This window comes from Ochotona princeps, chromosome 8 (genome assembly GCF_030435755.1).
Source record: "Ochotona princeps isolate mOchPri1 chromosome 8, mOchPri1.hap1, whole genome shotgun sequence".
Taxonomy (NCBI): Eukaryota; Metazoa; Chordata; class Mammalia; order Lagomorpha; family Ochotonidae; genus Ochotona; species Ochotona princeps.
This window is the reverse complement of record NC_080839.1, coordinates 26632431-26882909: the sequence shown is the minus strand read 5'-3', so window position 1 is coordinate 26882909 and position 250479 is coordinate 26632431. Positions and strand designations below refer to the sequence as shown.

Here is a 250479-nt window from a genome sequence, read left to right as displayed (position 1 = left end):
AGGGGCATACCCACCGAGCTAAACTCAAGGGTGCATGTAGGGACAGATGATCTCAACAGGTAGCAGAGGGAAGATGTCATCTATTGCCAGCACTCTGCCTTTTGAAGCAGTCTGTCTAGCCTGCAGATAGGTCTTGCCCTAAGCAGATGGTCAACCAATTTGATGATTAAAAATCCTGTGGGGTTTTTAATTGGCTGTCTGTATTTATTTGTGCATGTAAGTGCAGAAACGCTATTTATACCCTGTCTTTCTGTTTTCGCTTTCTCTGGGTCAGGTACCTTATGGTTTGTGAGTTTCAAGCAAATAATTTATTCAGAAAACTTTCCTAAATTGAAAACTGTGGGAAATTTCTTCTACAAAAATCTAAAAAGTTCATAGTAATTTTTAATGGTTTTGTCTCTCTATCTAGCAGTTTACCACCAAGAGTATTCAAAGTGACTTATTATTCACCCAAAAGAGAAAAGTAGTCATCAATTCCTACTGATATTATGAAATCCAATTAAATTATTCAAGCTGGGAAATAAGAAAGCTGAAAGGCATCTTATTTTCCATCTTTTTCATAGCAAGGTTGTAAGACTTCATTCCTAAATGTATAGGATTGGTAATTACCCTTTTTGTGACAGCATACAGTTTTACTTGACTTTGTTATATATATTTATTGTGCCCTTCTTGGAGCTATACTGTAAACCATGTATATTTTTTAAATTAACTTTGGACATCAGTACCCATAAAAATGTGGGTAACAGTTGAGTTTTCATCTCAGTAAACTTAATGTATGCAGGCTTAGCAACATGATGCTACATTGGCAGAGAAGTGTCAGCAACTTTATATTTGCCACTTGGGGTCTATCTGAACGGTCACTCACTGGCTCGGTTGCAAAACCTTCCCAATAATAATGAACATTGAAGGACATATTCATAAAGCCACATTCCGGGTGACTACAAGTGGAAAAATCTGCTGTGGCCTTATTGCCATGTTTGGCAATGACCTGCAGTTGACCCCTGCCTCCTGCTATTCCCTGTCTGGGATTTGCTCCTCCTACATCACACCTTGGTCTGTCAATCGACCAATGGGATAAGGCAGACACAAGGATGCATCACTCCTGAGACAAGGTTAGGAACAACTGTGGATTCTTTCTTGGGTTCTTTCTGTTTCCCAGATTGTTAACTTGGGAGGAAGCCAGCCGTCACATCATGCAGACATTCAGGTATCATGGGGAAAGGTCCCTGTGGTAAGGAACTGACACTCTAGCCCGTTGTGAGCAAGTGTCAAAATTGGCAGGCAATCTCCTAAGCCTGGAAGAGGTCCCTTCCCCAGCTGATCCGCTGGGTTCACACCTCCTTGACAGCACACCAGCATGTCTGTGAAAGATCTCAAGCCAGGACTGTTTTCTAAGTATCTTAGAGATTCCTAATGCTCAAACACTATGTCAGATAATAAATATTTGCCATTTTTAGTGATTAAATGTGGGAGGAATTGGCTGTACGTCCTGAGATAACTGCTACAGGACCCATTCTCTGAGCAGACTGTGCCTGGTGTAATCGCAATGTTTAAAATGTCTTAAGCATCCTCATCAGCACAAAAGCATGTGAAAGGTGAGTCTGTATAGACCAATGTTTGACAGTTTTGGCCCAAGATTTTCACAAAATGAGCAGACTATTACAGCCATGTAATGGTCACATTTCTCTCATCAAGTTTCCTAGCTCAAAGGGGAAATGTCTTGCATACACAAAAGCACTTCTGTTACTAAAATTGAAATTTTAAGATCCCATAGCCTCAGTGAGGCAATTTTGCAGGGACTCCTTTTTGTGCTAGTAGTACGGAACAACAGAACTGAATGCTGAGCTTCGATCCTTATCTGAGTACCTACTTCTTTGAAATTTATGGCACCAGGCCATAGAGCTCTTCCCCAAGCACCTGTCATAGGTACAGCACTGGGCTTTCCTTTCCTCCTGCCTTTTTATAGAGAGGATAACATTCATTGCATAAAACATTGGCAACCATCATGTTTAAGCAAATGTTAATAATCAGACTAATATCTTGGCATTCTGTTCGTCCCCATTCCTTTGGCCTGGAGGTTTCAGTGATACTATTCCAAATATGAAGAAACAACTTCAGTTTGCAGATTGGGAGAAAAGGTGCCTCTAGAAAGTCCCTTTTTATTTCAAATAGGAACACTTAAAGCACATTTTTTAGCTATCGCATGGCCCTTCACATATTAAACTTTATAATCTAATGCAGAATGTTCAGTAATTGTATAGACCTCAAACATATTTACCAATAAGGAAAAAACATACATGTTTGAGCATATGGCTTAAGGCAGCCAATATTCATAATTAGTTTCTGAACATTTCACAAGCAAAACACCAAAGCCAGTGGCATCGTGTTTCTCCAGCTCTGCTTCATCCTCACGTCTTCCGGAAAAGGAAAATACAGATCATCTCAGCTGTGCCCTGTAATTCTGAAATGGATACGATGCTAGCAGTTCTGATTTGTTTTTTCTCTGCAGTTTTGTAGCAGTTCCCGTTTTCTAATACAATTCAGAAATTAACCTGCATTACTTGAATATTTAGTTGCTATTCCACCAAGCTGAATCCCTGTCTCCACCCCAATAAAATGTCAGTGACAGTGTCCAGGGCAAGCAACGTTATGGCCGCCTGGCAACTCTGCCATACAACGGGACACTATTAATAAGCACATTGTTTGCTGCCTGTTTCGTGTGTCTTGATATTCAAAAAAATGTATATATATCCTGTACTTATGGAAGTTACTGATCATAATTAGCTCAGAGACAGTATGCAGGGTGATTTCCAACGCTATTTTTCCCTTCTCTACTTTTTAACATTCTCCTCAGGGTCTTGATAAGGATACAGTAATTTCCTGGCTCACAAATGATTACATTTTCATTTCTTTAATCATAACGTGTATAATCACAATCATACAGGGACATGAAATATTAGCAAGGATAATATTCATTGTCTTCCGTTAATCCTGCAACCTAAATTTCCATTTAAAGAAGATGGAGATAAAGATCCATAGTCTGAACTTAAGGCTGTGTGATTGGAAGAGAACCAATCAGTTTTGCTCCCACCATAATGATGTTTTGCTTTTCTTAATTTGTTTCATTGGGAGGGAGTTGAATGGCTGGATGTTAAATATTCTGTGTTGCTGCCTTAGGTGTTTCATATATCAAGACAGGTAGGTACAACACAGAATACTATACTTCTATTTCTTACACTAAGCATAGCTCAAAATGCTGGACATTCCATTGAAAGCAAAGCTAAGATGATGCTAGAAGGCGGAGAGAACTGACCAGTTAGGGACCTCAGGACCAAAAGAACGACGCAGCGGTGAGTCCCCTGCTTCTGTTTGATCCCAGGTGGGATGCTCAACAATCGCTCTGCCCCAAAATAACAAAGACACAGACAAGCGAAGCTTTTCCCTTCCAGTCAAAGGACCACGAAAGAACCATTCTCATCCCTGCAGACACCGCAGATCACTGCAGCCCCACTTACACCTGTCACCGCTGCTTGAAACTGCATTTTTGCTTGGACTTTGTAGCCCCATCGATATAAATTCCCTTTGATAGGAACAGTTCTACTTGTTCCCCAAACTGTAGTACCTAGCCTTGCCCTGGCCACATAACAAGGTTGCTCACCACAACTTGTTTACTTTTGGTATGCTAACGAGTGATTCCATATCTGAGGAGATCTTTCCACTTGGGATTACATTTTATTCTTAGATACACAAGGCGAAAAAATTAAGGGCCTGGCATTGTTTCAAGTACAGGAGAACATCTTCAGCAGCCACAAAATGGCTCTTAGACACCTCTAACAAAAGACAGATAAGAGCCAACACTAAATGAGAAAATTCGGTCCCTGGCACATCAAAGATGCTTACAAGTCCGCTCTACTCTCGACAGCTTTTCTAAACAAAGATTAAATCAAAATCTAAGACAGACATTTTAATCTTCTCAGCTCCATGAAAATGAGTGTGTGCTTATCAAGAAAAGTACATTTGTAACCCAAAGTGTGAAACATTTCAATTTCTTGAGGACTGTGGCTGTGTATTATTCATCTTAATATACTTCATGAGTTCCTAGCATAGTACCTCAAATATGCAAAGGGCCCACTAGGTGTTATTGATTTGAATTTATTGGTAGACTGGAATTTCTAGCCTCTTTTTTGGGAGTGGGTAGATTAGACTACCATTGGGAGCAGGAGTGTCTTGATCCCAATTCATCCTACAATTCACTTATAAAATGTGTTTTATCTAACACATGGAGCCTAAGTACCAGGCAAGGATGCAGTTCCTACCCCCTGGCAGTGTTGCTACCTTCACCTGCCACCAGTCTTGTCTGTGAGCCTCTTCCCAGAAAATGAGAGATGGAGTCACTCCAAGCTACAACCTGGACAGCATAGAGAGGAAGAAGAACACAGTTACAATGGGATGGAATTAGTACTAAAAATTTCTTATCAGGGTCACCCAACCTAAATGGGAGGAGGGGGCAGAGAAAAGCTTCATGGGCAAAGACTCCTCTCCTGAGACCTGCCAAAGGACAGACCAAGGAAGAACATTCCAGGAAGAGAGCACCTCTGCCAGCCGAAGCTTGAGCCTTGAGAATATGATGATTCTCAGGGAACATGAGTGGTTCAGTTTGGTCATGGGATGGAGAACAAGGAGTTGTGGCAAAAGCTAAGGCTCACTGGTAAGGAGCACCAGATGATGCATCCCCATTGGCTGCATGGGTCGGGTGGGCAGGGGTGGCCACAGTGGAGGCAGAACTGTGGTTAATGGTACGTGAGCTATGGGAGTCCAAGGAACTCTCTGAAGAACCTGCAGCAGAAGCAACATTCACAGGGAAGAATGCCAAGCTCAGCATGACTTTGCTATAGCATTCAGTCACATAAAGCAGAGAGAAAGAGACCTCAGAGCCTGGGGGAGGTATCGGGAAGGGAGTCAGGAGCATCCACCGCCGGAGGAAAAGGCCATGGCAAAAGAGCTGCAAGCCTTGTCGACTTCGCAGTTTCACCCAAGGCCATCTCTGATCCCAGCGGGAGTTGAATATAGTATCTGTCCTTTTTCGCAATGGGTACTTAGCAAACCTTTTGAAAAGTGTTTCAGAATATCTCAAAATTATTCACTGGAGAGGCAGGCTCTTGGCATTTAACAATGGCACTGTTCAAAGATGCTCTTTCCTCATCCTTTTCATGGCTCTTGAGGACCTTTGGGGAGAATTTTCTCTAAGCAGTGTGAAAATATCAAAATAAAGCTGTGCAGCAAAGGACAGGCGCAGCGGCAAGGTGTCACCTCCCACCCACACCCAGCAGCTTGTGGACCAGTAGCATCTTCCTGGGAGACTGGAAACAAGCAGAGAAAGGAGCCACCTTAACCCTGCGGGAGGGGTGAAGGACGGGAGGAAGGGTCGCACAATCTTGCTCTCAAAATCATGACAACACCCTCGTTTGGGTCAGCAAAATCGGTATTCAGAATGGACACCAGCAGGAAGCATACTGAAAGATGTGACCCAAGCTTACGGGAGAATAAAATTGCAGTCAGTCAATTGTAAAGATCCTGAAAGACGTGGGAACCTCTGGTGACAGAACAGAATCCAGTTCCAATTCTGGAAAAGAAACTAAGAAATGATACTTGGGGTGGGTAGGGGGGAAAAAACCTGTGTTTGCCTGCCCCCATACACTGTTTCCCCTTGCAGGAGTGAACCGCCTGTGCTTTAAGCCAGCCTCATGGACTTGACTGCCATCTCCTCTCATCTTCTCAGAGATTAGAGACACGGTCTTAGCAATCCACTCTGTTGCTTACGTCATTCATTTTCCTTGCATTCACAGATGACTGCCCTTCTGCAGAAATATCCACCAAGCAGTGATGTGCCGCCAAGCAACGGGAATGCAGGCAGGCAGCCCTGGGCAGAAACAGTAATGGGATGCATTGTTGCTGAGCAGTTAGCACGATGATACAACAAGGAACTGACGCTCTGCTTTTGATTATCACCACATGCCGACAGTTCTAAGCAATGTCCACAATGAAATAGTCCACCTCCCCCTCAATTTTTCTATTGTTGTACATTTAAAACAACCACTACAATTATGGTTCAGTATTAATATTGCAGCTGAAAGACTCAAATCAGCATATTTTGAATGTCTTGGTGTTTAGCAAGAATTGTGTTTACCTGACATTAATTTTAACTGCTCCAGTCATGAAGTTGGGTCCCTGGCACACATGGCCACAGACATACATACTCCAGTGGGGGATTCCTAATTTTCCAGAATGGCTCCAATCCATTTCAGGTGTGATTTGTGTCTCCATCCCTCTGGGAGCTGCATATTTTGGGGGTTTAAACCATAGGTTTATAACAATCAGTGACAGTAAAGATGAAGAAATATGACAAGTTACTTCAGGTCTGTCATTCTGAGTGGCCATTTGAGTTTTCATTTTTGCCTTTAATTCTAGAAGAGTAAAATGAAGCATGAATTGCAAGATACATTTTGATGCATTTTTATTCGATAACTTTGTATAAGAAATGTTCACTGTATTTGAATAATTGTATTTTTAAATTGAACTTGACTCTTCTACCTGATTTTTGAAGTTTCCTTGCTACCTCACTTTGAAATTTGTCAAAAATACTTCTAGCTTGCTGTGTGAGTGGGGAGAACCTCCCTTCAAGAAGGGTCGACTTTACCTGCTCAGGCCACACAGGTGAGCTATTGACCTGAAAATCCATGTCAATCTCACAGTTTGACACACACTCTGAGATCACAGGCGGTGGCAGGCAGCTCTGCACCAGCCAGCTCCCTGAAGATGGCCAGTCAAGAACCTGAGCTCTGTGAGGCCGAGCTGTTAGCCTCGGGGTCCTGTCGGGCACCTCAGCAGCCAGCACTGACAGGGTGCAGGGGCCTCCCTCGGGTGTCAGCACAGACCTCTGCCGGGTCAATCGAGCCATCTCATAGGACACACTTCACGCTTGAGTTAGACTACTTCCCACAGCAGTCAGCCGCCATCCTAACGCAGCATCCGGGCAGTCATGCACCTCTTCTGTCGCTGAGCAGCGTTCATGATATTCCTCCCCTCTTCCAACATGATGAAGAAAAACTCTCGTTATATGCCAATAAATCATAGGATTCATCAACTCCTACTTGGATCATCTTTTTATGTTAATACATTTCTTGTACTTATTTGAAATGTGGAGAGACGACAGAGAACTCCTTCTGCTGATTCACTTCCATGCTGGGCCACGCCAAAGTTAAGGAGCTGTGGACTCAACCTCCACCTCCCGTGTGAGCGACAGGAGCCCAAGCAGCAAGCCATGCCCTGCTGCCTGCAGGGAACTAGACGCAGAAGCAGTCAGCCAGTAAGATGGGATGCAAGTGTCCCAAGAGGAAGCTTAACCGTATCTATTTTAGCCATAAGAAAGTTTTAAAACTAAACAATAAATCAAGAAAATACTACCTTAGCATGACTTGGCAGTGGCTTAATGGGTACCCTTTATAAATCCTTTCACTGTTTTGATTCACTTAGCATTGACAAAGAACATTTCCATATCAGATTATAATAAAGTTCAAACTGTCAAATAGCTGTAAAACTGATGGAAAAAATCTGGTGCTTTTTTATCCCGCAGGAATCTATTGGCAGTCTCAAGACTGTGAAACCAGCAACTGCTTCAGAATTATTTTGAATTCCATAACAAATGAGACTCCCACATCAAAAACCAAGATATAAATCAAGTGAATCACCACAAATAAAAGTATTAAAAATGAAACAGGAAGTGATGAAAGCAATAACTAAATTCACTTTGAAACATTTAATGCATACAACACCACACATACATAGGTATTTCAGAAGCTTGTGGAGGGGCTAGCACTGTGGCTCAGTAGATTAAGCCTCTGCCTGAAGTGCCAGCATCTCGCAGCAGCGCTGCTCCGAATCCTGGCTGCTCCACTTCTGATCCAGCTCCCTGCTAATAACCTTGGAAAGCAGCAAAAGATGGCCAGAGTGCTTGGGTCTCTGCACCCACCTGGGAAGCCCGCACTGGAGGACCCAAAGAAACTCGTGGGTCCTGGCCTTGGCCTGGCCCATTACCAGCTCTTACAGACATTTGGTGAGGGAACAGTGGCTAAAATATGTGTGTGTGTTCCTCTCTCTCTCTTTGTAACTGCCTTGAAAGTAAATAAATCTTAAAAAAAAAAATACAAGTTTGTAGGACAGGCGAGGTGACATAGCACACTAATTCTCTGCTCTCTGGTACTGATATCCCATTAGGATGCCAGTTCGTATCCCAGTTGCTCCACTTCTGATCCGGCTCTCTGCTGATGGCCTGGGAAAGCAGTGAACGACGGCCCAAGTCCTTGGCAGTAGCTCCTGGTTCCTGGAGTTGGGTTGGCTCAGCCATTTGAAGAGTGAACCAGTGGATGGAAGAACTCTCTGTTTCTCTCTCTCCCCCCCCCCCTCTGTCTTGCCCTCTCTGTATAAAACTCTGCCTTTCAAACAAACGTATCTTAAAAAACAAAAACAAAAAAACTCTTGAAGAAAAGTTGTGGAAAAATGTAATGCAAAGGTAAGTTTCTGTGGGAGTGGGCACTGGGCCTGTATTCCATAGCAGAGGACACGTGCTGGTGGTACCAGCGGCGAGCATGGCTGCTTTCCCATATCAGACGACCTGGGTTTGTGCTCCACCTCTGACTCCTGCCTCCCACTTGACACAGACTCTGGCAACACATGACGGCTCAAGGAGCTGGCTTGCTGTTGCCCGTGTGGGAGACCTGACTGGAACTCCCAGCCCCCCACTTGGACTCGGTTCAGCCCTAGCCATTGGAGGCTTCTGGGGAGTCAGCAATGGAACATTCTCTTTCCCCCACTGCCATGCCACCTCCTGTGTTTCTGCCTTTCGAATAAAATGAAAATAAATGTTTAATTGTAATTGCTTTAATTGCATTATGACCTCTCTCCTTTCAAAGAAAAATCTCATCTTCATCAGCTATTACCCCAATGTTCAGATTTATAACAAAATTGCTCAAGAGAGGGGCCGGTGCCTTGGTATAGTAGGTTAAGCCGCCCCTGCCTATGGCACCAGCATCCCACACGGGTGCCAGTTTGTGTCCTGGCTGCTCCACTTCTAATCCAGCTCCTAGCTAATGTGCCCAAGTGCTTGGAGCCATGCATCCAGGTAGGAGACCCAGTGAAGCTCCTGGATCTTTAAGACAGGCCCACTTCCAGCCATTGTGGGCACTTAGAGAGTGAACCATTAGATGGATGGCCTGTGTCTCTTCTTTTCTCTCTGAAACTCAGCTCTTCAAATAAAAATGAGTTTTAACAATTGTAAAAAAAAAAAAAAAAAAAAAAAAAGGCCCTTCTCAAAAGAGCTTAAGGACATACCACTCCAAAATATACCGCTTTGGCACACTGATTATTCTAAGCTGGTGCCACAGGTAAACAGCAGGGACTCTCTGGCCTTCTCCTTCTTCTCAGAAGCAGGTCAGAAAATTTCCCATGAAACTTCCCCATGCTAGAAAGAGAACATTCATACCACAAGAGACTAAAAGTTGACACCAAAACGGACCAGTACAAACAAACCTATATTATATTCCAGTGAGTTTCCCCACATATTTCCTACTTGCTATGCTAAAATTTAATGTCCCTAGCCCCCAAGTCCCATTGACACATCACATCCTCACATTTACTGTTCTTTATATAAAAAACGATAAGGCCTAATGGCATATTAATCTTCATTTTCTTTTTTGAAGGCTGCATTTAATGTGTATAAATATTAAGTAAAATGTGCTTGCTTTTCTCCTATTAACTGGTGTTACTGATTTTAACTCTGAGGCCAGCCAGAGCCAAAGGGAAGAGAAGGAAGTTTCATGTTCGGTCCCTACAGAGCCATCCATCTACTCATGGCCTCCCTACCTGCTTGGCGTGGCTCCACTGCCATCACTCCATGGACTGTCACAGTCGCTGATTTCCATGTTGCTGCATCCAGGGGCCAATTCTGAGCCCTTGTCCTACTTACCAGCAGCTGATAACAACCTTTTCTACTTGGCCTCTGGGATCCATTCTACTCCGGCCACTCCTCCTCGGGCCCTTTCAATCATGACCTTATCCTTACTTTCTTGTCCTCTAAACTTCAAGAAGCCTACGAGCTAAATTCTCATTCCGGTTCAGTCCTTTGGTTTTGTTTTCAATATTTTTTATTGGAAAACCAGATATACAGAGAGATTCACTCCCCAAGTGGTTGCAACAGCCAGAGCTGAGCTGAGCTGAAGCCAGGAGCTCAGAGTCACTTCCTGGTTTCCCACGCAGGTACGGGGTCCAAGGCCCTGGGCTGTCCTCGACTGCTTTCCCAGACCACAGCAGGGAGCTTGGTGGGAAGCAGGGCCACCAGGATAAGAAACAGTGCCCATATGGGATCCCGGTGCAAACAAGGCAAGGACTTTAGCCGCTAGGCTACCGCGCTGGGCCGGCTTCTGTTCTTTCTGTCCACTCCTGGGTGATCCCAAGCACCCCGCATGTTCTCTGTAAGACACACTGCAGCCCACCTTTTTCCTGCCTTGTGCTACCAGTCCCTGCTCTACAACTCCACTTGGAAGTCTAACAGCCCTCTCAGCACATCCAAACTTGAATTCCTGATCTTAGTCTCCCCAAACCTGCTAGTACAACAGCCTTCCCCTCCACCATAAAAGACAGTTCCCTCCTTCAGTGGCCCAGGGCAAACCTTTGGAAATCATCCTTAGTCACATTCTTTCATAATCTGCATTCAATGCACCTGCACACACAAAATTGGTTCTGTATTCCCAGGATGTTCTAAATCCAACCATCTCTCATCGTATGTCCCTACTGCTCTCACGAGGTGCACTGGTCTGAATACCTGTGCCTCCCCCTGCCCACCCCCTCCAAACTCCTCTGGAAGCCTATGTCAGAGGTGACAGGATGAAGGATGAAGCCTTTGGGAAGTCGTGAGAGCTTTGCCCCTAGGAATGGATGTGATGCCCTTATAGGAGGGACTGGAGGGGGGCCCTTTTGTTCCTTCCTCCATGTGAGGACACAAAATAAGGAATGAATCGTCATCTAACAATCTGCTAGGCCTTGAGTTTGGACTGCCCAACCTCTGGAAGTGAGAAAAAATAAATTTGCATTGTTCATATAAACCACCCAGTCTGAGGCACTTTTCAGCAGCTGGAACATACTAAGAAACCCTGGGTTAGTGCAGCTGCCGGGTAACAGCTCCCTCTGCTTGGGCCACTACTCGTGCGCTTCTAATCTCCACACAATCACCTTTACATACAAACTCCTGCCACTACTTTGCATAAAGTTTGTTAGGGGCTCCCATTCCTTCGGAATAGAATCCGAAGTCGGTACCACGGCCTACCCAGGCCTGCATGGTCTGCCCACAACCTGAGTCCTCCCCATCCTCCAGTTTCCTCCACCCACTGGCCTGTTCCCTTCCAGCTACCCAGCGCCACCTGCCGGCCTGGACCTTCCTCCTGCAGGCCGAGCACCCTGTTCAGCACCTGTGTGCCAGCAGCGCCCTCTGCTGGACACGCTCTTCCCACGGGGACTCGAATGGCCTCTGAGCTCTTTGCTAGATCATCATCTCACCTGGCAGCTGCAGCAACTTTCATCTAAGATTCTTTGTGTCCTTACCTCGCTTTATGTTTCTGCATAGCCATGATCACAACTTTACATCTCTCTATTGTCTGGTATCTTCTTAAGAACCGTCTGAAAAGCAGAAATGCACTGTTGTTGGTGCTCATCCCCCAGTGCGTAGTGAACTACAGGCATAGGATGAGCACTCCATCACCGGGAGCACGGCCGGCAAGGCCGTTAGCTGGACTGACACAGGATCTTGAGCTGATTTACAGGGTCCAACCGTGACAGCCAGTCTTCACCTCAGGACGTGGACATGCCTTTGGTGTTCCGCTACACTCAGACTTTCACACGTAACGTAACACTCTTAGTCCTGACAAAAGAATGACAATATCAATGCAGGCAAGCAGATTTCTGGGAAAAGAGTAAAAGACTATCTTGAAAGGAACCGTGTTTGTTACGGCTTTCTGGGGAGTGAAGCAGGGCAAAGGCTCGTGCCTGGGCCAACACGGCGTAGAATATTCTCTTTGCAAACACATGTTCACTCACTCCTCTCTGTGAATCTGAAAACACAATCCTGGCCGGCAGCTTTTAAGAAACTACATTGACCTTGATCCATATCAAAACAGAATGGATTAATTTTAATTCTTTATAAATCTTTTAAAGCAAAGAGATTTAGCGTTTATTAACTCTCATTAGAAATGTTTCTTTGGAATCTGTGAAGAATAAAGGCACTATCATTCTGGCTTTTTTTTTTTAAGTTAGGCATGCTTAGAGGTAAGCATGGTATTTAAAATCTTTGGGATGAGTAGAAGTTATCAACAGCATTTTAGACAAGGAATTAAAATACTTTAAAGTGCTTGCCTACTGCATTAATTTTAATTATACTCCACTGGACTTACAATGCTTTGAAGCGCTTTAAAAAGTGCCCTCAAGATGTTTTATTAATCATCATACAAGCACTACCAAATTCTAAAGCCGTTTTTCAGCTCTGGGTAGCAGCCGCTTGCCTGAGAGCACCCTCTTCTGTTCAAAGCCTGTACTGCAAGCTCCGTTTCTGAGAATCCAGGGCAACTTCAGGAAGGTGGTACAAAAGGGGGCGTCTCAGGAAAATGTTAATACCACACACTTGTTTATTGGAATAATCCATTCTTGCCTATAGGGTTTGAAAGGCTGTTGTGCAAGATACAAAGGTGTTCCCAAAAAGTTCATGAAAATTGGGATCAAATGATACACTTAGTTTAACATGAAATAATTTTGAAATGTTTTTCATAATACATGTGTTCCACGAACTTTTCTGAAGATCCTTCATACATGAACGGCAAGTAGCATCCTGAGGCAGCAGGGTGCTTTGCACTTCTTCCCCTAGAAAGCCTCATGGAAACGAATTCCAATGTTTTAAAACATGGGGCGATTACTCTTAATCGGCTTTCCTTTTCCTTACAGGTGGAATGTGATTTTAAAGGCACAGTTTCATCTGCACATGATATTTTTCTGTAAACTCAACTATTTGCTTCCTAACCAGCAAGTCTGACTTGCTTCAAAAATTAACCATAGCCAAATCCATATTTTGATGCTGGTGCTAAGCAGGGACTTATTAATATTCGAAACAAGAAAAGACCTTGTTTTGCATTACCCAAAGAAACGGGCAGGTAATTAGGCTGAGTGCCATGAAATGGCCATTAGGAAAGGTAACCACTGGCAGATGGTTCAGCCAGACATGCTTCAAGGTCCTATGCTTCAGAACCCTGGAAAAGGCCCACAAAGGTCCTGGGAATGAAGTCGTTACAGAGGACAGGAAGGGTGTGGGACAATCAAAATCTCCATGTGTCAGGGAGGTCTGAGTGGAACTGAGACAGGGAGAGTTGATAGCCAGGGAGGAATGCCGTTACACACATGCTGGTCTGGACCACTGTGTCTCCTGCTGCTCTTAACTGGACCACATTTAATTAACAGCAGCAAGGGCTAAGACAGTGCCTGGAGATGTGGCCTTGAAATACTAACTTAAGGGCCCGGCGGCGTGGCCTAGCGGCTAAAGTCCTCGCCTTGAACGCCCCGGGATCCCATATGGGCGCCGGTTCTAATCCCGGCAGCTCCACTTCCCATCCAGCTCCCTGCTTGTGGCCTGGGAAAGCAGTTGAGGACGACCCAATGCATTGGGACACTGCACCCGTGTGGGAGACCCGGAAGAGGTTCCCGGCTTCAGATCGGCGCGTACCGGCCCGTTGAGGCTCACTTGGGGAGTGAATCATCGGACGGAAGATCTTCCTCTCTGTCTCTCCTCCTCTCTGTATATCTGGCTGTAATAAAATGAATAAATCTTTAAAAAAAAAAAAAAAAAAAAGAAATACTAACTTAAACAGATAAATAAAAATTTAAACACAAGACAGATCTTCAAAAACTATTTCAATTTTAATTCTTCCTTTCACTCGTTCAGTTTTGGCTGGACATGAAATACTTGCACACTTTACGGGTTATAGTGCAGTGTTTCCACAGACACATGCAGCATAGGCCAAACACACTGGGCAAGTGGCCTTCCACTTCCTTCATCACAGTCTCTTCTGTGGAAGCCCAGAGCCCACAACCTCCGTCTGACTTCTGCTGGATTCCACTGCCTACTCCCACCACACCCCCTCCCAGCCTTCCCAGCCTCTGCTTCTCAATCTTTGCTTCCCACTGACTGTGTCCCTCAGGAGGGTGGCTATCAGGCACGTGTTCATCTCCCCCACCCCATCAGACTCCAGATACACACTCCTCGCACGAAACACATTTCCAAAACAATCATGTAAAGACAGTTTTCTACACTTTTAAACTTTACCAATAAGTGCACATTATTTCTTTAGTGCTACTAGACTACTGGCTCAAGTGGGAAAACCACAGAACTCTGCTGTGGACACAGTGTGTCCTGGTGTCAGGGCAAAGGTGAGAAGTCCTGTGTAGCTCAGGCTTCCACGGGGTCAGTCACCTCGTTGTGTCTGAATCTTCATACCTGCAGATAATGCACATGACATGGTGTCCACAGAAAAGCAAATTCACTGTGTTAGGGAAGCAAGGATTGTTAGTTATTGTCCGGTAGAGACCCACTATGCATCAACTTGCAAATTCATTTTCAAATTCCTTGCCAAATAAGGCTCTGACTCTGAAGTCTCTTTGATGCCCGTTACAACATAATGAATTAAATCAAAATCTTAAGCATATACTCATATCTTTATGAGTCATGGTGATACCCTCTTTTAGAAGTCATTCTTTATTATTTCATCAATTGTAGTTTGGTGGTGGGATTTTTCCAGCACATGCCAAGATGTCTTGTTCACTGACTCCTTGGTAGTGAAGCCATGTACCAAGGCCTGATGGAGAGTCACTTGGTTAAGGTTGTTGAAATTGATTTCCTACCTTTCAAAAAAGTAGCCCCAGACCTTGCAAAAGAAGATATTAAGTCCACAGCACAGCATGAATAACATGAAATACATCTTTAATTTTAGAAAAATCAATATGCAATCTACAAAATACTTTGTTACATGATTATTAAGGCTCCATCTGCTTTATCTTTGTATTGATAAGACACAAAAATCATAGTTGCAGTAAAACATAATAGCCACTGTTGAGGAAAGCTCCCTAACTGAATTTATCAGGAAAAAAAAAAAAAAAGCCGCATCATGAGCACAGCTCTGGAATGAAAATCCAGAAAAGCTTAGAGCCATCTAACCTGTACAGATCAGGTCAAAAAGTCCAGCCCTTGTTCTTACGTTGGAAAGTATCTTTCTTGCATATCATTATTCACACTGAAAAACACAATTGCCACAGGAAAATGAAATGTCGTGGAACCCAGATCTGCACACTTAAGCACAGAAGGATCAACTAAACAATGCACTATCACAGCTAATGTGATCTTGTGATTGCTAAGGTAACCACCGGAACAGCAAAGAACATCACGAATTAGCCAACTCCCTGCCACTCAGCCACAGCGTCAATCAAATCTCTAACTCCAAAACGGTCAGCCCCTACAGTGGGGATCTAAAGCAAAACCCCAGACAAGGTCTGCCTCACACCTAACTCCCTTCCTCCCTCACTCCCTCCCTCAAAAGCCAAAGTTTTCTGAAGATCACTATTAACTTCCAGTGATGGGTGATTCTATTTCTTAATGGGTTATTCTCAATGGACCTGACCCAATTTTTCACTTACAGCACAGTAGTCATGTCTGACCTCCTGCCATTTCTAGGGTCAGAAAAAAACTGCATTAAGAAGCCTCTCCCTACACAGAATGTTAACTTATCACTAAGTAATGAATATTTAAGGTCCTAATAGATGTGCAAATTAACAATTATGCAGCAGCACCCCGCTGCTAATGCTATCGACCTATGCAGAGCCGAACAACCTCAAGTCTTGGGGCTTCACTTGGCCCCGTGCTACTCTGTTCTCAGCACTGAATCCGCACACGGCAGCACATGGGTAACAGACTCTGGCAGCGCAGCCAACCGCTGAAGCCTGAGGGGCGACTCATTGGCCCTTCTGCTGAATTTATGTGGAGGTGTGAATATGCCTCCAATTCACTCCAATCAGACTGCAGCTCCCTTTCTGGCAGGGTGCCAGGAAGTGCCCTCAGCAAGCCAGGGCAGTCACCAAGCCAGAGAACTTCCTTGGGTTTGGGGACTCAGTGTCAGAACCGGCCCACCTCTGTGCAGGTTCTGAGCAGATGGAAGTCGCTCCTGAGCAGATGGAAGTCGCTCCTGAGGGTGCCCATCCCAGATGATACGGAAAGATGGTAGTATCTTGAGAAATGGCACCGCACGGATTTGCCCTCCTGTGCATCCACAACAAGGTGCAGACAGGTGATATTATGAGCAATGCATCGAGTGAAGCTAAAAAGAGCAAGACGGATTCATTTTAACTTATGGCTATTGCATTGTTTACCGTGATGGTAAAGTAATGAAAAGTAATAAAATCTGCGGTTGGTAAAGACCATCGTAGCTGTTAGTCTTCGTTGGTTTTTGAACAGGTTAAAATTAATATAAAAGCAAATAAAACATACAACATCAACTCCGTATGCCAACCAATACATGTTAGAACTTCATACCAGTTTTGACTCAAAACATCTGTAGAACATGGAGAAAGAGATCTTAGCCATAATTAAGGTTCAACAGAGATTGAAGGTATATTAATACCACAGGGAAGCATTTGCTTTTCAGGCCAAAATTACCTAAAATATAAATTTCCAAAAATGCACATTCTGCTCTCTCACTGTAAATGTTAAAAAGGAAACCATAAACAACTATAGCTGTGAATGCCATTGGCTTTTCATTAGAAATCAAACAATTATAGTCCTTCAGCTAACTCTGAAGAATAAAAATGCCACATCTTAGAACTCTAGGATAACCTAGTATGTTTCACTGTATTCATTTTTGAAAGAAAAATACTCTAAATAAAGCAGGATTAGCATAAAAGAGCATAATAGCAGAACTAGCATAAAATAATAATATGATTTAGACTTCTACTCCAAAGAAGCCTGTGTTGATTACATATAATCCTTTATCACAATACATTCCTGAATTCTGTACTTTTGGAAAACAGTATTCATGAATTTTAAAAATTCATCTTTAATGTACATAAATATTTTAAGTAGTGTCCAATACTCCAAACACATCTTGAAAGGAATTCCACCAAGCAAAAAGCAATAAGTCTTCATGACTCGCACTAAAATATGTACTATCTGCAGAAATAGCTTCTTTGCAGCCCACACCAGAATACACACAGATTTTCAAAATGATAATATGGCAGGCAAAAGAACAGGTACCCAAACACAGCCAAGGATTACTTACCAATGCAGTAAGGGATCAAGATTAATAATTCAAAGCCACAGACACCTCCAAATCTCCAATACAGCCTGCGGTTTCAACATCATTCTACACCTCGGCCACATTTTAGGAGATGAGCAAGAGGGAGAATTAACTATTTGATTTATGTGCCCTTTGATTGCCTTACCTGCTGGGGCAGCTGCTAACAGCAAGAAGGAATGGGGGCTGAAGGGTGATACATACAACACCTGTGCAATGCAGAATGCACCAGCCTCTGGGCACCCAAAGACTGAAAAACCCTTCAGCCAGGCCGGCTGCCAGGCCACGCGTGCCTCTGAGTTTTAATGGGAAGCAAAGTATCATACAAGTACAAACACATTTCAGATAAAACCCTTGGGTGGGGGGAACAAATCAAAAGCATAAAGCCCAACCAGTTCGGTTTCAGGTTTCAACTTCTCTGGACACAGCCATTGGACCGGTCCTGAGCCCACTGGGCAGGACTGCTGTCCGCTGCCCGCCGAGCAGCAGAACTCGCTGTGTCTTGTGTGAGGCTCAGAGCTGACGCATGCACAGTCATTCTTGACTCTTCCTATGCTACTGAGTTACGCAGTCACCAGCTTTCTCTGGGTCTTCTCCATCGATCTTAATCCTTTTCTTTTCTATTTCAACCTGTTACACAAAAGCAAAACATAGACAGCCTTAACAGGTGCAACACAGCACTGATGTCTCTTCAGCCCTACTTTTTACGCTGGCCAAGACTGAGACGGGCTGCGCTTTGGACAGACAGCCCGTCCACTAGCTCCTGTGCCAGCTGTCGGAAGGCACTCTGCTACCCTATTACACAGCACAGCCTCCCTTCCAAATCCTCCGCTCCAGCGTAGACTCCTCAAGGAGGCTGAACTGCTCTTCTCAAACACACGTCTCATGAAGTGTGTACAGACCAGACACACAGAGACAAGGCGTGGGACCGGTGATCCTCTCCACAGCTTCTGTACAGCCACTCTCTATAACACCAACTAGTCTGTAAGCCGCTTACCCGGGAGGGATGAACTATCTGTCTGCCCTTCATCGTTGGTCTCAACTCAGGAAAGCATTCCTGGACTGCCCAAATAAAGATGCCATGTGTCACTGCCTTCTGAGAATGTTTGGCTAGCTACTCATGTCTGTGTTCCCCCACTAGACAGCAAGGTGAGTGAGGACAGGAATCTTGCCTCTTGCTCACAGCTCTGTCCTCCCATCCAGAGAGGTACCAGCAGTGTGAAACCACATAACACAGGCATATGAAATGGAAGGTGACATTGAGAATCTGCCACCAGGTACAGATCAATTGGTAAATTCTAGTCACGCTAAAAACACTCTGCTCGAGGCAGACGCTTGGCACAGCATGTAGGATGCTGGCATCCCACGTCAGAGCCTGGTTTGAGTCTCAGCTTCACTTCTGTCCAGCTTCCTGCTCATGTACGCCTATGAGACAGCAGGTAACAGATCAAGTCGTTGGGTCCCTGATACCCAAAGTAGCAAGTTGGTCTGGAGCCAGCATTTTGGCAAAATGGGTAAAGCCGTTGCCTGTGATGCCAGCATCTCATATATGGAGTGCTCTGCTGCTGATGGTCTAGGAAAAGCAGTAAAAGATGGACCAGTGCTTGGGCCCTGTCACCCATATGAGAGCGCCAGGTGAAGCTCCTGGCTTTGGCCTGGGCCAGGGCTGGCTGTTGTAACTACCTAGGAAGTGTACCAGAGGATGCAAGATACTCTTTCTCCCCCTCTGTCTATTCTCAAAAATAGACAGATCTAGATTGAGTAGTTGCTGGCTCCTGGCTTCACAGTCTGGCCCAGGCCCAGCTTTTATGGGCATTTGGTTAAACATATGAATAGATGAGAGCTTGATGTCTCCCCATATATGCATGTATCTATATGTGTGCATGTGAGAGAAAGAAATGAAAACAATTTTTTGAAGAAACATTCTGTTAACTGATTTTGAGATTTTCATCAAAACTAAGTAAAATGAGCACATTGGATAGCTAAGCAAACAGTGAAGTGCATTTCGCGTGTAACACCCACATGCCTAGAGCTGTAGGTCAGATTCCCCAAGAAGCAGACTCTGACAGGGAGATCTGTGCCAGCAGAGTTCCTGGGGCATGCTGCCAGGCCCCCGTGCCTGGGGCAGGAGGGGTGTGGAGGCAGCAGCAGCAGAATGAGAAGAAACAAGTCTGGGTTGCTGAAGCCCGGCTGCTTCTGCAGGGTTGACTCATGTTGCTGTCAGGGGTTCTATTCCCGCCCTCCCATCTCTAGAGACAGGCTGACTCCAAAAGGTGGAACAGGGCATGACCTCGGGCAAGCAGCTCCCTCCAGCCAGGGCAACTCCTAGCTGCTGATGGCCTAGGTTCATTAGGGCTGCGTGGGCCACACAGGGCAGGTCTACACAGCATTAACTTTATTGATAGAAAAAAAAAATCACGGACCCACACATACAACATCTACACAAGTGGCCCAAAACAAAAAAAATTCTGACTGATCTTACCATATTTTAGGACCAGCAGTTGGTGTCAATGATGTCTTACATAGTCACACAATGTTTTAAAGGGAATAAACGGGTAGAAAATCAGAAATGGTCTTAATCGTCGCTGAGACTCAAGCAACCCATAGATTTTAAAATGCTATTAGAACGTGTGAAATGTTGTTCATGGGTCAGACAAAAAGGAAATACAAATAATTTTAACTTTAATCACTTAATTCAAGTGCACTGTCTGAGCTCTATTAATTCAGAAAATATTTTCAAATTTAGAAAACTTTTTAACCAACACCAGAAATGTCATCATTTCAAGATTCAATGGAAAATATGTGGCAGAGATTATTGATATATCTTCTAACCTTCTGTATCTATTAACCTTAAAGATAAGAAGGAAAACACGAGTTTAGAAAGACTTAAGTGTATTCTACTCTAGTTTAGCTAGCCTAATAATGCAGAAGAGCTCACGGTGATCACTTAAATTTTTCTTTATTCATTTTCATTTTGTTTGGAAGCACAGAGAGACCTAGGGATCTATCTGTTAGTTCACTGACAAAATGCCCTCAACCGCCAGGGCTGGCCAGACCAGAACTCAACTGGGTCTTCCACACCAGTGTCAGGAACCCAAATGTTACAGCCATCGTCCGGTGGCTCCCAGAGCACATTAGCTGGAAGCCGGGCCTGAATCAGAACAGGAAGGACACATTAGGCGCTCCAGCATGGGGTGAATGTGTCCCAAGCAGTAACAGAACCTCTGCCTGGCACATCTGCCCCGATGGTGAACACAAGCAAGTGACACGTCCCGTGCTCTTCCCTAAGGTTCACTGATACCTACACCCAGACAATGCTTCACTGAGTTGAACTAAACTAGGTTAAGTAACAAGTTTACTTCAGAAGTTTACAAGATTTCCTAGAACCTTCATTTAACATTAATTTGTGGCATTCCCTAACTTCTTTCTTCTTAAATCCTTCTATACAGGGCATGTGTGCTAAAAATCCCACTTTGAGCAATTTTATTCTAATATGATAACTTCCATCATATGCGCTTCTAGAACATTAACTTATCTTGAGTGTCCTATTTCCCTATGGAGAGCTGAGTTCTTAAGTATTCTCCCACATTCTCTAAATGAAGGGAAAGAGCCAAGCTCCATGGTGACCAGGTTAACAGGACAGAGCTCTTGCCTCGGATGTATAACCTCTGATGCACACACACACACACACACACACACACACTCAGTCAATCCCAGTTGGCCCGTAGCTCTGGAGGCCCCGACTTGAGCCCAGGGACTCCAGGTGTACCTGAATGTTGTAGCAAGCTCGCTGATGGACATGCTTCTGCGGCTGCACATCACTCTCCACCCCTAGAGATCGGACCATGGTCCCAGAGGCACAGGTGTCAAGCATCACAAACTGAACAGTAGCGAACGAATACCAGTCAGAGGGAATCTCCTGGTCTGACCCAAGTTCTAGTTTGCAGGACAGACAATGGGGATGATCAGGACCTTGGGAGAAAAAAACAAATATCAAACAAAGTATTTCAGAGCCATTGAACATGGTTCCTAAACACAGAACATCTATCTCTATAAGCAATACTATTAGTACCATGGTGGTGTCATTTAAACAATATTCCATTGGGGGCCCAGCGCGGTAGCATAGTGGTCAAAGTCCTCGCCTTGAATGCACCAGGATCCCATACGGGCGCCAGTTCTAATCCTGACAGCTCCACTTCCCATCCAGCTCCCTGCCTGTGGCCTGGGAAAGCAGTCAATGACAGCCCAAAGCCTTGGGACCTTGCACCTGTGTTGGAGACCTGGAAGAGCTCTTGGCTCCTGGCTTCGAATTGGCACAGCACTGGCTGTTGCGGTCACTTGGGCAGTAAATCATCAGATGGAAGATCTTCCTCTCTGTCTCTCCTCCCCTCTGTATATCTGCCTTTCCAATAAAAATAAATCTTTAAAAATAAATAAATAAAAATAAATAGTATCCCATCAAAATCCACAATTTTAAACTAAATAGAAGGGAGTTTATCTGAATTCCTTAAGTGTTGGCTTTAAAAGAAGTATAATTTCATTACTACATATCTGCATAAATTAACCCCTAAAATGTTTTCAATTGTTATAAAGTTTTATCTAAAATACAAAAGTAATATTTACACTAAGCATAATTGTTTGGCTACAATGTGCTTCAAACTTGCAGAACTATCTCTCAAATAGACTGGATAAATTCTTACAAGAATTCTCTACTTTTTATCTTATCCTACTATTTAGATAACACAAAGATAAACTTCACCCCCAAAAAGTCCATATTCCAAAAAAAAAAAGAAAAAAAAACCTACTTTTCCAAAATGAAACTTAAAATTTTGTATTTCACAAAATATTCTGGGTCAAGAAATTGCTTCCTGTAAACCAGACCATATCCCACCACTGTAATCGCATCCGTCCCTCTGCCTGCAGCAGGCCAGTGTGCACGGCGGAGATCAGCATCTGGACCTTCAACATGTCCTTGCCGTCTGTGCAGCATCCAGGCACTGGCCCAGCCCCAGCAACACAGGGCATCCTTTGCTTTTAGGTGGAATCATCAAATGTATGAGAACACAAAATATTTTCACTGTGAACACAGTAAGCGACTTGACACATGACCCACGGTCCTGTTGCAGTTTGTCACAGCTCCATATCCAACACAGCTGTCTTAACAAATGAGACAACACTCCTTGCAAACGCCAGAGTAGAGTACTGTACTGCTGACATGGTTCAGGGAAGAGCATTTTCATCAGACTATAGCTTCAGGCACAAAAACAAGAGTTTAAAGGATTTCACTTAATTCTTAGAAGATAAATTGCCCTTCATTATTTATAACCCGTTTTTTGTCGAAACACTAATAGACTTCTAAGGCTGTAAAAGGCCTTGAGAAGCCATCTAGCAGTGAATCAGCAGCTGCCCACTAGCTGTCTCCACCCCAGATGCCTCAAGGCCTGGTTCACTGCCCAGAGAGAGGCCTGGTGCGTTACCCTGTAGCCTTGCATCTGCAGTGTGGACACAGCAAGTGTGAGCACGCTTGACTCAGGCCTCGGTCCCGTTTCAGCACAGTGGGTACGCACATTCACCCTGGACCTCGAACGCCCTCAGCCCAGTCCCAGCTCTGCTGCTCAGAGCTGTGTAACCCAAGGCTCCCTGAGCCACAGCCTCCCCACCTGCAACCGCGGGAAACACTTAGAACGATGCTGTGAGGATGGGGCGGCTGAGACACAGCAACATTCTCACTCAGGACAGGCACATGGGTCATACAAGATTATTTCAAAAAGTGCTATTCAGTTATAATTCCAGTGTTATGTAACTACTAGAATTGCTTCAATAAATGTACTGTAGGTTCCACACATTTAAATGTGACAGTGACACTTAAGATGATCTGATTTAGTATGTTGTGTAGGAAAAATGTTTTGGGAAATTCTACCATGAATCTTAAAAAAAAAAAATCAAAGCCAAACTGAAGACCTAGTACTCCAAAAAAATGTTAGAATAGAGCATTTTTCCTTTCAGGTTGTTTTTTTAACTTTGTGAAACTCTAAACACAATGCTTAATAACATTTGATTCATTCACAAATTAAGAGAAAAGGCATGTGATTAGTCTGACCACCAGGGGGCACACGTGGGCTTTGGTAATTCTTACTCTCCCACCACAACTCTAACTCTTTAGGACAAGGGAGGCAAATCATAAAATGCAAGCAAGGTCTGGCTGATAGCCAGTCCTTCTTGAACAAAAATACCTCACATCTGAACTGAACTGTTGAGGGACTGAAGTAAATGCACAGTCGGAGAATGACATAGCGGGAGAGAAGGCAGCCAATGTATGATAGACCAAAGACAACCTGGGAGTCAGAGGTAGACCAGTTGCCAGGGGAACCTTTCCAGTTCTAAGGCAACATTTGTGTTTTTTGTTGACATGTGGGCATCCTCACTTGGCCTCAGTCTCACTCTCCCTCATTTTCCCTTTTTATCCTCCCTTCCCCCAATAAATCCTAACTCCTTTTGTTTTCCTTCATTCCATAGTAAGAATATGACTGGTAGGGCCCAGCGTGGTAGCAAGCGAGCTAATCCTCCACCTCTGATTCAGAGCTAATCCTCCCTGGCCACATGGGGGAGCCCTTCACAAATACCACTTTCTGGGCTTCACCGCCAAGTCTGACTGGTAGAGGACGGGCCCTATACGTGGAACAGGCCGAGTGTCCCTGACCCAAAAATCCGACAGAAGTGATTCAGATTTCAAGTGTTTTTAATTTATGGATATTTGCATTTAAACTGAGAGATCCTGGTGATGGGATTCAAGTCTAAAAATGAAATACGTCTGTATTTCAGACATACCTTGCACACCAAATCATTTGGTATAGAAAACAAAGTCTCACGGCATAGAATTTTCCAATGGTAGAGTCAGGGAGGGACTCAGTGTGTCAGATTTTCGGAATAAGGATGCTAGGCCTGTTTGTATTTCAAGCTCTAAGGATTCCAACATGCAGCCAAGGCTGGAAAATGGGCTTGGATTTTTCACAGGTGAATGGTGAGGGGCCCAGGCTATCTCAGCTAACAACACCATTACACACCTACTCACCAAAGCAACAAACCCTGAGCTGGGTCCTCTCCTGCCTTTTCCCCATCTCACATCCCTGCCCTATCCCCCTTCGCCCTGTTCACAATTCCCTCTGTACCTGTCACCTCCTGGCAGCCTCGCTCCCTGGCCTGTCCCCTCAGGATGACTCACAAGGTCTCAGGATGTGCTGGCTCTTCTCCCATACCTCCTCTGTTCCTAAACTTCAGCAGGACCCCTCACCCTGTCCCCCTTGGTGGAGTCCTCCTGACCTTGCCCCTCAACCAACAAAGCCTCTGCTCCTGCTCTGGAATCCCCACTGTGAAGGCGTCAACAGGCAGGAACTTTGGGCAAGTGTGGGTCTATCTCAGCTCAACAGGCTGAGTTCAGGCACGCAGCGTTCCCGCTTCAGGGTGTCTCTCCCATGCCCCAGCACAGAGCAAGAATAGATGCAGCAGGTATTTGTGGGAGGGATGAGCGAAGGAGCAAGCCTTCCCCTCCAGAAATGCTTGATGACTCCATCAGCTGACTACACCATCACTCCTGGGAAATGCACTGCTATCAACACAGTCATTTGCAAGAAGCGTTAAATGTTGCTCTACCCAGAAAACTGAGAGAAAGATCATTGGGATGGGTCTCAATTTGAAGAATCAACGTTGTTTCCAGGCCTGGGTGCTTAGTTTCTACTCCCAATGGGCTCCGCTGGTCCCTCTGTCTCCACCCAGACAGGCCAGCAGGCTGAACCTCCGGAGCCCCACTCTCAACCAAAATTCTTACTTCAAAACTACACAAAATCTAAGCTGACCTGTAATCCTAGTGGGCACCTCTAGAGCCCAAGGGAAAACCTGAGAGTTAGGTTATCCCTCTGGCCCCAGGGAGGTCTCCAGTGTCCTAGGGTCTCCTTGCTTTGCTTCTTGTTTAGTGAAGCCCTCTTGCCTAATGGTAGCACAAAGAACTTCCAGAATCGATTGTCTGGAAACTCAAGTCCTCCAAACTGGTTTCTCCTCCGTGAAGATAATCTAAGAAGTGTTTATGTTTCCTCTCCAGCCAAACTGTGGAACAAGGCACAAAGCATGACGGTGGATTATGTCCCAGAAGAGGCAGACCTGCCCCTTCACCCTAGTGTTAACCAGCAGGCTCGCTTAGAAGCCATCCACTGTGGGCATGCCCCACCCTGCCCCAAGGCCAAGGCAGCCCGGCCATGCCTGGAGCACAGTCAGGGCTGCCAGGAGGATGCTGTAGGACAGGCGTGAGTGAAGGACAGTGTGGCCATCCAGGAGGACTGCAGCCTGCAGTCCTGTCAGAGCTGGGGTCTGCTCTTCCTGTTCTAGAAGCCCACAAAGCCTTTGGGGGCCACACTCCCCACCCTGGCTGAGGCTCCTCCACCTGCTGGAGGAGGGGAGGCTTTGCTGAGGAGTGACTAGATGAATGTTCATTTGGGGAACTCTTAAAATATAGATAGCAATATAAGTGGTATGGGGAGGAGCTTGAATATCAATCCTATTTTAAAGCTCTGTTCTACCCTACACTCAAGGGTGGAGTAGCTTACTCTGGGACCACACCAAATAGCAATGCGTCCTCGGAATTCCTCAGCCTGATGGGAGCTTAGATTTCCCCACAGGATTAGAACAGCTGAGAGCTATTTGGAAACCAGGATCAGATCTTACTCATCCTCATCTTTACTCTCAGCACTTGCCATGGCACTTGGCACACAGTACGTGCTTAGAGTGGTCTGGTAGAATGAATGAACACATCAACTCACACCTCCCAATTCTGCCCTCAAGTCGCCTGCACAGCCCAGTGTTCTGTGAGGGACAAACTTAACTAGAACAGGACTCAGCCCTATTTGCAAATTTTGCTTTTGTGCCTTATTATGTTATACCCTACTTCATCATAATACTTCCTATTCTACCATCACTGTTATAAAATACATAGCATACGGGGACTGCCTCCTCAAAGCTGTGAACTTCGAGATGGGTTTCCTTAGAATATTTTTTTAATCATCTTGACTTTAATGCTTAGGTGGTGTCTACCCAATTCCTTTTTTTAAAAAAAAAAAGATTTATTTATTTTTATTTGAAAGGCAGATTTACAGAGAGAGGGAAATATAGAGAGAAAGATCTTCTATCTGCTGGTTCATTTCCCAAGTTGCTGCAACAGCCAGAACTGAGCTGATCTGAAGCCAGGAGTCAGGAAATTCTTCTGGGTCTCCCACATGGGTACAGGGTTCCAAGGCTTTGGGTCATCCTCTACTGCTTTCCCAGGCCACAAGCAGGAAGCTAGAAGGGAAGTGGGGCTGCTGGGACACAAACAAGTGCCCGTATGGGATCCTGGTGGTTGCAACGCAAAGACTTTACTCACTAGGCTACTGAGCAGGGCCTGTGTCTACCCAATTTTAACACAACCAGCTGAGATAGCCAAACGCGATGGAATGCCTCCTGGGACCAAGGCCTGGGTGACAAGCTAACTGCTGGAATCTCCCACTGGTTTGGGAGATGGCACTGGGACATAGGGCCGGCTGCAGTTTTTGCCTAGGTTTGGAGAATTAAGGTTCTAAGAGAGAACTGGGGGGAGTGGTTGCTGGGGGAGATGGTCAGTCTGCTGGCTTGTCCCAGTAGAGACAGAGGGGCAGGGGCAGCCTTTGGGACCCCATTCCTGCGCTCTCCGAAGAAACCTGTCTGGGTAAAAATGAAAAGTAGCTTTAGTCCAAGGAACAGGTGCTACAACCTAAACAGGGAGTGGCTCTGGCTGAGAAGACAAGCTCAGGGAGACTCAGGGATGAAGGGCCTTTAAAAAGATGAAGTAGGAGGGGCCAGCAATGTGGTACAATGAGTAAAGCCACCACCTTCAACACTAGCATCCAATATGATGCCAATTCACATCCTGGCTGCTCCACGTCCAACACCGTTCCTTGCTAACACTCCTGGGAAAGCAGCAGAGGATGGTCCAAGTGCCTGTGTCCCCACCACCCAAGGGGGGAGACCCAGCAGAGGCTCCTGGTTCCTGGCTTTGGCTTAAGTCAGCCCTGGCTGCTGCAGCCATTTAGGGAGTGAACCAGCAGAGAGAAGACTTCTCTCTTTCTCTCTCTCTAACTCAGCCTTTCAAATAAACAAATAAAATCTTTCCCAAAAAAGATCATAAGGGAATTGAGGCTATGTTAGACACATGTTTAGTGTTGCAGTGGTTGAGTTCATGTCAGGGAGCCCAACCACGGATGTTTATAAATCTTCCCTCAGTACTAGCCAAGCTCCACGAATTCCTAGCTGAAGATGGCATTCCTTAATGATATTAAAAGAAATGAAGAAGTTAAACTCATCTGATAGAAATAAATCAATGAGGAAATATGTAAGCCAGCTGTTTGGCTAAATGTTCCATCCCCAACCCTTCCGTGTAAGCGCGGTCTCATTTGATTTGTCAGCAGGTGCCTCTGCCTGGCTCAACTCAAGGAGGGGGTGAAAATATTCAAGGTGTTTCTCATGACAACCAACAGGAATTGCTGAGCATTTACTTGAATTTTTATCTGGAAGTCGGTCTATCTTCCATACCACAGCCCGGAAGGCACTCTCATATTTTGCTGACCCCACTGTGACCTGAATGACGGGTTCAGATTCAAGCTCATGTAAGCTTCCCAGACATGCCCGGCGGTTCATTTTGGCTTTCAAGGACTTCTGCCTTTGGAGATTCATGGTCCAGAGGGCCTTGATCCACTGGGATGGAACAGGGAAGTGTATTGTTACACTGTCACAGGACTGCAAGGGACTGGCAAGGGATGGCCTCTGGGCCAGTGGGGCCATGTTGATGAAGGCTTGAAGTTCCACATATGCACCCTGGACAACCACGACAGACTTCACAGAAAACGGGAGGTCGCTCCCATCATACAAGGTTTTGAAACGCATCAGCTCAAAGCGGCAGGCATCCAAGGGGGCAAACTTAATGATTCTTGATTGCTCAAACTCTTGTACTTTCACGCACTTATGAAAATGGTAGTCAAGAATATTGATTCCCCTTCTCTCTGTGTCTTTTTCAAAGTAGGATTCATCCAGTTTCTGAAGCTCAAGGTCATTCAAGGTTAGAAAGCACTCCGCATTCCCATTCACAAAGCAGAGGCAAGAGATCTGTGTTATCACTGCACTTTCAACCAGTTTTCCTTCTTCTCTGGTGACTCTACCCCAGAAGTGGTCCACAACTTCCACAGTCATCTCCTGCTCCTCATAGCTCCTTCTCGGTTTGGCCACGGCTGGCAGCGTCACCAGTTCCTCCTCCACAGTGGTCAAGAAGTCGAGGAAGTCATGGTACTCTGTGGTGCCCAGCTTCAGCATCTGCTCTATGTCGGCCTCATGAACCACTTCCGCCTTAGAGTGGTATTTCCTTTTTTCTGTGTAAGACACGTGCTCAATCTTCACCGTGTGGATCTTCCCTGCCACACTAAAGCTCTCCACTTTGGGTTCCGAAAGCCTACAATGCGGATCGAGCTGCAACTCTCTGAAAGGTCTCTCTAACCCTTTCTCATAGTACATTTGCAAAATGCCTCCAGGTAGAACTTTCAGAAAGATCGGTCCCCACTGCCGGGAAGACATCATGTTCTTCTTCTCAGGGATCCTCAGCATGAATGACCACCCGGAAGTGGGCTGGCTCCTGAAGAGCGTGTGGGGGACAAAGGCAGAGGCGGGGCCCTCAGTGTCCAGACACCGCGTGGATACACTCCCAAGTGATGACTCCCGATTCTCAGCGGACTGGAGATGTTCAAGCTTCTCACAGATGTAGCTGAGCGAACATTTATTGAGGCTTTTTTGGTAAACAGGTGTCTCCTTGTCTCTCAGTGAGAATGTCTTTCTGCTTCCCAGGGCCTCAAGGGTGAACTGGGAAGCACCGGATTCATCTTTCCAAAATGGACTAGAAAAAGCACAGTCCTCCCGAAAGTACTGAAACTGGGGCGCATCACCCTGGAACCTCTGGCTTTCGGTCTCATGAGTGCTAATTTCACTTGGAAGCCCTGCTTTGGGAGCTGGAGATGCATCTGTGTGGTCACTGGATAAGAGCGCGTGGGATGAGCAGGTTGGTTTGGGAGACAAAAAAGAGGAATCTGTAGTGAGTGGGCTGTTTGACGATGCTTCTGGTATGGGATAAAGCACGTGAGTCCCTGCTTTGGGGATACCAGGAAACCCTGGGAAGTCTTTGGTAGGCGTGGAAAGAGGGGAGTTACTTGGAGGTCCTGGGCTGAAGTAAAAGTCTACAATGGGAGAGGAGAGAGGGGTGCTGCCGGTAGAAGAGGAACCACTGGGAAACTCCTTTGGGCCGGAAAGGTTCAGCTTCAGTCCATTGGGTCTAGAGACACCTTGAGTCCCCAGAGGTAAACTCTTTGGCCTTTGAGAAGCTTGAAAAGCAAGATCGTCATCAAAGGTGACCCAGTTGCCTGGATTCATGGAGCACATCTTTGCAATCCAATGGTGGTTTTCACAAGGAATTGGGAATGTTGTCTCTGTTAAGAGAGAAAAACAGGAGAATAAAACCAAAGGGAAAACACGAGTTGCTAGTTGCCTATAGTTCTGAGAAGTAAAACACAAAAGCACTCAGATTTACAGAGTTATTAAGTTCAAAGAAATGCTTAAAGATAACAGCCCTTCGATGGCTGAATACATTAAGAAAAATGCAAGATCTAGCTACACATTGTTTACGTGAAATTTAAAGATACACACAGGCTAAAAGTAAAAGAACGGAGGATATCCCATGCCAGTGGAGTACAGGTTGTCACACCGGTATCAGACAGAACAAACTTTAAGTCAGACTGTCACAAAGACAAAGGACAGATTCACCAGGAAGATGTAACAATTATAAATATGTACGGCCCCAACATTTGATTACTCAAATCATGAAGTAAACATCAATAGAACTAAAGGGAGAAATGGACCACTATACCACAGCAGTAGGAAGGATCAACGCTCCACTACCAAAAATTAGGTAGGAGAGATGGCATGGTGACGCAGCACACTAAATATTCCACTTGTGGTACCAGCATCCCATATGGGCACTGGCTCATGCCCCAGCTGCTCCACTGCTTTTCTTTTTAAGATTTGTTTTTTCTTATTGGAAAGTCAGATATACAAAGAGGAGGAGAGACAGAGAAGAATATCTTCTGCCCAATGATTCACTCCCCAAGTGGCCATTACCACCAGAGCTAAACCGATCTGAAGCCAGGAGCTTCCTCCAAGTCTCCCACGCCGGTGCAGGGTCCCAAGGCTTTGGCCCTTCCTCTACTGCTTTCCAAGGCCATAGACAGGATAGCTGCTCCACTTTCCTGCTCCCTGCTTATGGCCTGGAAAAGCAACAGAGGACAACCCAAACCCTTAGACCCCCTGTGCCCACGTGGGACATCTGGAAGAAGCGCCTGGTTCCTGGCTTTGGATAGGTTGAACCTAGGTCATTGTAGCCATTTGGGCCAGTGAACCAGCAAATTCTCTCTCTCTCTCTCTCTCTCTCTCTCTCTCTCTCTCTCTCTCTCTGTCAGCCTTTCAAATACAAATAAATAAATCTTTAAAAAAATAGAGCATCTATCTAGAAGATCAAAAATGCAATAGAGGACTTGAACAACACAGAAGACCAAAGTGTACATATAGGTCATATTACAGTGCATTCCACCCACAGCTACATATCACACATTCTTCCAAAGTGCACATAAAACATTCTCCATAATAGGTCACACATGAGGTCACAAAACAAGTCTGTCTCTGTGTGTGTGTGAGAGAGAGAGAGAGAGAGAGAGGGAGGGAGGGAGGGAGGGAGGGAGAGAGAGAGAGGGAGAGAGAGAGAGAGAGAAAGAAAGAGAGAAATCTTCCTTTTTGGTTTGCTCCCAAATGACAACAGTTGGGGATGGGCCAGGTCAAAATCAAGAGCCCAGAATCCCATTCTGGTTTCCCACTTGTGTGGCAGGTACCCGAATACTTGTGCCATCTTCTGCTGCTTTCCCAGATGCATTAGCGAGAAGCTAGATTAGAAGTGCAGCAGCTGAGACTTAACCAGCAGTCACATGAGATGCCTGGATTATAAGCAGCAACTCAATGTGCAGTGCCATCTCATCAACCCCACAAAACAAGTTACCACAAATTTATTAAGACTAATGACAGTTTGTATCCTGACTGTTGCACTTCCCACACAGCTCCCTGTTCATGGCCTATGAGACCAGTGGAAAATGGCCCAAAGTCTTGGGACCTTGAACTCATTTGGGAGACCAGGAAGAAACTCCTGGCTCCTGGCTTCAGCTTGGCTCAGCTCCAGCTACTGCAGTCACTTGGGGAGTGAACCAGTGGACAGAAGATCTTTCTCTTTGTCTCTCCTTCTCTCTATAAAATCTGCCTTTCCAATAAAAATAATCCTTTTTTTAAAAAATAAATTTAAAAACATTTAAAGTTTTTAAAAAGAATAAGATTGAAATCATATGGATATCTTTTGTAACCACAATGGGGAAAAGCAATAAATCAACAGCAGAAAGACAACTAAAAAATTCATGAATATATAAAAATTGAATAATACGGGCTCGGCAGCATGGCCTAGTGGCTAGGGTCCTTGCCTTGATCCCATGTGGCCGTTGGTTCTAATCCCGGCAGCTCCACTTCCTCTCTATCTCTCCTCCTCTCAGTACATCTGACTTTGTAATAAAAATAAAATAAATCTTATAAAAAAATTGAATAATACAATCTTGAAAAAACCAGTGAGTCAAAAGCAAAAAGCAAAAAGCAAAATAAAGAATAATTTGAGAAAAAAATGAACATGAAAATAGCACTGTAAAACATGTGATGCAGTATAAAGCAGAATTCCCAGCGAAGTTTATAGCCACAAATACACACAAACACACACACACACACACACACACACACACACACACACACACGAAAGAAAGAGGCAAGCTCTTGGCACAGCAGTTAAGCCCCCACATGGCAGGCCTGCACCCCATATTGTAATACAGTATTTGAGTCCTGGTTCCTGCTTCATTCAGCAACCCACCTTCCTGATAAAGTTTGACTAGGGCAGTGTTAGATGACAGTCCAATTACTTGGGTACCATGTGAGAGACTGCAATTGGGTTTCAATCTTCTGCCTTTATACTGGCACAGCCCTGGCTACTGTGGGCATCCAAGGTGTGAGGCAGCAGGTGGATCTCAACCTCCTTTTCCTCTGTACCTCTCCCTCCTTCCCTCCTCCCCTCACTTTCAAATAAACTGAAAATATTCTCTTTCAAATAAAGAAGACTTCGAAGAAACAGCCTAATTTTATACCTCCAGGAACTCAAACTAGAACAAACCATACCCAAATTCAGTAGAAGAAAAAAAAATAATAAAGACCAAAGCAGAAAAGAACGAGATAGGAGCTGGTGCTGTGATGCAGTGAGTTGATCTGCTGCCTGCAACACCAGCATCTCATATCAATGTCAAGTCAAGTCCAAGTTTTTCTGCTGGGAAGCAGTGGGAGATGGCCCAAAACATGGGTCCATGCCACCCACATGGGAGACCTGGATGGAATTCCAGATTCCTGATTTCCGCCTGGCCTAGCCCTAAGGAATGACCCAGATGATGAAAGACCTCTCTCTATACATATTTATTTTTCCCTAGTCTCACTCCTTCTCTGTTAACACTGCCTTTCTAATAAATAAGTTAATTATAAAGAAATAAATGATAAATAACAGGAAAAAATGACACTGAGAGTTAGTTTCTTTTTTAAAAAGATCAACAAAATTAAAAAACCTTGAGCTATACTAAGAGAAGAGTCAAATAAGAAGAGAACTCAGTGAGGACAACTGATGCCACAGAACGAAAAAGGATCACAAGGGATCACGTGAACACTCACTCACCAACAAGCTTACAAGGGATAGGAACTCCCAGAAGCATTCACTCTACCAAGACTGGATCATAAACAAGTAGAAAATTTGAATATATAGATATATAGATATATACATATATATATATACACACAGTTAAACGGCTAACTTAGTCATCAAAAAGCCTTCCAGCATTCAAATGGATTCACAGCTGAATTCTGCTAAACATTCAGACAAAAACTAATCAAAAACATTAAAAGAAGAAGAATGGGATGGAACACTTCCAAAATCATTTTATAATACTAGCAAATCAAACACAATTGTGCATTAAAAGTATCCCACACCATAACAAAGTAGGATTTATCCCTGGGATGAAGCTTAACTCAACTCAGGGAAATCAATCAATGTCAAGTATCGCATTAACGAGACAGAAGACACAGTTCACTTGATGAACTCAATACATGCACAAAAAGCAACCGACAAGACTTGATAGCCACTCCTGATACAAACTAGCAATAGAAAGGAATTATCTCAATGTAATTTCCATATATGAAACACCCATAAAATTAGCATCATACTCAGCAGGGAAAGCATGGAACATTTTCTTTAATAACAAGATCAAGGCACTTTGTTAAACATAGTTCTAGAATGCCTAGCTTAGACAACTGGGCAAGAAAAGAAAGAAAACACTTTCAAATCAGAAAGGAAAAAGTAAACATTATCTCTGTTCCCAGAGTACACCAAAAAAAAAAAAAAAAACCAATTAGACTCAGCAAAGTTGCAGTACATAAAATCAACATACAAAAATAAGTTGTATCTTTCTATACCAACAATGAATTATTCAAAAAGGAAATTTAGAAAACAAACACATTATTTAAAAAAGCAAAATATCCAGAAATAAACATAACCAAATGAGTGAAACATAACCAAAAAGTACAAAATGTCACTGAAGAAAATTTAAATTTAGAGACAAATAAATGTAAAGACCTCACATGTTCACAGATTGAAAGAATTAATATTGTTAAAATGTTTATATTACTCCAAGAGACTCAATGTAACTCCTATCAAGAATTCAGTGACCTTTCTTCAAAGGGAGATAACAAAATCCTGTAACTTTTCAGAAATATAAAAGATTCCTAAATAGCCAAAATAATCTTTTAAAAAAAAAAATTTATTTATTTTTATTGGAAAGGTGGATATACAGAGAAGAGGAGAGAGAGAGGAATATCCTATGTCCAATGATTCACTCCCCAAGTGACTGCAATGGCTGGAGCTGAGCCAATCCGAAGCCAGGAGCCAGGAGCTCTTCTGGGTCTCCCATGCGGGCGCAGAGTCCCAAGGCCTTGGGCCATCCTCAACTGCCCTCCCAGGCCACAAGCAGGGAGCTGGATGGGAAGCAGGGCCACCGGGATTAGAATTGGTGACCACATGGGATCCCAGTGCGTGCAAGATGAGGACTTTAACCACTATGCTATCGTGCCGGGCCCCAAAATAATCTTAAGAAAGAACAAAGCTGGAGGTCTCAGACTTACTAACTTCCAAGTGTGTTACAAAGCTACAATAATCAAAACAGGGTAGTATTGGCAATAAAGATAGACATCTAGACAAATGTAACAGAAATATAATGCCCAGAAATAAAACTATGGCCAAGTAAACAGTCAAATGATCCTTGACAAGGGTGTCAAGATTCTGCAATGGGAAAAGAATAGTCTCCTCAGTAAATGGCGTTCAGAAATCTAGATAGAAGTAGATCTATATCTCACATCACACTCAAATACCAGTTCAGAATGGATAAAAGATCTAACCATCAGACCTAAATGTACAAAGCTCCTCAAAACACTAAGAGAAGTCTTGGTAACACTGGTCTTGGCCATGATTCTTGCAGATGGCGTCAAAGCAGAGGAAACAAAGCATTAATAGGCCAGTGGGAGGACAGCAAAGTCAACAGCTTCTGCCCCTCCCAGGAAATGACGACAGAGCAAAAAGGCCATGCACAGAGTGGGATAAAACACTTGCAACCCACATATCTGCTTAGGGATTTATATTCAAAATATAAACGGATTTCAAACAACTACAGGAAAACAACCCAATTAAACAGTGGGCAGACATTTCTCCAGAGAAGACACTGAAATTGCCAATGAGTAAATGAGAAGATGGCAAACTTTGAGTAATCATCAGAAAAATACAAATCAAACCTACAAGGAGATATTGCCTCAAATCTGTCAGAATGGCCATTATTAGAAAAAGAAGAAGAAGGTGGTTGAGGGAGAAAAATAACAAATGTTGGAAAAAATATGTAGAATTTAGAACTTCTGTGCAATATTTGGTGGGAATGTAAAACACTATACCCATTACAGAAAACAGCACATACAACCACATGACCCAGGGAATCGACCTCTATGCATTTATGAAAATAACTGAAAACAGGATCTTGAAGAGATATTTGGCAGCATTATCCACAGTAGTCAACCAACATAAACAACCTGAATACTCATTAGCAAGTGAATGGATAAGGAAAATATGGCATATTCATACAGCAAAATATTATCCATCCTTTTTAAAGGATGGGAGTTCTAGCCCAAGCAACCATACAGATTAACCCTGAGCACATGTGTTAGACGAAACAGGCCAATCACAGAAGGCATAACACTGCACGATCGCACTCATATGAGTTATCTGAAGTTGTTCGACTCACAGCAGAAAGTAAAATTTGATTGCCAGGAATCGAAAGCAGGGAAAAATAGGGAGCTGTTGGTCACTGGGTATGGGAATGCAGTGGTACAGACAGAAAGTTCTAGAAATTTGTTGTGTTTATAATTACATTCAACTTGCAGTGTACACTTAAACATATATTAGAAGGGTAGACTTCATGTTGACATATTTTCTAACTCAATAACTGTAATACTTTTGAATCAACCCAGTAAGTCTTTGAGTAATTATTTTGTAGCCAGACCATGTTAGTGGAAAAGATTTTAAAAATGTAATCTATAATAACCTCATAACCAACTGACAGCCCAAAATTATGTAAGGTTCATAGTTTAGAAACATTTTCAAATTTCTGATCTCATTTATCAAAATGACCCCATGAAGTATATATCATTATTCCAATTTGGTAGCTGAAAATTACTTGGGTTTAGGTTCATTGCTTGAAGTCACCCAGCCAGTAAGACATAGAATTAGGAATTTTTTTTTAAATAACAGGTTTTATTGAGGTATAGTTCATACACCATAAAACTCACCCTTTGAAGAAAAAGCATACAACTTAGTGGTTTTTAGTATCTTAGCAGCATTGAACAACAATCACTGCTATCAAATTCCAGGACCTTATTCATCATTCATAAAATAAAGTCTACATTTACTATCAATTACCCTCCCCTCTGTACCCCCACCAGAAATTCTCCTCTCCTTTCAGGCTCTGATAACCACTTCTTCGGTCTTTGTAAGCACGCTCATTCTGCACATTGCATATAGACTGGGTCAGACAACAGATGACGGTCTTTGTGTCTTGTATCTTTCACCCATCAATATTTTCAGTGCACATTCATGTGACAGTAATTATCAGTCCTTCTTTCCTTTTATGGTTGAATAATATTCCACTGTGAGAACTATATTGCACACTGGTTTAGCCATTCATCAGTTAACGAATGACATTTGGTTCACTTCCACTTTCTTTATGGAATAATGTGACCATGAACGCCTGTATGTTAAGTTTTGTGTGGTCATTTCTCTCCTGTACAACTGTGGAAAGATCTAGGATTGGGACAGGAGCCCCTTCAGCGCACTCTGATGGAACATAAAGCGCTAAAGCTGCTCTAATTCCATCATGGGCTGCCGAGGTCCCAGCACTAATCTGGGGTGGAGTCATGCAAATACTGGCACTGCTCTGTGGCTCGCCAGCAGTGCACTTGGCCTGTCTGGACATGCAGTGATTACACCGCAATGATATCTGGGTTTCCTTCCAAGTCTACAATTCCGTGGTGGTTGACATCCAAATGAAATTATTTTCAAATATAGAAATTGTGTTACCACTAAGTGTAGGGGCTTAGCACTGGCATTGTTACCCAGGCAGCCAACATTATGGGAAGTAAAACTCCAAGAAATTTACTGATGGGAAAACGCCAAACCTGCCAGAACAGCAGCCTGAGAAGAGCCTCATCAGCTCCCTCCAGTCCCCTGACTTGCCTTCCCTGGTAGATAACGAAGGCTCAGTCCGTGCAATCATCATGCCTGGAAAATTGCCAATACCAAGAAAGCTAGGACCTGGGGCTCTGCCACAGGCAGGGAGCTCAGAGTTGTTATTTGCTGCATCCACACATTCACAAGGGTACAAAAGCAACACAGGACAGCAGCCCAGCCCGCCTGGCTCTCTGGGGGGCATTTCACTGTCACTGTCCTTGGAGGAAGTGGCCATGGAGCTCTTTCCCCTAGGAGCAGAAAGGGGCAGCAGTTCAACGAGATCCTGCCAAGAGGCTCCACAACAGGAAACCTACAGCAATATCTTCACCAATCCCCAGCCCACCTTCTTAGGAAAGGAATGGAGCCAAAGTAACTCCTTGTACAGATGGGATGGGAGAGCATGAAAACATTTACTTTGGTTAAGTTTATTAAAAAGAGAGAGGAGCAAGGAATGACTGAATCCTTTTCTGATCTACGCCAAACATTTTTGTCTCATCAGTTTCCCCCTTAGAGCTTCAAAATTGGAAACAGTTGGTGTTGCTTTCTTCAACTTCTACTTACTGTGAGACAAACTGATTTCCATCTGCCAAACAGAACAGTCTTACCACTTTGAAAGCAGTCTAGATGTTTTTCTCAAAGCACACCTGACACAAACTTCCCAACCTTGACCTCCAATCTATGCAAAGGGTACACCTCTTCAACACCACCACCATCCCTCCCACATCCACCCTACCCCACATCTAGGATCTTCCACAGGAAGCACATGGCCAATGTGCCTGTAATTTAATCGGGACAGACAAGATTCTGCAAGAACCCTTGATCCCTGCTGCAAAGGCAGGAAGGAGAGAGACACTACCTTGGAGGGAGGAGCTGAGTCTCCAGCTCTCCATGGCCAAGGGAAGGCTTGTCTCCTCTTTCCCCTCTCTTGCTGCCTTTATCAATCCTTTTTACTCCCAGTTCTCTTTCACTGTTTCCTCCACATGACCTCATCCTTCCATTCTGGTCTCAGAGCCCCCAGCTGTCCCGTCCCTGGATCCAAATTCAACAACTCCATCCAGTTCTATCCAGTTCTTCCCTGTCTCCTCCTTCCCTGCAAACTCTCCCAGGGAGAGGGGCCCCAGCTCACCCTGAGCCCTGGTCTGCCAGAAACCAGCCCACAGAGGCAATGGGAGGAAAGAGCAGGCCCAGAGCGGGCTGCATACACTTTTCTCAGTGCATCTGCTGCTCCCCAGACATCAGAATCCACAAGCATAAGACTATACTTTTGATGTATTACTATACATCAAAACTGTGTAATGGAGACTATCATATCCAGATGTGAGATACAATGCAGTATGCATCTCTACTTCCAGACAAAGATGGACTCCCAATGAAACTGTTCACTATATCTTGACAATAGGATGCTGGACTCTCTGCCATTGTCCATGCCCACAATGATGGACATATGACTGTGCATGAAGAACTCTACTATAATAATGATATAGGGGAACTTAGTGAGGGGGGAGAGAATTGGGCAGGGGATAAGGGAAATCCCAGGGCCTATGGAACTGTATCACCAAATGATAATAATAAAAAGAAGTAAAAAAAAAAAAAGACTATACTTTCAGGGATCATTTCTGTATCTGTGACTAGAGATGTTTCTCTAATTGTGTAGAGCAGGGTCTGCAAGCATGCAGGCAGCAGTATCTGCGGAACTTCAGCTCTGTATTTCCTGCACTGCAAGTGACACTGGATCTGAGACTTCCAGAGTCCTGGGTCCCACTGTTTGCAGAACTCTTTCTGTGCAATACCTTGCTGAAGCTTCGAAACAATCCACACCAATCCCCACACTGCCATCCCCTGGGCCTGGGCCTGGCCAGCACAGAGCCAAGCACCCAGGCCTCCTGGCACTGGGTTCTCGCTGGCCTACCCCTGAAGGCTTTTCCACCCTGATTCCCTGGCCAGCTGCTTCCTCAGCAGCAAATTCCATCCTACACTGCAGACCTCATACCTTTGGACATCTGTTTCCAGCCATCTGTATTATCTTGCAACTCTAGACAAAACTCAAAAGACAGGAAGATGGGGCAGGCGCAATGGTTCAACAGAATGATCCTCTTCTTTGCAGCACCAGCACCGGTACCCCATTTGGGCACCAGTTCGAGTCCCAGCTACACCACTTCTAATCTGTTCCCTGTTTAAGGCCTAGGAAAGCAGCAGAGAATGGCCCAAAGCCTTGAGACCCCTTCCCACGTGTGAGACCCAGAGGAAGCTCCTGGATGCTGGCTTCAGATTGAATCATTTCCGGCCATTGCAGCTATTTGGGGAGTGAACCGTGGATGGAAGATATCTTTCTCTCTGCCCTTCTCCCTATAAATCTGCCTTTCAAATAAAAAAATAAATAAGTCTGGAAAAATAAGACAGGGAGAGACACTAACACTCTGGATGAGCCACATGTAGAAAAGAAAAATGTATTATAGTAAATTCTAGAAATTCATTTCTGAGGTTTGAAGGTGTCTGAACAAACCATTTCTTGCCCGTAAAACTGTGAGAGACTGTGAGACTGTGAGGCTTTTCAGTAGCTGGTGCCAAAGCAGCATCAGAATGGGCTGAAGTCAAGAACACAGTGGAAGTAGACACACATGTTTACATGCACAGTACCAACAAGGGCATCAGAAACCGCAGTTATCAACCTGCTTACCCTACCATGTGTGACCTCCAGTACACAGAAGCCATCACTGCCCCTGGATGCACCCAGAGCTGAACACCCCACATATTTAGAGAAGCCCAGAAATAACAAACTGTTCCCACCCACCCTTCTAAATGGTGGCACAATCATAGGAGGGGATAAGGTCACCACCAACATGAAAAGCATCAGCCTTTCAAATCCTGCCCTCTGCCCTTCTCTTCCATTCCAGAAGTCCTGCTGGGATTCTTGCAGGGAGTATTAAGAAAGTATCATGAACTGACCAAAAAAAAATTGTTTTAAAAAGTAACCTTTTCTGTCAAATAGCAGTAAAACAAACATGTTAAGATCCTTAATCTACTGCTATGTTTCACTGTAAAATTTACCTTTGTTCAAATTTGCTTCTGTTCAAATTTGTTGAGACTGCACGTAAAAGTATCCTAATATTACTTTGGCTGGTATTTTCTAATTACTGTATAATATTTTGGGAATGCAAATTTCATTTGAATGTCAACTACAGTTAAGCATCTGCCGTTTGTTTTTCTTACTCAGGTTTTGTAATTTGATGGAATGTTTTTATCACAATTTAATAAATGTTTGCTTTATTTAATAAAAAAAAAGGAAAAAAAAGTAACCTTTTCACAAACAACACCTTAAAATAGTATTTAAAATGCTACCCAACTGACATGCAAACTAACCTTAGGAACAAGATATACTAGGAGTGGGAAAATATCCTTAGCCAAAGGGACTTAGGATTAAACACTTGTAGATCATCATACATTCTTTGAGTCACAGTAAAGCTTTGCCAAGGAGGAATCGCACATCTCATTCACTAGGGCACATTCCACAGCGCCAAGAAAATGTCTGACACAAAGAAGCAATTCAATGGGTTTTTGACTGAATCCCTGAAAATGGTATTTTCCACGCTACCCTTCTCTCCTCATTTCAAAAGACCACGGAATCTTAGAATTAGGAAGACACTGAGGTATTCAGTTTAATTGACCACACTGACAACATTTATCAAACACTTTGTGTACACTAAAGATTGCATGTGCCTGGCTTAATTTAATACAGACCCACATGGTAATAATAATATCATTTGGCAGAAGAGGAAAAGAAGGTTCAGAGAGGTAAACTATTTGCCTAAAGAGGCCCAGCCAGAAGAGGCAGAGCCTGGACTGCGCCAGTTCTATCTGATCTCAAAGTCCAGACAAATGCTGTGGCCGGCTGGTGTCAGGGTCCTGCCACCAGTGAGCCCCTCTCACCACCTCCCCTTCACCCAGGAAGCAGCACCAGGGCCCAGGCACCACCTCCTAAAATCAAAAACTCTTGAAACTGCACGGGCACAGCGGTCATTTGTGACCAGCTCCTTTCTCCACCGAGCTCAGCACTCATATCTGTCCCCTGGGGAAGGCGGTTTTCCCTGAGGTTGCTCAAGAACCACAGCAGCTCAGGCTCAATTCGGGTCACTTCTGAGAATGGCTTTCATCACTCAGTCTGCACTATTTCTGGCATCTTCTGGGCTGCACCCCCTGGCCATTGGCTCTTCTAATGAGTGATTTCTCAGAACTCATTCACCATAGCTAGGTGGCTCCTCAGCTTGGGTGGCATTCCTGGCTAAGTCTCCAAACTCTGGGAAACTTTAAATCATTGTCCAGCTTTCCTGATCACAGGGGTCTCCTGGTGCTGTTCTCTGCAAGTTTCCTGCATCTGTCTTCCAAAGCCACATGAAGTATGACGCTCTTCCTTCTCCTGCAGATTCGTCATCAGGTCGGATGCACCTGGTCAGAGATGCCAGCATCCCAGGTCATCTGCAGGTGAATGTCTTAGCCCTGCTTCAGGCCTAGAGGTCAACTTCTCTGTTGCTTGCAGAAGAGCTCAGGAAGGTGACAATGTGTGCGGCCTTTGCTCTTAGGCTCAAGTCAGCTCTCCGCGTAGGCCAATGCCTACATCTGGGCTTCTAGGATGGCCCCACCTCCACAGTCCCTCATGCTTGTGCCCACTGCTCTGTGACAATGAGGCTCAGTGTGCAGGAGGAATGCCTTCACATGGGTAGCCGTGTGGTTGCATTGGCTGTTCCCCAGATAAGGAATTCTAGGAGGAGCTGTGCCTGCATAGCCGCCTATGTGCTTTGTGTGGACACAGCTCTACAATCCAGCAACCTGCCTGCCTGGCTACTCCAGGATACAGACCCTGAATGGAAGCTGGAGTCAGGACCAGGCCAGTGGGAAATATGTATCTGCACAGAACGTCCTGCAAAGTTTGCTAGGAGAGTGTTGAAAAGGTTACTCCCATGCACATTTTCCCTTTGAAGGCAAAGCTGAAAGTCTGAAACAAAGAGGAACTGTTACGACAGCACAGAACCTTAAGGGAAATGAAAATGCTTAGCCCTCATCTGGGGCTGCGGAGATGCACCTAGGGCAGCCCCGACTACGTCATTAGCACGTGGCATCCCGTTCTGCGGCCCACAGCACTCAAAATCACAAACACGTGTGGCATTCTGTTCAGTTCAGTAACAGGAAATGCCATTTGTAGAATATTAAACTGCAGCCAAACCTACCCATGCCTTTTTCATGTATAATTGATGCTGGCCCAGCTCAACTGCCTGGCACAGCCCTGCCCCTGTGGCATTTCAGCTTGGCTTTTCCAGCAGGAATTTGGGTGCCAGCTATTTTTTTAAAACCTTATTTTCATAATCTCTTCATATCCTAAATTTAGAGTGTAGTAACAAAGACGGTCTTTGACCAAACTCCAGCCAGGCTCACAGCCTGCTTCCTGGACATGCCTTTCAGCCTAGGCCTAAAAAGACTTGCACTTCATTTTGAGTGGCTCAGAGTCACAACCCAGGGATGATGACACCAGCTCCCCTTACAGTGGCTGCCTGAGAACACATTCAAGGCTGCTAAAGGAACTGCTTGTTTTAGCCAACACCCGAAGATAAAGTCCCAGCTGCCCAGCCTCTCGGGGAGAGTAGGAGTGAAGGCCAGTAAAGCCAGTCTGCAAACCCAGCCAGGCTTATGCATGGACCAAGTCCCTTTCCAGTTTTGCTGTTTTCCACTTTGCCCACTCCATTGAGCTCAATGGCCCTTTAAGACACCCAATCATCTCTGTGCAAATCGAAGCTATGTTCAGTTCGCCCCGGACTCTTTCTCCTGCTGCAACCAACAGTAGTGACCAATGGAGATCTGTTCCCATCACTGTTTCTCATGTCCAGCTGTGTCATCATTGGCAGCGATATGAAAAGATACCAATCGGGGCTGACACTGGGGCTCAGGGTGTTAAATCTCTGCCTGTGGCACTAGCATCTCACATGGATACCAATTCCAGCCCCCCTGCTAATGGCCTAGAAACACAGGAAGACTGCCCATGTGCTTGGGCCTCTGCCACCCACATGGGAGATCCCGAATGAAGCTTCAGGAGTTCCTAGGTTTCAGTCTGGCCCAGTCCTAGCTGTTACAGCCACTTGAGGTGTGAACCAACACATGGAAGATTCTTTTCTCTTGATCTCTCCCTCTGTACATGTAACTAAGCCATTGAAATAAATAAATAAATCTTAAGATACCAACCAACTGGTCAGTCATTGTAGTTGGTCTAATCATGAAGAAAAGATTTGGAGTTGGTCTGGTATTTTGATTTTCAAATTTCATTTGCACCTCCCACAGGAATGGGACTTGGCAGTGCTGCAGGATGTCCGGTGTGCCACCTGGGAGCACTCTGCCTGGGGCCCCAGCACCAAGCCCTGGTCCCTCCAACCCTACCACATCCCTGCATCTGCTCATCTACCCTTCTCAGGTTCCTGCCGTGGAGGGCCAGCGATGGACACGACCTCAGGCCATGGAACTGGGGTCAGCTGCTCATCTGTACTTTCAATGAACTCCTGAGCCATCCTAAGTAGGGGCAATGATCACCCAGCAGCTGCACAAATAAGGTCTGCCCAAGCTTGGAAAAATCAAAGTGCCTTCATGGGGCCCTTCTCTAGGCTGGGCCCACACTCTCAATAGTCACCTGCCCTCCATCCCTAGGACCAGTGGGAGCAGCAAGGGGACCATTCCAGCTCTGGCTAAGAGGTGTTCTTCTTTCATAGGCTTCTATCTTATAGTCTCAGCAAGTGGCTCAACCCACAGAGACAGAGATGGGCATTATCCACACAGGGGTCAGGGGCTGGCTGCACTAGGGTGCAGAACCCAACAACATGCTGCCCAGGTGTTGATCCGGAAGGAAATCGTAAAAAGGGTGTGCAATAGAGAGGGCTTTGCTCCAGTGGCTCTTCTTCAAAGGGCAAATCTCCTTCCCTCTCCCCCAAAGGGCCACTGCACCCCTAGAGAGTTAAGCACAAAGTCTTGAAAGTTTAAAGATCTCTAAAGGCTTCTCTCCTTTTACTCTCTCTGCACCTTCATGGCAATTGGTCCAGTAATTTGTCTTAACTACCATGTGATTGCTTCCTGTACTATGTTCACACTGGAACAGCCCCATCTGGGAAGCTGGGGGCCCCTGCCTGCAAGAATAGTCACCCACAAGCCATCGCCCACCATTGCGACCCTTGGATGCCAGGCTTTTGTTAACCAAATGGTCTAGTGCAAATTCTTGTCCCACACCACCCCTGCCTGTTCATTCCATGGATGGTTACAGCATGGAGGTCTCCCAAGGGCTGGCTTCTGAGATAAGCAGCATACTCAGCACAGACACGAGCACTGAACCCTGTGTTTCAGGCCCAGCCCTGCCATTAACTGTGTGACATGGAGCGAGTCAACTCAATTCACTACCTCTAGTTTCCTCGGGTATGAAAAAAGGACAACAGCAGTTACTGCTGTGGGACAGAATACTTGTCCCAAAATCTATGCTGAAATCTCATCTCCAATGCAACAGAATGAAGAAGTGAGGATTTGGGACAGGTGCTCAGTCTATTGGTTAGGATGTCCGCTAAGGCACCTGCATCCCTTCCTGGAGTGCCTGGGTTTAATGCCCAACTCCAGCTCCTGGCTCCTGACATCATGCTGGCCCAGACTGGTTACTGTAGTCATTTGAGAGTGAACCAGTATATTGAAGATCTCTCTCCATCTTCCCAATCTGAGTCAAACTTAAGTAACTCCCAGACTCCTCAAGAAGTCTCTCCTAAGGCCATGTCCATCAGAATGCCTCAGCACAGCCCTGCCCTGTGAAGCCCACAAACTCCCTACAGATCCAGCCCAGCAGGGCAGAGGCTGAGGGCTGGCTGGTCTCTCCTGGACAACTCCCAGGGCTATGTTCTCTCCCCACACCCCTCTCCAGCAGAGTTCATTTTCCTGCTCGCAGCACACACAGGTCCATCTGGGTGAAGTCCCCACAGCTGTCTGGTTGGCCTGGGAGCTGCAAAGCCAGTGTTTGGGAGGTACTGTTCCAGTTCTGCTTCTCTCTGATTGAACCCAGAACCCTTCTAGCAGGTAGCTGTCAAGGCCTCCTCAAACTCTAATCACATGTGAGGATTAATGCTCCCAAGATGAGGTCTACAGAGATTCCGTTTCCTGTCTAACCTTTTCAGTGCATTCACACAGTACAATCATACTTCCAGCTGCAGGCTTTCCCAAGTCAGCCCACCACAGTACTGGTCCCTCGCACCTGTGCTCTTCTGAAAATGTTACCCCTACCCATGGCAGGGTGGGGGATTGGGAGAGGAATGCACCCTCCTCCTGAGGATGGACAACCCTGTTACTGCTCTGACCCACACAGTGGGCGAAGTGACACTCTCAAATCACACAGCTCTGTATGACATACAAGCTTGCCTCCTGCCTGTCAGAGCCCTACGTCCCAGTAGTAACAACCCACAAGATCCTGACGGACAGACAGACCCCACAGAGTAGCCATGCTGAGTCAACAGCTTGGACATCCAACCAGATGAGCCTTCAGGAATTCTGTTTCCAGTTGAGAAAGCCCAAGAACCATCCAGTTGAGCCCAACCACTCCACAGAATCAGGAGAAAGGATACTACTTATGGTTCCAAGACCCTATGTGTGTGTGTGTGTGTTTTTTTTTTAAATTTTGCCTTTTAAACATTTTAAAAACATTTAATTTTGCCTTTTAAACATTTCAGGGATGCTAAGTACATGCACACTGTTGTACAACTATCATCAGCATTCACTTTCAAAACTCCAATCATCCCATATTAAAATGCATTCTCTATGTACTATATCTCCATTTCTCCCTACCCCCAACCCTTAGCAACCACCATTCTACAAATCTGACTACTCTAAGGAGTAGCAGGTCCACTCCACATGACTACACTCTTGCCTCCCACTGAGATTTATTTTCTTTCAATCCACTTAGCTAGAGATGGCCTGATCCCTGGGACTGGAACCTGCCTACTCGCAGTCCCTTCTTGGCCTAGCTCTCTCCTCCAAACAGAGCGCTCAGATGTCATCTGCTATCCTCAGAACCTTAGGTTTGCCTCCAGGGTCTTGACACCCTTTGACATCAAATAGAACAAAAGTTGATTGCTTTTTCCTGCTCTTCCTAAAGCAAGGTTACATGAGAGGTGTGTGGCCCAGGAGCCAACAGCTCAGGCCTCCATCCTTGATACTCACCTGCACCTGTGCCTTCTATGGGTTTTCTACCTCAAGCCATCTTGGAAAGCATCATTCAAGGCAATGGCTTTGGAAGTCTGTGAAAACTCTGAGGCACTTGATGAGTTCTATCTTAGCTCTTGTTGCTCTTGTCAGTTTATCTCAGGGTGGCCTCAGACTGGCAGTCTCTGGAGCCCTGGGATTGTTTCCTGGGGAAATTCTTCTGGTACAATGACCACACACAAAGACAAGCTTGCTGTTCTTTGTGACTGCAGGCCTGTGAGCAAATACAGTGTGATCTCCAGGACCGAGACTGGGAGGAAAGTGAGGGATCCTGGATGCCAGCCTTATTGGCTCTGCCAGGAAACTAACCTCTCTGAACATTTTTCTTCAAATGCATAGTGGAGCTTACAAGCCACTCCACATTCCTTTCCAGCAGGATGCCAGGACGGCAAAGAATTTGAAAAGAAAAACATTGCACACAAGTGGTAATATTATTGTTTTTAGTAGACAGGGAGAGCTGAGAAAGAACAGATTTTTAAAAAGAAAAATGAAAGGGGAATAGAAGGGTGAGAAAGCCAACACTTGGGATAGACTATGAGGCTCTTGGGAAAGCAAAGATGGAAAGCCAGGGAAGTTTCCAGCACAGAAAAGTGTCTCCCAAGCCTAGTAGTCAGGTGGGATTCATTCCAGAAGCCATGGCAGAGCAAAATGATGTGGGAGGAAGTCAAACATCTTCCATCACCTCAGGTGATGAAGACGAGGTGACAAGAGCAGGTAAGCAGCAACCAAGCCTCACTGCCCTGGGCTCTTCCAGATCAGCCTGGAGCAAGAGAGGTGTGATAAGGAGCAAACAGGCCCACTCCCTGGACAACATATGTTGCCATGGTCCCCAAGAAACCCTGGCCAGGCCACATCCTGGGATGGTCCCTGAGAAGCTCTGGCCAGGCCACATCCTGGCACACAAGGTCTAAGTCAGGAAACACAACTTTCAAGGGGACAGGCAAAGCAAAGAGTTCCCACGGGCTGGATCCCAGGACCACAGAGTATGCTGGGCTTATAGCTGAGAGATCGGACAGCGTTGCACTCAACTGGATTGGGTGAGGACGTGAGAAGCGAGAATATGCTTCTCTTAGAAAAAGGCAAACAAACGCTCAGCAGTGTCCAACCTGCACAATGTGGGAATGTTTAATACGACAGCCCTGATGAAGGACTACCCAACTGCCCAGCAAACTTTTCCATGGCTAGGGACCTCATTACTTTCTGAGTGAGGTCATCTAGTTATCATCCAGACGAAATTAAGCTCTTCTCTCTCCCATGAGCCCCACATTAGCTTCCTGCTGGCTTTCATTCAAGGGTAAACACCGCTCTCCTAAGCCATCCTTCGGACAACATGGTGAGCAGCACTGGGACTTCCCACACTCACCCACTGTGAGGCACATGTGCAGTGTGTCCTGGAAAATACACCCAGCCCTTGGGATGGCTTTGACCCCAGGCTTCTGTGCTGGCTACTGTGCCTGCCTCCCTCAGGGTATTGCACCCCAGCCAGCTGTGCTCCCTGGCTCTGTGTTTCTGTGTTTGCTTTTGTAGGCAGGAGGTGGGCTCCTGGCCTACTTTACGCAAACCTAGGTCCTGTCTCTTGGTCTAGGCATTGCTGCCCTGCCCAGATCTAAGGGCTCATCATGAACATGCTACATGCTAAGGCCAAGGAAATGAAAGTCCCACACTCATGCCACTTAATGGAAAGCAAGTGGTTATCTGGCTCCAGGTTAAGGCCGGACAAGTCTGAAATATTCAGCAGGCGCTTCTTATTATCTTTCTAGCATTTCTTTTGATGAATGAGGGAGAAGGGAAGTCAGGAGAGGTAAAATGGTAACAGGTGACAGCTAAGAGGAACAAGACTTCTAAACTGGTTTTCCACTTGTACAATCTTTCTATTGCAGTCAAGGGAAAGTTGACTACCTTAGGCTTCTGTTCTGGATACATTTGGGGGTCCATTTCCTATAGTTTGTGTACGCTTATTCTTCGACTCAACAGAAATTCGCAAAGCACCTACTGCACGCTCTGTGAATATTCTCAGGAAAGTATGAGACTTTGCATTAGGACCTATGCCTGGGGTGGGTCAGCCACGTTGTGGGTGTGTCACTTTTTCCTAACTTCATTCTTCTTTCCTTTCAACAATGGCAGCTGAGCAATCTTTAGACTATGCTTCTCATTGCTGCAAATGAAAGTGCCACAGTCCACTTCACCAGTGCATTCTGCCTGCAGGGGCAATCCTCAAACCTTAGGTTAAGACCTTGAAGCAGAATAGAGAGCTCTGGGGGCCTCAAAGCCAGAGGCCTGAGATTGGTGGGGATGGACAGTATGATTGTGATGAGGAGCCTCGGGCTGTTGGTCCTAGGGGCTGAAAAGACCTCCAGGAAGACAGAAGCCAAATCTCAGAGGTGGGCATAAATGATCCAGTGGGGTGCATGGAGGGATGAGTGCTTGTGCAGAGCCAGGGGATGGACCAGAGCCTGACCTGCAGGCAGACAGAAACAGTGTGAGTGGGGAGTCGGGGCTGCAAGTGATACGGGTAGAGGCACACATGGGAATCCCTGGGAGCACTCTGTTTTCACAGCCTTCCAAGGCCACTGCCTTACGTGATGCCCTGTGAAATGCCTTGAGGTAGAAGAAACCAGGGCTGAACCTGGTGGAGCCTGCCCACACACTTTTTTTTTCCATTATTTCATTGAGAGTCAGAAAGTTCCACCACTGGTTCATTCCCCACATGCCTGCTGCAACCTAAAGTCAAGACTCAAAAACTCAGTTTACAACTCCCATGAGGGCGGCAGTAACTCAATTACATGAGCCATCACCGCTGCCTTTTAGGGTTTGTATTAACAGGAAGATACAGTCAGGAGCTAGGGCCAGATATTAAACCCAGTCGCCCACCCCAAAATGCACTGTGTGAATTTTTTTTTTTTTAACATTTATCCATTTTTATAGCACAGGCAGATCCATAGACAGAAGGGGAGTCAGAGAAACATCCTCCATCCATTGGTTCAATCCCCAAGTGGCAACAACAGCTGGAGTTAAGTCAATCTGAAGCCAGGATCCAGGAGCTTCCTCCAGGTCTTCCGCATGGGCGCAGGATCCCAAGGCTTTGGGTTGTCCTCCACTGCCCTCTCAGACCACAAGCAGGGAGCTGGACAGGAAGCAGAGCAGCCAGAACACGAACTGCTGCCCACATGGGATCCCAGTGTATGGAAGACAAGGATCCGGCCACTAGACCATCATGCCAGGCTCAGAATGTTTGCATCTTAATCTCCAAGCCAAATACCTATGCCAAGTCTAAGATAAGAAGATAAAAGAGGGCCCGACGGCATGGCCTAGCAGCTAAAGTCCTCGCGTTGAGCATGCCAGGATCACATATGGGCGCCAGTTCTAAGCCCAGCAGCCCCTCTTCCCATCCAGCTCCCTGCTTGTGGCCTGGGAAAGCAGTCCGGGATGGCCCAATACTTTGGGATCCTGCACCCGTGTGGAAGATCTGGAGGAAGTTCCTGGCTCCTGGCTCCAGATCGGCACAGCGTCAGCCATTGCGCTCACTTGGGGAGTGAATCATCAGATGGAAGATCTCTTTGTGGCATGGGGAACTTGCCCAAAGCTTGGCAGAACGGTGACACCAGCCTCATCACTCTCCACAGGGACCTGGTGGCCCAGAAGATTCTGTCAACTGTGGTCATAACCCCTTGTGAAAGGTAGCAGTCCCAATCACAGGAGCTGCTCAGAAAGCAGAGGGCATAACAGGAGGAAAAGAGTGGTGGAGGTGGACGTGTCCTCAACAGAGTCAGGTCAGAGCCCAGGAAACCCACAGCAGTCAAGTTCAAGTGAGGAAACACAGACACACAAGAGAAATCAAGTTCCAGGGAGAAGAGGTTAAAGCAAGCAGGTGATGCACAGTGAAGCCCAAGGCCAGCCAGGACACCAGGACTGCAGCCCACCAGCACTTGTCCCAGGTGGGCAGCTCCTGCATGCTCCACACACATGGAGCATCCAGGTGAACTGACTATTGCTCTACCACGAATCAGAAAAGCAGTCTAGCCCCTCTGGTCACACAGGCTATCAGCAGGCCACATGTGGTGAGGGTGTGCAGCAGGGCTGGCCCACATGGACACACATGTGGGAGTGGTTAAGCAGGAACATCTGACAGCAGTGGGATGCTGTGGGTGAGAAGCATGTAGATCTCAAGAATATCTGGACTGTTTAAAGTGGGCAAAGCCCCATGGTGCGTGCTCTAGAGCCACTCTCGGGGCTTTTTACACTCAAAGACAATTGATAAGAAAAATGAGGTCAGAAACCCAGTCATAATTTCTTGCCTTATTGGAGAAAACTGCTGTTCTAGGCACATCTAAGCCTTGGAATTGGAGGATTCTGACTTGACCACTTAGTTGGCTTTCCAGTAAAGTCTGCTCATTTTTTTTGTTTGTTTTCTTAAACAGGATAGTTTTCTTTGAAAATCAGGATCACCTGACCCCAGCTGGGCACCTTCCACGGCAGCCATGGCTTGCAGAGGTGCTGGATGTCTCACAGCATTTACAAGACTTGGCTTCAAGCCACAAACAAATGGCAGGCCCAGAGTTGCACAGAGGGAGGTGCTCAGGTGCAAAGACTTGCAATGAAACCATTCCTCTGGGCTGATGCTAACATCAAACCGAGGCCAACAAGCATGGGGTTTGCAGCATCAATGATGATCTGGAAGGCCCTCCAAACTGGCCCTAAAGGGGAATGACCATGACCTAGCAAGAAACAGGCAAAGGCATGAACAGAGGCCGGTGCGGTAACGCCATCTGGGACTTTTTGGGTTGCAGCTGCTTCGCATTAGATCCTCCGGCGGCCTCCACGGCTCTCGGCTGCGCTCTGTAATGGAAAAGCTATTTTTGTGCTTTCAGCCACAGAGACGTATACAGAGGCACATCTGTAATTCCAATTATGTTTTGTTTTCACAAGGATCTTTTCCTCTACATAAGAACAGTCATAGCTATCATCCTTACTATTATTATTTCTGGTAAGGCACTTGCAAAAAGTGACAAGCACAGATTGCATAGGATTCAGGTAAAGCATCCTTGTTAAATTGGCAGAATGTAGGTGTTAGAAAATTCTAAAACATTCACTTTAGCTCTTTGATCTCCTAGGCCACCTCATCTTTGGGGACGCCCCACCCTACCCCACTCAATTGTTCAGACTTCCAAAGCAGCCCTACAGTCGCACCTTACCCCACCACACACGCTTTAGTGTCTCTGTGTTTCATATATTACCTTTAATAATGAAATAAAAGGCATTATCTTCCTTAAAGGACCAAAGCACCAATAAATAAAGCAAAAAACATGATTTCTGGTTAAGATGTAGTTTAGTCGTTACATAACAACCCTGTCATTTTATAGAAGGATCTAGCTACAGACTGAGAAGGTCACAAAATGCCAGTACTTAACCAAGAGAAATCAGAACTGAGTAGCAATACAACCCAAGACAAGGCCCGGCGCGATAGCATAATGGTTAAGGTCCTCGCCTTGAACGCGCCAGGATCTCATATGGACACCGGTTCTAATCCTCCACCTACAAGCGCCAGCATCCTATATGGATGCCAGTTCACGTCCTGGCTGTTTCCCTTTCCAGCCAGTTCCATGTCTGTTACTTGGGAAAGCAGCAGAGAATGGCCCAAAGCCTTAGGACCTTGCACTCATGTGGAAGACCCGCAAGAAGCTCCTGGCTTAGGATTAGTTCACCTCTGACTGTTGAGGCTGTTTGGGGCATGAACCAGTGAACTGGAGATCTCTCTCTCTCTGTCTCTCCTTCTCGGTAGATCTGCCTTTCTAACACAAAATAAATCTTAAAAAAAAATAGAAACAGAAAACCCAAAGTCATCAATAATTTTTTATAAAATTAAGTCATCAGATGAGATGATTGGGTTCTCAATCAGTCATATCTAACGCTTTTTCTAAAGATTTATGTATTTATTTATTTATTTGAAAGGCGGAGTGGCTTGAAAGAGAGGGAAAGACACACACACACATATATACACACACACACTGAGAGAGAGAGAGAGAGAGAGAGACCTTCCATCCACTGGTTCAATCCCCAAATGGCCACATTAGCAGGGCTGGGCCAGGTTGAAGCCAGGATCAGACCTTTCCCTGCTACTTTCTAAAACTCGTTAGCAGAAACCTGGCAGTGGCACTTAACAATTAACCAAAAGACCAGTTTCTATTATAGCGTAAAATATTTCCCACTCTTTCCTACCAACCTGTTTGCTTATAACAAAGCACATGCAGACAGCCAGTAGACAGTAGTAATGGGGGTATAAGGACTTAGCTACTGACCTGAATTCAAGATTTGATTGAAACACCCAGAGGCTGTGCAACCTTTTGGGTGTGACCCTCTGATCCCAGTTTCTGGATCTCCAAAATGAAAATAATAGCAGTCCTTACCTCAAGGAGTGTTTTCAATTAAACACCACCCCTAACTGCTTCTTCCTGTCAGTTATTATTATTGTAAGAAAGCTGAACAACACATGCAAAAACAAAGGAAATAAAAAGCAGGTACAACTACACTATCCACTTTGGTGCCTATAATCCCAATATTTTTCATGTATTTTAATATCTGCTTTTTGGGCCCTGCGCAGTGGCCTAGCGGCTAAAAGTCCTCACCTTAAATGCGCCAGGATCCCATATGGGCGCCGGTTCTAATCCTGGCAGCTCCACTTCCCATCCAGCTCCCTGCTTGTGGCCTGGGAAAGCAGTCCAGGACGGCCCAAAGCCTTGGGACCCTGCACCCACATGGGGAGACCTGGAGGAAGTTCCTGGCTCCTGGCTTCGTACTGGCACAGCACCAGCCGTTGCGGTCTCTTGGGGAGTGAATCTGCGGACGGAAGATCTTCCTCTGTCTCTCCTCCTCTCTGTATATCTGACTTTGTAATAAAAAATAAATAAATCTTTAAAAAAATCTGCTTTTTAAATTAAACTTCATATCCTACATCTGATGCCATTCCTCACTCTTACACAGCATGCCTTTTTTAAAGGCCCCAAGGTAATTTTACTTCCTGATGAACCTCACTCAGCTTGCTCCACCTGCAGGTCCCACACCTCACGTATTTCCAACTCATCTGGTCCACCTGGATGACAACTGGATGCCATCTGTGGACTTTCTGGGGGTGCAGGCTCCATCTTGCCATGGGCACCATTTTCTCTTGAGGTCAGGGGCCCTCAGTGGTCTTCACTAAGGAGCTGCCAACCCTGGGGCTCCAAGCTTAGCCATATGACTGCAGGGAAACCACCCAGCTGGACGGCAGGCAGTACAAGGGCCATCCCAAGGAAGAAAGGCCACATCTCTCCCACCAGTAAAAGCCTAGACTTCCTGGGCATTAAATATACTATTTACAAATTCTTAGGAAGGGGAAGAGACTGAAGATCTTTATCTGAATACATTGTTTGTCTAAGCAGCAGGGCCAAACAAACCTAAAGGTTCACTATTTCAGTGGAAGTCACAACACTTCCTTATCACTGATGTTTTGAGGCCACAATCAAACCTGACCAACTGCACAGTCTTGAGGACTGGGCAGACTGAACCAGTGCAGAGAAGAGAATTTCAGCATTTTCCAGATAAACTCCTTTATCTCCAATGACGTGAATTAACTCACAACCCTATTGCAAATGGGCCCAAATGCCTTATTTCAATGGAGTCAGAATCTGACTGAATATGTTAGTTACAGCCACATTCACTGTTCATGGCTCAAGTCTTGGGCAGCATGTTCTCCTTTAAAGCAGTAACAATTCAATACCAGGCCCCTGTGTACTCAGCTGTGTACACAGCTTACTCCTCAGCAAAGGGTTTTAACGTGAAGCACACCCAGGCCACAGGGGGTGGCTCCAGGTCTGGGTGAGCAGGGGTTGGCAAAATCAGTCCAGATGGATCCAGACGCTGCACTTGATCTGTCCAGACCCGTCCAACAGTGAATAAGTTCCTTCTAAGCAGCCACAGAACCAAGCCCGCCATGGAAACACTGAATCTACCATCATCCCAGCCCACATCAAAACCACACCAAACAAGCAACAGTTCTTCCACCCAATCCGAGTCCACTTGCAGCCACAGCCCCGGAATTAAAATAGAGGAGGCTGTTTTCTCCCTGTGGCCCCACTCATTCCTGTGTCTCCCACTGCCTTGTTTGTACTGCTTCTGTTTGTGAGAGACAAAGTGGGAGTGGGGCAGAAAGGAGGGAAGTGAAGGGTTGGGGGAGGATGCGAGGTGCAGCCTGGGAATGCCAACAATCGCCCGGGCACATGTGGGGGGAATGGGACCTTGCAGCCTGGAGCCAGCCGATCACCTGTTGGGTAGTTGGAAAGCCACCTACAGCAAGCGGTGTGGCCTGAGCTCAGTCTAAACTTGCCAAAAATCAGGTTCTTTCCACACAGCACTTTTAGCCAGGATGCCTTCTCTTTCCTTTTTTATGCTTTTTGTCTCCTGTTTCTTTCACAATTACAAAGGCCATTACTACAGGGGGGAAAAAAGTATAGTCGGGCAGGTTAAAATAATAATAATAAAAAACAAAGAATCCAAACCATCAGAAATAGTAAAACTAAGAAGTTAAATTTCTCCCTACCCCCACAAGGTTCAGGCCCACACCATCTACCACAGCGGCAGGGCGTGTGGCTGCGGGCCCGGGCCTGGCCCTCGCGTGGAGATGAGGAAGGGTCGTCCGCGCGAGGCGCGAGCCGGGGGTCCGAGCCTGCGGCACATGTCCGCCCCTCAAGGAAGTGGGGGCGTGCAACAGAGAGAATAAGGGGAGCCCGCCAACCGAGAGCGAGGGTCTCTAGGGGTGGGCGACCCAGAGCCCCCGAGGCAGGGACGAAGGACCCAGTCAGAGATCTGGAAAGTCAGGGAGTGCGCACGGGTCACAACGACCGCCGGCCGCTGGCCCACCGACAGCAGTCCACAGCATCGTCTCGGCAGTTTTCTTTCCTCTCTCCAGGCGCAGCCAGGTAACACAGGGAAGGAGGGTAAGCCCTGTCGGGGTGCCTCAGGAACGACGGCATCTCACGGGGTGACGGGGCGCAGCAGCATACTAGGAGTCCAGCGGCTCAGGGGAGCCCGAGTCAGGGGAGCCAAGTCTCAGGGGAGCGCAAACTTTCCCTGCGGATTGGTCAGGGCGCCTAGGGAAGCCCACCCATCCCCGTCTCTGCCCCCTGGGACCGGTCACTTACGAGCTGCGCGGCTGGGCTCCGGTTGTGGCCGCCGCCATCCACCGCGGGAGGACGCGCAGGGGGAGGGCCGGGGCGCGCCGGGCGAGGAGGGGAGGGGGCGGCTGCTCCGGCTCCTCCCGCCCCGCCCCGCCCCGCGCCCTGCCCGCCCTGCCCGGGCTCTCCCGCCTGGGCCCCGAAGTTTCTCCAGACCTGTGCTTGTGGGGATACCTGCAGGGAGCGGAGGAATTATTGTTTCCCAAGTTTTATTTACTTATTGATTCAGGCAGCGAGGGCGCAGGGACAGGGAGGGCGCGCTCCACCGTGCCGCAGTTGGGCCTTACTCAGGGAGCAGCCGGCTCTCCGGGTCTCCGATGTAGGTGGTAGCGGCCTAACCACCTGAGTGAGTCATCACCTGGCTCCACAGAGGCAAGATGGTAAGTTGGGAGTCAGAGCTGCGACTGGCATCCAGAGAGGCCATGTGGAGTTGCCTACTGCCAAGCCGGGCATTGGATAATTTTTTTAAGTCTCAGTGGAGTTATTCCATGTTTGCCAGCAGGTGGGACAAGTCCTGTTCCTGCGGTAACTTTGAAAAGGTGAAGCTGCAACCCTGCCTTGCTGGGGAAATTTCGTGAGCAGAGGAGGCCGCACGGATCCTCCAGTGAAGGACCTCGCTGTGTGGATGGGGCCCCAATATCAGTATTTACAGATGGCTGCTGGGCTCGATGCTCGCCAGGAGCCAGCCAAGAACCAGGCAGAAGACTGCCTCCCCCTCACCTGCCTTCCTCTCTGGAGGAACCCAGAAACCCATGTGAGCTGGGTCCCAACAAGTGCCCAGGGGAGACAGGAAGCACCCAGGCCCTGCATGGGGCATGCTGCTTTTGGTAGGCTGGCCTGATGGGTGGCTTAGGGGAGGTGGGGGTGATTTGGATGGGAAGGTAGCACTGGATGTGAAGGAGAAAGGGAAAATCCACGAATGTATAAGCAAAGGAAGATTTTGATCTCGGTGGTGTCCTCACTGTGTTTTCACAGAAGCTGGCATTCAGCTGGCACCTGTAAATCCTTGGGATTCGAAGTGGCAATGTGGTTCATTCCATAGTCTGCCTGGGAGGAGACGAGTTAGGGGCGCCTGGTGAACCTGTGAGGTTGAACTGCTGGGCTGCATGGTGGGAAGGACACCCTGAGACTCTGTGTGAACATCTGCTTGAATTTGCACAGCATCCTTTACATGCTGTTCCAGGCATAATCTCATACCTGATTTAATCATCAGCCAGTCTCAAGAACCTGCACCAAGGAATAGGGGGAAGTAAACTGATGTTCTGAGAGAGGGCCAGGCAGTACCCCAAGTCACACAGCTAGAACCTATTTAGCATACTCTTATTATTGTATAAAATTTCTAATTGTGTTGGGCCCAGCGGCGTGTCCTAGCAGCTAAAGTCCTCGCCTTGAACGCCCCGGGATCCCATATGGGCGCCGGTTCTAATCCCTGCAGCTCCACTTCCCATCCAGCTCCCTGCCTGTGGCCTGGGAAAGCAGTCGAGGACGGCCCAATGCTTTGGGACCCTGTACCCGTGTGGGAGAACTGGAAGAGGTTCCTGGTTCCTGGCTTCGGACTGGCACAGCACCGGCCGTTGTGCTCACTTGGGGGGTGAATCATCGGACGGAAGATCTTCCCGTCTCTCCTCCTCTCTGTATATCTGACTTTGTAACAAAATAAATAAATCTAAAACAAAATTTCTAATTGTGTTGAGGTTTAAGACACCTTAAACTAACAATCAGGCACAAATTCTCCTCCCCCATCCACTTCCTCCAGCTGGTGGTCAAGGGTTGAGGAGGAGTGAAATGGAGGGCAAGAAGGACAAAGGAAACCAGAGGTGGACAGGAAAAACGGCAAGTTTGTTGCCCCTGCGACTTAACCTCAGGCATCGGGGTTGATGTGCCAAGTTGAAGTTCTCCAGGCCTGTGTCCAGCCCAGCCTTTATCAGTACAGCTTTCGAGGAGACACCAAATCTAACAGGAGCCAGATAGGCTGTCACTTTTGACACACAGAAATTATCAGTGCATTTACATAGCATTCTGAGCACACCTTTTGAATTCTGTCATCTTTGAAATAAGTTACATGGCCTTGATTAGTGGGTAGCTCAACTTGTGAGAAAACTTTAATTTTGATACTTTTGCAAAGCATTCGGCCCATAATTTTCTAAGGACTAAATACATGCTTGAAAACCATTTAATCTCTTGCAAAGGACAAGCTCTGCCTTCTGTGGGACTAAACATTGCCCAAAGGTTGCCACTTCCATGAATGCAGATTTATCTTTTGTGACTTCCGCACATATTTCCAAAGGATTCTTTCTGGCCACGTCTCATTGTATCAACATCGGGTGGTAAACAGCTTAGCCTGGCCTTAATAGCTGAGCCACAATAGCCAGCCATCGCCAGCTGTGACCTCATTTTACACAGTTCCTGCTCTTTTCCTTACTCTACAATAAGCAGATCCTAGGACTGTGTCCTCTGCACTCACAGATTTCCCTTTCCATGAAAGGATTGAGAACTTCCACTATTTAGCAAGAGGTTGCCAATGTGTCTGTACAGAAGACAGAGCAGATTAACTTGGAATTCCTCAAAATTCGCCAGCTGAAGCTGTCAAGATCAATTAATAGGAGCTCAAATGGAGGAAGCAGCTTAGCCGTAACTGAATGTAAGAACATTCTTTTGTAAAAATTTTGCAGGTTTGAGAAGTTGTGTTAAGTCACTCAATGCAAGATAAAGCCTTTTTTTGCAAAACCATTTTCTTTTTTTTTTTTTCTTTTTATTGTATTGTTGTTGACAATCTTTACATAGTTAATTACAGTTAAAGGAAAAAGAAGAAAAGAAAAGAGAAAAAAAAAGAAAGAAAGAAAAAAAAAAGGTTCAGGGGGATAGGGAAGTGGGTAATACTATAATGTCCATATTGTTTCCATCATGTATCTGAGGTAAAGGGGGATATTGAGGGAGAAGCCCCACCCAGTTTCCCGCCCACCCCAAGTCCCGGATGTGGGGCATGCTCTGAGATATGTGCTCGAGTGGTGTTAATAGTTCTCCAGTTATGAATCGCTGCCAGTTTCGCTCGATGAGGTCGTCCACCGATTGATATGGTCCATCATAAAGTCTCCGTTTGCCCCATAATTTGCTGCCAACATATAGCTGAGATGAATGATTGTCCTGTTCTGTCTTCTGTCTTTTCTTGGTTAGAGTTCTGAGTCCAGCAGTTCGATTGGGGAGATCTCCAAAGAAACTTTGAGGTATTCCCAGATTAGTTTCTTGTATGTTCTAGCAAGCACAGGGTCCGGCACAGTCCATCACCTCGATCAGCTGGTGGTTGCAATTGCTGTGTTGGTTCTGTTTTCAGTCCCGAGTTGCACTGGAACCAATGGGTGTTGCAGTCCAGTCTGGTTCGGCCCTTACATCAACCAGTGGGAGCTGCAGCCTAGTCAGGGCGACCCACAATAACCCCCACCAAGCCCGCCCCCTACCCTGGTTTGCCAGTATGTGTAGCAGAAGACCAGTCTGTCCCCCATCCCATTTGGCTCTGGTACTTGTCAATGGGTATTAAAGCTTAGTTCTATCTAACCAACTCAACCATCCAGCCCTCACAGATGTTGTTGAGTGCCTCTCTATCTAGCCATCCCAGCCCCCGTCCTAGTTTTCATGCCCTCCCACGGGAATAGTGACCCAAGAAGGGGGAACCCACTTTTCCCTCCCAGGTCTCTCTGTCCCAGTTTATGCACTCTTTAGGTGGTCCTGTGATTTGACTCGACAGAATTAGTCCCCAGTGCCAGCTTCTGCCAGCTGATGCTGCGGCCCTGATCTAGTCCACATGCAGCGCACAGGTGTTATAGCCTTGCTTAGTCGGGTCTGTCTCTATCCCAGCCAACACTCTCCAGTGGGAGTAGCTGTCCGGCGAGGGGACCAGCCCCTTAATCCCCCCGCCAGCTCTGCCCCTTCCTTCCTGGATCTCACGTGTGCTGGATGGGTGCTGCATTCATATCCAGTACAGGCAACCACGCCCTGGCATTCCATAATGTGTACTGGTTTTGTCGCAACCAAACCCGGCCCATCCCACACTCTGTTCTGGCGATCGGATTTGCCAGTGGTTGACATGATCTGATTCAGCCCGGTCTGCTCCTGACCCATGCTGAATGTATGCCAGTGGGAAACTTTCCATGGCCTATTCTGGGCTGTTTCCTATCATGCTTCTCGCGCTTACCTGCAGGGACTGTGTCCTGCCAGAGGAGTTGCCCAGGCTCCTCCATCAGAACCCCTCCCAATGCCAGATTTTGCGCTTGCCAGGGGGTTCTTGAGCCAACCCTACTCAGTTCACCTCCTGTCCTAGCAGGAACAGTGGTTTTTCCTGGCTGGCTTTCACCCCATTCTGGTTCTTGTTGTTGGATGTTTCAGCTCAGCCATGGCTCGTCCATACCCACATACAGCTCACACATGGCTCAGAAGAGGAGTGAGACCCAGCCTAGTCAGTCCCACATCTACCCTGGTTCTCCATAACACCAGATGGTGTTGGGATCTGAACCGGCCTGGTGCATCCAATCCCAGCCCACACTAGTGCCTTGGGTGACTACAACTGTTTCCTAGATAGAACGCAGCCCCCATTCCAGCACGTACACTCCTTGGTGGGAGCCTCATCCCAGTTGTGGTGTCCCCTTACCTCCCAGATTGGGCCTGTTCCTAGCCGTAAATCACGCACCTGCCCGTGGTTGCTCTGAGGACCATTAGCTGCAAGCCTCAAGTTCATTTGGGATTCCCTCATTGCCAGCATTCTGTTTCCTCCATTTTGATTGAAGGGATCCCCAAAGAGACTTTGAGGTGTTCAGAGATCAGGTTACTAGCAAGCACAGTGCTTCATGCCCCAAGCACTATGGGTTCAGGAGGGAGCCTCCCAGGCAGCAGGTCAATGAACCAAAAGTCAAAAACTCTCTGACCGGGCGGCCAGCAGGCGGAGCCTGGAGCCAAATGGCGCACTGGCCGCCCTGGAGCAGCTCCCCACGTGTACGTGGTAGCTACTGTGTGTTCCCAGGCTTGAGGCGTGGCCATCCCAAGGCCCCCCGGCAGGCAGCAAGGTAGCTGCCTGCCGGAGGTTCAAGTCCTTGGGCCCCAGTCCCACCCTTCCTGGCTCCTCCCCCCAGCTCAAGCCACATGGCGAGCAGTAGGGGAGGCCCAGACTTGCTACACAGACCCCCAGGACTCACCCAGAAAAGGGGTAGCCATCGAGGTTCCGGCAAATCTGGGAGCAGCTCCCCACGTGTACGTGGTAGCTACTGTGTGTTCCCAGGCTTGAGGCGTGGCCATCCCAAGGCAAAACCATTTTCAAATCAGTACTACCCAGCAGATGACTTCAGCAACAATTCAAATGAACTAACAAAACCAAAGTCACCATTGAAACACTCTGGCCTACGCTCTGAGCAAGAAGCTGCTGCTAAATGACTTTCCGTGAAAAAAAAAAAAAAAAAAAACAGAAAAACAAAACAAAAAAACAAAAAACAATTTTCTTCGGACATCTTTGTCACAAATGCCATTGAAATCAGTGATATTTAGGGAGATGATCACTTACTTAAACAGTTTGGCATGGCCCAAGATTGGCTGCCTTATGCTTTCAAGTAGGACATTTAGGTGTGGCGTGAACTACACAGACCAAATTTTATCCAGGTGGCTTTGTTTGTTTTAAAACTATCTTCTTTCATTTTGTGGGTTATCATTTTATTTTGTGGGTTTTTATTTATATTTGTTTACTTTAAAGATAGAAAGGGAGGCGATAAAGAGAGCTTCATTCACTGGTACACTCCCCATATGCCACATTAGTTGGGTTTGAGCCAGGCTGACATTAAGAGCCAGGAACTCCAATAGATCCCCTATGTGGGTGACAGGAACCTCTCCTTCACAGGCGACAGGCACCCAAGTACTTGGGCCATCAACCACAGCCTCCCAATCGCATTATCAGAAAAGTGGATGGAAACAGTAGGCGGGATTCAATCCCAGGCACTCTAATATGGGAAACAGGTATCAAAGCAGTGGTTTAACTCACGGTGCCACCCAATTACTACTTATGAAACACCTACTACAGACGAGACATCCCGCCAGGCAGAATATATGTCTACTCAGAGGTGAATAAACATATAGCATGCTACCTGTCTCACAGCATTTGTAGCTGTTTTGGAAAATGCCATACAGGATAACATGAAATATGTTGACAACTTAAGCCAACTTAAGAGGCATCTTAAAGGAAAAAAGTGAAAGAGAGGCAATGTTGTTGAGCATCTGAGCAAGATGCACTTAAAAGGCATTTGTTCCATTAGCTGAATTGTGCTGTTACTATTCTTAGGCCTTTAAGATGTCACTGCGAGGTGATTCCACGACTCCCCGTTGTTTAAGGAGCAGTAGGACGACTTCAGGGACAATTCGAATGCCAGGTATAACAAGCACAAAGGCTCTAACTGGGGAGGTCCCTGCACCCCCAAACAAGACGTCAGCCTCCAGTGTTTTTCCATGCACAAATCCATCCTTCCAGTCTCCCTCTTATGGAAAGTTATTCTAGTGCTAACTTGGCATTCAATAATTTCAAAGGTTTTCTTACTCTGAGACTTTCCAGCTAATTTCCTAATTTGGAGCTAATTACTGAACTGCTTGGAAATGTGAGGTAAGGAGGCAAACACTTACTGACAAGCTGTCCATTTATCACAATCGTGTCTGAGGACATGGCTCTTAGCCGAGGACAAAAACTCCCTCTCCTTGCCTAGAACAAACTCTCCCTTGTCAGGGTGGCCTTGAGAGTTTTCTTAACCACAATCAACCAGCTTTGTTGCTGTCTTCCTATGGTAGAGCTCTATAGGAACTTGAAGACTTTAAGACCGGGGGCAACTGCCAGGGTTAATGCTGCCTAAAACGACTATAAATCGCACATTTTTCTCCCTGGGAGTTTTACTTTTAGGGCTTTAATTCATACATATCTGGAGGAAGCTTTTTACTTCAACTCGTTGTGTGACTTTTTAAGCTTAACTGCTTCCTCACTTCACTTCATGTTTTTCACTTTTGTTGAGAAATGGCTTTTTTTTTGTTTTGAAGAATAATGAACTTCAAAAGTGGTGATGCTGTTAGTCTGATTGGTAAGGTCTTATCCAATGTTAAGAATCTAATTTTTGTTTTTCTGGTTTTGTTCTTTTGTTTTGCTTTTTGCTTTTTTTTGTTTGTTTTCTTTAGGATTTATTTAGTTGAAAGTTAGAAAGAGAGAGAGAGAGAGAGAGGAAGGGAGAAACAGAGGTCTTCCACTCACGGGTCCAGTCCCCACATGGCTGCAGCAGCCAGTTAGGCTGCTCCAAAGCCAGGCTCCAGCAGCTTCTTCGAATCTCCCACGTGCATGCAGGGGCCTACACAACTTAAACCATCTTCCACTGCTTTCCCATTAGCAGGGACTGAGTCAGAAGTCTAGCAGCCGGAACTCAAACAGGCACCCATATGAGATGCTAGCGTTGCAGATGGTAGCTTTACCTGCTACATCACAGCACTGGCCCCAAAGAATCCAGATCCAATTTTATTACTTTTCAAAAGTAAGCAGTACTTGGGCATAGGTGTTATTACATAGCACGTTAAGCCACTGCCCATAACACCAGTATCCATATGAGCACTGAGGCCAGCTACTGAGGTCAGGTTCAAGTACTAGCTGCTCTACTTCTGATCCAGCTCCCTGCTAATGTGCCTGGGAAAATGGTGGAAGATGGCCCAAGTGGGGAGTGAATCAACAGATGGATGGGTCTCCCTCTCTCTCCTTTTGCATTTCAAATAAATAAATCTTAGGGAAAAACAAGTGAACAGTACTGCATAGAACGTAATGGAGGGTGGCACTGACAACTGACACCAGACCTATACTATTTGCCTGTTTCTCGAGCTATGCCCAGTGGTTCTTATGTCTTTACACAGGCCCACTTTGCTCTCCCTGGGTTTTCTATAGAACTTGGTCTATGGGTCCGGCAGTGTGGCCTAGCGGCTAAAGTCCTCACCTTGAACGCCCTGGGATCCCATATGGGCACCGGCTCTAATCCCTGCAGCTCCACTTCCCATCCAGCTCCCTGCTTGTGGCCTGGGAAAGCAGTCGAGGACGGCCCAAAGCCTTGGGACCCTGCACCCGTGTGGGAGACCTGGAAGAGGTTCCTGGTTCCTGGCTTCGGATTGGCTCAGCACTGGCTGTTGTGCTCACTTGGGGGGTGAATCATTGGACGGAAGATCTTCCTTTCTGTCTCTCCTCCTCTCTGTATATCTGACTTTGTAATAAAAATAAATACATGTTTAAAAAAGAAGAAGAACTTGGTGTAAACAATGCCTCCCTGAAGTTATCAAGCCAGGAAATTCACTCTCGCCTTTTCTATTTTACTCTCCCCTCCCCCTTATTTGGAATACTTTATAATCCCAATTTTGATTAAAATCATTTTATATGCATGAAGAGCAGAAATAGAAATACTAATTGCTGCATTTCTACAAAGATATTGTATTGTCCTGATAGTCTTTCTCATTTCCCACATTTTTTAAACAACAGGAAATAAGCATCACAATAAATAATAGAGAGAAAGTAGGTGCGTCCCTCCCTGCTCAGCCCAGGCTGAGAATTTCCTCTCATTTTTCACTTTCCATGTCACAAGAGGCCTAGACAGGAAAGGCAATGCCTTAGAAAGCTGAGAGGCAAAGGCAACCAGAGATGCAGCACCCTGGCGGTTCTGGGGTTGTTTAAGGATATGGAAGGGAGGTCCCCAGACAAGAGCAGCTGCCAGCCCGGGAGGCAGTGCCTGCAGCAGGTGGTGCCTTAGCTCAGACTTCTAGAGGACGAGACTGGATGAACATCCAGTTGAATCTGGTCACATGAAGAGAAAGAGTCACACCCCTGTGAGAGAATAATTATTTCAAAGTACCACACAAACTAGGAAATACATTTGCTGTTTAAGTGAAAGATGACTGCTAATTCCAAGGAAAACAAAGAGAATTGTAGTACAATAGAGGACATGACTGAGCTGTTACTGTTATTGAAACAGTTACCATTTAATATCTACTGGATATGACCAGGTCAAAATGTTGAAATAACTACTTAGATGAAAAGGTGTATGTGTGTGTGAGAGGATGTGAGTGGTGAGGGGACAGCAGCTGAAATAGGCAAATCCTTGTTTTCCAACTCAAAGTCAGTTAACAATGTCAAACAGGAAATGCAAAAATAGCCTACTGTTTGGAAACATAGATACCAAAATTCTGAGTATAGCTGGTTTTCTCTGGGGAGCATGAAATGGGGAGGGCTGTTTTTTGGTTTTGAGTTTTTCTTAGTAATAAGCATTTTAGAACAGCCTCACTCAAATTAAGCTCACCATTTTAAAAAGTTCAGACATTTAGTTGTATGTGTGGCTTTTTAAAAATTTAAATAGCTACCCTGTATTAACCTCTGTTACTCTCTGTCCCAAGACAATCCCAGGGCCAGGGTGGATGGCAAAGGACCACCAGTGGTTGTGCGTTATGTGATCACTTCTTGTCTTCACTGACGGGCTGTCAGCTCTCGAGGGAGGCAGCCAGGCTGTCTGTTTTGCTCCTCATGGTCTGCTCAGCACACCACTGTGAATGAATGACGAGGCGGGTAAGAGCTGCAGAAGCTGGAGCTTGCCATGTTTCCGAAGGTATGCAGAATTGAAGTATTTCACACAGATGGAAGAACCCAATGTCTGGAAATTGCTTGAAAATACTCCAGGAAAAAAATAAGTGTGGAAAAATGATAAAAGATTGGCAGGATAGGGCCCGGCAGCTTGGCCTAGTGGCTAAAGTCCTCACCTTGAACATGCCCCGGGATCCCATATGGGCGCCGGTTCTAATCCCTGCAGCTCCACTTCCCATCCAGCTCCCTGCTTGTGGCCTGGGAAAGCAGTCCAGGACAGCCCAAAGCTTTGGGACCTTGCACCTGCGTGGGAGACCTGGAGGAGGTTCCTGATTCCTGGCTTCGGTTCGGCACAGCACCAGGTGTTGCGGGTCACTTGGGGAGTGAATCATCGGATGGAAGATCCTCCTCTCTGTCTCTCCTCCTCTCTGTATATCCGGCTTTCCAATAATAATAAAAAATCTTAAAAAAAAAAAAAAGATGTATTTATTTTCATTACAAAGTCAGATATACAGAGAGGAGGAGAGACAGAGAGGAGGATCTTCCATCCGATGATTCACTCCCCAAGTGAGCCGCAACGGGCCGGTGCGCGCCAATCCGAAGCCTGGAACCAGGAACCTCTTCCGGGTCTCCCACGCGGGTGCCTGGTCCCAAAGCTTTGGGCCGTCCTCGACTGCTTTCCCAGGCCACAAGCAGGGAACTGGATGGGAAATGGAGCTGCCGGGATTAGAACCGGCGTCCATATGGGATCCCGGGGCTTTCAAGGTGAGGACTTTAGCCGCTAGGCCACGCCGCCGGGCCCGAAAATAAATACATCTTTTAAAAAAAAAGATTGGTAGGATATGTGTAAGAAAATTCTCCTAATAAAACAGTGACCACAAAGTTTACCCTCTATGGGCCAGAAGGAAGGCAGCATCATGGCATAAATATGCTCAGGGTTGGGTATTTAGCTTGGTCTGTGTGACAGGGATTATGTAAATACAAATGAAAGTCAGGGGGCAGTAGTCAAGTCACAATTTGGGATGCCCACAACCTGTATGGCTGTGCCTAGTTCATGTCCTGGCTTCCTCATTGCTGATGCAGCTTTCTGCTAATGCTCCGCCTGGGAGGCAGCAGGTAACGGCCTTGTCAACCACAGCAGAGTCTTACTGGGTTCTAGGCTCCTGGCTATTGCCTGGCCCAGTCCTCACTGTTGTGGGCATTTGTAGAATAAACCAGAAGTTGGAAGGTCTTTCTCTGCCTGTCTCCCTGTCTTTCAAATAAAATGAAACAAACAAAAAAGTTTATAAAAACAATAGAGTTAGAGGGGACAATGATCATGTCAAACAGAAATATTGTGGCTGAGCCTTTAAACTAGCCCAGAGGAGCTGGCATTATGGGGCAGAGTTAAGCTCCCATTTGCAACACCAGCAATCCAAACTGAAGTGCTTTTTCAAGTCCTAACCGCTCTGCTCCCAATTCAGCTTCCTGCTCAAGTGCCTTGGAAGGCAGCAGATGGACAGCCCATCTGCTGGGCCCCTGCCACCCATGCTGGCATCCTGACTCCTGGGTTCAACTTGGCCCGTAACAGGCTGTTGCAACCACTTAGGGAGTAAACCAGTAAATGGAAGATACTTTTCTCTCTCTCTCTCTCTCTCTCCTTCCTTCCTTTTCTCTTTCATCTCTGTGATCTGATTTTCAAATAATCTTAAAAAAAAAAAAAAGACTAAGAAGCTAACTAAAACCTAACTGAAAGAGAAAACTGGTATTTATTAAAGATGTGGAAAGGGGAAGTTGAATGAAGCACTTGGAGTAGCTGTGAAATTTAACTTTAAAATATTTTATTTAGTTGAGTTCAGAGACAGAGAGATCATCTATGGGCTGGTTCACTCTCCTCGAGTGACCACAAAGGACCAAGCCAGGCTGAGGCCAGAAACCAGGAATTCATCTGGATCCTCTCACATGGGTGCAGGGGCCCAAGACCTTGGGTCACCTTCAATTGCCTTCCAGGTGTATTTTCAGGGAACTGGACCTAAAGCAGAGCAGCTGAACCAGCTTAACTCACTATGTCACAATGCTGCTCCTGAAAGTTAATTTTTTAAAGGATTTATTTATTTTTATTAGAAAGGTAGATTAGGTTTACAGAGAGGAGAGACAAAGATCCTCCATTCACTGGTTCACTCTTCAAATGGCCTCAATGGTTGGAGCTGAGCCAATCCAAAGACAGAAATAAGGAGCCTCCTCTGGGTCTCCCTTGCAGGTGCAGGGGCCCAAGGCCTTGGGCTATCCTCCACCGCACCCCCTCACCACCAGGCGACAAGTAGGGAGCTCAATCTGAAGTGGAGCAGCCAGGACAGGAACCCGCACCCACGTGGGATCCCAGTGCTTCCAAGATGAGCATTTAGCCAATGAGTCATCATACCAGGGCAAAGATTTAATATTTTATCCTCCAAATATCAGTAGCTGAAAGCCTTCGATTTAAAAGCTTACACTGGAACTGACATAATGATATATCAAATTAAGCTGCTACTGGGAAGGTTCGCTCACTTGCCAGAGTGCTGGCTCCAATCCCAGCTGCTCTACCTCTGAACTAGCTACCTGCTAATGTACCTGAGAAGCAGATGGCTCAAGTACTTGAGTTCCTGCCTTTCAAATACATAAACCCTGCAGGGGAGGGGAGCAGGAATGCTCATAATACAATAGTGAACAATTCAGGGTCAGTACCCAGCCTAGGTTTGGTTTGAATCCTGGCTCCAAGGTACACTATCTTTTTGATCCTGAAGAACCAGCCTATAGCAGGTAGTATATTCAAGATATGGTTGTTGGGAGGTTTAAGTGAAATAATAAACATCAAGTCTTACCTATACCTGAATTAGGGTAAGCAGCTAACAAATGGTGGTTACTATATACCTTGGAAACTGATTTTACCAAGATAACCATTAGCAGTTAAGCAAAAAAGGCATTTTTACCCTAGAGCCAACTTTGAAGTAAAAAGGGAAATACTTTCCAAGATTCATGGTGTCTCTGACAGGAAAACAGGTCCTGGTGGAGAGGGCTGGAGTTTTCAAAGAAGACATCCCAGTGCAGTGGGTCCACTATGGCTGAGGAGACAGTGCTGTATGTTGATTGTGTGGCTCAGGTGCACACACACACACACTGATCTTGCTCAGCAAATACTGAGGGACCATTCCAAAGGCTCTCAGGAAAATGTCAAGGCAGAAATAGGTGCAGACTGAAGATCTGCCAAAGGATGGGAGAAGCAGAGCAGAGAAATTGTGTAGTCTGGGTATCAGGTAGCCAGGGCCAAATTTGAGATACCGAGTAAAGGAAGATGAAAAGAGGCATTGCAAGACTCAGCAGCACAAGAGACCAAAGAGATACGCAAGGTAGAGCGATCCAAGGCGCTCTCAGGTCGCTGGCTTGTTACAAAAAGGACGCTAACTGCTTTCTCCATCAACCAAATTTGTTCAGGATGAAATCCTTGGCTTTGTCTTCAACTCCGCTCTTGCTCTCTTGCTCTCTTTCTCTCTCTCTTTCTCTCTCTGTCTTTCACACATCTCAGGTCTCACCATCCACGTGAATTCCACACTCACTCACTACAGGAAATGCAGCAGTGAGCAAGCCAGTCAGCAACATATACTTTCACATGTAACTTTTACATGGTGATCCAGGCAACAAACAAGATAAAAAGTGAAATAGAACAAACAACTGTTAGATTACAGTAAGTAATCTGTAGGAAGAAGGAGTTGCAATGTGGGAAATTCAGAATATCCTACTTACTCTCTCTGAAATCAAATCTTGACACAGACTTCACACATTTCCAGTTGCCACCACCTGTGTCCGAGCCACCATCGTCTCTCAATAGCTCCCATTACTGCAGCAAACTCCTAACTGCTCTATGTCCATTCTGCCCCCCTAAGGCCTATTCTCCACAGAATAACCAATAGTTCAATCAAAATATAAGTCAGATGATGCCACTCCTTTGTCCTCAACCCTCCAGAGACTTCCCATTAACATTCTAAGAGTCAAGGGCAAAGTCTACCACAATCTACAGGACACAGTTCTCAGGCTCACCACCACCATCTGCTCTCATCTGCTAGCACTGCCTTCCTTACCCTCTACTGGTCACTGGCCACTGGCTTTTCTGCTGGCCTAGGACTCAAGGAAGCTTCCAGTTTGGGACGTTAGCATCTGCTTTTCCTACTATCTACAACAGTATCTATGGTCTGGTCTGGGCATGGCCACAGTGTCGTTCAGCACAAGTGTGGACTGGGTCTGGGATGTGCCACACTGGGTTAGACTCCAGCATCCACTGCTGCTTGTGAGAATCGTGGTAGGTGTAGGACAGGCTAGGCTAGGTCTTTGCCTCTGCTGAGCCATGTGTGAGCTGTGTCTGGGTGTGGACCAGCCTTGGCTGAGCTGTAACACCCAATAATAAAAACTGGAATGGGTTGAAGGCCAGCCAGGAAAGGCCACTGTTCCTGCCAGTACAGGCAGTGGCCTAAGTAGGGCTGGCCCATGGACCCACCAATAGGTGTGACATCTGGCATTGAGAGAGGTTCTGATGAAGGGGCTTGGGAACCTCCTCTGTTGGGTCACAGTCTTGCAGGTGAGCGCAAGAACCATGATAGGGAGCAGCCCAGACCAGGTCAGCAAATGGTATCCACCAGCATACATTCGGTACAGTTTGGGGGCAAACCAGGCAGGGCCAGTTCACATTGCCCCCTGGCAAATCCAAAGCACCAGAATGGAGTGTGGGTTGGGCAGGGTTCGGTCACAACACATGCCAGTTGACATGAGGGCCAGGACTAGGGGTGCTGGCTGGGCTTGGCTAGGCTATAGCCCCCACCAGCGTTAACCAGCAGAATCACCTGGAGAATGCAGGATCTGGAAGTGGGAGTGGGTCCATTAGGGAAATAGTGGGCACCTCCCTCTTGGGTTACCACTCTCACTGGTGAGCATGAGAACCAAGACTGGGGCAGGCATGGCTAGACAGAATAGCACCCACCAGCACTTGTGTGGGTTGGGTAGTGGGGCTGGTTAGAGTGAACCAGGTTTCAATGCCCATTGACATGCATGAGAGCTGAATGGGATGTGGGACAGACTGGACCAATCTGCTGTAAATACTGGTAGGCACGGGAACCAGTGCAGGGGGCGGGACTGGTGAGGGTTATTTTGGGTCACTCGACTAGGCTGCAGCTCCCACTGGTTTGAGTGAAGGTCGAGTGTGTGGTGGGCAGGATCAGGATGGGTTGCAACACACATTAGTTTGTGTAGAAGAAAGGCTGGAGGCAGAACTGACTCAGCAATTGCAACCATCAGCATGTACATAAGCTGATTGGGGCGACAGACTGTGCCGGGCCCTGTATTGGCAAGCACACACAAGAATCAGGTCTGGGATCACTTCAGATGAAGTTTCTTTGGGGATTCCCCCAACTGAATTGCTGGACTCAGAACCCCATCCATGAAGAGAATTGCAGGGTCCATGGTCTGACCATGGAGTGCATGTGTCAGAGCTGAGCCTCCTCAGTGGCTCAGACAGAGTAGTGGACAGCATATGGCAGTACATAGGAGCCTGTGGAGAACACCTGGTACCATGACAGAGGACAGAACAAATGGAACAACTACTCCAGCCAAGTGCTGGCAGTGAATCTGGGCAAACAGAAACTCTAGGTTGGACTATGTCAACCAGTGGATTCTGGAGCAATTTCATCGTGCTTGGAGTGGCAAGATTGGCACCAATTCAGAACTGTAGAACTATCCAAACCTCTTGAGCAGGACCCTCAGAGCATGCCCTACATCAGGAACCCTAAGGTGGTATAGGGTGGCTGTCCTCCACCCCATGGTGCAGAGGCAGTTGGGAGGCTGGGTGTAGCTTCTCTGCTTGTCCCCTACCTTCCAGCCAGATACAGGAAGATAAAAAAAAGAGAATGTGAAAATGATGATCTCACCCACCTTCCTGTAGCCCTTTACCCTTATCACCCTAATCAACTATCATTAAAAATAAATATAATAATAATAAAAAAAAAGACTTCCTGGCTGGGGCAGCAGGATAAATGGATTTCAAGCATAAAGGGATAGTGCCAGTGATTGTGGGCGAAGCCTCTGTCATTCTAGCTGGAAAGCATCCCTGGGTTGCAGAAGCTCCCAACGGGCTGCTACAAAGTCTCACAGGGCCAACAGAGAATACCCAGCCCAGGCCCACCTGCCTTTGCTCCCTGGCAGCCCTTCAGTGTACCAAGGCAGGCTCTGTCTCACCTCCTTCCGTCCCACTCTCCTCCAGCCCAAGGCCATTCCCTTAGAGTACCTCTTACTTGTGTGGCTGCTTAGCCATTCTCTCAGCTTTTCACTTTGCGTTACACCAAGAGCTCCCAGACACACTGTCTCCTGCAGCCAAACCTGTTTTTCAAATCACCCTGTGTTGTGAGTAGGGTATATTAACCCCTGAAACTCCCACAAAATCAAAAAACTTATAAGGAAAGCTGTAATTCCCTTGGACGCCTAGGATCTACAGCTCTGAGTTCACACAGATTCTTTCTAAGATTTGTAACACTGAACTCTGTTAGAATTATATAGCATTACTTATTTTAAAAAGATAGCTCTATGAGGACAGGTATCTTTGTCTATTTTTTGTAACCTAGTACTTAGTCTGTAACTGTCTCTGAAAATTGTGTTGTGTGGTGGGACAGCGAAAAGACTAGAAAGATGAAACTGTATGAGTTTAACACTGAATGAACCTCTTGAAATGTGAGCTGCCTATGGAGTATCCTGGTAAATGTTCATAAGGCAGCAAACACTCAGAAGGGGACAAAGTCAGGAGGCGAGATCTGACATGTCTCAGCACAGGCTGGTTGAGACAAAGTATAGAATCTCGGAGAACACGGACACTGAAAGCAAAGATAGGAACAGGAGCTAGAGGACAGACTCAAGAAAGTACTGAAAAGAAAAAGTAGGTGAGAGTGTTTCGCATAGGGAAAACTCCTACCAGAACATAAATGCACAGAAGTGACTGGCCTTGGCAAGTAGGGATACCGGCAACATTTGTTAGAATGCTTTTATTGAAAATCAAATGGTAGGCAAAGGAACTTGACTATTCCAAGTTAATCAGCCAAGTTAAAGTTGGGAAGACAACAAAAACCTACCGTACACAGTAGTATTAAGGGAAAAAATAGGCACAATGTAAGGAGAAAGAAATGACAGAAATAGCATGAACAATATTATCAGTAACACTTATTATTAATAAATAACCTTCAAAACAACTATTATTTGAACCAACTAGTTTTTCTAGACAAATCATATTAGTTCACAAAAATCCTAAGAGGTAGTTTTTTTTTTAAGGGTTTGCTTTTATTTGAAAGGCAAAGTTGCAGAAAGAGAGGGTAAGAGAAATAGTGAGCTCTTCCATCTACTGGTTCACTCCCCCAATGGCTGCAATGATCAGAACTGAGTCTACCTATTAGATTTGCTGCTGGCCAAAATGTTAGATTCACTGATCGCCAGGGAAAGAATAACTCAGCCGAATATATGAAAAGAATTTAGATGGCCTTTATTTCAGGGAACCACGGTCAGAGCTTCCCTTCCCCAGGCAGCAGAAAGGACAGACGTGAGGGAGTGGGCTGCAGAGGAAGAAGAGCATGGAAGAGAGATAGGGCAGCGGCTTTTTAAACACTCCTTGACACGGAAGCCGATAGGAGGGTCGCCTCAGCCCTTATTGGTGGGGGGATATGGGTCTGTGCCTCTCATTGGTGCAACGGTGGCTTCACAGTCTGAGGGGTCACCCAGAATTCTGCCATCCATTCCGGGTTTGGTTGGAGGCAAACTCTGCCCTTCTCCGGTTACCATCGTAGCCATCACTAGCTTCAGACAGAAGCCAGGAACCATGAGATTTATCAAGGTATCCCATGTGTGTGAAAAGCCCAAGGACCCGGGTCATCTTCTGCTGCTTTCCCAGGCACATTAGCAGGCAGTTGGGTCAGAAGTGGAGCAACTGGGACTCAACTGGTGCCCTTATGGGATTATGGGATGCCAACACTGCAGGCAGCAGCTAAACCAATTACATCATAATGCTGGCCTCAAGGTAGGTGCTACTAAAATAGTCCCATTTTACAGGTAAGGCAACTGAAGTCCAAAAATGCTAAGCAACTCATCTGCATGTATAAGGCTTCAAACTTGGAGAGTATGGCTTCAGGGCCACACTCTGAACTTTTTAAAGGATGCATTAAGCACAGCTTGTTGGAAGCTGGGGGAAGGGAGCCAGCAGTATGAGAAATGGAAGATCTCAATGAAAAGCCATCACCTGGAAAAGGAGCAGCAATAAGAGCACCAGCAATGGTAGCTTTAAGAGAGGCAGGGACAACGCAGACAGGGAACAGCAAGAAGCACGAGCGTATGTGGAAACAAGTGTTGGCAGATGGGAAGTACTCACTGCTGACAGGCTGTGATTTTGATGGTGCAGAGCCTCAGAATGAGGGGAACCAGGCTTGTGGAAATGAGCGGGCTGCCTGATTGAAACTTAGAAGAGAAAGGGACTAGCAATGCCAAAGGACTGTCACTGAACAATAGCAAGCTGGGTGGGGCTGGCCACTGCAGGTTTGCGATGGGGCTAGTCAGCCTGAGTCTCTGATGTTTCTCAGAGGAGCACATGCAGTGAGAACAGTGGGATCAGTTGATAGAGAACCCAAACCAAGCAGGAACACAAAATGGAAAACAAGGGGACAAAGGTCTTGAAGGGTCAAGAATGTGATTCACTAGAAATCCAGAGGCCCCTCAAGCCAGGATCCCAATCCTTGCACTGCGGGGAGGAATGGGTCTAACCCCTGAAGTCCCTCTCTGGCAGGCAGAGAGGATTCTGGGCCGATCCCCAGGAGCTGGCCTTTGTGCTGAATTCAGAGAAGGTGTCGATGTACTTACAGGTGAACCAGTAACGCTGTACTTCCCACAGTGAGTGACCAGCAACTGCCTGGGGAACAGCTTCAAGGGAGACAGAACTACAGGTTGGGTAGAAGGGAGTTCAGGAACTCGTCAGCTAATCCAGGGGCTTTGATGCAGTGCTGAAATGGGCCAGTGTCAGCATCTCAGGAAAGAGTGGTCTGGTTAGGGCCTGGGGATTGGGAGGAGGTACTTGCAGGGACATCCCTCATATGCACACTAAAGTGACAGTGTTTATGAGATGAACCAACAGGACACTGAAAGGGAAACCTGAATCCAGGGTCTTTACTTCAAGTGTTGTTACTAAATAGTTCTCCAGGCAAAACTCATGAGTTTGACCAAAGGATTAACTATTATCTATTAACTATTAATTATTTCCATTTAAGGAATTAGAGTATATGTAGATCAACAGGAATTTGATAAATTTCATAAAGTCCACTTCAATAGAGTTCATAGAGAGACTGAAAGTTTGATGTAAGTATGAATTTATTGACATGAATTTCCTTTAGCTGTTATTCAAACACAGAGAGGGTACTGAAGAGCTGAAGACAATGATAACAAACCCACAAAATCTGAAGTTTGCAAGACATACTCCCTCCCTCCTCTTGGGCCAAGGGAAGGGAGAAGGCTGAGAGGAGAGAGGAGAAGGAAGAAGAGGGAAGGGAAGGAGGGGTAAAGAAGGAGCAGAGGTAGAGAGGGAAAAGAGAATATGAAGAAATCTTAACAAAAGAATCTGTAGACTGCTTCCAATCACAGTAAGAAGTAATGACAGTTGAACAATTTAAGCATTTTATCCAGAAACATAGATCTATTCCATAGATACCAAATTGATTAGCATATAATTGAGTCTGAAAATATACAAAATATTTGTTGTTCTTACATACCGAAATTAAAACCTAATTTTAAAAAGTGCACAGTAAAAACATCAGAAGGAAACCTACAATATCCATGGTACATGTATTGTTTTCCATTTCACTGTCAACATCCACTTCAGTATTTGCCTTCCTGGTTACAAATATATTTTAAATGTCTCAAGGCCATTTACAATACCAACTAGTTTACTGGGTCCAGCAACACCTTAGCTTGCCGAAGGCCACCCGCACTGGACGTGGTCTGGGTCCTGCAGTTCTCTGCAGCAGTAGCAGCAGTTCTGGAAAGTACAGTTGCCAACCAGTTACATGTAAACTATCGAGTCTTGTTCTTCTTTGAATTTCCCTGTGCAAACAAAAACATCAACAATAAGAATGAAAAGTTCCGGGCCCGGCGGCGTGGCCTAGAGGCTAAAGTCCTCGCCTCGAATGCCCCGGGATCCCATATGGGCGCCGGTTCTAATCCTAGCGGCTCCACTTCCCATCCAGCTCCCTGCTTGTGGCCTGGGAAAGCAGTCAAGGGACCCAGCACCCACTTGGGAGACCTGGAGGAGGTTCCTGGTTCCCGGCTTCGGATCGGTGCAGCACCGCCGTAGCAGTCACTTCGAGAGTGAATCCCCATCCTCTGGGGAATGAATTCAGGCAATAAAGAAAAGAAGGCTGCCAGGGCTAGCACTGTGGCTCACATGCTAATCCTCCACCTGCAGGCACCAGCATCCCATATGGGTGCCAATTCATGTCCTGGATACTCTACTCTTCATCCAGCTCCCCGCTCGTGACCTGGGAAAGCAGTCAAGGATGGCCCAAAGCCTGGGGACCCTGCACCCACATGGGAGATCCAAATGAAGCTCCTGGCTTCTTGCTTCAGATCGGCTGAGCTCTGAATAGTGTGGCCATTTGGAAAGTGAACCAGCAGATGGAAGAGCGCTCTCTGTCTCTCCTCTCTATAAAGTGACTTTCAAATAAAAGTCAATAGATCTTTGAAAAAAAAAAGGAACGAAAGCTACTATCTTGGATTTATCTAAAATTCAAATTCTCTCCTCACCACCCCTCAGGGAAAAGATTTCATGAAGCTGAATCAAAAAATTTTTAACATATTTAACGTATTTTTTTCTTAAAACTTTTGGAGGTCTTCATAGGTAATAATGCTGAACACATGCCAACCAACACCCAGGGCACTGGTTATGGTAGTAAGCAAGCCCAGACACTGGCTGAGCACAAGGTAAAGGAAAAATGTCTGAACTTAGAACTTACTCTCTATTCTCTTCAATACAAAGATTTCTACTTTCCAGTGTTGTATGACTTTTCGTCTTTTTGAAGTGGTTCACTTCTTAGGAGTACATTCTAATTAGATTCCTAGGTTATTGGGTCTAAACATTTTCTCCTTAAAAGGGGGTAACTAGCAAAATACAACCACTAAGAGCAAGATAATAACAAATAATGGAAGATGTTTACTTGATATCCAATGGAGACAATGTCAACTCAGTTAAAGGATGATACTACAGCAATATAAATTACTAATAAAGAGGAAGAGGCAAAAAAAAAATAAGGGTCAAAGTTAATAACATAAACTGAATGTATTTGGGGATCTTACTCAGAATTTCATTAATGAGCAGGTCCTTTATGGAACAGATTAAAAAGCTCTGAGAAAAAACTTGCAAATCCTTGAATTTCTGAAGTGGCTGCAATTCAATGAGCTTTGAGGTACTCAACATTTACCCTTCTTAAGTCAAAATAAAATACTTCCGCAACTCTAGAGCCTGAAGATTCCCTAGAATCACTGTCAACTTCTTTTCAAGTGTTAGGTGTTAGGGCGGATTTTCTTATACCACTGCTGAACTGTGTCATACACACCAGGAGAAAAAACAAAACAGACATTCTTCAATGTATAGCTTTCTGCCATTACTAGAAATACAACCCAGGGGTGAGATGTTGCTCTGCTAGAAGACCATGAGGCCACACGAGCTAGGCAAGGCATCTTTCGAGAGGACCAGCCTCACACCCCTTACCTCTAGCTCAAACTCCTTGAAGCACAAGGAAGCAGCAAACCATAATCAGAACCACACTGGCTGGTTATAATTGTGACCAAGATAGTGCAGAGAAGCATCAGATATGTCCCCCAACATAGTAAGAAGTCACTCAACATCATGAAACTACACAGGAAACCAAAAACACCTGATGCAGATTCCAATGCATTGATATGTTTTCCAAGGAGAACCCCACAGAGCAGAATGCACCCTACATGGTTGCCAGCAGATGTCAAAAGACAGCTATGTTTCTTTGACTTTTCTTCTTCTACAATATACACAAACTCAGTCAATGCCTGCTGAGTAAGCAGCAGCAATCATCAGGAGTACAGGGTGTAGATAGAAGGCCAGCTAGTGGTGGCATAAACATCATCTGAGTTACCGAAATGTGCTAAGCATCTGAAATGGTGCACAAAACTGAGCAGCTGGCCAACTTTCCAAAGCTTGCCTTTCACTGCAGAAGACTGCACGCACTATGTTATAATAACAAAGACACTGCATGTGGATGTGAACTGCTTCCTGCACACGGGAGTCAACATGTACTGACCCTGGTCTGGACAAGCAAAGAGAAACAAAATCAAGGGAAATTTCTGGAGTGAAAGCGTAAGTCAGTCCTAGATTAGATAGGTAACTATGAGAATAAATGTGCTGAAGGTTGTTCTTCAGCAGCCCTGTTTTACCCCTTCTTATAAACAAAGAGCAATTCCCCTCCCAAGGCCCTCTGAGAGGCACCCACTGGACAACAGTGGCCAAAGGGCCAAAAAACAGCAGTTTTAGAGCCTAACAGGTCAGACCCTCTCAGCTTGGAGCCCACAGAAACTTCATCTTCCCCCTGGACAAGAGAGCAAATAATAAGGAAAATATTTACACTTACAATCTCCCACAATTTTGCTCCTGAAATACAAAACAATGACCTGCTTCTATTAACTATTCGAGGCACAGAGGCCCCTGCTTGCCCCTCACGCACCTTACTGGACATCTTCAGGGTGTCAATCTCTTCTCTCTGCTTGGACAACGTCTCGTTCATGCTGCACAGATGGTCACTCATCATGCTTAACTGATCCTCGTAACTCCTCTTGGTGGTGGTTAGCTCATCCTATGTAGCAAACGAAAGGTGGGGTGCAAACCCCACTGGTTATATCACTCCAAGAAGCTTTTGGATTTGCCTTAACAATGTAGAGAGGTAGCCTATCAAGATATTGATCATTTAATATGAAAGGAACGGCACAGGCCTGGTAAGAAAATAACGCGAAAACAAAAAGAAAAGTTGTCTTCAGCCTTAAAATACCATTTCACTACAAAAAACATGTAAGAGTTCCCTTCTACACCAAACGCAAAGCTATCAGAAAAGCCACAGGACTAAATGATCTTTTGCAAGCTCCCTCAAGTTTTCTTTAGCTTTAATTGAGTTGTCAGACCAACTGAAGCCATCACATACCTTGATGGCCCACAGCCTGCCCAGAAGCACCCGACCTGGGACAGGCGGCCTTTGTCTCAGGCACTCTCCAAACCCCTAAAATCTAATTCTGTGCTCCTAGCTAATCTGATAAACTAAACAAGCAGGGGCGGTGGTGTGGCACGTTAATCCTCCACCAGTGGTACCAGCAATCCCATATGGGTGCTGGTTCATGTTCTAGCTGCTCCACTTCTGATTTATCTCCCTGCTAAAGGCCTGGGAAAGCAGCAGAGAATGGCCAAAGTCACCTACGTGGGAGACAAAGAGGAAGCTCCTGATTCCCAGCTTCGGACCAGCCTCGCTCTGGCCATAGTGGCCATTTGGGGAGTGAACCAGCAGATGGAAGATCAATATCTCCCTCCTTCTCTTTCTGTAACTCTGACTTTTGAGTAAGATAAATAAATCTTTAAAACAACAAAACAAAAACAAACTAAACTAAATAAGGAAAGGAGAATAAACAAAGAGTAAGTGGGTGCTGCTATGTTGTGTGTTTTTGTTTTTGCCTGGCATTATGGAGTTTCTGAAAACAAGGCAGGGGCACAGAGGAACAGTCTGCAGCCCTACCTTTCAATATGACAAACAGGGAAGAGAAAGAAGAGAATTATTTGTACAAAACAAGTCCAAACCTCACCACGGTGAGGATTTATAAGAAAGAGTGGCAAAAACAAAGGATTATGGGTAAATAAGTACAATTTAAGCAAGCACTAGCTATAAAATGATTTAAAATCAAAATCAAATCAGAGAAACAAACAATAGACATTGACACAACATGCTACTTTTAAAAATGAGTTAGAAATAAATTGGTTAAAAAAAAAGCATGTCTAGAGGTCCAACATCACTACTTTGAAAAGGAAATGCTGGTTGCACAAGCCAAGAACTTACAAAGAAACAGCACTGGGAACTCACCTGAAGTCGGCTGATGTTCTGACTAGCAAGTTTCATCTCCTCTGTCAATGCCTCCTTCGACTTTTCTGCCAAGGCCAATCTCTTAGAGAGTGCCCGACACTGCAAGATCGGAAAACATTAAGAGGGAGCATTTTCCAAATGCTTCAGAGTAGAATACTAGAAAACATTTCCAAATCCATAAGCCATTTATTCATCACTCATTCATTCATTTATGAGTGTTTGTCAGATACCTACAGCCACCGTACCAAGCACTGGAGTGCACAGAAGAAAGCTGTGTCCCAAACTCTACCATTGTAGTAAAGAGGAGAAAACCTAAGCACCCAGGCTCACTCATGTTTGTTTTTCCCCTCTAGGTCTAGCCTGACGACCATGGCTTACATTAGCCCACGGTTCTTCGATACTTAGAATTAATAAAGAGGCAGATGACTACTTTGAAAGTCATCACCAATTTCTACCATGCAGTTAATACTCAAAGATACTTCTGTTGTGTTTTAAAGTCCTTAATTACAGGCCACATTATAGGAATAATAAAGGCTTTATAGTCCTACTTCACATTTTATGCTTTGTCTACAGGAGGAACAGATGAACCCAAAACTGTGAAGACCAGAGATACTTTCTTTAGGGTTTCTACCAAACCTAAAATACCCAGAGATAAGCTAAATCAAAAAGAAAGAGAAAGCCTCTTTTACACTGTTGTTGAAACCGAGTGTACAGCCAGAAGGGTCACTGAACTTTCTGGGAAGGCCATTCAGAAGGACATGGAGGATCTGATGAGACACATCTGAATGCTGTGTCAACATCGGGTGCTCAGACTAACCATTCCAGGAAAGTCATCCAGGGGGCCAACCACTTCCTGTTTATAGATAAGGGAAAGCCAGGCCAATATAAAAAGTCTATCACAATTGTGCTGAAAACATTTAGTAAAATAAGCAAATCTTGTGGAAATAAAACAGTCTTAAAATATCCCAGCTCCTTTTCACTTCCTGAGAAAATATAAGGAATGCTTCATCAACCAAGCCCACCACCCGCTATTAAACAAACATCCACTCTGTGCTCAGCACAAAGAGGGAGAAACACATGCAAGGTGAAGGTCCTCGAGAGGATAAAAGCCAAGGCAGGACACTACTGCAGACAGCCGCTAGGGGGCCACACAAAAAGGTGCATATACACCAAGTGAGTATGCATGACAGCTATTTCATTGACTAGTCCTCCAGTTGCCTTTCCTCCCCCCACCCCCTTTCTGCATTGCAACACGCTATTCCTATTCGTGAGCTTCTTAAACATGCTTTGCAACAGCTGTCTGCAAACAATATGGAGCTAGGCACACCGGGTAGCTCTCAACCCCTCTAACTGCTACAGTGCAGGAGAAAAATCATAAAGTCAGACCCAGTAAAGGAAGTGTTTCCCTTTTCAATTTATTCCATAATTTGAAGCATTATAGTTCTCTTTCTGCCATCTGTATAACTTATCTTTGAGATTTCAAATTAGGTATCTTCAAGATCTTACATGTTGAGGGGCATCCATTATCCCATTATTTGCTTTTTCTTATACCTGTGTTTTCTTCATTCCCTCCCTTTTCTACTTTTAATATGATTTTATTAATCATATTGGAAGATGTTTTTCTGATTGTCATAAGACAATGAAACATCTGGTGAGAAAAGAAAATGCAACAAAATATATTTTTTAAAAGTTAAGTATGGCAATATTCAACCTATATTATGTGACCTATTAAGTCTCCTAGCTATCTTAACAGTAATTTAGAAAAGACAAATCAATCTTGCGCTTGTTAAAATGAGCATTTAGGGGGCCAGCACTGAGGTGTAGCAAACTAACCCTCCACATGCCGCATCAGTATCCTATGTGGGGACACTGGTTAAAGTCTCAGCTGCTCCACTTCTGACAGAGCTCACTGGAAAAGCAACAGACTGTGGCCAAGTCCTTGGCCTCTGCACCTATGTGGGAGACCCAGAAGATTCTGATTTCTGGCTTCAGACCAGCCCAGTCCTGTTGCGGCCATTTAGGGAGTGAACCAACGGACGGAAGCTCTCTCTGTGTCCTCCCCTCTATTGGTAATTTTCCCTCTCAAATAAAAATAAACCTTTAAAATGAGGATTTTAGTATTCATACTAATTAATATGAACTGTGATCAAATCTTCAGACAGAGAACACAGGCATTGACTTTCTCTTCTAGTCAAAAGTAAGAGAACTGCACATGACCTAACTCCAAGAGGACTAAGAGAGAGCCCCCAGCCAAGGAACTGCCACTCACCTCAGCATAAAAGTGCACTGACTTACTGTCAGCCAGCTGCAGCTGAGACGTAAGTTCCACTATCCTGGCCATGTAGTGGTTTTTAATCAAGTCTTCACGGGATTCAACATCTGGAGCCTAAACACAGCACACAAACAAATGCCAGTGAGATGAAGCAATTCTAGAAGAAAAAAGGCAACATTTTGTACATTTTTCCTTAAATGTGATGAGGAATCATAGCAGACAAATCTTCATTGATTCAGCACCTCCTCCTCTGATGAATCAGCTGAACTGCGAAGCCCCCTGGATTCATGCCCCTACCTCCACCTTCATTAGCCGCAAGCCTCTCAAAATCTCTGTTTCTTCTGTTTTCTCCTCCGATGGGAGAGGGCAGTGAAAAGGAGCTATTCATCGGAACTGCTAAAATCTAAACATCGTTTTTCTCTCACAAATGATTATAAGACAACTCTAATGTCCTTTAATACACTAACAAACTAGACTATCTCTAGGTTATGCAGTATGATCTGTGATTCAGACTGCTATTTCGAGTAGTTACTCAAACAGTAACATTGCTTAGTTTCAAAATTCATGAAGTTCAGAATTACATGTGTTAAAAGACCAATTAGAAAATCAAAGAATTTCAAGAAAATAAAAAAAAAATCAAAGAACCTAACCAAACTAGAATTATCACTGTGTCATACTGATTAGTAAAGCTGAACAATTTCCAACATGTTTCATGGTCACTTATAAAATCACTTATAAAGTTATATATTAGAATATTTCAAAAACAGAAACATGCAAAACTCTTTAGCAAACAAGATTTCTCACTCTGAGAGCTAGAAAGAGAAACCAAGCATTCTTAAGCCACCGGAAAGCCCTGCTTTAGTAGCTCTCCACTGGGAGGATTAACGTGCTCAGCTAAACGCAGAACACCAGTGAGCGAATGGCCAAGTGCGCACTGCACCTTTCAAACTGCCAAGGCAAGTCATTCAACAAGACAACTACAAAAAACAAAAAACAAACAAAAAAAACCCATCAGGCTATAATTGGCGGATGACAATTAAAATAGAGCCAGAGAAAAAAAGCAATGAGGATTCACTGATGGATGGGTGAAACAGCGGTTCATTTGCTGAAATTTTCAGGCAAGACAATTGGACAAAGGGGGCTTTTGCAGGACACTGTCAATAAACATGTTTCCAGATATTTATAAAGAAACAAGATGCCAAATACACATTACCTCACTGTCAGATGTCCTGGTTAAAATCCCAATCTAGAACATAAGAGAAAACATGTTTAGGACCAAATATTTACACTGCAAACTAAACAAGTCACACATTGCTAACCGTTCCTCAGTTCAGTGCATGCTATTGTGCAGGCTCTCAGAGTGCAGGGATACAATCACCCACACACCGCCTTTTACTACAAGATGCTGGACCTGCACACAGACAACTGCATTTGCTACTTCTGCCATGAGACACTAACTATCTGCTGATATATTGGTTGGTTAAATTCACCAAGCCTAACAAATCCACTGGGAAGAGAAACAGAAAGATCAGCTTTTGACTTCAACTTATCATTTCCACACCTTTTTCCACAGTAGCAGAGGGAGCAAGGAAGCGTTAAATACCGTTCAATGGTGACTATAAAAGTAATTTGATGGCCCAAGGCAATGGCTCAATTGACTAATCCTCCTCCTTCAAGAGCTGGGATCGCATATGGGCAGCAGTTCATGTCGAAGCTGCTCTACTTCCCATCCAACTCCCTGCTTGTGGCCTGAGAAAGCAGTGGAGGACAGCCCAAAGCCTTGGGACCCTGTACCCACATGGAAAGAAGCTCCTGGCTCCTGGCTTCAGATTGGCTCAGCTCCAGCCATTGCAATCACTTGGGGAGTGAACCACAGATGAAAGATCTTTCTGTCTCTCCTTCTCTCTGTAAATCTGCCTTTCCAAATAAATAAATACACTTTTTTAAGAAAAGCAATTTGAACAGAAAATACAAACAATACTCTGGCTGAGAGCTCAAAAGAAGAAAGTAGTTACAGGCACCTGGCAAAGTGCACCCACATTACACACAGCAGTGTGGTTCGAACTTGGCGCCCCTGTTTCAAAACCAGCTTCCTGCTGATGTGCACTCTGGGAGGTGCTCCAAGTACTTAGGTCCCTGATATTCCCATGAGAGCCTGGGCTGGAGTTTTGGGTTCCTGAGCAGCCCTGACAATTGCAAGCACTTGGGGAGTGAGCCAGCAGATGGAAAATCTCTCAAAAACAATGGAAAAAATTAAATACTAAAAAAAGAATAAATATACTTTTCATACAATGTTATATTACACAATAATTTATGACTGAAATTAATTAAAAAATAATTTTAAACATATTATAGTGCTGCTAGTTCTTTTTTTAAAGTTTGCTTCTGTAGGTTAACATTTCAGAGTGTGATAATGACTGACTTCAGGTTACTTTCAAGGCAGAAGGGCACACATACTCTTGGATACAACAACTTAAAACCACCACTGGAAACAATTTCAGCTGATTCTGTTAATCAAAGAAGACATCCAATAAACAGTCTTCACTACTTTAAAAAATATTTTTAATAGTATTACCCTGAGTAGTGATCAGTTCATCAACTGAATGTGTACTAACAAATGTTATACCCAAACAACTGTACAAGTCTTTCAAAACCACAGTTTTCTTCTGAATGAAGCAGGAGTAATTACTTTCTCTATTTGTTAGAAATGTTTATTACGATATGCCAATCATTTGACTTATATATTAACTTATAACTGCATTTGATAAACTCCAATAATGCATCTATTCTACCTGCCCAGTTTCATCCCTGTACTGCCGGGAGGTGTTTGAGAATATGTTATCGTGCCAGGTCCTTCCAAGGAATTCTGCTATACAGATGGAAGGAATCATTCAACACTGATAACTTGAGCATCTTCATTTGAACTAATAAAAGTATAAACTGATACAGCCCATCAAGAAAATAATCTGGCAATAAATATCAAAGAACTGGAAAACATTCACATCATTTGGCCACATAATTCCAGCCCTGAGAATACATCCTCCAGAAAAATCATCTAGGGGTTGATGCCCAGACATAACAGGCTAACCCTCTGCCTGAGATGCAGACATCCCAAGCGGGCACTGGTTTGAGTCCTAGATGCTCCACTTACAATCCAATGTGCTGGAAAAGGCCTGAGAAATAGCAGAGGATGCCCAAGTGCTTGGACCTCTGCACTCATGTGGGAGACGCAAAAGAAGTTCCTGGGTCCTGGCTCTGGATCAGCCTACTTCCAGCTATTGTGGTCATCTGGGGAAATGAGTCAGCAGAGGGTAGATTCTCCCTTTCTCTAGCTCTGCCTTTACAATAAAATATATACATCTTTCTTAAAAATCATCTAAAATGCAGAATCTAAGGCAAAAATATTATTTAAAATAGTAAGCATTATAAGTCATGTCTAATCATATCTAAACTATGGCATACTACATAGCGAATCCTATGGGAGCGATTTTGAAGCTTATATGGGGGCGCTAACGATGAGATTAATGTCTGCCCATTAACATGCTGAAGGATTCAAAATTTGATATAGTACAATCTCAACCATATATAAATTTCATTAGAAAAAATGTTGGGGCCAGCATGATGGCTCAATTGACTGACCCTCTGCTGTCAGCACTGCCATCCCAAATGGGCACTACTTCATGTCCTGGCTGCTTCACTTCCCATCCAACTCTCTGCTTGTGGCCTGGGAAGGCAGTAGAGGACGGCCCAAAGCCTTGGGACCCTGCACCTGTGTGGGAGACCAGGAAGAAACTCTGGCTCCTGGCTTCGAATCAGCTCAGCTCCAGGCGTTGCAGTCATTTGGGGAGTGAACCTACAGGTGGAAAATCTCTCTGCCGCTCCTTCTCTCTGTAAATCTGTCTTTCCAACAATAACAAAAAAAAATCTTACAAAAAGAAAAAAAAGTGTTAATGGTAGTGGCTTTGTTTTCCAGGATAATGACAACAGCTCCCTTCCTTTACCTTCATATATTTTTCAGTTATCTAAATAGATACATAATGTATATATGTTATTGTTACACTTAAAATATAATCCTAAAATTCTATTAACTTTATACAGTGCTTTTAATCCTGACTACCCCCCAAATGTATATGTATACTTTTCTTTCTTGTGATCATTGCTATCTTTACAACGGCAAGGGGTTGAAATGTTCAAACTACAGAACTGGGAGTTTCTAACGAAAACGGCAAACATCTAACTTTTGAAATGCTTTTGATTTAGAAATAGCAGGTTTGCTTTTTCTTATTATTATTATTTCAGCCCCAAGGTGCTTGGATCAAAGTAATCCTTGGGTAGCTGCAAGTTTCTTTTGCCGGCAAAGCAATCTTGGAATGGACAGACTTCTAACATGCCAGAGGAAGATGACAAGACACATGTGCTTGCACTCGGTTCACTTCAGCTTATGTAACGGAAGATGGGGTGTAACAAAGAATGGCTGAAAAGTAAATAGCAAGGTAGGTGGAAAACTCTGTCCCATCTTATCTCTAGTCTCCCATGCAAAGGTGAGATCCAAGTCATTTCTGGCAGGGATCTGTCAGGTACAGAAGAGAATTTAAGGTAAGACCCATCTTATCAACCTGGTATACTCTGCCCCTGTGTTGTCTCCCACCTGCTTTTAAAACTCACTCATTGATCTCTTCTGCTGCACCTGTCTCAACCCTGTGGGGACCACCTCTGGGATTCCACAGCACTCTGTACCAACCACTATCAAAGCTCTTCTTCCAACAGATTGAAAGCAACTAAGGAAAGGTAATCCAATCCATTGTCCAGCCTACACTGCAAAGTGAAAGGAGGCAGACCATGTAATGACTCTCTAATTCTGATCATCAAAGACAATGCCTGAAATGGTGATTCATGGACAACGCAGCCTCTCAACTGTGCCTTAAATGATGGGAAGGGCTTTGAACTCAAGACAGTCAAGGCACAAAAACATAATCAGAAATATAGATAAACACATCTGGGCAGAAAAAGCAGGATACAAGTAGGTAGTCAAAATTGTAAAAAAGATGACCAGAGCACAGAGTATAGTTTAGATTTGTAAGAGGAAATGAAGAAACAACTAAAAAGGTAGTTTGAAACTAGGTTTGCAGGATCTACACTGCCAAATGAAAGACTGAATCAGTCTAGAGGTAACAAGCAGCCACCAAAGCCTAGAAGCAAGAGACAGAGTCATCACTGATACACTCTAGGAAAACTACTCTGACGGCGCTTTACAAAACAGGCGGAACAAGCGGACCCCTCAGAGGTTCTGACAGGTGTCAAGTGCTGCCATTTGATGCGTCTCTTGTTGCTTCACTTACACTCTGTACAAACGTTCAATCACTGCAGGAGGTGTGTATCGGAGGCCAACCTGCCACTGTGGGACACTAGACAATTATCCTGCAGGTGGCAACCATGCAGCTCAAAACTCCAGAAAGTTGGGTTTTCACTGATGGCTCTTTTAAAAATTTTAAATCATTTTTTCTCCCATTTATTGTAAAAAAAAAAAAAAAAAAAAAAAAAAAAAAAAAAAAAGACACATACCTACCTGCTGGAGTTGACAGCTGCTAATGTGCTACCTTTGTTTTACTGATCTGCACACATGTATTTTTCCTGAACAACCTGAAAGTAAGTTGTAGACATTACAACCCCTTACCCTAGGTACTTTGACATCTATCTACCAGAAAAAATAAAAAGATGATATCCTCCTAAATAATAACACCACTAGGAATATCAATAAGCATCTGAGGTCCCTGATACTGCTAAGATGCAACCTAATCTGTATATATCTTAAACATAGGAGATGGCTTGCAGGTTTTCCTGTCGGCCACAGAGGTGAGGTCAGCACAGCTCCTTAGGACGGCTTCTCAACAAGCAGAGATTGTTCTGACTTTTCTTCCTTCCTAACTTCTCCCTTTCTTGACTTTCCTCATTTTTTGTTAACAGTAGGAAAAATAATTTGAAAACTTCAAAAAATACATAAATTCTCTGAGGTCAACAGAGAATTTTCTTTACCTTCTAAATCACTATAGTTAAAATTAAGAAACATAAAGCTAAAACATAATTTGTCAATACCCTGCTTTATGGAAAGGAGTCAATTTGACAGGTTTCTGCATTGTGTGTGTTTTACAGAGCTTTATCCTCTCTAGGAATCTACCATATAATTGATTTAAAAGAGTATTTATGGTCATTTCTTCTAAAAGGCCAGCACTGGGCACAGGTTCATGTCTCAGAAGCTCTACTTCCCATCCAACTCCCCTGCTAGCTGACTGGGAAAAGCAGCAGAGGAAGGCTCAAGTGATTGGCATCCTGCCACTCACATGCAGCCCCAGAAGAAGCTCGTAGTTTCTGCCTGGCTCAGTTCTGGATGTCACAGCCACCTGAGGAGTGAACTAGCAAATGGAAGATCTCCCTCTCCCTGCCCACATCCTCTAATTCTGCCTTTCAAATAAATATATAAATCTGTGAAAAAGAAACAAAAAAAGCTAGTTAGTATGTCCGCATCCTGTAGTAGTGTCTGCTTTGAGTCCTGGCTTCTCTGCTTTTGATCCAGTTTCCTGTTAGGCCAAGTGATGGCTAATTCCCTTCCACCCATATATTGAATTCTAGGTTACTGGCCCAGTCAACTCCTGGAGATTTTAGGAAACTGGGATCTATCTCTGCCTCTATTTCAGTAAAGTAAAATTAATTTAAAAAAGAAACATAATACCACATCACACATTTTTATGTTAAACAAAATCATCCTAAAATGTGACTTACTATATATCTTCCTCAGGGTAAGTCTCATGCACAATCATGGGGAATTCAATAGTTATTTTGTGAAGGAGACATCCTGCATGCTAACCTGCTTTTTCTAAGAATACATGAATCGTTGCTATTATAAATGAAGGTGCAACTTAGATGGCTGCTCTAGCCTGAATGTCCCTCCTATCCTTGTCAAAATTTTAACATTGTAATCCTAAACCTCAAGGCAATGGTTTAAGGGGGTTAGGCCTTTGGCAGATAACCTAACAGAATCAGTGCCTTTGGGAGATGAGATAATCTAATGGGATCAGTGTCTTTGAGAATACAGCAAAGTCAGTCATCTATGATCCAGGAAGCCAGTCCTCACCACAGGTTGATCTGTGGATGCCTTGATCTTGGACTGTCCAGTCCCTGTAAGAAGTACATTTCTGTTGTGTACAAGCTGCTCAGTTTATGGTATTTGGTTATAGCAGCCTAAACAGACTAGGAAAAGAGTTAAAATTGAATACCAGGCTAACAATCAGCATCTCAACAAAGTCAAGACAATCACGAAGACATTTACCACACTGGTGCCCTGAACTGGCTCAGATGCAGCCTTCGTGGCAGCTCCATCCTGACAAGCAGCATTCAGCACTGTAGCACTGTCTTGGGTCAGTCCACCCAGCTGCCCACCGTTGGCATTCTTCAGCTTGTCTGCAATCCGCTGGTTTTCTTTTTCAAGCTTGATTTTGGCTAACTGGGCTTCCAACATCCAATGTTCCTTTTCCTGTTCCAGTTTAGAAATCTTTTCCAAACTCTGCTGAACCTTGAAAAGTGACATAGAGTACTGTATCTTAGAGAACAATGCAAACAAAACTTAGTGGTTAAAAAAAAAAAATACTTAACAGAATGTAAACCAAAACTACCTCATAAGCAAAGCCTAGTGTTGAAGTAAGCAGTGATCATTAAACAGGTGTTAAAAAGTACAGCCATAAGTTAAGAAAATGAAATAGAGCAAGATTTTTAAAAAATGCTATTTCATCAAGAAATCCTTAACAAAGTGAAGAATCTGTAAACCTTGTATCCAACTGAAATGTAGTACCCAGAAGAGTAAGAAAAAGGTAGATGTTGAACATAACAGTTGCAAACAAATAATTTTTAAAAACCCACAACCCAACAAATACAAAAGACATAAACAAGCTATAAATAACACTATAGACATATAACAAGAAGGTGCTCAATATCATTAACTATCACGGAAAAGCAATTTAAACCTCTCATTGGTTTAAACTCAAAAAGAAAACATGAAGGTGACATGTTTGTGGAGCAACATGAACTTTCATCAACACAGTATTTAATAGGGGTCGCCGTTGTGGCACAGCAAGCTACCACCTATGACATCAGCAAGCATCAGCGTCGGTTTCTCTACATCCAGTTCCCTACTAATGAATGTGAGAAAGCAGCAGAAGACGGCCCAAGTGTCTGGAAGATCGGGATGAAGTTCCAAGCTGCTAGCTTTGGCTTGGCCCAGTCCTGGCTATTGCAGGTATTTGGGGAGTGAATCAGAAGATAAAAGAAAAAGTCTCTCTCTTGGTCACTCTGCCTTTCAAATAAACAAAACAAAATCTTAAGCAAACAAATGAAACATGGCACCAAACAAAAAAGTCAGATCTGAAATAAAGGTACAGCACAACTACCCTTGGTAACAAGTTGAATATTGGGCAATAAAACTGATCTATGCCACCACAGTACAGGATAAGGTGGCAAAGAGAATAGGAACTGCAAAGAGGCATGAGGAAGGATTCTGAAGTCTTTATATAGAAAACTGTCTTTTTGTTTTAAATCTAGTTGCTAGTAACATTAGTATGTTCACTTGTGAGAATTCATTGAAATATGCAAAATGATTTATATATATTCCTATGAGTATGTTATACTTTAATAAGTAGTAAAACAGGGCTGGTGCAGTAGCCTAGCAGCTAAAGTCCTCGCCTTGCATGTACCAGAATCCCATATGGGCACCGGTTCTAATCCCGGCAGTTCCACTTCCCATCCAGCTCCCTGCTTGTGGTCTAGGAAAGCAGATGAGGACAGCTCAAAGCCTCGGGACCCTGCACCCACGAAGGAGACCTGGAAGAAGCTCCAGGCTCCTGGCTTTGGATCAGCTCAGCTCCAGATGTTGTGGCTGCTTGGGGAGTCAATCAGCACACAGAAGATCTTCCTCTCTCTCTCCTCCTCTCTGTGTATCTGCCTTTCCAATAAAAACAAATAAATCTTTTTAAAAAATAAGTAGTAAAATAACAACAACAAAAACTGGGCATTTGGCCTAGTGGTTAAGATCCCAACTAGGATGCCGTTATCCATATCGTAAGAGTGTCTGGCTCCAGCTCCTGATTGTGGCTTCATAATACAGAGCCTGTTTTATCAGAACCTGGAAAGAAGCAGTGATGGTTCAAGTGACTGGGTATACATTACCCACATGGGAGACCTGGATTGAGTCCCCAGGTCCTGGCATCAGCCCTGGGAGGGAACTTCTGTTGGCATTTGAAATCTAATCAGCAGATGGGAGCTTGTCCTTGTGCTCACATTTGGTTGCATGTGCTCTCTTTCTGCCTCTCAAATAAATAAAGTTTTATAAATAACAGTAACAACAACAAAACCTAGTTCTTGGAGCTGGCCCAACTTAAGCCTACACTTGCAGCACTGACATCTCATATGGGTACTGGTTCAAGTTCCAGCTGCTCCATTTCTGATCTGGCTCCCTGCTAATGGGCCCGGAAAGGCAGGAAGATGGCCCAAGTCCCTGCACCCTTGCATCCATATGAGAGACCCGGAAGAAGCTCCAGGCTCCTGACTTCGGACTGGCCCAACTCTAGCCCTTGTAGTCATTCGGGGAGTGAATCAGTGGATGGAGGATCTTTCTCTGTCTCTTTCTTTTCTCTCTGTAAATCTGCCTTTCTAGTATATGTGCTGCCAAAGCGAGCACAATCTGCCTTTCCAAAAAAAAAAAATAATAAATAAACAAAATAATAAAAATCTCTAAACCTCGAGACCAAAGCTTGAGAATTACATGAAAATAATAGCAATCTAATGGTTAATTCTTAGTGCTTTATCAACTATCATGACCAAACAATTACCATCTATCAGGGCATTAGTCATGGTATTTTCTCACTATTGCACAGCAGCAGTCCTACAGTTCTTAATTTTGCAGAAGGGAAAGTCACAGCTCCAGCAGCTAGACCATCTGCTAAGCTGGCAAATACCAAGCTGAGCTGGGATTCATCTGGCCAGCTGGCAACTTTGAGTCTTGTTTGCTATACCATACTGCCTCCTGTTGGCTCAATGAATCCTTACAAGACCCTGGAAGGTGTAACCACAGAGGTTATCAGACTATGCAGCAGCTAGTGGATGGCAGAGCAGAAAAGCATTAGCTCTGGTGTCCACCAATCTGTTACCTTCTGAACACTTTTCAGTAAAAGTTACTTAATTTATTTGAGTCATACTTTTCTTAAGGTTTAATTATTGTTTATTTGAAACTCGATTACAGAGACAGAGGTAAAGAGATCGTCCAGCCACTGGTTCACTCCCCAGATGGCTGCAAGGACCAGGGTTCAGATAGGCCGAAGCCATGAGCTTCTTCCAGGTTTCCTATGTGGGTGCAAGAACCTAAACACTTGGATCATCTTCACTGCTTTCCCCAAACCATCAAGAGAAAGCAGGGACAGAGGTGGAGCAGCCAGGATACAAAACAAAGTCATAGGGCCCGGCGGCGTGGTCTAGCGGCTAAAGTCCTCACCTTGAAAGCCCCGGGATCCCATATGGGCGCCGGTTCTGGTCCCGGCAGCTCCACTTCCCATCCAGCTCCCTGCTTGTGGCCTGGGAGGGCGGTCGAGGACGGCCCAATGCTTTGGAGACCCGGAAGAGGTTCCAGGTTCCCGGCATCGGATCGGCGCGCACCGGCCCGTTGTGGTCACTTGGGGAGTGAATCATCGGATGGAGGATCTTCCTCTCTGTCTCTCCTCCTCTGTGTATATCTGGCTGTAATAAAATGAATAAATCTTTATAAAAAAAAAAAAAAAAAAAAAAAAAAAAAAAAAAAAAAAAAAAAAACAAAGTCATATGGGATGCTGATAGTGCAAGTGGTAGCTTTACCTCTTCTATCACCACAATGACCCCTAGTCTAGCGTTTTTTATATAATAAAAGAAAAATCCAGGACTGGTGCAGTAGGCTAGTAGCTAAAATCTTCGCCTTGCACGTGCCAGGGTCCCATACAGTCCCCAGTTCTAATTCCGGCAGCCCTGCTCTCCATACAGCTCCCTGCTTGTGGCCTGGGAAAGTAGTTGAAGACGGCTCAAAGCCTTGGGACCCTGCAACCACGTCGGAGACCCGGAAGAGGCTCCTGGCTCCTGGCCTCAGATTTGTGCAGCTCCAGCCATTGCTGCCACTTGGGGAGTGAATCATCGGATGGAAGACCTTCCTCTCTGTCCCTCCTCCTCTCTGTACACCCAGCTTTCCAATAAAAATAAATAAATCTTGAAAAAAAAAAAAAAGAAAGAAAAATCCAAAAAGAATTTTTAAAGCATTCTAATTTTATTGTATCTCAACAATTCTGTATTTGAGGAATTGTTCTGTGAACAAGTAAATTCTTAGTTTCAATAGCCTAGTACTTTAATATTAAGAAGTAATTTGTTTCCAATGAAAATCAGATCAACAGAGACAAAATGCTGTGCCTCCACTGAATTTGTTTCCTTTCTAAAATAGTTTCAAAATGAAAAGCAAGCCAAATCTGATAAAAGTTCAACTGTTATCACTTTGCAACAATTTCTGAAAAAAAGGTAACTCCATCTACCAATCAAATTCTACTTATCAACAAATACAAAATTACTGAAAATTTTTCATCTCAACTCATTTAACAAATGAAAAAATGGGCCAACACTGTGGTACAGCAGGTAGGCACCCTGTAAGGAAGTGCACTGGTTCATGTCCTGGGCCCTCTACTCCTTACCCTGCTCTTGCTGATGGCCTGGGAAAAGCAGAACAATGCGGATATCAAGGCCCCTGCCACTCACGTCGGAGATCTGGATGAAGCTCTTGACTCCTGACCTTGGCCTGTCCTAGCCCTGTCCACTGTGGCCATCTGGGGAGTGTACCAGAAAATTGAAGATTCTCCCCCTCTCTCTCTCTCTCTTTAACTCTCATTTTCAAATAAATAAATACATAAATGTAATTCACCAAACCTCCAGCCCTTCCCTTCCTTTTTGCCTTAGCATTTCAGATATTTAAATTTAGGGCCTAAGAACAAAATGGATCATGGTCAACTGTGTTAATGTTATGTCAGTGCCAATTTTAAGGTCAACTGAATAAAAATTTTTAAATTATCCACATAAGGTCTTCACTAAATTAAGACGGCAGTGAATTTTAGTATATATTAAACAATCTGACATCTTCACCTATTCAATCTTTTCAATCTATGTTATTTCAAAACCTTCTCTAATGGATTTCAGATCTCTGTTTGTGCGACTCCAGGTGCCATACCTGTTGTGCAAGGCCTTCTCGACTTTCAGTAGAGCTGAGAAGGACACGGCGGTTTGATAGTGCTTCTTCATAAGGCACAGACTCCACGAGGGGCTGTGGAAAAAGCATCGTAAGAATTCAAGGTAAAAGTTTCACTCCTCCTTGGCCTACACACAAATACAAATGCTAGACAGAGTGTGATAACAAACTAAGATATAGACCAACATGGATGATATTCTTGCATACAGGTGAAAAGAAAAACAAACATTTTTAAAAAGACAATGTGAGAGAAGAGCTTGCCATGCTAATTATAAGCTACACTAACTACAATCATATGTGGGTCTGCACCAAAACACACAGATGAACAGAACAGAAAATCTGGAAACACACAAAAATGTACCATGTGACAAATATTGCACAACTGATTCAGTGTAGAAAGAAGACTAGAAAACAGTACAAGGAGAAGCAGCTAATTATCAGGAAAAATTTAGTTCATCTTTTTACATCAAATATCGTAATAAATTCTAACAGTATTAAGATTTTAACTCTAAACAGCTTGGCCACAGAAGCACTGGAAGTAAATACAAAAGATATTACTATGAAGCCGCGCAGTACCATGGCACAGGTTAAGCTTCTACCAGCAGTGCCAGCATCCCAAATGGGCACCAATAAAAGTCCTGGCTGATCCACATTTGGTCCAGCTAGCTCCCTGCTAATCTATCTAGGAAAGCAGCAGAGAACAGCCCCTGCACCTACATGGGGGACCCAGAAGAAGCTCCAGGATCCTGGCTTTGGATTAGCACAGTTCCCGCCATTGCAGCCACTAGGGAATGAACCAATCAACAGAAGATCTCTCTGTGTATCTCTCCTTCTCTTTCTCTGGAAATCTGTATTTCAAATAAAAATAAATAAGTCTTTAAAATATATTACTATGAGTTCCAGTGGAAAATACTACCTTGAAGACTTGTTTGATTATATAAAAATGACAACCTCGATTACTACAGCAAAACTAGAGGGAAATATACTTCCCAGACAAACACAGGATTAAAATCTTTAACATATAGAGTTTTTTCAACTCTCTTCAGGAACATTTATTTAAAAACATGCAAGACTTGAACAGAGAACTGACAAAACACTGATAGGTAATTATAAAACGATGTTCCACTTCATTACTAAGTAAAGACATGCAAGTTAAAATAACAGTAAGAAATCTCTCCTCTCTGAGATTAACAAATACTAAATTCACATTTCTGTACACACACAGAAAAGGTAACCTTGAACTGCAGTCTGGAAAGAAATGTGACTTTGGACCAACAATTCTCTAAAACTGACACATACAAGGGAGACAGGTAGCTTTTATACATGGGCACTAATTATTAAAATCTAAATAGCGTGAAGCACATAGCTCAAAGCATCCTCCTTCTCAGAATTCCACACATGTGCCCAAGGGAACACTGACAAAGCAGTATGACTACAACAATAAAAAACAGGAGTCAATCCAAAGCCTCAGGCATTCATAAAATAGAATCCCATGCCATATTTAAAAGGAACGTAATGGGTAACATGCGTGATGACATAGGCAGAACTCTAAAATGCATTTTAAATGAAAAAAACAACTTGCACAATGTAACATTTAGATATGAAAATGAAAGAAGGGAAATGAAAGGAAAAAAACTATACATTTTTCTTAGGCTTTATAAGGACATTACAAAAGTGTTCAAAGAGCCTAGAAGATCACGCACCAAAGTGACAGCCATGGTTACCTCTGGAGAGGAACTGGAATTGGAGATTATAACTTACCTGCAAAGTTCAATTTACTATAAAGATGTGTTTCTACATTGTGGAATTTCAAATATAAAAGAAATGAAGACAGACAAGTAAAATGCACAAAGTGCATGTACAGCCTACACACTGTAGCATTGTTACATACAATGGGTTAATTATTACACATGTATAAAATGAACTCATAGGGCATTAAAATAACAATAATTAATATTTCATAAATATGGTTGATATATACCTGAATATATCCATTGTGCATTAAGAGAACAAAGATTCTCAGCAGGGGCCAGCACTGTGGCTCAATGGGTTATGCTGCCTCCTACAATGCCAGCAACCCAATTGGGCACCAGTTCAAATGTCAACTGCTCCACTTCCAACCCAGCTCTCCACTAATGTGCATGGGAAGGTGGCAGAGATGGCCAAGTGCTTGGGCCCCTGCCACCCACACGGGAAATCTAAATGGAGTTCCAATCTTCTGGCTTTGGTCTTATCCTAGCTCTTGCTGTGCAACCATTCAGGGAGTAAGCCAGCAGAGAAAAGATCTCTCTCTCTCAGGGAGTAAGCCAGCAGAGAAAAGATCTCTCTCTCTCTCTCTCCTTCTTAACACTACCTTTCAAATATATGAACTGATCTTTAAGTGGGAAAAAAAAACATATTTATTCTAAACAGTATTGTGTAGCTAGATAAAATCTTCTAATCAAGTAAAGTTTGGGTATCTGTCATCATCCTCAATACCAACCACCTGCAATCCAAAATTAAATAAAAGCTAAACAAAATGAACTATGGACAACTTGTCATTCTCTGGAATGATGCCTGATTTTTTTTTTCCCCTTCTGATTTAAATTACAGGGGCCGGTTCTGTAACATAGCAGTTTAGCCACTGCCTGTAGTGCCAGGTTGCCATATGGACCCTGGTTTGAGTTCTGGCTGCCCCACTTTTGATCCATCTCCCTGCTAATGTGCCTGGGAAAGTAGCAGATAATCACCCAAGTACTTGGGCCCCTGTACTACCATGATAGACCCAGAAGCTCCTGGCTTCCAAATGGCCTAGCTCCAGCTGATGTGGCCAGTTACGGAATGAACCAGTTGATGGAGGTCTGTCTCTCCCCCTAAACTCTGCCTTTTCAAATACATAAATCTTTAAAAAAAAAAAAAAAAAATCAGGGCCCGGTGCAATGGCCTAGCAGCTAAAGTCCTCGCCTTGAAAGCACCAGGATCCCATATGGGTGTCGGTTCTAATTCCAGTGGCCCTGCTTACCATCCAGCTCCCTGCTTGTGGTCTGGGAAGGCAGTGGAGGACAGCTCAAATCCTTTGGACCCTGCACCTGTGTGGGAGACCTGGAGGAAGTTCCTGGCTCCTGGCTTTGGATTGGTGCAGCACCAGCCATTGCGGTCACTTGGGGAGTGAATCATTGGAGAAGATCTTCCTCTCTGTCTTGCCTCCTCTGTATATCTGACTTTGCAATAAAAATAAATAAATCTTTCAAAAAAATCAAAAGCAAATTATAACAGCATATCACAAACCTTTCTCAAAGCCTTGATATAGGCAGCAGCTTTTTTCTTATACTGCAACATGCATTCTGCTGAAAGAGGACTGTTGAATCCACTTGCTGCCTTAGGCCCATAGCTCAGCGAAGTGATGAAGTAGTCCAGGTTATTGCCAAAGAACGATGCAATCTGAACAAAGTGTGATAAGAAGACAGATTATGTTTTACAGTAAGATATCTAAGTCATACATAATAGCCTTTGGAGATCAGTTTGAAGAAGCTGGGAATGAAAACAAAATGCCAACTTTTGGCTAAAACACCCATTTGCTCATTTGAGAATATCTATGCAATGACTTATAATTAGAAGAGGATACAGTATAAATACTGATACACACATTTCTGACATGTCCTATTCTACATAATTTCTACTGTTCCTGAAATCCAATACTGGTTATGATTTATCCTGTAGATGATTTTCATCAGCTGTTTACCTTACTAATTTTTTTTAAAGATTTATTTTTATTGGAAAGGCAGATATATAGAGAGGAGGAAGAGGAGAGACAGAGCGGAAGATCTTCCGTCCACTGATTCATTCCCCAAGCGGCTGCCACAGCCAGAGCTTAGCTGATCCGAAGCCAGCTAAATCTTCCTGATCTCCCAAGCAAGTGCAGTGTCCCAAGGCTTTGGGCTGTCCTTTATTGCTTTCCCAAGCCACATGCAGATACGAACCGACACCCATATGAGATCCCAAGGTGTGCAAGGCAAGGCCTTTAGCCATTAGGCTACTGTGGCCGGGTCTTATCTCACTAATTTCTATAATGTTCTCAAAATATCTGTTTGTGTCTATTCCATTCTGACTATTTTATATTCTGACAGAACATGACATAAACATACTGGATATGTAATCTCCAGTTAAATTTACTTGTATAAATCTAAACTTATGACTTAAAAATGATGGGAAAAAAACCCTGATAATTTAGTAGGTTCTTTCCATTTACAAATTTAACATTTGCCAAGCTTTGGCAGCAAGTGTCTGGGTGAGAGGATGCACTATGGTGGACTCTGTCAGCCAACGGACCTTGGGAAGATTTTTCAACCTTGGTGAAGCAAAATCAACAGCATCTCTGAACCATCAAAACCCCTGGATGGGGATGTCCACTTGAAATTATCTTAGAAATTCATATGTGGAGAAGAATGTTCTGAGGGTATTGACTGTTACTTACGTTAGTTTAAAATAGGTTATAAAAAGTCTGAAGTAAAGATAAAACATCTTTCCTTGAAGGAATATTTTAAGTTTTCAGGCAAAGCAAAGCCACAATAAACTATGGAATATCTAGACATTCAATATTTCAGAGTTCCCATAAAAGGCAGCAAAGGCAGACTCTTGTAAAATGCCGACATTCTCTTTTTGCAATTTCTCTTAGTTGAATAAAAGTTGGTATTAGCCTCAGAAAACTTGTGGTATGCCACAGATGAAGTATGTGAGGGGGAGGCAGTGTGGATGGTCCCCTAGGTCAGGAACCCCGCAGGACTACAACTTAAAGATAATGTGCTCTAATTGCAGATTCAAGCTACAACAAGCAAAGACTGGTTCCAGTTTGGGAAAGATGTCATTTACTGTCTAACATGACATATGATCAATTATGACCAACCTAAACTACAAAAGAAAGTCTGTTCTTTCAATGGAGAGCATATCAAGAAAAAGCATGGAGGCTGGTGCCATGGTACAGTAAGCTTCTACCTATGGTACTTCCCACATGGGCACTGGTTCAAGTTTTGGCTGTTCCGCTTCTGATTCAGATCCCAGCTTATGGCTTGGGAAGGTAGCAGAGGATAGCTCAAGTCCTTGGCCCCTGCATTCATGCAGAAGAGCCGGAAGAAGCTTCTGGCTCCTGGCTTTACATCAGCTCAGTTCCAACTATTGTGAATGGAAGATACGTCTCTTTCTCTCTGTGACTCCATCTTTCAAGTAAAAATAAAATAATTCTTAAGTGCAACACCTAACTATTCACTGAGCAAAGCAATAAGCAATAGAGCAAAGGGGAGGGGGGAAGGGAGGGAGAGAGAGATTGAAAGGAAGAAAAAAGAAAGGAAGGAAGGAAGGAAAGAGAAAGACTTATAAAAATAGGTTGGCATTTTCTTGAAAAATTATGGCAAATCTAAAATAGGCTAAGCTACTTCTGAATATAGTTTTTTGTGTTCACACACATACGAGGAGTTCCTAAATGAAATCTTTAATTAAAGGTGTTGGTGATAGCCATATAAAGAAAAATCAGAATATCTGTGATCAAAAATTTTTTAAAGAATTCACACATTGGTTAGTTTATAATAACTGCTAAAAGATCCAAATAAGTACTACCTTACATTAAGAGTTTGGTGTAATGATATATCTTAAAAATCATTCTAAAGCCTAAACATTATCACAAATGATACCAAAAACAAAAACAAAAACAAAAACAAAACAAAAAAAACCTGGCAGAGAACAAATCCAACATATCGAGGTTGTATTGGGCCTTATTCCTTTTCTTCTTTTACTGTATGCTCACAAAGTCCTATACAGCAGATCCTCTATGCAAACAAGGATCCATACTGACCCCATCTAGAACCTTTAACCACTAAAACATAATTAGTGAATGATCCACCCAGTCACCACAGATGCTAAACCATCACTGCCATATTGTTTGGACTATAGATTAGAGGAGGAAACGAAGGCAATTTTAAACACACACACAAAGCTTTAAATTCCAAAACTTCTTTCACAGATTAATTTTCCTAAGTCATTTTAAAATAGGGAACATATTTAATATTAATGTAAGCCAGCCAGCAATTACCAGCAATTACCTTTCCTGCTCCATTTGTTAATGCCACTATTGATGACAGGATACAATCATTAGTAGTGATGAGCTTCTGTGTTGCTGTTGGAAGCTCATGTTCTATTGTAGTTTTTTGACTATAATGTTTGGAAATATCTATAAAAACAATCAAATAAAAATGTGTTAATATCTATATTCATGTCACATACAGATAACCAGCTCATTCATTTCTTATATTTATTCTTATGCATTTATAAATTTGACAAAAAATGGTCTCAAGTATCAGGATCATGCTGAATATAAATCAGACCGCAAATCTATGTGAAACAAATATAGAGCAGGGTCTCTCAGAGTCATCTTGGAGGTCTTCACTGCAGCCACCAGTCTGAGTTTGACTGTTTCTCATTTGAGGACTAAGTGCTGTTCTAGTATTAAGTAATTATCCTAACCACTACTTATCAGCTAAAACCACTGTTTTCATAGTCCAGCAGGCACTAGTGACAAATCATCTTGTTCTTACATAAGCAATCCGTAAGGTTGGAAAAGAACAGCCAAATATAGGCATGACATCCCACAATCATTACTGGACTTCAGCCAGTTTGATAGTATACACCCTAACTAGCCATGACAAAGAATTAGCACAAATAAGGACCGAATACTCTAATGTCTGTTTTCATGTGCTATTACTTCTAGTACAAGAATAAAACAACAAAAATCTGTGGCTAAAAAGCATAGAACAGAGGTTTAACCATAAAAGGGCTAAGAGAAATTATAGTACATGAGACTGACAAAACAGTTAAGCTTTAGCACTTGCTAGGTCTCTAAGAGATAGAATGATTTTCTTTAGAAAAAGAGGAATGGGAGAATTATCAGGAAAATGCTGGTTTACAAGGATAATTATACACTATACAGCCTCCATTGGACTTTTTAGAATATTTCAGTGGAAGAGCACTCATTATCATTGCCCATAAAGATTCACAAAACATGGAACCTGCTTTTTATAGCATCTATGCAGGACATTTTATTTATTGAAAATCAATAAATTTAGTTGATTTCAAATGACAGAAAAAATTAGAAACAAAACTATTTAGAAAGAAATGGCATGCAAGTTTGTTTTGATGTTCCTGAAAGGCACAGCAACAGAAAAAGAGATTTTTAATATGTGCTGGTTCATTCCCCAAAAGCCAGGGCTGAGTCAGGTGAAAAGCCAGAAGCCTAGAATTCCACTGAGTCTCCACATAGGTGGCAGGGGACGAACCACTGCAGCCATCAGCTGCTGCCTCTAAGGATGCATTATCAGGAAGCTGGATCGGAAGCAGAGTAGCCATAACTCACACTGGCACTCCAATTCAGGAGAGAAACTCAAGGGGCAACTTCACCCAAAGTGGTGGCTTTACTTACGGTGCCACAATGTCCACGCCACTATTTACGCTTTAAAGTGATTCAGTCATGATATTTAAACACAAACTTACAATATTCTAATATACCATTTTTACTAAAATGTTCAAACTAGGAAATTAGTCAGCTATGTATTTATACATTGTTATAGATGTGTATGCACCCTGAAGACAGTTTTACATTTATAGAAAACTTAGTTTTCTATACATCCCTACAGGTTTTCTCTATTATAAATATGTTACATTATCTATGGTTCAGTTATACCAATTAGTTGGAAGATTTATTATGAAGTTCAGTATTTATGTTTTAGCTTTATTTATTTTTACTGGAAAGGCAGATCTACGGAGAGGAGATACAGAGAGAAAGATCTTCCATCTGCTGGTTCATTCCCCAAGTGGCCACAATAGCCTGAGTTGAGATGAGCTGATCCAAAGCCAGGAGCCAGGGACTTTGGATTCCCTCATGAAAGTGTAGAGTCCCAGTGCTTTGCACCATTCTCCAGTGCTTTCCCAGGTTGCAAGCAGGGAGCTGGATAGGAAATGAAGCAGCCGGACACAAATCAGACCCTTATGGGTTGTTGGCACTTGGAGGTAGAAGGTTAGTCAGCTAAGCCATTCCAAAAATTCAGTATTTTTAAAAAATAAGTGATTACAGGCCCGGCACAATAGCCTAGTGGCTAAAGCCCTCACCTTACACACACGGTGATCCCACATGGGCATTGGTTCATATCCCAGCTGCTCTGCTTCCCTTCCAGCTCCCTGCATGTGGCCTGGGAAAGCAGTAGAGGATAGTTTGGGAGACCCAGAGGAGACTCCAGGCTCTAGATTCCTGACTTTGGATCAGCTAAGCTCCGGCCGTTGCGGCTACTTGAGGAGTGAACCAGTAGTTGGAAGATCTTTCCTCTCTGTCTCGCCTTCTCTCCATAAATCTGACTTTCCAATTAATATGAATAAATCTTTAAAAATAAAAAAATAAAATAATTACCTTCTAAATAATCATCAATTATGCAGATAAAAATTCAGTTGGCATGTCCAACACTTGTTGCATATTGAACATTCTAGCCCCCAAAGAATTTTCTTTCCACATACCACAGACAATATTATTCAATATTTTACTGTAACTACCCAATCTCATAATAACTTGATTGGCAGGCAGTCTTGGTTAATTGGCAGGTAATTGTGAAAGAGGTACAATAACATGCTGTTACAGTGTGAAATGCAGCAATTCTCCCAAGCCAATTATTTACTCATTTGGTACAAATATTTTAATTACTGACAGTATTACTTGGCATTAAATTTTATTCTGAAATGTACAATGGAGTCATGTGGTCAACGCCATGGATTTATTTTTTCTATTGTTTTCTGTAAGTATGTATGCTTTAGGCCTCTCAGAGACTAAAGATGAAACAATTCTCAATTAGAATTGTCACCTGTTTAAAAAAAAAATCAATGAACTCCCATTTTATTTCCATGTAAGATAGTTTTATAAATCCCTATCAGTGTTTTACACCAAGTCCAATCTATTTACCTATCTTCTGCCTGCCTTCCTCCTCTTCCCCTCACCTCCTCCCACTTTCTTTTTTTTTTTTCCTTGCTTCCTCCCTTTCAAATCAGAACAATTATTCACAACAAAGCAGGAAGGACAGAGGCTTGAAATAAGAGTTCTTTTAAAAATAGTTCCTGCTAATGCTCACTCTGAGTTTTCATCAGGGATATACACCAAGTTCTCGAGCTAGGGAAGCAAACAGATATGAACTGCACACCAGCAGCAGAGCCCAGACTCTGAAGCCAGCCTTCCTTCATATTTCCCAATATTCTTCCTTTATTTTTTTTTTAAAGATTTATTCATTTTATTACAGCCAGATATATACAGAGGAGAGACAGAGAGGAAGATCTTCCGTCCGATGATTCACTCCCCAAGTGAGCCGCAACGGGCCGGCGCGCACCAATCCGATGCCGGAAACCTGGAACCTCTTCCGGGTCTCCCACGCGGGTGCAGTGTCCCAATGCATTGGGCCGTCCTCAACTGCCTTCCCAGGCCACAAGCAGGGAGCTGGATGGGAAGTGGAGCTGCCGGGATTAGAACCGGCGCCCATATGGGATCCCGGGGCTTTTCAAGGCGAGGACTTTAGCCGCTAGGCCACGCCGCCGGGCCCTCTTTATTTTTACATTCATTTTCAAGGACAGAAACAGAAAAGGCACGAAGGGAGGTTTCTAGTTCCCCCACAATCTCAGCTCATGCTTAACCAGTAAAAGAAAACACTCTGATTTGGACCAATTGACAGCTTCCCAAACCTTACATAATACACAAACAGAAGCATCTTCAAAAAATTTGGTGAATTACTCATGCAGTTTTGTTGTGGATCATGAAGCCTTAAAACTCTGCCACTGGATCACCACTCTCCACTGGTCTGGCATCTCCTATTTAGAAATTCTGGAGAAACCACGAGCAGGAATAAATAACACAAGCATTAAAAAAAATTTTAGAACATAGTTGCAGTTACTGTGGTTTCAATGACCCAGTTCTAGGTTAAATCAAGTTCTGCAACAGAAGGCCATCGTTAAAACCATAAGAGGAGACACAGCATCTAAAACCAAAAACTACCAAGGAAAAAAAACGCAGTTGGGTTTTCCACAGAGCTGCAGCGCTAGAGTAGTACTACACCACCAGACTGTCCATCCAAACTATTACCCCTGAAGTCAAGGATAGTTCTAGAAGTACGGTGACTACTAGTTCCTTACAACTGAAGAAAGTTCACAGAAATGCCCACCCTCCAGACAGAACGGTAAAATGCTTGGAATACTGCTGAGACTAGGAATAAGTCCTAGTGCCATAGGTACATGCCAATCTACATGAGGGCCCTAAACAAAATTTTCTTATTACAGCTTGTAAACTTTAACAAGTTTAAGTATTTAAGAACTACTTTCTGTGAAATCAGACATTTCTCATTAATTATTAACTAATCAGCATGAATCATCTAGACACCTAGGCTACTTCAAACAGTCCTTGATTACTGCCCCCGCCCTCCCCTTCTACCCCAATAGTCTCTACAGCAAGAGGCAGAGAAAACATAAGACACAGAGATATAAAAGGACTCAGAATCACGTAATAAAACACATACAAAAAGCTTTCCTAGATTTCCCCTCTGGCCTTCAGACTATATTAGCAGCACAGAAACAACTACAAATGACCAAGGTTTAAAAACACACCTTCACCCAAGTATCTATGAAACTGTGTCACATAATACAATGTAATTAATGAATTAAAAATTTAAAAAAAGATAAAAAATAAACACACCTTCATTTCGTAAGTCTATGCTGAGCAAGTTGGGACTTTAAACAGGAACTTTAAACGTGGGGACTTTAAACCTTGATTTTTTTCAATTTCTTAGTTCTGTGGGCTCTCACAAGTGTAAATGATGTTGCTACATGCCTCTGAATATCAAGGGTATTTTGGTAAAATTCACACATCTCCAAGTTGATGTAATGTATAATGTATTCTTGGCTAAAGTACCATGCACAAAGATTTCTCTTCAGCCCTTTGTTAACCTTAAGAAATGAAATGGATGGAAAAAGCAGAAGACAGTGAGCTGTGCACTTCGACGTAAGACAGATGTCACTAAGTCTTTCTTTACCTGGGGTTTGCTATCCTTGGAAACATTTGTTTCAGTCTCAGGGAGCTCTGAGAAGGTGGGATGAAGGTGTTAAGCTTATTTATCTTCTTTTTAAAGACTCACCTTTCATGACATCATGAAATCCATGCAGAGCAGCACCAACATTTGTTAAGACAGAGCTATAATTTGTTCGAAGGAGTCCATCTGGCTCTGTACCTAGAAAGCCAAAATCACAGAACTTAAGAATTTTTTTCTGAGAAGTTTATTGTCCATCATCTCCCTCAATTTTGGGGAAAAAACAGAATAAATATTGCTTATAAAATTAGAGCCCAGAATTGTGGCTGGTAGGTTAAACCATTACCTCAGATTTGGTATCCTTTGTGAGTGTCAGTTGGGAGTCCTAGCTGTACCACTTATGATCTAGCTTCCTGCAAAAGTTCCTGGGGAAAGCAGTGGAAGATGGCCCAGATACCTGAGCTCCTGCCATCCACGTGGAAGAACATACAGTTCTAGGCTTCTAGCTTCAACCTGGTCCCGCTCCAGCCACTGTGGTCATTCGGAGAGTAAATCTGTGGATGGAATATATCTCTATCTCCCTTTCCTCACTCCTTCTTTTGCTCTCTCTCTGACTCCCTGTAACTCCGCATTTCGAATAAATAAATCTTAAAGATATATACATTAGAAACAATGGCTCTTCAAGACTTTGCTGATACATGCACATTCAATGGTGATAAACATAGGCACATCTGATCAAGCTGTATCTCCCATGTCCACATGTAAAGAGCTCTTAATTAACAACAACAAAAATTTAAAAATAAAAAATCCAAGTGGACATTTCTCTGAAGATACACAAACAACTGATAAGCACATGAAAAGATATTTAACATCATTAAACATTAGGGAAATGCAAATTGATATCACCTCACTAACACCAAAAATCAGTGTAATACATGTCAGGGGAAGATGTAGAAACTAGAATCCTCATATTCTGGAGGTAGAAATTTTTCATATAGTTAGAGTATTTTAGAAAACAATCTAGCAACCCCTCAAACAATTATAGAATTATCATACTGCCCAGAAATTCTACTCTTAGAGATACACACAAAGGACATAAAAAAAACATGTCCATATAAGAATTTAGATGCAAATATCTGTAATATCATTATTCATAATCACTCAATCAACACAGAAATCTACTCCCTGATGAATGGATAAATAAACTGTAGCACATCTACACGCTGAAGTATTATTATTCTATCACAGAGAAGAATGAAGAAACATGCTACAACTTAGATGAATCTTGAAAACATTTTGCTTAGAAAGTAATTACAAGAGACCATAACTTTATATGATTCCATCTGTATGAAATACACAGAATAAGCACATCTACTGACAGAAAATGGAGAAGTAGCTGATTATGACAAGGCGTCACAGACAGAGGATGAAGAAGACAGCTAACATTTCCAGGATTTCCTCCTGAGGTGATGAAAATGCTATAACACTGTGCGTATCAATAGAATACATAACAGTGAATATACTAAAAAAAAAAACATAGAACTGTACACTTTGAATGGGTAAGTTGCATGGTATATAAATTATATCACAATAAAGCTATAAAAAATTAAACAAAATATCACAGTACCAGGAAACTCACGACTACTTAAAAACATTTAAACAGGTCTATTTGGTTATTTGAAAACGCATGTTTCAAATTAGGCCAAAGGGAAATGAACAGTATTTTTATTACTAAAGCTCTCTCATGGTACTTGTTGGGAAGCTGCTACAAATTTTTGAGAGTTGCTTTTCTCTCCTTAAAAAAGAAGGTGGGATCAGCACTATGGAATAGTAGGCTAAGCTTCTGTGCATCCCATATGGGTAGCAGTTCAAGTCCCATATGCTCCACTTCCAGTTCAGCTCCTGGGAAAGCATCAGAGGGTGGCCCACGTGGGAGATCCAGAGGAGGCTCCCTCACTTTCTCTCTCTCTGTTTCTTTTTCTCCCTACCTCACCCTCTCTCCATGATTCTTTCAAATAAAAATAAATTAAAAAAAAAAAAAAGAGGAAGAGAGGCCAGCACAATAACCTAGTGGCTGAAGTCCTCGCCTTGCACATGCCAGGATCACACATGGGAGCTGGCTTTAATCCCAGCAGCCCCAGCATCCAGCTCCCGGCTTGTGGCCTGGGAAAGCAGTCGAGGACAGCCCAAAGCCTTGGGACCCTGCACCTGTGTGGAGACCTGGAAGAAGCTTCTGGCTCCTGGCTTTGGATCAGTTTAGCACCAGCTGTTGTGGCCACTTGAGGAATAAATCATCAGATGCAAGATCTTCCGCTCTGTGTATCTGACTTTCTAATAAAAATAAATAAAATCTTAAAAAAAAAAAAGGACGACAAGGAATTCACATTTAATACATATTAGATGATATTTTACCTTCTTAATTTAACTTAATAATTACAACATTTAACTCCATTTTATAAGTAGGAAAAGAAACACTACTATATCAAACCATCTCTTTTCCAGCTCCTAATACTCTTCAGTCTTTCTTCAAGTTGAACCATGAGCAACAAGCACACTTACTTGGCAGGGCGAGAAGAGCGACATAAGTCTGCAGCTTCTCAAACACAGCTGTCATCTTTTTCATGTCCTGGGACAGCTCTAGATTCCTGGATCTTAACGCAGATGTGCACAGCGAAGATTCACATTCTTCTTCTAAACTAGGAATGGGCAGATTTTTAAATGTTGAGCTAAGTGATTTTCAATTAGCTATTAGAACTGTCTCAAATAACTACATCCAAGGAGACACTACAGAAAAATAATTCGATTTTTTTCATATGGTTCCATTTTTTTTTTAACACTTTGATATACACAACTGCTTGCCACAAACACCAATGGCATTACAAAGGACTGAATGGAGAAAAATAAACGCACCTGCCCATTATCGTTCCATCCTGAGCAACACAATATACTATAATATTTACTACTTTAAGCATTAAAACTCCTTAAAGTTACAGGAATGAAATGTTTCAAAAACAAATTCCTATAAAGAATTAATGAATCTCAACTGAACTTGAGCTGTGGTTATGCAACAAGGTGGAGGAATCCACCATGGTGGGAGGGTTTGGGGAGGGGTGGGGAGCACCCAAGTATCTATGAAACTGTGTCACATAATACAATGTAATTAATGAATTAAAAATAATAAATTAAAAAAAAAGAATTAATTAGGGACCAGCATTGTGATGCAGTGGGTAAAGCCACCATCTATAATCCCAGCATCTCCTCTGGGTGCCAGTTCAAGTGTTGGTTGCTCCTTTTTCCATCTGACTCCCTGCTAAAGCACTTGGGAAAGCAGTGGAAGACAGCCCAAGTACTTGGTTCCAGCCCTGGACATTGTGGTCATTTGCAGAGTAAACTCTAGGATGGAAGACATCATTCTCTCTTTTTCTATCTAACTTCCTATCAAATAAATTAATATTTAAAAAAACTAAACAAGAGCTGATATTGTTGAAACTGATAGTAGTAGAGATAATCACTATAAAACTTTATCAGTGTAGCTTGAAAAGAAACTTTGGAAAATATCTAGAAGCTCAAATTTATAAGCAAATGTTAAATATTCATAAAATACATTTTACCATTTTCATTTTTAAACAGTTAATTTAGAAAACAATTTTAAGACAAAAATGTGAACTTGCAACAGTGTTTAAAAATATGTAGGTAGTCAAGCAAAACCAGATTTTTAGACAAAACTCGAAAAGTTTACAATTATAATCATATCTATCTCCTTACCACCTCTCTGCTACTACATTTTATACTTTCATTCAATTCTAAGTCCAATTACTACAAAGCAACTTCTTGCAAATCGAAGGAGTATATAAATGCCCCCAAACTGTGTAAGACGTACTAAATCCTAGTGAAGGAGAAATGAAAGCACACAGAATGTTTCAGTAATAGGAATTTTAGATCAAACAATAATTTATCTAATGTTTTTAAGAATACAATCATGGGGGTGGGCATTATGGAACAGCTGTTTGGAACACCTGCATCTGACACCCAGCTGCACTTCCTAAACCAGCTTCCTGGTAATGTGCATCCTTGGAGGTGGCAGATGATGATCAAGTGCATGGGTTCCTGCCACCCCGGGCAGAGACCTGGACCAAGTTCCCAGTTCCAACTCTTGGGCCAACTTTAGCCGCAGAAAGCATCTGAAGAGAGAACCAGTAGATGGGAGCTGTGCTGCCTTTCTCGCTCTTCCTCCCTCCTTCCCTCCCTTTCTCTCTCTCTCTGCCTCTCAAGTACATAAATAAATATAACTTTTTTTAAAGTTAAAAAGTCGTTTTAAACAAAAACCAATTCAGTAAGACATACTCAATTTTAATACTAATCCTTCAGAGTAAATTTGCAAAAAATTGACTAAGGCATACAGAAGCTTTTTTCTGCACAGGATCATTTATTGTAATATCAGTTGTGAACCATACAAAATTATTAGCTTAAAAATTCATCCACTATAGATTTATTGAATTTCAAGTTTGCCTGCAGTTTCCTTGGCCAGCCAAACCAAATGATTTCATGGGCCTTTACAGCCAGACATTAACCACCCCTGTTTATTATACTGAATGGTAACGAACAATATTAAGATCTTTACATGTTATAGTTTTAATTAGAAATTGTAACATAATTATTAAGGTCATAATTCCCAGGTTTTTAAAAACAGTATATCTACAAGTTATAAAATTTTCTCACTAAAATAATTTGTTAAGTTAGAATAATCATTATGTTTAACATATTTTATACATGGTGATTTTTAAATATTTTTAAAATAAATATATACATTTATGCATACATAATTTCTTTGAGAGCCAGAGGGAAATAGATGAAGAAAGAAAGATCTCCATCAGCTAGAGCACTCCCCAAAGGGCCACAGGAGCTAGGCTGGGCCAGGCAGAAGCCAGGAACCAGGAACTCTGTCCAGGTGGCCCACGTTAGTAACAGGAACCTGAATCAGCAGGAAGCTAGGATTGGGAGTCAGAATTAGACACTGAACCCAAGTAGTCTAAGACATGGGTTTCTTAACCAATAAGATAAACACTCACTCCTGAAATTTTATATTTTTGATAAGTTAAAAACCTATTTTAGTTGTATAAGGACTAAAGAACATAATTACTTGTTTTCAAAATCTATAAGCAAATAACATACATATCTTCTACACATTACTTTGTAGTGTACTATAATAAATATGTATTTCTTTTTGTTGTAATTATATTCCTCTGATTTTCTTAAAAGGCTATATCTGACAAATAAAGTTTAGATAAAACAGATATCTTAATAGATTTAGCCCAAAAGTTCCAAAATTTGAAACCAAAATCAAATTTCCAGTTACATGTATAGCCTTCTGTCTTTCCAGAAATATTTAAGGTAGATTATTAAAGATCACTTAGTGACATCCTGTAAGAACTAGATCAGTCATGAATGACAAAAAACAAGAATATGCTATTTCAAAGAAACCTACAGGTTACAGATTCAAATGTAAAAGTGAACTAATGTATCTCTCATTTAGTTGTTTACATCCAAATATAAAAAAAAATCCAAATCAAATATTTCTTTTGATAACTATGTCATTCACAATTACTCAAAATACCAGCTCATAGCATTCCATGGTTATAATAGTAACCACAGTATAGAACTATTCAAACAAATAAGTAAATGAAGAGTGAACAGACTACAATTTGGGTTTCTTAAATGTAAGTTTATGTTACTCAGCCATGCTTCTCCATTTCCACAAAAGTCCAAATCAGCTGTGATGCAGGAAGTTCAGCGAGAACACAAAGAAAAACTTACTATTTCATTAACTACAGAGTAGATGAGGTTATAGCTTTACCCACAATTTCCCAGGCTCTCTTGCCTTCAAGGTAGTACCTTTTCAACTGGTATGGAAGAATCTTTCTAAGAAAACATATGTAGGAAGTTAAGTGCTCTGAAAATGTTTTCAATTTCACAGTTGTCTCCTAGAAAAGAAAAATGATTACAAAATTTAAAATGCTATTGGACAAAGAGGAGCTCACACCTCCAGATGTAAAACCAGGAAGACAGTTACCAGCACAGTCACAGTATCTTCAGTAATACTCTCAAATAAATGCAGCATTCCTTCTTCAAGCGGGCGGACATAGGACGCATTTTCATGAAGGTACTGGGAGAACTAACAAAAGAGGAAAGAAATTGTGAAATTAGATCAGTAGAAACCAACAAACACTGACACATTTGTAAATGGATTCACTGAGATATAAACCTAAATAACTAAGCAGGGAGAGGAAGAAACAAAAGGCGGAAAAGTTTTTTCCTGTTCCATGGTTCCCCAAATGGCTACAATGCCAGGAGCCAGGAGTCAGGAGCTTCATCTGGACCTCTGACATGAATTCAAGAGCACAAGAACTCAGGCCATCCTTGGCTGCATTCCCAGGCATATGACCAGGGAACTAGATTCGAAGTAGAGCAGCCATGACTTGAATCAGTGCCCATATGGAATGCTGGTGTCACAGGAGACAACGTTACAAACTATACCACAATGCCAGTTCCAACCTTCCATTTTAAAGATTAGGAAACTGAAGCATAGAGATTAAGTAAGCTTCCTAAGGAGATATAGCCAGAAAGTGGCAGAATTGGACTGAGAACCCAAGAAGTTTGACAGAATCCAAGTCTTTGCTACACTAACTGGCACAAAGGGACCTACAGGCTTAAACTTTACTCAAGCTCTGTGAATTATTTATGAAAGCATGAAAACAAGAAATAAAAAAGAATCAAGTCAAAAGTTCAAAGCATGCATGATTCATTTCAGGCAGCCATGTTATGGGACTCTAAAGAAGACAGATCTATAGCAATAATCCCTCAATTTCCTGCCCGTGGGAGCCACCCTCCAAGAGTCCCTCTGTTTTGGCTTTGTGCACTACTATGTCAACATCATCTCAAGGCTGGTCTATGTGATGAATATGACAGATCTGATAGGATGTGCTTCCCCAGACTAATAGCAGGCACTGTGGCTTCCACCTTCTCTCCTGGATCACTCACTTTGGAGGAAGCTGGTAGCCATGTCATGAGAACACTCAAGCAGCCCTATGGAGAGCTGCATGCATAAGAAAGTGAGGACGCCAGCGAACAGCCAACACTAACTCATCACGCATATAAGGAAACAAATCCCCGAGTCCCAATCCAATCTTCATATGAATACAGCCCCCAGCAACACTGCGACTTATATCACAGAGAGTAAGGCAGAATTCCCTCCTGCCCCATTCTGATTAGGTCCAGAATTCCTGACCCACAGAAATTGTGATTGCAAATGTTCACTGTTGTGTGTATATGTATGTAAGATTTACTATTTAAAAGGCAGATTCACACAGAGAAGGAGACACACACATACACACACACAGAGATATCTTCCATTCACTAATTCACTCTCTAAATGACCACAACAGCTGGAACTGAGCTGATCCAAACTCCACAGCCAGGAGCCTCTCCCAGGCCTCCCACATGGGTGCAGGGGTCCAAGGACCTGGGCTTTCCTACACCGCCTTCCCAGGCCACAAGCAGGGAGCTGGACTATAAGTGAAGCAACTGAGAAAAAAAACGTGCCCACAAGGGATGCTGGAACTTGAAGGTAGAGGACTAGACAACTGAGCCATCACCCTGGCCCCAAATGTTCAATATTTTAAGCTATTAAGTGTGGGGGACAATTTATTATACAGCAATATACAACTAATATGCTTACTAACATTTATTTTATTCTTTCCAGTTAAATAAAAATTGCAAGCTACCTTAAAGTCTTTCAGACTTAGCTGAGGAAAAAAAAAACAGTAAAACTTAATAATCCTTCACTCTGAAAGCACATGGGTTGAAGAACGTGATGGTTAAACCTCCTATTATTCCTTGTATAAGCATTACAAGCCCTGAAAATCTCCTCCAGCTCAACTGGATAAGCAGTTTGACTCCCACTTTAAACCCTAGTGGGAAGAAAAGACCAACTATGTTTCATAGGTCTTTTTTTTTTTAATATACCCAATGCTGAAAGTTACACAGCCAGTGCAAACAAGAACAGGGAAAACGGCACCTTTCATATGTCATCTCTTCACCAAAAGTTACAAAGACCTCAAACCTATTTTAAAAAAAAGTCTCCTTGGCCTTCACATCTGGGTCTTTTCTTCCCTAATTTATGGCCTTTCTTCCTCTCTTTTAACCTTACTTGTCTTTCCGCCCTTCAAGAGACTTCACATTCCCAGTAAGACAGCTTGCTCACATTTCCTCCCCATCTCCATCCTGCACCCCTCCCCGCAACACCTTCTGCCTTCCTTCTCCAGGATTTTGCTCAGATCTGTCCCTCCCTCTTACTCTGAAGAAAAAACCTTATCTTACTTCTGTCTGCTTATTCAAACCGTGCTTACTCTTTGAGGTTCATTCATACTCCCAAAGAAACTTTCTCCGACACAGCCACTGACAGCACTCTCCTCCCCAGTGATCTCCTACCACTCATTCCCTTTGAGGTCTGTCAGCTACTCCCTTGTATTTCATTTTAAACTCTTATGTTTGGGAATATTTTGTCTTGAGGGTAAGGACCATGGCTTGATTTTTTCCCATGTAACTGGCAGCACTTGCCTGCTGTGCAGAAGTTGTCTGAAAATAAACAACTCCCTAATTTGTTCAGAGCAACAGAATATCTTAAGAGTAAAATTTACCTTTTGATTCAACGGAGATATAGTGTCAATGGCAGAATCAATAGGAAAAATCTGAATCCTCTGTTCCGTGTAGGTGTGAAAGTTGAGAAGAGCTGTCACCAGATCTTGAACAAAAGCCAGGGCCTGCCCGGCAATATCCCGCATCTTTAGCTTTAAAATGAAAAGCACATAGTTCAAGCCAACTGTGAAATTGCTATCGTAAAACAACTTTATTAAATCTGCACTTAAAGATAACACATTAGTCTAGTGTGGCTATTCCTTAACTTAAATTCATTTACTGTCACTTGAGTTTTAACAGTTCTAAGTAAATTTTTAAAAATCACCAGTTTTGGCAGATATACCTCATCCACTTAACCTAGATTAATCAAGTGCAAGGTACACCAACCTAAAGAAAGTATAGCTGAAAAAAGTACTGCAGTTCACACCAAAATTCTAATGTTATGAGTTAAGAAAGACAGCAAAAACTGTACTACTTAATGAATTTCAAGAACAAGTAAGCTATACAATTAAAAGAAAAGGATGAGAAAGTTAAGTAAAACTTAAGCACATTATTTAGAACAAAAAGCAAAGGCCCCAACAACTAATTGTTGTTTTTAGGAAAGCCTGACAAACACATGACTGACAATAAAAATCCACACTTCATCCTTTACCTGATGTCTCCTGTTGTGGAGTGGAACGTTGAGAGCATTATATTGACTATACTCTACAAAACAAAAATGTTGGATAGTAAAGCTCAAATCTGTACTGACGGAGAAACAAATGCAAAACTGAATGCTCTGCATCAAAATCAGCTTTATATAAGAATCTGAAATGATCAGAATAACAGAATTTACACAGAAGCGGTAGTTTCTCAGATAAAGCAATATTTTTACCCTGTTTTAAATTTCAATGTATGAAAACAATTTGTATATTTCCAAACACTTCCTTAGGATTTCTTATCAAAGATTTCTTAAAAAGACTCATTTCTTGATGTCATCAGCCATTCTCCTTTCCAAAATAATTCCACACACAACTGCCACATTATCATCCAAAAATGCATCTGTTTTCCTAACACTACAACACTGAAAACTATCCTGTCTGCTCTGCTGATGCCAATGACTCAATCCTAGCATTCCTGGGACAGTTTCAGTCTCTCTCTCATGGTTCTCACTAACCTAGAGTCTGTCACCAACATGACAGCTTCCTAACACCTGGCCTCACACTTCTTCAACCTCTTCCTTTTGAAGATCTTTGTCTCTGTTCATCTCTTTGTCTCTACTCATCTCTACTCACTACTTTATTCTTTCCAACCAGCTCTCTACCCAAGTGTTCAATCAGAATGACCTCCAAGCACCAACATCTGATAGCCCATGTGCCATCTCACCCAGTTCTCTTAACTTTCCCATCACTGGGTCTCCTGTCCCGTCACTCCTTTGCTCTTCTCTCTTCAGCCCTCTTTGAGCATTGCCTGTTTTGCCTCCCAGCCTGATCCATCTCTTCAGTGATATGTTTACTAACACCACATCACGTTAGGATCTACTAAAACACACTCTGCCTAAAATTCACGGGAGTTTCAATTCTCCTCAGCAATCTGTCAAGGCATTGCTGCAACCCTTTCACACTTCCCATGAAATCTACCACAAATCTTTTCCATTTTAAGCACCAAATACCCATCAGTTCTCCTCTCCTCCCCAGTACCACAGATGGAATAGCCTCCCTCCCACTATGCCATGAAAAACGCAGCCAAAAATTAACAGGCTTCTTGCACTCCTCCACTGCCATCTCAGAGTCCATGGCTCACATATTCTTGTCTCGCCAACCTCCTCCTTGACCCGTAACAAAGGTTTCTCTCGACCAGCTCAGGGGCCTAGTCCAACAGTCATCCCTTCCCTCCTAGGTTTGGTCTCACTTCTCCACCAATAAAATGCATCTGTTGCAGCTGATTTAAGTCTGTCTGTCCACCAACTTCTTCCCCTTTGCTTGTATCACACTTAGTTCCCTGCTCTCACCCCCCCACCCACTTGCTATACACACAACTTTTTCTTTGGCTTTGTTCATCTATCAGGCTCTCACCCTCCTCTGTTCCTTTCATTCCTACTTCCTCAGCACCTCACCTCTAATCCTTGTACTAGCCATCTGTTGTCTACCTCCAACCTGCACAGAAGTGCTTAGCTCAAAGATCACAAGTCTTCTTGAAGTTACCAAATCCAGTCACCACCATCATCATCCTCTGTGATCTTTCCCAGCAGTATATAAAACAGACCAACACCATTAAGCCGAAAACACTTCCTCCCCAAGTTCCTTGCCAATACATCCAAGGACCCTACACAGGCCTCTTTGAGTTGTGCACCCGTCATTCTCATCTTTCCCAACAAGGAGACTCATCTGTCCAATAAGGTTAACATCAATTTCTTTCCCAAGGTCGTTCAGAACATTAAACAACTGTATTAATCTTATCATCCTTCCCATAAGCCTGCTTCTCATCTGCCTCTATTATCTCTGGCACTTGTGCTACCACCATTCCCATTACTGCCTCCTCCCTTTCCTCTGCCTCTCTGAAAGGACCAAGCTATTCTTTCTCCTTCCTCAAGATCTTCTGCAAACCTCCCTGCACTCCATTACCATGACAACTAGGCTTGAGCCTCTGTAATAGCACACTAGAACTATTATCACAACAGTCTGAGTCTCTCTTCTCCCATTTCAGAGCAGTGTATACCTTGCTACCAGATTAATCTTATGAGTACCCAAATCTGACTGTGACATTTCCTGTCTCAAAAGCAACAGTCTTGTGAATCAAGTCCCAATAAATTGGCTTGGAATTACAGAATCCAGTTCTACCTTCCCCTTCCCAACTTAACCATCAGTGCCCCCCACATACCTCCTCACCTCACCTCCTGTTACATTTACTATTCTTTAACACCCTGCTTACACTGTGCCACCACACCATACTTCACGCAACTCCTTGGCTAGTATTTCCTAACCTCCTCTCAATAAAACTCATTTTCTCACCCACGGTCAGTTCAAATCTCACTTTTTTTAGAAATGGCACTTTCTTCTCGAAACATTTTAAACTTTCCTATATCTGTGTCCTACCAGACTATCGATTCCTTACAAGCAGAAATTTTTGTTATGAAGTTTAACATTGCCTGTGCCACCTATTCATGTAGGCACCAGCATTATACAGTAGCAAGTAAAGCCACCTCCTATAATGCTGGTATAATATGCAGGCAGCAGTTCAAGTCTAATCTGTTCCATTTTCAATCCAGTCCTTGCTAATCACCTGCAAAAAGCAGTGGAAAATGGCCTAAGTGCTTGAGCCCCTGCACCCATGTAGGAGACCTGAAAGAAACTCCTGGCTCCCAGCTTCAACCTGGCCTAACCTAAGCCCATGTGGCCATTTGGAGAGTGAACCAGTGAATGGAAGATATTTCTGTCTCCCTCTTTCTCTCTCTGTCTTTCAAAGATACAGATAAATCTTTTAAAATAAATAAATACATGACTGGTACTAAAAGCATAATAACCTACATGTGGTGTAATGATAATCTGAAACCAGTGGACAAAAGGATAAATCCAAGATAGAGAACCTGATATTAGAACCTGAAGATTAATTCATGCAAAGCTTAAAGAAAAATAAAAAGCCAAGGTTTCAAATCCAGCAGCTCAAAGTACACCAGTGACATTTACATTAATATAGAAGCTATATGTTGTGCTGTTTTAAGGGGGGAATTTAGGTTTCTAATATAATAATGACATATTCTGATTTAGTGTTCTATCAAACTGCTTTTTTGAGCCCGGCGCAATAACATAGTGGCTAAAGTCTTTGCCTAAAACGCACCGGGATCTCATATGGTTGCCAGTTCTAATACCGGCAGCTCCACTTCCCATCCGGCTCCCTGCTTGTGGCCTGGGAAAACAGGTGAGGACGGCCCAAAGCTGTGGGACCCTGCACCCGCGTGGGAGACCGGGAATTGCTCCTGGCTCCTGGCTTCGGATTGGCTCAGCTCTGGCTGTTGTGGCCCCTTGGGGAGTGAATCATGGGACAGAAGATCTTCCTTTCTGTCTCTCCTCCTCTCTGTATATCTGCCTTTGCAATAAAAAAATAAATAAATCTTAAAAAAAAAAAAAACCTGCTTTTTTTTTTCGGTTTATTCTCATTCATTCTCTTTTTCTCTCCATCTCTCTAACAAAAACCTAGATTTTCCCTAACAAAAACCTAGAAACAAAAACATTTTAGGAGAATGTTGTAAAAAAGTAGCTTAAGCTGCCACCAGCAATTATCAGAGCACCAATTCACCTCCTAGTTGATCCACTTTCAATCCAGCTCCCTACTAATCTGCTTAGAATATTAGTACTTGGTCCCTTACCACCCACATGGAATTCCAGGCTCCTGGCTTCAACCTGGTCCAGCAACAGCCATTTGCAGCCATGTAGGAATTAATCAATGGACAGAACATTTCTCCTTGTCTGTCTCTGTCTCTCTCCCTCTCTCCTTCTGTCACTGTTTTTCAAACAGAAATCTTCTTTTAAAAAAAGCTAATTATAGTCATAATAACAGAATAAGGAACTCTGTACTCATCTGAATATAAGTTCTAAAACCTAAGTATGTCCTTTGCTTTCAAAGAAGTATCTTCTTAAATTCATGATTACAGATAACAAATTTGGCACCTATTACACACTTTAATGATGTTCTAATCTTTTTGGGAAAAAAAATATTTTGCTAAAATTATTATTTTAGGAGCAGAGATTACTAGACCACTGCCAAGATGAAGAGGAAACAGGGCCACTCAAGTAACTTCCTAACTGTCATGGGGATTGAGCAAGAGCCAGGAAGACCACCTCTGACAGTTACCCTCAACAATGGCCAACAACTTTTCTTGTATCAATATTCAACTACTTTGAGTACAGGTTGTTTTTTAACTTGGGATAAGATGATTTGCAATAAAAAAAAAATAATGAATTTGTGCTTCTTCAAAGAAGTCTGGATTTGTAGCAGTTCACATAGTAATTTTAAGTCTCCCTATCAAACAGAAAAGTCAAAAGCAATCAAACAACAAAAAGAACCCAACCCACCTTCTCATTTCTAACAGATGAGATGTTATTTTAACCAGCTGGCCATCCCAGAGAGGTTCAAAGTTGCAAATAATAGAAACATAACACTTACTTGTATCATTAAAAGGTACTTTGTCATTGATGATTGACAAGGATTCTTCTAATCTACCTGACAAATCTTCATGAAGATTCTTTAATTGTAATTGACTGAAAGGAAAAAAAATACAAACTACATTATCATCACCCAGACACTGAATACTCATTTGATTGCTAATTCACCAGTTGGTATGAGGCTTTCACAAAATTGGGATAATCTTGGTGGAGAGTTGTTAAAGGACAGAGATAAGAAAACACCAAGTCTCAATTCGAAAGCCCCTGAGACTCCTGCAAAATAATATATAGATCTGGAAGAATTCACCACAGCCTCAGTATTATATACATATATACGCACAAAGTCAGAATAAACTCAAAGCCACTCCAAAACTATAAATTTTCTCTGTATGAAATATAAATACTCAAGAAACACTGTAAAACTGTCTTAAAGGATCATAATCAGAGTTTTTTTTTCCCCCTGGGAACCCAAAAGCTGGTAATTTCTGGTTCTGATTCAACTATAGACACAAATAACGCTGAAACTGTATAATTCTATTGATACTATTAAACTGAAATAAGAAATTTGTGTGAATGATCTATTTAAAGTCTAAAATATTATTTTATTCATCAAATAAACTATTATAACATATTTACCCCACACTGACGAGTTCAAGATTTAGAAATCTCAGTGCCAGCATTGTGGTGTGGTAGGATTAGCCACCCCTTGCAATCCCAACATCCTATACAGATGTCAACTCAAATCCTGGCTGTTCTACTTCCAATCCAAATCCCTGAAAATGCATCTGGGAAAGCAAAGGAAGGTGACGCAAGTCTCTGGGCCCATGCTAAGGTGGGAGATATGGAGGAAGCTCCAGGCACCTGGCTCTGGCCTGGCCCAGTCCCAGCCTTTGTGGCTCTCCGGGAAGGAAATCAGCAGATGAAAGCTTGCTCCCTCCATCCTTCTCTCTATCTCACTCAGTAGACACAAGCTCTCTCTCTCTCTTCACAACTCTGCCTTTCTAAATAAGTAAATACTAAAACAAAAAAAGAAAAAGATTAAGAAACAGCCAAAGAAAATCACATAATCTCTCATTCAGAATGTGTTTTGACAAGGTTGACACAATGATTATTAGTAAGTTTTCCTGACTGGGTCCATGACAAGACCATCACTATAAGGCAGTATGAAACAGGGCATTGGCCCCAGAACATTGTCTGTCATAGCCCAAAACATCTGCAGGCTGAAAAACCAAGGCCTAAGATGTCCGGGCAAGACATGGGTCCCAGAAGCGGAAAGGACCCTGGAGAGTTCTTGCTTGGGTTAGATAGTTCAGACAGAGGAGTGTTAAAACCCAAAGTCAGGTCTTACAGTTCCTCCAGCAGGGCCCCCTGGGATTCATGCTTCCACATACCATTCTTCTGTTCGAAGTCGACACTCCTTGGCCTCCTTTTCTAGAGTCTGAGATTTTACCTAAATTTGAGAAAGCAAAGCATATGGCTCAGGCTACAGATGGGAGCTCACCTAGGAGACACTGCAGGCCACACATATGCCTGGAATGACTGTGTTTTATAAAGCACACAGGTGATTTACAAAACCTTTAGCTACTTTCTAGCATGCTCTCGCAGTGGTGCTTACCTCGAGTTTAGCTTTATCATTCTGCAGTTTCTCAATGGTTTCCATGTACTTCCGAGTCAGGCCATCAACCACAGCTTGGTGCTGGGCTGCCTCTGTCTCCAGGGTGGCCAGCCGACTCCTCAGCTCAGCTTCCACGTGCTTGTGCTGCTCATCTGCTTCAAAAAACTGAAAAGAAAAGGCCATTTTCTCTTCTCTCAATGTCTTAACATACTGAAATGAGAAAACAGCAGCAGACTTCTCACTGTGTTAAGCCCACATTGGCCTTATCTCACTTAATCCCCACAGTATGGCAGAGCTGGTACTACTGTTCTCTCTCTTTCACAGAAGTGGAAACTGAAGCTTAAACGGGTTATGTAACTTTCCTAATTTCTCACAGCTAAAATATAGCAGAAAGGAGACTTAAAACAGGAAGCGTACCCCAAAGGGTACACTTCCTTCCTCTCACTTTCCCTAATTACAAATTCCAACAGTTTCTGGCATACAAAACATTCAACTGGTCAGAGTATTGCTTTTCTATTTGGCTAACTTCCACAATTAAAAAAAAAAATCAAAATTACTACTCTTTCCCTGAATAGGAAATCCAATACTAAGAATTTTCAGACTCAGAGACAAAATACCAAAGTCAAAAGTTTATTCTTTTAATGTTTTCAAAGCCTGAGAATCAGTATTTATCATTTTCTACCACTTGACAATTAAAAAAATTTAAAAAGGTAGATAGACTTCACTATGACACAACTCTTCTCAAATTTGAGGGACAGGCCGAAAAAGGCAACCATTCACTCTCTTCCTAAATATCTGCAGGGCCCAGGAAGCTGGGTTTGAAAGGCCTAACAGAGGGAGCCAGGAACCCAGTTACTTCAGTCACCACTGCTGTGGTCCAGAGACCATATTAAAAGGAAATTACAGTAAACAGCCAGGACTAGGACTCAAACCTAGGTAACTCAAATATATACATGGACATCTTAACTGGTATGCTAAGCACTAGGCCAAGTGCCTCCTCCTCTGATTTTTCAGCACTCCTTAAATATCTGAATGCCTGCCTTGGGCAAGTCTCTGCACTGAGGCTGGGCACACACAAAACCCACTGGGCCCAGGTCTTCAGAGGCCTCACATTCAAATAAGGGTACACACGGAAACCAACTAAACAACAAGTTCAAAGACAAACTACTTATTAACAGGTCTCTAACCGGATGATCTACTCGATCATTTCCTGTATAAAATAGTGCCCAGTATATTTTTGTATTATTATAAAATTATGCTACTACACTGAGTAAATAATACGCGGTTATTTCAAAGCACATGTCCATATTAACATAAGTATGAAGTTTAAGAAATGAAAAACAACAAATTTCATATTTAAAAGACCAGAGGAGACATTAGGATACCAATAGAAACAGACACAGTGTTGTGGTGCAGGGTCCTGACTGCTCCACTTCACAACCAGCTTCCTGTTAACATGCCTGGGAAAGCAGCAGGGAACGGCTCAAGTGCTTGGGCCCCTACCACGCACGTGGGGGACTCAGAAGGAGTTCCAGGTTCCTGGTTTCAACCTGTAGCAGCGCCAGTCATTATGGCCATTTGCGGAGCAACCAAAAAATCAAAGATCAATCTCTCTCCCTCCCTCCCTCTGTTATTCTGCCTTTCAAATACATAAATCTTCAGTTCAAAATTACCTGCAAAGACAGAAAACATTCTTATCTGCATTGGCTTATTCCACATTGTAAATCACACAAACCAAGCCATTTTTCACTTCATATGGAAAAACAAAACATTTTCCTCACTTGTATGTGCAATCGTTCATTCTCTTCTATCTTCTTTTGCAGATCTTCATCAAAGACACTCTTCTGCTCTTGACTCAACTGAGAAGAAGATTCTCCACTTTTCTGGTGGAAAGAATAAGTTATGTCCACATAACTTTCATCCTTTAGAGAAAACGCTAAGGTACAGAGATTCTCTATCACCTTAGCAGCTCGTTTCTTCTACGTGTTCACCATTCTCAAACAATCCTGCAAAAGGTATACAGTCCATCATTTAACTTTTTCTATGTGACAAGAGTTGGAACTACAAATATTGAAATTGGCAGGAAAATTTGAGAGAGAGAGATTAAAGAGAGGAAGCTCATGATGCTTTTCCAGATGGATTCAGGAGTATTTCTGTTGGGGACAGATCCAGAGAGTCAGTAATATAACCAACATCACTGCAATTTAAGTGTTTCATATTAAACATGAGAATTTTAGGAATTCCATGAGCACAAGTTACTAACCTCCTTTAAGAAATTGCAATAAGTTACGTAACAGAACTCAAACATATACATTTATATAGTTCACATAAATTTCTAAATTTGGAAATGATTTTTAAAAAATAACTTTTAAAAGTTATTATAAACAAAAAAGCTCAAAGATTATGAACAACCTCTTCCTTTTTTGCTAATATCAACTTTTTCTATACAGAAGAACAGCACTGGTTAAAAGATTTAACAATGAACACTTGTTTTCATGTCATCCATAGATATAAGATTACTGAAGTGACAGTCCAACAATGCAAACTGTGTCAGATATCACTCACTATCCTTCTCTGATTTTTTTGTCACCTATTGATCCAAAGTAAATCAGTGATTAACAAATCCTTTGAAAATGGAGCAGCTGGGCCTGGCGGCGTGGCCTAGCGGCTAAAGTCCTTGCCTTGAACGCACCGGGATCCCATATGGGCACCGGTTCTAATCCCGGCAGCTCCACTTCCCATCCAGCTCCCTGCTTGTGGCCTGGGAAAGCAGTCGAGGGCGGCCCAATGCTTTGGGACACTGCACCCGTGTGGGAGACCCGGAAGAGGTTCCTGGTTCCTGGCTTGGGATCGGCGTGCATCGGCCCGTTGCGGCTCACTTGGGGAGTGAATCATCGGATGGAAGATCTTCCTCTCTGTCTCTCCTCCTCTGTGTATATCTGGCTGTAATAAAATGAATAAATCTTTAAAAAAAAAAAAAAAAGAAAATGGAGCAGTGATAAGAAGTATTAAACAGGACCCGGTGCGGTAGCCTAGTGGCTAAAAGTTCTCGCCTCACATGCACCAGGATCCCATATGGGCACCGGTTCTAATCCCAGAGGCCTTGCTTCCTATCCAGCTCCCTGCCTGTGGCCTAGAAAAGCAGTGGAGGATGGCCCAAAGCCTTGGGACCCTGTACCCGAGTAGGAGACCCGGAAGAGGCTCTGGGCTCCTGGCTTCAGATTGGCTCAGCTCTGGCCACTGCAGTCATTTAGGGAGTGAATCATCGGATGCAAAATCTTCCTCTGTCTCTCCTCCTCTCTAAATATATCTGACTTTCCAATAAAAATAAAATAAATCTCTTTAAAAAGTATTAACCATCCATTATGTTTTGGAACATAAGATATGCATAAAGAACACGGATGAATAACCTATTCGGCAGCTTTGGAAAACAATTAAAATTAACTCATAAGCATTACACTTAAGCCTCTACTGAACAGTTCGAGGAGGTATTTGAAAATGAGATACCTGTTCCTTCCCAAAGACCTTCTAGAATTTCCAGAACCGTGTATTTTGACAATGTTCCTAAGTAATTCTGACACGAGGACATACCTCTGCCAGCCTCCCTTTTCCTCCCTGTTCTGGAACACTACTACTCTAGTACCTTCTTCCCTGCTGGGGAAATGCACAGGAGAAGATGGTACCAGCAATCAGAGTGACTGTCACTCTGTGGCAAATCTGACCCCAGCTAATAAAATAAATCTCACATCCTCACTTTTCTGATGAAGAAACAGATTGCAAGGTTAAAACATTTCCTACAGTCACAGATTTATAAACGGCAGGCAAAGAATTCAAGCCTGGGCTGAACTACAAATCCAGTGCTCTCCCCTCAACGTTAAACTTGTTCAGTCACTGTATGCCTTCTTTCCTTCTGGTGAACCTATTGCCATTGCTTCAACCCTCACATCTGTACACACAAATGCAAGACTTAAAGATATAGCATCTCAATCACTAAGCACCACCTCCCCCACACACAAACACAAAATGGGGAAGGACACAATTCCTTAATCACAGTTTAAAAACAAAAGTAGTTGGCCTGGTGTTAGGAACTCCATCTGGATCTCCCATGCTGGTGCAGGAGTCCAAGTATTTGGACCATTTTCTGCTGCATTCTCAGGCACATTAGCAGGGAGCTGGGTTAGAAGTGCTGCAGCTAGGCCCGGAATTGTTGCCTAGTAGCTAACTTCTCACCTTGCATCCACCCATATGGGCACAGGTTCGTATCCCAGCTGCTCCACACCCGGCTTATGTCCTGGGAAAGCAGTAGGGGATGGCACAAAGCCTGGGGACCCTGCACCTGCGCTGGAGACCCAGAAGAAGCTCCTGGCCTCGGATCAGCTCTTGGGGAGTGAACCAGCAGACAGAAGATCTTGCTTTCTATCCTTTTCTCTGTAAATCTGCTTTCCAATAAAAATAAATAAATCTTAAAAAAAAAAAAAAGGAAGTGAGAACCTTGCCTCATCAAATAAAACATTAGGAAAAACATTTATTTTGAAACCCCAGGACAACTGCCATTATAAGCATAAGAATAAACTCAAAAAAATACATCTGCAGTAAACATGTAAATCCAAACTGAAATCTTTAAGTATTTTAATGGTTACAGTTACACCTGAACAATCTCTCTCTCACTTTATCTGCCCTATCTTAGGTTACTAAAGTCCAAGTATAATTAAGAGATGTCAACATTTTGACCTGTTTGAGCTATTCTATCAACTTCTCTCAGCCACTGAATCAACAATATAACATGCTTGCTCCTAATGAATTATTTAAAACAGATTTTCTGAGCCCAGCACAGTTGCCTAGCGGCTAAAGTCCTCGCCTTGAATGCTCTGAGATCCCATGTGGGCGCCGGTTCTAATCCCGGTAGCTGCGCTCTCCATCCAGCTCCCTGCTTGTGGCCTGGGAAAGCAGTTGAGGACGGCCCAAAGCCTTGGGATCCTGCAACGACATGCGAGACCCAGAAGAGGCTCCTGGCTCATGGCTTTGGATCGGCTCAGCTCCGGCCGTTGCGGTCACTTGGGGAGTGAATCATCGGATGGAAGATCTTCCTCTGTCTCTCCTCCTCTCTCTATATATCAATAAAAATAAATAAATCTTAAAAAAAAAGAAACACCAGATTTTCTGATGCAAATGATCCTAATACTTAGCATGACTGATAGCAACAGACGTCCAACAAGCAATAATGGAACATTAGAGAATCCAGCAGTAGGGTCTTCTGTTCAAACCAGGTTGACCTGTACATGTCTGCTCCTCACAACACCATCCCATTAACTTGTTTTTATTTGACCTACCTTGTTTTTCTTGCCCCGAGGTTCACTTAGAGCTAGTTCATCTTGAAGTAGTTCTACCCTCTTGGCAAGCTGCAGATTCCGAAATGTCAAACTGTCCATTTCTTGCTGTAGCTTTCTCAATGACTGATCTTTCATTTTCAGTTGTTCCTGTAGCAAAAAGAACGCAGACCATTCTTCAGAGTTTAACCTTAAGTTTAGAAATAATAAAGTATTATTTCTATTTCATCAAAATATAACCAAAAGCTCTTGTTTCAGTGAATTTGAGTTGCATATTATTTCAGCGTTTACAATGTCTTTAGCTATTTTGTGACAAAAATCGCCTTTTGGCAAAACCAAGTAAATTTATAAATAAAATAAAAAGAACAAATATCCTGAAGTTGTAGATCATCATCAACTTAAAACATGCACAAGGATATGTTGTTAAATCTAAGACAGGCTACAAATTCATATTTTTAAAGTTTTTGGAATTTCTGACTCATTGATAATACTCCTCAGTGGGCAAGACTCAGAAGAAAAATATTTGTATTTCTTTTTCCTATAAATGCTTTCTGAATTTCAAATCAACCAAAATGAAGTCTTTTTTCAACGTATTTTGTTTTTCTTTACATCTTCTAAGTTGCCCAAGATAAAAGTCACCATTATCATAATGCAAAAATATTTTCACATTTTACATAAATTAATTTCTCTTCATTTTTTATTGTTTATTTTCATTTTATTCAAAAGTCAGAGACACAGATAGACATCTTTCCTTCACTGGTTCATTCCCCAAACGCTCAATACAGGCAGAGCTGGGCCAGCTGGAAGCCAGGGTAGCAGGCCTCCATCTGAGTTTCCTATAGGGTGCCCAAAACTCTTGAGGCTTTGCCTGCTGCCTCCTACGGTGGATTCGAAGCAGGAGTGGATTAGAAGTGGAATAGCCAGAATCCAAATTCAATATACAGTGAGGACACATCTCACTTACTGTTTCAAATACATAACATATATTCACTTATAAGGTAAATGAAAATTGGAGCTTGCAGCATGCTAATCCCCTGCCTGCAGTGCCAACATCCTTTTTGGGTGCTGGTTTTAGTCCTGGCTATTCCACTTTCTGATCCAGTCTCCTGCTTCAGGCCTGGGAAAGCAGCAGAGGTTGGCTCAAGACCGAAGGCCCATGCACCCACATGAAAAACCCTGAAGAAGCTTCTGGCTCCTGGCTTCAGATCTAGTCTGGCCGTTGTAGAGTGAACCAACAGACGAAAGACCTGTCTCTCCCTCTCTCTTTCTATAACTCTGACTTCCAAGTTCAACAAATAAAATGAAAATAATAAAAAGGTCTCCTGATAAACTAAAAATTTGAGAATAATTTTTTTAAAAAGTTGGAAGGAAACAAAAACAAAATCTAGAAGCTATTCAAGACATATCTTCTGCTGTTCATTCTCTACTTTTCATTACTATAATGGCGTAAGAAACTTAAAACTAAAGAGAAATGCTCTATACTTGACATTTTCAAGTTTGTATTCGTTGATAATCAATCACAAAAAGCCACATACTATCTTTTAAGAAGTGCACTTTTATTACTTTCATTAAAATAATTATAAGCCTAAGAATAGATCAGGTTTTAGTGAACAGATCATCTAGCAATATTGAAGCAGCAACATAAAAACTTCAGGCTAGTGTCAGTATCTACTGCCATTATTTGCATATTGAGAGCAGTACTACAGGGATGTTACAATATGCTCCCATTAAGTATGACAGCAACTTTCTACTATTTGCTAATTAAGTCTTTCACTTTTACTTCAAGTTCAAAGGTAAACTTAGACCCAGTCCATGTTCAAATCATCACATATGTCAAATCAATAAATAGTACTCATTGAAGAAACAAACCCAATAAAATCAAATGCTTACTGTGCTAGAGGACCTTAAACCAATCACACCTAGCAAAACAAGCACATTGTTGTACTATAATTACAAAGACCACTGGAACAAATAGAAAAGTGAAAAATAATTTCTTTTATATAATTACTTATCATTAGCTAAGTAATGCTTCAGCCCTTAAGCAATGATTATTTTCTAAAGACATCCATTGCAACCTCTCTAAACACTGGTTTCTGCAACAGAGATGAAAATATTATCTTACTTTATTGAGTTCTTGAAGACACTAAAATGAGATAACAGATACAATGCACTTAGCATAAGGTCTACTGGAATGCAGTGAGTGCTCAATAAAACCAGCTACCACAATCACCACTGCCATTACTGTTATCACAGTGCTAGTACTCTAGTCATCAAATTTATCCAATACAACCAAAAGCAGCAGAATGTCAGAACCCAGAGTCAGCGTAGGCATGCCGCCAACATCTAAGTGCCTGACTTGAACGCCTGATGCTACTTCCTGCTAACGCACATCTTCAGAGGTAGCAGCCATGGGTCAAGTTAACTAGGATCCTGCCACTCAGCCACATAGGAGACCAAACTGATTTTCCAGCTCCCAACTTCAGTTTAGCACAGCTCTGGACATTGAGGGCCACCAATAAGAGTTTCTCTCTCTGAGTTTCAAATAAATAAATGAAAATTTTAAAAAAAATAGCAGGCTACTACGACAAGATAAGAAATACTTTTTCCAGTACTGAGACATATTTTTCCCAGTAATAGGCTTTAAACATTAGCAGAGATAATGATCATTTCTTCACTGATTTCAATAAAAGAACAACTTAATAATAAATTTTATCTCTACCCTTGGCTGGGGTGCAGAGAGCTTTGCAAGTGTGGATGAGGCAATGATAAACATCTCAGCCCTGAGGAGGTAAGAGACACTGAAGAAGCTGCTCTCACAGACTTCTCTAGGGTAATGTCCAACACTGGCTAAGTGAACAGACATATTTCTGGATCTTAGTCATTTGTACGGATCCACCTAGAACATCTCATTAATTGGGGGCTGTTCTATAAGAGATTAGAGCAAAAGGAATCTTAATTCTAATTAGGAATCCTAATTCCAATTCTGTTATGACAGAGAAAAGGAAGCAAGTAAGAGAGAAAGAGTGCAGCAGGCAATATAATGAATTGATACTTGGCCTAGAAGGAATCCATATCCTAGAATTTATTCATTTAAAAATACCACTAAGCAATGTTTATTACATGCCTATTAGAATGAATAGGAAATAAATTCCTTTATCTTCTATTCTATTTCTTTCCTAAGTTATAAAAGGTGCTGATGTTTTCACTCAAAAGTCTCGTGATTGAGGCCCAGCATGATGGCTCAGTGGCTGAATCCTCGCCTCGCACATGCCAGGATCCCATATCGGTGTCAGTTTGTGTCCTGGCTGCTCCGCTTCCCAACCAGCACTCTGTTTATAGCCTGGAAAAGCAGCAGAAGACAATCCAATGCCTTGAGACCCTGCAGCCATGTGGGAGACCCAGAAGAAGCACTCGGCTCCTGGCTCCTGCCTTCAGATAGGCTTGGGTCCGGCCATGCAACCATTTGGGGAATGAACCAGTGGATGGAAGATCTTTCTCTCTGTAAATCTGCCTTTCCAATAAAAAATAAATAAATCTTTTAAAAAAAAAAAGTGTCCTGATTAACATATGCTATTATGAAATAGCCCAACTAAAGGTAAGACTAATGCACTAAATGATTCACACATTTACACTGATTTATGAGAAATGCTGGGGATACAATATGATTTATATTAGATTCCTGATAGTACTGTCCAGTGATGATGACAGATACAAAACCCAATTAATCCAAATGAGTGCAACTAAATAAAGCATACATACGGAGAATTGTATTAAAGTCAAATAATACTGCTGTATAATTTTTAGCTAAGGGAAAAAAACACCACATTCATACCTAAGGAAGTAGGAAAGTTAAAAAAAAGTAAAAGCCAAAGCCATCATCCCCAACCCTAGTGAATCAGTATCAGAGTTGGGACTTTAACCCAGAAAAACAGCTGAATTCCCTTGGAGCTTTGAGCACCATCAAATACTAAGTAGCAGTTCTCACAACACAAAGATCCCACTGCATACCTTCAGAGCAGCAGAATTTGCTTGTTCATCTACCACACCTTTTTTCAGGACCTGATTCTGAGCCCGAAGCTGAAAACAGAGAAAGCGATCATTATTTTTTAAATATAAAGTAATCTGTTATAGCAAGAAAAGCACTTACAATTACTTCAGAGGACTCATTCATTTATAAAACAAGGAGACATTAGCCCTGAAGAGGATTGGAGATGTGACAGCACACCACTTTACAGTTAAAGACACACAGGCTAACCTCACCTAATGACAGAGAATTAATCAATGTCTAAACTGGAATTAAAATCCGAATCTGACTTCTGGTGCATTGCTCTTCCTGTGGAACTAAGTCATAGTCCTAAGCAAAAACTAATACAATAATCACATGGTTCAAAGTAAACCGATCTCCTCAAAATTCTGGTGTACCTGTTCATTTGTAAAATACATGCAACTGTACAGAAAAACGAACTGTGGAACTTCAACATACCCAATAGGATACCATCCTAATATTAGATGTCAAATGTCACCACAGACAATGGCCTTGGGAATAGCAGACATGTAATCAGGCATTAGCTGAAGCAGGATAAAAAAGCAGCTAAGGTGGCTCCATTTAAAAATTACACAGAAGAGAGGACAGTGTGATGGCTCAACAGATTACTTGGAAGGCACTGCACTGTCTTTCAAAAATCATTTCATCTACTCCTCAGAATCCTAGGAAGAGGATACTATAGCTCTATTTTTTTTTAAGATTTATTTATTTTTACTGGAAAGGCAGATATACAGAGAGGAGGAGAGACAGAGAGGAAGATCTTATGTCTGATGATTTGCTCTCCACGCAGCCACAACGGCCAGAACTGAGCCGATCCAAAGCCAGGAGCCAGGAGTCTCTTCCGGGTCTCCCACGTGGGTGCAGGGTCCCAAGGCTTTGGGCCATTCTCCACTGCTCTCCCAGGCCATAAGCAGGGAGCTGGATGGGAAGCGGGGCCACTGGAATTAGAACCAGAGCCCTTAAGGGATCCCAGTGTGTGCAAGGCGAGGACTTTAGCCACTAGGTTATTGCATTGGGCCCTGTACCTCCATTTTCTTAAAAAATTCTATTTATTTATTATTTCAAAGGCAGATTTACGGAGGGGGAGGAGCAGTGGTCTTCCATCCTCTGGTTCACTCCCCAGTGGTGACACTGGCCAGAGCTGAGCTGAATCAAAGCCAGGAGCCAGGAACTTCCTCTGGTGTCTCATGTTGGTATAGAAGCCCAAGGACTTGAGCCATCCTCCACTGCTTTTCCAGCTCTAAAGTAGGGAGCTAGATTAGAATTGGAGCAGCCAAGACACAAACTAGCCCTTACATGGGATGCTGGTGCAGCTGGTGTAGGATTAGCCTACTGCATGCACTACAGTCTCATGTACCTCCATTTACAATTGAGGAAACTGAGACACAGAAGAGGGACAGCTGAGCTAAGATTCAGATCTCACAGTTTTGACTCTAGAGTTACAATGCCAGTTAGACAATACCGGCGAACCCTGACACAGTTATGCTGAAGGCAGAAAAGCTGTGAGCTTTTCTGGGAGCTGGGAGGTATCTTTCGTAGTCAATAATTAAAAGTTAAGATACAGCTACATTAAACAAAGTACACAAAAGTTAGCTTGGTGAATTTTTACTTTTATATGCATTTGTGTAACTACCACAGGAAGGGCTCTAAAACATAAAATTCAAGACCTGAGTAGAGGCACAGCTGGTTAAACTTCCACTTGTGACAGCGCCATCCCATAGCAGGATGCCAGCTCACGGCTACTTCACTTCCAACCCAGCTTCCTGCAAATGCATCTGGGAAAGCAGCTGATGATCACCCATGTGGAAGACCTGCACAGAATTCCTGGCTCCTGGCTTCAATGGCATCCAGTCCTGGCTACTGTGGGCAGTAAACCAGCAGATGAAAAATTCTCTTTCTTTCCTGTCTTCTCCTTCTCTTTCTGTGTCTTTCCCTCTCTACATATCATTGTCTTAAAACAATCCTTAAAAAACAAAACATGTTTCTATCATTAGAGAAAAGTGTTATCAGCAAAACAAACAAACATAAACCATAAAAGTCCAACTTAACCCAAGCCAAAAGCCCACAGAGTAGCATTCCCAGGGCTCAACACAGACACCATCAAAGTCCAGGTTCTTCTTCGAGAACCTGGAGAGCAAGACAATTTTACCGATTAGGGCTTTTGTTATTTGCTTTAAAGTTTCTAATTCAGAGTAGCTCAGCTCTGAATCCTGGAATCAAAGGACAGAAATGACACTCTATTGTACCAACAGTAGGAATATATAACTGCAAAATCTTAAATTGAGTATTTAAAATTCCACAGAAAATTTAGGTAAGTTTCTAAAATGAAAGCAAGAACACTGCAGGATATTTAGCAACACAGAAAGACTAAAAAGAAGATCTCCTATTTTTAGAAAGTTGAAGACTACAGTTCACTACAACAGAAAGCATATCCAAATCTTTGCTCTGCAGTTAGTAGACAATACAAACCCGGGAAGCTACTTAATCTACAAAATAGGTGAGTACCTCTACCTATATTCCTTCTTCTGCAGCAGTTCTGAGAAGCAGATAAGCAAGCTACATCATGGTACTCTATACTAAAGTGCTCCACAAATGGAAACAGCTCAAATAGTTAGAATAACTCAAAGGTACTACAGACACATTTATTACAGTCTGCCTGATAAAAGTCACTGTGTTATATAATTTGTAACAGGGAGAAAGAAACAAAAGACATGGTCCTTGTCTCTAAGAACTCAAAATTTAAAAGACAAAATAGTATTTGGTAATCAACAATACTAGCACTTTCTTTTTTTTAAGCAGTATAAACATGAAATTCTCTAAAAACAGAGGTCAGCAAATCTCAATCTGAGGGTCAATCTGGCCTGCTACCTGTTTTGAAGTTTGGCTGGAGCATAGTCACATTCATTCATCCCCATCATATACAATATAAGAAATGGTGAGTTAATTACAAAGAAACAAAAACTGCCCAATCCTTAAATATCTGCCACCTGGACCTCTACATGTATAGTTTAGCAACTTCTGTTCTAAAAGTTCATGAGAAAAATACCACCTTCATGTTGGCTTCTGCCACGTAGCATTCTACTCTTCAAGCAATACCACCATCTTTATGGAGAATGTTCTACACCTAGAGACAATGCAGTACTTTCAAACCTTTATAGCCAAAAGATAAACAATTCTACTTCAGACTTTTGGTTACATTTCACTCTATCTTAACTTAGATCCCAGACTTGTCACGAGTCTTCTAAGTGTATTTAAAAGTTCCTCATGACTGCTTCACAGACTAAGAATGAAGACTAAAGTCCAGTAAAGTGATCATTTCTTGTAGGACCAGAACTATAGCAACTAGAAAAAAAAAAAACTTACCATTATTGCTGAGGCATACTGAAGGCTACTTAAAGCAAACAGAAAAGCACACTTTCAAAATTTACAGGGTATATTGCTATCTAAATTTTAATCTAATTATTAACAAAAAAAATTGATTTGGATTTTCCTTTGTGAAAAATGTTTGTTAAACTGACAACCCAAAGACCATTTTAATTAAACTACTTAACTGAAAATGCATCTCTTGGAAATATTTATCTAAAATACCTTTTAGCATGTAGGAAAGGATGATGATCATTTTGGCATTCTTAATTGCCAATTTACTGACGGTGTGGCTTTTGACATTCCCTACATTTTAGCATCACTCACACCACCACTGCTGACGGAGGAGCAGCTGGTCAAATGCTGATCCTGCTGTGATCAGTCTGGTCTTTCAAAATCTCTCGGCCTCCTCACCTGCACTCAGCTCAGAGGGAAGGCACACCCACCACATTTCTGTTACAGACGTAGGTGCAAGGTCACTATATGGTCACCAATGTTACCTAGCAGGTAAGTACGCACACAGCTAAGAAACAACTGTCCTGAAGTCTCCATTGGAACAAGAACACTAATCTGAAGACACTGCAGCCAAGCTCCTTCTGTTCCATTCAGCAGTGGAGAAAAGAATCCGCATTCCAAAACAAAGCCAATTTTTTTTCCTTTTTTTTTTTATTTTTATGCAGAACTTCATTCAGTAGGTCTGAAGTGGTACCTTAGAGTTTGCATTTTTTCTTTATTTGAGGAGCCCTCATTGTAGCGCAGCACATTAAGCTGCCCTCTGCGATGCTAACATCCAATATGGATAACATCACTTTGAGTCTGGCTACTCTGCTTCTAAAATAGCTCCCTGCTGTGGCCTGGGAAAGCAGTAGTGGATGGCCCAAGTGCTTGGGCCTCTGCACCCAAATAGGAGACAGAAGAAGCTCCTGATTCCTGGCTTAGACCTGGCCCAGTCCTGGCCACTGAGGCCATTTGGGATGTGAACCAGCAGATGGAAGATCGATCTCTCTCTCCTCACCTCCCTCTCACTTTCTGTAATTCCTTCAGACAAATCTTTTTAGAATCTTATTTGAAGGTTAAAGAAAACACGAGCGCCCATCCAATGGGTCATTCCCGAGATGTTCACAGCAGCCTGGGCTAAGCAGGCCAAAGCTTCAGGTGGGAATGCATGCAGGTTCCACATGGGTCTCAGGGACTCGAGCAGTGGAGCCATCACTGGATGACTTCCACTGGCAGGAAGTGGAGCCAGGAATCAAACCCAGCCACTCTGATATGGGAGGGGGGTGTCTCAACCATTACACCAACACCAGTCTCCGAAAGTCCACTTAATCTTTTTAACCTACGATTGTGTTACATTGTAATCTTTTGATTAGCATTACCTTTATCATGGAAAGACTCATTTACTTTGGCCAGCCAAATTCCATTTGTTCTTCTCAGAGCCTACTGCTTACATCTGTCCCACACTCTCCAGGATTTTTTTCCCAACTATTAACTGTGACCCAGTAAGCTTACCCCTCAGTTCCTTCAGTACTTGTAATAACAACAGATTTTTTACTAAACTGTTTAAAACTTAACAGTTGAGTAAAATTTACATTCACTAATTTATGTAAGATTCCTTAATCATCTCAAATTAAACTGTTTAGAGACTATAGTATTCTTAATTAATTAATTAATTACCATATAAAAAAGGTTCTCTTAATGCAATGCATTAAAGAAGACACTGTCATTACTTCAACAGTTCCTTTCTAAGATCGTTCTCCTAATGATTTGGACTTCATGGACCTATTGGACACAAAGAATCCTCAAAGGCCCTAAGATTAACAACCACTACCCAGCTCCATTTCATGTCACTTCAGTTCTGGAACAGCAAGGTCTCAATCAGGCTTATCACACAGCTATTTCTCTAAGAACAGAGTGATGATAAGGCAACTAGGATCTCTCTTTTGCCACTGGGATGTTTGTGATAAGATAGTTGGCCCCCAATTAAGAATTTGTTATTCTACTGGAAGTTTGTGGGGGAATAACTTGCACACGTTTTATCCTCTAATCCTAAGCAATTTTCTGTATTAAAACCATTCTTACATAGTTTCTTCATGCAATGGACATGTTAATATTTATACAGTCTTACAATCTTATAAACTTTTAAGCAAACACATAACACTCATAACCATAATGAGTGTGACAGACAACCCCAAGACATACCAAAACCCTAATTCACAACTTGTGAATCCTGAGGTAATTTGCAAACCTCAGCATCAGGATGGGGCCTGGATGGCCCCTATGCCCTTCCTGTTCTAACATATTTAGTGTTCTAAGGCACTGGGGACACTACTTAGTCTTTCTTCCTGTTGATCTTCTCCTGTTCCAGAAAGAGATGAAACATGTGCAGGCTACAGAGCACGTCTCAGGGCACGAGGTTATCTTGTCACTGAGGCAGGTCAAAACCTCCTCTCAGACTTGCCCTCATCTGAAACCGCTCCTAGTGTTCCCATGTGGGATAACTCATTGAGACAAAAACGCTCACCCCCTTGCAGTTTAGTGGCCCCTTCTGCAACAGACAGCATGAGTGAGTTAAGCTAAAGAGGAAGACTAAACCATCTCTTCCTCCAGATTCATGCTGTTCCAAATGTAGCCATATAACAATTACAACAGCATCGCCTGGGAGTAGACCTTCAGACCTCCCCGCAGACACAGTAAACCACAAACTGCAGTTTATCCACGTTCAGGTGAGGAAAACATTCACATTTGGGAAGCAATGATCGAGAGTCTAAGCTATCACTTTCCAACAGGAAAATCAGGAGTCCTACATGAATATTTAAATTTATTCAAAATTAAATAAAGTCCTGTTCCTTAGTCACACCGGCTTCACTCTGACCGCTCAATAATTACACACAGCTAGTAGGTATGCTGCTGGACATCCAGATACGGAACATCTCATCCCCATGGAATGTTGCATTGGAAAGCACTGAACAATCCAACTTTAATAGCGAGCCCTACACATTAAGGTTTTAAATAAAGCTGTGTTTTGATTCCAAACCAGTGTAGGTCCTAAGACTGTGTCTCTTACAGACCTGGATGAACAATCACTTTGTGCCAAGCCCTGCTACCTGCAAAAGAAACACTCTGGATTGAAACTGATCTTTTCCAAAATAAGTAGCTTTGTGCTACAAATACAGGTTTGGGGGCAGGCCCTTAGCACAGTGATGAAGATGGCTCTTGGGACACCCATGTGAGAGCACCTGGGCTCAAACTTTGGCTATGCTTCCGAGTCCAACTTCTTGACGTGCTCCCTGAGAGACAGCAGATCAAAGCTTAAGGACTGGATCCCTGCTAAATACAGCTCCCAGCTTTCACCAGGCCTGGCCCTAGATGTTATAGGCTTCCAATGAGGCGATGATAAAGGATCTCTCTCTACCTGTTGGTCTCTACCTGTCTCTGTTTTTCTCTCCCTCTCTCCATGCTTTTGCCCTTAAAATAAAAACATATTTTTAAAAAACCAAAGAACTCAGATCTAAAATGTCCTCAAAGCAGACTTTTTGGTGAGTAAAAGCAGCATCAATTGCAAACCAAATTCTTGAAGAAATAACAGGCATTTACCTTTCTCATTGCTTTTTCTTTTTTAAATTTGCTGGAAAGGCAGAGACACAGGAGAGAGATCTTCTACCCACTGGTTCACACCCAAATAGCTTTAATGACTGATCTGGACCAAGCCAAAGCTACGAGCCTAGAACTCCATCTGGGTCTTCCAGGGGGAGGCAGGGACCCAGATATTTAAGCCATCTTCCACTGCTTTCCCAGGCACATAAGCTGGGAGCTGGAACAGAAGTGAACACTGGTACTCTAATACATAATGTGTCCAATGTGGCAGTTAATTCACTGGATCACAATGTCGGCCCATCCCACTGCTTTCTTCTGCTTTTAAAAAGAGCTTCAAGAAGATTATCTAAGGAACCACTGCTACAGCATGGCATATTAAGCCTTCACCTGCAGGGATGGTTAAAGACCTAGCTTCTCTATTTATTTTTCTTTTTCAAATTTTATTGACAAGGTAAATTTCCAGGGAAAAGGAGAGAAAAAGAAAAATCTTCCATCCACTGGTTTATTCCCCGAATGACCACAACGGCCAGAGCTAAGCCCACACAGAATGCAGGTGCTGGGAGGTGGAGGATTAGCCAGTTGAGCCATGATGCTAGGTGCTCTCCTATCCCCAACTCCACACCTCCACTTCTGATCCATCTCCCTACTAATGGCCTGGAAAGACAGCAAAGGATGACCCAAGTGCTTGGGCCCATGGACACATGCGGAAGACTCAGAAGAGGCTACTGGCTACTGGCTTCTGACTGGCCCAGCTTTGGCTACTGCAGCCATTCAGGGAGTAGACCAGTGAATAGAAGATCTCTCTCTCTCTCTGTAACTCTGCCTTTCAAATAAAAATAATTTTTAAAAAATTATCAAAGCAGAAACTACTACACTGATATCATTCCTTAAACAAAGATTCTCAAATGTTACTGTGCATCTAAATCCTTAGCGTTGCTACAACACAGATTACTGGGTCCTATTTCATAGTTCAGCTTCAGTAGGTCCATGGTGAATTCAGAAATTCTCATTTCTAACCCGTTTTTAGATCATGCTATTATAACACTTTAGAGAATTATTGACAGCTATGGTTTAGATACTAGTGTAAGTATACCCCGAACGTCCTATGCATTAAAAGCTTGATCCCCATTATTAATCCAATTGCACTGTCAATGGTGAAACCCTGAAAAATGATAAGTCACATTGTTAGAAAGAGAGGATAGGAAACACAGATTCATCTTCCATTGCTGGTTCACTCCTCGAACAGCCTCAACAGATAGGTCTGGGCCAGATGAAGACCAAGAGCCAGCACTCCATTCTGGTTTCCCACATGGATAGCAGAGGCCCAAGAACTTAAGCCAACTGTGGTTTTCTTTCGAAGCCTAAGAGTGGAAAGCTGGACTGGAAGCAGAGATGCGGAGACTCAAATCAGCACTCTGGTACAGGATTGCCAGCACTGGAAGCAGCAGGCTAACTCACTACACCATAATACAGTGTCCTCCATGGTGTGTTCACAAGCATAGAATAAACGAACCCCCTTGCTCCCTGGTTGGCTATGGAACCATTCCCTTGCAATGTCCTGATGCTCACTGTACTCTCATCAGATACTAGACCACTGGGACCACCTGACCATGCAAAGCGAGTCTACAAAGCTGCGGGCAAAAATAAGCCATTTCTTTTATGAGCCAGCTCTTCCTGTGTATTTAAATTACAGTGATGAAGAGCTGATTTACTGCACTGAAACTTCAGGGTAACACAAACATTAGACAAAGCTGGAGACTTTTTTCACATATACCATGGTACCAGGCAAGCACACTCCTGAAAAGAAATCAAACTGAAATCAAGTAAACCAAAATTCAGCACTTTCCACATCTCTTCTTCATGAGATATACCAGAGCAGCTGAGGCAGAGCAGCTCCAAGGAGAAACAATTCAGCATTGAACTTTCGGTCTTTAACTATAATGCAGCAACTAATATCTTCATTAGCTTTCCCTCACATCTCAAAGTGATGGTTTGTATCTCTTACTGATGACATTCATAAATTCTCTGAAACCCAACCTCTACATACCTTTCCTCTCCCACCAGATTCTAATGAACCTCAAATTTTTAAATATTTCTAATGTCCAAATTACTGGAGTCTCATCTGTATTTTTGCTAACCCTTCCGTAACACTGCTCTACCAACCCACTTGCCTCAGCAATTATCTGCTTTGGCTTCCATGGTTCATCTTTTCTGTAGCTAGACTCCTCATGGGAACTTTTTCATTCAGACTGCTTTTTCAATCACTTTGTCAGGAAGAAAAGCAATTATGATCACAGTTCTTACGCAAGGAATGGGACCCTTTCCTGAAATAGACTGAGGTGCATTGGGAAAGAATAAAGGTGCTCTGTGGCACAGCAGGAGTTAAGTCTCTGCTTGGGACACCTGCATTTGAGTCCTGCCTCCACTTAGGATCCACTGTGCTGGTTAAGCATCCTGGAGGTAGCAGGTGACAGTTCAAGCACTTGACTCCCTGCTACCCATAGATGGAGATCTGGATTCCTGGCTTCAGCCTTGCCTGATCCTAGCTGCTGTGGACATTTGGGAAGACATCCAACGGATCGAACACAGTGCTCCCTCTGCCTCTTCAACAAAATTTAAAATAAACATTTTTTAAAAAAAAACAGAAAAGAAGATTCTCCAAAAGTCTTGGGTTCCTGGCTTGCTGCTATCTTGCTATAGCAGGTTCCTTCTACAAATTAAAATCATTCTCCTTTGTATTCTAAACAAGCACTATGATGTAACAGGATATCTGCAGCAAAGAAAGTAATAAACAGGTAAAATACCTCTTCCAGAGACAGAGGCGATCTTATCTACACGTTGCCTGGCATTAGAACAGACAGAACAGAAAACTCAGGAAACCTTTTGACCAGTCTCTGTTCCCATGCTCTAAAATTTCCATCACATTGCAATTACAAGAATCACAATGGTCAGGTGTGACAGGGCAAACAATCCCCAGCCTATTAGAACTCCCTCAGTCTCCTCAGCATCTCCTCCTTCTCCCGGCATGCCTTTCCTACAGGTGTACCCCCACTTCACGCTCAAAGCTTTTTTTATGGAGCTATTCCAAACATGCTGGTCTTTGTCCTGCTCAGGCCCTGTCCATTTGAAATTTTCAGCAATTATCACCAATGTCACGTAAAGCTAACATACAAATAACAGCATTAACTGTCTTCCAACCCTAACGTGTCTAACTTTCAATGCATTCCTTCACTCTACATGGGCCCTCCTTCCCACTGGCCTCCACACTGTCAGGGATGCTCAAGATGCCTCACCTCAAACCATCAGGCTGTTCCCTCACTCACCAAGTCCTCAGGAACGAGGGAGAGACAGGGCAGGTGCCCCACACACTCTTCACATGTTTAGTGCTGTGCACAAAGCAGGCACTCAAACAGGACAGAGCCTAGTATTTTTTTTTTAAGATTTGTTTCATTTATCTAAAAAGGCAGTTTCAGAGAGAAGACAGGGAAGACAGAAAAAGAGAGGGATCTTCCAGCCACTGCTTCCAGAAGTAATCTCGTTTCCTAGCTGGGAAACTTCTGTGTGTCTATTTCTCAAAAGATGAAATTCAGGGTTGATGTGGTATAGTGGGTTAAACTGCCACTTGCCATGCTGGCATCCCCTATGTATGCTGGTTCATGTGCCAGTTGCCCCTCTTCCAACCAGCTCTTTGATAAGCCACCTAGGAAAGCAGTGATAGATGTCCTAAGTACATCTCTGTCTCTCCTTTTCTCTAACTTTATCTTTCAAATAAATACAAATCTTTAAAGAGAAAAAAAAGCTACAGTTCACACACAATTGTCCCAATTCATAATCTGGTCCAGATCACCTCTCCAACCTCATTTTACCACTCTGTCACGTCTCTAAGGAGCTTGTCAGCAAACACTGACTGTTCCTGTGCATAGAAACCTAGCACCCCCTTCCTGCCTCCCCAATCTAAGGAACCAACACCCTCCCCCTGGTGTCCCCTCTGTGCTCTCACCGAACTAGCACCAACCACAGTGCATCATAATTAAACACCACATCTGCACTTTATACTAAACGTAGCTCCTTAGGAGGGAGCCCGGCCTCACCCAGCAGACCCTGGCTGACTGCTCCCAGGGCGCTCTTCACACAGTGTCCTCTGCCCAAAAGAATAAAATCTTCCAAGATTCTTACTACTCTGAGAAGCTACACCATTATTTCAGCACTGCGGTACCTGCTCACAATATCTTCAGAACTTTCAGAAGGCCACTTGGAACTACCTTCTGAGCCTACTGGTTTTCTGGTGAAGGAATTCAGTCTCCTTCGTTTTCAGGAACCATTTCCAACCAAATGTAGAGTCACAGTTGAGCACCACCCTCCTCCAGCTACCCCCTGCACCACAACTGGGGGTTCTCTCCAAGCCTGAGAGCCCGCCATCACTGACACGGTGCCACAGGTCCTTCATTGTAGATGCAAGCGCAAAAGAGCTTTGTGAGGGGGAAGCAGCATGAGAAAAAGTCTGGCATCTCCAAAGGTTCCCGACTGATAGCAAGGATGCCAGTGTGTCTGTTTAGGCACAAGATTTACTTTTCAGACAACACGTCATTGCACCGTGCTGAGCAGAGTGAACCCATGAGAGGGCAAAACGTGTCTCAGTTTGTCCGAATCGTAGTAAGGAGACTATGCTTACCCACCTGGAATAAAGCAATGCCAAGACCACTGGGAGCTAAGCTTCATGACTTACATTTGCAAAGACTAAGATTCTGCTGTAATAACTTCATCAGAATAATAAGAAGGAACCACCCAGTGCACAAACTGCACAGCCCTCTTCTAGAGGATTCCATCCTTTAAACAAGGGATGCTACCCACACCCCAAGAAGGCGCATCCTCATCTGGATTAATTCAGCCTGCACTGAACACCTGCTGAGGGCTCTGCCCCTCTTCCAGGAGCCCTAGAAGGCTTGCCTCCAAAACCACCCCAGGCAACAACATCTCGTCACTCCATACACTCGTAGCCAGCCACTCCCAGTGAAGTCGTCCACACCAAGGGCTCCAGTTACCTCCACACAGATTCGGAGGCAGCTCAAGTCGCTACCTCCATGGCAACCCTGTGAGAAGGGAGAAAGGCTGATCTTCTCCATCACTTTGCTGGAAACATTAAGAAAGCAGTGCGATGAGGGGCGGTCCCACACCTCTCCCTCCCCTCCCGAAGCAGCAGAAACCGGGATTAAAGACAACGCAGTCACAAGCCCGCTGGCTGGGAGAGAAGGACGGACCAAACTCCGGCTCCTTCCTACAGACACCGACAGCGGCGCCGCCCGTCCCCATCTCCGGGGAGCTGCAGGTGGAGGCAGGGAAATGGGGAACAGAGGAGCAGAGGGGAGAAGAGGGGCGCTCGCCTGCCCCCTCAGCAAACCCTCCACCGTCCCGACAAGTAGCTCGCTGCCAAGGCAACCCGAGGCCACAGGGCCAGGGACCCCTTACTCCCCGCCCATGATGGGTACCTTCGAGTACTCCTGAGCCAGCTTCTGGTACTTTCCCTGCAACTCGGCCGAGGCCATGGCCTCCCCGCCCCGTCCAGGCCAGGACGCCCAGGCTTCCGCGCCCCGCCCCCCACCCCAACCCCGGCTCCCGGGGACAGATCCGCCAGCGTTCGCCTGCTCGGCCGCCGCCGCCGCGCCTCCTCCACTTCCGGGTTCGCGGGGTGGGAGGAAGGCGGAGCGTGACTGGGGGCGGAGCGGCGTCCGGGGCGGGGAGACGCCGGGGTGGGGCGGGCCGCCGCCCCAGCTCTCGCGCCCGAGCACGTGCGCGCGCAGCCTGGCTGGCACGCCCAGGCGGGGCTCTGCGGCCGAGGGCGCCATCTTGAACCCTGCGTCAAGATGGCGACGTGGAACGGGCAAGGCTGAATCCGTAGGCTACAGGATGGGCGGATACCGGGGAGATGGACTGTGGTTACGCAGGGCCGGGGGACCGGAAGAAGAAACATTCGAAGCCCTGCGAGAATTCTGTCCTCCCTTTCCGACCCCGTGGTTTCCGTGGCAACCGACTGGCATTGGCCGATTCTCTCTGAGAGCATGCTTGCAGAAAAAGGCTCTTACTGTGTTGTGCTACCGTAGTCTTTCTGTAGGAATCTTTTCATACTATAATATAGGGCCATTTGCTTTTCATACCTAACATGATGTTTGACCATGTGAATGTATACAGTTACACGCATATTTATACAGATTGTGGGTTGTTGTTTTAACTGCCGCATTGTAACTTAAGGCAGTTACCTGTTTACCCATTTCCTTATCAATGAACATTTCAGTGCAACAATGAATTGCAATGTGTAGAACAATTCTAAAATATATTTAAGATGAATGAGCGAAAGCACTACAAGTTGATGGAAGATCTATCTGACTTTCAAAAGTGTATTTGGCCTGTCCTAGATTTTCATTTGGCTGAAAGTAATCCAGGATTTTGTAGTGAAGGACTGTCTCTGTGCAATCTCAGTGTAATGGGTCGGGGGATTTAAATGTTCATGTTTTCCAGTTTGGTTATAGTCAAGTACTATCATCCAGCAAACGATTTAGAATCATGAACATTTAAATCATTATTAATTTTCTGTGGCACCACCAAATGACAGTATTAAATATTATAAATTTATTTCCATACTTTGTAAAAGACTGAAATTTTTAATGATTAAAAAGGTCTTCCCAGATACTTCTCAAAATATCTTAAAGAACAAATGTACAACCTTGGCCAGAGACCTGTAAGTTCATTTTCCTAAATTTATAATGTACTTCTCACTGCCCAATCTAGTTCTGTCTGATGCACTGTTTAAAAGTTTTAGGTAAGGGCCAGTGCAGTGGCCAAGCTTCTGCCTACAGCACCTGTATTCTGCCAGTTTGTGTGCAGGCTGCTCCACTTCCCATCCAGCTCCCTGCGTATGACCTGGGAAAGCAAAAGGGGATGGCCAAAGGCCTTGGGGCCCTGCACTCGTGGGAGACTCAGAAAGAAGCTTGTGGCTGCTGGCTTGGATTGGTTCCGCTCCGGAGCCATTGCAGCCATTTGCAGGGTAAACCAATGGACAAAAGACTGTTTTGTTTTTCCTTCTGTAATATCTGTATTCCAATAAAAATACATCTTTTTTAAAAATCAGGTAAAAAATCTAAATATAGTAAAGAATCTTTCCCATTAAAGGAACAGAAAGATAAACCAGAGTAGAAGATACTTGCTATATATATTATATAATATATATAGTATATATACTGATATTTCACAAAGGTTTTACATTTGAGTATATTACATATGTGTATGTGTGTGTGTGTGCATGTAAGGGTCCTTTATCCAAATATATAAAGAGATTATACAAGTCAAAAGGCAACCAATGGAAAATGATCAGATGACTTCAACATACTTCACAAAAGATATAAAAATAATCAAGAAACATGCAAAAGCATGTTCAGTTTTATTAGTAACCAGGAGGAAGTGAAAGTGAAACCTCCGAGATACCACTGTACCCCCACACAAATGACTAAAATTGAAAAGACTGATGAGTGTTAGGGAAGATTTGGAAGTAGGGAAACTTAATAAAATTCTGGTAAGGGTGTGCACTAGAGTAGTCATTTGGTAAAGAAAATGTGACATCTACTCATTTGAAAGAATCCATAACAGAATATAGGATCCAGTGATCTACTCTTGGTATATACCATGTAAAAATGAGAGCATATTTTTACCAAGGATGTTCATAGAAGCATTAACTCTAATAACCACAAAAAAAAAAAAAAACAACAACAAAAAAACTTTAGAGGCAGGCATTGCAATGCAGTGGGTAAAGCTGCTGCTTGCAACAATATCCCATAGGTGTATGGTGCGAGTCCTGGCTGCTCCACTTGCAATCCAGCTCACTGCTCATGGCCTTGGAAAAACAGCACAGGATGGCCCAAGTGCTTGGCACCTGCAACCTATGCCGGAGACCCAGATGAAGCTCCTGACTCCTGGCTCCTGGTCCCTGGCTTGGGCCTGGCCCAGCCCTACTCACTGTGGCCATCTGGGGAAAAAAAACAATGGATAGAAGATTCTCTTTCCCTCTCTTATCCTCTCTCACCCTTCTCTGTAACACTGTCAAATAAATTAATCCTAAACCGGCGCAATAGCGTAGCGGTTAAGATCCTTGCCTTGAACGTGCTGGGATCCCATATGGATGCCAGTTCTAATCCCGGCAGCCCTACTTCTTATCCAGCTCCCTGCTTGTAGCCTGGGAAGGCAGTCAAGGACCGCCCAAAGCTTTGGGACCCTGCACCCACGTGGGAGACCCAGAAGAAGCTCCTGGTCCTAGCTTCAGATTGGCTCAGCTCCAGCCGTTGGGACCGCTTGGGGAGTGACCATCGGATGGAAGATCTTCCTCTCTGTCTCCCCCCACCCTCTGTATATCCGCCTTTCCAATAAAAATAAATAAATCTTTTTAAAAAACGTTTATGATCAGAGTGGATAATGGTTGAGAGTATTCATGGTTGAGAATGGTTGAGAATATGGAACACTGCGCAGCAATCAAAAAAAGGGACCAAGCTACAGCTATAGTACTTTTTCAGTAAATCTTTGAAACAGTTATGCAGAGAAAAATAAGCTAGACTAAAAAAAAATCATACTGTATGATTTCACTTATATAATATTTTGAAGTAACAAAATGCAGCTACCAACTCAGGGATGACTCCATGGATGATTAAACTGGAAGAAGAAAAAGAGAAATGTAAGGAAGTGATCCCCACCCAAGATTTTTGTGCTGGGGAGGGGATGACAAGTGCTGGGAGCAGACATGAGATAAGTTTGGGTGAGGAGGATATTGGCAATGCTCCACTTCTCACCTATGTGGTAATTACACAGTGTTAACTTCAGGATAATTTGGTATGTGTATATTTTAGTGAGAATGTGGCATTGCATAATAAAATCTTTTACAATTTCAGTTGCTTCATATTTGCCAACAGCAGTTCTCAAGCTATAAATGAGTAGTATATTTATGGGGACGTGTATAAAGGGAGGTCTTAGAATTACTATAAATATGCAAGTGCTATAATGATCATCGAAACATCCAAAAGCCTGTTGTTTGGGTGTTTTTGCTTTTCAGTTGTAAGAGAAAATGAATTCAAATTATCTTGCTTTTCAGTTGCAAGGGAAACACCAACCAAGAGGGGATCTACTGGAAGCGGTGTGAATGTCCCACTTGGTAATAGGAAGAAGGGGCTGCTGGACCTCCGGCACAATTTAGGGCGGAGATCTGAACGATTCTCCAGCTCTCCTATGCGCCCACGCCTCCTCTTGCAGGTCTACCCTCACTTCCACGAGGGAGCGAGCAACGCGACCCGTGGGGCTGGAGACCCTATTTCACCTATTAGCCCTCACAGAGAAACTAAGTTTGGGTTTCAAAATTCCCAAGGAAGTTCTCTGATAGACACTTACCTGGGTGAGGTGCCTGTCTTGGGAGCAGTCGACCCTCACGGGATGGGCATGTCAGTTGGGAAAAGCTCCGCCACCCACAGGTCTGACCACGTCCAGACAGTATGGAACAGTCCTCCTCTTTGCTGAAGGCTTTCATGGCAGGTGCCACGAGGATATGCAGGAATATTTCACAACCAAGGCAAGAAGAGCCAGAAAGCTGTGTCAGGGCCCACCTGGCACAGATCCCAGGCCCCCTGTTTCACACTTGACAACACCATGTGCTCACCACACACCCACAAGTGATCTCAGAGTGGGGGAAGGGGACAAAAGTGGGAACAAATGGTTCCTGTGAAGGACTGTTGTAAACCAAGAGACTAGAACTATCTGGAAGAAAGGAAGGGGTCATTTTCTCTGCACAAATATGGTGCGACTCGACTCTAGGCATACAGCATTATCAAGAATGAGTTTTATTTTAGCGTTTCATTCTCCGCCATGAACAACAGATCTGGAAAAAGAAAGGATTTAGTGGCGTCCTTGTGCATCTGGAGTGGTTATGTTGGAGGACGAAGATCTTTAGCTCCCACGCAGGCGACTGCAAGATGAGACTGGACCCTGGGAAGGCAAGAAAGCTAAATCAGGAACTTCTAGGTCCTGCACCTCTACATGGGTCATGTTCCTGACCACACAGATCAGTTCCTCCTGAGCCATGGGACAAGTGGGTGGGAAATGCACAGTAGTAGGGTACATACCTATTTTAGCATTTCAGAGACTAGTTGAAGTAAAGATGAAAAGTGAGTTGCTGAGTAGCCTTGGGAACCCATAAATTTAGAGGCTCTTAGACCTTATATTTTAATTGCAATTCCATTCCCTTAACACCTTATCAGATCTAATAGTAAGTGACTTACATGTGAACATATTACATATTTAAATCTCATATCTCGGGCTCGGTGCCTTGGCCTAGCAGCTAAGGTCCTCACCTTGAACGTGCCAGGATCCCATATGGACGTCGGTTCTAATCCCGGCAGCCCCGCTTCCCATCTAACTCCCTGCTTCTGGCCTGGGAAAGCAGTCGAGGACAGCCCAAAGCCTTGGAATCCTGCACCTGTGTGGGAGACCTGGAGGAGGTTCCTGGCTCCTGGCTCCAGAACGGCGCAGCACTGGCTGTTGCGCTCACTTGGGGAGTGAATCATCAGACAGAAGATATTTATTTCTCTCTGTCTCTCCTCCTCTCTGTATGTATCTGACTTTGCAATAAAAATAAATAAATCTTTAAAAAAATAAATCTCATATCTCTAAAAATGCACATATTGAGGGCAAAAGTTGAATTTTTCCAACTCGCATCATCCTGGTATATACTATTTAGTCCATCTTCATTATTTATAGACTCAGTATCTGAAAATTTGCTTAAAATACATTTGTAATCCCCAACTTACCATAATATTTTCCTGAACACTTGCAAACATGGACCGGAACACCAAAATATTTGAGCCACGCAAGGGCCATGTTTCCAGCTGAAGGCCAACCTGCTCCCTTGTGCTTCTACTCGCATACTATAAATATGTGTGCTTTGTGCTGGTCTAGTCAGTGTCACATTTCTGTTTGTGTCTTTGTTGGTGACTTTGCTGTGCAAAAAGCCCACAGAGAGCTGAGTGCTTGTCCCCGAGCACAAGAAGGCTGTGGCCCATGGAGGAAACACATGGGTATGCTAAGCTCTGTCCAGGTAAGCCACTAACGCACTGACGACCTGGTTCAATGTTGAGGAATTAACAATGTATATTACCTAAGATGTCTTCATGAGAAATTCACATACCACAAGGTCATGGACAGATCAGTTGGTAAGAGTGACCGGAGATGCTCACTGGAACCTATCCTTGTATTTTCCCAGCAAACGGTATTTGCTAATTCGGCATGTGTGGTGATTTATACAACATATGAAGTCTCAGCTGTGGGAATCAACTGTGCTTACAGGAAAACAATATAGAACTTTCCTCACCCATACAATGACCAGGCACACCATGCCATCGGGATACTGACAATGTTGTCAGTTTCTGAGTGATGGTTAGTTTTTGACAGTTATGTTTGCTATCTTAGCTATGGGAGGTTGTTTTCTATGTTTGCACACAACTGAAAAACAAGAATGTCCTTTAAGCTTTGAAGCTCTCTCCATGCGTTTTAGGTCATATATTGTACAGCCTAGTCACCTGTCTGGTGCAGCAGCTACTGTAGTGGTGTAAGAAGACCAGCTAGCCCACCAGCACCCCACAGTCATGGTGATAACTAAGCAAAGATTGTCTCAGGCCTGGTTTCATAACCCTATAGCTGATCACCATACTGAATTATGGGAGTACTGGGGAACAGAGTGTTTAGATATACATATACAGATACAGATATAGATAGATATATAGATAGATATAGATACAGATACAGATAGCTACAGAGAAATGCATTAGTCTGATGTTTTTGGTAACAGAATGTCATAGATTGGGTGATTCACAAAGAAGAGAATATTTGACTGGGCTGCCCTCCATCATTAGCAAGCACTATCTGCTTAACCTTTCCTGAGGGCCTTGCTGTGGCATCACATGGCAGACAGCGTCACACAGTGAGAGAGCAGGTATATTATCTCAGGTCATTCTCCCTCCTCTCTAGAAGACATTAATGCCAATCTCCTGGTGAGCTCCTGATGATAACACCTTCAAATACCATGGCTTTGGTGACTGACTTTCAAATAGATGGACTTTGGGTGGACACAGTCAAACCATAGAAGAATGACTATTGTCAGGTTTTTTATTATTACATGCTGTCCTTGTTATTTCTATTTTTTAAACAAATATTTACTTATTTATTTGAAAGGCCCCATTAAAGACAGAAAGAAAAAAAAAATCATCTATTGGTTTACTCCCTAAATGGCTGCAAAGGGCCAGGTCTGGGCCAGCCTGAAGCCTGGAACCAGGAGTTTCATTCAGATCTCCCACGTGGGCACAAGGAGCCAACGACTTGGGCCATGCCCCACTGCTTTCCCAGGTGCGTTGGCAGGGAGCTAGATTGGAGGTGGAGCAACCAAAATATAAACCATTGCCCGCATAAGGTATGGTCATTGCAGACTGCGGCTTAACCCATTTACATAACAATGCCAACCTCGTTATTTTTAGTTTTAACCCAGTGACAAAAATGCACATATCTCTCTCATGAGATGAAAAGAAGCAGGAGGGCAAAGAAGAGAAATTTTCTTCACATAATTTTCTCTTGCGCAGAGAGTTTCCAAATTCAGGTTTAGTCATGAATGCTCAGGGAAGCAAAAATCTGAACAGAATCTGATGATTCGCAACCCCAAAGAGTCCTACTAAAAATAGGAATTGTGCACTTGGAAGTTTCATAACCCCTTCCTTTGGCTGTGTCCCAGTGGTCTGCCTATTCCAGTTATAGCAAGACAGAAAACTGAAAAAGGAACAAGGGTAGTCTCAGCCCAGCTGTTCCAAGTCACGTAGCATGCACTGACAAAGCTAGAAGTCTTGCTGGCCTCTGGTGTGGACTGGGTTAAGTGCTCCCATTTGGGAGACCTTTAATTATTCAGCTAGACAGGTGGGCAGGGGACTGAACCCCAGATCAGGGGTAAGAGCGCCAAGGCATGTGTGCTTCTTGGTGCTTCTCTGGACTTTCATGAAACAGATTCGCTGAAGCTTCCTTGTGAATGAGATGCAGGCTGGTCTAAGAGTTGAGGCTTTGCTTGGATAATCCGAAGGCAGGGTCTCAGGACAAACTCTTTGCAGCTCTCCCCAGTGCACTGACCCACTCTGCCTTCGCTTCACTGGTGTTTTTCTTTCTCCTAAATTCGTATTATTATTATTATTTTTTTACTTCCTCTGCCTTAAGGGCAGGAAATGGCCAAATGCAATACCTAGATTTATCTAAAGCTAGCCTATTAGCTTTTTTGTTTGTTTGTTTTGAGTTCATGGTAGTTTATTTTTTTTAAAAAGATTTATATTTTTTAAAAATTTATTTTATTTTTATTGCAAAGTCTGATATACAGAGAGGAGGAGAGACAAAGAGGAAGATGGTTCCATCCGATGGTTCACTCCCCAAGTGACTGCAATGGCTGGTGCTGCACTGATCCAAAAGCTAGGAGCCAGGAACCTCTTCTGGGTCTCCCACACAGGTGCAGGGTCCCAAAGCTTTGGGCGGTCCTTGACTGCTTTCCCAGGCCACAAGCAGGGAGCTGGATGGGAACTAGAGCTGCCAGGATTAGAACCGGTGCCCATATGGGATCTTGGCGCGTTCAAGGCGAGGACTTTAGCCACTAGGCCACCATGCCGAACCCAGTAGTTTACTATTTTAAAACATGCACAAAATTACAAATAATAGTATAGTGAGAGACAGGCCTGGAAGTGTAAAAGGATGAGCCTCTGCCTGTGACACTGGCATCCCATATGGATGCTGGTTCTTGTCTGGGTTTTGGCCCAACCCTGACCAAGGTGGGCATTTGGGGAGCGAGCCGATTGAAGGGAGATCTCACTTATCTACGCATCTGCCTCTTTTTGTCTATGTGCCTGTCAAAGAAATAAATCTTTTTTTTTTTTTTTTGGCTAATATTGACTGCATCCCAAGACAACTTCAGTGCTGCTGCGTCTCTGTCTGTTTACTTTGGTATTCAGAGACCTCTAGCTCCAGCAAAGGAGAGGAAGGAAAGACACTGGTCCAGGAGGCAGGTCTGGCTGTCCACACCCACAGCAGGTGTATTGGCACAGCCCTGACTCTCAGAGAAGAGAACCGGGTTCACCGCTGCTTCCCCAGGCAGCCCATCAGCAGGCCCCCACCTGCATTCTGCGTCGCCCCCACCTGCATTCTGCGTCGCCTGACAGAGCCTCCCATCTGGTCTCTCCACTCCATTCTTGCCCAACTATGATTCTTTCTTTGCACAGTACAAAGAATAAACTCTTAAAATTACATCAACTGGAGCCAGCATTGCGGTGCTGTGGAATAAGCCACCATATCCTATCAGCACCCAATATGAATGATGATTCCAGTCCCAGGCTGTTCCACTTGTGACCCAGCTGTCTGGGAAGAAAGCACCTGGGGGACGCCAGAAGACGACCTGAGTGCTTGGGCCTCTGTCATCCATGAGAGAGGCCTCAGATGGAGCCGATTCACAACCAGGAGCCACAGCTTCTTGCAGGTCTCCCATGTGAGTACAGGGTCCCAAAGCCTTGTAGTCAGTCATCCTCCACTGTTCTTCCAGGCCACAACCAGAGATCTGGTTCAGAAACGGAGCAACAGGGACATGAACCAGTGATTATATGGGATGCCAGCACTTTAGGCATGCCAACCTCCTCTCTATTGCTTTTAAAATTTATTTATTTTTATTGAAAAGGCAGATCATATTTATGGAAAGAAGGAGAGACAAAGAGAGATATTTCATCTGCTGGTTCACTCCCCAAATGGCTGAACTGGTCAGAGCTGAGCAAATACAAAGCCAGGAGCCAGGAGCTTGCTCCGGCTCTCCCACATATGTGCAGGGTCCCAAGGCCTTGGGGCTTATTCTACTGCCTTCCCAGCCCACAAGCAGGGAGACTAGATGGGAAGTGGAGTATCTGGGACACGAACCAGTGCCCATATGGTAGAGGTTTTAGCCACTAAGCCATGTGCTGGGCCTTGCTTTTTTCTTAAAGCAAGATGAGGAAGTCCCTATATTTATATTGTGAATAACAGACTTAACCACATGTCTTAGCTCTTTAGACAGCTTCCAACAATAACACTTAATTTTTTTTGCTCACAAGGCAAATAATTCAATGCCTTCCTTTCTTTCCTACACAATAGTAGGGAAAGCTGATAAAAGCAGCTTCATTAGAGAAGAATTTCAGGAAACACTTGTGAAGGAATCTTAGAAATTTTTAAATTTGCAATTTCCACCAAATTAATTGGTTCAAAGCCCAGATCATCTGAACTCAGAGAACACTGGAGGCATCAGGCTGTCTCCCAGTGGACCTACTGACCAGTCATAGCGTCTTTTTTTTTTTTTAAAGATTTATTTTTATTTTATTGGAAAGGCAGATATACAGAGAGGAGGAGAGAGAGAGAAGAGTTTCTTCCGTCCGATGATTCACTCCCCAAGTGAGTGCAACGGCTGGTGCCGTGCCAATCCGAAGCCGGGAACCAGGAACCTTCTCCACGTCTCCCACATGGATGCAGGGTCCCAAAGCTTTGGGCCATCCTCGACTGCTTTCCCAGGCCACAAGCAGGGAGCTGGATGGGAAGTGGAGCTGCCGGGATTAGAACCGGCGCCCAAATGGGATCCTGGCACATGCAAGACGAGGACTTTAGCTGCTAGGCCATGCCACCGGGTCCCAGTCATAGCGTCTTAAGGAGAGTGGGAAGACCAAGCCACTCGCATGCTCTCAGTTGATCATTTGTCACAGGGCTTAACCTGGATCTCATCCAGGCTTTGGATCCAATTGCAGAAAATCCAGGGATTACAGGGACAAGTCTAGCGGCACCACAAAGCAGCTGATGAATATCCGTAGAACATCGACGTATCAGACAACTGAGGGAGTGAGCAAGGGTGAGAAGAAACTACAGGTTTTCTTACAAAATGACACATAAATGCATGCCATGGCCCACTATTCTCCATGATGTTTACCCAGAGACAGGAAAAGCTATGTGTACAAAAAGATGTATGCACACATATCCTTATATGAAATTCCAGAGCACGTAAAACTTACAGTGAAAGGAATCCAGGCAGCAGAAGGGGTGAGGAGAGAACTGACTGCATAGAGGCAGAAGGCAGCTTCCCGAGACGATGCGAGGGTTCTCCATCTGATGTGTGTGCGACCAGGAGCGTGCACTGGCTCGCCTCACTACACGCCACAATCCTGCACATTTCCCTGAAAGACTGAGTCAGTCAAACAGGGCAAGGAGGAGAGAAAGCGAGAGCAAGAGAGAGAGAATGTCTGCTTTAAGAGGCACAACAGACACAATGTGTGGGATTCCGGGAGCTACAAACAACTGCAAAAGTTGTCAATACCACCCAGTGCAGACCGCAGGAGCAACCAGGTGACTCCAAGGAATTGACCCTGGAGTGTTACTACAAAGAACAGATGCCCACTGCTCTTACAATGCGGCCTGGGGCAGTTTAGGGTAAAAGGAAGGATGTCTGGGTTACCAGACTTGAGGGGAAGAACAAATAAACAATAAAAAGGTATGTGTGAGGTGACAGGGATATGTTTTTGACATTCCAGAGCCCAAGTGATATTGATGTGCATAAATTTGGAAAAAAAAAAAAAAAAAAAGACACTGCCTGAGGTAAGTGAAGAGACAATGCAAGACTCCTAGTGTCAAAGCACAAAATCGGTGGGAGCCCTCCAGGTTGCCTTCCGTTCTGATCCAACCAGACCATCTCACCCTGCTTGCTCTCCGCCTTGGCTGGCACTTGCTCTCCCTGTTAAAATTCACACATTCCAAGAACCATAATGACAAGTGGATTGTGCCCACCGCTTTTAGTTCGCATCTCTGTCTCCAAATGCTGATCCAGAATTACTAGCCCTGGGTACCACGGATCAGCCTCCTAAACCACCCGCCTCCTCTCCACTCTGCGCCCACCAAGGGTCCGTCTGCCTGGAGTAACCTCGAGTCTCCAGCAGGGGGCGAGCCCTCCCCGGGTTTGTCCGCTTCTAGAACAGGACGCAGCCAGTCAGACCCGTCCGGCGGACTGGTGGCCGGCTCCCCAGACCAGGGCTGGCGTTTGTCATTGTTTAGGCACGTCTCTGGTGAGCTCATCCCACCAGACCCCGAGTCTTTCCGAGAAAACAATCAACCTGTTGTACCAGCTCAGGTGAGGCAAGTGAGTGACTGGAAGCATTACTAAGTCTTCCTGCAGCCGTGCTGGGACTTTCCATATTGTGTTCAAGCTGAGCCATAGGGTGTGGACCCCCTTTGACGGCCGGGAAAAGCAGATAAGTCATCCCCTGCCCGCGGGGCCCAGCCCCTTCTTTTTTTATTTTTTAAACATATTTTTATTGCATTTCATTTTTTAAAAATTAATTACATTGCATTATGTGATACATTTTTTTATGCACTGGGATTCCCCCCGCCCCTCCCCAAACCCTCCCCCCATGGCGGATTGCTCCACCTTGTTGCATTTCCATAATTCAAATTCAGTTGACATTCTTTCATTGGAGGTATTTACCAAGCATAAAGTCCAGCATCTTATTGTCCTGGTAAGTTCAATGGTTTGTTGGTGAAACCATCTCTGGTCTGAAGGTAGAGCCGCCAGAGTATCATCCCAATCAATTAAAAGCCCCAACATAATATTTCCAACCATTTACAACATTGTGACATTAATTGACATGGTATTGATTAACCAATATGTTAATAGGAAAATGCAGGTTCTCAACCACACCTGTGACTTCTTCATAGACATTTCAATTTTGGTTTACATTCAACAGTGTTCTATACACCTTAAAATGGCTTAGATTGCTATTCAGCTGTCTCATGCCTATTTTAATTTTAGTCTTTAGCAGTTTATAGCATTGAAGCATGATTTCGCTGAACCTGGCTGTTTTTCGGGTGGTCTAACTCTATAATTCTAACAGGATATATGTCAACAGTTTAGGTGAGCATGTTTAGGAGGGGTGTGCAGAGAAATCTTCCATACCCCAGTGAGGAGTAATTAATCTTTGTGTCCCACCCAGTGAGGTATAAATGCATCCCCACTGACCGTTTCCTCTCTGTCGCTAAGCTTTCCTTGTTGTTCTCTGTCTATCTATTCTAGTTTTGTTTGTTTGTTTTGAGGGGTTTCTGGAGTGCTCCTGATGGTTATTACGAGAGGGGTTGGGGACCCAAAATTGGAAGCAGACAAGGACCAGAGAAAGCTCCTCTCCCTAGTCCCGAAGGAAGTTTACTGTTCTTCTGTTTCTGCGGACCGCTCAGGGATCCTGGTTGTTGTTCCAATGACCTTGGATCCTGCAAGGCAGGATTTGGGCTTCTTCCATCCCATGTGGTAGATCCAAATGGGGGTGGGTGACCTCAGAGTTCTTGGTCTCCGAAGGCACTCCATTTCCCCGTGGTCTCCCTGCCAGCCCCTTCTTCGACCTTTGCGGGCCTGGTGGCCAGGGTAGGAGCAGAGTTGGCCTGAGCGGATGGGGGTGGGGGTGTTTGTTGGGAACAAACTGAGGCCTCTGTCTGGCTCTGACCTTGAGACCCACACGGGAGGGAGTGACCCCGTGCAGAGGGACTTCCCTGAATCGCTGTGTGATTCCGCAGTAGGGCCTTGGGCCCTGCGGTCCCTGCTGCTGGAGGAAGCTTAGGCCTGCAGGAGAGGATGGAAAGCGAGGGCTCTCAACGCTACTGTTCCTTGCCCCTAAAGACTCTTCTGGGAGAGGGATAGCTGCCCCTGGCCTTTAGGTAGGAACAGAATCCCTGCCCGGCCTGGGAGGCTGGCATGAGAGGCCGGTCCCTACTGACCACTATACCACTGCCCCCCACACACTAGTGGCCTCTTCTGAACCCCATGAGCCCAGCAGGAGGCTGCTGGCTCGGCCTGGATCCCCTGCCTTGTTCTTGCCCATTCCCCACCCGCCCCCCGGCTTTGTGCAAAGGGCATTTGCCGGACCCCCTGACCCCATGCTTCCGACAGCCTTAAAAAGAAGCATCTCCAGAGGAGCCTGGAAGACTGCAAGTACTTTTTCACACACCTGTCACGCCTCCACGTAGTCCCCGTGGTCCCCGACAGTGTCCCAGCGAGGGGCTGGCTCGGTGGTGCAGTGGATTAAGCTGCAGCTTGTGATGGTGCCAGCTGCTCCCGTTCTTAGCCAATTCCCTGCTCGTGGGCCTGGGAAGCCTGCGGGCTGGACCCCTCCCACCCTGTTCAGAACCCCAATGGTCTTCTCAACTCCTGGCTTTGGACTGGCTCAGTCCCAGGCATTGAGGCCATTTGAGGAGTGAGCCAGTGGATGAAAGAGCTCATTATGTCTCTATGTCATTCCTTTCAAATAAGTAAAATATTAAAAAAAAAAAAAAGACAAAAACAAGTGCTGGTGTGAGAAGGCACTGAGGTGAAGCAAGTAGGGGGAATAAGGAATTTTCTGGAACCCCTCCCATCATAGCCAGCAGGCAGCTGTCCTCCTCCTGAGCAGAACACTGTTCCCAGTCTAGGATCAAGCAGTTGTGAGCTTGTTTCACGTGAGCTGGGGGTGATGGGGAAGAGGATTGTGCCAGCAGAAGGCTATGGCTCCCCAGGAACAAGAACCTGGCCATTTGTGGGCCGAGAGGCAGAGGGGCACTGCCTTCTCCTGGGGGACACAGGGCAGAAATGACAAAAGCAGCAAGTACACGCTGCAGGAGGTCAGAAGGCTGGGGTGGCAGGAAAGGATGGCAGGGCTCAGGTCTCTGTGCAGGGTGACAGTCACCAGGCCCCTAAGCAGGGGTACTTGGTGGAGGACATGTTCCAGGCCTGGGGAGCAGCAGGGCCAGGTAGCCCAGGAGTGAGAGCCAGCTGGCAAGTTGGAGAGCAGCGAGGGGGGTGGTGTATCTGGAGCAGAGCCAGGGGATCAAGGGAGGGGCTCAGACTGCAGCTCCAGAGCCCTGCCCTGGTACCCCCGAGATGATGGCCCACTCTTTGAGGGAATGCTGGGAGTGGGTTTCCACATCAGCAAAAAGCCCAGCTGATAACATTGACCTATTTCTGGGGTGTTAACAACCGTCCCACCGTGGCCTCTTCCCGGCCCTTTCCATGACACGGTGGAAGACAGAGGAAAAGATGTGCTGCCCACCTTTCCTCCGTGCCAGCCCCTGTGCCTCCTCTTTGGAGGATTCGGGGCAGGGGCAACTGTGATTTGACTCACTTTGGGAAACTCATGCCGGCTGCGGTTTTGAGAGCAGAGCCGGGGGCCAGCTAGGGAGGCCATGAGTGGGGAGGGAGTGGTCTGGGAGATGAGGGGTGGGGACAGGAGGGATGCACTGTACTCCAAAGGGCATGGGCAGAAACTACCTGAAATTCTCGCAGAAGACACAGGACATAAAGAACAGTTTCAAGGTGTCAGGGAAGCTTGAGGGAAAATGACAGGAAAGGCACTCAGACACCGCGCACAGTGTGGAAAAGCCCTAAGCACACTGTGTGTGTGAAGAGAAACGAGGGTCCAGCACTCTGAGTGCAGTGCCGGAATCCCACATGGGCACCTGTTCAAGTCCCAGCTGCCTTGCTTCTGGGCTCCCTGCATCTCGGAAAGCAGCAGAGGGATGGCCTCTTCTACCCACATGGGATACCTGGGAGAAACTCCAGGTTCCTAGCTAAGGTCTGCCCTAGCCCCAGCTGTTGCGACCATTTAGGGAGTGACATGGCAGACAGATCATCTCTCTGTTCTTCCTCTCTGTTACTAACTCCCTTTCTTTATTATTTCATCTTCCTTCCTTTTTTTTTTTTTTAAAGATTTATTTGTATTGGAAAGGCAAATTTATAGAGAGAAGATGAGACAAAGATCTTCATCCGCTGGCTCACTCCCCAGGTTGCCACAAAGGCTGGAGCTGACCTGATCTGAAACCAGGAGCCAGGAGCATCTTCTGGGCTTTCCATGTGGGTACAGAGTCCTAAGGCTTTGGGTCATCCTCTGCTGGTTTCCTAGGCCACAAGCAGGAAGCTTGATGGGAATTGGAGCATCTGGGATATGAACCGAGATCCCAGCAGTTGCAAGGTGAATATTTAGCCACTAGACTATTGAGCCGGGTCCCCTCCATTCCTTTCTTTACTTTTATTTTAATTAGGAAGGCAGAGTTACAGAAAGAGAAAAAAGAGAGGGAGAAAGAAAGAGAATCTTCCATCTGCTGGTTCGCTTAGAGCTGGGGTAGTTGAAGCCAGGAGCCAGAGCTTCTTCCTGGGTCCCCCATATGGGTGCAGGGGTCCAAGGCCTTGAGCCATATCTGATGCTTTCCCAGGCTACTAGCAGGGAGCTAGATCAGAAGTGGAGCAGCCAGGACCTAAACCTATATGGAATGCCAACGCCACAGGAGGAGGTTTAGCCTGTTATGCCAAGACACCAGCCCCAACTCTGCCTTTCAAATAAATGAAAAAAGCAAGAAATGCAGGAAGGAAGGCAGGAGGTGTGAAGCAGGTGTGCAGACAGGACTGCAGAAGACGATGCACTCAGGTGCACCGTGCAGAGGACCAGGACGCCAGCCATGGCCAGGGAGAACCACTAGTGGTGTTTTCACAGAGGTATGAAATTAGGGCATACAACTGAAAACTGGAGAAAAGTGAAGACAGTGAGGCCAGAGAGGCACCTGCAGTGTCGCTCCTGGAAGTCTCCCCTGGACCAGGATGGCGCAGCAGGAGAGAAGAGTGAGCGGCTGCGGCGGCTGAGGTCCTGGTGCAGCTTCCTGCTCCGACTCTGCACACAGCTCAGCGGACCTGGCAGCATCTCATGCAGGTTTGTTTGGTCAGCTGACAAATCAACTTGTTGTTTGCTTGTTTATAGATTTATTCATTTTGTTTGAAAGACAGATTTTACAGAGAAAAGAGGGATAGAGAGATCGTCCATTCACTCGTTTAATCCCTAAATGGCTACAATGGCCAGAGTTGGGCCATTCTGAAGATAGCAGGCAGAAGCTTCTTCCGGGTCTCCCACGTGATCGCAAAGGCCCAAGGACTTGAGCCCGCCTCTGCTGCCTTCCCAGGTCATAAGCAGGGAGCTGGATCAGTCAGAAGTGGAGAAACCAGGATTTGAACCAGCACCCATATGGAATGTTGGCACCATGGGCAGATTAGCCTGGTATGCCACCATGCCAGCCCCAAAATCAACTTACTGATGAAGTACGTATCCTTACAAGCCTACAGCTGTCGTCTCACTCACTCTCCGAACCTAAGATGTCTTTTGAGGGGACACATCAATGCTGTGGGTGGAAACAATGCCTACGGAGATGCTGCCACTCTGCACAGAGGTGGTGGTTGCCTGGTAGTGATTTGAAGTTGAGGCTGGGCAAGCCAGGCTGTGTGCTGTCTGGCTGGAGGTGTAACTCCATGCAGAGACAACATGCACATGGCTGGCTGTGATTCATTCTTCCAAGGAAACAAAACAAAACAAAACGAACAAACAAACAAAAAACCCAATCACACAGAGCCCCACTTCAAATCCAGGAGGAGGCGAGACCAGGAACAGAAGGAGGAAAAGAGGACAGCACAGCACAACACATTTCACCGTCACGCTGCCCTGCGGGTGTGACTTCCTGTGGCTGGGGCCATCCCTAAGGTCAGTTCAGGTTTGCACCTAGTTAAGGTGCGTGGTCGGAGGAAAGTGCAGTGCGTGTGGATCCCTGGTGGCCAGCACTGCCTCCAGGATGGACAGAACCCAGATTTGTCCCTTATCCAGTCTGTGCCAGATGAACCCCAAATTTCTCTCTTTCTCTCTCATCTATTACCAGCCACCTGATCCTTCTGTCCTGAAGGAAGCTGACATTTCTTGTCTTCAAATCACTTCCCACTCCACAAACTCCTGCCCTCTGGCCCAGGCAAGGAGGGGAAATGCTCTCTTCCACTGAGCCTCTTTACAACCCTTGCAGTCACAGATTCTGCAGGTGACCATGAAGTCCAAGCCTTTGTTCTATCACAGTCCTGCCTTGTTTGTCATCCTTTTAGATTTGATTTCCCCAGTAGACCTGGAAATGTGAGGTCAGGGGCTGACCTGGCCAGGGCTGGACTCGCAGAATCGCTCACAGGATGTTCCCTGTGCTCAGGTGACCTGCGACCCAAAAGGCAAAAAACATGCTGGCTCACACACTCTGAAGACTGTTTCCCTATCTGCCAGGGTTGCGCTCTCTGCCAAAGGACCAGATATGTGGCTGCATGTATGCGTACAGCCAGGCGTGTAGTTCTTGGAGAATGTGAACTGAGTAATAACAATTCTAAGTTCTCAGATGCCTCCAGGGCACCAAGAACTTTAGACTCTGATGAAAACTTTAAAGCTTTATTTATTTATTTTTATTGGAAAGGCAGATCAGATTTATGCGGAGGACACACAGAGCTTCCATTCACTGGTTCACTGCCCATACGGCTTCAACAGCTGTAATGGCCGGAGCTGAGCGATCTGAAGCCAGGAGCCCCCTCCAGGTCTCTGGTCTCCTATGAGGGTGCAGGGTCCCAAGGCCTTGCGCCGTCCTCTCCTGCTTTCTTGGGCCACAAGCAGGGAGCTGGATTGAAAGTGGAACAGCCAGGACAGGAACTGATGCCCCTACGGGATCCTGGCACTTGTAGTGTGAGGATTTAGCTATTGAGCCATCACGCCAGGACCTCTAATGGCAATTTTATTTTATTTTTTTTTCTTTTTAAATTATTTATTATTTTAATTCATTAATTACATTGTATTATGTAACACATTTTCATAGGTACTTGGGTTCTCCCCACCTCTCCCCAAACCCTCCCACCATGGTGGATTCCTCCACCTTGTGGCATAACCACAGCTCAAGTTCAGTTGAGATTCCCCCATTGCAAGCGTATACCAAACATAGGGTCCAGCATCTTATTGTCCAGTCAAGTTCAACGGCTTCTTAGGTATACCCTCTCGGGTCTGAAGACAGAGCCAGCAGAGTATCAACCCAGTCAATTAAAAGCTCCAACATACCATCAGCAAAAATTTACATCATTATGGAATTAATTGACATAGTAATGATCTAATGGCAATTTTAAAGTATACTGGTGAACACTGCAATTATGGATACTCAGTTACAAGGTGTCCAGAGAATGACAAGTAACTAACTCCCTGACTCATTGTATCTTTGGAGAAATTTAATGATTTTTACAGCCTACTTATTTGTAATATAAATTTTTACACAAAGTTACCCCACTTACAGCTTTTATGAGATGATAGTGTCTGTGATTCAGATTCAACTGTGGGTGATGAACAAGTTTAATAAAAATACAAATGAATGTTTGCATGTAAACATTTGTAATGAAGGATAATATTGTTAGTGGATGCCCTACAACAAATACTCCTTGGGATAACTGCTGAAGCACAATAGTTTTTTTGGTTGGTTTTTTTTTTTTTTTTTTTTTTTTTTTTGAGACACAGATAGACTTTTGACCTACTGGCTCACTCTACAAGTGACCACAACAAAGGGAACTGAGCTGGACTGGGCCAAACCTGGGAACCAGAAATTCCATACAGTTGTCCCACCTGGCAGGAACCCAATTACTGGAGTCATCCGTGCTGCTTCCACAGTTTGCATTAACAGGGAGTTAGAATCATGAGCCAGAGCTGGGAATTGAACGTAGGTACTGTTAGTTATTTAAAACAGCTAAAGTTCTAGTTAATACGAATTATCACGCGCAGCTAATTCCCACAACCTGGTTCTTTACCGTGAGCCGCAAACACCAGCCGGCGAGGTATCTTAGGAGGTGTATTCCAGCGGGGCAAGAACGGGACGGAGGTGGTGGGAGATCAGCGGGAAAAAGGGAAGGGGGAAAGTTGGAAGGAGAAGAGAGAGACAGCCGCACTTCGGGGATTCTTTGTCACTCAGGCGAGCCTGCAAGGTGTGGGGATGGGGAGTGGGAGGGATTGAGGGCAGGCCCCAGGGGATTGGTGCCTGAGACTGTCACAGGTGATTGCTTAAGAATGATTGGTGAGTGGGCAGAGCTGGGGAAGGGGCTGGAAGATTGGGGGGTGGGATTCTCAGGTGGAATGCCGGGTTACATCTGATTGGTGGATGGCTAGACTGGCGCGAATTTCGTGAGCTGTGAGGAAGAAGAAATGGCTCCGGATCCAGGGTGGGATATTCAAATAACTCCTTACAGGTACTCCAAACGCAAAGTGGGTGTCTTCAAAGACTTGTCCCATAAATTATAAAGCCTGAACTGAAACTAAAATAGTGTCACTTACAAAGATAATTTCTGTCTTAAAGTTCCCTTTTAGAACACCAAAGCAGGAGCCAGCATTGTGGCTTAGCACATAAAGCTGCCGCCTGCAATGCCAGCACTCCAAGTGGATGCCAGTTCAAGTTCCTGTGGCTCCACTTCCAATCCAGCTTTCTGCTAATGGCCTGGGAAAAGTGACTGAACACAGCCCAAGTGTTTGGTTGGGCCCCTACTGCCCATGTAAGACACTGGGAAGAGGCTCCTGGCATCCCCTCGTCATAGGCCTGGCTGTTATCACCAACTGGGGAGTGAACCAGTGGATAGAAGCTCTGACTTTGAAATAAATATACTTTTTTTTTTTTTTAAGAACACAAGAGCCTCCACTGCTATGTTGATAGGAAATGCAAGGGAATTACTTGAAGGTCCGGGTCTCCTGTCTTGCTTTGTCTTACCTCTTGCTGCATAAAGTAACACAAGCGATAGTCCGTCTTCCACGAGGGCGAGGGCCCGCTGGAAGCAGTTCAGGAAGGCCCTAGGCAGCAGCCTGGGGGTCGGGCGGGTGGGCCGCCAAGGGAGGGAGAGTTCCTTTTCCAGTTGTGAAGAGGAGGCGGGCTCGGGGCTGGAGGTCAGGCGCACATGCCACTGCCCACATCCTGAGCCATTGTGACACTGCCGGGGCTTGGTTCTGTTTCCCTGGCAACAGCCACCTCCTGACAAGCCCCTCTCAGAGGGCACTTCTGAGAGAAGCTGGGCAGAGGGCAGGAGCTGGAGTTTGGACCGCGGTTCCCAAGCTCAAGTGGACACGCTGGAGAGAAGGTGAGGCACTAAAAGACCCCGCAAAGACTCTTAGTGTGTGTCTCACAGGCCCTGCTCCTTCACAGCCTCCTCGGGAAGTGGAGACCCTGGCACAGCGCCCATCCACCATGGGCACTCATGCAGTCTTGTAGGCTGGGCAGTAACGTGATGGCCAGGGACTTGTAAACATCGGAATGGTCAACTGTTTCATACAAAAACAAAACGGGTCAGAGTACGTGCCCCCAGTCAGGAGGTCACAGCCACCCCCTGTGGCAGTGATCCAGGCTGAGGGAGCCCCCTGTCCTGCCTGGACCAGCTTTCCTAGGAGACACTGCTGCTTTGTGTCGCCCTCCTTGGCACAAGATGAAATCAGGTGGTCGCCATTCTTTCTGTTCCGCTCGGCCAAATCGATCTGAACACATTTCCTGTGCACCGAGCCAGCTTACCAATTATCTGCTCCAATTAAGGAGCGCGGTGTGGTTAATTCAGTCCCTCCAGAGGGCTGACCATGGCGAATGGTGAGGTTGGGGGGGGTTGGCGCCAAGTTCGCTAGCAGCCCAATGCATGCTATTTGCCCTGGCACCCCTTCCCCGCTCCCAGATGGCCAGCTCGTCTTCCCCCACACTTTCCCTCTCCGAGCCCCTGGAGTCCCAGAGCTGTGTCTTGGCCCTGCCTCGCCACCTATGGACAGAGAGTTCTGTTCCCATCTGTGTCCTCTGACTGTATGGAATTGTGAATTCTCTGAGAGCAGGCATTGTATACGAGGCAGCTTCTGCTTGTCTGCTAAAGCCAGGCATGCCACAGAGGATGCCATCCATACCATTGTGCCTGTGCTGCTTTGAAGTGCAGACTCCAACATGAAGTGTCCTATTGTCAGCCCTTTCTGCCCCTTAGTATTAAATATCAGGACAAAAAGCACTGACAAGACCAACACCCCCTCCTTGTTCAGTTTATAGAGCGATTTTTTATGGCCCTGAAATGAAATTGATAGATAATATAATTGACTTCTGTGGCCTGAACATGACTTGGCTCCACAGTTCTGGATTGATGGTTCTAACAATGTAGAGTCTGATTCGATTATGATCCAATTATGGTGGCTAGGAGGTGGAGCCTCCTGGGAGGTCCTTCAATCAGAGGACCAACACCCCCAGGACCATTTTTACGGAGGTTGACTATAAAAACCGGAGTCAAGCCTGGCACCCCGTCTCTGCTGCCTGCTTGCAGTGTGATCATTCTTTCACCGTCTTCTGACCTCATCGGAGTCAAACCAATGGAGCCCGCTTGCTGTTGACCAGTGCACTCCAAAATGATCAGCCAGAATAAGCTTCCTGCTTTCCTAAGCAGACTCTATGAGGCATTTGTTATAGCAACAAAAAAATGACTAATATTTCTACCTACCTATGCTGTCTCAACAAAAGAATCAGCTTAATACTCTGCTTGGAAAGACGTAAAGGGAATGTGAAAGGAATGTGAAAGGAATTAACAGGTATTTCAGTATAAAATGCTGGCATTCTGCTCACTCGGAGTCACAATGAAGGAGTCACAGGCTTTATCTTTGCACACATTCACTGCGAATGGGATGACTGTAACCACTGATTAATACAAATATGTTACATTTGGCAAAATTAGTGTGCCAATGGTAACAGACATTTGCAAATGTAAAACAAATCCTATGAAAGTTACAAAAGGCAATATACAAGATATCTTTGTCTTACATGGCAATTGAACTCCTGAAAAATTAGGTATATCTAAAAAAAAAAATGCCGAGCTTATATGATCTGGAGGAAGCTCCCAAGTTCACTTGGGGAGAGAACCAGCAGATGGAAGATCCTTCTATTTCCCCTTCTCTGTAATCTGCCTTTCCAATAAAAAATAAATCTTAAAAAAAGATATTAAGAATACACATAGTAATATAGAAGCGATATTTGTGTGTTTTTTAATACTAATAAAAGGTCAGAAACCACTCAGATTTGATTGTTTTCAACTTTATTCTAACCACTAATAATAACAGGTTAAGGAGTAAAAGTGGCACATCCCACGTAACAGATTGCATGCCTTTGAAATGATTCTTTTAGCAACAGTTTATAGATTATCTGCTATGTGCCAAGGCATTATTATAAATATAATATAGTAGTGAAAATAATGGGACTTGGGAGCTTGCTCCAGATTTCCCATGTGGGTGTAGGATCCCAGGGCTTTGAGCCATCCTCTACTGCTTTCCCAGGCCACTAGCAGGGAGCTGGATGGGAAGTGGACGTGAACCGGTGTCCTGATGGGACTGGTGCATGCAAGGCGAAGACTTAGCCATGAGGCTACATTTCAGTTATGTGCCATAATTAATTGTGTATATTGACATGGAATGCATATTTAGAATGCTTTTTACATTTTTTATAATAACTTATTTATTTTTATTAGAAAGGAGGATTTACAGAGAAGAGACGGAGAGAAAAATTTTCCACGCTGTTCACTCCCATAATGGACGCAATTGCCAGAGCTGAGCTGATCAGAAGCCAGCAGCCAAGAACTTCCTCCTGGTCTTCCATATGGGTGCATGGGCTCAAGGACTGGGCCACCCTCTGCTGCCTTCCCAGGCCATAAGCATTGAGTAGGAAGGGAAGTGGAACAGCCAGGACACGAACCGATGCTTATATAGGATGTTTTGCTTGAAGATGGAAGATTAACCTATTGAACTACTGCACCAGACTTCCATATTTGTTAGGATGTTTTAGGTGGAAAAGGCAGGTTTTTATACAGGAATACTAATAAATAGATAGCATAGGGTATTATGTGCCAAATATCTTGCTTTGTCCATCTATTTATATACCTATATATGATGTATCCATCATCACTTTATTTGTATAAGAACCTGGTATGACTTAATGACTATTTTAAAATATTTTTATGTTACTATTTTATGGAACAAGATGGGTAAAGTACAATCATAAAACAAGTATAAATGTACTTTCAAAAATTTGTAAGAAAATATAATTAAAATACAAGTTTACATTGCTGCAAAGAAATTCTGAAATTCATGAATAACTTATTCATAAAACATGTTTTTCCTGAATTTTCTGAAGACTCTTAGTACTTTTGACCACATTTACTTCAAATCCACTCTGGGAGTTTACACCTGCCTGTAGGATAAGATCTCAGGCAGATCCCAAAGCTTTTTAGTTCTTTTTGGTCACTTGGACCATCTTAATTGGATCATTGAAAAGCCAACTGCAGTGTGAGCTTTATAACTTAAAGGGACCCTGTTCCCACCTTGGCTATCCTTTCAAGATCACCAACTGGAAAAAGCAGGGACTTCACCCACAGCAACTCTTCTTCCTTTGGGTGTTAGAATGAGGGTAATTTGAGATAACATTGGCCATGTTGACAATTGCTGAAAATGAGGTGCAAATATAAGAAGAACTCATTGGCCTAATTTTTAAAATTGTATTTATTTGTTCAATAGGCAGAGACTGACAGAGTTCCTATCTGCTAGCTCACTCTCCAAGTGCCCCAGGATTGCACTCTGTAAAGATTTGCAGCTACGTGAGAAGCAGCCTCAGTAGACTACAAGATAGAGAATTACTTGTCTATTAAATTGTAACATGCAAAGTTTACAATGACGAGCAACTATCACAGTCACAGCAAAGTGACAAGAACTCTCAGGACTAGATATGTAATCCTGAAACATCCCTTCTTGGAACAGTTTTGTTGAAAAGTCAAGGTTCTTCTTAGAAGGGCTTGGGAGAGTAGGTGGGGAAGGAAGTTGAATGGGTTCAAGGTGCAGGTGAATAGGAGGAATAACTTAGGAGAACTGATTGACAGTAGTTAGAAGAGTTTGAAACAGGGAGCTGAGAAGATTTTGATTACAACCAACTCAAAGATAGGATAGATGCTTCAGGTGATAGGGAGGCCAGTTCCCCTGAGCTGATCATTATGCACTGACTACATGTGCTGCAATACTGCATTCTTCCCCATAAATAGGTCAATAAATAAATAGGGCTCTTGGGAGGAACTGGGGGATGTTGGTTAATGCAGGACAGAAATAGAAGCAAGCTGCTTTCCCTGAGAAATGAAAAGTAATTTGGGGTCTTGGACCTTTGAACTAGGGAGGAAAATGTAGAACAAAAGAATAAAGAATGTGGCACCTCAGGAAAAGCGATGAAATGTTTCCAGACTTAAAAATGGCCCAAACTGGGCCCGGTGTGGTAGCCTAGTGGCTAAAGTCCTTGCCTTGCAAGCGTCGGGATTGAATATGGGCACTGGTTTTAATCCCATGGCCCCACTTCCCATCCAGCTCCCTGCTTGTGGCCTGGGAAAGCAGTTGAGGATGGCTCAAAGCCTTGGGACCCCGCATCCATGTGGGAGACCCAGAAGAGGCTCCTGGCCCCTGACTGTGGATCGGCTCAGCTCCAGCCGTTGCGGCCACTTGGGGAGTGAATCAGTGGACAGAAGTTCTTCCTCCCTGTTTCTCCTCCTCCTCTGTATTTCTGACTTTTGCAATAAAAATATTTTTTAAAAATAAAAACATGGCTAAGGCACATTTAAAAGCAAATTAAATGGTGGTCTGTTTTAGGCAATACAACCTCTCCTTCATGCCAAACCTTGAATAAAGCCTGCTGTGCCCATTGCCCCAGGTCACACCCGTATCTGTGAGAATGAAGAGAAGGGAAGCATGTAGTTGAGTCAAAAGGTGTAGAAAATGAACAGATGTGGGAGGCAAAATAAAGAGTAGAGATCTGGAAAAATTAGTGGGTATCTGGACATGGAGGTCTGTAGCAAAAATAAATGAAATATCCCATCTGCCTTATGTGGGCTCTAGTCCCTGAAAACACTGACAACAGGGTTGATTTTGCATCACAGAAGTGTGGTGATGTAGAAGTGTGGTCAGTTCTATTTCAATGCTAACACTTTTATTTTAAAAAGGTGAACCCCAAAGAACTGGGGAACCTAGGGACATCCACACAGCCAGACCTGGGTTGTAAGTACCCCTGGCAAGAGAAAAGGATTTCAACCCTGAGTCACTTATTAGTAGGCAAGATGCAGATGAATTCAAGCTACTGATTTTTTTTTTAAATAGAGGGAAAATGTTTAACACGCAGGCAAGTGCTCCTGGTGTCATAACATGTTTTAAGGCTGCCAAAGCAGATGGTGCCCCAGTTTGAATTGTTTCCTCTAAAACTACCATTGACATTTAGTTGCCATTGTGGTAGGACTGCTGAAGTCCACAGGTCCTCTAAAAAGTGATTTGGCCAGGCGTGGTGCAATAGCCTAGCGGCTAAATCCATGCCTTGTATGTGCTGGGATCCCGTTTGGGTGCTGGTTTCTGTCCCGGCAGCCCCTCTTCCCAACCAGCTCCCTGCTTGTGGCCTGGGAAAGCAGTCGAGGATGGCCCAGTGCTTTGGGACCCTGCACCCGTGTGAGAGACCCGTAAGACGCTCCTGGTCTTGGCTTTTGATCGGATCAGCTCTGGCTATTGTGGCCACTTACGAAGTGAAGCAGGGGACGGAAGATCTTACTCCCTGTCTCTCCTCTCTGTAAATCTGTCTTTCCAATTAAGAAAAACAAAAAAGCAAAGTGGCCACATGGGCTCTGGTCTTATGAGTTGACTCAGGTCACTATCATTGGACTGAGTTGTTATCATAGCAATGGGTTCATGATAAGACCGATGAACATGGCTGTTTCCTCTCTGTCAAGTGTGTGCACTCCCTTGCCTTTCCGCCGTGTTACAAATCAGCTCTGGCCCTTGCCACGTGCAAGAGTCGTGCTCCTGGACGCCCAGCCTCCAAAGGTGTGAGCCAACCACACTTCTATTCTTTATCATGTACCTGGTCTGTGGTATGCTGTTACAGCAACTCAACACAGATAAGGACAGATGGTTACAGATCAGATGTGTTTGTCTCTTGCATTAGTAGCTCTGCTGGAAAAAGTAGAAGACCAGTGGTCCTGCCCCACTTTTCATAGAAGGAAATCCTTGAGAAAATTTTATTTTTACTTAAAGATCAAGTCAGTTATTGTACTCATTCGCTACTGTGCTGTGCTACAAACTGAAATGCCTTAAAGCAAAGCAAACTTACTGCAAAAGGGTCAAAGGGATGAGAGGAATGTCCTGGCTGCAGTGTTGGCAGGCTGCTGTGCTCCTTCGAGATGCTGCAGGTGAGCATCCCAGCTTGTGTGGACTGTTGCATTCCTCAGCTCAGGTGCCTCCTATCATCCCCAGCCAAGCCATCGCTGGTGGAGTCTTGCTCAGATCATTGCACCGTGGCACCCACTCTCTTGTTTCTCTCTTCTGCACCTAAGGGTCTTTTGGTTATCTGCAAAGCTCACAGATATTCCAGGAAAATCTCCTTAAAGTCAGTTTTGGTTAGTAAACTTAACTCTTTGCTTTATACCCTTTTGCCATAGTGACATAGTCCCAGGCTGTTGGGAATAGAAACTGAATCTGAAGCGAGGGGAGGGAAGAGTCATTGTTTAGATTGACACACCTGTTTCATGACACACGCTTGGGTCCTGAATCACCAATTGGGCTCTTTTACTGTTTCTGTGAAAAACTGATCAAAGGATTTGCCTAGCAGAAAAAGCTAACGTTGACGTTATTTTAAAACTCATGGCTTTCATAATTTCAATGCTTACACACACTTCATGTATCTCATTACTCAGACTCAGCAATCTACCATTTCTAAACCAACTCCTAAACTTAATTATTAACACAACAAAGTTCATGTAAAATAATCCAGTTTTGGTTTTTCGTGTCTGAGATAATATGCCACAAAGATATATGTAGGCTAAGCTGATTTGTGAACCGCTACTTTAGCCATGGCTGTTAATAACTCTGTATGGTTCAGATTGTGTTGTAAGAAATAGAATTCATTTTAACTGACTTAAAAAAATAATTACACGGGGGCCCGGCGGCGTGGCCTAGCGGCTAAAGTCCTCGCCTTGAACGCCCCAGTTTCCCATATGGGCGCCGGTTCTAATCCCGGCAGCTCCACTTCCCATCCAGCTCCCTGCTTGTGGCCTGGGAAAACAGTTGAGGACGGCCCAATGCATTGGGACACTGCACCCGCGTGGGAGACCCGGAAGAGGTTCCAGGTTCCCGGCTCACTTGGGGAGTGAGTCATCGGACAGAAGATCTTCCTCTCTGTCTCTCCTCCTCTGTGTATATCTGACTGTAATAAAATGAATAAATCTTTAAAAAAATAATTACATGGTATTGCATGACTCAAAAATCTGAGAAAAACTGAAGAAATAGAAATTTCTGGAGTAACTTTGAGAACCATGGCTCCAAAGTTGGACACCAGATATGCTATTGCCTTTTTGTGTTTCTCTAAAGAAAAAAGAGGGGAGAAAGCCAAGTATAGTGGTATGATTGCAAAGTGTGAATAAATACTTGACCTGAGGATAAGAATAGAAAAGAAAGGGAAACCTTAATATTTTTATCTACATATGTATCATTTATTTTTCTGTAAAGTCAAGAGAAAGAGGAAAACTTGAGTAGTTTTATGTATTTTTCTGTCTTGCCTACCGACTTTCCTATGTATGTATTTATGAAAGTGGTAATCTAATGTTTACTGCTTATGCTCAGTATAAAAATTCAAATAGGGAATTACATAAAATACTTTCCTGTTAGTTAGTCTCATACCCCAGAAAGAAGTTTTCATACCAATTTATTATAGTATTCTTTGGCGGTCTCATTGTATAAATAAACACACATCTGAGTATAATAACTTTATTCTAAACAAATGTGACACATTCTGTTTGTAAATTCTTTTTTTGCACTTAACAATAGAATATGATTTTTTAAAATTTCAAAATTTAAATATCCCAACATTTAAATATTTCATTATAATCACTATAATTTAGGAATGCTAAAGTTATTTTCAATTTTTTTCCATTGAAACTATGTTGTAATTGACTTTCTAACAATATTTTATTTATTTATTTATTTAAAAAGATATATTTATTTTTTATTACAAAGTCAGATATACATAGACGAGGAGGAGAGACAGAGAGGAAGATCTTCCGTCCAATGATTCACTCTCCAAGTGGCCGCAACGGCCAGTGCTGTGTCGACCTGAAGCCGGGTACCAGGAACCTCTTCCAGGTCTCCCACGTGGGTGCAGAGTCCCAAGGCTTTGGGCCATCCTCGACAGCTTTCCCAGGCCACAAGCAGGGAGATGGATGGGGAGTGGAGCTGCCGGGACTAGAACTGGTGCTCATATGGGATCCTGGCACATTCAAGGAGAGGACTTTAGCCACTAGGCCACGGCGCCGGGCACTATATATTTATTTTTAAAGATTTATTTATTTTTATTAGGAAGTCCAATATACAGAGAGTAAGACAAACAGAGAGGAAGATCTTCCATCCGATGATTCACTCCCCAAGTGGCCACAATGGCTGGTGCTGAGCCAGGCTAAAACCAGGAGCCAGGAGCTCCTTCCAGGTCTCCCATGTGGATGCAGGGTCCCAAGGCTTTGGGATGTCCTCGACTGCTTTCTCAGACCACAAGCAGGGAGCTGGATGGGAAATCGAGCAGCCAGGATACAAACCGGTACCCATATGAGATCCTGGAGTTACAAGATGAGGACTTTAGCCTCTAGGTTACTGTGCCTGCCCCGTAATTGACTTTTTAAAATTTTATTTATTTATTTATTTATTTATTTACTTATTTATTTATTTATTTTTTATTGGAAAGTCAAATATACAGAGAGGAGGAGAAACAGAGAGGAAGATGTATCCTGAGTTAGGTGTTCTGGCGTAGCGAGGTAAGTTACTGCTTGTGATGCCGACATCTGCTATCAAAGTGCCTACTTTGAGTCGTTAGGTACTCAGCATTTCCAGTCTTGCTCCCTGCTAATGTGCCGGGGAGGCAGTTGATGAGGACAAGCACTTGAGTTTCTGCCATCCACAAGGGAGACCCAGATGGAGCTCCTGGCTTGACCCTGGGCTGTTGTGGGCTTTTGGGAAGTAAATGCAAACTCAGAAAGTCTCTGGTTTTCTGTCTTTCCTTCCCATTCTGTCACTCTTCTGTTTATTTGAATAAAAGAGTGACAGAGAGAGAAGGAAAGAGACAGAGGTATCTTCCATCTGCTGATTTATTCTCCAAACAGCTTCAACAGGAACGGGCTGTGCCAGGCTGAAGCCAACAGCCCAGAACTGCCTCCAGGTCTCCTGTGAAGGTGCCAGGGGGCATTTACCTTCTTGAATTCTCCGCTAGAATGCATCTTTTACTTTGAATTTTCATTTGTTAATATCTAAATTATCTATAATACAGATTTTATTTTCTGTAACATTTAAATCTGTGTGAATAGTTCCTGGTTATTTAATTGGGGGGGGTGAAATTGACTTTCTTACTAATTTCTTGTTTTCATTCAGTGTGGCCACAGAACATGACAGCATTTACCTTTTCAAATGTTTCTGAAAGCAGAGGAAGGGAATTATTGTTGTATTCTTAGAGTTGTAGCCATGAACTACATGCACTATTTCTCTTTGTAGTGATAAAAATGTAAGTAAAAGGCAGAAAAGTAATCCCAAAGGGAGCTAATGAGGAAAAAGATGCCTATTGGAACAATGTATGTTTTATTGAATACAAAATGCTACATGCATCTTGTAATTCAAGCTTACTAGTATATATAAAGTTTACTTTAATCATTTTATTCTATGTACCTTATAAATTCAAGAGACTTATTAATATTATCATTCTAATTGTGTTCTTGTCAAGCTCTTTGTATTTCTAACCGTGTTAACTTATTTTGCACACAAATATTCACAGCTTTCATACCATTTTCTGTTAGAATGTGCTTATCAAAATGAAGTAACTTTCCTAATTACAACTTTTTACCTTGGAATCTGTCATGTCTGATAGTAATCTTACCATATTTCTCTTTAAAAATATGCATTTATGGGCCTGGCATGGTAGCCTAGTGGCTAAAGTCCTCGCCTTGCATGCACTGGAATCCCATGTGGGTGCTGGTTCTAATCCCAGCAGTCCCGCTTTCCATCCAGCTCCTTGCTTGTGACCTGGGAAAGCAGTCAAGGGTGGCTCAAAGCTTTGGGACCCTGCACCCACGTGGGAGACCTGGAGGAGTTTTCTGGCTCCTGATTTCAGATTGGCTCAGCTCTGGCCATTGTGGTCACTTGGGGAGTGATTCAACAGACGAAGATCTTCCTCTGTCTCTCTGTATATCTGACTTTCCAATAAAAATAAAAATAAATTTTTAAGAGTATGTATTTATTTATTGGAGAGACCAAGAGATAAGCTTAGAGAGCATCCATTGCTAGAATGCTCCCATGTATCTGCCCCAGGTAATGATCCAGGTGTCCAGCGTGGCTGGCAGGAACCCTGTTACTTGAACTATCTCTGTTGCCTTTTAGGGTCTGCATTAGTATTAACAGGAAGCTGGAGTCAGATGCAAGTTTGGTATTAAACCCAGGCATTCTAATATTGTACATAAGTGGCCCAAATCAAATTTATTTATTATTGAAGACTTTCAAGTGATTTATTTTTTTTTTTATAAGTCAGAGCTACAGAGACAGAGCAAGACAGAGAGGTTATCCGTTCCATGGTTCACTCCCCACATAGCCAAATTCAGGAGCCAAGAGCTTCCTCCATCTCCCTCTTGGGTGCAGGGGTCCAAGCATGCAGACCATTTGCCGCTGCTCTTCCCAGGCACCAGGAAACCAGATCAGCTGGTGTGACCGGCCGCAGCTTTATCTGCTATGCCACAACACTTGCCTCCCCAACCCACATTTTAACCACTAAGCTAAATATTTGCTTCACCACCTTTTTTCTTTTTCTCTTTCATTCCTTGTTTCTTCATTGTTAGTTTTGAAGAAATCACTTGAAATTCTTTAATAGGAAATTTTACTGTATTCTCATTGTGGTCATTGCATTGTTATTACCCGTCAAGATTCTCCATGAATGCAGGGTTGTTCTGTGTAACTGGGGAGCCAGGAACGTAATGCAGCTGACTTTAACTCAGAGTCCATGCGATCCAATCTGCTCTCGACAGAGAATATGCTAGCCCTAGGTCATCCCACCTCATGGCAAAGCCTAAACCAGCAACTGAATTGGAACACAAGAAGATAACATGTCCTAACATTTCAGAGAGGTCTTGTTTGGCTCAAATGCGGTAAGCTGTAGAGCTGTAATCAGGACTGGCTCTGGCCCTACCTCCACTTGCCTCCCCCTCCTGTTTTGGGCAATCTGTAGCTTTGGTTGACATTTGATTATGTTTAATGGGATTGCACAACTACACCTTAAAACACAAGATAGTAGGCCATTCCCCAGAGTGACATATGTCATTTCTTGAAGCATACAAACATTTTCAAGTTTATTAGTGTTAATATTTTTAAAATATTTATAATTACATATTTATTTTCATATGTATTAAAAAATATGTATTTGACACATGTAAGGTTAAAAATCAGGTTAATCTAAAGAATAATATTTGAAAAATAACAGTATAGGTGACAATATAGAACATACCAATGGGGCCCGGCGGCGTGGCCTAGCGGCTAAAGTCCTCGCCTTGAAAGCCCCGGGATCCCATATGGGCGCCGGTTCTAATCCCGGCAGCTCCACTTCCCATCCAGCTCCCTGCTTGTGGCCTGGGAAAGCAGTCGAGGACGGCCCAATGCATTGGGACCCTGCACCCGCGTGGGAGACCCGGAAGAGGTTCCAGGTTCCCGGCTTCGGATCGGCGCGCATCGGCCCGTTGCGGCTCACTTGGGGAGTGAATCATCGGACGGAAGATCTTCCTCTCTGTCTCTCCTCTATGTATATCTGGCTGTAATAAAATGAATAAAATCTTTAAAAAAAAAAAAAAAGAACATACCAATGACTGCAGTCTAGGAAATTCTGATATTAGTATACGAAAAGTTTTCAGGGGCTGGTGGTGAGGCGTAGTGAGCTAAGCTTCTGCCTGCAGCGCTGACATCTCTTATGGGTTTTGGTGAGCCCTGGCTGCTCCGTTTCCAATCCACCTCCCTGCATATGCCATGGGGAATCAGTGGAAGATGGCTCAAGTCCTTGGGTCCATGCAGCACATAGGAGATCCTGGAGAGACTCCTGGCTCCTGTCTTCAGATCAGCTCACCACCTTGTGGCCATTTAAGGAGTGAATCAGTGGATGGAATATCTCACTGTTTCTTCTCTCTGTAACTCTGCTTTTCTTTCTTTCTTTCTTTCTTTCTTTTTTAAAGATTTATCTACTTTTTATTACAAAGTCAGATATACATAGAGGAGGAGAGACAGAGAGGAAGATCTTCCATCCGATGGTTCACTCCCCAAGTGAGCGCAACGGCCAGCGCTGTGCCAGTTCGAAGCCGGGAACCAGAACTTCTTCCAGGTCTCCCACATGGGTGCAGAGTCCCAAAGCTTTGGGCCGTCCTCGACTGCTTTCCTAGGCCACAAGCAGGGAGCTGGATGGCAAGTGGAGCTGCTGGGATTAGAACCGGTGCCCATTATGGGATCCCGGTGTGTGCAAAGTGAGGACTTTAGCCGCTAGGCCATGCCGCCGGGCCCTAACTCTGCTTTTCAAATAAAAAAAGAAGATAGCTTTTCAGAGTAAGAAAACCATGATTCTATATTTTGAATATACCATTGGGAAGATTAAAGAAAATATGCAAAATGCCTGGCCTACTAAATCTTTGGCTGTGTTGCTTCTCTAATTTGTTTGTGTTAGAACTTTCTCCTTAAGTAGAATTTAAGAACTTTCAAAAACAAAAACAAACAAACAAAAAAATACACCTTACATAGGAAACTCACCGTAGAATGAGACTTTATGATTTTGCAAGAAATGTGGCCCCAGTGAACCAACCACAACATGTTTATTTTCTGATCTGGATCTGATTTTTATTTTTTCAACCTATTAACAATCATGAAATACACCAACATTGATGACACTTTTAATGATACTAAATAAGGCATTTAGCAAGGTCAGTAGACGTGATCTTTGCTCTGCATGATTACAATCTAAATTAGTCTGTATGCTGGCCTGGTTATAGCGGAATCTCACTGTGCTTTCAGTAGGTGTGTGAACTGGTTTGTTATTTGTCCCTCTAGTTCTCAGCTGCAAAGTGGGTGTTGTAGTCAGTAATCTGTAAGGTTTGCGCCAGTTCTGATCCCCTCCAAGTGGCTACCATTAGTTAATCAATTTATTAATTTATTCATGCAAATACATGAGGACCAGGCACTGCTAGAAAAAACATGGCACCCCCCCTTTCCTGAACTAACCTTTAAAAAATGTCTGCTAAAACAGTAAGGGTTGGGCTGATGCAGAGGCTCAACAGCCTAATTCCCCACCTGCCCGTGCTGATATTCCCACATGAATACTGGTTTGTGTCTCAACTGCTCTGCTTCTGATCCAGCTCCCTGTTTGTAGCCTGGAAAAGCAGTGGATGATGGTTCAAGTCCTAGGGACCCTGAACCCATGTGGGAAATCTAGAGGAAGCGCCTGGCTTCAGATTGGTTCAGCTCCGCCTGTTTTGGCCATTCGAGAGTGAACCAGCAGATGGGGAAATCTCTGTGTGTCCATCCTTCTCTCTGTAATTTTGCCTTTCCAGTAAAAATTAATTGAATAATTAAAAAAAAACAGTAAGGATTTTTCTTAAGGAAATCATTGTGTAACCAGGGGTAGAAAATAATTCAAATTACTTGATTTTCCAAGCTAGGGTGGGTGTTGAGCACACTGGTGAGATGGCCACGTCCCTATTCTAGGAGTGCTTGGTGAGAGTCCCAGCTCATCCTCTTCTGCTCTAGCTTCCTGCTAATGCGAACTCTGGGTGGCAGCAGGCGGTGGCTCATTCGCTTGGATCCTTGCTACCCACTCTGAGGAAGACCTGCATGGAATTGCTGCCTCCTGGCTTGGACCTTGCTCAGCCCTGGTGGTTGTGGCCATTTGGGTGGTGAGCTCCTCTGCTCTCTACTTTTAAAATAAAATGAAAAATAAGTTTTAAAAATTAGTTTTAGCAGAGAAAGCATAAAATATCTTTTTTCTTTCTTTATTCCTGGAAACCCAAATAATCTGAATGAGATGACTCTGGATATCCAGTTTGGGAGCAATACCTCCTGTCCATGCTTGGGTCCGTGCAGCCTCACACCCAGGTCTAATGGCAGGATCAAGTGAAGGAGGAGAGGGACAAAGGTGCAGAGCATCCGACTTGTTGGAAAAGCAAGTTGCACTTGCAGGACCTCCCACCCAAGGGCACACATAGCAGCTTTGCCCAACTTTGGAACAAGCACCTCCTTCAGGCAGACAGATCACAAAATAGCGCCCCATTAGGGCAGTAAATGAGAAAAGCGTTCTCCAGATTATCTAAGAAGGAGATGACTTGGCTGATTCCTGCTCCCTACAACTCGCTCTGTAGGGTGACCTTGCTCAGGGCACAGCCACATGCCTGTGTGCAGCCTGGCTGATGAACAGATACTCGCATGGTTTCAACAGTGACTTGTGAAAAAGGAGGCTTCATAAATTTCTCCTTTTAATGTCTTTTCATAAAAGTTATCCGTCTAAGGAGGAAGTTCGCTGGCACTGCCGGAGAAACATGGCTGTGGTAGCAGGCTGCATGATTCATGTCAGGGCTCTGTCCAGAGATTCCTGCCATTCCAGCAACAAGGAGTGCAGACAGCGTGAGGGTTAAATGCTTTAAAATTCTCTTCCACTGAAGACTGGTTCCGGTTGCCTAGTGACTGCTGCATTGCTTGCTGCTGTCACTCACCTTGTCTCCAGACTTATCCTCCACTCTCCTAAGGAAGGTTATGATTGGATAAAGGTGACATCATAGCATATAAAGGAATGGCATCTCTTTGTCATGACAGCACCAATAAGGTGACTCAATAACTGGTAACAAAATGTTTGTTTCCTTTGTTTGTTTTGTTAATATAGAGTTAACACATGTGATTAAAAACCCCTTTTCTCCATTTCTTGCAGAGCCAATATTACAGGTGTTGATAGTGTATTTTTTTGGTCCATAAAAATATTCCTTGACAGCCAGTGGATTATCTGCATGTACATTTAATCAATGTGAGCCCAGCTAGAGTCTTTTGCTGCCAAGCACTTGGTCAGCACTTGAGAAGCTGAATAGAGTTCAGGCAGAAAATGACCACCCCTGAAGCTCATTATCACACCATTGGTGGCAGAGTGGAATTTCACACAAGGCAGGTTCCTCTTGGAGCTTATCTGAGAAGTACCTAAAGTGACTTCAAAGCATCAATTTCAAGGACAGCCTTATAAAAAGACCTCAGGGTACCTATACAAGGCATCAAGAGAAAAAAAAGATTTGAGTTGAAAGTATATCTGCTTTTAAAATTGATCAGTTGGAGAAATCCCATGCATTTTAGGTAATCAGTAAAAGCCTTTTGATTACATTTGAAGCTGATAATACGCATGTTTGCATTGCTTTGAAAATTCAAGCATGATAGTCTCTATTTCCTTGTTTGACTTAAACTGTGTACTGTTGACTGTTTCAGTCATTGAAGACATTAGTTATTGGATTGCAGTGTCAGTTGCAGGTTCATTATGCTGGGCTGCTACATTAAATCATCTGTTAAATGCTTGCTTTTCTCGGTGTATGTTCAGTATACAGCATAGTCACAGCTGGTATAATTGGATAATTGCTTCCAATTAATGCTCTATTTCAAAAGCTGCAACACCATATAAAGCTTACAGTTGAGCTGTGACAAAGGCAAAACCCCCCTGGGAAAGAGAGGAGAGAATGAAAATTCCTTTCTGTAATTCTCCTGGAAAGCAATTACACAGACAGAGGACTAATAAATTATATATAGCTCTGCTTTCACCTCTACTGATAAAGAACCTGTAGCGTGTCAGCTGGAATGTCTGCACATACCATGGCCTCTCCCCGAGGCTACACGAACCGAAGCATCATAATTTCTCATTTGAACAACCAATGTGGTGAATTAAGGCTGACTGTACATTTCTTGGAGAAAATTTGTCTAAAAGAAGGGAAAGGTAGTATTTATACAGAATTCACTTATAAAGAAACATTCTCAGAATGATCTTCACATGTCTTAATTTCGAAAAAAACCCCACAATTTCCAAATGTAATATAATTTCCTTTAAAAGTCAGTAGCCTGGGCCCCGCATGGTGGCCTAGCGGCTAAAGTCCTTGCCTTGAACGCGCCGGGATCCCATATGGGAGCTGGTTCTAATCCTAGCAGCTCCACTTCCCATCCAGCTCCCTGCTTGTGGCCTGGGAAAGCAGTCAAGGACAGCCCAAAGCTTTGGGACCCTGCACCCGTGTGGGAGACCTGGAAGAAGCTCCTGGCTCCTTGTTTCGGATTGGCTTAGCTGCAGCCTTTGTGGTCACGTGGGGAGTGAACCATCGGACGGAAGATCTTCCTCTCTCTCTTCCTCTCTGTATATCTGCCTTTCTAATAGAAATAAATCTTTTTTAAAAATTAAGTGCTTAATCAAGATTTGTTAAAACAAATGAAGAGACAGCAAAGCATGCTGTTATGTTTAGCTATTTTTTTAAGATTTATTTAATTTTTTTAAGATTTATTTATTTTTATTGCAGTCATATATACAGAGGAGGAGAGACAGAGAGGAAGATCTTCCATCCGATGGTTCACTCCCCAAGTGAGCGCAACGGCTAGTGCTGTGCCAATCCGAAGCCGGGAACCAGGAACTTCTTCCAGGCCTCCCACATGGGTGCAGGGTCCCAAAGCTTTGGGCCATCCTCAACTGCCTTCCCAGGCCACAAGCAGGGAGCTGGATGGGAAGTGGAGTTACTGGAATTAGAACCAGTGTCCATATGAGATCCCAGCGCATTGAAGGCAAGGACTTTAGCTGCTAGGCTACTATGCCAGGCCCTAGATTTGTTTAATTTCATTGCAAAGTCAGATATATAGAGAGGTGAGACAAAGATCTTCCGTCTGCTCATTCACTCTCCAAGTGACCACAATGGCTGGAGCTGAGCCGATCTGAAGCCATGGGCCAGGAACTTCTTCCAGGTCTCCCACATGTGTGCAGGGTCCCAAGGCTTTGGGCCATCCTCAACTGCCTTCCCAGGCCACAAGCAGGGAGCTGGATAGAAGTGGAACCACAGGTATTAGAACTGGCACCCTTATGGGATTCCAGTGCATGCAATGCAAGGACTTTATCCTCTAGGCTACCGTGCCAGGCCCTAGATATTCCTAAAACATATATACAGCAAAACATGATAATTAAGGCATAAATTCAGGAATCAGAATTGATTTTTAAACACTTGGTAGCTCGTATTAGCCTGGGAGGTGAAGCTCTTTGCATCTCATTTTCCTCATGTATAAATAAAAAATGTTCTTGTTTACTTTGTAGTATTCATGCAAGAGTTAAATAAAATAACAAATATACATAAGGGTTTGGTTTTTGTGTTGCCATGCCTGGCAAATAAAAAAACATTCAATATTTGTACTTACAACATTCCAGAATAATGCTAGCACAGATAACTACATTTGGTTCAGGCATCTTTAAATGAGGAAAAAAGAACCAGTGAACTCCTAGCAACCATTTCTGGCCCTCTGGCCCTCCTTGCGCACACCCAACCATCATCTCTCTCCTAATTCTGATTTTCAAATATCTAAAAGAAATAAATCTTGAAAAAAATCCTAATTTTATACTGTATTCAAATTTTCCTAGTTATATATAAAATATCTCATACATATGTAAATAAGGATAAATTAAACTTCAGGAGAATACAATTTTAGCTTTCTTGATTGTCTAAAAATGGAAAAAAATGCTGTTTTTAAAAAATACTTAACAATTCTGAAATTGAATTGTTATTTTTCAACTGCATGACTCCAACTCTGTGATACAGTGCAAAGTATGTGTGTGTGAAGATAGGCCATTGACACAATCCTCTACCTCCAACAAAGAATCCAGGAAACATGAAAATGCTATAAAACAAATTTTATTCTGCAATACTTTATCATAATGAATTGCATTTCTTTGGTAAAAATAAATTTTATAAACATTTTAATAATCAGAGATTAGATACAAAAACTAAACATTTGCAAGTTGTTTTTAATATGAGCAAAGCCTGGCAACTGGGAAGTGGTTCACTTGTGGCGGGTCATCTACTGGCAGTTATCATTCAAACCAGGGCAATTTTTATGCTACAGCAGATAAGGGGGTAAGGAAACAGCTTAATAAGAAATTTCTTGAATGAGAAAGTGTTCTTACACCTTCATTAAAAAATAAATAGTTAAAATGAATTGGCAATTACACATTTTTATACACTATATGATGGCAACATAATACTTTAAGCACTTAGTTTAATAAGAAATATACAACAATTTTAAAAACAAATTTGACAATGGCACTGGCAGTTAGATGCAAACAATGTGCTTTAAGAAAAAATGGCAGGTACAACATTAAAATACTGTATTTTTGCCTCTCAATAAATATTTTTGACTACATCATTAACATACTGAAGTAAACTTAACACAAAGCTTACACATTTCAAACAAACAAAAAACTACAAGCCTCAACGTTTCTCAAGTAAATGCTATATTCTTGACAAAAGGGTGTTGAAGTCCCTAGTATTTAAATAGTCTTTACAGTTTTGTGAAGTATTCACATTTGTTTCTTAAATTACTGAAAAAGGCCTCCTGGTCTACCAAGACACATATTTTCCCTCCTTAACACTTTCTCCAGCTTTAAATTTATGCTAACAAATATTTAACTGATTATCTAGTATGAACCCTTTACATAATGCCTCAGAAAGCAAACAGAAAAAAATACAGAATACTAAATTTTACCATAAGCAAAGGAATCTAAGTCAAGAGATCTTATGTTGGTTATTTAGGACAGCAATGGCTCAAAAGTGGAAAAAGGGATACACAAATAATTGGCCTTTTACAAGTAAAAATAATATTTCTTCCTCTGAACTTGAAAAGTAAAATATTAACTAATTTAGCAAATATTGCACAAATAAATTTCAAAAGTATATATTCAAGAAACACTGGTTCTATTTGGGATGTGAAAGATGAAGATTAACTGTGCCAAGACAAAATGTTTGCTAGGGCTGGAACTGCAATCAGTTGTAACAAAATATCCTATTAATGTAAGGCAAATTATGTTAGCCTAAAATCACAGTTTAAAAATATGTAATTTCTCCAGGGTTTCCAAGTTTATTTATAATACATCCAAATTTGTTACTAATATTATCAGGAATACAATTTTTCAGTCCATAGGTCTGGGATGACTTTCATTAACTGGTTGTTATGAGTCATCTTTCTACCCAACACACTTGAGGAATGCAATCACAGTCCCCATGAAGATCATAACAGCGGAACATTACATAAATAGTGCTTTTCCCTGAAAATAACTTGGTATCTTAGCAGATGCAAAGTGATGCAATGAATTCTACCCAAGACTTCCGAGTAACTGGGAACATCTGTGGCACAGAATTTCAGCAGAACAAAAACTGGAACCAGATAACTGAAACACTGTTTCTAGGGCCTATCCAGAGGGCCAGAGTAAATAGCTTAAAATTTTTTTACTAAAGTGATTTTTGTAATCTATATTATTTATACTGTGGTGTTTTTTGGGGTGTTTTATTATTGTCTACAGTAAAAAGGGTCAACTTGGTTTATCCTGTATTTGTAGATGTGACATACAGGAAGAAGAAAATAATTAAAACACCTCATCCTGCATTTCAAAAATTAAAAATTATATTTCATTAGCACCAATTCTTTTAACATGGCTATCCAGATTCAATTACAGTTAACACAGAAACAGGACAAAGATCATGAATGCTATTATCCCTGGCTTAAGGTCTTATCAATTGAAAAAGAAATTTTTGTTATTCCTAACAGTTTTGTCAAAAACCATTTGTACATCTCTTTTTCAAAAATCCAGAAAATGCTTTACAGTTATGGAAAGAGCTGAAAGCAGCCAAGCAACATGACCTGTGCACACACGTGTGTGTATGTATGTATATATGTGTCCACATGTATATAAATATTGAGAAAAAAATGAAAACAAGGTAATTGTCTATGACATAGGATATATCATAAGACTGAACTTTTGGCAGTTTTCTCCATCACTGTTAAAAAAATACAATGAACAGGTTTAATTTATTAGTATCCCTTGTTCTTTATGAATAATATAGTCAAACTGTACAGATGATATTATGAAAAACTGTCTTATTCAAATACTTAAAACACTTCAAATGTACTTTTGGAACAGTGATATAAAACCTTTTAGCGTGGATTAATGGCACATGTAAGCCTACACTGCCTCCTCAAAAAGCTGTGGTACAGAAGACCTAATTTTATACAAATCTTGAAATCCACGAAAGTATTTCTCCATAGTTCATTATATCTCCTAAAATTTAATCTGGCATATATACACTTTTAATCCATACAACGCCTGAACAGAAGCTTTTCCTAAATGGTCTACTTGTACTAATGATAACTTAAAGTAACAAGTGTTCAAAAAGGTTTTCTTGTATGTTATTCCTATTATAAGTTTTTGCACAATGCAGTACCTTACCAAGCAAATCAGAGTCTCTTATTGCAAAAGTGTGTCAAAAATAGGTGTTATTTCAGAACACACTCTATGGCTATATCCTCTCATTGGATAATTTTCACTGAACAGAGACATCTATTGGCTAAAATTTGAACAATGGTTCCAAAGCACTTTAGGAAGGACAAAAGGCCCATGAAATAGTATATGCTATCTGTGAAGTAAAAACACCTCAAAGATAGTACTGCAATAGGAATTGGAATCTTCTTCAAGGAAATCACATCCCCACACTGCCTTTTCTAAACTATAGAACTTCTTGTATTTTCTACCTTTGTGGCCAAAGTCTTTTCAATTTTATATCTGACTTTGCTCATCTCACAAGAAAAAATAATTTAGAGCAGAAAAACAAAATAAAAACCCCAAACCATATCCTATCAGATGTATGTCAGGTAAAGAATATCTGAAAGAGATATCAGCAAAAAAAAAAAAAAAAAAAAGTGGGATCAGTAGTTATCATTAAAAACAGATCTAAAAAAATAAAATTTGAAAAGTTTTATAGAGCTACCAAATCTTACATTTTAAGATCTTAACAGAAGAAAATATTTTTAGCATGAGTTTATGACAGTGGCTGAAAATTTTAGAATTTCCTTATATAAAAATTCCCTAATCTTTGAGAGTTTAATCACAAAAATTATGCTTTTAGGATTTATGTATTTAGCATTGGGCATGATCCTAATAGCAATTGTGTAATAAAAACGAAAAAAAAAAAAACCCAAAACATTTGAAAATAAACAAATAATTAGCATCCCTCTTCTACCCTGACACTAAAGGTCCATTATGGCTTTGATATCCCTTGTAAAGAATGAAGTAGAAGAGTATTGCCACACTTGAAAACAATTTTTACAAAAACAAGTATTTCTATTTTTTCCGCTGCTTTTGATTTTGTGTCTTTGCAGTACTTATCAGGGAGCCTAAACAGGTACGGATTCCTGCAAGGTGGAGCAGAGATCCAGCTGCCTCTTTGAGCTCCTCATCAATTTCTTGACACGACTGCTCTCGCTTCTTTTTCCCTGGTTGCCCTTTTCCAGAGGTATTTGCACAAGGCTGTGATGCAAAGCCACTGTCTCTAAGAGGATCATCTTCGTAATCAACGTCTGTATCTTCTTCACTGTGAAATCCTTCACTGCCGTCACTTCCCACATGGCTATTCTTTGGGATAAATTCATATACCTCATCCACAGATGACAAGGAGGATACGCTAGACCGGGATGCACAACGCTGTGCTGCCATGCTACTTGCACTGTAATTGTGATCTTCTTTTGGATCAATGCTGGTGGCTAAAGAATCACTCTCCTGTAATCGTATAACACTGGGATGATTAAATGCTTTCCCATAACTCCTCTTCTTTTGCAGTGACGTCTTAAGAGGAAGTGGTTTCTCACCTGTGGGAAATAAAATTTCTATCAATAGGCCAAATGCATCTGAATGCAAACACAGACCATTTAAAATTGCTGTTTCACTCCTGAGCAGTAAGTACATGGATTATGACAATGTTCTGCAGGATTTAGCTTTAACCCAAAAAACATCATTCTGTAGGACTTAATCTGAAACACTCAAAAATTGTTTAACAGTATGTCTTGATCCTTTTATGGAACATTTATTTTTATACTGCAAAAACATAATGCAGTACTGCTTAGCTAACTACTTCCTTGTCAATATTTGGGCTATTATCAATTTCTCAGTGGTACAGTACTGAAATGAAAATCCTTTGAATACTTTTTCTAATACATGAAAATAATTCTCTAGGAGGAATACCAACAGTTAGAATCTCTCCATTAAAGGAAAATGCATTTTAAAGTAACCAGTATTCCTAAATTGCCATCCAAAATTATTTTATCAACTTATGCACAACATTGTATGGCAAAATCTATTCCCATAGTTAATATCTAAAAATGTTTATCATTTGGAGTTTTGATAATCTTATGGACAAAAAAATAGTATTGTAATATTGTTTCATTTTACATTTCCCCAGTAACTAGTTACATATCTTTTCTTATGTATATTGATTGTATGTATTTCATATTCAGAGACTGACTTATGCATATATTTTGCAGGCTCTTCTGTTGAATTGCTTTCCTATTTCTTACTTTTGGATCCTTTTTTAAATAAATGACATTAATCCTTGGCCATTTTATGTAGTTAAAAAATGCATTCTCCCAGTGTTACTTGTGTCACTTAATGAAATATTGTCAGAACTCTACAATTTTGGTGTTTTATTAAATTTATCCATCTCTTTTCCTATATGGATTCTGCATGTAATATAAAGAAAGCTTTTACAATTCCAAGTTAGAAATACACTTTCCTATATTTTCTTACTTAGACTTCATTTTTACTTTCAGCTCTTCAAATTATTTTCTAAATTTACAATTTGCTTTCCAACTTACTGGTCAATGTAAAAAAAACTTACATAGCATTAATCTTAATTAATTCTCAATTGTTCATATAAATTAATAGAAATAGAATAAAAAGTAAACTATTCAGATCAAAACACAAGTTAGTGGGAAGGAATCTGTGTCTGTAACATTTAAACATTTCATATTTTAATTCAAATTTAGGCGCTCATGCAAAATGTATCCTAAAAAGAAATTGCATGGTTGCTTACATTCTAAAATTCCTTGTTTTATAGACGTATTCAACAGCATCATTGCAGTGGCAGCATCAATATCAGATTCTGAAAAAGGAAAAGAAAGGTAATATTAATGTTCTTCAAAAGAAAAAGAAAGGCCCAGCAAGATGACTCGGAGGCTACATCCTTGCTTTGAACTGCCAAGATTCCATATGGGCACTGGTTTGTATTCCAGCTGCTCCGCTTCCCACCTGGCTTCCTGCTTGTTGCCTGGGAAGGCAGTTGAGTACAGCCTTGGCACCCTGCACTCATGCGGGAGACCCGGAAGATTCTCTTGGCTCTTGGCTTTGGATTGGCTCAACTCCGGCTGTTGCAGCCACTTGGGGAGTGAACCAGTGGACCGAAGAACTTTTCTCTCTCTCCTTTTCTATGTACATCTACCTTTCCAATAAAAATAAATAAATCTTAAAAAAGAAAAAAAGAAAAGCTACCTGTTAAAATATTTGCATGCATCCAAAGATAATCATTACTGAGCCTGTGGTTGTATTTTTCCACTGTAAAAAAGTATAAGAATACAAATCGTAAGTCAAATGATACACATGCAAATCTTACAATTTACTTTTTTAAAAAAAGATTTATTTTTATTGCAAAGTCAGATATACAGAGAGGAGGAGAGACAGAGAGGAACATCTTCCGTCTGATGATTCACTCCCCAAGCAATTGGAACGGCCAATGCTATGCCGATCTGAAGCCAGGATCCAGGAACTTCTTCCAGGCCTCCCACGCGGGTGCAGGGTCCCAAGGCTTTGGGCCGTCCTTCACTGCTTTCCCAGGCCACAAGCAGGGAGCTGGAAGGGAAGTGGAGCTGCCAGGATTAGAACCGGCGCCCATATGGGATCCTGGTGAGTTCAGGGCGAGGACTTTAGCCGTTAGGCCACGGCGCCGGGCCCGACAATTTACTTTTATTCACCTAAAATTGGGGAATAGTTTTCTGACTAGTACTGTATAAAAAAAATAGAGAATACTAAGGATATAAAAATTCTCCTTAACTTTTGATGGTAAAAACTCAAACTTCATTATAATAAGGCTAGCCTTAAAGCAAACTAAATTCACAAAGAAAGTACAGCATTACCATTTGTCAGGATTTTTACTTTGGTAATAGTCTTATCTATGAATAAATGCTGCTATAAACTATTAAATTAGTTGTATGTGACAAAGGTACATGTAATCTATAAATGCTAAAGGAATAAATATTGTAAGAACAAAAAAGTTTTGAGTCATAAGTACAGTTTTATATATAATATTCTATAAGACAAATAAGCTTTAAAAGGCTATTAAAATCAACATTTATTACTACAGATAAAGTAATTATGAAGTGTACTTAAATAGCACTAATGTAAGTTCTTTTCCCTCTTGGTGATTTAATAATATGAGCAATTATTTCAAACAATTTTCTTGCTTTTTAAATTTTTTTTAATTTTTAAAAATTATTTTGATAATCTTTACATAGTTGATTAGGGCACAAAGGGTCAAGAGCTACAGAAAAGTGGGTAAGACCACTTTTTCCATATTAATTATATATATATATTTTTTTTCTGTATCCGGGGTAAAGGGAGAGATAAAGGGGAAGCCCCATCCAACCTCCCACCCATCCCAGGTCCCCAATGTGGGACATGCTCTGAGGTTCCTGCTCACACAGTTTTGATATTGCATTAGTTCTGAATTGCTGCCAATCTCGCTGTTCCAAGCACGATGAAATATCTTGAGAATCCACTTGCTAACATAGTTTCTTCATGGCTGGGGTTCTGAGATCAGCAGTTCAGTTGGAGGGATCCCTAAAGAAAACTTTGTCTAAGGTAACCCCAGACCTGATTCTTGTGTGTGAATGCCAGTACAGGCTCTGGCACAGACCGTTGCTCCAGTCAGCTTATGCGTATGCTGGTGGTTGCATTTGCTGGGTCATTTCTGTTTCCACACCCGTCTTTCACAAGAACCAACGGGTGTTGCATTCAAGCTTGATTCTGGCCAGCACACACTTGGCCCTCATGCAAACCAGTGGGAGCTGCAGCCTAGTTGGGGCAAATCCCCATAACCCCCACCAGGCCTGCCCCCTACCCTGGTTCCTGTGCTTGAAAGTATGCATTGGGCTATCCTCAACTGCTTTCCCAGGCCCGAAGCAGGGAGCTAGATGAGAAGTGGAGCTGCCAGGATTAGAACCGGCACCCATATGGGATCCTGGCGCGTTCAAGGCAAGGACTTTAGCCGCTAGGCCACGCCGCCGGGCCCCCGTCCTGTGCTTGAAAGTATGTACAGCAGACTTGTCCAGGCTGTCCACATCCCTTTCAGCTCTTATACATGTCAATGGGCATTGAAGCCTAGTTCAACCCAACCAGCCCTACTTTCTAGCCCACACACATGTGGTATAATCTAAAGTACAAGGGCAAAGTTATAAGACATTTGTAATTTTAGTTTTTAAAATAAAACCCAAACATGAAATCTCAGAGTTGGACTTTTTATCACCATGAAGCTTCCAGTTTACTTCCAATATCTAATCACAACATTACTGTAGATAATTAAGCTATGAAGATAGATTTCCCTTGACCATATAAAATGTTATTGATTTTAATAAAATAGGCTTAAGTAAATTAAAACAAATATAATAAACTTTTTACTCTCAAATAAAATGTGACCTTATAAACAACTATCTATATTAAAGTTGTCCTAGTAAGACTATCCACTTCTTATTTTTAAATTTTATTTCTAAAGGTTAATTTTTATTGGAAAGGTAGGTTCACAGATAGATGAAGAGACAGAGAGAAAGATCTTCCATCCACAGTTCACTCCCCAAGTGGCTGGAGTGGCTGGAGCTGAGCTAATCTAAAGCCAGGAGCCAGGAGCTTCATTTGGGTCTTCCACATGCACGCAGGGTCCCAAGGCTTTGGGCCATCCCCCACTGCTTTCCCAGGCCACATGCAGGGAGCTGGGTGGGAAGCGGAACAGCTGGGGCATGAACTGGTGCCTGTATGTGATCCCAGTGTTTATTTACAAGATGAGGATTAACTAACTGAGCCACTTTGCTGAGCCCTTATTTAATTAACTAAGATTTTAATTTTTACTTGAAAGGCAGATTTTGCAGAGAAAGAAAATACAGAGAGAAGGTCTTTCATCCCCTGAATCATTCCCTAAATGGCCTTTGCAAAATGCCAAGGCTGAGCTGATCCGAAGCCAGGAGCAAAGAGCTAGGAGCTTTCTCCAGGTCTCCTGCATGAGTGGACAGTCCCAAGGCCTTGGGCCCTCCTTGGCTGCTTTCCCAGGCCACAAGCAGGGAGCTGGACTGGAAGTAGAGCAGCTGGGACACAAACCAACACCCATGTGGGATGCTGGCAACACAGGCCAAAGGATGGGCATACTGCACCATCACACTGACCCCTAGACTGTCAACTTCTTAAGGGAAGCAACCGTGTCTTATTTCTTATAAGCAACCATGCAGTCAACAATTAAAAACTAACCTCAAGTATTTTTAAATATTTATTTATTTATTTACTTATTTATTTTAAAGGCAGAGTTACCTAGGAGAGACATAGATATCTTTCATCAGATTTTATATCCCAAATGGCTGAAATAGCCAGAGCTGAGCTGATCCCAAGCCAGGAGCCAAGAAACCAATCTGGGTTTCCCACGTGGATGCAGGGCCCAAAGACCTGTGCCTTCTTCCTCTTCCTTCCCGGCCATAAGGGGGAGCCGGATTAGAAGCAGAGCAGCTGGAATACGAGCCAGTGTCCATATGAGATGCCAGCACCTCAGACAGAGGATTTACCTGTTGAACTACCGTACCAGCCCCTCCCTCGTTCTCTTCTAAGTTCCTAGGCTTCAGTCTGACTCATCAGATGATCCAATTCTGAGCAAGTGCCAACAGCCTTCTGTACTGCCTGTGATTCTTTCTGCCAGGGAAATCTAACCACACTTGCATCTTCTACTAAACTTGCAGCTTCCCACGTTTTGAAGCTTGGCTCAGAGTGTCGTCATACCTTCTTCTCTAAGTGACTGTTCTGATAAAGTTTCTGAAGTCTTTTTTTTTTTTAAAAGGTTTATTTTCATTGGAAAGTCAGATATACAGGGAGGAGGAGAGACAGAGATGAACATCTTTTGTCCGTTGATTTACTCCCCAAACAGCCTCAATGGCTGGAGCTGAGCCAATCCAAAGCCAGGGGCCAGGAGCTTCTTTCCAGGTCTCCCACGCGGTCCCAAGGCTTTGGGCCGTCCTTGACTACTTTCCCAGGTCACAAGCAGGGAGCTGGATGGGAAGCGTGGCCATGGGAACACGAACTGATGCCTATATGGGATCCCGGCGTATGCAAGGCGAGGACTTTAACCATTAGGCTACTGTGCTGGACCCCTATCTATTTCACTTCTTTATAAAATTCTCTAAAGCCTTTGCACAGTTTCTCTTTCTTGTTCTACAGATTACAGTACAGCATTTCTGAGGCTAACTTAGCAGAGTTTCAAAGAACCAAATGGCTGATACACAAAAAGACTTTCGTCTGAGAGCTTATTTATTTATTTATTTAAAGACTTATTTATTTATTTTACTGGAAAGTCAAGATATACAGAGTTGAGGAGAGACAGAGAAGAGGATCTTCCGCCTGCTGATTCACTCTTCAAGTAGCCCTAACTCCTGGAGCTGCCTGATCTGAAGCCAGGAGCCTGGAGCCTCTTCCTGGTCTCTCACACGTGGGTGCAGGGTCCCAAGGCTTTGGGCTGTCCTTGACTGCTTTCCCAAGCCACAAGCAGGGGTCTGGATGGGAAGCAGAGCTGCTGGGATACAAACCAGTGCCCATATAGGATCCCGGTATGTGCAAAGTGAGGACTTTAGCAGCTAGGCTACTGTGCCGGGCCCAGTAGTTTATATTTTAAAGGTCATGGAAATGTTTATCGTCTCCAAAACAACAATGCTAGAAAACTACTTTAACATACTACTGGTTCACAATATTAACTATTAAACTCCACTAATCAGGACTTTGATATGTTTTCCAAAATAAATAAAAATTTTAAAAATTCGACTTACTGCCTTCCTAAAATTGTTTATATTTGATAAGCTTATGGAAGTATTCAGAGCTGTACATAAACTAGGAGATAGCAAACTTTTTCAGAAAATAAATCTGGTAGTTTTTGCAGGCCCAGAGGTAAAGCCAAGAATGTAGTAAAGTAGGTCTCTTTTTGCAACTACTTAACTCCTCTGTTGTAGCAAATTTTCAAGCCTTGATTGTTGCTAATTTGATTTTTTTTCCTAGCTATTTTAAAATGTGAAACCATTTTTAGCTGAGAGACCACAGAAAAACAGGTGGCACGCCATACATGACCAGGGAGTCACGGTTTGTCAATGACTCTGTTTTAGTCTAAGATAGATCTAAAAGGATAATTCTACTTATGACACTATTATAACAGTAAGTTAAATTCTATTTTAGAGACAAAGTACACATAAAAGAATCAGGAGATGTTGTTTGGTGCAGAGGCTTAAGTTGCCTCTTGCAAAGCCCACGTGGCATATCAGAATGTCTCAGTTAAGTTGTGTCAACTCTGCTTCCTATGCAGCTTCCTGCTAATGTGCATCCAGCGAGGCAGCAGGTGATGGCTCAAGTGCTGCATCCTGGACTGAGGCTATGGCTCCTGGCTTAGTATGGTCCGGCACTGGCACTGTGGGCCTTTGGAAAGTGAGTCAGTAGACAGAAGATCTCTCTATAGCTCTGTCTCCAAATAAAAGCAAATAATAATTTTAAAAAGTCTATCATTAACATATTTCTATAATTAGAAAACAAAAGTAAAAAAATCCTGAACCTTGATCCAAGTTCTTATGATTTGAAACACTGATCTTTACACATACCTTTGAGGGTTTGCACTTGGTTCTGCTTGAGTACAGAGTTTAAGTAGTGAGGCGATAAAGAATCACTGAAAAATAAAGACAAATGTGTTTATACAATATGCATTTCACTTTTCCCAGAACTTACTTACAAATACAGCTAATTTATACCATAAAAATATAAGCTTTTTAAAAATAAAAAAGATGTATTAATTTATTTTGAAAGTCAATGATAGAGATCTTCCATCCCTTGGTTCACTCTCCAGATGGCCATAAGGCCAGGACTGAGCCAGGCCAAAGCTGGTCACTGGGTGCTTACCCAGGTTTCCCACATGAGTGGCAGAGGCCCAAGCACTTGGGCCATCTTGTGCTTCTTTTCCAGGGAGATGGATCAGAAATGGAGCATCTGGGATGTGAACTGGTACTCAGATGGGATGCCAGTGTCGCAGGCAGTGGCTTTGCCTGATACTTCACAATTCTAGTCCATTTTAACTTGCTTCTTTGCTAACACTAGTTAGTGTCGGAAAAGACTACTAAAGCAGAAAAAAACCTAAGCGCTTAGATTTAAAAAAAATTATTTGTATATCCTTAGGAAAAATAATTAATTTCTTAGTTTCTTTATTTGTATAACAGAAATAATTAGATCTCCCAAAGAGAGCTGTTGTGATAATTTTATAAAATAATGCTCAAGGGTGGGTGTTGTGGCAGAGAGGGGGGTAAGCCACCAGTGCAGACATTTGCACCCTCTCCTGCAGATCCACCTTGCCTCAGATTCCGACCCAGCTTCCTGATAACGCACCTGGGAGGCAGCAGATGGTGGTCCTAGAACTTGGATTCCTGCCATCCACGTTGGAGACCAGGATGGAGTTCCTAGCTCCTGGCTTCCTCCTGGCCCAGCCCTGTTTATTGCAAGTATTTGGTGGGTGAACCAATAGAAGATATCTCTGTCTTTTCTCTCATTCACTCTTTCAAACAAATAGATCTTTTAAAAAGTGCTTAGAACAATATTGCAATATTACTATCTGATAGTTTGTAATTGGATGCTTAATTTTGGTGTAAAATTACTATAGATATTGCCAAAGAAATAAAAGCACTTATTGGGGCCATTATTGTGCAACAGTGAGTAAAGTAGCTTTCTGCAAAGCCAGCATCCCATATGAGCATCAGGTTGTGTTTCAATCTCTCTACTTTCCATTCAGTTCTGTGCTAATGGCCTGGAAAAAGCAGTGAAAGATGGCCTAAGGTTTTGGGCCTCTTGTCATCCACTTGAGAGACCTGGATCAAGTGCTTGGCTCCTGGCTTCAACTTAGCCCAGCCCTGGCCATTGCAGCCATCTGGAAAGTGAATCAGTAGACAAAAGATATCCATTTCTGTGTCTCCATCTCTCTCTTTAACTTCTGCCTTTCAAATAAATTAAAATAAATAAATAAATCTTTAAAAAGTCAGAGAGAAAAGGAGAAACAAAGAAAGACATCTTCTATCCACTTGTTCACTCCATAGGCAGCTGCACAGCCAGGGCTAAGTCCTACGCAGGAGCCAGCAGCTTTATCCAGGTCTGCTACAGGGTGGCAGGGGTCCAAGTACTTGGGCCATCTTCTGTTTCTTTCAGGCCATTAGCAGGAAGGTAGATCAGAACTGGAGCGAGTTGGGACATTAGCTGGAACCTATGTTGGATTCTGGCATTGCAGGCTGAGGCCTCACTCACTATGTAACAATGCTAGCTCCAGATGAATAAATAAATCTTTAAAAAAACAAAAAATTTATTTTGATGTCAAAACATTGAAATGTCTGTACTGAATTTTTATAAAATGCATTTCCATTAATCTTCTGAGAAACTCTCTCATAAAACACTTCAATTAATAAAAGCAGAACTTTCCATATGCTACTGGATTATTATTTAAGTAGAATGCTTCATAAATATCAACATTAATAAAGAGGATAGTAATTCAGAAATGATGAAATAAACTGATAATTTGCTTTGTATTTTCATTTAGTAAGAACAAACTATTCAGTTTTGCTCATACCATATATCTAATTTACAAACCAAATTCAACAAGCTTGAAAGGTCAATGTATATAATCACTGATATTTCAATTTCACCCTTGCTAGATTTTTACTCTGTATCAGGTACTGCCACTCCTCTAAAAGCTATCTATTAATACTTGAAGAATCCAAATTAGGGGCCAGCATTGAGATGGTAGCGGGTTAAATCTCTGCCTTGAATACTGGCATCCCATGTGGTTGCTGGTTAGAGACCTGGCTGCTCCATTTCAGATCCTGCTCCCTGTTAATACACTAGGAAGTGCACTAGAGGATACCCAAATGTTTGGGCACTTGTATCAGTGCTGGTGACCCAAGAGGAACTCCTGGCTCCCAGCTTTATCCTGGCATAACTTTGACCAATGTAGTTATTTCAAGAGAAAATCAGGAGGTCAGAATTGGTAAATAGAGGATCTCTCTCTCCTTTCATCTCTAAAACTGTGTTGACTGTTAAAACTCCAAATCGACTGTTACATGATATATTGATAATTGTTGCAGCCAACAGTTTATTAGAACTTTCTCACTGCTTTTTGTATATGTTAAAAACTTATTATTTTATTAACAGTTTTCAAAAAGTTTTTAAAAGAATGTCAAACGCAACAGACTACAAGTAAGATCTAGCATTTCCAAATCAAATGAATATATATAAAAGAATTTTAAAAGATTCTGAATGCTTCTTTAGGAAAAGGAAACAAAATCAGATTTAAAGAGGTCAGAGTATTTTTGGATTTAATTTAAAATAAGCAAGCTAGAAGATCAATAGAGTTATGGGAATTAAGAACAAAAAGTGGAGCCAGTGATGCAGCATAGTGGGTTAAGCTGCTGCCTGCAATGCTGACATGCTGTTTCAAAGAGCAGGTTCAAGCCCTGGCTGCTCTGCTTCTGATCCAGCTTACTGGATAGAGTTCCAGGATCCTGGTTTCAGCATGGACTAGCTCTAATACTTGCAGCCATTTGGGAATCAACTAGCAGAAGGAAGATCTCTTTCTCTGTGTCACCCTTCCTATGTCATGATGCCTTTCAAATAAACAAAAATATCTTAGGATACTATCTTGCCTATAAATAATTCTATAAAAAAATGTTAAAACTTTGTTAGGTTTGTTAGGTTTTTGTTAGGTTTTTTTCATCTCACAATTAAATCTTGTAAGTCACCATTGACAACTATAATTAAATGGAAGATTCTTACCTTTGTGGAGATGCAGGAGAAGTGTAAGATACTGGTGTTGAGGGATAAGGTTGCTTCTTCAGTGCCTGCATAAGATTAGGTTTATATTCTGGATCAACACACCATAAGGAACCTTTTCCATTAACCTAGAAAAATATGTAAGAATTAATAACCTAGAATGTTTAGATACTCATAAATAGTATTTGAACGATTTTATTTAAAAAATCTATTTATTTACTTAAGAGATTTAATTTGAAAGGCAGAGTCACAACAGAGAAGAGAAACCGAGAGATCGATCTTTCATATGCTGGTTCACTCCCCACATGGCCTTAATGGCTGGGGCTGAACTGATTTGAAACCAGGAGCCAGGGCTCAAAGCTTTTCTGGGTCACCCACATGGATACAGCGGCCCAAGCAGTTGCTTTACAGACCATTGGCAAGAAGTCGTACTGGAAGTGGAGCAACAGGGACTCACATCAGCATCTTAAGGGATGCTGGTACCACAGGAGGAGGCTTAATCTGTTACACCATGGCACCAGTCCACGCACCCTTTTTAAAAATTTAAACATAACATGATAAGAATTCCTATAGGATAAGAATTATTATTATTGTTGAAGATTTAATGTGATGATCTCCATTTCCCAAAATTCTTTTTCAAGATAATGAGTCTGAGGATCTTCTATGTCTGAATATTACACAATGATTTAAAAACAAACAACCTAGTTTGTTTGAGAGACAACAAGTAAGTGAGCAAGCTCCCATTTGCTGGTTCACTTCCCAAATACTTACATGGTCCTGGATAAAACTAGGAGCCCAGAAATCAATCCTGCCTTCCCACATGGGTGGCTGGAACCTAATTACTTGCATCATCAATGCTGCCTCCCAGGAAGCTGGAATCAGGAACCCAATCTGGGATCAAACCTGGGTTCTCTGAGTTGGGATCTGGGTATCTTAACATATACATTAAGACTTATTTGTTTTTATTGGAAAGACAGATATTCAGAAAGAAGGGGAGACAGAGAGGAAGATCTTCCATCTGCTGGTTTACTTTCCAAGTGGCAAAAATGGCTTGAGCTGAGCCAGGAGCCAGGAGCTTCTTCTGGGTCTCCAATGTTGGCGTAGGGTCCCAAAGCTTTGGGTTTTCCTCTACGGCTTTCCCAGGCCACAAGCAGGGAACTGGATGGAAAGTGAAGCAGCTGGTACATGAACTGGTGCTCATATGGGATCCCGGTGCTTGCAATGCGAGGATTTAGCCAATGTGCCATTGCTTCAGGCCCCTTAACCCGCATCTTAACCAGGCTAATCATATCCCCGGCATTGTAATTGTTAGAGCAGAATGATGCATGGTGAAAGAGTACTGTTCCAAGCATTTAAGCAGATTACATACTGAATCACTGTATGATAAGTGGCTAATAATTTAATCTTAAAATTGGTTCTCTCATTCATATTTTACCTACAAAACAAAGCAACAATGTAGGTCAGTTCACTGAACAATTATGAGACTCAATTTAGGTAATTTATATTCAAGTGACAACGTGCTAAAAATAAGTGAATAATAATGAGCTATTCTGGAGTTAGCAGGTATTCATTTATTTGGTTGAATAACAACATATTCCTACTCAATTACTTCCAAGAGATTTATTAAAACCAAAAATAACAAAAGTTAGTTCTGAATGAAAGGTAGTAAAGAACAAGAGATACGACAAATTTAAAAAGGGGGAAAAGAAGCCCCTCTTACCTGTGGAAAAGTATAGCCAATCTTATCCCTCAACCTAATCCTAGCAGTTAAACCCACAGGGCAAGAAAAATCACAAGTATCATATTCTTCATGGAAAGAAATACCAGATCATCAGGGAAAATTTTAGTGGTATTCAATAGCAAAATGTTACATGGACTACACTAAACAAAGTATTTGACATTTTGATTTTTTCTCATCAAAAGCCAAGTTCTACAAATACATTTTTTATTAAATAATGAGAGTTAAATTAAATGTATGTTATGCCAGCTGTACCAAATGATCAATTTGCTTTGATGATGAGGAAATAAAATTACATCCTCTTCCTTAAAGCTAACTCACCTTCATATAAGAAATATATGCATGGATTATTTTTCCTTGATTGAACACAATTATTTTAGCAATTCTAGCCATATTCTGCCTTAATATTTCTCAGATCATAATTCTACAAACTGTTTAGTTCAAGTATACTTTTCAAATTCGATTGTGAGAGAATTGCAGATTGTTTTGATCACAGTAAAATTGCTATTTCCTTGAAACAGAAAATTGCATGAAGTGGTATTGAAAACGTGCAGCTTCAGGCCAGTTAAGTATCTTGAGTATGGTTTCAAATAACAGTCTGGTTATGTTACCATGGCAGCACTTCCTTTCAGAGGGGTTGTTCATGAACTAGCAGTAACAAGAGATAAAACTATGTATTTGGTAATCTGTGGTTTTGGAGTCTATACAAGAAAGATCTTATTTTAACTAATTCTTTCTTAAAAATTTGGCTACAATATTACTGCATTTAGATGGTGAAACATGAAGAAGAAAGTTTTAGAAGTACTATTTTAAACTAAATTCACCTATAACAAACTAAATCTTCTGTGCAACAGAATTAGGAAGTGTGCATTCTCTATTTTGCATTTTGGGAACTCTAAATCACTAATCACTAAAGTAAAGTTTTAAGAAATGAGGAATGTACTAGGAGCTCAATTATAAAAAGAATTTTAAAAATTAAAATTAAATTAAATTAAATTAAAATTAAAATTCAGCACAGTCTAAGATGTCCACTGGGACCCAAACTCATTCCACATTAGGATTCCTGAGTACTGAGTCTGTTTCCAATTCCCTTTCCTCCTAATGAACACCTTGGAGGGTGGCAGTGATGGTTCAGTACTTGAGTCCCTGCCACTCACGTGAGAAGTCAAGAATGAGTTTTAGGTTCCCTGCTTCATCCTGGTTCAGCCCTGGTTGTTGTGAGCATTGGAGGAACAAAACAGAAAATGGGAACTCTGTCTCTACCTCTCAAAAAGCAGAAATTTTGATACTAGTGTTTGATAGATGCTACCCAAACCAAACCATGAGGGAAGCTATGAGGGATTCATTAATTGTGACAAATATATGAGATGCTAATGGGGAAATGGGATAAAAGGTACGTGGGAATTATTTGTATTGCTCCCTCACAACTTACGCTTCGTAAATTTAAAACTATTCAGACAAAATGTTAAAAAGTATTTACAATGAATATAGCCCATTATTAAGGTTATATACGAAGGCACAGCAGAGAAAGACGGGCCCCTGCACTCTATCTGGAGACATCTATGAGCTCCTGGCTCCTTGTTTTGACTTGGCCTACCCCTGGCCACTGTGGCCATTTAGGGACAGAATCAACGATGAAAGGTCTTTCTCTTTGTCCCTTCCTCCCTCCCTGTAAATCTGCCTTTGAAATAAATAATTATTTTAAAGTTATTTATAACATCATTATATTGTTATATAACATAGCTAATATATAATACTATAATTATATATCTACTTTATATTACATATTATAAATTTATTTATAATATTATTATTAAGTTATATCCATAACTAATCTTACTAGTAAAACAATTTTAAAGCCTATCATCTCTCACAATAAAGTATATCATGTTTTAAAAAACAAAAACCCAAATCAAATGGAATCAAGCCCCTGCAAAACAAAATGATTAAACAGCATGGTGTCTTTGTCATTTTAAAATCCTAAAAGAAGTTAACTACCAAACCAAGATTTTTACACCCATAATCACAGTATAAATAAAAGAAAAAAAACTTAACCAGCAGCTATATGAGCTGGCTGAATAAGATTATTACTTCATAGTTTATCTGGACCTTGTTATGGTGCCTTTTTCTGGTATTATCATAATCTCTAAATAATAGCTACTTTCATCAGAAAATTGCTGTCAAGGTTACCAGCTTCAATTGTGACATTTAATTGGAGTATAATTTAGCTCCTTTCCAGACTGGAAGAAAAATGCTGTCACTCAGAGGTAGTGACTCAACAAAGGCTTCATAAATTAAAAAATTCATATATACTCTCAATCCTGCGTGAACATATATCTGTCTAAATCTTAGATATTTAGACAAAGTGACCTCTGGATTTTCTTTCCTTTTTGATTTATTCATTTGAAAGGCAGAGTTACAGACAGGAGGTGGGGAGAGACAGAGGTCTTCCATTCCCTGGTTTACTTCCCAGTTGGCTACAACAGTCAGGGCTGGGCTGGGTCAGACTGAAACCAGTACCCAAGAGCTTCTTCCAGGTCTTCCACACAGGTACAGGGGCCGAAGCATCTGTGCCATCTTCTGCTGCTTCCCCAGATGCATTAGTATGAAGCTGAATTGGAAGTGGAACAGCCAGGACTCACACCAGCACCCATGTGGGATGCTGGCACTTGTCATATCACGGCATCAATCCAGGCCCATGGAGATTTTATGCAAACCATCACTCTCATCACTCTACAAGTTCCTTCTTTGCCCCCCTTAACTTGTGAGGTTTGCCAACTTCTGTCCCAATATATTATAATTTCTGTATTTATCCCTGAATATTTTATTGTAAGATTACTTCTCTAGTTTTATCAAATTCTACCTATCGTCCTGACTGTATCCTTTTCCATTTTCTCTTACTTGCTTTAATTCCTTTCTTTCTCCACATGCTCAAAAACACTCAAGTCAATTGTATTAATAGTATACAGATTTTACGATTATAGACAAGACCAATTCCCCTTTAAACCTTCCAACAAATTATACCACACTACACTTACCCTAAAGAACAGTCATACTAATTTATACTCATATTAATGATTTAAAACAATCAGCATCTCCCCATGTCCTTGCTTAATTTTATATTATTTTAACAAAACCTTTTTAAAAGCACTGTTATGCTTGGGCCTGGCATGATGGCTGAATGGCTAAGTCCTCACCTTGCAAATGCCAGGATCCCTTACGGGTGTTGGTTTGTGTTTCGACAGTCCCACTTCCCCTCCACCTCCCTTGATAACTATAAGAAAATAAATCTTTGCTGCTTAAGCCACTCAGGCTGTGACATTTTCTTATGGCAACCTAAATAGACTAACGTAGGAGGAAAGTAGGAAAAGCAAAACAGAAAGTATAAAATAAAATAGTATATAGATAATTCAAAATACGGTAGTAATTATAGTAAACAAATATGTCTGAATTCTAGCAACAGAAATACAAGAATACAAGCTGAGATTTAAAAGCAAATTTAACTGCCAAGATAAGTAATCAACCTATAGGTTCATCAATGGATGAATGGAGAGAGGAAATATTACCTATATACACACACATCACAGAATATTATTCAGACATGAAAAAAAATGAATGAAGCCCTAACATTTTGCAGGAAAGAGGGATATTGGATGACGAATACCAAACACAATCAGATAGAAGCAAAAAGTTCTAGTGATATACACACAAACATTTTAAAATTTTACTTATTTGAAAGGCAAAGGCAGACTGCCTACCCTTTGCTTCACTCCTTACATTCATGGAATAGCTGGTGTGGGCCTAAGCTAAGGCCAGTAACCCAGAACTCAATCTGAGAGTCTCACGCAGATGTTGCGGACCCAACCACCTGAGCCACCATAACTTGTTGACTCCTGGGGTATGTATTGGCAGGAAGCTGGAATCTGAAGAGGAACTGGAATTCAAACCCAGGTACTACATTATGGGATGCATCTTAACTATGCCTACCCCAATAATTTTTGTACACTTAACACCTTTTTTTCCCCCACACTTTATTTTTACTCAAAAGAGTTACAAAGAGAGAGCTTTGATCCTTTGGGTCACTCCCCAAATGGTCGCAATGGCTAGAGCTGGATCAGTCTGAAACTGGGAGTCAGAAGCTTCTTCCAGATCACCTATGTGGGTAAATGGGTCCAAGGACTTGAGTTATTCTCTGCTGCTTTCCCAGGCCATAAGCAGGAGAGATGGATCGGAAGTGAGACACCTGGGACTCAAACTGGCACCCACGTGGGATGCTGGCATTGTAGGAAGAGGATTAGCTTCCTAAACCACTGTCTTCCCCCTCCACGGCCCCCTGCCAATAGTATTTAAAGAATGAGAAGAAAGGAGCTGGCAGACTCAAAATACATAGGAAAGATAGGAAATGGTAAAAAAGAAAATGGGCTAGCTGAATAAATAGTTTTGGGAGTTTTTGGTTTAAAATTAGAGCTCTTCTTTCTGTTATTGTAGAGTTAAAAACTCAGCTATAAAATATTTAGATTTGAGGACAGTGTGATGGCTCAGCTGGCTAATCCTTTGACTGCAAACACACTGGCAACCCATATAGATGCCACTGGTGTCCCAGCACTATGCTTTCAGTCCAGCTCCCTACTTTTGGATTGGGAAAGCATCAAAGGATAGCTCAAAGCCTTAGGATTCTATACTCATGTGGGAGACCTAGAAGTTGTTCCTGGCTCCTCCCTTTAATCAGCTCAGTTCTAACCGCTGCAGCCATTTGGGAACTGAACCAATGAGTGGGAGATCTTTCTCTGTGTCTCCTTCTCTCTCTAAATCTGCCTTTCCAATAAAAATAAATTAAAACATTAAAAAAATCGAAATTTTTATCTTTTCTTGTGGGGAGGGTGTTTTCTTTTACCACTAATTCAATTTCTTCAACTATTATAGGATTACTTATGTTGCTACTTTTTCTTTCATTTTGCAAAGCTGTGTCTTTCTAGGTACTGTTAACCTCATCAAGATTTTTCAAATTCATCCTCATAAAGTTTTTTTTTTACTATATAACCTATGCATTCTTACTATTATCTATGGTTTTTCTCTTTGTTCCTGATCAATTTGGAAGAGTTTATCAATTTTATTAGCCTTAAAAAAAAACACTCCTTTTTTGGTTGGCTTTATTTTATGTTTGTGTAGTATAATGGTTGAGATCACAGATTTGGAACCAGGCTACCTGGGTCCTACTTTTCCACTTGCTAACTGTGTGACCTTAGGCAAAGCATGTAAACTCTGCCTAAATGGGCTTACCTCTAAAAACAATGGTTATAATAATGCTTATCCACTTAGTGTTATGATTATTAAAGAGTTAATAAATAAAAAAGACTTAAGTTAGAATATGTCACTTATCAAGCATATGAGTATTTGTATTATTTGAATTAGCAGTACCATTGCTAAAAACTGAATTACTAAGGGGCCAGCCCTGTGGCATTAAAGCTGCTGCAAGTCTTAGCTGCTACACTTCCAATGTAATTCCCTGCTAATGACCTGGGAACAGCAGCAAATGACCCAAGTACTTGGGTCCCTATACCCACACAGAAGACCTGAAGAAGCTGCTGCCTCTCCTGGCTTTGGTCAAGTCCAGCTCTGACCCTTGTGGTTCTTTGGGAAGTGGAATCAGAGATGGGATCTCTCTCTTTCTCTCTGAACTATGCCCTTCAAAAAAAATTTTTTTTTTCTGAAAGTGAATTGCTAAACTGCAACTAGTGCAAAATACTTCAACAGATATTTGGTCAGGACAGAACAGTAAAACAGTTAACAGCAATAGGTCTCTGGCATGGTATATCTTCCATAATGAAGCTGTTAACGACTTAACAAATACTACTTGGTGAATACAGTCTAACAATAAAAGATCAGGGCCCAGCATGGTAGCCTTGCTGCTAAAGTCCTCACCTCCCGCATCAGGATCCCATATGGATGTGGGTTCTAATCCTGGTGGCTCCGCTTCCCATCCAGCTCCCTGCCTGTGGTCTGGGAAAGCAGTGGAGAATGGCCTTGGGACCCTGTACCCGTGTGGGAGACCTGGAAGAGACTCTGGGCTCCTGGCTTCAAATTGGCTCAACTCCGGCCGTTATAGCCGCTTGGGGAGTGAATCATTGAACAGAAGATATTCCTCTCTGTATGTCCTCCTCTCTGTATATCTGACTTTGCAATAAAAAATAAAATAACTTTTTTAAAACAAAGTATTAAATCATAGGGCTCTGGACTTGTAGGAGATCCAGAAGGAGCTTCTGAATCCTGGCATTGGATCGGCTCAGTTCTGGCTGTTGTGGCCACGTGGGGAGTAAGCCAGGGGATGGAGGATCTTTATCCCTGTCTCTCCTTCTTTCTGTAAATCTGCCTTTCCAGTAAAAACAAATGAATCTTTAAAAAAGGCTTTTATTTGCCATATAAGTTATTTTTCTATCTAAAATATATTGTTCACAAAAATTGAAGATAAGGCTCAAAGACACAAACTTCATCATATTATACAACTAACACTAAAAACACCTGCTTTTAATCCTCCAACTACTATATTATTTATATAATAGCTTCAATTTGAAGAAAAATGAAGAAGATGTGAACCACCACAATCAAAAACCTGTTTCTAGGTATTTGTAGGTATTATTGGGTACTGTATTTTCTAGTCTCTAATGCTGGTTTTGACAGGTTTTGCAGCAGTGGCCAATTATGTGGGTCTCTTTTCCCTAGTCATAAAATAAGGATGTTCATCAGAATGATTTTTCTTTCAAATTTAGCATTCACATAATTGAGCATAAGGAAAAGCTGGTATCCCAGATGACTAAGATTTCTAGTTTAGAATCCTAGGCAGATCCTAGGAGGAGAGAGGAATAAAGTTCAATTTTTTATATAATGAATTTGAGACACCTCTACATGTAAACTAGTTGTATATTTATGCCTGAATTTTAGAGAAATATGTGGGATTCACTGGAATATAGATATTAAATTAAACCATGGAAATGAAACCAAAGATCGTGAACACTAAAATTTACAACTTGCATAGTAGAAGAGAAACAGAGTCCAGAAAAGAAAATGAAGAACTAAGCATAGTGCCAAATAAATCAAAGCAAAGATGAATGTTGAAAGCTAATCATATCCCAAGATATGGTTTTAAGTCGGTAAGACAGGGGCTCGGCACTGTGGCCTAGCAGCTGAAGTCCTCACTTTGTACACACCGGGATCCCACATGGGTGCCGGTTCTAATCCCGGAGGCTCTACTTCCCATCCAGCTCCCTCCATGCTTGTGGCCTGGGAAAGCAGTCGAGGACGGCACAATGCTTTGGGATCCTGCACTCGCGTGGGAGACCTGGAGGAAGTTCCTGGCTCCTGGCTTCGGATTGGCACAGCACTGGCCGTTGAGCTCAATTTGGGAGTGAATCATCAGATGGAAGATCTTTATCTCTCCTCCTCTCTGTATATCTGACTTTGCAATAAAAATAAATATTAAAAAAAATGGTAAGACAGAAGAGTCAATGACTTTAAACATAAGGAGGGCAGTGATCAATAATGGATCACATGCCACATCTTTACTGAGTATTATCTATTTACATACTATCACTGCCTGTAACTCGGGAAAAGAATTTAAAGATTGTTTAAGATACTGTTTTGCTCTACTATTTACATTGTCACGAGTCAAATACAGGGAAAACTTATGGCTTTTAAAGCCTCATTGACTTTACCACAAAACTGAAGTTCAAGGAACTTAATCAATTTACCACTCTTTTGGCTGTTTTTCCACTCTGATTTTTTTTTTTTAAAGATTTATTCATTTTATTACAGCCAGATATACACAGAGGTGGAGAGACAGAGAGGAAGAACTTCCGTCCGATGATTCACTCCCCAAATGAGCTGCAATGGGCTGGTGCTGTGCCGATCCGAAGCCGGAAACCTGGAACCTCTTCCGGGTCTCCCACGCGGGTGCAGTGTCCCAATGCATTGGGCCGTCCTCGATTGCTTTCCCAGGCCACAAGCAGGGAGCTGGATGGGAAGTGGAGTTGCCGGGATTGGAACCGGCGCCCATATGGGATCCCGGGGCTTTCAAGGCGAGGACTTTAGCCGCTAGGCCACGCCGCCGGGCCCTCCACTCTGATTTTGTACTCCAAAGTCATAGAGAACATGCTGACTCCTCTAAGTTGCATACAGAATATATTAATTCTTTATGTTTACTGTTGCGTTGTTTTTGTTGCTTGTTTTTCTCAAAGTTTATTTCAAAAGTCAACTCTTTCATACAATTTGGCCCAATCCACTAGTAATAATCAATCATCTGCTCTTCTTGATCAGACAGCATTTTGCTCATGTTACCAATACTTTATTTCTTTTGTATATGATTGTCTGCCTCATTATTAAAAATTAAAACTCCATTAATTCAGGAACCATCTCAAAAAGTTCACCATAAATATAACTGACTTGCAATAAATTTACTTTTTCAGATTTATTTATTTGAGAGAGTTGCCGCAAAAGGGGAGAGAGAAAGAGAACAAGATCAATCTGTCATCTGCTGTTTCACTCTCTGTGCAGGCACAAAGCAGCCTTACCTGCTCCATAATGCCAGGCCCACAGATTCACTTAGTTTATGTACCGTGTCTCACAGAGGACTGAATTTCTCTCCCTACATATATATGTCTCAATCTAAAACCTGATTTCAAAGCTTATAAGCATTTTCTCAGTATAAATCTAATCAATAATAAAATTTCAAGACTAGAACTATCACAATAGAACTATAGAATTCTAATAGTAATTTTTGTTTTCTATCGTTTAAATGTTCTTTCTTTGGAGAAACAATTATTTCTTGACACCAATGACAGGGAGATTTCTTTACATATATTAAGAACTGAGGCGCTGATATTAATGCCTAGCAGTTAAGATGCCAGATGAGCTGCATGCAATCCAAACTGGAGTGCCTGTGTCTGAGTCTCAGCTGCAGCTCTTGATTCTGGCTGCCAGTCAGTGTACAGGGAAGCAGCGGTTCCCCGTCAACCAGGTGGGAAACCTGAATTGAGTTCTTGTATCTCAGATCAGAGACACTAAGTTCTGGATTCACTTTTGATTCCAGATTTCTGCTAATGTGTGCCCTGGAAGGTTCAGGAGGTGATGGCTTTAAATACTTGGGTCCCTGTCACCCATTTGGAAGACCTGGATTCAGCTGTAGGATCCCAGACTGAGCCTGGTCCAGCTGCAGGTGTTGTAAGCATTTGCATGTGAGAGCTATATGCCTCCGTGTGTGTCAGTCTGCCTTCCAGAAACAATAAAACAATAACCAATTTTGAAAATTATTGACAGCACATATGAATAATTATATATTAAGACAGTATTCTATCCCAAAAGAACTGATTCAAATAAGATATTGTAGGACAACTTTTTCTGTAAAAAGCTTAACAACATAAACAACTTGTCCGGCAGAAGAGCCAATATCATTTTTAAATCTGACCTTGAAAAATTAGATATATGTTGAAACTCACATGAGAACCACACACAAAAAAATAGAAACAAAACAAAAGGAGATAAAATTGTATCGTAAGAAAAAATCTGACTCTAGACTGTCATTGGGGGTAGTGAACTGTGAAGATGGAGCCAATGTCTGGGCTATTCTCCTGCACACTGAACACAGGCCTGTGACTCACAGCATCTTTGAACAGGAAACTGCCCAGATCATGCAAGAGAAGGTACTAGAGGTTTAGGACTTGATTTAAACTATCCAGGACCCAGAAGGCCCAATTCTGTGGAAGAACTGGAAGTGGTAATGAAAAGTTTCATAGAGGTTCCGGAGCTAAATGCAGATTATTATCTGGTTGCTATCAGGTTCACATCATGGCTCTTTGGGAATTCTTACTGGGCTGCATTGAAGAGAAAAACTACAGTGATGTTTGCCATTTAAACATAAGTTGGAGATAAGGAGCTTACTTAATAGAAGACATCAACAAGCAGATCAATGAAAAACAGTAGATGGCAGCTACAATGGAGAACCCCAACTTACAGGAAAGTATAGAATAGTGTGTTCTTGAACCTGATTAACAGAGGTTTGAAGAGCCACCGAGCCATAATCATTTGGTATGTTTCTTTACATTCATTGTAAAATATGATTTATGCTTAACACACAGGTGATCTGTACCTCAAAAAATTTTAAAAGATTTTAAAAATTTTTATTGGAAATTCAGATATATAGATATATAGAGAGGAGGAAAGACAGAGAGTCAGATCTTCCATCCACTGATTCACTCTCCAAGTGGCCACAAAGGCTGGAGGTGAGCCAATTCAAAGCCAGGAGCCCGGAGCTTCTTCCAGGTCTCCAATGTGGGTGCAGGGTCCCAAGGCTTTGGGCTGTCCTTTGGGACTGCTTTCCCAGGCCATAAGCAGGGAGCTGGATGTGAAGTGGGGCTGCCTGGATTAGAACCGGTGCCCATACGGGATCCCGGTGTGTGAAAAGTGAGGACTTTAGCTACTCAGCTACCATGCCGAGCCCTCAAAACTTTTTAAAGGGTTATTTCCAAGCAAGATTTAATTATAAGGTAGGAACTAGTTTTTCAGTGTATAACATTCTCAGGATTTGTAACACTTAAAAGTGATCAGACAGAAAAATATTTTCTAGCTATTACATGAGTTTTTACTTTTCAGATGCCCATTCTGATACAACTACTTTTTTATGACATAAATCTATGGTGCCCAAAGGTGTTCAATTTAAGTCAGCACTACTCTGTAAAATAAAAAAGATGATTCTTGTAAAAAATAAATTTGACTACAAAGAAGGCAGACAAAGCAGGGAACAGATAAGAAAAATAGAAAATAAACAGTAAGCTGACAGATTTAAGCCCAATCATCCTAATTACATCAATGTAAATGACCAACATTCTCATTCTAAGGCAGATTATACTGAGTAAATAGAAATATATACTAATACAGTTAGATAAACATTACAAAAATTAAAAATAAGAAATTGAAACATTAAAAATACTAATGTACTTATGGCAGACAACCTAATACTGCTAGGTTTCTGTCAATACTTAGATTTTAAAACATCTCAAAGAAAGCAAATTAACCCCAAGCTATTTACTTTGACATTTTTTTCTTTCTTGATTTTGCCATATTTTAAAGGCAATTTCCCTATTTCATCAAATACAGCAACAGTTCATAAACACTGACCTTTCCATGGCTTCTTTCCACTTTCTGAAAACATTTATTCAGGGACAGATTATGTCGAACAGAATTCTTCCAGCCTGTTGGTGCAGTAGCAAAATATGGGAAGCGGTCCAGAATCCAGTTATAAATTTCTTTGACAGGCAAACATTTATTTGGAGAGTGTTCAATAGCCATATAAATGAGAAGACTGAAGGAGTATGGGGGCTTTGAGGTTGCCGATTTTTTTTCTGGGTTCTGGTAGCAAGAAGGTCCAAAGGATGGCACGTCATCTCCCTCAATGTCATATAGTGGACTAACAATCGGAAGACCCTCATTTCCAAGGCTGAAGTTTGTTAGAAGATTAGTACTTTCATGAAGCCAATTCAAGTTTGTCAGTTCATCATCAGCTGCCTCACTGTCCACTAGGGTTGCCTTTGGCCTGGCAGCATCTACAGCTTCAGGCAAACTTCCCATCTTGTAAATCTGGCTTAAGCCTGAAACTTTTTCAGCTCCTGGCGTTTCAGCTCTTTTATCTGAGGTCATTCCAATTACTGGACCCATTTACTCTTACAGTGCTGCAACAAAGAAAAGAAAAGAATTATCAGTCAATGTAATAGTTATGATTCCTAAACTCTGGGAAAGAGAATATTAAATGTCCCCAAATGAAAGAAATCTTGCAATTATCTCAAATAATTAAGCACAGTATTTGTGTAACATGAACAGTAATGGTCACAATACAAGGAACAAAACTCATTTCATGTTATTTGCATTGGTGTAAAGCAAATATGTATGAATGATATTAAGAAAATTAAATTATACTTAGTAAAACACACAGTCCACAGTAATCACATAAGTAGTATTATGAAAAATGAATGTATTATCCCTTTGCTTTATAATACTTTAAAGATCTACAGCTTCACTATAACATTCATACTTGCGGTTCAATACTGAAAATCAAATTTAAAACATAACTGAAACAATTGCAAATAAAACTTTTCTTCAAATCTGATACTTTCTCTACATTGATTAAACCATCCCTAACATTTTATAGTAAATTATGCTAAAAATAGATGGCGTTTAAGTATTTTATTATTATTTCTTCTTAATTTATAAATAATTATGTATATTTATGGAATATAATATAACTCATATCTACATTGTAGAAAGGCTAATTAAAGTATCTATCACCTTATATACTTAGAATTTCTCTTAAATGGCAAAACCATTTAAAATACATTTTTTCCTTTTTTTTTTAAATTTTGAGTGGCACAGAGACACCCACTGATTCTCTCCCCAGATGTCCACAATAGACAGAACGGGTGAGAGTGAAGCTAGGAATTGCAAAACCAAGCCAAGAAGTTGGGAGTCAGGTGTCAAAACTGGGAACTTAACTTGTGAGCTCTAAAGTGGGATACAGGTATCTTACTTACTAAATACCCACACCAAAACATACTTTTCTGGGATTTTCAAAATACAAAACATTATTAACTATAGTAACCAGGTTGTACAACCAGTTACTAGAATTTAATCCTCCTGTGTAACTGAAACTTTTTAGTACCCTTTGATTAACATTTCTTTGGACTCTTGTCTACCATCCCGTCCTCACCATCTACTAACCACCAAACAGCTCTCTTTGCTTCAATGAATTTGATAAGGTATCATTTATTTATTTGAAAAGATTGACTACTTAAAGTGAAGTAAAAGGCAGAGAGACAGACACAGGGCACACTCTGATATGCTGGTTCACTCTCAATCACAAAAGATGGAGTTGAAGTAGGAGCTGGCACTCAATCCAGGACCTCAACAGTGATGGTAGGAATCCAGCTGTTGAACAATCAGTATAAGTTAGCATCAGGAGTCACAGCTGGATTAATGCTAAGCGTTTGTGGGTTAGGGTGGAGAAAATATCTAATTATGGAAGCACGTAGTGGGTCCAGCTGAAAGTCTTTAGGTCATTGGTGGCTTACTTATCAAAGGGTTGACTCTTTAAGTTAGACCCATCTTCTCTCTCTACTTTCAGGCTCACCATGTGATGTTCTTCTGCACGTGTCATTCTGACAAGCTCCATCAGATGTCACATTAAACAAAGATGAAGATCATCGATGTCTGATCTTCAACTGTCAGTCTATAAGCTGAAAGTAACACACTCCTTCCCCATATCCTCCTCTCAAGTATTTTAAAGTGATAAAGTAATGAAAAGCTAACAAATACACATACCAATCCTTATAGAAAATACAAATACCTTTCCCCAACAGTTAGCTCTTATTTTCCAGTTTCTTTATAAGCTCCTCTTCATGAAATTTTCCTAAACTTTCATACGTGTTTGTTAATTCTTTCCTTTATGGTCTGCAGTTTGTTTTACGGTGTTTTCCTTTTACAGTCAAGTCTTTAATTTACCAAAAATGTGTGTCTGCATGCATGATTTATTTCATTTCATTTTTCTATACAAATACACAAGTGTTCTATGTTCCAACTTTCTTGTTGGAAGACCCAGTCTGCTCCTGGTCTTTAGCACCCCTGCATATTCTAACTCAGTATGCCAAAAATGCAAGGCTTTTGTCTTGGTTTCTCCTCCCAAACAGACCAATGCCCACCAATATTTCTTCTTTCTGTCATGAATTATTAAAAAGAACTTTTCTTAATGTCTATGTGATTTTTCACTTGAAAGATTTATTTATTTGAAAGGCAGAGTTATACAGACAGGGAGCGGTATCTTCCATCTCCTGGTTTACTCCCCCAATATGGAATACTGGTGTGACAAGTGGTGGCTCAACTCACTGTGCTGCAACATTAGCCCTGTGTGATTTTTCTTTAAAATATTTTAAGTTAAATTTCTTACTTAACTAAATTGGTATTAAAATGGTGTATATATAGTAGTTCTCTGAGATTTGTTTAAATTGTTTAATAGTTCAGAAGGTGGCAGATTTAACAATGACTGCTGACATTTCTATGATGATTAGATAAAACATATCCCAAAAGACTGAGCTTGTTAAATTTCTTTTCTTTTTTTTAAGATTTATTCATTTTTATTGGAAAGCCGGATATACAGAGAGGAGGAGAGACAGAGAGGAAGATCTTCCATCCGATGATTCACTCCCCAAGTGAGCTGCAATGGGCCGGTGCTGTGCCAATCCAAAGCCGGGAACCAGGAATCTCTTCTGGGTCTCCCACGCTGGTGCAGGGTCCCAGTGCTCTGGGCTGTCCTCGACTGCTTTCCCAGGCCACAAGCAGGGACCTGGATGGGAAGTGGAGCTGCCGGGATTAGAACCGGCGCCCATATGGGATCCCGGGGTGTTCAAGGTGAGGACTTTAGCCACTAGGCCACGGTGCCGGGCCCAAGCTTGTTAAATTTCAATAAGCCCTATTTGAGTTTCTATAGGCCCTATTTTTGGGGGGTGTAGGGTATAAAAGAAAAAGTCTACTTTCTTTATAAGGTCATATAATCTTCCATCACATTGGTGAAATTCATCAATTTTCTCTTACAGATACATCTATTTTGTTTTATTTCATGACTATCATTATTAGTTACATGCAAATTTTAAAAGATCTATTTCTGGCAATGGAGCCATTTACTTCTGTGTATTAATTCTTTCATTTCTAGTAATTCTATACTAGGTTTCTTCCAATCGATATTTGCCTGGGTATTGTCTATCATATTATGGTCAACATTTTCTCCTTCATTTTCTTGTAGTCTTAGTTCCAGACTCTATAGAGTTGAATGCTTTCACTGTTTATTTTTACTTTATTTGGAAGCCAGGGAGAGATAATCCCTACGTGAAAGAAACAGAGACCCAACATCTAAAGTTAATCTGGGGGGACCCATGGACTTGAGGGAACAGCTTGAAGCTGAGAATCCAGGATTCAAACCAGGCACTGTAATATGAGATATGGGCATATCCTAACTGAATATTTTAATGAAATATGCATATATTTGCATAGAGGCTTGAACCTAGGTCTTTCAGAACAGGATGCAAGTATCTTTATCACCAAGTTAAACATCTGCTTCACAGCTTTTTCTTTTCTTAATCTCACAGTTCATTTCCATTAATTTCCTCATATATTTGCGAGGCTTTTTGATCATCATTTTCTATCTATAGTGATTTTCCTTCTATTTAAATCAAAGAAAAAGTCAAGTGAATTTTTCAGGATTATATAAGCATGTGTTTATTTAGCTCTTGGTTTAAAACTTATTTTTGCTAGTTCTAGAATTCTAGGTTTCTACAACTTTTGCATAAAATGAGGAGTCTTCAATAAGTTCATGAAAAATCTATGTACCAATTCGAAAGCTTTTTTGGGGGGGCACTGAAGAAACTTACCTTTTAATCCTATTTTTCACTAAGTTTTTGAATTATGCTTCCACGTTATTTCATGGTCTTCTACTGCCATTGTTGCTACTGAAACCTGATAATCCCCTGAAGGAAATCTGCATCTTCTCTTACATTTTTCATTTTATAACCTGTGTTGCATTCTTGAGTTCTTCAAACTTACTTTTCATTCCATGAGTTTTTCTTCTTCAATTAAGTCCATTTTATAACTATCCAAATTTTAATTTCAATTACTATTCATTTTTAGAACCTCTGATTCTTTTTCTTCTGTTTTCTTCCTCATTTGTAAACCTTGTATTGATCATTTTAAATGTACTAATTTTATATTTTACATCTACAAATTCCAATATGTGAAATATTTGCAGGTTTGGTTCTATCTATGCATCCCATTTCTTTGAATGGTTTATAATTTTCATTATAAGATACTCATTTTCATTAGAGCTTTGCCAATGGGAATTCTTGATAATAATGATTATATTACCTTTTTTTCCCCAGGTCCTCAAGAGAGCTATAATATTCCAAAACCATTTTAAATACTTGGCTAAAGGAATAATATAAGTTCATGCTACAAACCACTTTAAGGGTTGGATTGTGGTAGTAGATTTTCAGTGAGGTTTTTCTTTGCTTCATTTGTACACTATTCCAGAAGGTAATATTCTTTGTACTCCATGGGGACATGAAGAGAAAGGATTTCTCTTTTAATAAGAAGGCACAGCCCCATGGGACTCTAAATTAACGAAGAAGACTATTCTACCCTCACTGAGTCAGGGTTTTGCTTCCTGAGCCCTGAATATCATAAGGCCATGAAAATAACAGCTCACCTGGGTTGGCAAACAGTCACAAAGGTTATGGCCAGCCTCAGAACTCAGCTTACCTCAATGGGTTTTCAGTTAGTGTTTGCTTTAAGCATTCCCCACCTTTGTGCCAGAGCTTGGATGCATTTAAGACTTCACCTTTCCAGCATTTTGGATTGCTTTTAAAGGGAAGGTTGGTCCAGGCACTTAGTTCGCCATACTGCTGGAAACAGACGCTTAATTTCTGACAGCAGTTTTTAAGGCTTCCTGATTCATCATAAAGGAGAAATTTGACAGACTCTTCTCTTACCAGTAAGAGTTGCTCATTATGATAGTGATTCCCAATGGAAAAAAGGTAGAGAACACATCCCATGAGGTGGAAGACAAATACCAAAAACCCTGTGAACCTTTATTTCAAAAAGAGGGGCCTATTCTTACTCTTGTAAAAAATCATACTTTTAGAACAAGTGGGGTAGCATAGAGGGCTAAATTCCCACCTGTAATGCCTGCATGTCATATGGGTGACAGTTTTAGTCCCCACTGTTTCACTTCTGACCCAGCTCCCTGCCTATGTGCTTGGGGAAAAACAGCAGAGAGTGGCCCAATTGCTTGGGTCCCTACACCCAAGTGGGAGATTTGCATGAAGCTCCTGGCTCCTGGCTTTGGCTTGGTCCAGGGACAGGTCCATGCCCATGCCTGGGACCAGCCCAAGCCCAGGCCCAGATCCAGCCACTGCAGCCATTTGCAGAGTAAATCAACAGAAGAAAGTCTCTATCTCTCTATTTCTATTTCTCCCTTTGTAACTCTGCTTTTCAAAAAAATCAAATATGTTTTTAAAAATCATACTCTTTAAATAAGAGAAATATTTCAATCTCTTAAGCACATTTATGTCATTGAAACAAAGTTTTCTGCTACAGGAGAAACCAAGAGACCATCTGATACCTTGTCAGTGTTTCTCAAATCAATGTACTCCATTGATACATTTGAGGGCTCAAACACTATAAATTTTCACTTTATGTTTTCATTTCAATAACAGTATAAAAATGTATTTTGCCATTCCCCCAAAGAAAAATGAGAGACGTTTAAAAAGAAAAACTACTTCAAGAACTCAGGTTGGCTATTCTTAAAATGAAATTTATAATTTTAAAAGGGATCTAGACTCTATACATTATTCCAATTTGAGAACCTCTGCTTCACACTAAAAAAGGTCTCACTGATATCTTTGAGTTACTGGATTAATCTTAGTTCTGCATCTTAGGCTTCATTTGTACACAGTCACTGTATTTGACTATCTGAGTTATGATCTATTATCTAAAACTCTAGGGGGCTAGAAATAAATAAAAACATAGCATATTTGGATTTTACCTTATCTGGATTTTAATATAAGGGCTGGCATTCTAGCACAGCAGGTTAAGCCAATGCCTGCAGATTAGCATCCTATCTGGATGCTGATTGGAGTGCTGACTGCTCCAGCTCCCTGCTCATGTGCCTGGGAAAGCAAAGGAAGATGGCCCCTTCCACCCACATGGGAGACCCATATAAAGTTCCGGATTCCTAGCTTCAGCCTGGCCCAACTCTGACCACTGGCATTACTGAGGAATGAACTACAAGATGGAAGATCTCTCTCTCTGCCTCTCTCTTTGTAATTCTAACTTTCGAATGACTGACTGAATAAATGAATGAATATATAGTTCTCTGAAAAGAAAGGTAATACAAAAGAGACATAATGTCATAACCAAAGAGGTTTAAGATCATAAGCCTGATGGCAAACATTTCAATATTTCTGTAGGAAAACATATCATCATATTCAGAGTTACTGAAGACCATTGGGTTTTTACACAAAATGGGTTAAGAAAACTTTTGGAGGGCTGATATTGTGGCAAAGATGGTTAAGGCACTGCCTGAGACATCTGTAATAAGAGTATGAGATCAAGTACCGGCTACACCACTTCTGATCCAGCTTCCTAATACACCTGAAGAGCAATACAAGATGGCCTTTGCCACCTATGTGGGAGACCTGGATGGAATTTCAGATTTCTTGTGTCAGCCTGGCTCAGCCTTGGTGGTGAGCATTTGAGGAGAATAAAGAGAGGATAGGATGGAGGATCTTTCTCTCCCTGTCTCTCTGCCTCTCAAATATTTTATTAAAAAAGTATCTAGGGCTTAGCTCGATGGCTAAATGGGCTAATCCTCCCCTTGCAAAAGTGTTGGGATCCCATATCAGCACTGGTTAATCTACTTCCCATCCAGCTCCCTGCCTGTGGCCTGGGAAAGCAGCAGAGGATGGCCCACGCAGCCTTGGGATCCTGCATCTTTGTGGGAGACCTAGAACAAACTCCTGGCTCCTGGTTTGGATTGGCTCAGTTTCAGCCTTTGCAGCCATTTTGGGAGTGAACCAGCAGATGGAAGATCTTTCTGTTTCTCCTTCTCTCTGTAACTCTGCCTCTCCAATAAAAATAAATAAATAATAAATAAATAATCTTTTTAAAAAGTATTTAAATGCATGCGGGAAAATTAACTACATTCTAAAGCTAAAATATCAGTTACATTTTCTTTATCTCTGTAATTAGCAGTGTGAATAAAAGATAAACAGAAGTCTAGATCTAGAATTCAGAAGAATTTTTGGTTCCTTTCCTAAGAAGCTTTAAGAAGAAACCTCTTCACTCATGACTTGTTACAGTAGTTATCAGATTCTACAGAAAACTGGGTATAACTAGAAAATAAAAGGTCTCGGGCCTGGCATGGTAACCTAGTGGCTAAAGTCCTTGCCTTGCATGTGCCAGGATCCCATATGGATGCTGGTTCATAACCCAACTGCTCCACTTCCCTTCCAGCTTCCCACTTGTGGCCTGGGAAAACAGTGGAGGATGGCCCAAAACCTTGGACCCTGCCCCCGTATGGGAGACCTGGAAAAAGCTCCTGGTTCCTGGCTTTGGCTTCACAGCAAACCTGGCAATATGCAAAGTAATCCATTGGATTAAGGATTCCTCTCTGTCTCGCCCACCCTTGTTTCTCTGTAACTCTGCCATTCAAGTAAAATATTTTTTTAAAAAGTAAACCATATTGCAATTTGAGTTCTAATCCCAATTATTCACTTTTAGTCCAACTTCCTGCTGATTCTCCTAGAAAAGCACCACAAGATTGCTGAATATGTGAGCAATTGCCATCCGCATAGGAGACCTAGATGGAGATGCTGGCTCCTAGCTTCAGCATGGCCAGCTCTAGCTGTTACAGGCATTTGGGAAGTAAACCAGCAACTGAAAGATCAGTCAGTATCTCTCTCACTCTGCCTTTCTAGTATATATGTAGATCTGAAACATTAAAAGCACTTATTAAAGTACTGAGCACTTCATTAGCTAAACTGAGTTGATTTCATTTATTTGCTATAAATTTCTATAGCTTGTTCATATGCAAATTAGACAACTTTTAGGCTTATAGCAATTACTAGACCGAGAACGCAAGTTTTTTTTGGTTATTAAATATATTTTATATTTATGAACCCATATTTTAAAGTACTTTGAATACTTTTCTAAAATTCATTGTAGAAGCAACATCTTGCAAGTAGATAGGAAATTATTTTGAATGTACTGATTTGGTAAGAATTCTGAACTAGGATGGCATAGTTACAAATGAATGTAATTAATAATTACAATTCTGTCTTAATTATGCTATCAAACCTGTTTTGGTGTGTTAGTGGTGATAATGTTTTCTAAATTTCACAAGTAGTTATTTCCTTTACTATTTAATTTTTTAATACTTTTATATTATTTGAAAAGTAGAGAAATCCTTAGTTAGCTGAGTCACTTGCTGTAGTCAAAGCTGGGCCAGGACATTGCTAAGAGTCTGCGGCTCTGAGAGGGGCAGGCTGGCAAGAATCCAGTAATAGAACCGTCATCTCCTCCCTTTCAAGGGATAGAGCAGCAGGAAACTGAATTGGAAGCAGAGTAGCTGGGACTTAAACCAGGAACTCTGATACAGGCACCCTAAATTCATCTAAGCACTGTGCTAAGCACTCTTGCTTTTTCTTTACTTTTTATACACTGTCTTATAGCAGAATGTTGGCATCAGGTGCAACTACTTATAAAGAAACGTAGGATTTAGGGGTCCATCAGCAACAAAATACTGTAAGTTCTGAACACTTAGGTTTTCTTAGATTATTTTGATGTCAAATATTTTAAGAAAGGTTCTGTCATGTAGCATGATTAGCAAAATATTGCTATAATAAACTGGGTGAAAGCAAAAATAGAATAAGGAAGTGAAAGCACAGCATAAAGAAAAAAAATGAAACAGTTATTGCAGCATTTCTCTGAGAATTCCCAGTTTCACTGGCTGCCTTGCCAGTGGGTGTCACTGGTTTTAAGGGAAATACATCCTTAATACCAGAAAATTTTATATTTCAAAACATTATTGTTACTGAATTTGTACCCTAATTTTTTACATTTCAAAAATACAACTTCAGTAAATTCTAAGGAAAGAAGCTAATAATAATTTTAAAATTAACAGCAATAATAATCCATCACCCTTTCTGTGGATGGTATTCATTACATATTTGTTATGTACATAACTGCTTTTATTTTTCCAAAACAACTTTATGGAGTTGATGTCATGGCATAGTAAGCTAGGCCCCACCTGTGGCACCAGCATTTCATGTAAGTGCCAGTTTGATGCTGGCTGCTTCACTTTCAATCCAGACCCCTGCTGATGTGCATGAGAAAGCAGAGATGATCCAAGTCCTCTGGCTCCAGAACCCATGTGGAAAACTCAGAGGAAGCTTCTGTCTCCTGGCTTCAGACCAGCCTGGCTCTAGCCATTGTCACCATTTGGGGAGTGAACCAACCAGCATTGATCAATCTCTTTCTCTAACTCTGTAAACAATTTTTTTTAAAAAACAGCTTTATTTATTACATTTATTTGAAAGGCAGAGAGAAATTTTTCATCTACTGATTCACTCCCCAAATGCCTGCAACAGCTTGAATCAATAAACTGGGCCAGGCTGAAGCCAGGAACTTAGTATTCAATCTAGGTCCATCACACGGGATAGGGATCAAAATATTTGATCCATATCATCTGCTATGTTTCAGGGTGTAACTAGCAGGAAGCTGGATCAGGAATGGAGTGGGAACTTAAATCTAATCACTGTTTATTTGAGATGTGGCTGTCCTGAGTGACTACTGATCTGCTATACCAAATGCCTGCCTCCAAACTGCTTTGTAGTAAAATCATGCAGAAGTAGGTAAAGTCCTATTATAAGTATAGATTGGTAGCTCTTATGGCCTGGTCAGTGACAGACCTGAGCTTTGAATACAGACAACATTTTTCACCATTCATGCTCTTAACCTTCTGCTTCACTTGTCTCCTGAAGTAACTGTTACATTAAATTTTACTTCTCTGGTTTCAGGGAAAAAAATGGCATTCATTATACTGCACTTAAAAAAGACATTTGAAAGAGTAACAGAGAAGCAAGCAGGGAGAGAGAAAGACAGTACTGAAAGAGAGCTTCCATCCACTGCTTTACTTTCCAGATGGTTACAAAAGCGAGGGCTGGACCAGGACAAAGCCTTATCTCCCATGTGGGTAGGAAAGAGATACAAGTAGTTGGGGCATCTTCTACTGCTTTTTCCTGTTCATTAGCAGGGACCTGGACTATAAGTGGAGCAGCTGATAGGGGATGCCAACATTTTACTCAGCAGTTTATCCTCTGCCACCTAATACCCATATCCTTCGCAATTTTAATTTCAAACTACATCCTAAAGGTCTACCTTAGTATTGTCTACTTTTATTTATGTTAATTCCTTTCTCAAGGAAGAGACCTTTTCTTTTTTTTAATTTTTATTTAGTTATTTCGATTTTGGAAATTTAGATTTACAGAGAGAAGGAGAAACAGAAAGATCTTTAATCCACTCGTTCACTCCCCACGTGGCCACAACACCCAGGGCTAAGCCGATCCAAAGACAGTAGCTCCCATAAGGTGCTGGGGCCCAAAGACTTGGGCCATCTTTCATTGCTTTCCCAGGGAGTCAGATTGGAAGTGGAGTAGCGAAGGCTCAAACTGGTGCTGCAGGCAGAAGCTTAATCTATTGCACTACAACTGCTAACCCCAGGATGCAGGCTTTGCTAGTAGCAACTTAGCCTGCTACTAAAGATGCTTTTTAAATTACATTCATAAAGTTTGGGCTGTCATTGTGGCAGAGATAGTGGGTCACTGCCTGCCCCACAGGCATTCCATAAAAGCACTGATTTGAGTCCCACTTCCAACCTAGGTCCATGTTAATGTTTCTGGGCAAGTAGCAGAAGATAGCAAGTATTTGGAACCCTGTCACCCATGTAGCAGACCAAGATGGAGTTCCAAATTCCTCATTTTGACCTGACTCAGCCCTAGTTATTGTGGCCGTTGGCACTGAACAAGCATATAAAAAGATCAATCTACTCTCTCTCTGTGTATCTCCCTCTCTAGAGACGACGATGCCTTTCAAATAAATAAATAAATCTTTATTTTTGTACTGTCTATGAAAGATCTCTCTCTCTCCCTGTGAGTGTAACTGCCTTTCAAATAAAAATAAAATAAATCTTCAGAAAGATATAGCACTCTCCCTTCCTCCTCAGAAATGGGAAGAAGAAGAAATAGAAAGTTTGGAAACTGATCACACCCACTTCTCTGGAGTTAACCCTTGATCAACTCTGATCAACTATGTAAACATCATCTAAAAAAAAAAAAATACAGCACTAAAAAAAAAAAAAACTCAGATCAGAAGAAGATAGGATATTCAATTCTTTATACTCCAAGCAGTCCAATTTTTTACCCTTGTACCGTTAAGCCAGTACTGAATATTTCTTTCCTCATTATCAGAGGGAAATTAGAACTGATTTTACTGTTCCTAATAAGCTTTTACTACATCATAGTAAAAAAAAAAAAAGAAAGAAAGAAGCCATCTGTTATTCTACTAGAACTAGAAAGTGAAAACCAATACTCAGAAGCTGTACTGATAAGTGCTAAAGAAGACTGAACTTAGTCCTATGCTTACAGTACAAGGTGGTAACCTGAAATCATGATGATAGCATCCGACCCAAATACAGTTGTTTCTCACCATTTTGACTCTACTACTTTAGCTTCTTACTAAAAAGTTGTCTCATTAAATACTTAAATACCTGAATATCTGAAATGTTATAAAGTGAATGGGATTTTTAAAAAGCTTGCTTTTAGCATTTTTTTTGATAATCTAAAGTTGTTTGGAAACTTTATTTTGACTGCTTTGCCACTTTGCCAGTGTAAGGCCCCCCAACAGGGAAAAACCTTACCATCTGTCTTGAGAGAGTGATTTTCCCCAATGACCACCAAAGACGAGACTTGATGCAAAAGCAAGAGGCTTTATTCGATCACCAGCGCGCTGGGGCCGGGGCCAGTTCCTCACACAGGAGGCTAGGCATCGACCTCGAGTCATGGTATAGCATCCTTTTTAAAGGCTAAACCAAGGCTAAAATCATAAACCATAAAACCATAACCATGAACAGGGAAGGGTAACCATAAACCTAAACAGGGAGGGCGAACCCTAAACATAAACAGGGAGGGGGCCATGCAATTAGGGGTGGAGGCTAGTTGCAGGTGCCCCTTATCTCTCAGGCTCCCAGGCTCTCTCATGAAATGTTCGTTCAACTATTCACTGCCCTTTACCTTCACTGTCCTTCCAATCCCAAATGTTCCCTTTCACCAGTCAAGAACTTAATACCATCAGCAAATCAAGGAATCTAAGAAATGGCAAAAGAGCAACCAAAGAGTAAATATCTTTTCATATTTGTGTCTTTCTCATCACTTAACAACATTATGAAAAACCATTTGAATTAGTATACGATAAGCCTAGCAAAGGGAAGCAGGCAGTCACTTAATTCAGATCTAAACATTGTCATAAAACAAAATTAAGGCATAGCACAGAAATACAAATGGTCGTGAAGTTCATTGGAACTACCAGATAGCTATCTCAGTTCCTCACTTTAATTTAAACTTTGCCACCAACAAAGATTTACTGTATAATAAGATTAAATTCTATTCAATATCTCTTCTTTCCTTACCTTCTCTTTCCTTAGAAATGAGCCATATTTGTTCATTAAGTATATTAAAGATACCATTTCTCAAGAGTAGAAGTCAGAGCGTTGTATTTCTTATATTGCTTCAACAGTGTAATCAGCTTATCATAAGCTTAATATCAAACAGTTTAGCAGTTGACAGATACTAATCATTTTTTTAAATCCCAAGACTTTCCCATTTTAAAAAAGGAAAATTATCTTTTGTGAACTTACTGAGTTGATTGCAAAAATGAAGTCTAACATTTATTTACCCATCCTTTTTGCAAGACACTGTATACAGATCCAATAAACACTAGAGCTTTAAAGATATTAGTTCATCTTAGAATAAAACAAGCCATGCAAATGAAAAGAATTCAAAACCTTCCCTATTGATCTAGCAATATACTCTTTAATTAAGATCTCCATTATAAATATTGTCCGTCTCATAAAATCCAATACTGAGATTAAAAGGTAGATTCCAATCCCAAATGTACAAAATGTCTATTTGATTATAATACTACATGATGTCATGTATCCAGGAGACAACTGAAGCATTATGGTCTCTCAGGGATAAAACTGCCTCTTGGTCATAGATTTAGGTGACACAGCATGTGATCCATTGTCTCTAAACAAAAATGTGTGCAGCTGCATTTTCTAGTCAAGACAGGGGGTGGGGAACAGAATACAAAAGGGTCAAAGATCTTTTTAATAGAAAAACTGCTTCTCAAATAAGGGTGAAAAAATGTTGGGGGTGGAGGGCTTTCCTCAAACCATGCTAAAAACAAAAACCATTAAAATTCCAAAAAAAAAAAAAAAATTCTGTGTGGTAACCTTCCACCAAATTTCCTTCTCTCCTACCTTGTTGCCTAGACACACTTTGCATATCATGTACTTAGACACCATATCTATCTAATTTTCTGCCATTTGTGCAAAATATATATAATTCTCCCATACTTTACTGCAGTATTTGTCTCTAGAAAAAATGTGGCAGTTGTCCATCAGTTTCTTGGGAAAGTTAAAATGAAATAGTAACTTTGCAAATTCAAAAATGAAACATCTTTGTTATATGCAGTGAACACTGAAATCTGGTATTTTATACATAAAGACCAAATACTTTTACTTATAATGAATCCTTGGAATGTAAACATGCCTTTCAAACAGATACTGACTTGAAAAAGTAAAAAAATCTCAATTTAGATAATGGTTTTCTCTGATTTAAAAAATTGCTACTTCTAACATTTTTAAAAGGCTAATGACAAAATAATTTTTAAATCTCTATTAACTAAAACATAGCACTAACTCTTCCTACATGTTACCAAATATAATGATAGAAAAGAAGCATGATTAGCACTTAGAGTAAATTAAGTTTAGAAAACCCATCTTCAGGGCCAGTACATTGGCACAAGCTAATCCTCTGCCTGCATCCAATATAGGTGCCAGTTCTGCTTCACTTTTCTTTCTCCTCCTCCTTCTTATTTTTAAAGACTTATTTTAATTTGAGGCAGATTTTACAGAGGAAGAAGGTATTCCATCCACTGCTTCACTCCCCAAATGGCTACAATGGGCCCAAAGTCGGAAGCCAGGGAGCTTCTTCCAGGTCTTTCACATGGATGCAGGTGCCCGAGGATTTACGCATCCCCCGCTGATTTCCCAGGCCATAAGCAGGGAGCCGGATGGGTAGTGAGGCAGCTTAGACACAAACAGGCATCCATATAGGATCCCAATGCCACAGTGTGGAGGATTAGCCCAGTGTGCCACTGTGCCAGTCCTCAGGTGCTCCACTTCTGATCCAGATCCCTAAGGGCTTGGGAAAGCAGTAGAGGATGACACAGGCCCTTGACAAATGCACCCACGCTAGAGACCCAGAAGAAGCTGCTGGCTCCCACCTTCAGACCAGCCCAGCTCTGACTATAGCAGCCATTTGAGGATGAACCAATGAATAGGAGATCTCTGTCTCTCCTCTCCGTAACTCTACCTTCAGGTAAAAAAAACAAAACAAAACGAAAACACATTTTTTCAAACTTTTGGATTATAATCAATTCTGTATCTAAAGGTGAAGAATTTGACAGCAAAGATATAAAAGGGGGAAAAATTGCTAGTAAGAAGTATTCACAGATTTAGCATCTAGTGTTAACATCTACACCACAAATCACACAGACCAATTAGCCACAAGCAGTTTGCTTTTTGGACTTCTAAAAAATATTTATTTGAGGAGCTGGTTGAGCTGCTGCCTGCAATGCCAGCATCTCATATGGGCCTCAGCTGCTCTACCTTCAATCCAGCTCCCTGTTAATGTACTTGGGAAAGCAGCGGGAAAAGGGCTCCGGCCCTTTGGCCTCTAAACAAGCACAGGAGACCCACATGGAAGCTCCTGGCTTTGAACTGACTCAGTTGTGGTTCTTGCAGCCACTTGGGGAGTGAACCAGTAGATGGAAAATCTTTCCCTCTGACTCTCCCTCTCTCCGTAAAATAATATTGGAAGGGAAATGGTTATTTTTTCTTTGTGGTGATCCTGTGGCATTTTTCTGACTTCTGTATGTGTGTACACTTTCTTCTTGCTTGTTTGGTTTTAAGATAATTCTAAGATATTCAAGTAGAACAGGCATGTGGGATACGTAAATCATGAAGTTAACAGGAGGTAAGGTATGGATTTGCAGTAGTAAATATGAACTATTTCTGAAATCTGACCATCTATATCTTCATTGTTAGCACATTCCAGGTCAACATCGTCTTATCTAGATAATTATAAAGGCAGTATATGTAAGTGACAACCTCACTCAACAGTGACTCTGATAATATCTTCCTAAACAAAGTAAGCCTCCGTCTATGCCCTACTCTCTCTTAATTTGCTCTCCATAATATTGCTAGTTATCTTGTACAATGTAAATCTGGAAATGTTCCTTTTTTAATTTCGTAAATTTCTCAAAGAAACCTTTGGCTCAAAATCCTCTTAACGATGTACAAGACCCTCATGACCTAGCCACTATCAGCTTCTCTGGAGACATCTTTTCCCACTCTTTCCTTTATTCTCTACTTCAGCTGCCTCAAGAGGTCATGGCTTCTCCCTCAATATCCCCCTTTACCTCAGATACATGAAGAAAACAATATGGAAATAATAGTCTTACCCACTTTCCTATAGCCCTTGAACCTTTTTTATCCTAATTAACTATGCAAAGATTGCCAAAATTATAATAAAAAATGGAAAAAAAAGAGGTCATGCTTTCTACTCCCTCAGAGCCTTTACTCACCTGTCTGGACCACTCTTCATTCCACCTAACCCACATATCTAAGCTTAAAAATTAAAAAAAAAATTTTCTAACATCCCAGGATAGGGAGTGTCCCTAGTTCTTGTAACTCAATTGAAACATATACTTCTGATAGTATTTATCATATCTGAGACAGGTTTAATAGAAATTCTTCCTGGCTAACTGAGGGTTCTATAAGAACAAAGATGGTTGTCTGTCTTGTTTATTAAATATTTTTTTTTAAAGATTCATTTCATTTTTATTACAAAGTCAGATACACTGAGAGGAGGAGAGATAGAGAGGAAGTGGAGCTGCCAGGATTAGAACCAGAGGCCATATGGGATCAAGGCAAGGACCTTAGCCACTAGGCCACACTGCCGAGCCCCGTTCATTAAATATTTATTGCCTGATGGATATTGGTTGTAGCCCTATCAGTATATAACTTTGTTACTGTGAAATGAGACTATGGGGGAAGCAGCGCAGTGATGTGGCAGGCTAATCTGTCTCTGGTGCCAGCATTTCAGATGGGCACCAGTTAAGAGTCCTGGCTGCTCCACTTATAATCTAGTTCCCCACATATGGCCTGGGAAAGCAGCAGAAGGCCCAAGTCCTTGGGTGACCACATTCACACGGGAGACCTAGAAGCAGCTCTGGGTTCACAGCTTCAGACCAGCATCGCTCTGGATGTTACAAACATTTGAGGAATGAATCAGAAAATAGAAGATATGTCTACCATTCTCACTCTGGAACTCTGCCTTTCCAATAAAAATAATATATATTTTAAAAGATACTGTGGTACATTTTTGTTAAAGATTTATTTATTTTTACTGGAAAGGCAGATATACAGAGAGGAAGAGAGAGAGAGGAGGAAGATTTTCCATCTGATGATTCACTCCCCAAGTGACCACAACAGCCGGTGCTGTGCCGATCCGAGGCCAGGAGCCAGGAACCTTCTCCAGGTCTCCCATGTGGGTGCAGAGTCCCAAGGCTTTGGGCCGTCCTTGACTGCTTTCCCAGGCCACAAGCAGGGAGCTGGATGGGAAGTGGAGCTGCTGGGATTAGAACTGGCACCCATGTGGGATCCCGACGCGTTCAAGGGGAGGACTTTAGCTGCTAGGCCAAGGTGCTGAGTCTGATACTGTGGTACTTTACCAGAACAATTTAAATGCTAACAAAAATAAATTCAAATGCTACTAGTTCTTCTATACATACATTCAGGTAAGACCTATATTTCATACACATAAAATTTTTACACATTGGATTCCTATGTACGGAGTATAATACATGTGTATACAATGGGGTGCCAGGCTGGGCCAGTTTATAATACCCACTGGCAAATCCAAGAACCAGGATGGGGTGTGGAACAGGCAGGGTTAGGCCCCAACACCGGCCAGTTCACATTACGGCTGGGACTGGGCGCTGGCTAGACTGAGCAAGAGTGCACCACCAGCATCAGCTGGCACTGGGGAGAGGCTGGGCTGGGCCAGGATCAGCACCCACTGGTAGATGCGGAAGTGATTTGGGCCACAGCACCCACCAGCACATGTGGACTTGAGGGGTGGAAGGAGCCAGGTGAGTAGGGAGGGATGTGGGAGCTCCCCTGCTGGGCCACTGCTCCCATTGGCGAGTGTGAGAACTAGGATGGGGACCAACCAGGCTGGACAGGGCTACACTGCCTGTTGGCCTGCATATGAGCTGAGCTGGGGAAGAACTAGGTTGGGCTAACTAATTGCACCCACTGGTGCAGGCCTAAGACAGAGTAAGTGCAGGATGGTTGGACTTTATTGGAGCATCAGCTGGCAAGTACTGGGACTGGGGGCAAACCCTGTTAAGCTACACTGCAGTACCACCTGGAGATTGTAAGATCCAGAACCGGGAGTGGGCCCAGTAGGGAAACTGAGGGCACCTCTTTGATGGATTGCAACTCTCACTGCTGAGCATGAGAACCAGGGCTGGGGGTGGGAATGGCTAGATAGGGGGTAACACCAGCCAGCATGAGTGGACTGGATACTGGGGTTGATTGATTTGAGCTAGGCTTCAATGCCCATTGACGTGTACGAGAGCTGGACAAAATGTGGGACAGATTGGACCAGTCTGCTGTACATACTGTCAAGCCCAGGAACCAGGGCTGGGGGCAGGCTTACTGGGGGTTATTAGAGGTCACTCTGACTAGGCTGCAGCTCCCACTGGTATATGTGAGGGCCAACTGTCAAGTGGGCAAGGTTGGGCTGCGCTACAGCATCCACTGGTTTATGTAACAGATGGGGCTAGAGACAGAACTGACCCAGCAATTGCGACTACTAGTGTGTGCATAGGCTGATGTGGGTGACGGATAGAGCCAGACCCCATAAGAGTCAGGTCTGGGATCACTTAAGTTTTCTTTGGGGATCCCCCTCAACTGAACCATTGGACCGAGAAGTCCAATCATGGGGAGAATTGCAGGATCTATGGTCTGACTGTGGAGTGCGTGTGTCAGGGCTGGGCCTCCTCAGTGGCTTGAGCAGAGCAGTGGATGGCATACCCAGATGCACATGGAGGATATGGCAGTCCATTGGAGCCTGCAAAGGACATGTGGTACTATAGCAGAGGAAGGAGGGCAGAACAAGTTGGTCAACCATCCCAGACAAGTGTTGGTGGCAAATATTTGGGCAAATGGAGAATCCAAGGTGTACTACATCAGCCAGTGGACCTTGGAAGGATTTCCTCATCCTTGGATCAATAAGATAAACAGCATTTCAAAACTATTGAAACCATTTGAGCAAATCCTCAGTGCATGCTCCACACTGGGGAGATGACATTGGGCGGCTGTTCTCCATACCTGGGTACTGAGGCAGTTAGGAGGCTGAGTGCAGCTTCTCCTCTTGTCTCCTCCCTTCCCCCAGATACAGGAGGAAGAAAAAAGAAATGTGGAAAAATGTTCTCATCTACTTTACCCTAACTCTTGACCCTTTCCACCCTATCAAATATGTAAACATCATCAAAAATAAAATCTTAAAAAATTAAAATTTTGAAAATGTAAAAAAAAAATTGACCCATCTACCTTATACTGCAAATATTTATATTACACATGAACCTGATTCCTAATAGACAGTAAGCATTTGATGATGCTACAATGAATATGTTTATCATATACAAAGGATTTCTTTCTTTCTATCCTTGTAAAAATCAAAAGAATTCTCCCACCCTAACAGAGTGCCTGGGTTCAAGTCCCAGCTCCTCTCAAGCACTTTCCTAAGTTCATGGCAGCAGGGAATGGCTTAAGCACTTGGGTCCCTGTCATTTATGGGGAGAATCATATTGAGCTCTTGGCTTTGTCTTAGCTTGCTCTAGCTTTTGAAGGTGTTTATGGAGTTAAATAGTACATGGCATATTTATCTTTTTCAAATACATAAAAATAATTTAATTTTTTTTTTGGAATCAACATTGTACCATCCCTTATGGGCACTAGTTCATGTAGTGGTTGCTCCAAATCCAAGCCAGCTCCTTGCAAATGGTCTGAAAAAAAAAAAAAATGCCAATGGGCCAAGTGTTTGGGTCTCTATACCCACATGCAAATGTGGATAAAGCTTCTGGCTTCCACTTGACTCAGCCTTCGTTTTTATGGCTAATTTGGGGATGAACCAGGAGCCAGGAGCTTCTTCTGGGTTTTCTACATGGGTGCAGGGTCCCAAGGCGTTGGGTCATCTTCTACTGTTTTCCCAGGCTACAAGCAGGGAGCTGAATGGGAAGTAGAGCAGTTGGGACACGAACCAGCACCTGTGGGGATTCCAGCACTTGCAAGGTGAGGATTTAGCCATTAAGCCATTGCATCAGCTGCAAGAATTTTTAATAGATTTTTTTTTTAAAGATTTATTTTTTTTATTTTTATTACAAAGTCAGATATACTGAGAGGAGGAGAGAGAGAGAGGAAGTGGAGCTGCCGGGATTAGAACCAGCGGCCATATGGGATCAAGGCGAGGACCTTAGCCACTAGGCCACGCTGCCAAGCCCTAGATTCTTAACTGTTACTTTAATTAATAACCAGATATCAGGTTCAGAAACTTTTGACATATTAAATCAGTGGACAATATTAAGTGTTAATAGTTTCAAAAGAAGTAAAAAGGTTGTCTTCATCAAGACATTAGGGAAAAAAATATGACTACTCTCCAAATCAAAAATGTCCTGGAGAAACTGGTGTCGTTTAGTTTAAGCTTCTATGTATGGTGCTAGCATCCTGTAGTGGGTGCTGGTCCAAGCCCTGGCTGTTCCACTTGTGATCCAGCTCCCTGTTAATGTGCCTGGGAAAGCAGCTGAAGATGCCCAAATTCCCTGGGCTCCTACACCAATCCAGGAGACCTGGAGAAAGCCTAGCTCCTGGCTTCGGATTGGTCCAGCTCCAGCTGTTGCGGCCATTTGGGGAGTAAATTAGCAGATGTAGAATTTCTCTCTCCTCCTCTCTGTAAAATCCGCCTTTTAAATAAAAATAACTCTTTACAAAAAAAAAAAAAAGAGAGAGAGAGAGAGAAGATATAGGAAACAAGCATTCAATCCTCATCTCAAAATAATTAAAATTTGGTTTAGTTCTAATTGTTTTAATAAAGTTATGTCCAGTTTCTATTTTATACATGTTATATGGCCAAATTTTCTATCTCTAAAATTGTTTGTAGACTCTAGGATGGAACCAAACACATACATGTATATATTAGCTTTTTTTAAAAAAAGGTTTATTTTGATTTTTTTATTGGAAAGGCAAATTTATAGAGAGAAGGAGATACAGAGAAAGATCTTCTGACCAGCCACTGGTTCACTCCCCAAGTGGCAATAACAACCAGAGCTGAGCCAATCCAAAATCAGGAGCCAGGAGCTTCTTCCAGGTCTCCCACGCAGGTGGCAGGGTCTCCAGACTTTGGGCCATCCTCCACTGCTTTCCCAGGCCACAAGCAGGGAGCTGGATGGGAAGTGGAGCCGCTGGGACTTGAACTGGCACCCATATGGGATCCCTGTGCATGTAAGGTGAGGATTTAGCCACTAGGCTATCATGCCAGGCACTACATATTAGTTTTTTAGCGACAAACACCATGATATTCCAGAAAAAGTTGGGTTTAATAACTTTTAAAATCTTTAGTCTGATTGTCTCCAAGGTACCTAAAATGCAGATGCAGACATGCAAACATACCTCAAGCCTTCTGAAAACACTAAGCTCTTCATTTCTTCATGTTTTCTAGATGTTTTAAAGCTGCTTAGACGTCTCCCCAGAAAACTTCCTTGAATTATGTGCTTTTACCATCACAAATCCTTCTGCAGAACTTGCTGTTGCTATTACGATTATTCATTATTGGTACTTATCTTCATATATCTGACTCTATTACTAGTAGTTCTTAACAGTTGATATTATCCCATAATACAAAATTTATTGTTTATATAGACCCATGATATACACATAACAAAATTTTCATGAAATAATAAGTTTTCATTACCAAATAAGATACACTGAAACTTTATATATAGACTGGCTTCTAAGAAATGCTGATTACAATTTACTACATTGATCCTTTCACTCATTAAGAAATACTATAATAGAATATGAATCTTTCTAGGTAGAATTTAATACATGCATTTTATGTTGTAATTCACCATAATATTTAATGAGCAAATGATTAATAACAAAATTGCAATGTGAAATCAGTAGACAGCATTACTTTCATTAAATTCATTCATTCAGCATTCATTTCAAAAGAAATGAAAAAGTTATTAAAATCAGCTATTTTGAAATGAAATAAGGATCTGAAGTCAAGCAGACACATTTAGCCATGAACTTAACTGAGGCAATCTTTGACAAATGACTGAACTTCCTTGAATTTCAAGGAATAACATCACTTACTCACTATAACAATAAAGCACTGGCATTTCTTGCCACACAATAGGCATCATACAAACATTATTTTCCCTCTTTATTTTGTATTCTTTTCCCTCTTTCCTGGGGACATATCAAGACACAAGTGTCTCATCCTAGCAAATACTCATTTTTTAAAAAAGACTTCAGACTACAGTAGAAAGAATATAGATTCTCAACCTGACAGTTTTGGGTTCAAATATCCAGCTCTATATTTACATTTTTCATTATGGCTTTTTTTTTATTTACAAGAATATATTTCCTGGAGGCTTACCAGGAATAAAACTATATATACATGTCAAGTGTGATACCATGTCAGGACATGGTAGACATTTAGTAAAAATCAGTGACTGTTGCTATGCTTAATAAATGCTGTTAAATCAGCATAAAATGAGGCATCATTTTAACTGGATTTTTAAGTAGGAGTTGGACAATGGCATAGTGAAGGAGGAAAGGAATAATAAAAATCTCAATTCACAAGTAATCTCTTTCCTAAGATAAAAACTGCACAAAGGGGCCAGTGTGGCAGCCTTGTAAGCTAATCTTCCACCTATGGCACCAGCATTCCATATGGGCGCTCGTTCACATGCCAGGTACTCCACTTCTAATCTGGCTCTCTGCTTATGGCTGACAAAGCAGCAGATGATGGCTTAAGTCCTTGGGTCCTTGTACCCACATGGGAGACCTGAAGAATCTCCTGGCTCACAATTGGTTTGACTCCTGCTGTTACACCCATTTGTGGAGTGAACCAGAAAATGGAAGATTTCTTTCTCTTTCTCCTTTTCTCTGTAAATCTACCTTTCAAATTTAAAAAGACTGTAGCTTTACCTTTAAATTCCATTTTAATTAAAAAATATGAAAAGGTTTATCAATATTCTTAATTCTCTATAGCTCAAAGTAACTTTGCTAACACTGCAAAAATCAAATTTAAATATTAAATTCTGTCATATGATATAAAGTGCACTAGTAACACCTTTTGGAAGGGTACTGTTCAGTGCAGTGGCTAAGACATCGCTCCGAAGGCCCACATTCCCTATCAGAGTTTCTGCGTTCAGATCCTAGTTCCTCTTCCAAGTCCAGCTCCCCTCTAGCATGCACCCACGAGTCAGTAGGAGACACCAGAGTTTTAGGCTTTGAGCGTCAGCCTGGACTAACATAGGCTGTTGCTGGCATTTGAAGGAGTAAACTAGCAGATGGAAATATGGTTGTGCCTCTTTCTGCCTTTTAAATAAAATAAGAATTAAAAATTTAAACTACGCTCCTGTCATCATTTTAAAAATTCATTTTAGAAGGAACTTTAGTGGGCCGGCATGGTGGCCTAACTGCTATAAGTCCTCGCCTTGAATGTGCCAGGATCCCATATGGGCGCCGGTTCTAATCCCATGCCCCCCCTTCCCATCCAGCTCCCTGCTTGTGGCCTGGGAAAGCAGTCAAAGCCTTGGGACCCTGCACCCGCATGGGAGACCCGGAAGAGTTCCTGGCTTTGGACTGGCTCAGCGCCAGCTGTTGCGGTCACTTGGGGAGTGAATCATCAGATGGAAGATCTTCCTCTCTGTCTCTCCTCCTCTCTACATATATCTGACTTTGCAATAAATGTAAATAAATCTTAAAAAAAAAAAAAAAGCACCCATGAGAAGGGCATCGAGTGAATGGGGTAGCCCTCCAGGCCTCAAGGCAGGTGCGAAGCAACTAGATGGAGGCCCAGAAAGGGTGTACCTCAAAGCTCCTCAGGGGTGTCTGGCGGGTCTTTGGGGGGCAGTGCTAATTCCCCGGTTCCCTGCTGCTGCTGTCGCCTAGGGAATTCTGAGAATTGAACTGCATTTCTGGGTTTGGCCTGGACTTAATGGCTGATGGGAGGAATTTCAATCCTAAAATAAAGCTTAATCTAATGCAAAAAAAAAAAAAAAAAGAAGGAACTTTAGTAAGAATTCAAAGAAAGTTTTGTAGATAACACAATTTACTAGAAAAAATTTAAAATTTCCATTCAATGAGTCATTAATTATTATCCAACAAACTGGTATTATTTTACACTAATTCTCCCAATAGCATTTCCAGGTTAAAACAGCATCACTTTCAAACTCTTCTATTAAGCATAAACTGGCTTCCCCCTAAAATGATTTATTGTCACATTCAAAGCTTTGATTAGTGTTATTTCTTCAGCCTCATTTTCTTTTTCATAAATAAATAATCACAGCTTCTCATAAAAAAGCCCAGGGTTTCTGTTCTTTTTTTGCTCAATGTGTTTTCCCCAATGCATCTTTCAAATCACTTCTCAAAAAAAAAAAAAAAAGGCTTCTAAGTAGCAGAAGCATCAAATACATATGAGAAGACTATCAATAATAATTTTCTTATAACACCTGCTCACTTGTTTTTCATTGAGTTTTTTAAGAACTCAATGAACAGCAAACAACCAACTACCGAAATAATTTTTTTTTTTAAAGATTTTATTATTATTATTGGAAAGCCGGATATACAGAGAGGAGGAGAGACAGAGAGGAGGATCTTCCATCCGATGTTTCACTCCCCAAGTGAGCCGCAACGGGCTGGTACGCGCCAATCCGATGCCGGGAACCTGGAACCTCTTCCAGGTCTCCCACGCGGGTGCAGGGTCCCAAGGCTTTGGGCCGTCCTCGACTGCCCTCCCAGGCCACAAGCAGGGAGCTGGATGGGAAGCGGAGCTGCCGGGATTAGAACCAGCGCCCATATGGGATCCCGGGGCTTTCAAGGCGAGGACTTTAGCCGCTAGGCCACGCCGCCGGGCCCGACCGAAATAATTTAATAGTAACATACTTACTTGGGTTGATTTGCCTGTCCTAGGGCCTGGTATTGTGGCACTGTGTGTTAAGCTGCCTCCTGTAATGCTGGCATTCTACAGGAGCTCCAATTCAAGTCCCAGTTGCTTCACTTCCAATCTAGCTCCCTGCTAATGGGAAAGCAGAAGATAGTCCAAGTGCTTGGGCCCCTGCCACTCATGTGGAAGATCCATGAAGTGCAACTGGCTTCTAGCTACAGACTGAAGCAACCCTTGCTCTTGTGGCCATTTCAGGAGAAAACCAGCAGATGGAAGACTGACACACACACACTCTCTCTCTCTGTAACCCTGCCTTACAACTAAATACATAAATAATTTTCTTGAAATTTTATTTATTTGAAAGGCAGAGTTACAGATAGGAGGAACAGAAAGGTAAAAAGATTTTTCCATTTGCTGGTTTACTCCCCAAATAGCCACAATGGCAGGGGCTGGGCCAGGCAGAAACCAACCTGGAATTCCATCTGGATTTCACACACAGCAAGAGACCAAGCACTGAAGTCAACTTCTACTGGTTTCCTAGGTGTAACAGCAGGGAGCTGGATTGAAAATGGAGCAGCAAGCACTCAAGGATAAAGCTGGTGCTCATCTTTGAGTTTAACCCACTTTACTATAATGCTGACCTCCGTTTTCAATGTTTCAACTATTTACTCAATAGCAATAATTTCTGGTGTGACAGGCAGAGTGGTGGAATGGGTTAAGCCATTACTTGGGATGTCTGCATCCTATATCAGAGTCCTGGATCCTCTTCTTATGATTTAACCTCTTGCCAATGCACCCAGGAAGACAGCAGGGACAGCCTGACTTTGGTCCTGCCACCTGGGGGGAATGTATAGTGTTCTGGGCCTCCGCTTGCTCCAGCCCTGCCCTGAATCATGGTGAACATTTAGAAGTGGACCAATAGATAGGGGGTATCTGTGTGTGTGTGTGTGGCCCCACTTTCATTTTGCCTTTCAATTACATAAATAAATCTTTTAAAACATTTGAGTAACTTCGTATTCAATCTCTATTCATTATAGATTATATTCACCTTGACATCTCTCTTACCCTATGTTCAGCTAGTTAAACTTATCACTTTGATAATGAGTACCTTTTTATCTTCAAGCTTCCTTCTCACAGTTATTTTGCTTCCATAAATCTCTTTCCAATTTCTATCTGATCCCACAATTCTTTCTGCATGCTGTATGCAAACAAATCTTCCTTCAATAAAGATTTCATTACTCCTCAGTACATCTATTTATTTTGGTATTAAACCATACTTAAGTTCAGAAGAAATAATTGGTGATTCTTGTGTTGTTCACTGGTAAATAATATACCTTCCATACAACTCTGCCTCATACCAGAAGTCCTACTATGCTTTTCTTTTTATTAAAACATTAAGCATATAACTAATGCTGGAGAAAATAGAACTCTAAGTGGTCAAAGCCGTTAAAAGACAGTTCAAATGATAAAATCTAGAAAGATAGCTAGCAGAGGATACAGGAATTTGTCTTGGTTAGCACTGTAGGCTTAGTTTCTGTCAACACTAAAACAGTGTCTGGCACATAGTAAATGCTACAACAAAACAAAACAAAACAAAACAAAAATATTTATTAAAGGAAAGCAAAGCAGTATAGAAATTTATGACTCAGAAAAATTAAATGCTGCAAGGGAAAGGATTTTCATTTGGAAATGTAAAGCTGAGTCTCAGAATCAAGATATTAGCCAGTCCTTCAGCTTGAGAAGACCTTTAATAGTTAAGATGATTTGTATATTTGCATTTTCAACAGAAAAAATGTTATATCAGCAAAATTCTAAAGACATAAATTTCATATCACATTGAGAGAGTAAAAAACAGTTCGTGGAAGTAAAGGATTGAGGATAGAATAATCTTGTATTTACATTTGACCTAAGGGGTGTTGGCTATTGTAGTAATATAATCTTTGGGAAAACTAAAAGGTATAACACAAAGGTTTTACTTCAGAAAGCAAGAGTCAAACCTTCTAGGGTCTTCCTCTCTTATTAGCACCTGCCTTTACCATACAGTTTAACTAACACCCTCTCTCACTGTGAAGTTTTCATGTGGGTAAAACTCTTCAACCTAAGAACAGAGATCAAATTTTGGATCTCTTTTTCTCCCGTTAAGAAATCAGTAAAATGTTATGCCCTCAAAACTGCTTTTGGAGGATATTTTTGATTTATGCAAAATCTAGTTATTAAAGGGCAAATGTAAAAGCAATAAAAAGGGCATTAAAAACACACAATGCCATAATATTAAGTCCTGCTTCACTGGCACTTTTTAAAGTTTCATATAATTACTTTCCAAAATAATTAATATAAGTAATCTTTCAGCATGCTTTCACTGCCTACCACTTTAAGTATTTTATCATCTCATTTTGTCAACTAAGCCTTGCACTCAGTAGGCAGCAATACACATATATGCACACAATTGCATTTCCTTTTGGGCACTAAAGCTCTTCAATATCTTTATTAATTTAATTTACTATTATTGTTATAAAATAACAAAAATTCCAATAAATAGTATTGCATTACTTCACACAATTCTTTCAAAGACTTGAAATGCTTCCTTTAACATTGTTCAAATAAAATTGATGAAAATAAAAACTTATGTTGCAGAAATAAATCAAGGTATTCACAAAATAAAGCATGATGCACTGGTAACCAAGGCTTGGACTTCAATTCTAAAATTTTGCAATATCTCCAAAAGTTTAATTTTTTTAATCTCCAGCTCTTTGACCTTTCACTTTTATGTATTCTAAACTCAAATTTTAATTCCTTAAAATAAAATGTTTGCTAAATGTATGTTGTAATATTTTTCCAAAATAAATTTGAGGGTGCAATACCCAAATCATACTAGCATTTATTCCATCTCTGAAAAGTACTTTTGGTGGCTGTCTATGCATTTTTAGGTCACTTTCAAAAAAAATCCTCCAAAACGTAATTTTTCAAATTACACTAGCTCTCTTACTAACGGTTTTAAAAATTCAGATGAGTTTTCCCCCCAGAGCTGGTAACTTTCTAATGCACTATCATATTCCTCTTTAATGGCACCTAGGCTAAGAATTCAGAGACTAATCATCGAAAAGGTAGGGGATGTCAAAAACATTAATACACAACTTACCAGTACCGTCAGGAAACAGATACATTTTACGATTAGGATGAAAGGGAAATAGGGTTTAACTATTTCCCTGTTCCCACTTTTCCCTCCCCGAATGTACTGAGACACAAGGGCATACGACACTCCAGCGCGGTCACAAAGCCCTTGGCTACCAGAGAACCTTAGCCCTCCTGGCAGCCTCTAGAGCACTATTGCACTCATCCGGCCACGTGGCTGTCACAATCAGAAGGCCGACAGGAGAGGCAGCACAACAGAGCTGGAAACAAATAACCGCCTCCTTCCCTTCAGTCAGAGCTGGAGTTGAAGAAAGTTAAGTCTGTGCCATTTCTCTTCCCTGCTAAGACTCTGCTCCGTAAGGAGTGAATGAAATACAGGAACGATCTGAACAAAACCCTAAAGCACTAATCAAGTGTGGGAAGATCCCACTGACTGTGGTTCCCGAAAGAATGATAACCCCCAACCCTTGCTAGCTGAGCTGGGAAGAGGTTTTTCCACAAGCGAGTAACAACAGGGAGGAGTTAGGTGCGAGTGGAGGATGGAAGTTTGCGCACATGGGCTGCTCTGCTCTAACTCCCACCGAGCCCTGGGTACCAGATCGGCTGCTGCCACACGGCCCCTCCGACAGCGGATCACTCACTTGCCCAGAAAGACATGACTAAAGTTCATAGGGAACCATGGCCCCAGAGAAGACTGCAAACAGGAAGTGTCCATAATGCAGCCCTGAAACACTAACCTCCAACCCACCAACACACGTTCAGGGACCGCCGGGGCGTCCGCCGGAGGAGGGGCGAGAGGGTGCCAGGCCGGACACCCGCACATCCGGGACCCGCCCCCGTCCACTCCAAAGCCTGGCAGCCCGAAGTTCACGCCGGGCCGCGCCCCGGGCACTACTCCGCGGGGCCTGGCCAGTCCTGACCCGGTCCGGACAAGGACCCCACACCCGGCACGTCTCGCAGTACTTCCAGATAGGACAGTGGGTTTTGCAAAGGTTCCCGAGGGGTGCTTGGGGCGCTTTTCCGAACCACAGGCTTCCCCTTCCTCCCCCGCTCCTCGAGCCCTAATCGTCCCGGGAGCCACCACCCCTCGCCACGGTTTCAGCCGCGCGACACCCCCTTCCCGGGCGGTCATCAGATCTCAAGAGAAACTCGGAACTCCTCAAGGGGCCACGCTTCCCTCAGTACGGCTCCCCCGGGGACCCAAAATCAGGGCCCGAGCCAGCGCCAATTCCTCACAGGACAATAATGTCCGGGCGCGTCACGGGACAGCCGCCTCCGCGCCCCACGCCGCCCGCACGAGCTGCCTCGGCGCCGGGGAGAGGAGACGCCGCCGGCCGGAGCCCGGAGCGCGAACGCCGGGCGGCGCCGGCCGGGGAGGGCTCCGCTCCGTTCGGGACTCACCGTCAGCTCGGCCGCCGCGGCGGGGTGGCGAGAGACAGACAAGTGGGGGGGAGACACAATATGGCAGAGCACCACAGCTGCTCCCCGCGGCTTCCAGCAGCCGCCTCCGGGAAGACGCGGCCGCGAGCAGGCAGGCAGCGGCAGCTGCGGTGGCGGCCGCGGCAGCACCACATCCCCCTCCCGCTCGCTTCCTCCACTCCCTCCCCCTCCCCACTGCCATGGCAACGCGGCGCCAAGGAGATTGGCCCCGCCCCGCCGTCCCCGCCTCCCGCGACCCCTCCGCCGGGGGCTCGGCCCGCCTCTCCCAGCCCCCGGCCCCCTCCTACCTTAGGGCCGGCTCGGGCCTCGCGGGCGGGCGGGGTGCGGGGGTGAAAGGCGGCGTCCGGAAGGGCGGGGCTGGCGCGCGAGGCCGGGCGGAGGCTCCGGGCCGCGGTCGGCCGGACTGGGGCAGAGGAAGGCGGGAAAATGGAAAGGCCTCGCCTGTCCCGGGACGGACCTATAGGAGCGCGGCGGAGGCGCGGCGCGGCCGCTGAGTGGCTGAGGCGAGCCGGGGGGCGGGGCGAGGGTGGCTGCCAGGCAGGTCGGCCGGCGTCGCCTGGGCCGGGGCTGCAGCGACCGTGTCTCCTCAGCGCTAGCGCGTGTGGCTCGCCTCACAGCCTTCCGCGTTGGCCGGGCCGGGGAGGCGCGTTAGGAACGGTAAATCATTACTTTAAAGTGGTGTTGGCCCTACGTGACTGAAATTGTGTGTGGAAGCTGAGCTCAGCTTTTGTGGCGGCAATGAAGAGGGCATTGAAATCTCAGTTTGGATAGGCAAAAACATTTGCTGAGTGCTCACGAAGTGCTAAGGCTAGTGGGAAGGACTTCACATGCATTGTCATGGCCGTAATTCGCCTGCAAGCGTGCACAGTGAAGTCTAAATTCCAGATAAATGTGGGGAAAAGTTAAATATAGGGAACGCTCCACGTGGGATATACTGCTTGCTTGTTTTTGCTGTTTGGTGAAAACTGCCAACCCTATCCTGACGCATAAATTCCCACTTTACAGACAAAGAAACGGGTTTGGCAATTAGCACAACTAAGAGCAACCCGTCAAGTATCAGGTGAGTAGCAGAACCAAGACTCCTGTTTACTGCTGTTATTGTTCTAGTCATTAAATCTCAGAATTTCTGGGTCTCTAAAAACTACAACAGTGACACTATCTCACAAAGGTGTTCAGTGGAGTAAAGAAATAAATGGACTCTGTGCCTTAATAGAATTTCATTTGCTTTATTCTCACCACCTGGCTCTATCAAGTGGGCTAAGTGTGAAACGAGCTGCCTGCTGACAAACAAGACCAGCTATGAGGATGACCGAGTTACGGAAGAATTGTAGGCAGCAGACTACATAAAAACAAAAACTGAGGCATTTGATTCTCTCATTCTGCAGAAGAAAACACTGTGTTTATATTAATTGTCCCAGGTCACTCACTGGTTCTGTTTGTTTTTTCCTTACATGGTCCTAGAGGGCCTCACGGTAGCATTCAGTGTTACAGCCCACCAGGCAAGTGTGCCCTGAGCTTCTGTGGGAATGAAGCGGGCTCCTGGTGGCCCCCTCATGTGGATGCTTTGAAGGAAGTTCCTGGAAGAAGGGGAGCAGAGGTGAAAGGAAGGAAGGTGCCTAAGGAGCCACACCCTTGTTTCTAACTCTGCCACCCTTGTCCTGGTGACTGCCACCACCCCGTATAGATCTTGAACTCCTTACTGGTTATTGTACTCAGCCTGTATGAGTTTGAACTTTAATTCTTTTTCCTTCATTACTGTCTGTGTATTTCAAATTCCACTGACTACACGGTCCTTAACCCTAAAAGAATCGGAGAATTTGAGACTTGGAAGACATTTCAGATATAGATTGTGTTCATCAACTCAATCTAACAGGTGAAAAAAATATTTCCAGAAAAGTTCAGTAGCTTGTCCAGGATCTGATCATAAATTATCCTACGGTACCCTCATGCACTGAATTCTCTGTTTTGTTCCTCTGTATTGGCTGATCCAACTCTAAGAGGTTGCGCATATTCAGATAATCTGTGAAACTCAGGTCTGGTAGCGAATCTATTAACACCGAGTTTGGAGTGTGTGTTACAGGCCACTTTAGAGGATTTTGAACACCTGAAAGCTCTGATTGAAGATAATGATGATTCCAACAGAACAGGGTTTCCTAGGAGTTACAAAAGTAAGAAGATTGGGGCCTGGCACAATAGCCTAGTGGCTAAAGTCCTTACCTCTTACGTACCCAAGATCCCATATGGGCGCCGGTTGGTTCTAATCCGGATGGTCCTGCTTCCCATCCAACTCCCTGTTTGTGGCCTGGGAAAGCAGTTGAGGACAGCCCAAAGCTTTGGGACCCTGCACTCACTTGCGAGACCCGGAAGAAGCCACTGACGCATCACCTTGGGCCTAAGCTATATCTGTTTATAGAGAGACTTAATGATCATGTAAAAATAACCTGCTTGTCAGCAAAAAGTCTGGGCTTCTAAGTTCCTTGAGATTAACAGCCATGTCTTTTTCATCTTTAATAGAGTCTACTCAGGACAGTTTCTGGTATAGAAGCAAAAAAAAGTAACTTCTCTCAAATTATTTAATACCAGAAGTAGGATGCATGGATCCTAAATACTGCCAAAAAGTTAGAATGATGAATGAAAATCTAATTTCCTTGCCTTAATAATCTTTTTCTGTGTACTCCTTGAAAGGAACTAATTGTATTGAATGATGTCCACATTTCTGTAACCCTGATATTGGTAATAATTTTGACCAACCCTGAAATTTGAACCTTACAAGGGGATAGATTTAAACCCACATGTCACTAGAAGCAGTAAGTGAAAACAGGTGCAATTTTAATGGCAAAGATTGGGTTCCTATTGCTGTAACAAGCACCCCAAAATTGATTATTTCTATAGGTCAGTGGTCTGCATAGGACAAAATAATAGAGTTAGCACAACTTGTTTGCTGGGGCTGGTGTGTTTCCAAATAATTTCTTCTTTCAGTTGTCTGGCACCTCAGCTAGGCTGGCTCAAATGGCTGGTTCCTAGCTGGAAAGGCGTATGTAAGCTCTTGGTTCTGACTGTTGATTGAGTTCTGTGGGTTTCTTTAAGTAATTCCAATAGTTGTTACTCTCCACAGTACTTCTCCACAATCTCTTTAGGAAGATAGACTTTTTATGCTCTGGGCTCCTAAAAGGATTAAGTTTAAAACTGATACTTTGTCGCTTTTATTGCCTGTTGTCAGAGAGTGCAAATTATAGGCCCTTCCCAGAGGCAAGGGGACAGAAATAAATAAAAGTGTAGCAACTGCGAGGTGATGTAAACCTGAGGCCACTAATTAATAAAACTTTCTCTCTCTGATTGTGACCGGGACTAAAACAAAATGTAACTACATGCTGTTTACCCGGGATATGTTTTCTAGGATATAAAGATACAGAAAGTTTGTAAACACTGTGTAGTACTTCCAAAAGAAAACAGGATTAATTGTGCTAATATCAAATGAACTAGACTCAATGAGAAAGAGCCAAACTTCATAATGGTTAAAACTTAATATGCAAAAAGGATTAAAATAATTCTAAATTGATATTCTAATAGCACAATTTTATTGTTTGTAAAGCAGTTCTACTACAAAGCAGAATTGAAAAATCCACTGTTGTGGTGAGAGATCTTAGCATATTCAGTTACTGAAAAAATATGCAAAAAATTCAGTAAGCAAATAATTTTGAAGAATGTGGCTAACCAAATTGAGTAAAAGGGCATATGGTATACATTACTGGAATCCTTAACTTATGAAAAATTTCATTACTTAATGTTATTTCAGTTTTGGTTCATGGCACTGGAAGACATCACAGGCTCCTGAGCCTTCAGGCTGGTTATGACCTGTCCCTATTTTACAGGTTTGTTTACCATGTGTACCTTTGCCTATTCACTCTATCAACATACTAAATTACCACTACATTCTGAATCCTGTGCTTAGTACGAGTGTGAAAACTATAGTTGAAACTGCAGATAAACAAATTGGAAAACACAGGGTACTACCAAGTAGTGAATGCACAACTGTCAAATGCAGTGATGGAACTTTACAGAAGAAGCAATGGAACCAAGTCCTAAATTAACCATGGGGTGTGATGCCTAAGCAGAGGTGGAAAGAAAGAAGCAGAAGTGAGACGGGCTAATAGGAACTGGAATCACATGTAGCAGAGTCTAGTGTTGTAGGAGCATGGCTGTTCAGGTTAGAGCATGTCAGTCATTTGGAATGACTAGAGTATAAAAGGTTGCTCAAGTTAAGGGTTATCTTGTTGCAAGAAACAAACTCTTGCAGGCTGGCTCAAGTAAAGGAGAAATGAATTTATAAATAGCCAGGGAGTATGTGAGACATTACTGAGAGAAGCACAAGCAACATTCAAGAGCTCTCTCCCTTTCTTTCTTATTTTCTTGTTTCTAATCTTGGTTTTCTGTGTGTCTATTTGACTCTCTATAGACTTTCCTCTTTGCTTGCTTATCTGCTTATATGTGGCTTGTTACAGAAAAATTAGTGATGTTGGGACTTCAGCTGTGCCTCCTTTCCAGTTTGGCCAACTTCCCTGCTTAGCAACTCATGGTTAATACCTAACTCAATTTCAGAGTACCAATTCCAATTTCTCTGGAGCTATAATCAGGCTAATGAACTTTCTACAGGCTTGTAAATCACAGGTTTGGTTTGTGGGGACAAATCTGGCTCGGCCTCTACTTTTTTTTTATAGTTATTTATTCATGTTTGAAAGTAGTGTTTCAGAGAGAAGAAGAGAGAGGTCTACCATCCTCAGACTCACTGGCTAAATGACCACAACTCCTGGAGCTGAGCTGGTTCGAAGCCAGGAGCTTCTTCCAGGAGGGGCCCAAAGACTTGAGCTGTTTTCTGCTGCTTTCCCAAGTCATAAGTAGGGAGTTGAACTGGAAGTGAAGCAGCCAGGATATGAACCAATACCCATTTGTGATGCTGGCATTGCAGGTAGAGGCTTAGTCTGCTTACACCTTGGTGCCAGCCCCCTGGCCTTCTACTTTTGCCAATGATGTTTTAGTGGAACACAGCTTACAGTTTTATTTACATATCATCTGTGGCTAGTTTGGCATTACAAAAACAAATCTGAGTTACTGCAAAGATCCTTTTACCAAAAAACCTAAACTATTATTGAGATCTTTATATAAAAATTTGCATTGAGCAACTCATGTGGTTACATGGGTCCATATAGAGACTTACCAGGAGTCAATTTTAGTAATGGAAACTCTGAAAGTGGATAACACCTCTTCCTCTCTACAGAAAAAGGATCATTTATAGAAAGAGTGGCTGAGAGATTGTTTAAGAAAAGAACTGACAGACAAAAGTAAAAAGAAAGAAATGTCTGTGTGTATCATATCAGTATTGCTGCCAATAGGTTTGCGTAAAGCTATTAAGAATGTTGTACTAGTGTAGTTTTAATGATCTGTGCTTACTTTAAAATTTGAAAAACTGAAAGCTGTAACACAGGAAAGAAAATGATTAGTCTCAAGTATGTGCTATATTTTTTTACACAAAGGGTAGAGGGTGCAAGACAATAAACTCTTAATCTGGAGAAGTTCATTGAGATGCTAAATTTAGGAGAGCTTGTCACCTTAACTACCTTTAATTAACTCACTTGTGGCACATTTCCCAGATCCTCCATAGTTAGCTCTTGCTAAGATGAACTGGCTAAGGAGCAGTGTTACTGCTTGGCTACTGTATGTCTTCTGTATGTCAAAGATTTTTAAGTGCATGTCCAGAAGGTTAAATATTTCCAGCAAGAGGAAGAGACCAAGGGAGAATGTGAATGAGTGAATGAGACAAATGGAAAGACAGATGGAAACTCAGGGAAACAATAATGTCTAGAATTAACCATTTTAATAAAAAGATTATTATAGGGAAAATATTTCATAAGCAAAGTTTTTGGTTAAGTAGAAAAATTTTTTTAATTTAAAAATTTTAAAAACTATAGGAGAGCATTCTACTTTCTTACTGTTTGAAGTTTGGCCGGTGTTCACTTGGAAGCATTGGAATCACTGGGGAGTTATTAAAATTGCAAAATCAGAATAAGAATGTGCAGTTTTTAAAAAAAATCTCATAGGTGATTTTGTTAAAGAAAGACTTAATGCTGCTTTTAAAGTAGAAGAAGGCAGAGTTTATTCAGGACCGTCATGATGGGTATGATTTCTGCAAATGAGTTTTGCAGTGGAAGAGAGGAGTTGGGCTCAACTCCAAATGTGTAAGCAGTGAGAATTTACATTCAAGGAGCAAATGGGGGCAGAAGGGAGTAAATGGATGGAAAATTACTCTGCGGAGATGTCAGGGTTAAAGGAAGGATTCTGGCTATCCCAACCTAACCGGATTCTTGCTGAAGAAGGATAGGGATAATCAGACATCCCCTGGGGGAAGAGGGGAAGGTAAGTTGTGGAGGATGAGGAATCCAGTTAGATACTGAGGGGTGATTAGATACTGAGGGTTGGGAGGTGGGAGGTGGGAGGTTCTTGCTAACCTGACTGCAGCAAAGTTCTTTGCTGAAACTTTTTATTACAAGGAAATGCACAGAAGGTCTAAGGAGAAGGTTCGGAAAGCTAACTCAAGTTAGGTCAAGCAGAGAATCTGTCAATTTGCATAAACACTGAAGTGTGAACAGCACTGAATTCAGTCATTTTCAGACAATTTAATGTGGAGTATGCTCCCATGAAATCTTGTACAGAGTCTAATTCTACAAGCCATAATGTAGACCTGCTCTGGTTGAGGATGGGAGAATGCTGAAAGGCAGGGGAGGCTTGGAACAGCCCAAGCATTTCCACCCAATATTCCTCTAGGAAGACAGCTCGAAAACCACTGAATTAACAGGATGTGTAGAAGTGGGTCAGAATCTTTGGGCCCAGGCTTTGTCAAATTCCTGGAACCATTTTTACCTCATTGAGAATTTACAGCAATGAATCTGTTAGCAGTAAGTTGTGGTCTGCCTTGAAAGAGTTGATGGTCTTAGGAAGGGGTCTTTCTTCTTTTGGAGCTCGCCTCCTGATGCTATGTAGGAGGTTTCCATCTTTAATATCTTTAAGGAATCTTGCTTTGCAGGCTGATGTTGTCCACATAAAAATTCTTTTGTATGAGAAAGTAAAGATAAAAATAAAAACTAGGGAGCCACTGATGTAGAGTCTTTCTCATTTAACTTAAACATAAGGCAACTTAGTCTCATAATATGACCAATAAAATGTTATTAAAACACCTACATTCAAAATTACACATTACTCATTGCTAAAACAAAACAAAACACCAGAATACTTCCCTGAATTTAGGGATAAGAATATGCTAAAATTCCATGCCCTTTTCTAGGCCCCTCTTTTTAATAATTAAGTAGAGATACAGTAAGTTCAGTTTTAGAAGTCCTAGAGCAGGACAGATTCAGGTTTGATTCCTGCCTCTGCTACTTTCTAACCCAGGCAACATGATTAACTTTTTCTAAACTGTTCAAGTCTAAATGGAATGAACAGACTCAGAGGGCCACTGTGTGGCAAATGTATATTAAGACAATTAGTGTATGGACTGGTCATAAGTGTTAACGTCATTTTTAAACAACTAAATAATTAACCAGTTTCAATTTTAGCAGTTGCCTCAAGCATTGCATCTATTGGAATGGGCATTTGACACAGTGGTTCAGTTTTCATTTGAGATACCTGCATCACCTAATGAAGTGCCTGCTTTTAATGTGGATTTCTCTGCTTCTAATGCAACTTCCTGCCACTGAGTACTCTGGGGAACATCAGATGGTGGCTCAAGTACTTGAGTTTCTGACACCTTTCTGGGAAACCTGGATGGTATTCTGGGCTCGTGACTCTGGCTTTGTCCATCCTTGATTCTGTAACTTTGAGGGAGTAAACCAGCAGGTGGAATATCTATCTCTGTGTCTTCAAAATTAAAAAAGAATAAGTAAGTTTAACAATTTTTTAAAGGATTGCATATGGGGAGCTACAGAAGACTTTTTTTGTTGCTCAGAGAAACAAATTTTATCTGTAGCAACACTTACAGAGTCAATATAGATTATTCAAATTCGGTACTACAGTTGTGAAAATGTATTTTGTTAAATTAGTTAAATATTTAGGGATGTCAGAGAATGTTAAAGAGATTTCAAATTATATCAAGTGCAACTTTCTGCTCTGTTGTTCTGTGGTAGTTAGATTCAAACGTTCCTTGTTTTTGTGGTCAGTTACTTCATTCCTTTTGGTTATATAAGTAACTTTGGAGTTGTTCTTGGTTGTGCTTTTTTTTTTTTAAAGATTTATTCATTTTATTGCAGCCAGATATACAGAGAGGAGGAGAGACAGAGAGGAAGATCTTCCGTCCAATGATCCACTCCCCAAGTGAGCCGCAACGGGCTGGTGCGCGCCGATCCGATGCCGGGAACCTGGAACCTCTTCCAGGTCTCCCATGCAGGTGCAGTGTCCCAATGCATTGGGCCGTCCTCAACTGCCTTCCCAGGCCACAAGCAGGGAACTGGATGGGAAGTGGAGCTGCCGGGATTAGAACCCGTGCCCACATGGGATCCCGGGGCTTTCAAGGGGAGGACTTTAGCCGCTAGGCCACGCCGCCGGCCCGGTTGTGCTCTTTTTAAAATTCCTTGAGGTGTATTTAGACTGTAACACTTTCTTCCCACCCCTCCAGGCACCACCCTGATCAAAGCCACACCCTGTCACCAGAATGGCTGTTAACTCTGTCTCTAGTCTTGCTCTCCAGTAGTATTAACATAGCAGCTAGATTGAGCCTCTTAGAATCTGTAAGTTCATACCACTCCTCAGCTCAAAATTCTTAAGTGTTTCCTTATTTCACTCAGAATAATGCCCAAATCCTTTCAATAGCCCATAAGTCTTGCGTGATCTAACCATCTCTTACAGTTAACGTTGGTTTTCCTGCTCATTATTGACAATGCCAGGCACATCCTTTATCTGAACAGCAGAGAAACAGAGACAAACAGATGTCTTCTGTTCATGTCCCAGGTGCTCACAGCACCCAAAGCAGCCTGACACTCAATTTGAGTTTTCCACATGGTTGCAGGGTATGTATCAGCAGGAAGCTGGAATCTGGAGCAGACCAATACTGAATCCAGGCACTCTTGGGATATAGGTATTCCAAGTAGTAACTTAACTGCTGTGTCAAATTCTCCAGCTTTTAAAAATTTTTAGGGGCCCATCATGATGACCCAGTGGCTAAAGTCCTTGCCTTGCATGTGCTGGAATCCCACGTGGGCACAGGTTCTAATTCCGGCAGCCCCACTTCCTGTCCAGCTCCCTGCCTGCAGTCTGGGAGAGCAGTCGAGATGGCCCAAAGCCTTGGGACTCTGCACCCATATGGGAGACCCTGGCTCCTAGCTTTGGATTGGCTCAGCTCCGGCCGTTACAGCTGCTTGGGGAGTGAATCATCGGATGGAAGATCTTCCTCTCTGTCTCTCCTCCTCTCTGTATATCTGACTTTGCAACAAAAATAAATCTTTTTTAAAAAAATTAGAATCTATCTACCTATCTTTCTATCTATCTATCTGGAATGTGGAGAGAGAGAGTGAGTAAGAGATCTTTCATTTGCTTGTTTATTCTCCAAATCCAGAAGCCAGACCTTCCATCCTGATCTCTCACATAGGTAGAAGGGACCCAAGTACTTGTGCCAACTGCCCCCTTCCCAGGCAGGTTAACAAGCAGCTGGATTGGAAACAAAGTAGCCAGGACTTGAATCAGCATTCCTATGTGGGCAAGTGGTGGTGGCAGCATAAACCACTATGCCGTAATGCTGTTCCCTTCCCCAGTTCAAATTAACTGTGGAGGGGTGTGTACAATATAAGATACACTATTAAGTACTGAGTAAGAAGATAAAGGAAAAAAAGCCCAGAAAAATACTAGAATATCCAAACTATAGGAATAAAGTTCTAATATAGAAACACAAATATACATCTCTTTAAAAACAGTTTTATTTATTTTGAAAGAGTTCCAGAGAGGGAGAGGGAGAGGTGGATAAGTCTTCTGTTATCTAAGCTCAACTTCCATATGGACATAGCAGCAACTGTTGGGCCAGGCCAAGCCAGGAACTAAACACTTAGATCATTCACTACTTTTTTTTTTTTAACATTTATTTATTTTTCTTGGAAAGGCAGATTTACACAGAGAAGGAGAGAAAGAGAGATCTTCTGGTTTTTGGTTCACTCCCCAAGTGGCCACAATGGCTGGAGCTGAAGTGATCTAAACCTAGGAGCCAGGAGCTTCTTCTGGTTCTCCCATGTGGTTGCAGGGTCCCAAGGCCCTGGGCTATCCCCTACTTTCCCAGGCCACAAGCAGGGAGCTGGATGGGAAGTGGAGCAGCCAGGACATGTACTGGTGCTCATATGGGATCCTGGGCATGCAAAGCAAGGATTTAGCCATTATGCTACCACACCGGGCCCCATTCTCTACTTCTTTTCCTAGGTCATTAGTAGGGAGCTGGATCAGTTGTGGAGCAGCTGGGATATGAAATGGTGCCTATATGAGATGGCAGCATTGGAGAAAGTGGGCTTGTCTACAACACCATATCTCCGTCATACGTGTCATTAGATTACTTTGGACATATATGTCATAAGATGGTACAGTGGTGAAAATAAAGACAGTCGAGCCACAGACAATGTTGATGTATGTTATGGTTTGGATTATAACTTGGGTATGCCCCCAAACTTGTATGTTAAGGACTTGATCTCCAGATTGTATGTTAGTAGACTAAGCCCAGGGGTCAGTGCCTTGGCTTCGTAGGCTAAGCCTCAGCCTGTGGTACTGGTATTCCATATGAACACTGATTCAATTCCCCACAGCTCCATTTCCAATCCAACTCCCTGTTTATGGCCTGGGAAAGCAGCAGAGGATGGTTCAAGACTTTGGGCCGCTGCACCTATGTGGGAGACCCCAAAGAAACTCCTGGTTTTGGATTGGCCTAACTCTATATCCTCTACTGGAGTGCCCAGGTTTGAGTTCTGACTCTGCTCCTAATTCCAGCTTCCTTGGAGGCAGTGATGGCTGAGATACAGGGATGCCTTGCCTCCTGTTGAGGAGACGTACAAAATTCTAGGTTCTTGGCTTTGGCATAGCCCGGGGCCTGGGTGTTGTGTGCATTTGGGAAGTGATTGCAGCAAGGGAAAATCTCTTTCTTTAAAATAAATTGAAAACAACAACAAAAAAGGCTGAGTAAAAAGGATGATTGGGGAAGGCCTTAAGGAGAAATTGGAATTTGAAAGTTGAAGATTGATGAGAATTGCCAAATGGAATGTGGAAGAGAAAAATACATGACATTGCAAATAGTAGAAGAAAAGAATTGATGGTTCCTGTAACTGTAGGCCCCAAAAGCCTCCAGAACTTAGACACATATTATGATTATCTAAATTTCATATTGTAACTAAAATGCCTTAAAATTTTAAGCTACTTTGTATACAATATTTTCCTTTTTTTTTTTTTTAAAAGATTTATTTTATTTTTATTACAAAGTCAGATATACTGAGAGGAGGAGAGACAGAGAGGAAGTGGAGCTGCCGGGACTAGAACCAGCGGCCACATGGGATCAAGGCGAGGACCTTAGCCACTAGGCCACACTGCCAAGCCCTTTCCTTTTTTTTGTTACAAAGCTTTATAAATTTTGTGAAGAATTACCCTTTTTGATTGCATGACATTCTAACTTAATTTGAATCCTGACCACAGCTGTATTTTATTTTTTAAATAAATATTTTATTTATTTACTTGGGGGACATAGTTCTGACAGAGAGAGAGAGAGATTAATATTCTGTCTGCTGGTGTATTTCCCAGTGGCCACAATGGACTGGGGTTAGGCTGAAGCCTCGAGTTTCATTCAGGTTTCCCACATAGGTGGTAAGTGTCTGAGTACTTGGATCATCTTCTGTTACCTTCCCATGCATATTAGCAGCTAGCTGGAACAGAAGTGGAGCAGCGGGGACTGGAGCCAAAGTCTATATGGGCTATTCGCTTTGCAGGCTATGGTTTAACGAGCTGTGCCACATGCTGGCCCTTTTATGTTTATCTAAAAAGACATTTATACATACATATAGGCCAGTACCCACCAATATACACAGGTGTTTTTGGTTTTCTTTTTGGACATGCTTTGGAAACAACTATAGTTTTGCAGGTACAGCCGGCCTCTTAGGTATGACCAGTGTAGTTCCACAAGGCCTGTTCAGAACTTTAGTTTTGGGATTCAGTGTCTAAAGTCTCCTCTTAAAAATCTTAACAATTATCTATTTGAAGTTGTGTTTTATGAGTGAAGTTTATGGGACAATTCAGATCTGATAGGGGCTTGGAACTGTTGCAGGGTGCGAGCGAGATCACACCAGATATGTCTAAGGTTTATTAAGGAGTCTTTATTAATCAAGCTTGAAGACAACAGAGCACAATAGCAAGTTACAAGTCCATACAGCAATCCACCTAATCATAATCCAACCAATCATAATCCCAAAAGAAAAAAATGGTCATCATCCTTAAGCCCATCCATTAAGCTGAAAACCTATGTCCCAGCTTCCCCAACAATATATGTCATCCTAAGAGACATGCAACAAATAACCTGGACACACTTACAAAGAACCTGGACACACAAAGCTGCAGACATTCACCTTTCCCTGGCTTCTC

General features: G+C 42.7%; 3 protein-coding genes and 2 pseudogenes across 11 annotated transcripts; 2 read left to right on the top strand and 3 right to left on the bottom strand.

The window, feature by feature from the left end:
• Positions 1-17927: 17927 nt before the first annotated feature.
• On the bottom strand, positions 17928-56039 carry STON1 (stonin 1). Its single transcript, XM_004590658.3, has 4 exons — positions 55893-56039; positions 27983-29953; positions 21196-21398; positions 17928-18056 (listed from the first exon to the last, which is right to left on the bottom strand). The coding sequence occupies exons 2-4, from the start codon at positions 29904-29906 to the stop codon at positions 17982-17984; spliced, it is 2202 nt and encodes a 733-aa protein (XP_004590715.2). The 5' UTR covers positions 29907-29953; positions 55893-56039; the 3' UTR covers positions 17928-17981.
• Positions 39050-39135, top strand: LOC118760813 (small nucleolar RNA U3; annotated as a pseudogene).
• Positions 56040-74912: 18873 nt separating the features above from the next.
• Positions 74913-161679, bottom strand: PPP1R21 (protein phosphatase 1 regulatory subunit 21). 8 transcript variants are annotated; one of them, XM_058667758.1, is made up of 22 exons: positions 161631-161679; positions 130119-130187; positions 126114-126260; positions 122565-122666; positions 120784-120948; positions 120560-120618; positions 119170-119264; positions 114680-114732; positions 114030-114179; positions 111404-111505; positions 111226-111314; positions 107893-108029; positions 105442-105534; positions 100336-100463; positions 97532-97684; positions 94247-94339; positions 89297-89539; positions 83186-83218; positions 81970-82086; positions 79701-79799; positions 78306-78434; positions 74913-75657 (listed from the first exon to the last, which is right to left on the bottom strand). In XM_058667758.1, exons 3-22 carry the CDS (start codon positions 126246-126248, stop codon positions 75628-75630), a joined length of 2205 nt encoding a protein of 734 aa, XP_058523741.1. In that variant the 5' UTR covers positions 126249-126260; positions 130119-130187; positions 161631-161679; the 3' UTR covers positions 74913-75627. The 8 variants fall into 8 exon arrangements, 6 of the variants coding, with proteins under 6 accessions (XP_058523741.1, XP_058523739.1, XP_058523743.1 ...); XM_058667756.1 differs by lacking the exon at positions 161631-161679 and adding an exon at positions 142599-142815; XM_058667760.1 differs by lacking the exon at positions 161631-161679 and adding an exon at positions 142287-142546.
• Positions 161680-184123: 22444 nt separating this feature from the next.
• On the bottom strand, positions 184124-238161 carry FOXN2 (forkhead box N2). Of its 2 annotated transcripts, none has more exons than XM_058667754.1 (6): positions 238128-238161; positions 208208-208758; positions 195307-195431; positions 192105-192169; positions 186260-186328; positions 184124-185039 (listed from the first exon to the last, which is right to left on the bottom strand). In XM_058667754.1, exons 2-6 carry the CDS (start codon positions 208742-208744, stop codon positions 184516-184518), a joined length of 1320 nt encoding a protein of 439 aa, XP_058523737.1. In that variant the 5' UTR covers positions 208745-208758; positions 238128-238161; the 3' UTR covers positions 184124-184515. The 2 variants fall into 2 exon arrangements, with proteins under 2 accessions (XP_058523737.1, XP_058523735.1); XM_058667752.1 differs by lacking the exon at positions 238128-238161 and adding an exon at positions 237802-237923.
• On the top strand, positions 206636-207082 carry LOC101529060 (cytosolic iron-sulfur assembly component 2A-like; annotated as a pseudogene).
• Positions 238162-250479: the final 12318 nt, after the last annotated feature.

Coding starts and splice junctions, on each gene's coding strand:
- PPP1R21 (XM_058667756.1), bottom strand. CDS start 142,655: ATGGCCTCGGCCGAGTTGCAGGGAAAGTACCAGAAGCTGGCTCAGGAG. Junction 114,733..119,169: donor AGTACCTTTTAATGATACAA/GTAAGTGTTATG, acceptor TTTGTTTTGTAG/AGTATAGTCAATATAATGCT. Junction 108,030..111,225: donor CTTCCATACCAGTTGAAAAG/GTACTACCTTGA, acceptor GCCCATTCCTAG/TTTAGAAGAAGAATGTGAAT.
- STON1 (XM_004590658.3), bottom strand. CDS start 29,906: ATGTGCTCCATGAATCCAGGCAACTGGGTCACCTTTGATGACGATCTT. Junction 21,399..27,982: donor ACTTCCAGATAAAAATTCAA/GTAAATGCTCAG, acceptor TTTTCTCCCAAG/GTCCTGATCATCCCCATTGT. Junction 18,057..21,195: donor GAGCTTGCTACAACATTCAG/GTACACCTGGAG, acceptor TTTGTGTAACAG/GTTGAAATAGAAAAGAAAAG.
- FOXN2 (XM_058667754.1), bottom strand. CDS start 208,744: ATGGGTCCAGTAATTGGAATGACCTCAGATAAAAGAGCTGAAACGCCA. Junction 195,432..208,207: donor TGGAAAGAAGCCATGGAAAG/GTCAGTGTTTAT, acceptor ATATTTTTCTAG/GTTAATGGAAAAGGTTCCTT. Junction 186,329..192,104: donor CCAAGTGCAAACCCTCAAAG/GTATGTGTAAAG, acceptor TTCCTTTTTCAG/AATCTGATATTGATGCTGCC.